The sequence below is a fragment of the Eublepharis macularius genome, chromosome 2, assembly GCF_028583425.1.
Source record: "Eublepharis macularius isolate TG4126 chromosome 2, MPM_Emac_v1.0, whole genome shotgun sequence".
In the NCBI taxonomy this organism is placed as follows: Eukaryota; Metazoa; Chordata; class Lepidosauria; order Squamata; family Eublepharidae; genus Eublepharis; species Eublepharis macularius.
In genome coordinates, this window is record NC_072791.1 from 92774769 (window position 1) to 92998183 (window position 223415).

General features: G+C 41.7%; 1 protein-coding gene across 2 annotated transcripts; it reads right to left on the reverse strand.

Moving 5' to 3' along the window:
- Positions 1–73261: 73261 nt before the first annotated feature.
- Positions 73262–222732, reverse strand: TRIM44 (tripartite motif containing 44). Of its 2 annotated transcripts, none has more exons than XM_054972722.1 (6): positions 221978–222732; positions 196321–196398; positions 165094–165333; positions 150929–150948; positions 80646–80778; positions 73262–75214 (listed from the first exon to the last, which is right to left on the reverse strand). In XM_054972722.1, the coding sequence occupies exons 1-5, from the start codon at positions 222380–222382 to the stop codon at positions 80685–80687; spliced, it is 837 nt and encodes a 278-aa protein (XP_054828697.1). In that variant the 5' UTR covers positions 222383–222732; the 3' UTR covers positions 73262–75214; positions 80646–80684. The 2 variants fall into 2 exon arrangements, with proteins under 2 accessions (XP_054828697.1, XP_054828698.1); XM_054972723.1 differs by lacking the exon at positions 73262–75214 and adding an exon at positions 78375–78408.
- Positions 222733–223415: the final 683 nt, after the last annotated feature.

A 223415-nucleotide genomic window follows, 5' to 3' on the forward strand; every position in this document is an offset into this window, starting at 1 on the left:
AAGAGCAAACAAGATAAATTGTCGAAGGCTTTCACGGCCGGAGAACGATGGTTGTTGTGGGTTTTCCGGGCTGTATTGCCGTGGTCTTGGCATTGTAGTTCCTGACGTTTCGCCAGCAGCTGTGGCTGGCATCTTATCTGGCTGACATCTGGTCTTTTGGTGCTACACCTCTGAAGATGCCAGCCACAGCTGCTGGCAAAACGTCAGGAACTACAATGCCAAGACCACAGCGATACAGCCCGGAAAACCCACAACAACCAACAAACAAGATAAACATAGAAGTACGTGGAGAAGCACAAAAACAACAGACTATTTAGGCTATTCACTAGAAGTCCCTGAACGTGTACCAGATGTCACCTTCAGAAAGTTTCATAGCTCAAATGGGGGCTTTAGCTCTTAAATCCAGCGGTCCCAAAGACCAATCACAAAAGTTGCTGCTAGTCCAGGAATCTACCAGTTGCATTGCATTCAGGAACAGGAGCAAAAGCAGATACAGGAATAGGAACAGAACCACCTCCACCCTCCACCCTCCCACTCCACCCTCCACCCTCCACCCTCCACCCTCCACCCTCCACCCTGCTCGCTCGCTCGCTCGCTCGCTCGCTCGCTCGCTCGCTCGCTCGCTCGCTCGCTTCTTCCCTGACCAGAGACTGAAGAAATAACTCTTTTCAATACCAGCAGCCTGCAGCTGGCCTAAACTTTTAACCAATCAGATGGGCCCAAACCTCTGACTACAGATTGACTCCACTGTGGCCTATCCTCACAGGTAAGGGAGGGAGGAAATAACTCATCACCTCACCCCCCCCCATAAAGCTACATCCTATCAAACCAGGAGGCAGGTGCCAGCCTCCGTCAAGCCTTCTCTTTGAAAGCTATTTTAGGTTTGTACCTGTGGCTCAAGGTCTCTTATCTGGCTGGAATAGAGAGTGCAGACCAGCCCCAATCTCCTCAAAGGGAAAAAAATCTGAAAAGCCTAAGTCAAGATATTTGAACTTTTTTTAAAAATTAATTGAATAAGTGAATTTCACTACACTGTTGCCTGCCCTTTCCCACCTCTTTGAGATACACCTGGACCCCAACAGGATAGGGCAAGAGATGTGTAAAAGAAACTGCAGATTCCTTGCCTCAGATGGTATCAAGAAATGTTAAGGCATGTAAATACACTCTGGGTTGCATCCTGGCAATGCTTGATGCAACTTTTCTCAGACAAGATATATCTGCGAATCTGGTGTGTTCTTAATAAAGGGACAGGAAGCCGTCCTTCTAAACTTCCTGACCACTCTAAAATCCTTCCCTTTTTACATTGTTTTTGTAATAAATTCTTTCCCCATCTGGGACAGGACACAATCAAGGGCCAATCTACTACTTCAAGGAAGATGAACTTGGCTTATTAGAGTTTTGTATGTGTGAAAGTTTCACCATAATTTCCTTCAACAAGCAGGTGCCACAGATAAGACTCTTAAATTGCTTTTTAAAAATGCAGAGAACAGGAAATGTTCAAGTACTATGGGAAACAGGTGTGCCTTGTTCTTATCATATGTGCAAGCTTCTAATAAACAGAATTAAAGCCAGAAGGAGATTACGCTTGTAGCTTTGTTGTCCAAGTGCAGGACATCTGTGTTAGGAACACGTAGTAGATCCTACTGTAAACATAAGTACTGAACAATCCCTCTTCTTTTGGAGACCTCAGCAAACAGGAAACAGGTTTTGTAAAAGAAAATTCTTCAGAGTTAATTTTTTTAATTGAATTTTGGCATAAATCTCATTGCTTGGTAATCTGATTCTTTTTCTTGGATCACAGCTTTGAAATGAACTTCAAATATTTGAACCAGCCCTGCTGGATCAGACCAGTGATCCATCTAATCCAGCATCCTATCTCACACAGTTGCCTTTTCTTGCCCACAGACAGCCCCCCAATCTTAAAAAACTTCTCACTCACAACAATGTATTTCTTAACATGGACATAGATTCTGGGGCCAGGGCCTGCAACAAACCAAGATGCCAAGTCTGTCCCCATATTCAGTCTGACAACATAATCACTGGACTCAACAACACCAGTTATACCATCTTAAGTTCATTCACTTGTTCATCTTCCAATGTTTTACATGCTATAAAGTGTCAGCAATGCCCTTCAGCTCTCTACATTAGACAAACAGGTCAGTCCCTCCCTACACAAAGGAATAAATGGACATAAATCTGACGTTAAAAATCACAACACACAAAAACCAGTGGGAGAACTTTTAATCTTCCATTACATTGCATCGCTGACCTAAAAGCGGACGTCCTCAAATAAAGGATCCTCATGGGCAGATTGCAACATGAGATTGCTGAAATGGAATTTATTCACAAATTCAGAACAATAGAAACCCTGGGGACTAAGAGATACAGGATTCTTATCTTACTACAGAGGCTAATTTCTGTTCTAATCAAGCTGCATTGTACCTTTACATCCAGACTTCCTTCTTTACTGGAATATAAAGACTCAGGGATCTCCACTCCTCCCTGTATCTGAAAAATGGCACTTTGATTCTTGAAAGCTTATATCCTGAAAATCTTGTTGATCTCCAAGGTGCCAAGTAACAATGGTTGCATTCAACCTGATGTCAAACTCTAATGAAATGTAGTTGTCAACAGAAGGTATGATCACAGCTTCCTTGCAGCCAAGCACTCTCCGCTCTTTCCTGGCTTGAACAAATGCCAGTTTTCCGTGACGTCTATATTCAGGTGCCATGGCAAACAGGTAGTATTCAATCAAGATGCATACATGGGAGGAACAATAAGAGCATGTAAGCATGTCAAAGAAACCAGGATTATAACCAATGCTGATAAATCTCTGTCTCATTAGCGTCTGTAGTAAGGGCAGAATGCAAGCCTTAGTGAGATCAGCTATAGCAGTAAAGTTGGACCTGGTTTCAACTCTGTGTTTCTCAATAAACTGCTGCAAGTCACTCTCTCTCAGGTTCAGTTTCCTATATGTAAAACCTGAAGAAACAGGTTTGTCAATAAATTCTCTATCAAGTCTACAAGGTACTCTGATCTCATGGATTTTCCAAAGAGCTTGTTAAATTAAGATGAATTTTATAACCAACTGTCCGACAAAAATTTGTTCATGGGTCTCCAGTATCCAAAACAAATTCTGTCCACTGTGTTACATTGGCCCACTGTTGTGAAGGTAGAGAATAAGAATTGTAAAGCAAGTGCTATGGAAAAGATCAGTAGTAAATGTTAAGGGTGTATCCAAGTGGAGGAATAATGCCTGAGAGTGTTTAGGAAAGCAACATCAATTCTGACATAGATCATGGGCAGCTCTTTTGATATTACTTTCTGAAACATCTTTCTAGACAGAATAAGTTTTAAGATTAATTCAAATAAACTGAAGTGAAGCTCACTCTTTATAGAGTAAACATGGTTTGAGGCAGTCTGTTGGCAATTCTGTGGTTATGACCTTTCCAAAGATCAGTAAAACTGGGTAACTGAATACAGACAGGGAAAGCCACACATTTTGTTTCTCCTCAAAGCATACACAATAAAAACCTAATCTATTAAACTTAGGCTTCTTTATCCTCCTCTGTAGTAAAAATAAAAGGCTAAAATAGGAAATTCTGAAGACCACATATTTAGCAAAACCACTATAGCCTAAATTATATTTTGAGTGATTAATCGAACAGCCTTTCATGCACTGACAAAGGCAAATGCTCTGCAAGGACTGTTCTGATGACAAGTAGTCCTCTTACATTTTCTAGATTCCTCCATCACAGAGTGTTTAGAACAGCCATTATGTCCCTTCCTTGAAGAGGGCTATGGAAAGATTTATAACTTCTACATAGTAACAGTGGTTTTAGAGTAAGGTCTGGTGATGGTGAAACTGTTTCAGAATATCCATTCAACATTATGGGCTCTTTAATATATACTTATATCAAGTAGCCAAGGGCTGTCCATCCATTGATTAAGAAATTCACAAAACAGGTCCAGCCCTGGATACTTTAATAATTCTGCAAACCAAAAGGGACTCCCGATTTTGCACAAAAATCTGAATTATTAAAAAATATTGGGGGGGGGGGTAAAAACCTGAAAATGTTTAAAGGACCAAAAATGGTGCCCAGAGGAAAAGAAGGATGAAGAAGTAAGGGAAGAGGGAAGTGGAATCATAGCAGGGTTGGGGGGAACCAGAAGTGGAGAAGGACGGGGAAAGGAAAAAAGGAAACAGAGCAAGAGCCAGGGCAGGAATCAGGATAGTGGGCTGGGGAAGAGAAACGATCACAGAGCCAGCATGGGAGAAGTAGAGTCAGACCCTGGGGGAAAGAAGAATTGGATCCAGTGGAAGGGGAAGCAGTAAACTGGATTTTCCCTCCTCCACAAGTCTTAAAATTGCTAAAGGTAGATGAGAAGCAAAAGCAAAAGGAGACAGAAATAGGGTAAAAGTTCTAAGTGTAGCTTTTCAGTGGCTTGCACACAGAGACAAAGAAATCTATTCTAATAACCAGTGTGAAGAAATAGAAGAGAATAACAGAGGAGAAAAAAAGGAGGAACAAGAGACTTGTTCCAAAAGATCCGAGAAATCAAAGGGAAATTCAAGCCACGGCTTGGGATGCTGAAAGAGCAACATAGAAATACAGTATCTGATCAGGACAAAACAAAAGAAAGAAGGAAACAATACACTGAAGAACTATACAAAAGAGATGGAAGGGTGACGGGCACTTTTGACGAAGAATCTTTTAATGAAGAACCAGAAATCCTAGAAAGTGAAGTAAAAGCTGCACTCAAAGCAATTGAGAGAAACAAAGCACCTTGAGCAGATGGAATACCAATAGAGCTGTTTCAAGCCACAGAAATGGAGTCCATCAGAATCTTAACAAGAATATGTCAACAAATATGGAAAACAAAACAATGGAAAACAAAACAATGGCCCACAGACTAGAAACGCTCAGTCTACATTCCAATTCTAAAAAGGGGGATGCCAAGGAACGCAGCAACTATCGGACAATTGCGTTAATTTCCCATGCAAGCAAAGTGATGCTCAAAATTATACAGCAAAGACTCTTACCATATATGGAATGAGAAATGCCAGATGTTCAAGCTGGATTCAGAAAAGGAAGAGGCACCAGAGATCACATTGCAAATTTATGATGGCTAATGGAACACATCAGGGAATTTCAGAAGAAAATCAGCCTGTGTTTTATAAATTACAACAAAGCTTTTGACTGTGTAAACCATGAAAAGCTGAGAAGTGTCTTAAAAGAAATGGGAGTGCCACAACATCTGATTGTTTTGATGCGCAACCTGTACTCTGGACAAGAGGCTACTGTCAGGCCAGAATATGGGGAAACAGAATGGTTTCCAGTTGGCAAGGTGTCAGACAAGGATGCATATTATCTCCCTACCTGTTCAACCTCTATGCAGAGTATATTATAAGGAAAGATGGATTAGATCTAGAAGAAGGTGGAGTGAAAACTGGTGGGAGGAACATTAACAATTTGAGATATGCAGATGACACCACATTACTAGTAGAAAATAGTGAAGACATGAAACAACTACTGATGAAAGTTGAAGGAGAAAGCACCAAAGCAGGATTACAACATCAAGAAGACAAAAGTAATGACTACCAAGGAATTACACAATTTTAAAGTTGACAATGAGGAAATTGAAGTTGTTCAAGATTTTCTATTCCTTGGCTCAATCATCAACCAAAAGGGAGACTGCAATGAAGAAATCAGAAGAAGATTGAGACTCGGAAGAGCAGCTGTGAGGGAGCTAGAGAAGATCCTTAAAGATAAAGATGTCTCTCTGGGAACCAAGATCAAGATAATCCAAACTATGGTATTCCCCATTGCCATGTATGGATGTGAAAGTTGGACTTTAAAGAAAGCTGGCAGGAAGAAAATTGATTCATTTGAAATGCAGTGCTGGAGGAGAGTTTTGCATATACCATGGACAGCCAAAAAGACAAATAAGTGGGTACTAGATCAAATCAAGCCTGAATTCTCCTTAGAAGCTAAAATGACAAGACTAAAGCTATCGTACTTTGGTCACATTATGAGAAGGGATTGTAGCAATGATAGTTGCTACAATCAGAGACACTTCCTTAAAATGGCACAAAGATAGTGTATAACACCACTGAAACATCATATTACAACAAATCCTTCTCATTGTTGGAAGAGTTCCCATTTGCAGTGAACATATAATCATATGTAGTGGTTATTGGGTGGTCAACTCTGGCTTGGGAAATTCTGGGAATTTTTTGCAGACAAGCATGGAAAGGGTGGGTTTTGGGGAGAGGAAGGATCTTAGCAGGGCATAATGCCATAGAGTCCACCCTCCAAAACTGCCATTTTCTCCAGGGAAACAGATCTCTGTCATATGGAGATAAGTTGTAATTCTGGGAGATCTCCAGGCCCAATCCAGAAGTTGGCAACTGGAAGTGGTTATGTAATTCTTTACACTTTTTTGGATTCACTTCTACTAGAGGATAATTAGACATCTTGCCTATTGTTATTAGGTATTTTTCAAGGGCAAAATAAAGATTATCCCTTATCTCTGCCACAAGATTAGAAATCCTTAGGAAATGGAAACCAGTGCACCTTTCTGCTAAATCCTAGTGGACTGAATCCTGTGGAATAAGGCACTGATTGAGAAGTTACTTTTCATTTACAGTGCCCAAAAGGTTACTGTCTAATAAATGCACAGAAGGGCCAGTTTTTTTTATTCTATATTGATGAAAATTCTGACATTTTTAGACCTACTTAGAAAGTGAATTTATTTGGGACAGATACTGTTACTAGTTCATTGAAATTAAGGAACTTATTTTCTTGTTTGAAATTTAAAATATGTGTATGTGCTTAGTGCTGTATTTTGTATAATTTACTTAGCAAGTCTTTAATTTTAATCTTATTTAATTTAATGAATTTAAGATAAATACTAATCTTATTCATCTTATTTATTGATTTATATGTATAACTTTCTTTGTGAGATGCTGCCTTAAATATTCAGTTTTGTCTAATATTTTTTCTCTGTTATCTAGAAATTTTCTAATTAAATATTTTAAAAAGAATTTCCATTCAAAAATTTAAAAATTACAGGAATATTACCATGATTGTGATTCACTTCTAAAATGAATGACTGAATGCTTTCAAATGAATTGGCTGATAATAATAATAATAATAATAATAATAATAATAATAATAATAATAATATAGGTACAATCAAGAAAGAAACTGAAGTTCTGATCTTCATAGCACAAGAACAAGCATTGCAAATGAATGTTATGAAAGTCAAAATTCAGAATATCAGTGAAAATCTAAAATGTCAACTTTGCCAGGAAAAAGATGAAACTGTGTCCCACCTTATCTCTGAATGCAGCAAAATTGCACGGACTACAAAGCTAGACATGACAGGGTTACAAAGCTGATTCATTGGTCATTGTGTAAAAAGTATATCTTGCCAGTATCAAAGAATTAATGGGAACATAGGGTGGAAAAGGTGCTAGAAAATGAACAAGTCAAGATCTTGTGGGATTTCAGAATTCAAACTGATCGGCACCTTGAACATAATACACCAGACATGACTTCCGGGATGAAGCAGTGAATTTACGGCAGCTGAGTTTTACGAGCTCTCTGCAGTGACCTTTCTGGTTCCTTGGGACTTGAGAATATGGGCCCCCAAGTTCCCCCCTCCAGAGAGGGGAGGCAGGCTGGAACAAGGTGAAAGAGCTCAAGGGGTCTGGCAACCTCCGGGAAGCCCTGACACCGGTTATGAAAGCAAGGACCAACAGATCCAATATGGCTACGAAGCTGCTAAAACTGAAAGTCCGACAAGCCAAAATGAACTATAGCGAATAAAGCAGATTCCTAACAAGACAGATAAAAACAACTCGAAGACAGCTCAAGAGATTCCACAACACTTTCCATCAAGTAAGGAGATTGTTTTATTGTTTTATGAGGGCTAACCAGCCTGATTGTGAGGTGGCTGCCGGGGCAAAGCTGGGAGGAGGGAGAGACGGAGAGAGATTGTAAAGAAACTCTCTCAGCAGACGGCTGGAAAGCAATAAATCTTTGAACATAATTAACAAAACAAAGCTTTTTACCACTTTGATGAGTTTGGATATAACACCTATAAGTAATTTGAAATGGCTTCCTGGGAAGAAGAAGTACTTTCTAAATTGCAAGAAATTTCTAAATTAATGACTGAACAGCAGACGGGACATTTGGAGTAGAAATGGATAAAAGTAAGACAAAAAATGACAATACAGAAGAAATCTCTAAACAGACAGATCTAACTGAAAGAAAAATAGAGCGAAATGACAAAAAAATATAATCTACAAAATGGACGATTGTACCAGAACGTCTTCTTGAAGATATAAGGCAGTAGCAAGAAAGGGGCAGAGCCACGAAGCAGACCTGCAAAGAGAGAACCTAGCATTCTACTACTGAAAGGGGGGGAAAGAGTGCAGTGGATTTTAAAGCAGAAAAATAAACAGAGAAGTAACATTTTTATCAACCCTCGTCAGAATTGGCTGGAAGATAAGGAAATCCACCTTCGGCGGCGCAGATGGAATAAGGACTGGATGTACCATTTTACAGGAAGAAAGAAGAAAAAACAACGATAAGACTCAGATTAGGATTTAATAATGCAGACCCAACCCCTTATCTCTATGGCTCCTTCCTTTTTTTTCTTTTATAACACTATATATTCTGTATGTGTTCTGAAGAGACAAGAGAGGGGGGGACTGATGGAGTTATAGAGTTTTTTGCTTTCACTACTGTCCTCTTTTTTTCCTTCTTATTTTGAAAGAAAGAAAGAACGAGAAACACAGGTTATGGCCTAGATTTCCTCTATATGTTTAATGATATGCAATACAGATTTAATGAAAGTTTTAGAGGCTCTATATTATAACAGATTTTGAATATCTACTGTCAAAGGGATAGTGATAATGTGATAACTGGGCCTTTGGAGCTTTTTAACTATTCTTAAATTATAGCCCTTCTCTCCAGAATATAAATGAGTGGTTAAGCTAAACAACTATCTGTTCTTCTCAACCTCACGATTATGAGAATCCAAGTAAACGAGTGCAGATGGTTAAGATAAAATAGATGAAGGAGCTACTCTTTCTAAAATGTAAAACTGTGCTTTACCCATTTAGTTATGTGGCCATTCCAGCCTCATTGTGAAAACACAAGCAAATAAGTTTGGCTGGAACAAAATAGAGGAAAGAGATATTTCCTATAGAATATAAAATTGTCTTTAAACCAAATATTGATTTGGCCTCCCCACCTTTATTATTATGAAAACCCAAGTACACAAGTTTGGAAGGCTTGGCCAGAACAGATGTAAGAAAGAGGGGAAATTAGCACAAAAATGCTCCCTTTATATATTGATGTATACCATTGTTTTGCTGATATCTTTTGTTCTACTATTTCCATCTCCTACTCCTGGAATGACTAAGGGATTAATATCTCTGGCTAAAATGCATAAGATTGGAAATGTGATCTATCTATAATATACACAAAAGAAAAGATTATTAGAAATGACATAAGGAATAGAGTAAGTGGATTAAAAAGCATAGAAATTAATGTTGACATAATGAGCCAAGAAGCATGTGTGCATCTTGCTGTTTAGGTCTGTCTGTCATAACTGATGTAAAAGATCTATTTGACAGGTCCTTGGATGATGCAAGAGCGAAGAAACAGCTTAGTCACCTCACCTGATGTGCTGGGATTGGACACTGGAGGGTGCTATGGATGTATATAAGCCAGCTGTGTCTGGTGTAAGTGTGGAGCTTGTTCCATTAAGTGCTTGGCAAAGCACTTTGACAGTGAGAGCAAAGTCCTGTATATATAAGTCACTGTAAAATAAATGTACATATACTTTTACTACTATAAGTGTGTGGAAGCCTTATTTATAGCTCAGCTACAGTTCTAACCACGCTGCGCCAACAATTAAATAATAACTACAGAAAATAAAAGGGAAACTTGAAGGTATATGGAGCATTAATTACTTATTTAGTGGCTTTTTGTACTTGGATTGATGGATGTGTGTCTTGTATGTGAATCTGCTAAATGTTGGTGTCTTGTTGTAACCCTCCCCTGTCTACTAAAAACCCAATAAAACTTGATATGTATAAAAAAGAACATAATACATCAGACATAACAGTTGTGGAAAATTGAAAAGTCTGGATAATTGACGTTGCAATTCCTAGGGATGTCAGAGTTGAAGAAAAAGAACAAGAAAAAATGATTAAATATAGAGATCTGGCAATAGAAACCACCAAACTATGGAAGAAGAATGCAACAGTAGTCCCCAATATCATCAAAAAACTGTGCAATTCATATGGGAAAACTGCAGCTTTCTGACATCTACAGAACTGCAAAAGATGGCACTATTTGGAACAGTGTATGTATTATGCCGATATCTGGTTGATACTTAGGTCTCCAATGGAAACTTGTATCAGCTTAGCAAGGCCAACCAGTAATAACATGTGAACTCTGCTTATCGTTGATTGTGTTTCAGATAATTCAAATAATAATAGCTGCACTTATATACCACTCTTCTAGACAGATTAATGCCTCACCCAGAGCGGTGAACGAAATCAGTGTTATTACTATCCCCACAGTACAGCTGGGGAGCTGGGGCTGGGAGGAGTGGCTTCCCCAAGGCCACCTACTGAGCTCATGGCAATAGTGGGGTTCAAGCCCCACTATTTGGGTGCTGATTCGCAGCCAAACCACTTAACCATTGTGCTACAGCAGCTTCTTGGGTTGTTAATTTTGTTCATTCTCTTGTAATGGTATTCTCAGAAATTTATTAGAGAGTACAGGAAATATTATTTATAAAGTATTCCACTTTGTTATAAAAAAATCAATTAGAATATGTATCTCAAGTGGATTCAGCTGTCCTCCTTTAGGTCACATGTGTATAGATTTTTTGTTGTTGAAGAGAGGAGATATGCATCTGGTAGAAATCTGATTCTACTGCCTACCATAGCATCTACCTACAAAGGACAAAGCCTCCCTCCTATGTACCATAACTGTAACATTTTTGCACTGGAAATGTTTGTTCCTGATTCCAATGCTGGCAGACTGAAAATAAGACAATTATGAGGATCCTTGCAAAAGAATTATTAACCCCTTGCCAAAACTGAAAACTTCTTCAAGAAAAGAAGCTAGTGAAGCACCAGGAAAGTGCATACTGTAAAAGAAGAAGCCACATAGCTTTCACGGCTTTGACAGAATCCGTCACCAAGAAACTGGAATATTAAGGTTGTTTTATTGCAATCACTCAGGGGAATTCCAAAGAAGTTGCAGTCTAGAAAAGTAATCATAATAAACAATCACTGACTGATTACGTCTTTCCTGTCTTTCAGAGACTGAACTGCTGCTTCAGGGTGAAGGTGTGGTTTCCTAAGCACACCTTAAGATATTCTGCCAAGAATTCAATCTATAAATTGCATCTTTAGGTCGTGTATAGGAATATGCACTAAAAAAAAAGTCAGTATTATTCAGACATGGGTACCATATGGGTAGCTTATATATTGGGTATTCCTGATAGTTGGGTCCAAAAATACCAGTATAGTAACAGGATCTGAGTTTTGTCTGGGAATCCAAATATATTTGGTTCCATTATTCCCTACAGAGGGACTTATCCAGGGGGCTGGGTTTTTTAAAAAGAAAATTAGACCAAAAGGTCCAATTCTATGGGCTCCAGAACAAGGTGCCCCTAGCCACTCTCCATTGTTTCCTATGGGAGAAAAATTCTAAGGCTTTCCAGGGCACGGAAACCTTAACCAAACACACAGGGGCAACTCCTAGCCAAAATCCAGTCCCAACACTAAACCAGAGAATCTCAGCAGAATCAAATTGAAACAAAGGACACTATTGCAAGCTTCTTGTTGTTTTAAAAAATCTCCAGGGACATCTGGGAAGTGGCCATCAGGGAACCCTGCCAAGAAGGGGAGGTGCAGGGGCCAGCAGAGCTGATCTCCCCTTCCTCAGTCTCTGCTGGGTGGGTGCCATTAGTGCTACCGCCACCAAACATCTCTGTCAGAGATGCTTGGCATCCCTTCCCTTCTCTTCAAGAGGCGGGGGGGGGGGGGGAGTGCTTGAAGTGGTTGTGGGGTGACCCCCCAGCATGCTGATGGCCATGTGACACCAGTCTCTCTCTTCCTCCAAAGATGCAATGCCTGATTGTGCTCCTTTATGATGAAACACAAAAGGGCAGAGGGCTAAGCTTTCTCCATCCCAGGGTTAAGTTTTTGTATCTTGCTACTGGATCACTTCCAATAAGGTGAGAGGAGTGGACCCAACAGCCCACTGTCCTCCTTTACTGACCACTGATTCATCGGCTCTGCACTGCGTTCTTTGTCAACCGGCTCCAAGGGGCTGTGACATAGAGATCTTTTCTTGCCTGCTACCTGTGGTCCCTGTAAACTATGAAGATATTTCTTAATTCTGCTGCCAGCACCAGCACACATGCACCTTGCTGCTGCTGTGATTAACTAAACAGAGGAATTGACAGTGTATGGAGCTGGGAAGATGAACAGCAAGGTTTGATGGGATGTGTCAGGCTCTGCGCCAGGGGTTTCGGAGTCTAGGGAGGGGGGTGGCTCGTCCCCCAGGTTGGCCTAAGTGTTGAGCCCAGCTCTGGGTAGACCTCAGACACGGGGTGGGGGTGGGGAGAGGAAGGGGGTTTACAGCACCCTCTCACCCTCTTCTGGGGTGGTTTTAGCTTGTCCTTTCTCTCTCTCCTTGCTCTCTCTCACTCTCCCCAGCTACTCCTCAACAGCCTTCCATTTGAGCTAGTCATTATAGGCCCTTCCTGGTGAAGCAATCCCCACCTTCCAATCTGACAATTATTGGGGTGTCTTGCTGCCTAACAAGAGAGCTGCTGTAGCACAGTGATTAAGTTGTTCAGCTGTGAATCAGCACTCTACTGGTTCAAATCCCAGTACTGTCATGAGCTCAGTAGGTGGCCTTGGGTAAGCCATTCCTCTCAGCCCCAGCTCCCCAGCTGTATTGTGGGCATAATAATAATGCTAACTTATTCACCGCTCTGGGTGAGGCACTAATCTGTCTAGAAGAGTGGTATATAAGCGTAGTAGTAGTGGTAGTTGTTATTATTATTATTGACATCCTGGGTAGTAAGAGTCAGGAGAGACAGCAAGAGGACACAGTGATTTAGCAGACATGACATCATTCAACCTCTATAGTTTATTGGTATCCCTCCAAACAGAAACATCCTGATTGGAGTTTTAGAGCGCAACTAGCACAACTTTAAACTTGCTGTAAACATTGCACTTTGGGACAGCATTCACATTCTATATAAACATGAGTCTTTTTACAGGAGCATTCACTGGAGCTGTGCCTGCCTGTTAAGAAGCCTGAAACACTATTTTTCTTCTATCTGCTGCCAGAGGGGAAAAACTACACAGCTGGGGAGAGAAAATGGAGGCAGAGGCTAGCCATGCTATATATCTCCCGTCCGCTATATAACCCTAACCAAGCGTCTGTGTTCTAAGGCAAGCTGGGCCATCAGTGCCTATTCTGATGCTGTCCTTGTTGTCACCATGGCATCTTGATTGTTGTCATACATTGATTGGAGTCTTTTAATAATGGGTAGTACTATGAAAGTGTGTCATTGAAAACTGAGCATAGTGATAGTAGAAGAGTTGTCCCTGAATGCTGTAGGATAGCTGTTGCTACATTAACTTTTGTTTCTAATGGACTTGAGTATAGTGGCACCTTAGAGATCATCAAGATTTTCAGGGTGGCAATGCTACAGAGGCGCTGGCATGAGCATATTAGCCAGCTGGCCTATTGGGTCCAGAGGTATGTCCTGCCTGAATCCCCCTCAGCCATAACTCCTTGTGCTGCCTTGGGCAAAGCTCCCCCTCCCACTTTCACCCTTGCCCCCATTTGCAGTAGAGATTATAATACTGACCTGATTTAATGGGATGTTGTAGGGATTGCTGACATAATGTACATGAAGTGCTTTGAACATTCAAAAGCACTCAGTGCAATCATATGCACGGTTACTCCAATGGATTTTAGTGGGCTTAGACTGGAGTAAAATTGAGCATTATTGTATGAAAGCTAAGCATTATTCTTACAGTTTAGTCCTATGCAGAGTTAGTCCAATTTGTTCATTGATTTCCATTGATTTAAACTGGAGTAAGTCTGCATTGAATTGCACTGTTAATCATGTTCCAGCCAATGTAAGGCATGTTTTGCACAGGAAAAATCCACTTCAGTCAAGAAGCGAGCATTTAGAACAGACAGCATCCTAGCAGAAAGCTCTCACTATCTCAAGAGTAAAGCTGATCCAGTTTCCCTGACACTCTGCACCTCTTGGCAATATTTATATGAAATGAGGGCAGATAACATTTATCAGCAGCACTTTGCCTAAGTGGGATGCTATTTCAACTCTATCAAGGTCACTCCCAGCTGCTTCATAGAGGCAAGGTTGGTGGTCGTCAACAGTCACCTCATGGAGTGCAGCACACTCCCCCAAGGAAAAAGCAAAGCTCTTGGCTAATGTGTTGACATGTGGGTTTTTTCTTATCTCTGGCTCTCAGGTTTCTGCCTGGTACGGATAGCAAGGTGAAGTCCTGAGTGTTTTATTTCTCTCCCTCTCTCTTCCTGTCAAATTTGAGATAGCAGCCATGATTGCTGCCCAGCATCTTGTGAGCACCGAGCAGGAACATCTTGGCATAATTTTCTTGATTGTGGCACTGTGCTTTTTCTCTTTCCACTGAACTAGTTTTCATTAAGGGATGATAATATAGATGGAGACAAGATCAAAAGATCATCACTACAAGGAGAAGTACTTCAAAACTTATTTGCTTTTGATAGTGTTTTTAAGCTGTGGAAACAACATACTTCCTGCTGTCTTTTTTATCTGCTGTGTATTGAATTATTTATCTTTAACAAAAAAGAAAAACCAAATATACAATTATAAAACAGAGAAATTTGGAAAAGGACACACATTATTTGAGAACTATAAAATTATCTGGAAGAGAAGCTCCTAAAATTAATTCTTGTTGTTGTATGAATTCTCAATCTGGTTTTCAGTCTTACGTCATGTAAGTAAGAAGGATAAAAAAGAGAGCTAGAGAGGAAAGGTGACAGGCAGAAACAGAAATAAAGGTAGAATTGTGTGTCAACTTGGCAAGCAGGAAATAGTTGTGGGTACTATAGTTGGCATTAAAGCACTTGAGAAAGGCATCCCACATGTCATTAAATATATATAAAAGATTCCTTTGCATAAATGTCACACACTTCTGAGATGTCAATTCCAAAGGTTCTGCTGCCCAATCATTGATATTAGGCATAGATTTGGATTTCCAAGCCCATAAAACTAAAGCTGCACATTGAATCTAAGACATGCATGTGCATTTTATTTAGGGACCACTGAACTGGAGAGTAACCAAGTACCAAATGAACAAGGGAAAATTCACTATTTATGCCTACAGTGTGCTGAAGTTTTTGCTTGACATCTTCCAAAAACCTATAAATTACCCTACAGTTCCAAAACATGTGTTTTAGGTTAGGTCCTAATTCCACACATCTCCAACAAGCAGGGTTATCTGAATATTTTGGTTTGACCAACTGGGAAGGGGACAAATGACTTTGTTATCTATATCGTTTGCTGTATTTGAGTCTTAATGTGGATGTAACAACTGAATTATGAGCTTGCTTTTATTGTTGCAGGCAAAGCAACAACAAAGCCTCTATGGCTTTGCAGTCAACAGAAAATAAATGTGTCATGCCTGGAACTAACACATTTGTTTCTAACTCCAAATTTTTATACTGGAAGTAGTGCAGCTGCTGCTCCCCTGTGGCTCCATCTCATATTATTACTTTGACATCATAAGACTGGAAAGCAAAGAGGTAGGTTGATGTCTAAAGAATTACATTCAAGACTACCCACTAATCTGGCTCTGACGCAGATCTAGTGCATGAGCCTGCTCCTTCTGCATGACTTCTACAGTCAGAGTGGTAAAGGACCAGTGTGGATGCGACAATTACACAACATCTGTAGATTAAGAACGAGCCCAAACCTAACTCCTTTAAATATCTTTTGTAATAAATTTAGCCAATTATATAAGAAAAAAATGGGAGCATCTTATGCTTAATTCCTCCAGAAATCTACAATGTCTGATAGCAGAATCTCTCCTACATAGCATTTTATTGCGTAGATCTGTCACAGGATTGTGAATGTGCCTTTTAAAAGTAAAATATGGAATTACTATTTGGAGACTCAAACATTTGTATAGTCATCTACCCTTATACTGGAAACTGCATATACTAGTCTTTTGGTATATCAGCCTACATTCTTGAAGAAGAGAAGAGGAATAGGCAAGGTGCATCGTGGAGGGAGAGACCATGGCTCAGTGGTCGAGCTTCTGCTTTGTTTGCAAAAAGTCCCAAGTACAATCCCTGGCATTTCCAGTTTTAAAGGTTCAGACAATGTGAAAGATCTTAGCCTAAGACCCTGTGGACTGCCAGTAAGAACAGGCCATACTGACCTTGATAGAACAACCACCTGACTTGGTATAACACAACTTCATGTTTGTGTGTTATGATGTAGGCTGTCGGTAAAGCAAGTAACTCCAAAGGAGTTAGACAAATAAACTATACCATTTACTGCAGATAAAGGGTTACACAAACATTTTCTGTTACACTGACAATTTTCTCCAGGTTGCCTTTCCACTGATTCTGAGAGCAGATTTCAAAAAATCCCAGAATGCAGGAAGGTCCTACTGAGCCAGACTTTGATGAGCGCTTTCCAACCAATACTCCAGTTCTTTACTCAGAAATGTATTTAGAGTTTGGTTGAACTACACCTACCAATTTAACACACACAGCACTTGGGGCTCAACTATAGGTCACACTCTAGAAGTGAAATTTTATTGTTTTTCTTCCAGTCCTGGAAGGCTGGAGGTGGGGTGGTGATTAAATCCCTCAGATCACATCCCTTTATTCCTGTTTAAATTGGCATCTTCTTCAAAAACAATCATTTTGAGCTGACACACTTGGCTGTAGGTGTTAAGGGAACCATCTCCCATTGTAAATAATGAAAGCCTCTCAGAATTCACTGCCAAGTAATCTTGGGCTTGCTCCTTAGCAAGAAATATCGACGAGCATATTGTTGATGTATTTCAGGGGAGCAAACTTGTGCATGCAGCGCTTCCTTCTTCAAAAGCCCCAAGGAATAGCTTGGCAGTCTTGACTTGCCTTTATTGAGTTCTCCCTACTGCTTTGCGCTGCACAGCACATTAGACAGGTTGATCATGCAAGAGAGAAACTAGCAATAAATATGTCTGACTGAGCAAATAGGACACAAAAATCAGAAAGAGTTGGGGAATTGCACTGCAACTGCTGATAGGCTGTTGCGAAGCTGTTTTTCAAGGTGACAGAAAAATGACTGTAGTTCATACAGGTGTTTCAAGGAGAATATATGGCATCCGAAAATGCTTAGAAACAGATTTTTCCTCCAGAATATTAAAGCAAGTAAGATGACATTGATACAAGTAGGGAAGGACAGATGAACAGAAGTTACAGCTCTGATCACTGGAAACAGTGAATGAGAGTGTGTGATCACAGCCATTTCCAAAGGAACAGACATCATGATGGTGAGGATGGGACCATGTGAATTGGGGAGGGGAAAACAACTCCATATTTGCTGATCTGTTGCACATTCTTAAGAAAAGTATTGGTTTGTGAGAGTTAAATATGCTACGAGGCTGTCTATTGAATACCAGCAGAGAAAAACAATGGAATAAGTACTTCATGAAGCATTCAACATCTTAACACCATTTTTTCTCATTAATCTCACCTGTCTTATATTCAGTACTCACCATGTATGTAATTCTACCCTCGACTTGGGGGGAAAAAATGAAAATGTAGCCAAGTACTGGTTACTGGCTTATGACAAAATTTGGTGCTTTTGAGTGTTTAAAACAATAAAGATGTATTATTTATTTATTACATTTCTACACTTGTTGTCCAAGGACCTCTGGGTAGCACTTTAGTGATTTTGAAAAGAGAGGAGGGACTAAGTTTGACTACAGGTTCATGGCACAGGTATGATTGGAACCAAGGTCACAAATTAGCATCTTAACTGCTAATATTCTTAGCTTTGTTCTGAAGATTAACTTGCTTTGTGGAGATTTCCTAAATTCCATTGCACACAGATCAGTGAAGAAGGAGTTCAGATTCCAAATGGTTATTTTAGGGTAAGATCTGTGACTAGGAGATTGGATGGTTGCTCACAGTTTTGTAGTTTTACAGTGCAGTCCATTCTGCTTTTTCTGAATGTGATGGTATTAGCCCGTAATAAAGGGCGTCCAGTATAACGATAAGCTTTATTAGACTGGTGTGTAGCAAATGATTGTTAAATTTTGTTTTTTTTCTGTCAGAAGCTATTAATAGTAAGTATGTACTGAATATACTAAGTGCTCCTTGTAGATATTTATTTATAGAATCAACATCTGCCCCTCTAGTAAAGGAAATGGATAAGACCAGCAGGCTTCCACACAGCTTTATCTCCATAACGTAGCAGGGTCCCATTTCAACCCTGAACTTTACAGAAGGAACACCTATTTATTTATTTATTTTATTCGGCTTATATCCCACCCTTCCCTCGAACAGGCTCAGGGCAGCTAGAGGAAGCTATAGAAACTGAACATATCACAGCCACATGTGGAAATCAAAGAAATGCAGCTTGTGGGATATATTAAAGCAAGCTATTTATGGATGGAATTTGACATTGCTTTGGATAGAGAAAAGTGGAAGCAACAAGGGCAAAAAGCTGCAATGGGCATTATGAACATGCAATCTCTTCTAGGCAATCTCTTTGCAGCCTTTCTATTACTGGGCTCCAAACCACAAACCCCTTGGAAACTGAGGCTCCTCCACCACTGAATTGTGGGGGTTAGCATTTTTCTTTTTCAAGGTGCAGGTGTTTCTGATGTCAGGGAAGATTACATTTGAATAATGACAATGGCATCAGCTAACCCTAGTGCCCTAGTACAAGGGAAAGGAACAGTACTGCAGCAGGAATAAGATATTACAGCAAGGGAAAGTAGCCAGCAGACATTGATGGAAGACATCTCTTTGGCATTATAATCAATTGGAATTAATATTTACACAGTGTAAAGCTTTGCTGCCAGACTGTTAGTCAGGCCAAGGAGTTACAGGCTAGGATTTTATGGAGGCAAGCAGAAAGCATGGCCAACAAGGCTAAGTAGCAAATGTCTGGCCTGATGAGGATAGCCAAGTTCATTATCTCAAAGAGGTACATCAGTTTCCACTTCCTCAGAATCAGGTGCAGATCTATAAATACATTCCTCATGTACAATGCTCATGGCCCAGAAAGGAAAATCCAAAGGTTGTATTCAAGTGCATAGGAAACAGAGTGCTGGAATAGCTGAAGAACAAGAAGGAACTATACAAGAGTATTCATCTGATGGCTCAAAGTCACATATTAAGCTACCACGTACATGTGTTAAGCTACCAAGTACCAAGTAAGCAACCCATATACTCTGAGAGTGTACAGGGGCGGTATCACTCAACAACATGAGTTAGCTGAGCACATGGTTTGAGTGAAGAGCTTGGCACATAGTGAACATGAATTGTGGCATGACAGTCACACAAGTGGAATGATAGTAGTGTAACTCTAGTAGATCAGAGTGGTAAACAGTCACATTGTCATGTATTTGCATAGAGGATCTGCTCAATGGCAGTTCAATGCTCTGTGTAAGCGGGGATGTTCCCCAGGTGGGGACTTGCAATTTTACCTGTTTTTGGAGAGGGTGTGAAAAATAAGATATTTGCATTTAGGCTTTACTGTTCATCTTTTCTCACATTAGGATTTCAAACAGAATTAATTGCTTGACTATGACTGAAAAAGGCTAAACAACAACAACATCCAATTTATATATTGCCCTTCAGGACAACTTAATGCCCACTCAGAGCAGTTTACAAAGTATGTCATTATTATCCCCACAACAAACACCCTGTGAGGTGGATGGGGCTGAGAGAGCTCCTAGAAGCTGTGACTGCCCCAAAGTCACCCAGCTGGCTTAAGTGGAATAGTGGAGAATCAAACCCGGTTCTCCAGATTACAGTCCTGCGCTCATAACCACTACACCAAACTGGCTCAGGTCAATACTATGATTGGTATACCCAGTGATCCTGAACAATCATTACTGGTATATCAAACTGTAAGGGAAAGAGCCCCCTAACAAGGGTAATGCTTTAATGTATTGGTTAGAAACATCAACTGGATCATTTGCTCAATGTCAGTAATCTATATGGAATCTTATTATACCTATCAAATGAATATAGCTGAAGTCTGGTTTTGGTAAACAGAATAAGAATGTGCATGTTAGTTGAGTAACCAAATGCAACAAAGGATATGATCCTGTACCTATAAGAGGATGGAATTTTGGCAAATACACGTTCTCTTACTTCAGTAGCACTATACTATGAGAACCTGTACTGACTGAAATTACATCTTGTACCCATAAAATCCCCTCCTCTGTTGCATCTGATTACCAATACCTACATCAGATGTGTGACACAGGAACATTTAAATTGACTGTTCAAATGTAAAAGCAGACAAAGATACTTAACATTTTGGTAAAACAGTTCAAGCTCACAAACTGAAAAGCATTCTCATTTGATTTTCCAACTCCCTATTCCTGTTTCCTGTGCTTATTCAGTAGTACTGAAGCGAAGCTAAAGCAATCACTCAGTAATCTTGGCAGAAATACTACTAGCCACCAATGGGGAACAGGGCAGGGGACAACAGAAGTAACATTGCCATGGAAGTCTTTTTTAAAAGACCAACCAAAATAACGCAAAACAAGAAGCAAGCTTTTGAGTTCTGCCAGAATTTTCCTTCAGGATAGGAGCTAAAAAGCAAATGAAAAGGGGTTGTTGGTGGTGTGAGTGGGGAGATTATGGGTCCTGGTCTTAAGGCCTTTTCTTTGCATCCTGGGAAGAACATCAGGAAACTTAAATAATAGGTAGTGCAGATATTGTTGTACTTTTAGCCTTTTGGAAAGAAGAAGGGGAAATGGCAGCTTCCAACTGAAAATATAAAACATCAGCAGTTGATCAAAGGGTCTCTCTAGCAATGCAGCTATTTGTAACTTGTGACTTTAACAAAGGAAACTATAGATTCTCCTCTTCAGCCCTAAAGTTAGCAGTGTAAAGCTTGCAGAACAAACTTGAAAAAAAGGGAATTAAATTGCTTAAAGGATCATTAATTACCTAAAGTGTTAAGGTACAATAAGTTTATAATCTGAATGGAATATGGCTTGAAATTTAAAAAGGCAGGTTACAGAAAACAGATCATGTTCTCAATTTAGGGTTCAAAAGTGAATGCAAATCAGCAAAGGTATGTTAAACACCTGTGAAAATTAGAATATAGCCCAGTCAAGAGAAATTTCTAATGTGATAACATCAGTGTGGATCATATCTTGGACTCATAGAGTGATGTTCATGGAATCAAACTTTTCTACTTCCCACGTCCTCCAACAGACTTCTGTGCCCTTCAAATTGTGTCCCTGGGTGTTGGTAGACCACCAAGAACAGTATGGGACAAAGTGGATGTCAGCATTGTGGAGTGGGGAGGAGGGGCTCCAAGTGTCTTCTGCCAATGGAAAACATGATTGGCATCCTCCAACTTATTCTTCCTGGACAATATCACTATGCTTGGCTGAAAGAATTACAAGAATGAATCTTCCCTTTTACCATCAGCTTCATGAATAAAAAACTAGTCTCCATGGTGAAAATACTAACTTGTCCTCCATCCTGGCATGATATTTTTCTAGATAAGAAAAATTCCTCTTTGGGGGAGGAAGCAAAGACAAGGGGGCAGCCAAAGGTGGGTGGGAAGGAGAGAAGGAAATAGGAAAAGAGGGAGAAGCTATGAAAACCAGGGAAGGAAAAGAGGTCATGGTGTGGGGTAAAAACTGAGTTGCCCCCACAAGCCCTTGAGAGTCACCCAATTGTAAAATTATAACATCATGCAATCACAAAAGGTCAAGCAGCAGGAAAAAAAAGATCTCACACAGTCCTTAAAACATTCCATCCTCAATAGCCTAGTGGAAAGATAATCTTTAGCTGTTTGTGATACATGGCAAATGAACAAAATAAACAACCCTCCCAGGGAAATGAGTTCCACAATGTTGAAGCAGCCACATAAAAAGTCCTGCTCTTGATGACAATCCTAAAATGATATCTTGAGCACGAATTCATAAGGAAATCTTTAAAAGAGAAGGGCCTGTATAGGAGTTGACACTAAGTAATTGTGGTCTCAATCCACTTATGGCTTTAAAGGTGACAACCAGCACCTTGAATTGTGCCACAAAACATATAGGTAACCAGTGCAGCTGCTGGAATACTAGTATAATAGATTCATTCTGCTTAAGCCCAAGAACAAAACAAGAAACAGCAGTATGAACCAGATTTAGATCTTTGGCAGTTTTCAAGGGCAACCCTATTATTTTGCATTGAGGATGAGGTTAAAAAAATACCAGCTGGGGAAGGGGGGGGGGCAATCTACTTTATAACTAGCAGCAAAATATCTCTGAAAATATAGTCAGTATAAATACACTAATGCTCGATAGCCAGGCACAGATTATTCAAAATTGCTGAGTATGCTGTGTGACCCCATGTAATCATGCTCTCCCCAATTACAGAAATCGCTAATTATTCAAATGTATTGTCTTCCATCATTTCACAGATGCTACTGGACTCTTTACTATTTTCCACTATAGACTAACATGGCTAACTCCTCTGGATCTATAGAATTGTAATTACTGATTTGTATTAATGTTCTTTGTTTTTATTTATCCCTAACATTAATTTGATGAAGATTTTATATGTTGAGGTAGTTTTTATTGATCTTCAAGTGATTCTCTAGAAAGGCAGGAAGTGATTTTAGAAATAGCAAATGCAGCTAAATGTAAGAACCAGATTCAGATTCAGCCACCGACCATCTACTTACCACTGACACCATCTCATTGCAAACTCTCAACAATACGCTCCAAGGATTGTGCTAATTATCTGCCACCTGAAAGCAAACAAGCCCTCAAGGTGTTTACAAAAAAAGTTACATGAAAACAATGCTAACATTTCTAACAAACGATTAAGAATTTGATGTGAACATAAAAGAAACAGCAATAAAGCTTCAAAGAGCCCTTTGCTTGTTGGTTTGTGTGAGTCACCAAGCAGAGTGAAAGTTGCTTTTCTTGTACAGCTAAAAATATGGCCTTTAATAACAATTAGTTGCCAACCAAGGCAGCAGTCAAAGATGCATGGTTTGGATCACAGCCCTAAAGCATACAACTGAAAACAAAATGTACCTGTCTTCCTCTGGATGCTGTCCAATCTGGGCAAAGAAAGCCTCTTCAAAACTGCCTTGATCCCTCTATTGGGATTTGCTTTCTATATTTTTTGCCTGAAAAGTAATAGCTAACACAGCTGCTGCAAGGCACTTGCCTGCAATGGCTTGTCTAAGGGATATATCTTCTTGGATAACAGGAAAGTGTTGCTTGCAGAGTAGACTTCTGGAGCGGGGGAGGGGGGGAATCAATTGCTTGATTTACTTTTTCTCCAGACAAGAGTCAGGATGGTTATTGTCGCATACCTGAGTTGTCAAAGAGGGTGCAAAATTTACACTGTAGAATCTGATCTACATCTACCATTGTATGTGAAAAGAGATGTCTCTATATTTTTCTTGTGTGGATTGAGGTGGGTGGTTTTTCCCCTCTGAAAGAATGATACTTTCAGCCCCCTGCTGGAATGCTTGAAAATTGTAATGGAAAATCAAAAGAACCTACAGGGAGACACTTTTTTGTGTATGTGGTCTGTTCAGACATTACAGCCATGCATATTGGGACCACACCAATGGGAGTGTGCGCGCTACGTGCAATGCTCCTGATGTGTGCCATCACCATTTTGTGTGAATAAGGCAACACATTCATTTTCTGTGTGTGTACAGGATGAAAGGTCTTATGTCAAATTAATTTCCGCATTATATCTTGAAAAGGGTGCCTCTGCTTTTAATACTTGCACGGCAGACAGAAGATTAATAGGTGAAACGGCATCGTCATACCAGAAAAAGCTGCCTGCTATGCAACTTTTAATGATATAGCTGCACGCAGTTAAAACAGAAAACAAACAAATATGAATGCCCAGAGATTTTAAAAACCCTTCAGGTCCAAGCTACATGTTACACAGAAGAACTATTATTTACTCTCCTGTCTTTAAAGAGTTGAAATATATCTGGAGAGGGGTTGGCAGTTTGACAATAGTAGCAGAAAAGGCAGTGAGTGTTTACTCCTGCCCTCCCCATATGGTTTTCGAAATCTTGCCCTTCCCATAAATCACTGTTTGCCTGCTTGGGAAAAATAACAGTTGTATTTTTTAACCATGGGTAAATAGTCAGCTGCAGTAGGGGTGACAGTCAACTGACAGAGTCAATCAGCTGTTGGGGACAACAGAAAAGCAACAGAAAACTGTGTGTGTACAATTCTCAGCCTTCAAGGAGATCCAAGCAGAAGTCTATTCTGCATATAGATTTCCCTTGCTCAATGTATTGTCGAAGGCTTTCACAGCCAGAGAACAATGGTTGTTGTGGGTTTTCCGGGCTGTATTGCCGTGGTCTTGGCATTGTAGTTCCTGACGTTTCGCCAGCAGCTGTGGCTGGCATCTTCAGAGGTGTAGCACCAAAAGTCTTTTGGTGCTACACCTCTGAAGATGCCAGCCACAGCTGCTGGCGAAACGTCAGGAACTACAATGCCAAGACCACGGCAATACAGCCCGGAAAACCCACAACAACCTTCCCTTGCTCAGTTGGGATGCTAATCTTTGGCCTACAGGATATCATTGTGTGTCTGTGCTAGTGTTGCCAATCTCCTGGAGAATCCCCTGAAATCTCTTGGAATTGCAACTGATCTCCAGGCTGGACTCTGAGGCACTATGCCCCACTGATGCCCCTCTCCTCCTCAAAACTGTCCCTTCCTAGGTTCTGCTCCCAAATCTCCAGGAATTTTCCAACAAGGAGTTGGCAACCCTAGTATGTAAATACACACACAACACACACTCCAGTATTCACACCACTGGTCCATCTAGCAGTTCAGTATTGTCTGCTCTCAGGTCATACTGAGAAAGGTATTTCTCAACAGCTGCTACTTGAGTCCCTTTAATTGGAGAGGGCAGAAACATGGGAACTTCTGCATGTCCAAAACTTGTGCTCTGCTGCTCTTCCTATGCAAGCCAAACCCTTCTAGTAGCAAAAATATTCTATAAAAATCCATTCATAAATGGAAGAAGCAGAGTTCAGTTTTCTCCCCATCAAGCATTACAATTTCAGCCACCAAATTATTATGCAAAGCTCAAAGAAATAATTATTTTGGGGTGTGAAGTTAAACAAGATTTCCTCACCCTGACAGTAGCCAATTTGCATTTTAGCCAGTAGGCCAGGAGCTTAGATGAAGAGTATGAAACAAGTTTCTTCTTGTCTTCCTTCCCAATTTTTGGTGTTTTCCGCATGGTCACTTTACAGTGTTTCAGAATCTATTCTGCTTCCTATTTTCTCCAGAGTTCCACACGTGCAAGGGAGTCATGTCCGTTTTTCCCCCTGCACACATTCCATGATTTTTTTAAGCCTCTGCCCAGTTGCTGCTGGCGCATGCTATGTCTGTGCAGAATCAAAAACTCCCATTCTACTTCTCATGCCTCCCTCTTCCTTTCCCTTAAGAGCTGATTGATCTGTCCACTGGCAACCACTCCCACCCTCCTTGGCTCTCTGAACTCCTTTTCCATCATTTTTATCAGTAAAGCGAGGTAAGGATCATAAGGCTGCTTCTCCGTTTGCTTCCTTCCTCCTGTGTATGCACGCACTTTCTTATTTTTTTTTCAAAGCCAGGAACAAGTCCTAATGTTGCTGCTTATTCCCTGCTGGCTTTAAAAGCCAAGAAAGGGTTAAGTGGATGCTTTTTCCTTTCTTCCTTGGTGGTATGAACACACTTTCATTTTTTTTCTTCAAAGCTAGGAATGAGTTGTAACATTACTGCTCATTCCTCCTGGCTTTAGAAGCCAGGAAAGGGTTAAATGGCTGCTTCCCCCCCCCTCTTCTCCTAATGCCAAAGTGAAAAAAAACTGGGGAGAGGGATGAAGCAGCAGCATTTTAACACTTTCCTGGCTTGGTTTTAAAGAAAAAATGAGAGTAAAACAAGTACAAAAAGTACGTTTTCCCCAAGAACTCCTCCACCAATTGCCTCTCCAGTGGGTACGGGACAGCTGTACAATCAGCAATCAGCAAATCCGGGGGCGGGGGGATGGGTTCCAACATTGCAACGTTATCATCACACATGCAATTTTAAAAAAAACGATCTCAGCTCCAGCCCCCACAAAATGTGGCTCCAAACAGACACATCTTGAACTCATCAGCATATACCAAATCGCCTTGAGGTCATGCAGTGCAGAATGATGGGACCCCAAGCTGTTTCAGCACTGATTGGCATGAATGCTCAGCATCACCAGCTTTAAAGTGTACTGAGTGGAATGGGCCTTTGTTAGATTGCTGACCTACAAGAGTTGAAATTCTATATACTCTATTGTCTGAATTCCCTAAGGAGTATTGACTATGTAAAATAGCTGGAGAAATGACACAGCATATAATGACATACTATACTTAAATTAGATTTAAACAAGAGAGGTTGGTCTTTAATACATACTTTGGAGGTGGCTGAAGATCTCTGAGAAAACAGAATTACAAAGTTTTTAAATCTCAGTCTTCTTTCTTTCTTTCTTTCTTTCAGCAAATAATAGTTATATAGGATTTTCAACTGTCCACCCATATAAACATTACTTCTTTCAAATGCTGGATGTTCAGCAGGTTTGTGAATTGGGTTTGCAACAATTAAAACAGTGCTTTTAAAAGGTTTTCATTTTTTTGTTCTGAACGAGTAAATGTTTTAGAAGAGTTTCTTTTTTCAGTTTTACAGACACTTTTTGTCAACCTTTATTTTTTTGTGAACCAGTCCTTAAAGCATCCCACAGATAAATATAAGTAAGGCATTTGTTATTTGTGAACTCAGAACATCCTCCCACTATTCTTGGCATAAAAATTCCTGTCCTCCGAGGACAATGATCTCATTTTTATTAAGCCACCATCCATGTTATAGCTAGAAGGAGTGCAGCCATTGTGTTTTAAAGTGTCGCTCTTACAGTTAATGAATGTCTTACTATTCACTCCCCTCCCCCGCTTTCCATTTGGATTCACACTTCATTAGCTGCTGAATGTTTATTCCCTAGGGGATCCATCTCTTCTTTGGTTGACCCCTCAGCCTTTCTTCCTTTCTTATTCCTTTCTCTGCCAGCCTTGGGAAAATTGAAGTAACTGTGCCCTGAAATGGTAGCAAAAGCTGTAAATCACCACCAGGCAATAGAACTTCTTATCTGTTTCCGGAAGTTTGGCAACTAATGACTACAAATCTGAAGTGAATAGGAGATTAGTTCTACCAAATTTGGCACTAGCAGTCAGAGAATACTGCGGTCTTTTGACCTAAGTTTTGCCTGTTTCACACCACAAGAACATAATTTTCTTCAGAGGGCTTGAAACGTCTTCTGAGGTAATCACTTTCACCAGGAGATCAGCCCTATCTCTTCCTTTCCTGCCTTACAATGCATGCAAGCAAAACCTCTGCCTCTATCCTTTATCCCCCACATACCCTGCCTTCTCCCAGTGGGTACAAGCAAAGCTTTTGCTTCTTGTAAGCAAACTAACACCAAATATCTCTAATAGCTCATTTACTTACCTCTTTATTTCATTTATATCCTGCATTTCTCCCAATGGGGACCAAAAGCAGCTTACATACTTTCCCTCTATTTTATCCTCAAAACAACCCTGTGGGGTAGGTTAGGCTGAAAGTGATTTAAGGTCACCCAACAAGTTTCCATGGCAGAGTGGGCATTCAAACCTGGGTTTCCCAGATCCTAGTCTGACATTCTTACCACTACACCATACCGGCTCATGCAAGGAATGCTACATCCTTGCCTTGGGAAGGGATCTCATTCTTCATATGAGATCCCTTCCCAAGGCAATAAGCCAGCAATGTGATTGGAGATATCTTGCATACAAAAAGTCAATCAGGATAATACTGTGTGGTACAAACATGAGTTAAGTGTTTTGGTTGGATGGTGTACATGCCAAGTACTTATCTATTGCCATTTCTGTTTCTTCTCCCTCACCACCCAGGGAAACATAATCCCTGTTCACATTTTACATACATCCTGCATGGACATATGTTTGTAAGAAAGAACTAATGCGTGCTTGCTATACAGATAAAGACAGGGACCAGAAACTGGATAAATGTGGGGCTTAAATCAAATATTCATCTGCACATGTGTTAGATGTAATATGAGAATTACTCAGTGCACTTATAAAGAAAAAACAAGGGAACACTATACATGGATTGTATATATGTTCATTATAACTTGTGAAAAGGGCTGCTATGTTAAAAGAAGCACATTGAAATGGAAGTTGAATGCAAAACGTGGCCACAGATGACACAGCACTCCCAGAAAAGCAGCAATAACAGGCCTGGTCAATTCAGATATGAAAGTCAGAGGAAATTTCACTGAGATTAGTTACCCTTTGACTTAGTTACCTGGGCTTGGTTTAGATTTTAATTTCTTTCTGAATGCAAATCCCCGCTGTGTCAACAGGGTTTCCCATTTGAAGAACACCAAAATAAGGAACACATTGTAAGACCATAAGAAAACGATATAAATCATGAGTCAAAACACTAACAGTTCTTTACTGGAATATACTGGGTTGGATCCAGTCTAAATTTTCCACTAATGGAAATTCTGCTGATTCTCCCTCCTGCTGCAGCCCCCCACCATGTTATTCCTCAGGGTCCACAGTCCCGTAGAAGCAGCGTTTTGTGGAAATCAGTGGGCTGCTGTAGGAAGTGGGAGACAGGGAAGTTCTGTTTCACTGATGGAAAAAAAATAGTCTGGATGAAACTCACATTCTTTGCAAAGTTTAAAATTTGCTTTTTCCAGTTATGGTCCATCTCTTTTTTTTCATTAGTATTTCTGAAATAAAGAAATAAGGAACAGGTAGCAAGCCTTTGTGTAACATATGTTTTATTTGCTAATGTGGCAGCAAATAAAGCAAGGCTTTTAAGTAGAGGAAGTACAAGCCAGAATAAAAAGTGAATTATAGTTTATGTAAAGTGAAGGGCATAAAGTGTAATTTTATAATGAATCAGGTAACTGTAGTCCAGTAACGTCTGTCCTCATTGGCAACAGGTCTTGAACTTGGCTCCTCTAAGGTTTCAGGCAGGGGTCTTTCTCAGACCTACTAATTGAGCCCCCTTAACTGGGGATGCCAGGGGTCACACACCTCCAGTTTCACATAAGCAAAAGAGGCAGTTATGGCAGATCTTTATATAGAGCTGCTTCGATACTTCAGCAAGTAATTTCCGATCCATGTTCCATGGGGGCCTCCTGCCCAGTTTGAACGCAACAAAGGCAGGGGAGGCAGGCCCAGTGCTGTGACACTAACAAGTAATGCTGAGCCCTATTATTAGGCATGTGTTCTATTCACTGAAGACAGAATGGCCAAGCTTTCCCACTGCAATGTTAAGAGACACCATGTGGCACAGATGGTGCCAGTAGGCTGGGCGATCTTTGGCCAGTGCAGCGCACAAGTGGAACTGCTGTTCCTGAATGCTAATGTCTACTCTTGCATCAAAAGGAAATTGATAGCTTTGTGCTTCATTGCTTTAAGGAGCAGCTGACTGTGGCAGAAATTTTTTCAGAACACGTGGCAGAGAACTTGAGCGAGGTCATGCCCTCAAAATGGATAAATGAAAGGGTTATAAAAAAGAAAGAAAGAAAAAAAGAAATTCATGAAACGGAGTGATAAAGTTCAGCAGGCCATTTAAACACTTCTGAATACAATATAACTTTGAAACCGCTGGGTGTTATGCCTGGTTCTGATCAATTTCAGCTTCAGAGATACATGTGAAAAAGGGAGGGCTGCAAGAATTCCTTGAACTCTTTTTCAATCCAAATGATAACAAAGGACTCCATTCAGCCCTCTCTTCCTCTGCCTTTAAACAAAAGGCTGATTTTCAGACTGGGGGATAAACTTAACAACTTTTAAACTGCCCCCCCCCCCCAACATATGTTACTACAGCTGGACATGCAGAAATTATGTAATTTTAGCTCTTCTAGTTACAAGGTCACTGTTAGAAAAATGTTCATCTGCTTTATTTCTGTAAGTCTGTCCACTATTAAAAATCCTCGATCAAGACTGGTTTTAAAAATAATACTGATAAAAATAATAATATTATCCCCAATGTTAATTGTGCTGCTCTTTACAATAAAAATTGCACTGCATTTTTTGTAATGCTGAATTTTCTTATGTCATTTGGGAGGTGCATAATATTCCTCCTACATTCCTTCAGTTTATCCTCAGATATTTGTTTCTCTCTCATAAGTGCTCTGTGGGTGGTTTTTCTGCAAAACGGGACAGGATTGAGAAGCTAAAATGGGAAGAGAGCCTGCCTGCCAGTTCCTTTCCTTATTGAGAATTCATCTACTGTTACTTGACAGAGTTTTAAGAAGCAAATATAATGACTTTCTCTCTTTGTCCTGGACTGAACATATGTGTATGACATTTAGTCCTCTTATAAACTTTTCCAATAAAATGATACAAAAGTAACTGTTTAATGGTATTTGGATGAGCTTTCCAAACAAACATTTCATAGTTGTATAAAATAGAAGTGGTGGGGAAAGGGGTGTTAACTTTCTTTCTGGTAGGGAGTTCTTTTCACAGCTGGTAGGCAGAAATTCATCAGGTGAGGTTGTCCTCACTGCTTCACCATCCTGGGAAAGGTTTCCCTGTTGAACTTACCTATTCTGGCTCTATATAACAATTAAAGGCATAGGCATAGGAGGAACATTAGACCTATGACTGATGGGTAGCACCCATTCCTCTAATAGCTCTGATACAATGAGAAATAATGAAGATGCTTTGCCCTCCTCACATTGCTGTGCCAGGCCCTTTGCTAAATACACTTTCCCACCTGCTGTGGGGCAAAGTCATTTGATCCAGGCGGTGAAAAAGGAGAGTAGCCCTGGCCTACAGGATTATCAGAGCAGCACTGTGAGAGACACACCTTGGTGAGTTTAAATGGGCTATTTCTTTGTGATGATCTGGGAAGACATGATAGGGTATACCCCTATATATATGACTTTATCCTCAACTAGTATATGTTTCAAAAGGGAGAGCTGGGCTGAAGTTCCATTTTAGTGTGGAAACAAAAAAAAAAGTGAATTCTTGCTCTTATTCTTACCTAATGTTACTGGTCACTAAAAAATGCATGATACCAGATAAAAAACAGAGTAGATTCCTTGCCTGTAAATCATTACCTCGTATAACAGCCCATTCTTTGATTCTGACATCGCTTTGGCTTCTCTCCAGTAATTTTCATTCCGCTGTGGTCAGCTGATGTACTTTCAAGCCTGCTGCATGCTTACTGGAGTGGGGATCTGCAATTCTAGTTGTCAGTGAAAGCATGCATGTAATGAATGAACTCCTTCCAAGAGGCATTAAGCACCTGGTAGGAGGAGATCCTTCTTTGCCTGAGATGGCCCCAGACTGCATCCCAAAGCCCTTTAGTCATTAAAGAAAAATAATCTTGACCTCTGACCCTTGGGACAATAATAAACTGCAGGGCACTGCCAAGGGCTGACAGTCTTCAAGTACGTGTTAAGAATTGTCCTCGTTCAGCTCAGAGCAGGAAGTTTGATAATCATGGATACCATTCTCTTTGGGGCTAAAATCTGAACAGAGGATAACACAGCTAAAGGGCTGCTTCACACAGCACTGCTGGTTTGCAACATAGAGAGGGTCTCTCTAGAAGATACGTTTCTGCAAGGAAATGCACTGGTTTTAATGTGCTTCCTGCAATCACACTCCAAAAAGGAGAGCTGAAACAAGCTCAGAACTGTGCAGTTTTCTCACATAAACTGCTTGTGAGGGGAGTTATTTCACTGATTTTGCAGCTCCACAAGGAGAATTTGTGCACAAATTCTCCATGTGGAGCAACAAAGTTAGCAAAATAAAACCCTCATGTGCTGTTTTTGCATAGGAAAATGGCTTGAGGGAAGGAGTGCTCTCTGCCCTGGGGGTGCCATTCTGAGCTTGTTTGAGCTCTTTTTTTAAAGAAGCAATTCCCTTCAGGTGACAGCTGACTGCAGGGAGCATGTTAAAACTAGTGCATGCCCATGCAGAAATGTATGAGCATAGTATGTTCATGCCTTTTTCACTGACTGTTCCTTGTTATGGGCCTTCCATTCATCCTTCATTCTCACAGGCAGCATTCTAGCCCACATTTGTCCTACTGAGGAAAGGGAGAAGGGCAGCTGAAAAATTCTGTGGACAAATGTACTGATTTCTCCACCAGTCTTTCTAGCTCCCCTTTATATGGACGAGGGGTTAAGCTGTGTTACTTTGACTTCCACTTTGGGAATTTAAAGGTGTGACTGCATTATACATACAATATAGAAAAGATATGTTTGCAACTATTTCATTTATGTGTCACTACATGGTGAACAGTAATGTGTGACGGCGATGCATGACATACTATGGTGTTCACTAGGTGGACACCTGTTGGACTTACACATAAACTTACCCAACCTCTCTGGTCATCTTAAAAGCCCCATTTCAGGTGCTTCCTCTGTCTGAAACTAGATGGGTAGCAGCCTGAGGTCATGGTGCCAAGACTTTGGAACTCCCTCGCCAGGAATATTTGTCTCCCTCTATCATTGTCTTCTGCCACTGGACAAAGCTTTTTTGCTTGGCTTGGCATCCCCACACTAATTCTTATTAGCTTCCCTTGCTGTTTGTGTGTTTTTATTTCTTTACATTATGTTTTGTTTGTTTTAAATATTATGTTTTTTATTGTCGGAAATGCTTGTTTTGTTTTAATGTTTCATTGCTTTCCAGCTTGTTGACCCTGAAATAGGGGGGAAAGGGAAGTATAGAAATGTTTTAAATAAAATAAATTAACTGTCACTGGCCAAAATGCACCATTCCACAACAGTAGAAGTCCTACTGTCAGGGCTTTTTTTCTGCCAGAACATGGTGGAAAGCTGTTCTGGTACCTCTCGGTGCTGGGAGCTGGAGGAGGAGGGGGTGGCAGTGGTGGGTGGGCGCCCGCACAGCCTCCCTGCTGGGCCCACCAAGCAGCCTCTCCATTCTGGCACCAGCAGGTGGAGGTGGCAGTGGAAGCAGAAGCAGCAGGCGAGCGCCCTCGCAGCCTCCCTGCTGGGCCCGCTGAGCAGCCTCTCTGTCCCAGTGCCAGGAGCCAGAGGAGGTGCCAGCGGTGACGGGTGTCTGCGTGGCCTCCCCACCAGGCCTGCTGAACAGCCTTTCTGTCTTGGCTCCAGGAGCTGGAGGAGGCAGCAGAGGTGGGTGGGTGCCTACACATCCTCTTGCTGCAGCTACAGGAGCCAGAGGAGGAGGCGGCGGTGGGCAGGTGCGGGCGGGCAGTCAGCCTCGGCTGGCTCACATGCTTTAGGATTGCCAGCTCCAGGTAGGGAAATTCCTGAAGATTTGGGGGCTGGCACCTGAAGTGAGTGGAGGTTGAGGCTGATGTCTGCTTCCGGCTCCTGAAGCTGTATTCCACCCCCCTCATCAAGTCTACCCCACATTATTACCCTGGTATAAATATTAAGGAAATTAGTTTCTTGTTTCTTAACACTTTCAACACTGTATCCAACTTCTGGTTGTTTTCAAATTTCTGCAACCAATTCCTTATTGTATTATTTATTGAATGTCCCATTCTGTTGATTGTATTGACTTACACTGTGAAATGTGCCTTGAGTCTCAGTGAGAAAAACTGACTATAAATAGTGCAAACAAAATAAAATAAATAGCAATCCAGCAAGAGATGTGCAGAGGTGGTTTGCCTGCCTCTGCGAAACAACCCTGAAGGGATCACCTGCTTAGCTTTCAAGATCTAAGATCAGGTTAGACTGGGTTGTCCTGGTCTAGGCTCAGGTGGTATATTGCCCCTATACATGGAGTATCCAGTTAACTCTTATGCTAAAATAACTGTGAATAGACCTTTCATCCACACATTTCTCTAATCATTTTTAATACCCTAATACCCTCTAGCAGTTGCCACATCCTGTGGCAGTGAATTCCATATATTACAGATGCACTCTTTAATATCCAGAGGAGTTAGCAGTGTTAGTCAGTAGTTGCAAAATAGTAAAAAGTCCAGTAGCACCTTTAAGACTAACCAACTTTATTGAGGCATGAGCTTTTAAGAACCACATGCATAAATGGGTGTCATCAACATATTGTTGGTACACAATACCAATGCCTCAGACAATCTAATTCAAAAGTCTTTTAATCAAATGGATTCTGGTTTTGGAAAAGGCGTGCTCAAAACTTGCAAGTTGCTGCTCACAAAGTAGATTTCTGGCTCACAACACTGCACTTCTTAGAAGGAACATTGCTGACAGGTAAGGGGCGGGGAGGCAAGCAGGCCCGAATTGCGGGAGTGTTCCCGGGGGCTGCCACGATGACATCATTTCCTGGAAGTGACATCATTATGTGCATGTGGTACCGGGGCGCCACCTCCTGCCAGGAGTTGCCCTGGGTGCTGCCAATCCATGCTACGCCACTGAGTTCCACCATCTCTTTTCCCAGAAAAAAAGCCCTGCCTGCTGTCATTTTCTTTTGGTCACCCTATTTACAAAGAATAACAGAAATCTGCCAGGCTCTCCTCCATCTCCAGAAAAGGCAGTCCTAGTAAACAAATCAGAATCCAAGTCCCTTATTAATAATAATAACAGTGTGTTTATATATCACTCTTCTAGACAGATTAGTGCCTCCCTCAGAGTGGTGAACAAAGTCAATGTTATTATTATCCCCACAATACAGCTGAGTCTGAGGACTGGCTCATCCAAGCCACCTGCTGAACTCATGGCAGCAGTGAGATTCGAACCAGTGAAGTGCCCATCACCTACAACTGCAGAAAGATCAAGCATCTGCCATTTCCTCATACCTACCTCAGTCCCTTATGCTTTGTGCAGCACTCTCCATAAGTGCCCAGGGAACCCTCTTCTGTGGAAAATCCCAGCTTCTCTGCATTTTTACTTTGCTCTCTCCCCAGCAATAGGCATTGAATTTGTTCCACATTTGGACTTGACTTTGCATTATGGACACTGATACTAAAGCACCTGGAATTTATGGACTTCCTCTTGGATGGAGTCTGACTATGTCTTTGGAAGCCAGATCCTAGGAAGTGAATGTGCCTAAGCCAGTTTTCATCTTCTCGTCTCCACAACTGTTTATGCTATTACAAGATCCTATTACGATGTAATCCCTTCTGCTGTTAGACAGGTTATGTTTAATAGAAACTTTGTGCACAAAAATAAATTGAAGGCTCTGAAAAGAAACACTCACCTTAAGCTTGTAAGTTGCCACAAGCGGAAGAAAACATTAATAAATGTCAAGCATGGGCTGGATAGTAAATCATATATTGTATAAGCAAGATAAATTGAAGAGCCACTTTGTCATCCCAAACTGAGTGAAGTGGTCCAGCTTCCTCTCTTTAGTTACTTTGCCAAATGGAAAGAGGGAGTTTAAGCTTTCAGGGATATTGTACAGTGGGCTTATGTGCCAAGTGGAGCAAGTGGAAGGTGGAACACATGACACAGGCTTAGCAAGGCTGTCAAGGCTTGGCCTCTGAAGGGTGTGACTATGCAATAGCCACATGGCAAGGCAAAGGGTTAGCAGAAGCGGTTACTCTAATTGCTGCTGCACCGGTCACACAGATACTGCAAGCATTTGGGACATCACTGTGAAAAAAACCCTGCTTCTTAGGTGTATGATGTGTTTCATGTTTAAACATCTCAGACAACACATCTAGGTAGAAAAGCTAGCACAGGCAGAGCCCCAAACATATGCATGGTCACCTCAACCTATGCATGGAGAGGAAGAGCAGGCATAAGTATGTTGGCTTCATTCCCTGCTTGTGTGTGACCATCATCTCATCAACACAGTGCCAACGTGTGTGTGTGGGGGGGGGGAGAGAGAGAGTTGTGTACACTACAGGAAAATATTCAGAAAGCAGTTTCCCTAATCATAGAGAGGGAGCATTTGCACACAAGGTAGACATGTAGAGACAGAGTTCTGACAAGCTGATGGTGGTATGAAGTTGGAGGGCAAGGCCAGTGAGCTCGTCCCCTCTGCCTTTTTTCTCAGCCTCCTGCTCATCTTGCACCATTGCCTTATTAGACAATATTTCTGGTGGGATGATATAATAGCACCAGTCAACTCAAATGAAAAGAATATATAGAGAAATATACTTGGCAGGTGTCAGTAAAAAGAAAGTGTTGTTATGTTACGGATTAGTGTGGTTTTGTAACACTGGTCCTGTAGAATAAATAGCTACTGGGTAGGTGAAAAGCAGCTTGATATGAAATTAAGCAACAACCATTGAGGAGATCCAATCAGGAGCTTACCTCATGGCTACTTGAGAGAGTTGAATAAAGTAAGTTCACCTGGTAATCTAATTAATGCTAAAATTCACAGCATGCCTAACCTACATGAATTATAGAGGTGCTGCAAATTTCACAGTGAACATGTTTGGCAGACAAACATTCCATGTTTGACTGTTGTGTTCACCATGACGTGACCTTCAGATCTGTTTGTCTGTCCTCTTGAACTGCTGCTGAACAGTTTTGCAAACCTGCGCAGTAGCTATGGTAGTTGAGTTTCATTTCCTTCTGCCTTGCAAGTTGCTTTGCATTGGTGCAGTAGGTAAAAATTATCCTCTAGGGTCAAGAATGGCCAGGATAGGTAACTAAATAACACACAGCTGTGTAAAAATGCACATATGTGAAATAACATGGTAGGGTTGCCAGGTCCCCTGACTCCCCTAGGTGGGAGGTTGGAGACCCGGCACCTACCTTTTGGCTTCCCCCTCATGCACACGCACAGGAGTGCTGCCACACTCTGCAGTGGCCCAATTCAACCCAAATCTGGGCTGATTTGAGCTGAATTGGGCCCGAATCTGGCTGCTGTGGAGCACAGGAGTGCTTCTGCGCTCCACAGTGGCCTGATTCAGTCCAAATCCAGCCCAAATTGGGCCACTGCACTGCACAGGAGCACGCTGCCCCACCCAGAAGCATGGCCTGGGAGGCACGTTCCCCTCGCTGGCCAGGTAAGTGGGGACGGGAGTGGAGGGTGGGAGCAGGGGATCCCCCACCCCAGAAGGGGACTGGCAACCCTATAACATGGGAAGCATAAAGACACCAAATGGTAAGGCTTTTTAAAAAGTGAAATGCTTAGTTATAATCAGTGGCTGTGATTATAATCAATGATGGTAGGGTACAACTATGGTGCTCATGTTTAGGTGGAGGCAGGGCCAATGTACTGGGTTACAAGTGGAAATAGGGACAGGACATTTGTTTCTCTTCCTTTCTGAGCACATTGGCATCTACATAGATATGTCATCTGAAGAGGGCTTCTGATGTCTGAACAGAACTAGTTCGTATGTTTCATGAGGAAGTGGCTGCCAAAATAGGGAATCCATAATGCACTGTTTTTTCCCTCCCTTAAATTAAAAACTATTAGAAATTGTGGGTTTTTAAATTAAAAAACATGAATATTTACTAACAAAATAATCAAATTCAACATGTCTACTATGTAGAGTTCAAAATAAATAATCACAGTGACTGACAAGTGAAGTGAGTGCTACAGAAAGATCCTAACATGCATCAGAAATGTTACTTGGTCAGTCAGTGTGTCAAAATGTTAATAGGGTGCTTTGCTCCATTAATTACCTGCTTGAAATAATCCTGATGAACTCGTGCTTTAAAAGGAAGGGCCCAGAGAAAGAGGTATTTATGATTTGGAAAGAATGTTCAAAAGAGGAACACTATTTGTATGCAACTCTCAGGAGCCAGGAACAAAGCTGGGCCTGATAGAGGAAACTTGCATATAAATTTGGCTATGACAGCTGAGCTGAGGCACTGTGAATTGCAACTGGTATCAGCTAGGAACCAGGCCTCAGAAGATAATGCCAATGTGGCTCATATTGAAGTATGTGTAAGGGCCTATTTTATCTTCCCTGGGTATAAATCTCTTTCCAGGTTTGCTGAAGAGCTGATTTCCTCCCCCGTCCAATTGGTTGCACACATAAATGGAGGAGCACAACCACTTTCAGTATATGACTCCACTTCCTCTGCCTTGTCATCCCTCTGAAATGGCTACTAGCCTGGAGCTAGAAGTGAATGGGGTGCCAGGATTCAATCTCCTGTCCATATACAAACATAGATAATCAGCATGGATTTTCTGTTCAGAAAATTCACACTGTACAGGAGCACTGTTTCTGCAGATGTGTTTCATGTGGCCTTGCTGGTACTGTACAGTACTCTTAATTTTGCAATGTATATAATGCCAATATGGCTCAATAGGGTCCTTAGGGCAGTTTACAATATATAAAGCAACAGCAGCCTAATCCTATGCTTATTTAGGCACCCTTAATTTAATTGTTTTAAGAGGATTTAGATACCTCTAGCCATACACAGGATCAGCCTGCAGGTCAATAAATAAATAATATCCATAAAATTCAGAATAACCACACAAAGTAATAAAAGTCTATAGCAATATTTTTTTAAAAAAATGCTGAGTTGGAAATCTGGACATGATCAATAGGTTTGGGCAGGCCATGGGACCATGACCTGGGTAGTTGGACTCTCACTGTAGTTGGACTCTCACTGTGGCCGTGCCCTGGCCACAGCGCTTGCAGCCTTGTGACACCCTCCCGTGTTAGCATTGCACAGTCTGCTGGACAAGGCTGGCATCCCCTACCTGACCGCACACACGAGTGCAAGGAGGTGGTCCACTCCATGCCCTCCCACTGCTGTTGGCTGGCTTCCTTGCATCGGGATGGAAAGGCCACTTGCCATGACCAAAAAGACCCTCCAGGGGTGGCAGGTGGGGAGGACGGGAGTGGGAGGCTCATCCAGCTAGGGCAGCCTGCAGGCTACCTGTGCCAGTTTGATTGCAACTGTTAACCCAGTGAGTACTGACAAAGAGCTGGTGAATGCTCACACCACTACCTGCATGCTCTCATCTCCCTGGACTGGTATTCCATGTGGCAGCACCATTCCCAGGAATGTACTGTGGAGATGCCCTACAGGGGAGTGAGGGGGGGAGGAGGCTACAGTTAGCCCCCGGTGAGCAAGTACATGTGGAGAGTTCTTGTTCTGCACAGACTTTATTGAGCTGCCAAAAGTGGGGTGGCTCTCTTGCAAGCTTGCATAGGATGGGGACTGTGGCTGCTTGCACAGCTGATGGAGCCAGGAGAACCTTGCCTCATGCATGTCTGGGTTCCATGGTGTAGCAGAGGGCTGGCTGAGGGTCCGCTCCTGTGCCAGGTTGGAGTGGCGATCATGATGGGATGCTGGGGGGGAGGGTGACTTGGCCATGCTTCTGGGCACTCAATGGAGGGAAAGGACATATGTGTGGAGGGCCACAGCCTTGGCCCTGCTCCAGGTGCGGTGAAGGCTGCCATGCCAACAGGGGGTGTCCATGTCCCAAGAGACAGGTGGCAATGGCTACATGTCCTGGGAGACAGGAAGGGTGAGGTGGCTAGCTCCATGGCCTCTTCTTACCCATTGAGGCCTCTTCAGCCTTCCTCAGACTGTGACTCAGGGCAGCATATCTGTACAAGAATGTCACAGCAGTTGATAGTCTGCCAACCATGACTTAGCTCTCCTGTGTGTGCGTGCGAGGAACAGTCAAGGCTTCACAAAGTTCTCCCCCACCCTCTTGTGTGGCTGCCCCACTGAGCTCTGGCCAAGGAGGCTAGTGTTTGGGGGGTGCCATCGAGGGGGGGGAGTTGGCGTTAGCCTTGGTTCTCTGTTACCAGTTGGGGCGCCCTCAGCCTTCTCTGGGCCTCGACTCTGGACAGGTGACCTGAAATGGAACTTGTTTGAGGGTTGGTAGTCTGCCAAGCAGGACTCAGCTCAACTCCCTTGTGTGAGTGCGAGGGACACCTCTAATTTCACAAAGTTTTCCTGTGCATTCTTGTCCCGCCACCATCAGCACCATCTCCCGCTTCGTGCTCCAAGGCCCCACAGCAAGGGGCTCTTGGGCAGAGCCTCTGATCATGTCTCTACTTACCTGGGGTCATGGGTGCCCTGGCTGGAGGTTATGTAGGGTCCCCAAGGGGCTTGGTGCAGGGAAGGGGGCTCAGCCATCATGGGGGCACAAGCGAACTGGTCCCCATGGTAGTCAGCATGTTACGCTCCACTGAGCCACTGTGGGGGGTGGGGGGAGGAACGGCAGAGGGGGATCTATTTTTCCTGCACAATGGGAGCTTATGGGCTATGCCACCTTTTTCAAGGCATAAGTTTGTGCTACTGTGGAGGTGCTCCTGTGTCCGAAACAGCTTGGGAAGTGGACTAAGTTACACCCTGCCCCCTCAGCCTATCCCCTGGCCTGTCTCTCGGCCTGCCAGCATAGGGACTTATGCCCTGGATATGCTTGTGCTCAGCCACTGTGGTCAGGAATAAAAACATACTTTAGAACAAAAATAAAATTTTAAAATTCACAAAACTGAAATAGTCCGATTGAACAAATATATACAGATTGTCTGTTCTTTTTAAAAAAATAAAATGGAATGTGCATTCTGTGTTAAGAAAAGCCAATTGCATCTGTGTAAGTTAAGGTAATGTGGAAATACTTGGTTTTTTTGCATAGTGTTGGCCTGGTTTACACATTAAGCTGAAGACAGTGGTAGAATCCGGACTAATGAGTGGATTGCATTACTTCAGGCAGCGGATGAGTTGGGCCATTTTTTAATTTTCTTCATGTTTAAAAAGTTCCTGCAGTTTGAAATATAGCATCTCAATAAAAAAGGTCCCAGATCACTATGTGCTGCACCAGTTTGCTGCTACTGCTGCTGCTACTACACAAGATAATTCAAAGACATTATCCCCCACATGCAACCTAAAGTAATAAATATAGCCAATTCTACTTACTCAAGGATCTACTTGTATTTTCCTCCTTCTAGTCATAGAGAGAGTTGTGGAGTAAAGGGGACCTCTGAAACTTCCACGTTATAGACACCTTGCTTTTTAAAATTGAATACCAGGATTCTCATAATATTGAATACTGTGTATTCTACCATAGTCTGTATTTTTCTGTATTTGTGTGGCATCACAGAATAAACTGCTGTTTATTGTGAACTCTGCATATTTCCTACTATGTACTTTTAAAAATATAACTTGGCTCTTGTGGCAGAATCAGCATAAAAATGTCAGGATTGCCAAATGCTGCATCCAGCAAGAGGCAGGTAAAGGCTTGAAACAGCAACAGGAAGGGAGGATGATTGACAGGTCCCTTCCTCCTTCTGAAGCTAGCCTGAAAAAGAATGGCAGTCGGTGATAGAATGATGAGCGATGGTTGGTGCTAACAGGAAGTAGGGGTGACAGTTAAAGAAAACTGAAGAGTGGAGAGTTGAAGCCTAGGATCTGACCAGAGAGGGTCAAATTGAAAGTCGTCTGTCTGAGGAAGAAAGGGAAAGGTGTACCTTTACTGTGAAAACACAAAGTTTATAAAGCACTTTTACTCCAAGTATTAGAGTGGGACAGACAGCCCTAAAATTTTACTGAGACTCAAGAGATCTGGGAACTTGTAGTTGGCCCAGTAAGTGGGTAGAAAGAAGTCTTCCCTACAGCCAAAGGAACAGGATTATAGTGCTGATATAATTCCTACCTAGTGCCTGGAGAGGGTTTTAACTCAGTGCAGTACCCTGAGGTCTGCTGTAAAAGGGAGGGAGTACTATGGGTGCTTAAATTGGAGCACCTGATCTGAAGAGGGGTGATAAAGGAGGAACTGCAGTTTAAAGAGATCAAGTCTGATAATAACACCAACCTCTCACATGTAAGTCAGCAATCATAAGAAACTCAACCTCCCCTAAATTCTGAGTAGTAAGCAGGGGCCCTCACAGTCCCTGAGTGATATTTTATGCAACTCTAGATATAGCACAAACATGTATCAGAAAGATGACTATATGAATGTAGATGTAATCATGTTTTATGATTTTTGTCTTTACACAGCCACATTAAGAGAAGCCCCTTACCCATCTTTCTCTTGTCCTTGCAAGCTAACAAAAGTGCTGACAGTAGAAAATGAAACTGCATTTCTAGAATCTGTGAGAACAAAACAATTAAGATCCAGGCCTGTAGAATCTCAGTTCCCTCATTGGCAACATTGCAAGAGATAGATGGCCATCATCCTGCCATAGATTGCGGCACTTGTATTAAAGCCTTTGTTTCGGGAATGTTGGGAAGTGTTCTTTGCCCAGCACCTATATCACGTAATGGAATAAATTAACAATGGGTAGTTGTTCTGCTAGTTACATCAAGGATGGGAACGGATCCGGGCTAGTCGTGAAAATGACACACATCTGCCCAATGGATACTTGAACTGATATCAGAGTTGCCAAAGAAAGAGTGTTTGTTCTTTGAAATGATAAACAACTTTTACAAGTGTTAATTGAGTAAGGGGACAACACCTAATTATGCTAAACCAATGGAATGATGCTAAGTCATATGTACATGCAACTAACTCAACCAATAACTTACTGAATACATAATGAACTCAAGGTGATAAAAGTTGATGTAATGTTTCTCAGACCTCTGAAGAACGATTGGTTTTACTGGGCTTTTATTGCCCTTGTATCCACGGTCTTCCCTCTATTCGAAAAAAGTAACTCAGTTTTCTCTCCTCATTGGACTCTGTCTGCTTCTTCTGAACTGGGCCTGAGGCAGAACAGGCCACACATTTGTGTGGTTCAATACGAAGAGTTTTGGCCTTACGCGAGTGAAGTAATCTGTACAAAAACCACCTACTTACTGAAGCTTTTAAGTACCTGCCTACACGTCTATCTATCCATCTTTCTTGTGAATAAACCTTCTGTTATCTTTTAAACTTCAATAAGCCTCATGTGCCAGTTTCATCTCTAAGGGAAACGGAAACCCCTGTTTTTCCCTCTACTTCAGCTTGGCTGGGTAACATCACAATCTATATGTTCCTTAAGGGTGGGACAAGAAAGTTAAGTTACTGTCACAAACACACTACTGAAGGCTTCTCAGCCCCAGCTTCATACACTTTGGGAGGAAGATTTTACCTCAAAGTAGGGGAAGGACAGCACCAGCTAGAGAAAGCAAAGGATTTGCAACAGCTCTATACACACAGAGTTAAGCATCTTAGAGTGAAATCCTAAGAAGAGTTACTCCAGTCTAAGCCTACTGATATCAATGGTCTTAGACTGGAGTAACTCTTCTTAGGATTTCACTGTTAAACTCATACATGTCTTGACTGTATGGATGTTATTGGATAGAAAAGCAATATTGTTTCTAAATGGGATTAAAAACAATCACTCACATGGCCGGAGATAAACTAACATGAGTAAAATGGCCCTAATTGATGTCCTTTGCAAAGTCTGCTCTTTTGACCCAGCCAGCCTGTTGTCATGTCCTGGGGTGTTTGATTTTGGGGGCCTCTGGAATTTATATGTATCAGATCACATGCAACAGGCTCAAGAAGTTTTTAACAAGGCCCCAACATTTCATATGAACCAGGATTGCATTTGCAGTTCCAGAGACTAGGATAAGATGACAGGGCCCATCAATCCACATGATTGAGGGAATAAACTGATCACCAGCTGGAGCTGAGAAAAAATATTCCTCCCTGGTAGAGTGATGCTACACTACTCAATTTGGTAGAAAGATTTATGCCTTCCCCTCAAGAAGCATCATTTAGCTTTTGGTGGAGACTGTTAAGTTTGGGTAGGTAGCTTTGGGTCGTCTTTCTATTTTGTTCACCAATATTAAGTGTTTATGAAAGGGGAAGGGATCTATAGGGCCCTAGCTGAAAGTAAGCATTATTAAACCCTATTGATTTCAATCAGAAAGAGTCAAGTAACTGTTTATATCTCCCACTGAAATTAACAAGCTTATCTTTGACAAGACTGTGACCATAGTGTATATTTTAACCTTTTTATGAAGTTTATTGATGCACACTGACTTAAAATAGATTAGTTACACGTGAAGACAAACGCCCCATCAGAAAGGGGAAGGAGTGGGTAGTTTTTGCCATTTGAATGGAGTAATCATTCTAATCCAAGCTGTCAAGTGTTGGTGTTTCCACACATTACATCAACACCTATTTCTAATGTCTTTTAAACCAAGAAGTAGTTAACGTGGCATGTAATGTGGGAGTAATTTTAATGAAAATAGTAGTTCCTGGAAATGTGGCAATTTATTTTAAAAGCTCTGGTGGATGCACATTTTCAGGCTGTTATAAATTGATATTTTCCACTCATATGTTTCCATAAATATTTTTTCCAGTCCAGAGTGTCTGGGCAAGGAGTTCCTTCTAGGGATGTAACCCTGTCTTGCTCTTGGAAATGATAGATGGAATACTATTTAATGTATTGTCGAAGGCTTTCACGGCCGGAGAACGATGGTTGTTGGGGGTTTTCCGGGCTGTATTGCCGTGGTCTTGGCATTGTAGTTCCTGACGTTTCGCCAGCAGCTGTGGCTGGCATCTTCAGAGGTGTAGCACCAAAAGACAGAGATCTCTCAGTGTCACAGTGTGGAAAAGATGTAGGTCATTTGTATCTACTCAGGAGGGGTGGGGTTGAGCTGAGTCATTCTGTAAGAGTTTCCCAGGGTGTGGAATGCTAATGGCGGGAGGCTTCACTGTATCCTGAGGAGGTTCTTTTGCATATGGATTGGTGCTTGATGTGCTAATCTTCTCTGCAGGGCTATTGTCGGGTGTGGAGTGTTTTGTTGGCCTGGTGTTTTTCAGAACTGGAGCCCATGCTCTGTTCATTCTTAAGGTTTCTTCTTTCCTGTTGAAGTTTTGCTTATGCTTGTGAATTTCAATGGCTTCCCTGTGCAGTCTGACAAAGTAGTTGGAAGTGTTGTCCAGGACACCAAAATACTGGACAACACTTCCAACTACTTTGTCAGACTGCACAGGGAAGCCATTGAAATTCACAAGCATAAGCAAAACTTCAACAGGAAAGAAGAAACCTTAAGAATGAACAGAGCATGGGCTCCAGTTCTGAAAAACACCAGGCCAACAAAACACTCCACACCCGACAATAGCCCTGCAGAGAAGATTAGCACATCAAGCACCAATCCATATGCAAAAGAACCTCCTCAGGATACAGTGAAGCCTCCCGCCATTAGCATTCCACACCCTGGGAAACTCTTACAGGATGACTCAGCTCAACCCCACCCCTCCTGAGTAGATATAAATGACCTGCCAACACCTTTTCCACACTGTGACACTGAGAGATCTCTGTCTTTTGGTGCTACACCTCTGAAGATGCCAGCCACAGCTGCTGGCGAAACGTCAGGAACTACAATGCCAAGACCACGGCAATACAGCCCGGAAAACCCCCAACAACCATCGGAATACTATTTCATAAACATGTTATTATTTTAACATATCAAAGGGCAGTGAAATGTCACTGACAAAAGCCCTGAAAATGCAAAAACATTGAAAATGAACTGTTTAGATTTGAAGACAGGGTCCCTGGCTTACTGTGTGAAATAAGAAGAGGAAAAAAGGTACTGGTACCCAATAATTATCTCAGGAAATGGCTGGTTGAAATCCATGTTTCATTTCAATTCAGTTATCACACTTTTCTCTATCTGAGACATTCTTGGCAGCTATTGCATTACAGCTTTGCAAGAGCCTTGTGAAGTGCTATCCTAAAATGGTGGTCACCATTAATTCTGAACTTATGTACACGTGAAGCTGCCTTCAGGCCATTGGTCCATCAAGGTTAGTATTGTCTGCTCAGACCAGAAGCAGCTCTCCAGAATCTCAGCCTGAGGTCTTTCACATTACCTACTACCTGATCTGTTTAACTAGAGGTGCCAGAGACTGAACTTCTGCATGTTGAGCAGATGCTCCGTCACTGAGTCACAGAACAATGACTCAGGTTCTGATGGACCACTGGGAAGATATCCTATATGGAAGTGGTAATACCCTGAATATGTTGGACAACCTGTTCCTTAACTACAGTTCCCCCAGCACAGATTTGTTGCAAAACCACAGTGCCTTGGTAGGTGTACTAAATGCAATAGCTTCAGAAGGAAGCAAAGTGTGAGCAAAGACAGCAGTCTGTTACCAGGGAAATATAGGAATAGAAATTATAACATTTTAGCTATCTCACTCACACTCGTCTAACCATAACCTTACTGCCTGGAGGTCCCTATTCACATAGCAAAATGCTGAGGCTTACCAGAGTAGACAACAAGTGGCTAGTCCCTGCAGGCAGATGTTTAAATCCCACTCACAGGCCAAAAGAAAAAAAAAAGGTACACAGATGAAAAGAATGTCTTCCACTAGCAGGCAGGGGTCAGCTCTTCATAGGGGTTATCTGCACCATTATACATGCATTTGCTGAGGTGCTGGCTGTAAGACATTTTGTCATTTGAGTCAATTAAGCACTCAAGATTACTTAGTTGAAAACTTCTGCTGTGTTGGAGCTGCATCGGTACGGTAGGAGGAGGTGGGAGGCAGTTCCTTTTGCAGATCCACTGATTTTAATGAGAGGGCAATTACATACCATGGATTGTAGCCATTGTAACTTTTTGATGCTTGAGGTTGGGTTTTGTCCTGAGGAAGGATCAGGTAGAACTAAGCTGCCTACTTTTCTGTTTCTCTTCTGGCACACCCAAACAGCTTCCATTTCTGCCTGCCTTACAAAGTCATAGCTAGTATGTACTTATTTTAAGTTATAGCATTGTAACTAGTTCAGACTTACAGTTTCAGTGCTGTAAACTTCCAGCAGTATATCTTGGTGTTCCAATGTCATAATGGTATTATGTCACAGTAACTCTGAGTGAGAGCATCAGCTACCTTAGTTCTGATGCTATCCTCTCCCAGGCATGAGAATAGAATGGCATTGAAACAAAGTGCTTGGCCCAAAGTCACTGATTAAGGTTCCTGGATGAACAAGGATTGGAACCCAGGTTCCCCTGCCCCACTCTATCAACTCACCATGCTAGCTCTTAGCTAATTGCAGCTCATGTAAGGGCTATGACACTTGCAAAGGAAACACAAAGCCATAAGTATCCATTCATTTCAAAGGAGTGAATGCTGCTGCATTTTGCAAGTTCCAGCAATCTAAATGATTTTGTCTTGTGTATGTGGTTTATTTATCTAAAAATCTGTCCCATTTTCTTCATCCTAACATGTTTAAGACAGCTTCCACAAACTCACACAATAAAGTAGCAATTAAAATTACGATAAGAATAAATAAAACACAGCAACAAAAGAAGATAAAAGATAATTCAGAGCAACAACAAAAAAGGTCATTTAAAGCAATGCAAAAGGACAAAACAAGCAGTCTTAAAAGCAGAAAGCTTCTTAAAACACAGCAGTCAAAAGATAGCAGTGGTACAGCTCTTTAAAAATTATCTAAAACTTTTAGCTTCCTTCCATCTAAAAGATGACAGATTTGACTCCAGGTGGTTCAGGAGGAGGGTGGAGGGGAAGTTTCAATCTTGGTCCCTCTCTAAGGTGTACATACATACTTTGTCATGAAGGCCTCCAAATATTATGGATCATACAGTGAACTGGGATCTGCAGTGGTAAGCAAGGCTATTTCCACCCGGCTTCCTGTGCAATCTCCTGGTATGGGTTTAAAGCCACTGCAGCACTCTGTCTGACAATGCTTTTCAGTTATTAATATAATCACTCCATCTGCAACTTCCTGGTCCTTGCCTGAAAAGTGGATTTGTATAATACTTTTCAAAAGATGTGCCTGGGAAATTTACAGGGTCAACCTATGCAGAGTTACACTGAAGTATATTTAAGTAAATGGACTTAGAAGGGTGTGACTCTGCTTAGGATGGCATTGAGAGGTACTAGATATCAAATACAATAAATGAATATGAAAAATGAATGGGTTCAATGGATTATTGAACCTCCACCAGTCCCGGACAAGTGGTCGGGGGGGAGGCGTGGCTTTGCTCATTCAAGAGTCTTTCTCCTTCAGACCACTCCCCACCCCCAAAATTACTGGCATTGATTGTGTGGGCCTAGCGTTGGACACCGAGGAGAGGTTGGCAATATGCGTGGTGTACCGACCGCCTACTGCACCTGCATCTTCCCTGTCTGGTCTCTTGGAGGCGGTGGCCAGCTGGGCCTTGGAATTCCTGAAACTTTTGGTTCTCAGGGATTTCAACGTCCATGCTGACGACGATGCCTCCATGCAGGCCATTGACCTGGTGTCTTCCATGGCGGCCCTAGGACTCTCCCAGTTTGTTTCAGCTCCCACGCATCAAGCAGGTCACACGCTGGATTTGATTTTTGGGGCAGGGATGATGGTGGTCCTGGATGCCTATGATGCAGTGCCATGGTCAGATCACTTTGTTCTGAAGGCTCATCTGAGCATGCCGCTCCTTTCCCGGGTGGGCGGTGAGCGGATTTACGCTCGCCCGCGGAGGCTTATGGATCCAATTGGTTTCCAGGCGGCTCTGCGGGATCCGATGCCCCCTGGCAGTACGTTAGATGAGCTGGTGGATGATTGGCATGGCCGTCTTTCCAAAGCCATCGACGTTATTGCCCCCTGCCGTCCTCTCCGAGCCCGCAAACGGGTAGCTCCTTGGTTTACCGAGGAGCTTCGCCAGATGAAGTGGTCTCTGAGATGACTAGAGCGAGTGTGGAGGCGGGGGCGCGACGAAGAGACAAGAACATCTTATAGGACATTTATGAAAGCCTATGAGGTGGCAGTGAAAGCAGCAAAGAGGGATTTCTTTGCTGCTTCCATTGCGTCCGCTAGCTCACGCCCGGCTCAATTATTTCGAACAGTTCGGTCCTTGGTCTCCCTCTCTCAGGGAGACCACCAAATTCTTAATTCAACTATTGGCTGTGAGGCTTTTGCGAGCTATTTTGCGGGCAAAATCTTGTCCCTTCGCCGTGGCCTGCCACCCACTGTTGATACAGTAAGGGAACTGGAGACCCCTTGGCCGTCTTCTGGTTCCGTATTAGACCATTTCAGGCTGCTCTCTCAGGACGATGTTGACAGGATCCTGCAGGGAATGAGGCCAACCACCTGTCCTCTGGACCCCTGCCCATCCTGGCTGGTGAAGGCCAGCTCGGAGGGGCTACGGGACCATTTGGAGGCCATTGTTAACATCTCCCTGAGCTCTGGGGTTTTTCCAGGAGTGTTAAAGGAGGCGGTAGTGCGGCCCCTCCTGAAAAAAACATCTTTGGACCCCACCAACCCATCCAGTTACCGCCCAGTGTCGAACCTCCCATTCCTGGGCAAGGTGATTGAGCGGGCGGTGGCAGTACAACTGCAGGAATTCCTGAATGATGCTCTAGTCCTGGACCCATTCCAGTCTGGCTTCCATCCTGGCCATGGGACGGAGACAGCCTTGGTTGCCCTCACAGACGACCTTCGCAGGCATCTGGATCGAGGCGGGTCAGCGCTGCTTGTGTTACTTGATCTCACAGCAGCGTTTGACACGGTTGACTATGATTTGTTGGCCAGCCGCCTTGCCGACGTGGGGATTAGGGGGACAGCCTTACAGTGGCTGGTCTCCTTTCTCCAGGGTCGGGGACAGAGGGTGGCGCTCGGGGGAGATCTATCGCCCCGTCACCCTTTGGTGTGCGGGGTTCCCCAAGGGGCGATACTCTCCCCGATGTTATTTAACATCTATATGCGCCCCCTCACCCAGTTGGTGCGGAGGTTTGGGCTGGGTTGTCATCAATACGCAGATGACACCCAACTTTTTCTGTTGATGGACGGCCAGCCAGACACGGCCCCAGACAATCTGGCCAGAACTTTGGAGGCTGTGACGGCATGGTTGAAACAGAGCAGGCTGAAATTGAACCCAGTGAAGACGGAGGTCCTGCAGCTGGGATGGGGGCTGCCAGATGTTGGGATCCAGCTCTCTGCCCTGGATGGGACACCACTGGCAATTTTGCCAGTGGTAAAGAGTCTGGGTGTGCTCCTGGATGCCTTCCTATCGATGGAGGCCCAGGTCACGGCGGTTGCCAAGTCTGCATTTTTCCATCTTCGTCAGATCAGGCAACTTGCCCCCTACCTGACGCCCCAGGACCTGGCTACAGTGATCCATGCAACGGTCACCTCCAGGCTAGATTACTGTAACTCACTCTACGCTGGGCTACCCCTGGGCCTGATCCGGAAACTACAACTGGTCCAGAATGCGGCGGCACGGGTCCTGACTGGTATACTTTACCAGTCTCAGATCACACCTGTCCTGTGCCAGCTGCACTGGCTTCCAGTTGAATTCCGAATCAGGTTCAAAGTGTTGGTTCTTACCTTTAAAGCCCTGAGTGGGTTGGGACCGGCATATCTTCGGGACCGCCTCTCCCTGTACATTCCCCGGAGATCGCTTCGATCAGCGAATAAATATTTACTTGTGGTCCCCGGCCCTAAGGAAGCCTGCCTCGCTTCAACCAGGGCCTGGGCCTTTTCAGTCCTGGCCCCAGCCTGGTGAAACGCTCTGTCAATGGAAACCCGGGCCAAGCGGGACATATTGTTCCGCCGGGCCTGTAAGACAGAGCTGTTCCGCCAGGCATTCGGTGACTGAAGGGGGCGGTGCCATATCAGCCTCCCACCTTTGCGGTGGGGGAGGGTTCTCCCCACCACTGCACTTTGTTAATTTGTTTTATTGTTGTATATTGATTTTAGTTCTTGTTTTTATCGATTTTAACTGTTCACTGCCCAAAGCCCCCGGGATGGGCGGTATATAAATTGAATAAACAAATAAATAAACAAACAAATAAACAAACAAATAAATAAATAATGGTTTCTTGGATGTAAACTGTTGCTGATCGGATTGCTATCAACATTTGTTTGATCTGAGAAAGATTTGGGACGGGGATACTAGATAAAGTATTATTAAACAAGCTTGAATAGAAATGAAATCATGTCTTGATTTTGTTAGTGCTTTAGTAAAGATAGCCACTTACTTACCCTGTTCTCAGAAAATAGCAGTCATTAAGAAACATCAAGACTCAACAGGGAACTGAGGATCCTTTAAATCTTGTGTCTACCATACATTTCTGAGAATACTTCCATCTATAATATGAATACAATATTGATCTACCTTACAGGATTGTTCAAAGGTTAACCAAGACAATGTACATATATATGTAAGAGGGTATAAAATGCTAAGTGTTATTTTTGTAAGCATTCAAGACTGGAAATGGCTGGAACTCAAAGTGATTAGGGAATATACCTGCTTAAGCGGCCAAGTATATACCTACTAAAGCTGCAGAATCTCTAACCAAAGCTGGAAAATGAAGATATAGGAAAGCCAGTAAGATAACCATATTTCCCCATCTAATCTTCCCATTCTACTCCTCCAGTCACCTCTTCTAGCTAGAGTGCATAGTGGTTAGAGTGACAGACTAGGATCTGTGAAGCTCAGGTTCAAATCCACATTATGCCATGTAAGCTCACTGAATGGTCTTGGGCCAGTCACTCTCTCTTATCCTATCCTATCTCACAGGACAGTTATCAGAATAAAATGAAGGAAGGGAGAATAATATTGTAAGCTGCATTGGGTCTCCATTGGGGAGAAAAGTGGGGCATAAATATCCAAATAAATAAATAAAATCCCCAAACCAAAGATACTGACCAATTTAAAATGTGTTCTCCATGGTGAGAACGGACTGAAAAATGGACCAAAATTTGACACAGACACGGCCCAGTTCAGTGTTTGCAAACAGGCGGGTTGTGGGACATGCATTTTTTCACGGATGTGATTACTTTTGGGGCGGACTGTCGGTCTGTTGGTCCGTGAAACCAGACATCCCAGTACCAAGCAATCAATTCCCAAGGCAACATAGGGGACTCGCCTGCAGACCATGTGCTGCCTTTGGAACACACCAATCTTAGCCCTGAAAACCTTGATAGGCAGCTCTGAGTCTTGACAGGGAGCTCAGATAGCTCCCATTATTCTCTATGACAGCAAGCAGTATATACAACACCCAGCACTGAGCCCTGGTTTCACTTTACAGCTGGTTACTGAGGGAGGAACTGCTTGTTGTGGGAGGGTTTTTTTATTATTATTGTGCCAGCGGGAGGCTTGGGGCTTGTGCTGCAACAAGGCTCTGGGTGGGAGCAAGCTTATTGGGTTTCCTTGGTTGAGGGCTCACTCTCCTTTTTAATATTTTTTCCTTTCAATTCTTATTTGCTTGTGGGGTGGTGGACTAGCCTAGGGCTCTGCCCCAACCCAGTCTCAAACCTGCAGTAAGGCTCTGGGTGAAAGCTTATTGAGCTCCTTGAGGACTCACTCTTCTGTTTCATTTTTTCTTTAAATTCTTATTTGCTTGGGGGGGGGCGTGTTGGGCTAGCCTAGGGCTCTGCCAATTGCTGCAAGCCAATGCAAGTCAATTGGTGTTTGCAGCTCCTATTCTATCTACCGGATGTTTCCTGGGGGTGGTCAGTTTGGGGGTCTGTAACTTGGACTGCCAAAATGCAATCTTGACCAAACTTGGAGGGTGGCAGGAGAACCTGCTGAAGACTTGCTGCGAGTTTGGCATCTCTGACTGTGAAAGGGGTGGTTCTAGCCCCCCCCCCCCGGAAATGACGGACCACTGACCAATGAACCAGTCCTCAAACAGAAGTGGGTCCATGAAAAGTTCACGGTCCGTGGTCTGTGAAACGCAACAGACTATGGACCAATGGTCCATGGTTTTTTTCCCCAGTCTGTGCCCATGTCTATCCAGAACTCTTCATCTGGCTAGATGTTTGAAAAATAAAGGGGGTGGAAGGATCTTTTAGGCAATGATTTTAAGGTCTCTGTCTGTCTGGATAGAATGCCTGTACTGACACTTATGGGCCCAGGGTGTGACTGGCATTAGGTTGCACTCGTGGCCTTCAGGAAAGAAGGAAAACATGGATACCATCCATTTGAATACTCAGCCCTGATTAATCTAAGGTATTTTGCCACGTCATGATAACGCCCTCTAGCATTTACCTGCACCTCTACTGTTAACAGGGCAATCCAAAGCAGAGTCCTACCTATCCAAGTTCCTTGAAATTAATAAACTTATAAGGGTAGAACTCTGCATAAGACTGTAGTCTAAAGCTCCAATGCAGAGAACAAATGGATCCTCACTCTATTTAGTGAGCAACATAATCTCATGATGTGCCTCTCATTGAAAAATCATTGCATGAAGGTCCTCATGAACCTTTCTGTGTTTCATCCAAGCCAGACATAAGTCTATACATGGGTAATGGAAAAACCTATGGGGTGCCATGGCGCCTTGGTTTCATGCAATTAAATCACCCTTCCAAAGGCTGGCTCCTATAGTGGACTCTAAGGCTGCAGGAAATACAGAAACTTGCCTTGCTTTGCATCCAAAAGATTCATTTTACCTTGGCCTTTGGCAGAGAACTGGGTGAATTACTTCAGATATATTTACCATTTCAGCAACAGAAGCCTTTAGAAAGATTTAGTATGACTCCAACGAGAATGCCAGATCCCTTCACTGATATTTGCCAGTGGATACAAAGCAAGTAATACTGAAACTCTGCTATAATGTCTTGATACTGCAGGATTTAAAAGGTTCAGGTACCTTTTATTTTCTGAGAGGTGCTTGCATTTTCTTTGGAGTGTTTTCTACCCATGTTTCCTAACAGGCTTTTGAAAAACTTCAGAACTTTGGCCCGTAGAGCGAATAGTTCAGTGACATTACCAACAAATCATGCTAGATGAGAAGGGTGTATTCTTCTTGCTTCAGTCCTGCACCACTCTTTCAGGGGATGCCAGGAGGAAGTGCCAAAGGGCCTCACCTAGTGATCCAGTCTCTTGGCTGCCATTGACTTCTGACCTTTGAAATTAACTCCATTATGCATCTCTACTATCACAAGTAAGTACTGAGAACTCACTTTGCTGCACTGTTTGGACACATTTTGATTTGCAGCTTTTATTGATTAGATGGCAATTCACTTCTTTGTCCTTCTGTAGAGAACAGAAGGGCAAGAAGGAGGGTAGGAGCCTGGAGCAGAAGAACCCAAATTCTGCTTTTGGGACAGTACCTTCTGCTGATGTTTCTGTATCAATACTGCAACAATGCTGGATCACAATTTGTTGGAGAATGACAGTGCAATTAGAGGCAGACTGACCTGGTAGATTGAGGCAACTGCCTAGGGCGCCAGAGGGCTGTGGGTGCCAGGGCACCAAAAGAGGCTTGTTGGCAAGCAGCAGCTCCAAGCATTGGCCCCAACCCACAAGCAGCATCCCTGTCCACCTTGCTTGTCTTCTTGTGCCCCTGTGTAGGAGGGAGTATGGGTGTGCATCGCCTCCAATTCAAGTTTTGGGGGAAGATTCTTTGATCCAATTAGAGGCAGATTAGAGATATTGGGGTTAATTTGGCCATTATTTCCTATGGAGGATATTGGGGGGGGGGCTATCTGGAGGAGGCTCGGAGGGTGTCATTTTTCAAGCAAACATCACAAAGTTTGCAGATGTACTCCAAGACATGAGACACACTCCCAAATGCAAGCTGAGCTCATTCCAGAGAAAGCCCAACAGAACCAAACAGAAGCAAGGAAATAGAATTCCACCAGAACCAAAGTGAATTAAGGGGACCAACATCAAACCAGAGAATCATGTCAAAATAGATAATTCCACCCAAAACAAAATGAAGGAAGGAACACTGTTGCAACTTAGCCCATGCTCACAGAAGCCAGACAGACAAGAAGAGCTCCTGCATGGATTGGCCAGTCACTTCCCCCACCTCACTCTACCTCTCTTCTGCCTCTGCCTCAACCCCACCTCCCTTCTCCTCCTCCCCTTTCCAAAACAGGTGGGAAACACTGTTTCTTTGCCACTTCTTTGCAAGGAAACAGCAAGGCTACATTTCCGGAATTAACCCAAATCTACCTGGATTTATTCAAGGACCTAAATTCGGTTACCCAGACTGGATTCAGGATTTTCTAATGTGATCCTGGAAAGCCAGATATTGCCAAACTGGCAAAAATCTGGTTCTCTCACCAAATCTCAGACCTGGATTGCCACCCCTAGGAGAGAGTGCAAAAGAGCAGATGGACTCCTGCTCTACAGTACTGGGTTCTGCTCCCTTTGATTGGCTTCATGGTGGGTGTGGTGGCTGGTCTGTCTGCCTTCTTCTGCCCTGTTCCTGCAAAGGAGGGAGGAAGAGCAGGAGGCAGCTAGCTTTGTTATCACTGGCCTTCACTCTCTCCCTCCTTTGAGGGGTTTAGAGTGCGCCTGGGTTGACCAGAAGCTCTGGGCTTACCCTTGCTGGCCAATGGGAGGCACCCCAGGAGTGGCTGGCAGCTAGAGTCACCAATGTCCAGGGGGGTCCTGGAGTTCTTTAAGAATTACAACTGATTTCCAGATAACAAAGATAAATTCTACTGGAGAAAATTGATGCTTTTTAATGTGGAATGGCATTAAACCCCACTTAGCTCCTTCTTCTACCCTCCCTTCCCCAAACTCTGCCCTCCCCAGAATCCCACCCCCTTGCAACCTCTAGGAATTTCCCAAACCAGAATTGGCAACCCTACTGGCTTCTTGGAGCATAACTGGGCTGGCTGGCCTAGGGCACAAAATGCCTTTGGCCTGGCCCTGAGTGCAATCCTAAAAATAATTACTCTTCCAAGCATGTTAACTTCAATGGCCTTGGAAGGATTAGATGGAGACTTCCAGGAATATTTTGCTCTCTGGACCCTTAAAATACATCATGAGGCTCTCCTCCGCCTTCCTTTTTCTTGTGATGTCTGCCCCACACCCAATAGAAGGCTAGTTGAGCTACTTGTATTTTTTCATCTTGATACATTCATTCAAGGTTTGAAACAATTCTTCCCCATGCCAAAGTTGAAGAAGGTCTGCCTCTTCCTTAACAAGCCTTCAGTGCTTTCCAGAAACTGCTATATATCTGGCTTCCACATTATTTAAAGTTTCCAGAAACTTCTACTTTCCTTTTCTCCTTTGATGAAAGTTAGATCAGCTGCGACCTACACTAGGTTTTCTCTGTGGCAGCCTTTCTTCTTTGGAATGGGCTGCCCAACAAAGGGGGCTGCTTTCTTTTAGAAGAATGTGTAAAGCATAGCCATTACAGAAGGATTTATGATGACTTTTTAATGTTTATTTAGCTGTCTAATTTCTTTTAAAGAGGTGGTTTTCAGACTCTGTGGCATATTGTATTGTATTGCTTTGAGTTCTAAAGGAAAAGCAGTATACGAGTGTGTAAATAAGTAAATAAGAACCTTTTGTTAAAAACTCCCATTCATTCTATTAATGGGCCCCATCATTGTTGCCATCTCTAACTTAGAGAGGAGATGTCTTAGTACTACATCATCCTCAAAATTCTCAGCCAGTAGTTCCCAAATCTGCTTCGTGGGTTGTAGCTTTTCAGCAGTGATTTATTTAAGATAATTTAAGAACAACTTTCTTTAAGCACAACTCAAGACAGATGAATCAGTGGATCAGCAGTATGCAAAATAGTATTGTTCATATTGATATGCTCTGAGCTAATTCTGGGATGGTGGTTTCTTGTGCGTTCCAGATTTGCCATTACAGCCCATGCCCACGTTCAAAATGTCCTCCAGGCTTAGATGCGGTAGCAGACTTCAATTGTCCTTGCACAGCTATACCTTCCAGTACAATCTAGTGTATGATCCAACAGTTAGAACATCTTTGTAAGATGCAACAAAAGATTTGCTAAATCATATCTAGAAACTCCAGAAATTCTCTTTTGCGCTGCTTGTGGTTTTTTCAACAAGAAACACTTCAGAAAGCCAGTTATGGATGTAGAAAGCCAGCAGGGGGCGGGGGCTATCCACTGTTTTGCAGAGAGTGCCACATATTTGGTTTCAAGCGCCAAAACAGCTGTGATGTGTATGTGTGCACTCTCCATGGCTGTCTTGCCAATTAAAAAGGTACCAGGTAGGAGAAAAACTCCGTAGTATGGGCCCAAATCTCTTAAAGTATTTTAAAATGACTTTAAAATGGCAACATGGTAGCCACAAGGATGCTGTCAGGTTTAGTTTGGCCCAGAAACAACCAGAGGAGCAGTGTTCTTGGACCTGTTTCTCAGAGTCTCTCCACATGAGACATCTTACATGAGAACTCTCAAGTGTAGAGAGATGCAGAGTTAGCCAGGAAGTATAGTTTAAAAAGACAGAACTGAAAGCTCTGTCAATTTCATCTCTCTACAGAGCCGGCAAAGATCGCTCTTCAGATGGTTTGTTAATTTTCTTTTCACCTTCCTGAAGGCTCTGTTAATTTCACCTCCCCTTTGGGGAGACAAAGAGGAAATTAACAAACCCTCTGAAGAGTGATCTTTATCAGCTCTGTAGAGAGATGTAATTGACAGAGCCTTCAGTTCTGTCTTTTTAAACTATGCTTCCTGGCTAACACTGCATCTCTCTACACTTGAGAGTTCTCATGTAAGATGTCTCGTGTAGAGAGACTCTGAGAAACAAGTCCAAGAACACTGCTCCTCTGGTTGTTTCTGGGCCAAACTAAACCTGACAGCATCCTTGTGGCTACCATGTTGCCATTTTAAAGTCATTTTAAAATACTTTAAGAGATTTGGGCCCATACTATGGAGTTTTTCTCCTACCTGGTACCTTTTTAATTGGCAAGACAGCCATGGAGAGTGCACACATACACATCACAGCTGTTTTGGCGCTTGAAACCAAATACGTGGCTTATAGTGAGGTTTGAGACCTGTCACAAGATGTAGATCTTAGAATGCTTCTACGTTCAGCATTCATGTCAATGGAAAATTGCTCCTAAAGTCCAAAACAGTAATGCTTGATTTCAAAAGCAGAAACTACAAAAATGATGGGACTAATTAAAAGGAAGCTGAAAAGGAAACTCAAGAGAGTCAAATCCCTAGAAAGTGCTTGGAAATATTTTAAATCGTATTAATTGAAGCCCAGGTAGACTGCATTCCCTAGGTTAGGAAAGCTCCTGTCAGCATGGTTAAAAACACAAGTCAAGGAAGCCATAAGGGCAAAAAGGCTTCTTTTTAAAAGTGGAATGTCTGCCCCAATTAAGTGATCTGAAGGGAGCAGAAGGTCTGGCAAAAGAAATGTAAATTCATAATTTAAAAAATTGGAGAAGCAGATTGCTAAAACCATCAAGACAAACAATAAACATTTCTTTAAATATAGCCAAAGTAGGAAACAGGCAAGAAAAGCATTTGGGCTTTTGGACAACCAAAGAATAAAAGGATCACTGAAGGAAGGTGAAGAGATAGCAAAGATGCTAAATAAATTCTTTGCATTTGTATTAACTGTGGGGCATGTACCCATGCCACAACCACTATTTTCAGGATTGGAGTCTGAAGAATGGTGTTAAATTGAGGTGATGTGGTATGAAATTCTAGACCTACTGGGGAAATTAAAAAGCAGTAAGTCTCCGTATCCTAATGGTATACACTCAAGAGTTCCTATCAGCCATTGTACCGAGGACTGGAGAGTAGCAAATGTTACACCAGTTTGTAAAATGGGGTCCAGAGGGGAATCAGGAATTTACAGGCCAGTTTGCCTATTGTCTGTCCAAGGCAAATTAGTAGAAATTATTAGGCATAGACAGGAACAAAACCTTTTGTGGGGAAATCACCATGGAGTTTGTAAAGGAAAGGCCTACCTCACCAACCATTAGGAATTCTTTGAAAGTGAACAAACATGTAGATAATGACGAGACAGAAGATATTATATACTTGGGAGTTTCAAAAGGCTTTTGACTAGGTTCCTTGTCAAAGACTCCTGAGTAAGTTTAGCGGTCATGAGATAACAGGACAGGTTCTTTTGTGAATTAAAACTGGCTGAATGAAACGAAGCAAAGAATAGGAATAAATGGAGGGAAATGAGCAGTATGGTCCCACAAGGATCAGTACTGGGGCTGGTGCTATATAACTGAGGGCGAGCAGTATACTGGCCGCAGATGACATGAAATTATTCAGGATGGTGAAAACCAAGGCCAACCGTGAAGAGCTCCAGGAGGATCTCCATGAATTGAGTGAGTGGGCAATGTGACAAATGAAATTCAATGTAGGTAACTAAGGTGAACACACTGGAACAAAAAATCCCAACTTCAAGTACATGCTAATAGGGTCTAAACTTGCTGAGACTAAGAGGGAAAGAGACCTTGGGGGTCATAGTGGACAGGTCAATGAAAACGTCAACCCAGTGTGCTGCAACAGTGAAAAAGGCAAACTGTGCTGGGAATTATTAGGAAAGGGACTGGACATAAAACAGCCAATATTATAATACCCCTGTACAGATCTATCATGTGGCCTCATTGGAATATTGTGTGCAGTTATGGCTATCACATTTCAAAAAAGATACTGCTGAGCTTGAAAAAGTACAGGAGGCAAGCAAGATGATTAAGGGGTTGTAGCACCTTTCCTATGAGGAAAGGCTGAAGAATCTGGGACTTTTCAGTTTAGAAAAGAAACGACTAAGGGGGACATGATAGAGGTTTATAAAATTAGACAGTGAACAGAGAGAACCATTTCCCTGTCCCCTAAAACACTAGAGCTCAGGGGCATCCAAGGAAGTTGATGGGCAGAACATTCAGGACAGACAAAAGGAAATACTTCTTTGCACAATTGATGATTAACACGTGGAGTTTGCTGTCAGAGGATGCAGTGATTGCCACAGTCATGGACAGCATTAAAAGGGGATTAGGCAGAGCTTCCAGCTTGGGGATCATGGAGGGCTGACGCAGCTCTGGGAGCTGAGCTGTCCGTGCTGCTGTTTGTGAGGGCTAGTGGGGTGCAGATCGCCCGCAGCCCCCTGTTCTCAGGCGGAGAACAGGCAAGTATGCTTAAGACCCCGAGAGTGAGTTGATCTCGGCTGTGGGGGGGGGATCTACGCAATGATAACCCACCCAGCCTTGAGGTCCCGCTCGTAGACGGGTGGCAAAGATCTCTGCAGCAGCTCTGGAGTCAAGTTTTTGGCTTAAGACCTCCGTACCCAAGCTTCAGCATCACATTGGGAAAACTGGACTATTTTAATTACTGAAACAGCGATTACAACCCGCAAAGAAGGACTAATAAGGTAAAGATTGCTATCTCTCTTTTTGAGAAGAAAATCGGTAAAAGAACTGAATTAAAGTAGAAGATAAAAATTGCAAAAGACTTAAAAATTTATTGTGAATGTTCTGGAAAAGTAATTGAGAAAAAAGAACTTCTTAGAGAACAGCTAACTCAGAAAATAGATTATTGTTTACATACCTGCGGCTTGAAAGAGATAGCGAAGTGTGGGAAAGCTGAAAAATCGTGAGAAATGCTGAGCCGAGAAGTGGAACCGGAAGGGCATCAGTGCAACAGAGAGACTGGCTGGAAGCGGCCTTTGAAGAACCGGAAAAGGAAGAACGCCATTTTGGAGAAGGGAAAGGGCTTGACCTCAAATTGGGCGAAAGTAGGACATTTTGGATAAGGGAAAGGGCAGAAACTTCAAGAAAAAACCATAGAGAAAAGACGCCCAACATTTTGGACACTAAGATCGCTAATTTTTTTAAGACTTTGTTAAAATTTGACGTTTATACCAAGAAAAATAAATTAGCCACGCCACGGAGCTAGGAAAAGAGCAGACTCGTGGGAGTGAGGCAAAGCAAGCCCCATGATGTCGAAGAAAGAATGGCAAACGGCGTTGGATAGTCTCGATAAAAAAGTCGCAGAGGGGAATAAGGAGATTAAAGATATGATGCAAGAGATTGTGAAGGACATTAAGGAGCTTAAAGAGACTTTCAAATCAGAGATGGTGGAGCTGGTTAAAAATATCGATGAGGTCGAGAAAGAATTACAATCGACACAGCAGAAAGTTAAAACAGTGGAAGATGAAACTGACAGTTGGCTGTATCACATAAGAGAGAAACCAAGGGTTTGAAAGGAAGAATGGCCGTGGTGGAATATAAACATATGGAAAAACAACTCAGATTTCACGGAGTCCCGGAAGTGGAAGGGAAATCAACCCAAGAGCAGATTTCAGAAATACTAACAGAATTTTTGAACAAAGAATTGGATGAGGTGGCAGCCTTTCTAGATGTGACATACAGAATCAACTCAAAATATGCAGCACAAAAAATTTACCAAGAGACATAATAGTCCAATTTACAACAAAAAGAACAAGAGAAGAGACTGTGAGTAAGCAATTTCAAAAGCCTCTGGAAATTGATGGAAAAAGAGTGAGAATAATGAAGGAACTGCCTAGGGGGGTTTTGTTGGAGAGGAAGAAATACAGAGAACTAGTACAAATGCTGAAAGAACTGAACATTAGATATAGTTGGGAAATACCAGAAGGACTGAGCTTTGAATTTCATGAGATCAAAAGAACACTCAGATCTGGACATGAGATGGAAATGTTTATAAAGGATTATGAAAAGACTTACCTAAAAGATCTAAAATTTGACTATGGAGTGTAAAATCATATCTTGGAATGTAAATGGACTAAACTCACCTTCTAAACGTAAAACCACTTTCCACTGGCTATCCAAACAACATTGTAATATAATTTGTTTGCAGGAGACACATATTAGGAAACAAGATGTGAAATATTTAAAATTTGCTAAACTGGGGAAAGAATTTGCAGCCACATCAAACCAGAAAAAAGAGGAGTTGTTTTATATATTAAAGATGAGCTGCAACCGAAAATGATTTTAAATAATGTGGAAGCCAGATATATAGCAGTGGAAATAATTTGGAATACAAAGAAAATACTTTTGATTGGGATTTATGCACCTAATGGTGCTAAAGAGAACTTTTTAAAGGATTTACAGAACCAACTGGATGGACTAACATATGCTCAAATAATTTTGGCAGGTGACTTCAATGGAGTAACAAATTTGGATGATGATAAAAAAACAAAAGGTGCTCACAAAAAAAGAGGGCTTTTGCCAAAATCCTTTTTTGAAATTAAAAATCAGGAAAATTTGGAAGATGTATGAAGAAGTAATCCTAAAACAAAACAATACACGTTCTATTCGGTGAGACATTCGACACTATCAAGAATTGATATGATCTGGGCCTCCAAAGATTTGGTGGTATGGACTAAAGATGTGGAAGTAATGCCTAAAGTAGGCTCAGATCATAAAACAGTAATGTGGAAATTTGGGAAAGGCACCAAAAGACGAGGATGGAGGATAAATGAAGATTTGCTGCAAGTAGAAGATAATATAGTGCTACTACAAAGAGAGACCAAATTCTTTATACAATACAATTTAAATAAAGATGTTTCAACTGACAAAGTTTGGGACACCTATAAAGCAGTGATTAGAGGAACTCTAATGGATTTAAATGCAAGAGACAAGAGGAGAAAAGAAGAGAAAAGGCAAGAAATTTTGGAAAAGATAAAGGCCAAGGAGTTACAATTAAAGAAAAGACCAGGGAAGAAGAAGCTGTATCAAGAAATAAAATTTTTGCAAGAACAGCTGAGAGTAATGAATAATAAAGAATTAGAGTGGGAACTGAAAAAACTGAATCAAAAGTCATTTGAAGGTGCGAATAAACCTGGGAAATATTTAGCGTGGCAATTGAAAAAGAAAAGGGAGAAAAAAGTAGTAACCAAGATTCAAGAAGATGGTACGATGCTAACAGATCAATTGGCTATTAGCAGAGCCTTTTTTAAGTACTATGCAAAACTGTATCAAAGAAAAGAAGTGAATTTGGATACTATTGATCAATATTTGGACAAGATCAATTTACCAATATTATCAGGAAAATGGAAGGAAAAGTTGAATGCAGAAATAACGGAGATGGAAATAAAAGAGGCTATTCGGACGACTAAATTAGGGAAGGCACCAGGCCCAGAAGGAATTACGGCTAGGTTCTACAAATTATTGGAAAATGAACTGGCACCTTTTTTGAAAGTGGTAATGAATGAAATCTTAAAAGGACGAAAGATACCAGAGTCTTCGAATGAGGCCAATATATCATTGATACCAAAAGAAAACCAAGATTTAAGTAGTGTTAAGAACTATCGGCCTATTTCATTGTTAAATAACGATTACAAAAATTTTGCAAAAATTTTGGCAGAGAGATTAAAGGACTGGTTAGTTGAGTTCACTGCAGAAGAGCAGGCAGGGTTCCTTCCAAACAGGCAAATTAGAGACAATTTGAGAACTGTAGTGAATTCTATAGAATATTACGATAAACATTTAAAAAAAGAAGTTGGTTTCTTTGTGGATGCAGAAAAAGCTTTCGATAATCTGAATTGGAATTTTATGTTTGCCACAATGGAAAGGCTGCAAATGGGAAAAGACTTTATTCAAGCAGTAAAAGCAATATAAAAAGACCAATGTGCGGCAATAGTAGTAAATGACGATTTAACAAAAAAATTGGAAATAAGAAAGGGTACAAGACAGGGGTGCCCATTATCTCCACTGTTGTTCATTTTGATTTTGGAACTGCTACTGATTCAAATACGAGAAGATGATACTATAAGAGGCATAAAGATTAAAGAATTTACCTACAAGGTTAGAGCTTTTGCGGATGATGTGATGGTTATAGTGGAAGATCCAATACAAAACATGCCGAAGTTGCTTGATAAGATAAAAGAGTTCGGAGATCTGGCTCGATTCTATGTTAATAAGAAGAAATCAAAGATATTATGCAAGAATATGACTAAACAAAAGCAACAAGAATTAATGGAACTTATTGACTGCGAGGTAACACATAAAGTTAAATACCTTGGAATTGAGCTAACTGCGAAAAATATTGATTTATTCAAGAATAACTATGAAAAGCTATGGCAACAGATTGATAGAGACTTGATTAAATGGAATAAATTAAATCTGTCATGGCTGGGAAGAATAGCAGCAGTTAAGATAAATGTGTTACCACGGATTATGTTCCTATTACAAAAAATTCCAATAATTAGAGACACTAAACAATTTGAAAAATGGCAGAGGAAGATCTCTGACTTTGTGTGGGCAGGCAAGAAACCTCGAGTAAAAATGAAAGTCCTGTGTGATGCTAAAGAAAGAGGTGGACTGCAGTTGCCGAATATTAGACTATATCATGAAGCAATATGTTTAGTTTGGCTAAAAGAATGGATGCCACTGAAAGACCGCAAACTCTTAACATTGGAAGGTTATAAGAAGTTGTTTGGATGGCATGCCTACTTATGTCAGGATAAAATAAAAGCTGATTCTATGTTTTTGCACCATTATATCAGAAGGAGCCTCTTCACGATCTGGAAAAAATATAAAAAATATCTGGGTGAAGGTATCCCCTCTTGGGTGGTACCATTTGAAGTGATTGACCCGAGAGCTATTTATAATGAAGAACAATGTCTACCATATAAAGAGATACTGATTATGGAACAAAAAACAATAAGAATCAAAACGGAGGAAGAGTTATCTCCCTGTTATGGATGGTTCCAATATAGACAGATTAGAGATCTTTACAACTCGGATTGTTCAAAAGGAGGAATCAAATGGAAAAACTCAGAATTGGAAGAGACTATACTACAAGAAAGTAAAAAGAAGATATCAAAAATTTATAAAATACTGACGGGAGACAGGAAGTGCGTAATAACAATAGAGTGGCTGGAGAGAAGCGGCCCTTGCTGGAGGGCAGGAAGTAGGGAATCGCCATTTTTGAAAGGGGAAGGGTCGCGGCTTCAGCGGAAGAGGAAGTAGGCCATCTTGGATTACAAAATCATAGAGAAACCATAGAGAAAAGACGCCCGACATTTTGGACTCTTTAAAACTTAATTTCTATAAGAAGACTGGGACATTTAAAATAGAAAAACGTTAAATTTTACGCCACGGAGTTAAGGAAGAGAGCGGATTCGTGGGAGCGAGCTAAAGCAAGCCCCACAATGTCAAAAAAAGAGTGGCAATCGGCAATAGAAAACCTGGATAAAAACCTGGACAAAAAACTTTTAGATATGATTAAAGAACTTAAGGACACGAAATTGGAGCTGATAAAAGAGGTTAAAGAGGTTACACAGACAGTAAAATCGGAGCTGTCAGAAGTGAAAAAAGGTATGGAAACAATACGAAGTGAATTACAAGGAACGCAGCAGAGAGTTAAAACAGTAGAAGACGCGATGGAGAATTTAGCAGACACGCAACAAACAGAGATGAGATTGGTGAAGGGGAGAATGTCAGTTGCAGAAACTAAACATATGGAGAAGCAGCTACGTTTTCGTGGCTTGCCAGAAGTGGAAGGAAAGTCAGCGCAAGAACAGATGACTGAGGTGTTGGCTGAGTACCTGGGGAAGGAGGAGGAGGAAGTTGTGGCTATCCTAGATGTGGCATACCGTGTGAATTCGAGAATAGCAACCCAGAGGAAACTACCAAGAGATGTGATTGTGCAGTTTACAACACGAAATATGAAAGAGAGGATTGTGACAAAACAGTTTCAAGATCCATTGGAGATTGATGGCAAGACGATTATTATAATGAAGGAACTGCCCAGATCAGTGTTACTGGACCGGAAAAAATATAAAGTGCTAATTCAGATTTTGAAGGACATGAAAATCAGGTACAGATGGGAGTTACCGGAAGGAGTGTCCTTTGAGTTTGGAGGGGCCAAAAAACGCATCAGATCTGAGCGAGAGATGGAGCGATTTATTAAGGACAATGAAAAAGACTTACCAACAAGATCATGAGTATGGAGTGTAAAGTATTATCTTGGAATGTAAATGGACTAAACTCACCGAATAAGAGGAAAAATACTTTTCACTGGCTACTAAAACAAAAATGTGACATTGTTTGTTTGCAAGAGACCCATATCAGAAAGCAGGATGTAAAATATTTAAAATCTGGAAAATTGGGCAAAGAATATGTAGCGGCCTCCAACAAGAAAAAAAGAGGAGTGGTGTTGTACATAAAAGAGGAGCTACAGCCAAAATTTGTTATGAGAGATGTGGAAGCTAGATTTGTAGCAGTGGAATGTATTTGGAATTTAAAGAGAGTGTTGGTAGTCGGACTTTATGCACCTAACGGTGCAAAAGAAAGCTTCTTTGAGGATTTAAGGAAGCATTTAGACGATCTTGCATACGACCAGATAATTCTTGCTGGAGACTTCAATGGAGTGACAGACTTGGAACTAGACAAAAAGACTACAACGGCACAAAAGAAAAGAGGACTATTACCAAAGCTTTTTTTTGAGTTGATTCAACAAGAGACTCTTGAAGATGTATGGAGGAGAGAATATCCTAAAAGCAGACAGTTTACTTTTTATTCTGCAAGGCATTCTACATTATCAAGAATTGATATGATCTGGGCCTCAAAAGACTTAGCATTATGGACTAAGGAGGTAGAAATAATGCCTATGGTAGGCTCAGATCACAACCCAATTATGTGGAAATTTGGAAAAAAGAGAAAAAGGAAAGCATGGAGAATAAATGAGGACTTGTTACAGGAAAGAGAGAATATGGAAATACTGAGAAGAGAGACAAAGTTTTTTATACAATACAACGTGAATAAAGAAGTACCAACCAATAAAGTTTGGGATGCTTACAAGGCGGTTGTAAGGGGCATACTAATGGACTTAAATGGTAGAGCAAGAAAGAAGAAAGAGGAGAAAAGACAAGAGATTGAGGAGAAAATAAAAGCCAAAGAAACACAGCTAAAAAAGAGACCAGGGAAAAAGAAGGTATACCAGGAAATTAAAATACTTCAAGAACAGCTAACAGCAATGAGCAATAAAGAATTGGAGTGGAATCTCAAAAGACTGAATCAAAAAGCGTTTGAGGGTGCTAATAAACCTGGGAAGTACCTGGCATGGCAATTGAAGAAGAAAAGGGAAAAGAAGATAATAAATAAAATTTGCGAAGATAACAAAACGTATTTGGAGCAGGCTACCATTAGTAGAGCCTTTTATAAATTTTACGCTAAGCTGTATAATAAAAAAGAAGTAAACAAAGAATCAATAGCGTCATATTTGGAGAAAACCAAACTTCCAGAAATCTCGGAAGCTTGGAGAAATAAGTTGAATAGTGAAGTAACTGACGAGGAAATAAGTAAGGCAATACAATCTGCAAATCTAGGAAAGGCGCCAGGGCCAGATGGACTTACGGCTAAATTCTATAAGACAATGGCTAATGAACTGGCACCATTCCTAAAAGAGGTGATGAATGGGGTTTTAAGGGATCAAAGGATTCCAGAAACTTGGAGTGAAGCGAATATATCATTGATCCCAAAAGAGGGCCAAGACCTGACTAATGTGAAAAATTATAGACCTATATCGCTACTCAACAATGACTACAAAATTTTTGCGAAGATATTGGCGGAGAGATTGAAGGGGTGGCTCTCGGAAGTCATAGAGGAGGAACAAGCAGGCTTTTTGCCAGACAGACAAATAAGAGACAACTTAAGGACAGTGATCAATGCTATTGAATATTATGACAAGCGTTGTGACAAAGAGGTTGGTTTCTTCTTTGTTGACGCTGAAAAAGCGTTTGACAATTTAAACTGGGACTTTATGTTTGCCACTATGGAAAAGCTACAATTGGGAGAAAGATTCATCAGAGCAATTAAGGAAATTTATAGAGACCAGACTGCAGCAATTGTGGTGAATGATGAATTGACCAAGAAATTGACGATAAGTAAAGGAACAAGACAAGGTTGCCCGTTATCTCCATTGTTGTTCATTTTAGTATTGGAGATTCTGATGATACAAATACGTCAAGATGATGAAATTCGTGGAATAAAAATAAAGGACTATTCATACAAGGTCAGAGCATTTGCGGATGACATAATGTTAATTGTAGAGGACCCATTGGAGAACATGCCAAGAGTGATAGATAAGATCAAGGAGTTTGGAGACTTGGCAGGTTTCTTCATTAACAAAAAGAAGTCAAAGATATTATGCAAAAATATGACTAAGCAGAAACAACAATTGTTAATGGAAACAACGGATTGTGAAGTAACAAGTAAAGTGAAATATTTGGGAGTCGAATTAACTGCAAAGAACATAGATCTATTCAAAAACAATTATGAAAAACTATGGACTCAGATAGAGAGAGACTTGATTAAATGGAATAGATTGAATTTGTCATGGTTGGGTAGGATTGCAGCAGTTAAGATGAATGTGTTACCAAGAGTAATGTTTTTGCTACAGACAATACCAATCATCAGAGACTCCAAACAATTTGAAAAATGGCAGAGGAAAATATCAGATTTTGTTTGGGCAGGCAAGAAGCCTCGAGTGAAAGTGAAAGTTTTACAAGATGCAAAGGAAAGAGGCGGAATGCAACTGCCCAATCTGAGACTTTATCATGATGCAATCTGCCTAGTTTGGTTGAAAGAATGGATGACATTAAAGAACAAGAAACTATTAGCCCTAGAGGGATATAAAAAAATATTTGGATGGCACGCATATTTATGGCATGACAAAGTAAAGGTCAACTCGATGTTCCTGCATCACTTTGTTCGGAGAAGTCTATACATAATCTGGAAGAAGTACAGAATTTATCTACAAGAAGGAACCCCTTTGTGGGTGGTTCCATATGAGGTGATAGACCCGAGAGCTGTTGATAATGAACAACAATGTTTAACGTATAAAGAAATAACTAAAACTGAAGCATCCAAACTTAGAATAAAGACACAAGAGGAACTATCACCTAACTACGATTGGTTCCAGTATAGACAGATCAGAGACTTATATAATTCGGACTCTGTAAAGGGAGGTATACGAATAGAGAATTCGGAACTAGAGCAGACCCTTCTTAAAGAAGATAAGAAAAGAATATCCAAGGTATACCAAGTACTGTTGAAGTGGTATACCGAGGATGAGATAGTTAAAACACAAATGGTGAAATGGGCTATAAACTTTAATAAAGAAATAACAATGGAGGCATGGGAATACTTGTGGAAAACTACAATGAAGACAACGACATGTATTAATATCAAAGAGAACATTCATAAAATGATCTATCGTTGGTACATGACACCAAAGAAGATTGCGCTAGGGAATTTGAATACTTCTAATAAATGCTGGAAATGTAAGAAGCATGAGGGCTCCCTCTATCATATGTGGTGGTCGTGTGAGGTAGCCAGGCAGTACTGGGGGGAAATAATAAGAGAAATGAGTGAAATTTTACAATTTCAAATTAATAAGAACCCAGAACTCCTGCTACTGAACTTGGGAATGGAGGGAATTCCAGCCCAACACAGGACGTTGATATTTTATATGACAGCAGCAGCTAGACTTTTGTATGCGCAAAAATGGAAAGTACAAGAAGTGCCAACTATTGAAGATTGGACTTACAAATTGCTGTATATGGCTGAAATGGACAAGATGACAAGAAAATTGAGAGATCTGGACTCAGGGCAGTTCAACACAGACTGGGAGAAGCTGAAACAATACCTGCAGAAGAAATGGGAGGTGGGAGGAAAACTGTGGCAGTTTGAGAACTACTGAAGTATTGAAGTAGAGGGGGGAGACTTTACCGGGGGGAGAAGAGATAAATGTGAATTAATAAGCAGTCAGATTAATAGATTGACATATATATAGATATATATAGGTTAACAAACAGAACATAGAGAAAATAATTAATTATAAGGACTAAATATAAGGAGCGATTAACTAACAATATTTTCTTTTTTTTCTGACAAGTTTTGTACCAAACTGAATGTCTGAAGATATAGATGGGTCAAATTGATTGACTACGTGAGGAGAGATATATAGAACTATTATAAAAAGATAGAATGAGTAATATATATAGAGAATAAGTCAAATTGTTTGATATAAACGAATGTATGATCTATATGGTTTATGATATATAGAAATACCTGAAATTGAAAAATTGAGATAAATTGTTTATCTAAGATAGAAACAAAGGCTTACAGTTTGGGCATATAATGTTAAAAATAGTTAAGGATGTACTGCTTAGAATAATGGAGAATATATATTTGTTTTAGATAGAGGAAGCTAATAAAATTAAGGGAAAGGGGACAAAGGGTTGGAAAGCTGTTGGAAGTCAACAAAAAGGGGGGGGAAAGGGAGGGGGTTAGAGATGAAAAAATTGGGGAAAATTGAATGTAAATGTGGAAATAATGGATTCTAACCCAATAAAAATTTTTCAAAAAAAAAAAAAAATTTATAAAATACTTTTGAAGTGATATACAGAGGATGAGATGGTCAAAGTACAGATGGTGAAGTGGGCAATTAATTGTCACAAAGAAATAACAATGGAGTCATGGGAATATTTATGGAAAACTACATTGAAGATTTCAACTTGTACCAGTATTAAAGAGAATGTCTATAAGATGATTTATAGATGGTATTTAACGCCTAAGAAAATTGCGCTTGGAAATGCAAATATGTCAGATAAATGCTGGAAATGTAAAAAGCATGAAGGATCATTGTATCATATGTGGTGGACGTGTGAAGTAGCTAGACAGTACTGGGGAGATATTTTAGAAGTAATAAATGAGATTTTGCAGACCCAAATAAAGAAGAACCCAGAACTATTGCTACTGAATTTAAGTATGGAAGATGTCCCTATGCAATACAGAACATTACTATTTTACATGACGATAGCAGCAAGACTTTTATATGCGCAGAAATGGAAGGTGCAAGAAATACCAACTATGGAAGACTGGATGTATAAATTGCTGTACATGGCGGAAATGGATAAAATGACAAGAAAGTTGAGAGATCAGAACTTAACAGAATTTTTTACTGATTGGGGAAGATTGAAAACATATCTAGAGAAGAGGTGGGACGTGAAAGGAGAACTATGGCAATTTGAAAATTATTAGAATGTTTTTTTTTTATTGGAAGAGACAGAATCTTTACCATATGAAGTGAAGTATTAGCTAATTGTGAGCCTAAATTCAAGTGGACTTGGAGTTAATAGATATTGGTAAAATTAATAAAGTAGATATTTTATTTGTTAGCTTAAATTTAAATATATTTGAAGTTAACAGACAGTAATAGATAATAGATTTTAAGTTAATAATAATAGGTCCGAAGCTAACAGATAGGGCTTAGTTTAACAAAGTAGAAGGTAAATATAATGAGTTACAGAAAAAGGGGATAGATTAGGAATGGATTAAGATATAGGGTTGGAAAGCAGCTGGAAGTCCTGAAAAAGGGGGGGAGGGAAAGGGTGGGGGAAAATGATATTAAGATAATATTTGAAAGTTGTATGTATTAATATTCTCACCTAATATATTTTTTTTAAAGGGGATTAGGCAGAGTCACAGAGGATAGCTCTAGGGTTGCGCTACTAGTGGCTAAAAGGAACCTCCATATTCAGAGTCAGCAAACCTCTACATACTGGTGCCAGGAGGCAACATCAGGGAAAGGCCTCTGTGTCTATGCTGGCCCTCCAGTGTGAAACAGGATGCTGTACCAGATGGACCATTGTTCAGAACCAGCAGGGCTCTTATGTTCTTAAGGTCTTCTCTCTTCCGTTTGGATTGCTACATGTTCGCCAGCACTATGAAAAAACGATTAGAGAGGGAAGAAGGGACAAACGCATTTTTCTGTCCCAAGCACCAATTCTGTGTGATCTGAGAGAAACATGCCAAAATGATTTATCCTGGTACAGGGAATCTTGCTGGACAAGATAACAGGCATATTGTTTTCAGCAGAGTACACAGCATGATCCAAGAAGCATGCCTCAGAAAGTGCCTGAGAATGCCTCCCAGTTTGCCCCCAAATCAATACATTTAACCGGCACAGGAACCAAAAAGTTGGCCATGTATCTTTGGAGAGTCTCCCCCACCCCCTTTATATTAAGCTTGTAAATCATCACAGTGAGTTTATTTCCTGGGCTCCAGATAAAAAGTCTCCTCAACATTTCTGTGGACAGTCCTTTTCAAATCAAAGCATAATTCAAACAAATCTGAATAATACATCAGCACTGGCACAGCATGGCCTTAGAACAAAATGAGAACTATCTAATTCTTACATTCAAGGACTAACTTTCCACTTCAGTTTATGATAAGGTGCTGTAGCGATCATGAGGAACAGTGCAGGATTTAAATGCATATACCAAAAACCTTGGACATTTCCACTGTTCTTCGTTTCATGCATGTTTTACTTCCAGTTTCACCAGGTGTTCTGAAAGTAGAAGATAGTAAGAAGAGTCTGGATCCAGAAACTCTTTCCAGCGTATTAAGATGACACACTGCCAGGATTTGCTCATTTACATCTCATTATATAGTTTCTGATTTGAAGAGCGGTCCTTGCTTCACCTGGGCTTCTTCTGAAGCCTTTTTTTTACAGCAGGAAAAACATTTTCAGTCATCTGAATCATTCAAAGATTTAAAATAGGTTTCTATGAATTCTGTGCAGCATGCATCTTGAGACTCTGGTTGCTTCCAGAAAAGAAACCCCTGCAGGGAACGGAGATCTGACATTTCATAAAAAGGTGAGCAGATGCACAGCAAAGGATAGTCCCTACACAACTGCAGATTATCCTGAAGCTATATTTGACTCACTCTAATGCAAGGAAAAAGGGGAAAAACACTTGCTTTTCTTTTCCACACACATGGGTCCACATGATGGCTTTTGGCAAATGTTTGCAGTCTTAAAGTCACACATGCCAACAAGCATTCCTTAGTGGGTAATATTTTTACTATGTTTATCACAATCTTATGAAGAAATTTGTAAGGCCTATCAAACTTCCTGCTCTGCTATCACTCACTGACTCCTTCCTCCCCCGATACCATTACCACAATATACTTTTTATTGTCACAAAAAGCAATTAATGAATGTGGTAGCTAGTATTCCTTGCCCAGTAGATCTGGGATAAGCCAGGAAAGAGGACTGTGCCAATTCTCTTGGCTTTAAGGCCTACCATAAAGATACTCACACCACTATGATAGCTCTGACAAGACACTAGTTAGAAAGGACTCCCATCTTCACATAATAGGTTTCAGACCTCATGCAGTTATTCCTGAGGAACATCTGTATCTTTGACAGCTCACTAGTCCTTTACCCTACACACCATGTTTGCAAAGCCTTGTTCCTAAATCCATGGTTATCACAGTGGCATTTATAGAGAAGATATGATAATGTGTGGGGGAAGAATGTGTGGAGGAGTTCTACAGAAGTAATGCTTTTCCTCGGAATTTCAGGAACCATTTTGGATTCCAATGAGGGTGAAAAGTGGGATAAATTTTTTAAAGAAGTTTATTTTGGAATGTATAGGTTCACCATAATCAATAACACAGGAATACCAGAAGTTATTTTATTGATTGCACACATACAGATCAGAAAATGTCAAAGAACACAGACAACTGTAGAAAACAATCAAAAGAAACAATATAGCTAACTTCTATATACAGATTTGCATGGGTATTAGTATAAACCAACTTCATAGTCTTAACCAGTTATTAAATGATCATACACACGTCTTCAGAAAAAAATCTTCAGGCATAGGTGGGAATATGGCAACCTGGATAGGTAGAAATTATTTTTTTCTGAAAAGGAGGAACTAATTTCTGAGACACTGGTCCAATCAGCTTCCAGACTAGCACAAAAGATGGTCAAGTGATAGGGGGAATCTTGGAATTAGCCTTCACTTAATTCATTAAAAAGATCCCTGAAATGTGAATCCTTGTAGGACTGAAGGGACAGGTAGGCCATTAAGATCAAAGATGAACAACCGTTTGGGGCAATGCATGGTTATTTTATAAAGTATCAGCAACTCACCAAACGATTTTCATACCAAAGAACACTGAGTAATTCCCTAAGGTTTACCCCACAATGTTTTTATCAGCCTGCCTTAATAGAAACAATTTAGTTCTTTAGTTAGTGACATGGTTTCAACAGCTACATAAGACTACCCAAAAGTTTTTCCCATTATAATGATTACCAGCTTAGAGTTGAAGAAGGGAAACCATCAGGATGATACAGACCCAACACAACCTGTTGCATGATTGACAGCATCCAATGTCAGTTGATGGAATCAGTATATGAAGGACCCTTCTGTTGCTTCAAGAATGGAGCCACTCCATCAGTCCTTTTTGCTATCTACCCAAAACACTTGAAGGTAAGCACGCTGGTCTCCCTGCTATTTTTCTGTTTCCACTTAGTGGTGGGCAACGTGAAATGTCACGACCATGTGATAAATCATACTCTTGTCTACTAAAAGTTACAGTCCTTGGCATGTCCAGTTAAATCATGTATGGTGATAGGCTCTGGAAAAGATCTTTATCTTAGAATCTGGAGAGTTGCTGCCAGTCATGGTAGACAGTATTGAGGTAGATAATCAATGTTCTAACTCAGTATAAGGCAGCTTCATACATTTATAGTTAAGCATTACACACAGATACAGAGAGCTACTGAAGGGATAGTCCAGTTTGGACAAGATCCTTCCATGGTCTCATGAAAGAGTTTGTACCTTCTCAAGAAGAATCTTTCTTTAGTATACTGCTCTCACATTCAGGTAATTTTAACCTAAAATTGCTTTTAGATAGAAAGACAATAATAATAATTTTTTTAAAGTCTTGTAAAATTCAACATACCTACAATTCTACACTGATTTTTAAGGCATAAGCCTTGCAGGAACCCACAATATGAATTGGGATTTTAAAATCTACAGGCTCTGATTGTTAAGAATTAGCATCATCTATGAAGTTACAATGTACCCAAAACAAAAAAAAGTTGAGAAATCTTAGTATTGCACAGTATTATTTATTTTGCTACCCAGGCAGCATCCTTTAAAAAACTCTAAATTAATTTTTTAATTCTTATATGTGACTTAAAGGACTAATTTTCCCCTTCTGTAATTTCTTCATTTCCATTGCACTGAATTATTCAAACCAAGTCCTCAGGAGTCCTGTCAGTTGAAAATCAGAGCAACATTTACTCCATATTTCTCCTTCTCTATTGTGATCTTGTCTTTATTTTAAATTAGCAATTCCACATTTCAAAAGACAAGTGACTTATTTTCGGAAAGATGTTTTGTCAACCCTAAGCAGTAAAGTGATTGATTGGCAAATAAGTCATTTGGTATGGCAAGCAGTATATTCACAAAGGATACATCTGGAAGAAGGAACAGACTGTCTTACGGACAAGTGAAAAGTACAGTAAAAGCAAAGGAGTCTGAAGTCTCTTCTACTACAGATTCAGGACAGTTTCACCATATGGAGATTGAATGTGGGGGGGGGGGGGCGTCCTTCTGCAGAAGAAACAAAAACTCTGGTGAGCAAAGGCAAAACAGAGGGCTCAGTGTCAAAACTGAAATCATTTGTCTTTCCAACAAAGCTTTTCAAAGTTATAAGCTACCTTAGGAGTTGAAAGGCGGAACCTAAAATATTCTAAATAAATAAATTCAAAACTCCACACTACTTTGTTCCTCACAGAATGCTAGCTCTTGCAATAATCAACCTATTAAATTCTCCTTCCCCTGATAATTCACACACAAGTATTTTTCTGTCCATCTTCCTATCCTGAGTCTACTTGGTAATTGTATTACTAACTTGAATGCCGGGACCATCTATGGCTTAAGGCAAACAGAAATCAGTAGAAAATGCAGTTGAAAGACATTAGGGACCAGCACGATATTATGTTTTTTCCCATTTCAAGTTAAATAACGTATTACATTATGGTTCTTCTTTCCCTCCTAACTCTTTTAAAGAAAAGAAACTGAAACCTTGGCACCAGAAAGTTCCTACAGAAGGTTCAATGAAAAAGACACTTCCAGGACCTCTATATGCTGAAAAAGTTCTGGGAATGATTGACATAAAGAGCTTGTTAAATTTTAAGGTAGCTGAGTGCTATCTGCAAGGGCAGGATTGACAACTCTAGATACAGTGTTAGTCTGTCTATTCATGTGGGTAAAGCACAAGTAACAACCATGTAAGGTTTCTACAGCAATGCCCTCCAATTAGACTCCTACCCATAGGCCCAAAGGAGCTTCAGAGGCTTTCCCTGCTGGGACTATGCATGTTTCCTAAAAGGACAAAGATTTCACTAGGTCTCTCTTTCTCCCCTTTGATTTAAATTCAAATGTGTCACAATAGCTTCTCTCAGCCTTCCAGCACGAGAGTGTTGGCTTGGCAGAGTTTCTAGCCATTAAGATTCTGTATTCTAGCATCCCTTTTGTGGAACTTCTCCTTTCCTTCATGAAGCACATTATATTTTCATTCAGCTCATCACTGGGAAGGTGAACCAGAGATGCAGCTATCCAGTTATCCAGAACTTCTGAGCCTTTGAGCTGACTGCCCCTCCCCACATGGAGTTTCGGTGTAATCCTGTGTACAGAACCCCATGTACAAAAATATTACAGGGAAATAAACCCTACCCTCCAAAATCTATATGATATCCAGTGGCTAGGATAGAAAACTGCACAAAGCAGGATCATTAAAAGGCAAAACATACTATTAAAATATACTTTAAAATATAAAATATCAATTAATTGCAATACTGCAATTGTTAGATGTCATTATAACAGTTTAAAGTTAGTATTGCAGAGCTCTACTCATGCAGAAGTAATGAAATACATGTTTGTTTTACAAATACATATTGATAAGATGGTCAACTACAACTCTCATCACAAATACGTATGTACAAAAAGCCTAATGTGCCATAAAATCGTAATTGGTATGCAATTAGAGATGTACAGTAGAGATGAGCACGAACCAGGAACATTTCAAACTCTGTGGTTCATGGTTCGTCATGTTTCACGAACCACGAACTTGCCCCAGTTCATGAACCGGTTCGTTTGGTTCATGAAAACATCATTTCCAGGTCAGCAAAAAGTCCACAGAGAGCCCATCCCCCCATTACCTAGGAAACTGATTGATTGGTGCCAGACTGTCTGCAGAGACAAACCAAAATATGTACAAAAAGAACTGGGCTAAAATTCATCATGAGTCATGAGAAATGAGTTCCCATGAACCGCTGGTTCATGAACCTGGTTCGTGACAAACTTTGGTTTGTATTTCAGTTCATGCCCACCTCTAATGTACCAAGAAGTCAAAACACTTTCTGCAATTTTACCTTTTAAAGGATCCCTGAATGATATGTTGTGATGCAAACTCCTGAGTATCTGAAAATCTGATCATCAAAACATTTTGGATTCACTCCTATTCAGCTAAATGAACTGGCACGCCTTACAAATCTGCATATCCAGCTTCTATAACATGCTATCTAGTGGCCTAATTTTAAGGGACTGATAAATCTTTACCCTTCTAGATTTTAGAATACAGTGAAATCATTAGTACAAAATAATTTATATGACAACCCCACAAATGTTTTGTCCTTTGCAAGGCCTTGAAGCATAGTAAGTTATTCAAAACATCCAGAATGTAACTAAGAATAAGCAAATTCCTCCAGTTCCATCCCAATTAGGATTTGTTCCATCTTTAATCCAGAGGCTGACATTTTATTTATTTATTTATTTATTTGATTTATACCCCACCCTCCCCACAGATGGGCTCAGGATGGCTAACAACATTAAAAAATACATTAAAATCATAAAAACATAAAATCAATAATATTTTTTAAAAAAATCATTAAAATAGTCCAGGAGCAGGCTATTTAGACAAATATTGGTAGTCCATATACGGGCATAGCAGATGGCCGAGGGCAGCCCCAGAAGAAGTGGTGGTCTTAGATGGAAGAAGGAGGACACCTGCTGGCACTCAGCCGAAGGCCTGGCGGAACATCTCCGTTTTACACACCCTGCGAAACTGTAACAGGTCCCGCAGGGCCCAGATCTCCAGCGGGAGAGCATTCCACCAAGCCGGGGCCAGGGCAGAAAAAGCCCTGGCCCTGGTTGAGCCCAGATGGATGTCCTTCGGGCCGGGGACCACCAGGAGTTGCTTGTCTGCAGAGCGCAACACCCTGCAAGGGACGTAATGGAAGAGGCGGTCCCGCAGGTATGCAGATCCCAGTCCGTGAAGGGCTTTAAACACCAAGGTTAACACCTTGAACCGGATCTAGAACTCCACTGGGAGCCAGTGCAGCTGGCACAGCACAGGATGAATTAACACTAGTTCACCAAAGCAAAAACCGCTAACAACTCAAATCATAGTAAATGTACTAAATTAAAAAGGTTTCATGAAATAGGTCTTGGCAATATCACACCTAACATACATCTATTATTTCTATAAGATTTGAAGCAAATCAAGTCTTCTTATGGCTTGTCTAAAATAACTTTCCCTTTGGTTCAACCCAACACCTTCTTTGATAAAGCCCCACTAATGATTTGTGTTCATTTGTTCTGCTCCTTTGCAACAGTGCAGTAAAAGTCAAGAGAATATGTCATTCTAGAAAGATTCCTGGCAATGACTCCATCTAGGAGGAAAGTTAAAAAGGCTATTTACCGTGATTGCTTGCTGGAGTAAGGAATGCATTCCCCTTGAGATACTGTTGCAGAAAAGAGGCAGGTTTCATTTTCATTAGCAGTAATTGGGGTCTATTACTAGCTTTGCTTTATGAAGATGTAATAGTTAATTTCATAATAGAGGTGGAGAGGTTACGCCATCTGTTCAAACAGGCAGGTTTTCATGACATTTCTAAATGCTGTGGATTTTCATTCTCCCTTCCCCCTTGAGATAACCATCCATAAGCCTAGCTTTACAGTCCATTTAGCTCCCAGGTGTCATGTCCTGATAGCTATGGGTCCTTCTCTTAAAACCCTCATAACATTCTTCCTAATGTAGAAGCTCAGCATGCTAGTGCACTGGTAAGCAGAGACTTATTTTTCTAACATTCATCTGGAGTTCTTTTGAACTGCTGGTCGTGGCCCTGAGAAAAAAGAAGCATAGCTGGAATGTCAAGGTAGATCTTGGCTGTTGGGAGAGATGGGAAGAAACAGCTAATAAAACATGTGCCATAAATTAAGGCCAAGCAAAGGTATCCTAGGAACAAGCTCAAGCTCACAGAGATGAGACGAGGCAAGCCAAGCCATGCCATGCATAAAAAGCAAATCCTCAGCAGGAGGCTCCACCCTTTTTTGCCATTCCAAGCATATATATGTGAGAGTGAGAAAGCTGGAAACAGCACAGTCCTGGAAAAATAATTAAGAAATGAATTCTACTATTTGGTGGCATCTGTCCCAAAAGGGAACAAAGTGCCTTTTGTGAAACCTTCTCCCCAGAAAGCCTCCTAGGGTTTGAACTGTATCCATGGCCTCCTTTGGAATTAAACCCAAAGCAAGAGTTTATTGTTCCCATTCACTCTGACCACTCTGTGTGTGTGTTGGGGGGGGGAGGGGGCGAAAATCCCAAGAGGTTTTAAAATATTACTGATCAGCCAGGCTTGGCTGCATTTTTCCCAGGACATGAATCAACTTTATTGCAACTAACAAAAAGCTATTAGTGTTATTGAGACATTGACAGCACCATGAGCAAGGCGAAAGGATGAACAAATACTTTCAGTAGAATGAGGTTATACTTTTACTGTTGCAAAGCGGTCTGAAAAAAGGATTTTATATTTGTGCAGCAAAACATCAGGCATTTCCCAGCCTCTCCTTGGAAATATACTAGGCAGGCAAATTAAACATCCTCAGCCTCAGATTTCAAGGGAGAAAAGGCATCGGAAATCTGTTTGGTTTCAGTTCTGCCACTCTCTCAGAATCCTTCGTACACCTTTATTTAGCAGATTAAAGTGCAGCAATCAGATCAGTGTAAGAATAAAAGCCAATGCAGAGGGCTTTTTCAGACAACCAGAGTAGACAATCCAGAAATAAAGAAGTTCAAGAAGTTGAGCTGTACTTCGAGTCACAACACAGGACATCTCCAGAATGGGTAGCAAAACAAAGAAAACTAAAATGGTTTAAAATTTTTGTTTGTTGTCACTGGTAATACTTCCAACACATTTCAGTCACAAAAAGATAGAAATCTGGAACTTCTATGGTCTGTTAGGGGACTGCCGTTCAAAAGCCTAGTTCTCATCGCTATCACTGGCCTGGTTTCAACTTGCTAGGCATTTGGAGAGAGGGGAGTGACCTAAAAACCAGGGACAGTTTAGTCTTATAAGTAGCCGCTGAGATGAGCTCATATCCTACCAAAACAGTGTACTAAATTCCTTTATTACAGCTTGATAAAGAAAATACAGAGCATTCAGATTGTATCCACTGATACCTCCTGACTGCAAATTATATTGGGAGCTTTTTCCTCAGTAATAGCACACAGAATTGCATCTCATGCAATTTTCAACTTTTGTTCATTGCTAAGCATTTCCTTTTATGAGAGAATTTGAATGCATTTATTTATATCAGTATTTTTATACTGCTTTTCTCCCCAGTGTGGATTGAGAGTGGCTTACAAAATATGAAATATGAAGATACAATTTATATAAGCATACTGGAAAAAAACCACAGAGAAACTTCACTGAGGGTATCAAATTATCATTTGATCTGGGGTGGGGGAGGCAGATTTCTTTCCTCACAAAGGTTCAGGATGGGGCATAATATGTGCTCATCTCATTTCAATTACTCTATGAGCTGGTTAGGCTGAACCATATTTACTTGTTCAAGTCCACCCAGTAAATTGTAGCTTCTGCATTCAATTTTAAAACTTTAATACATGCTGGTTCCACACTATACCATATGTTTTGTGCACATGTTGTAAGTTAGAATTGTGGTTGCTGAGGAATAATACCTGTGATTCTCCTGGGTAGTTAAAACTTTCCTTGCTGAGTCAACAGGGTCCATTGGCAGGTGGCAGATCGTCATCATTATATTGTCTGTCCTTTCGGGAAGGACTTGGTGTAGGCAGAGGAAAGCTGTTGGCCCTAGATGCAAAAGAGATGCAGGATAAAGAAGAAAATTACTGGATTCATCACAACAAGAAATGAAAATACCACAAGGCATGCTAGTGTCATATTGGACACATATTATTTGAAAAAGCAATATTACAAGAATTTAAATGCAGTTAACTGCTCACACAATCACCTGGGTCAATATGAAGCTAACGAAGTTAGAATGACGTAAGGCCCATTCAAAGTAATGTTTAGAACTTACCATATTAGCAGCACCTAATTCCCAAACCATTCTTAGCTGCTAGGACATGTACATAGAAACGATACCAACTGAACTAACATGGTATGTCAGATAAGTCCCATGCTCATGCAGAGAGGAGGAGCAAGTGTACATTTATGAAACATCCTCAGACTCAGTAGGAGAGGAACAAAAATTGTCTCTTACTACTGCTAAAAAAACCCTCCTGGCTTAAATATTAGCAGGTGCCCAGTTAGAGCCTGAGAGCCGGCAGCTGCTTTGCAGCGATTAATGGATTCACTCATCTCCCAGTGCTTTGGCTTGGCTGTGTGCATTGTGAAGTTTCAGAAACTATTTTCAAACAGCTTGTCTCCACTGGTAATGGCTAACAGAGTCTGCCTAGCTCTCTAGCTATTAACTCTCATTCTTAAAACTTCTTAATGCTTTTCTTTTAAAAAGTCTTCAATGTATTATATGTTATTTTCTTGCTCTCTAAAATTTCTAAATGACTCATTTAAAAAGGTGCAAGCAGTGTATATTTCTTCTCATCATGAAGTATATTTTGTGATTTTTCTGTGCTGTACACATGGATTTTCTTCTTCTAAGATAAATTCTAATTCCTTTGCAGTTTCTGGATGGGTTTCAACTTTTGTCACTCATGCCAAATTTGTACAGGGAGTTTCTGTCTTTTTAAAAAGTTGCTAACTTTGGTGAGGCAGGGTGAAGGGGCAGAGTGGGAATGCATTGAAAAAAGCATCTACAGGGAATGAATAAACAGAGAGGGGTGAACAATTTGTATTCTGGGGAAAAAAATGGAACTCTAAAAGAAATCAGACTAAAAATGGTAGGAAAAGGATGAGACAAAGGCAGCAATGGAAATGTTAACCAGATAACTGCTGCAAATGTTAAGGGATGTCCCAGCAAGACTGGCACCTTGATACTTTTTGGTTTTAGCATTAAAAAATTTATCCACACTATGACGCCTCCACCTTTTGACGTAAATGGCACTAGAAGTGTTTTTAAATTTAAAAAAATATTTAACATAGATGGGAAAGGTCAGGTGAAATCGAAAATTTCTGAGATAACTCAATATAGATAACTCTGAGGTAAAATCAGTACATGCATAGACTTAAGGTCTAATGTTTCAGACTAATGAGTGTTTCTTAAGCTCTTCACAGATACTTAAATATTTATGTAGAGAGGCTTTTGTTTCAGTGTTTTCCCAATCACTCTAGTACACTTTTGTTGAGTATTTTCTTACTCTTTTTGGTTTCCAGAAGGCTGGTACCTTCCTTCCAGTACCCAAACCCCTTGTCTTGAAACACCTGTACTTGTTTGAGTTTTTAAGTGACTTTTAAGGTCTCCAAAGGCAGTTTTTAACCACAGCAGGCCAGGGATCTCTTCACTCTTCAAAGCTAACTTCCTATTTGACTGGGTAGGGAAATTCTCCTCTCACTGGAAGATTTGTCCCCTTTCTTGGCCCGAATGGAACTCTGCGCCTACTTCCCAAACTTCCTTGCCAACTTTTCCCCATTTCTCCTGTATGTTAAACTGTTCTCAGTCAGGTCTGAAGCTTGAAACTGTCAGTACTTGACTCCTTTCAGCTAGGGCTGAAATGAGACTCTCTTCTCCCCAGCATCTAGTTCAGAAGTCTTTCTCAGTTCAGCTCATGCTACCCAATCAGATTCCTTGGAGTAGCCTGTCACTCCAGGCTCTCTATTTCTGTGGAGAATTAACCCTTCACAGTCCTTCAGCTGTTTGTACAGCACTTCTAAACTTTCAAAAAGTGCAGCCCGTCACGTCTCACGGGAGGTTTTCACAAACCTCTCCTGTGCAATTGATGAAGCATGTGTGTGTATATTATATTTCTGCTTACATTAATACCAATCATTAAATATCTTATACCAACATATCTACAACATTCAACAGATGTACCAATAGTTAAATACCCTATACCAACATTCAATAGGCATACTAATAGTTAAACATCTTATACCAACATACATACTACATTATTTATTTATTTAACTGAATTTATATTCCGCTTTCCCCATAAGCGGGCTCAGAGCGGATCACAACAATATAATAAATACAATAATAAAAACATGGCAGCATAAATATAAAACCATCAAGCAATAATACAGTACTTTAAAACAGCCCTGCACATATTGCACCACCCGTTTAGCATTGAACAAACCCCTGTGGGGCAGGGTGGTGACACACGCTCCCCCCCACCCAATAGCTGGAGGCTGGTTGGATGCCTTGCCTACCTCAACCACCATATGCCTGGTGGAACATCTCTGTCTTGCAGGCCTGGTAGAAAGACAGCAGATCCAAGTGAGCCTGGGTTTCCGCAGACAGAGAGTTCCACAGGGTTGGTGCTGGGGCTGAAAAGGCCCTGGCCCTGGTTCAGACAAGGCAAACCTCCTTGGGGCCAGGGATCACCAAGCAGATGTTTGTATGAGGAATGAAGCAGGTATGCTGGTCCCAGTCCGCTAAGGGCTATAATGGTTAAGCCCGCAACCTTGAAGCTGATCTGGAATTCCAATGGGAGCCAGTGCAGCTGGTGCAAAACCGGTGTTATATGTGATCAGAACAGGATCCTGCTGCGTTCTGGACCAGTTGCAACTTCTGGAGTAGGCCCGATGGCAGCTCAATGTAGAGGGAGTTGCAGTAGTCCAACCTGCAGGTGACCACTGCATGGATCACCACAGCTAGGTCGTTGGCTGAGAGGTAGGAAACAAGTTGCCTGATCTGGTGAAAATAAAACAATGCAGACCTGGCAACTGTCATGACCTGGGCCTCCATTGTCAAGGAGGCATCCAGGACCACGCCCAAACGCCTCACCACCAGCACAGATGCCAGTGGCGCCCCCTCAAGGGTTGGGACATGGATTCCAAGACCTGTCAGCCCATGACCTAGGTGCAGGACCTCCATCTTCATGGGATTCAGTTTCAGTCGGCTCTGTTTTAACCAACCATCACAGCCTCAAAAGCACTGGCTAGAGTATCCGGGGTGGAATCCATCTGTCCATCTATCAACAGATAAAGTGGAGTATCATCAGCATACTGATGGCAACCCAATCCAAAATTCCACACCAACTGGGCATGGGGATGCATATAGATGTTAAATAACATTGGGAAGCGTATCGCCTCCTGAGGAACACCACACACTAAATGGTGGCGAGGCAACAACCATTCCCCCAATGCAACTCTCTGTCCCCAACCATGGAGAAAGGAGACTAGCCACTGCAAGGCTGTCCCACGAGTCCCCACGTCAGCGAGGCAGTGAGTCAGCAGGTTGTAATCAACGGTATCATATGCTGCCCAGAAATTGAACAATATGAGTAGTGCCGATCTGCCTCAATCTAGGTGTTTGTGGAGATGGTCTGTGAGGGCAACTAGAGCCATCTCCATCACATGGCCAGGGCAGAAACCAGACAGAGGACAGAGGAGTCCTTCAGGAATGCCTGCACCTGTTCCGCCACCACTCGCTCAATCACCCTACCCAGAAACAAGATTTTCGAAACCAGGCAGTAATTGAACGTGTCAGTGGGATCCAAAGATGCTTTTTTCAGGAGAAAAATCAAAAAGAGTCCAGTAGCACCTTTAAGACTAACCAATTTTATTGTAGCATAAGCTTTCGAGAAATTGGTTAGTCTTAAAGGTGCTACTGGACTCTTTTTGATTTTGCTACTACAGACTAACACGGCTAACTCCTCTGGATTTTTCAGGAGAGGCTGCACCACTGCTTCCTTCAGTGCTCCAGGAAAGCCCCCAGATTTTACCAATCTACTTCTATAACCTCCACCCTTAGGTGGTTCTGGAGAGTACATCCGCAATGACATTCTCCTGCTATTTTATATGCACTATGTCAAAATTGTAATCCTGTAGCTGTGGTACACCCTATACAAGCATACCAGCAACAGAATAGATCTAGCAATTTTTAAAATTCAATCTCATCCCATACCCCTCCTTTCTATGGTCCTCATCCCACATTGCTTTTGTGCGTACCTATAGAAAATGCATACCTATAGTAAATGCCATGCAGCTAAATTGACCACTGTAGACACACCCCTAGTCCTTATTGATGTGTTAAAACAACAGTTTCATTTCTCTTCTAAGGAATTTGATGCACAGAAACCTCTCAGGTAACCACAGTGCCTTAGGACATGGGTCAACTTCAGCTGTGCCTGTTTCTGGCTCATCAGATATAGCCACAGCGATCTGTGCCTCTAGACTGGAGTACTTCAATGGACTTTCTTTGGTTCTACCCTTGAAGAGAGTTTGGAAACTAAACTTAGTGCATAATGTTGTGGTTAGACTGCTGGTTAGAGGCCAGCTATCATGTGCATATGACCCTGATATTAGAACAATTACATTGGCTACCAAACCTCTCCCTAGCACAATTCAAGATGATGGTTCTGGCCTTTACAGTCCTATGAGATTTGGGACTGGGGCATCTGAAGGACTGTTGTCTAGGGGTGGCAGCCTCACCCCCACACTTACCTACTCTAGAGGAGGCTCTGGCATGGAGCAGCCTCACCAGGCATATCATGGACAGGCAGCTCAACTAGGGGCTGTGGGGAAAGGAGGAAGGGCAAGTCTATTGCCCACAAATGTCACAGCAGAAGTCTCAGGGTCTTGCAGGCCCCACCCATGACTCAATAGGCAGGGCTCAGGCAGTAGACTGCACCTAGGAACAGGCCAGAGGAAGAAGCCAGCAGCACACGGGAGATAGGCAGGCAGGCAGGCAAAGCAGCTTCTTAAAACCTCTAAGGAGGGTGGGGCAGTAGAAAGGAGGGCTGATCCAGAGAGTCCATTGGTCCAGATTCTGTTCATTCATTTTGGGCCTGTCCCTGAGGAGAGGGCATTTGGAGAGGCCAGAGTCAGACCATTCCCCCATCAATCCTTTATCAGACCAGCCTAGGGAGAGGCCGGCAGGAAGGTTTAGATTGCTCAAGATGGGGGATGGGATGGTAGAACCTCCCCAAGGCTTCTCTGGGGCTGGGCCCCCAGACTCCAAACTTGCTGGGGAAGAGTCTAATGACCAACTTCTCCTATATGTTTCTACTTGAGAATTAAGATCACAGGGAAAGGCCTGCCTGACTGTCCCATCAGCTAAAGAAGCTCACCCAGTGAATAAACAATAGAGGGCCTTTTCAGTGGTGGTCCCCAGGGAGGTATAGCTGTTCTATTCATTACTGATCTTCAGGAAGCAGCTGAAGACGTATTTATTTAGGACCACTTTTAATTATCTTTATTTCTTTGTTTCTATGATTATTGGAAATCTTAAACCGTACTTTTAAACTTTGTTTTTATTTACATTGAAAGCCACCTTGAATTCCTGCAAGGTAGGAAGGTGGCTAATAAATACTTTATATAAATAAACAAACAAATGAACAAACAAATAAACAAATAAAGGTTAGGTCTAAAGGAAGTTAATATAGCTGAAGATGGAGGCAGGTAAAAGGTAGGTTGGCTAGTCAGTGGGAAGAGGCAAGGCAGCAGGGAAAGGATATGGGGACTGCCAGAAGGAGAAAAAGAGGAAATAGTGGGGAAGGGGATACAGGGGAAAATGAAATGCCTCCTGCAAACTCTTATGGGTACCTTACTAGTTATACTTATAAACCAATACTGAAAATCACTGGTGATAATGAGAAAATGAGATGGAAGCTAACATAAGCTGGCAAGAAAAGGAGAGAAGATACAGACAGGGAGGCAAAAAGGGTATGTTGCTAAGATAACAATAATATAGAAATGAGAAACACGTAAGATAAATGTAAAGTGCCTGCTAAAGCTATTCGTATTTGAGAATGTCTTATGATGTAAGACACCTGTTTGTTGCTATGACCTACTGTGTTCTAGATCCAGCTATGTGCTGCATTCAACACAAACATATGGATCTCTCCCAAAATGCAGGGGAAAATAGGCAATGACCAATCATGACACATTTAACAGTAGAGATGGGCATGAAACAGGAAAAAACGAAATCAGTTTCGTGTTTCGTCACATTCCATGAATCACGAAACACGAACTTCCATGAAATTGTCCTGTTTTGTGATTCATCAGAACCCGGGGCATTTCAACGGCCCCCTTCATACCCAGACAGACTGGGCTTGGGGGGAGGGCCCCAAAACTACCACACAGACATCTGCCTAGGTGGGAGAGGTGCACAAAATAAAACCAAAGGAAACAACAAGAGTGTGAGCCCTCAAAAGAGCAGAGAAAAATTATGAAGAAACAAAGACAAGCAAAGAAAAAATAAGGGAGGCCTCAGTTAAACGAGGCCCCAGAGCCAGGCAAAGATCTGAGACTAGGGTGGGGTGGAGGAAAAAAGGCACCCTCACTCAAAGACCTTCCCAGAAAGGCCAAGAGCTGAAAATAAGAGGCTTTTCAGTCTCTTTTAAAGCTGCAGCAGCCAAAAGCTCAATTCTGCTCTCTCTCGCACTCCAGTCCCAGCAACAGGCCCTCCCTCTCCCTCTGTCTACTGAGACAGAAAAGCACGAGGCAGAGAGCTCTGCTTTATATAACAAACGCTCACAGAGAGCAGAACAGGAGGTCTGTGGTTGGCAGATAGAACTGCCTAACAGGGTTTGGAAGGATGAGATTGGTGTTTTCATGGCTACAGAAGGCCCATCTCCTCAGTTGCCTAGGGGATTAACCCTCCTGCTCCTCGCTATATAGGGCAGAATGGAAGCTCTCCAGTTGGCAAGGAGAGCTGCCTATCAAGGTTATGTGGGCTAAGATTGGGGTTTCCAATGGCAACAAAAGGTCTGCAGACATCCTGGGCTCCTTCACTTCTTCTATCTGCCTACTGCTCATGTCAGGTGCTGGAACCCAAACCCCAGCCATTTATTCTGGTTCTGGTTTCAAAACCTCCCCAGCTACATTTGTGCATATACAGTACCATAATCAATGGCAGCAGAGAACTCATAGAGACAATAATGATGATGAAGGAAGAGACAGAGACTTGGAAAACCAGTTGAAGAGGCTCATGGGCCTGGTAGAGACTATTGGCTACCCACTAAACAACAGGCTTGTGTAAACCAAATTTTCCTTTCATTCACAGACATTGTAGCCTTTTCAATCACTGAAGCAGGTTTCTATACTACTTAGTAAATTTTGGTTAAAATGATTAATTCTTATCATCGGCATAATGTTCTTTCATTCTCTTCTGGGATCAGTGCTGGAATACGTTATAATTTTGTTGAACAATTACTGCCGAAATGATCCATCTGCCCACAATTTTCCCTCTGCTCCTCTCGTTCTAATACAGTTCTGTCACTTTGGCTTCGAATGGTGTGCCTACCTGCCTGCCAGTACAGTTGTTGACACATGGGTGGGTACCTGCATATAATAATAAGGTCCAACAAAATCAAAAGGCAACAGACAAGCAGCCGTTTGGTGCAAGCAGCACTTCTGATCTGTCACAATCAGTTCTGTAGAGCAGCAGAAGAATGCATGTTAATGCAGGGAGGATCTCAGGGAAGTGACACATGGTAAGAGCCTCCCCAGCGTATTCATCTTCCACACAGTCTATTTTATGGCCTATCCATCATCCAGAGAAGAGAAAAAAAAAACCCAAAGTGTCTTGAGAATAGGTTTTATGTAAGATATCACTGCACCTGCTCAGCCACAGCCACAGGAAACTGTGCTAAAAATAGAGATGGAATAGTGGGAAGTAGTTGGTAAACTAATAGTGCAATCCTAAATGAGGTTGTGGAAAGCGCACAGGGAGAAAACTAAGGCTTGCACAGGCATAATAGGCACTTATGTGGGTGTAACCCCCCCCCCTCTGCCGGCGCCTGCCTGAGATGCACTACTGTAGACGGGTTGCCACTGGCGGGCATGCTTGGCAGCCGGGTGGAGGCATAAGTGTAGCACAAGTCCCCACACCAGTGAGGGAGAGGGCAGGGCGGGCCACAAGTTAGTCAGCTTCCAAAGCTGCCCCAGGCTCAGGAATGCCCCCTGCAGCGGGTGGAAAGTTACGCCATGAAAAAGGTGGCATAGCCCATAGGTGCCCATTAACCGGGAAAACTCGGGACCCCCTCCTGGCGCCCCACCCCGCTCCACTCACACAGACCAAACAGGGCATAAGATGGCAACTACCACAGGGATCAATCCTCATGTGCTTCTGGGGAGGGCGAGCCCCCCTCCCCGTGCCCAATCAGCTGCCCAGGCATGCTACAAAACCTCAGGTAAGTGGGAAGGGGGCTGGAGGCTCTGCCTGGCAGGCCCTGCCGCTGGAACTTGATGCGCAAGGCAGGAGAGTGGGTACTCATGGTGGCAGGTCATGAGTGCACTGGGGTGATTTATCGGAAAATTAGGAGCACTTTGCACTCGTTCAAGGGAAGAAGCGCAAAGTCCAGAATGTCTGACTAACAACATCCTCCCAAATCCCCTTGTAGGTTATCTTACTCTGGAGTCCCAGCTCGGGAAGGGGTGAGGGAGCACTGACAGGTAGGAAGGAACTGGGGCGGTGGCTAACCTGGCTTGCTCATTTGTGCCAGCTGCCCCCCCACCTGAACCCTCCCAAACGCCAGCCTCTGCAGGTGAGGCTCACCAGTGGGGGGGGGGGGAGTGGCAGCAGTGCCTGCCTGCCACAAAGACAGTTGCCCGGAAAACTGCTCTTGATGCAGCCATGGGGTGTGTGTGTGTGCCAGCTACCCATTTGGAAGCTCTGTTCAGACTTCCTCAGGGCCTCTCCCCATAGGAGGAAGTGCAGCCTCAGGTTTGGTTGACTGGGTGTTCATAACTCCCTGTTGCTGGAGGGAGCTCAGCTCCTTGATTTTCTCCCTCACAGGATAATACCATCCCAATGCAGAGCGCATTCTCGCTAGAGGATCATGCATCATCTGATTGTGAGCTGCACCTGTGAAGCTGCCACTGCTCCTCCCAACCATGGACACTGTCCCAGAATGTTGCAGATTGGGCTTGGCCTTGGTTGTGGACTAGGGTGGGTCACTTGCAACACATGTGTCTGTTTCCCTTGCAGGCAGGTCACAACTCGTCCAGGAGACCAAGGAGCATGGCTTTCCAGCCCCCGGTGATCCTCCTTGAGTGCCTTTTAGGTCCAACCCAGAGAGCAGTTTCCCAAGGCAGTCCGCATCTCAACCTCACCCCTCTGAGGGCAGGATGAGGGATGGATTTTGCAGTTCTTTTTTTTTTTATAATATTTTTATTTTTTATTAACTACATTAACTAACAATACAAAGGGAAGAAAGGGAACAAGGGGAGGAAGGAAAAAAACCATAACAACTACAACATGCAACAGCTATGCTACACAAAATGTTTTCCCTTCATACTGCCATTATTCAAAAGTTAAAGCTTTATGTTATATTGATGGAGTGGTTGACCTTACTAAATGCAAATTACAATTTAAATTCAAATTAAATTTTTCTTCCCCTCCTGGGTCCCGGACGCAATTCTCTCTGAGCAGCTGCAGCCGCAGTGCTCATTTCCCCCCCCCCTCAGACTTCTCCTTTTCGTCTTGCTTGGTGCACTGAAATTCTGGATTTTTATCCTCAAAATCCCTTAATTGATCTTCTGATAATATCTTGAAAGATTGATCTTTGTGACTGAACCAGATTCCTTCCGGAAATAACCATTTGTACTTTATTCCACGTTCTCTCAGAAGAGCTACGAACTTTTTATACTTAAAACGTCTTTTCCGAACTAGAAATGGGATGTCTTTCAATATCTTAACTTTATTACCCAGAAAGTCCAAATCCGCATTGTATGAATTATATAGGATAGTGTCCCGGATCCTCTTAGATGAAAAATCAATGATGATCTCGCGAGGCAACTGACGCTTCATTGCATATTTTGAAGTAGCCCGATGGACTTCCAAAATGGCGCTTTTTACTTCTTCTTTAGTTGCCCTCGCGGGTGTCGCCAATAGTTCCGAGACCAGACCCCGTAAATCCTCATTTTCCTCCTCTTTCACATTCTGGAGGCGCAAAGTTGTCTGTGTTCGTTCCACTTGTAGCCCGATCAGCTGATTCTCCACCAGCTTAAGCTCTTTATTCGTAGCCTTCACGAGTGACGCACTTTCCCGAGCAGACTTCTCTGCCCCCCCGCTGCTTCCTTAATGGTTTTCACTTCGCTCTCAATTAAGCCCACCCTTTGATCTGTTTCATTCAGCTTGTCAACAAAGGGTTTTATAGCTTCACCAACCGCCCTCCGCACCACCTCCTCCAGCGACTCTCCCTTCAGGGCAGCCGAAACTGACTTACCCAGGGCAGAACTTTGTTTTTTTGTTGCCATTTTAGGGGGGGGAACCGCCAACCGGATTCTGAAACTCAGCAAAGGGGAAGAACGAGCCTTCTTAGCTTCAGATCCCACCACTCCTTCGCGTGCGCTTGTAGTAACAGAAGGGATTCGCTTACTTGCAGGCTTTCGCCTAATTCTGCTCTTTGCCGTTTTCCATGGCCCGGCAGCACTCGAGGCGCCGCGCACGTCCGCCGGCCTCCGTAGGGACAAACGGGCAATTAACCCCCCGCATTGATTCCGGGGGGGCTCGTCCCGCAGCGTCCCGGACCCAGCCTCCCTCACTGGGAGTTTTGGGGGCTAATCTTCGCAGATCAGCCGCCCGGACAGGGTGCTCGGGCGCTTCCTCTCGAGCCCGCGAAGAGGAGCGTCCGACATGGCTGAGAAAACGAAACCAAATCGGATTTTGCAGTTCTGACTGCTGCGCAAACTGCCTTTGCTCCCTTTCCAGCTGAGGGGCATTAGCAAGACACATGTCCAGAGAACCTCTTCACCTTTTCCAGTTTAATAAAATGTGTGGAAAAACAACAAAATGCCTGTCTGTTTACTTTCCTAACAATGACAGTAGCGCCCCCCCCAACTCCCTGTCGGGATGTCTTTTCACACATCCCCGCAAATGTTTCCTGGCTCAGGGCTGGGATGGATGGGGTGGGCTCTGCTGCCAGAAGGAGCAGGTGTAAAGTGGTGCCTTGGGGCCCTGTCTGAGGACTTTCATTCTCTGACAGAGGCAGAGCTCATTTGGAGGCGGAATGTACAGAAACGGCGTTCCGGAAGATCTGAAAAGAGGTCACGTGGGGTTTTGGCCCCGCCCACGTGATTCCTTTTCCTCCGAGTACAAGCCGAGTGGTGCTGGGCTCCAAAGGAATGAAAGCTGCTTGGATTCATTCTGCTCTGCTGCTCTACTTTCATTTGTGACTTGTGGGGGGGGGAGAGAGAGAGAGAAAATGAGTGAATGAGTGCAAGCTGAGTGGTGCTGGGCTCCAAAGGAACGTAAACTGCTTGAATTCATTCTGCTCTGCTGCTTTACTTTCATTTGTGACTCGTGAGAGTGGGGGGAACAGAGAGAGAGAATGAGTGAATGAGTGGAAGGCGAGTGGGGCTGGGCTTCAAAGGAACGTAAACTGCTTGGATTCATTCTGCTCTGCTGCTTTATTTTCATTTTTTATTTGTGTGGTGGGGGGGGGAGAAAATGAGTGAATGAGTGCAAGCTGAGTGGTGCTGGGCTTCAAAGGAACGTAAACTGCTTGAATTCATTCTGCTCTGCTGCTTTACTTTCATTTGTGACTTATGAGGGGGGGGGGAAGAGAGAGAGAGAGAGAGAGAAAATGAGTGAATGAGTGGAAGTCGAGTGGTGCTGGGCTCCAAAGGAACGTAAGCTGCTTGGATTCATTCTGCTCTGCTGCTTTAGTTGTGTGTGAGAGTGAGTGAGTGAGTGAGTGAGTGAGTGAGTGAGTGAGTGAGTGAGTGTGTGTGGGTGCAAGCAGGGCTGGCTCTCCAGAGGAGGGTAAGGTGCTTTGAGTTCATTCTCCTTTAAGAAAATACCTGGAGATTTTTGCGGAAAGGGGCCTGAGGGGTGGATGTTGCCTTCTGACACACTTCTGGTGAAGTTGGTGTGTGTGTGGGGGGGGCATATGCTAATGAGATATGCTAATGAGTTATGCTAATGAGTTCCTGCAGTTCTTTTTCTAGGAAATGACCCCTGGACAGAGGTGCTGGCATCTGATAAGCCAGGCAGTGACTGCTGCATGTGCGGGAAGGGAGAGATTGCTTCCAGGAGGTGGGGGATGTGAAGCGACATCTTGGGATCTCCAGGGCTCCTCCTCCAAGAGGATGGACCACCCTCCTTTTCACTGTTTGTGGAGGAAGGGATGGACTTGGGAAATCTGGTATGGGGAGAGGATGGACGAAGGCCCCTGGAGCAGTTTCTCTGGTCCCACAGGCCATCAGTCCACTCTGGGGGGCATCACCCCAGAACCAGAGCATGTTTAACCCAAGTTCTCCTTGCATCTTTGTGATGCAGTGATGTGTTCAAATGGCGCCGCCTGAAGTCTGTAGGTGCTTTTTACTCCCATCACGTCCAATGGGCCTTTTGGCCTCTTATGAGGTTTCCAATGGGCATTCCTGTCACTCATTGAAGACCCCCCCACCTGCCTCTCCACAACCTGGGGGTCGATCCCAAGTGCTGTAGGCTGTGAGTGCAACAGTTGCCAGGTCCTGCTGCCTTTCTGGTCCCAATTTTCAGGGAGGGAGAACCTGTTTCTCACAGCGGTGGTGGATTTGCAGGCATGCAGAGCTGCAGCCACTGGCCTGACCCTCATCAGAAAGGGGGTTGGATGGGCGAGAGGGTGGATGCCCTATCCGCATCTTCAGTGCCCCCCCCCAGCAGGTATGCCTGCTCCCTGATGGGGGGTGTTGGTGGGCAGCGGGGATCGCAACCTCCCCATTGGCTGCGCTGCTGCTCTCCCCTTGCCTGCCTGTCAGGGGAGCAGCGTGGCCATTGGCTGGTGTGAACACAGTTCTCAGGGGAACAGTGGGTGGGTGCTCTTGGCAGCACCCCGTGCCTCACCTTGCCAAGCTCCGGTGCTAGCGTGGCTCTCCTGCAAAAGTCCACAGGGAGTGATGGAGAAGCACCACTTTTACATTACACATCGATTCTTGAGCACCTGAAGTGTCTGGCGCTGTTTACTAAGCAGTGCCACATTTACCACAAGATTCATGTAATTAGTTTAATTTGGTTAATCACAAACAGGGCTCATTTCAAGGGGGAACGCACAGGAACGCAGTTCCGGCAGTTCCCCAAAAAGGTCACATGTCAGGTGGCCCCGTCCACCTGTCTCTCGGCCATTTTGGGCCCGTTTCGGCCTGGATTGGGGCCAAAATGGCCCAGATCGGGCCTCTGACGGGTGGTGGATCACTCTCCCGCTCATCAGTGGCCCGATCCTGACCATCTTGGGCCCCTTTTTCAGCCATTTTCAGCCCCTTTTTGCAATTTTGGCCCCAATTTCAGCCCTGAATGGCCAGGGTTGGGTCCAAAACAGCCAGAATAGGTGATGTCAGGGTGTGTGGCATATGCAAATCAGTTATACTAATGACACACTTCCAGTGATGGCAAGAGGTGTGGCATATGCTAATGAGTTATGCTAATGAGTTCCTCCAGCTTTTTTTCTACAAAATGACCCCTGATCACAAACATATCCAGTGGAGGTTTTGAAGGAGCAAGTCACATGCACTGTCTTCATGCTCTGATGCCTGCACTCTATCATGCATTTGTCCCCACTTCTTTCCACTGCAGATAATGGGGAAGGCAGAATCTGAACAGAACCTTGTGAGCTTTGGATAACTGTCAAGGAAATCTAGGAATGCTATCTAGCCTAGTCCTACATATAATTCAAGATATTTCCAAAACATTCATAGATCTGGATGTAACAGCCTCTAATTAATTATGGGTAGCATTTAGTTTTAATTGTCCAATGAGCTCGGTCTTCTGGAAAATATTTTAATAGTGTTAGGGAAAAAAGAGACTAAACAGATCACACACACTCCTTCGTGCCTGTCAGTGCTTTAAAACTGCTCAGATCCAAAATGAAGCCAATGAGATCATATACTGATTACCATTTATGGCCAGTTTACCACAGATACTGGAAATGGACAGATATACTTAATTTTTTCATCCTGTTCTTAGCTTACGGAACATGGAGGGTGGGGAGACATGAATCACTTCATCAATTATCTTTCTGTTCTCTTCATGGAAACAAAATCTTTCTTCCCAGTTTTTAGCAGGAAGGAGAAACAGCAAAAGATAAGGCTCAAAGGCTTCTCTTCTTATGACAGCACGTTCACATATGATTATAGAGCAGAACCACAAGTGACAAAAGGCACAGATTGGACACTTGTCTGCTTCCCTCAAGTTTTGATGGGAAATGTAGGCATCCTGGTCTCGCAGCTTCGCTCTCTGACTGCTGTCCAATGGACTTTTCAACTGTCACTTGTCCAACATTCTGCCAAGCTGCCTACATTTCCCATCAAAACTTGAGGGAAGCAGACAAGTGTCCAATCTGTGCCTTTTGTCACTTGTGGTTCTGCTCATATTTTCAATATACAAACTTCCATGTTGGAAACCATGCACATTGTGTGTAAACATGTATATGTAATGAGCAATGAGTTTACTTTGCTGCTTAAAGAAGTCAACAAGGCTGCCAATCAAAAATTCCCACTGTACCCATTTCAGGCAAAATAGATATAATGTGCACCAGTCTAGATTTTATTAAGCGAGAGGCACCATTTTAAATCTCTCCATTTCAGCAGACTTGCTTCTGTTCCTAGCCAACAACTAGAGAGCAGCATCTTATCCTCAGGCAACTGATGCTCCTACCAAGCCTGCCCTGCCCTTCAGAAGAATACCTTATTTGGGGAAAATTTTGGCTGCTGCTGTGGAAAAGAAAGGAGATGTGCATGCAGGAAATACCTGGTGTGGATTTTTTAAAAGCAAAACAACAGCCTTTCTGGGGTTTGTTGTGGCACTGAAAGTGGGTCAGTGTGTGTGGAGAGACGGAATGGGTTTTTTGTGGGGATGGTCTGTGTTTTCTAACTGCACGTTAAGCGGGCGAAGGAAGTGAAGTCAGAGCTGAATTTCTAAGAAGAGAGATGATGTGCTCAGGTCTGTGTGACAATCATGCCATAATCTATGTATACAGAGGAGGGGTGATGATACACTGCTGTTCTCTAGTACTCAGAAAAAGATACCCTGCTCATGGTCAGAGGCACTTTCCATAAGGACACACATTGAAAACACATCTCAGAATTTACCATGGCGAGCCACAGCAGAAATGAAAGTTTGGCATGGGCACAATTTTCTGAAGGTTGATTTTTTTTTGTACAGGGTAATATGTACGCCCACCCCATGAGCATCTCTTGCTCATGTGGTATGAAGGAGAGAGACATTAGCAATAAATTAATGGCCTTTGAGAAACTGCGACTGAAACAAAATATTCCACACACCCTAAGGAACTCAAGGTACTGGCTTGGATCCAGCAATGTGCAAGCAGAAACACTTGGACAAAATTCTTTGCAACAATAAGCACCATCATCTGTACATATTATAGTGCCCAGAAATTGGTTGCACAAGATCTTGCACAAGTGGAAGCGCAAGTGGGAATACAGTAAGTTTGACTTTGTGCAACTGGCTATAGCTGTCTTTTTCTTGGTTTTTGCTTGCACAAAAGCTCTAGCTTAAGTCAAAATTTTGTGATGATCCAACCCACTTTGTAGTATTTACATCAACGGTACATGGTGGACATTTGGCAGTTCTGGACAAAGAAGCCAAAGAGATAGGCAGTGAAGTGGCAGTAAGGTTTGCATTTAGGGGACTTGTGTAGGAAGTTTGTCTGCCCAAACTCTGAATGGAGGTCATAAGGCATGGTGTACACACCCTTTCCTATGGAGAAATGATCTTAGCCTAGGAAACTCAGCATATGCAAAGCATTTCTGATGTTTTCTGTCTATAAATAAATCTGAAAGACACTTTTGTTTCAGCCCTGTTGGAGGCAGCAAAAACACAGCTGTTTCAAAGGCACTTGTACAACCTGCTGTGTGTGGCACATTTGTATTGCAAGAGCTCTCAAAATCATTTTACCCATTATACACAACAGGAAGAGCATTTGGACTGATGGCATGTGTCAGTCATCAGCATGTCACCAAGAGGGACATCTGCAGAGATGTACCAATGAAAGAAGAGACTTTTTCAGAATGCAGAATTATTATTAGTTCTCTCCATCCCCCTTTTCTTCCCCCCACCCCCTTGCCTCTTCAACATCTTTACCAGAAAAACTGTCACACTTGTTCAGGAGATTGGGTTCTGGGATTAGGGAATATGACAGTATTAACAGAGAAGCTTCTAAAGCTTTCTGATGCTCTTTATTAATTTAGTGTCCTATGAATATCAATGAAAAATTGAAGAGACGCATAAGATGCTTTTCTCTTGTGAGCAGTGAATGATGTGATAGGCTTTAGTTATTATAAATATACAGTACAAGAAAAATGCACAATGCTGGCATGTACCAATAAATATATTCCAGGGAAATACCTAGATGAGGGTTTTCAGAAGGTCAAGACCCTCAGGCAGAACCAGTGAAGTCAGTACTTCCTCAGCTTTCCAAAATAAAGAAACACCCTGACTTTTCTTCTTTCCTCTCTCAAATTTTTATTTTATTTTTTATTTTATCGTATTTGTATCCCGCCCTCCCCACAAGCAGGCTCAGGGCGGATAACAGCATTAAAAACATTTAAAACATTCCATATAAAACACTTAAAAGCATCATACAAAAATATAAAATAGCAACACTCTTTTTCATGATGGCAGCAATACAGTTAATAACAAATAGTGTAGCAGTACAGTTGAACATAGCAGCAGCTTAAGAACAGTGGTGGGCAGCTCTCATAGGGAGGGGGGTAGATGTTGTATCCTCCAGCCAGCAGAGGCCCAGCCTCAGCCATACGCCTGGTGGAACAACTCTGTTTTATGGGCCTGGCAAAAAGATAGTAGATGCTGCCGGGCCCTGGTCTCGGTAGACAGAGCGTTCCACCAGGTAGGGGCCAGGACTGAGAAAGCTCTGGCTCTAGTCAAGGCCAGGCGGGCCTCCTTGGAGCCAGGGACTGATAACAATTTCTTCTCTCCCAATCGGAGGGTCCTCTGGGGAATATTTGGGGAGAGATGGTCCCTCAGGTACACTGGCCCCAGTCCGCACAGGGCCTTATAGGTCAATACCAAGACCTTGAAACTGATCCAATACTCCACTGGCAACCAATGCAGCTCGTGCAATATTGGTGTAATATGCACCCTATTTGGTGCTTTCATAATGATGTGCACTGCTGCATTTTGCACCAGCTGTAATCTTTGGGTTAGGCTCTAGGATAGGCCTGCGTAGAGCGAGTTATATGCAGGCCACTGCAGAAAGTGTCTCCTATTGCCACCGTCCCTGTGACCCTCCTCCCACATACAGAGAGATGTGTTCATGTGGATGCAGAGATCGATCATCCACTGACACATGCAGGACGTGAACTGTACCATGCTCTAAACCCATAATGGTTTCTAGCCCAACAGCATTTTCAGTAATTCAGTGTGCACATACCATTTTAATGTTTGCAGCCTAAAACAGAAAGCAAGAAAACAACAGGCTTATACCCGGTAAGCAGTAGCAAAAACAGTGTACACCCCACCCGGACATCTGTCAATAATTAATAAACAATTTTCCAAAGTATACTCTATATATTCATGAAAAAGTGTATTCAAACAATCATAGAAACAAGCATAATCTCTTCACAATACACATGCAATGGCTCTTTACAATCCAATAATTTTCATAGTACTCCCCCAACAAGGTATCAGAACCTTAGGGTACACAAGAATGACAATCCATGAATTCATTCCAAAGAGAGGCTCTCGTAGATTCTTGAAGAGTCTCACATGTAATCAATGTCCCGTAAGAAACACTGAGTTATTCCAAAGAGAGGCTCCTACGGAAACTTGAGGAGCCTCACCTGTAGCTAGAGTCTCAAAAGGTTTCTTCTTTGAAGATATGTCTCAACAACCAGGTAAGTACTCCAAGGGCTACATAAGTGGAAGGGGTATGCCAACCTGTAATTTCTTTCCTTATCTTTTCACAAGATGTTGCCAATAGTCTTCAGTTGGACCCCTTACTCCAAGGAAAACAGCCACTGACGGTCCTAACTGCAGCCAGCTAAACGGCAGCTTTCGTCAGGACAACTTCCTCAGGAACCTGTCGCCAGCCTGCTGTGAATTCATTCAGACCCATCCATGGAGTGATGCCGTGTAGATTACCACGTGGTAATCTACGAAAGCTGCTGTTTCTATGTACTATGAAAATTATTGGATTGTAAAGAGCCATTACATGTGTATTGTGAAGAGATTATGCTTGTTTCTATGATTGTTTGAATACACTTTTTCATGAATATATAGAGTATACTTTGGAAAATTGTTTATTAATTATTAACAGATATCTGGGGGGGGGGTGTACACTGTTTTTGCTAAAACAGAAAGCAGGAAAAGAACAAGCAAACAAAAACTCTTTCAAAACTTCCTTTCTGGTCATCTGAAAACAATTCTTACAGATACAGGTGATTAGGGGTGTGGCTATTTACAAATCAGGCTTATGTTTGATTATGGATGGACAGCACTTGATTTCTTATTACTTATCTTGTGAGGGAGGGACTATAGCTCAGAGGCAGATCTCATGCCATTTGTGTGTGACTTCCCTGGATCAAGTGCCATTAAAAGCCTAGGAAGATTGCTTACCAGTCCAAGTAAATAATACTGACTTTACATATGGAAGCATCATATGTTCATAAGATTACATTTGGCCATTCTCAGGTGAGTACGTGAGCTGACTCCAATAAATACTATCATGTTTTGTATTAATGCTAGGGGATGTAGGTACAGTGTCATTTGGGATTCTAATTCCCTGGGAAGCAGAAGGCCTGATCTACAGACGTGATTGATGTGATCTCAAGTGACTGAATTCTGAGGCTGGATCAATCAGATTTGTTGACCACATCTTCTAAGCGTCTTACTTGGAAACTCAAGTTATTAAAATGACAAAGGGTCCCAGTAAAGAGTGTACAAATGGAGCCCAAGTCCCTAAAAACTGCTGAGAACCAATTTATCTATGCTGACAGGAAAAATCAGAATGACAATATTTAAATGGAGAAAATGTACCTCCATGGTAATCTTGTGACTACTGCAATAATACTGATTGAATCAAATACAAAATTTCAAAGCCTCATCTTCACATTTCCAAATGCGGGGAGATGTGAATTTCAATACTACCTCTGCCACTCTACAATTCTTACACTGATTTGGTATGCAAATTTTTGTGGGAAAAAATCCATGTCCCCAAACCAGTTATCAGAAGAAAGTATCATCTTTTGAAAATACTTTGCTTGCCGCAGTTATTTTCCAGCCCCAATGTATGGTAGGAACTTGCTTTGCTAGGTGCTGCACCAACACAGTCTATCTCTGCCAGCATTTCTTCCTTGCTGTGTGACTACAAATGACATTGAATGCTAAGTGGAGACTATTGGTTAAGAACAGAAGAACTGACTATGCAAATTCAAACCAATAGTCAATCTAGTCCAGATGCCCCTGGGAAGCTCGCAAGTAGAATCAGATGTTACAGGCATTTGCGGTTTGAATTTCTATCTTGCTGAAGCCAAACAGTCATGCGTCAAATCTGGAATTAGATTCAGGGAGCAATCCTAAGCATGTCTAATCAGAAGCAAGTCCCATTTTTTTCAACCGGGCTTACTCCTAGGAAAGTACTCTTAGGATTCCAGCCTCAGTCACCAAAGTGGTCACCTGGGATCCTTTTCATTGAGGTCACTCCAATTCTCACGGTATTTGTACTTTTTATTGCATGATTCATTGCATTATCAAATTATCAGTCCTACTACAGAAAGTCTTCCTGCCTCAGAAAGCCAACCTCCCATCTTCATGGGAATATTCTCAGTTAACAGGCAGCGTGAATGCCTAGTGTGAATAAAATTAATCTACCCCTAAAAGCCAAAAACTTGGGTAGCAAAGATGACAAACAGCTGATCTAATTTACCTTCATATGACCCAAATCTGCATGTTATTGCATTCTCTCCGCTCCTTTTCAGTTTTTAATCTCAGATTGTATTTGCTCACAAACAATGTCACGGAGCAACATGATAAACCAGGAAAAAATGCACAGACACATGCCCTGTTGCTAGAACTTCAGGGCTTATTATTGAGGAGCTAAGGAAAAGGACACACAACTGCTATTCCCATCAGAGTGTCTGCTCTTGTAAGACCTTCCAACTGTCAGATGATAATAGGCTGTGCACTTGCCTTCCCTATTTTTTTTTCCTCCTTCCTATATTCAGTTAGTACTGGAAAAGGCAGGCCGAGCAGAATCTCCTTTGGCTGTCTTGCTTCATTCCTCAGAAGGCAGATTAACAGCCAGAAGCAAGGGAGACACTAGGATTAGCTAGAGGTTTCCCTTTGAAAATCAGAAGAACAGACAGAGAAGACCCTTGGAGACATATGAACAAGCAGCTGATGTCTAATGCTGTATATTGCAAGAACACGAAGAGGCATGTTGCAGTGAGTTTTACTTGTCCCTATATTCAGAGGTTTTCAATAGCAAGGCAGCAAATTGCAAATCAGAGTAAATCCAGTGACATGAAACACATGATGCCTCCATCTTATTTGAACATGCTGTAGTCTATATGCAAGAAGGAGCATAAAGAAATTTAGTTTGAAGCCCCAACTCATCTTTGACCTCTGTACTTCTTACATTCACTGAAGCATAGAGAAGTAGGCTAGGATAATACATTCCTTGTGAACTTCACACTATACAGACAGGATTACCAACTGATGGTTGGGAATTTCCAGGAGATTCCAGGACTGTGTCTGGGGAGGGTGAAGTTTGGGATGCAAGGATGTGATGTTTCTAGGGTTGCCAACCTCCAGGTGGGGCCTGGAGTTCTCCTGGAATTACAATTGATCTCCAGAATACAGAGTACAGAAATCAGTTCCTCTGAAGGAAATAGCAACTTGAGTGGGAGGACTGTGGTTTACCATAGAAGCTGGGAGAAAGAGAAGTCCTAGACCGACACTTGCCAGTGAGCTTCCTCCCCCTCAACTCTACCTTCCCCAGGCACAACCCCCAAATCTCCAAGAATTACCCAAGCCAGAGTTGGCAGTCCTAGATGCCACAGAGTCCACCCTCTGAAGCTGTCATTTCCTCCATGGGAATTGATCTCTGCTGTCTGAAGATCAGTTGTAAATTTGGAAGAACTCCAGGTTCCACCTGGAAGGTGGCAACCCTATATACAGGTAACCAGCATTACTGGAGCTTCCTATAACTAGGGAAATAACATCTGCTTATTGATATGCCTTACTTGTGAACTTCCAGAGGCATCTATCTAGCTTCTTTTGGAAGGAAAATTCTGGGTTAGAATATTTTCAATTGGATCCCAGAAAGCAAACATTTTTATATTTCCATGACATTTAGAAAAGATGGCCTAAAAATAGCAGGAAAAGGCCAGCTCATCAGCTTCTCTCCTCCCACCTCCCACTTGTTCACTCATGTCAACTACAGCTACTCAGTAGTACCCTTGCTTGACAGTGCAATGTTGAGCAGTTACACTGTTCTATATCCGTTAAAGTCAAAGGGATTAGAAGGGTGTAAGTTAACTCCATTTAGGATTGCACTGTAAATATCCTTAAGTGCATAGTTAAACTTCAATTATTTCAGTGGGATTAAGCATGCCTAAATTACCTGGATTGTATCAATAGGGTTTAAAGAGATGAGCTGATAGTCTTTTTATTACTGCAATGTGCCTGCCAGTTGGTTGAGATCTTCATCTGCGTACCTCTTCTATCTCCCTCCCTCTCTGCGGTGAGAGGCCTCTTCAGTCACAGAATGCCTTTCCACCATTTGTTCTGAATTTGTTCCAGCACTAAGTAAGTTTGGTTTCCATCCTCCCACATCTCACAATGTTGATTTTAAGACTGCTGTTTTTAAATGACTGTATTATTGGCTTTATGTTTTCTGCTGTGTACTATTTTACATTCTCATATTTTAATTTTTCAGAAAATGTGGTGTATTTTAGCTCTTGCTATTTTCATCTCCTGGGAGTTTATTACTATGATGTATTTTTTAAGTATGTTGTTTGCTGCCCTAGGAAGCAGAACCTTGGTTGACAGATGCAATATAAATGCTTAACTAAAAATAAATATTAACACTTGTTTCAATACTGTTTTTATCTGCTGATTAGCATGAAAAGTTGTTTGCCTAAAGAGCAGAGTAGGAATTAGTTTTGTAGTTGTTACCATATTTTAGGAAGCACAATTGGATTAACCTGCAGAACCTATGGTGATAGTAAACAAATTAATTTGGTACTAAATACAATTCACAGATGTATTGGGCATATGTAGAGCTGCTATAGCATACTGGTTAAATGGCTGGGATGCAAATCATCACTCTGTTGGTTCAAATCCCACTCTTGCCATATGCTTAATAGGTGCCTTTGGTAAGCCCCTTCTCTCAGCCCCAGCTCCTCAGCTGTATTATGGGGATAATAACAACACAGACTTTGCTCACCACTCTGACATTAATTTGTCTAGAAGAGGGTTATATAAACACACTGTAGTCTTAGTTCTGGCACTTGTTCTCTTTTTTTGTTAAAAGAGGCATAGCTACATTGACTGTTAGACTTTGAAATAAAATGAGAGGACAGCATGTCATTTTTGAGCACTTCTACATATATAATACTATTTACTGCTTGTTTAAAATGTCTGCTTGATCCAGCTTTCTACAATCCCAGTCCTATCACATTGTTTATTAGATGTTTGCATTGTTGCATTGACTTACACTTGGGGATGCCATATTCTCACTCATGGTGGGAAATCTCCTGTGCCTTGCTGCCTGCCACTCAACTGGACAGCAGAAAAATGTTTAGCAAAATTGGGGGGGGGGGGACAATCAGCATCTGTGACATGATGACAATTTCCTGAGTGACCCGGAAGTGATGTTATTGAGCCAGGGATGCAGACTGCCCTCCTTGCAAGTGTAAATGCTTGCTTCCCTCATCACCCACTGCTTGCTAGGTCATGCCTGGAAACCCAACTTATACTGTATAATCTGCCTTGAGTCTCAGTGAGAAAGGCAGACTATAAATAACAAATAAATAAATAAGTATATACATTTGTGAAATAGCAAATTATTTTACTATTATGAAATGATTTTTAAACAAGAAATTCTGTATACAATTATATATGAAGATACCTTGCAGGCTCAGAAGGGCTATGTTAAAATTAATTAAACAAGAACTCAAGTGGATTTCTGAGGATAGAATGGATGGGACTTTGATAGCATTCTATATGCTGCTCTTTCTCAATCTGATGCTATGACCAAACTCTATCTTAGTTCTTTTCATCACTGTGAGATGCAAAAAGACTAGAGCTCACCCACTGAGAAAAATAATCAGAGATCAATTGGCTACTAATAGAGGGGCCACCTCATTTTGCTTTGAGTAAAAAGGCTTGCTGGTTTGGAAAAGATCAGTCTGCTGGATTCTTCTTTTAAAAGCTACCCAGAGAGCTAAATCTATTTTTAGCTAGCCTGTGCCATTTTAAATACAACCAAATGATAAACTCAAGCATGCTGAATATGCAACTTGAGAGAGAAATTGTAAATTATTTTTTAAGAGATATAACTGTAATAATGAGTAAGGATTTTATGTTAAGGAAAAGCTGATCTATGTCTCTTACATTTACCAGGCATGGTGTGTTAGCATACTATGTCAACGGAGTCACCACAATCCAGCACAGACAATTTGTGTACAGTGAATGAATTCTGTTTTTGTCAAAGGTTTTTTCATATTTCGTAGACAACGTCTCTGAAGAAAACTGATCTATTTTAGCACACTGGTAGGTGCTCATGTATACAGGCTGGATGTTCATTTTTCCTGCTGTGACCATTGTATAGGCACGGACTTGGATCTAATGAACCAGGAACTGAGCAAAGCTTACACAAAAGGTTTTTACAGAGTTAGAAAAACTGCTCTTGCACAAATTCATAATTTTTAGGTATTGTGCTAGGAGAGCAAAAAAAGATAAATCAAGGTTGGAAATCTCATATGTTTATCTGTCATCTGTACGATCACCTTCTCTTCTTTAGTGCCAGAATCGCTGCACTCTGTTGGCCGTAAGACTTAAAAAATGGCAGGAAAAGTTTGTGGCAATCATAAACAACTTATAGCTGCTTGTCGGATAACCAGCCCAAGTGGGCCCATGCCCTAGGATGGATTTATACAGAGCCATTTCATACTGGAGATTGTCAGACTCCTCCGAGTTGTGAAGCACCTGATGGCAAATACTCCTCTGCTCGAACTGCAATTTGATCACATACAAGAGTCAAGAAAGTCTGCTATTTTATGGAGCATTTTAAACTGCTGTATGTTGTACTGAAAATATTTTGTGTGATGTGTATTCTTGTACTGTTTTTTCCACTGATGTTCCTGAAACCAACAGGGAAAAAATGTTTTTCTTGGTTGTTTTGATCCTGAGGTGGGACAGTGGGTTTGTTGGGCACAACATGTTTGATTTGTCTCTGACATTCCAGCCTGACTCTCAAAGCAGAAAGTATTGCTTCAGTATTCTAAACTGAACTGCAAATATTTTGCACATTCTCATATGGCCAGTAAGTTCTGACTGAACATGCAGCAACACAATAAAAGCCACTGACAATCAATGCATACAACTGCATAGGAACAATTGCATATATTTGACATGCAGTGGATTTAAAATTATGCGGGATCTGCTTCTGATTACTCTGGAGCATATGTAATCCAAATTAGCCAGGAAATGGAGTGCATGTGGTAACAGAAGTGACCTAGCCAGCCCTCAATGTCACAAATATATAACAGAACCTAAACAAAACCCCAAACCTTGAAAAAACCTCCACATTTTGAATTATGAAGAAATCATCAATGTGACCACAGGGTGTGCTTGACTTGAGAGCAACTAGGTTTGGTGAGCTAGATAAATTCAAGTTTTGAACATATTTTTTGAGAAAAATCAAAGCACCACTAAAGCACTTGAATAGATCCTTAGCAAGCAACTTTCAGATGTAACCTGTCTTGGGGATCTGGGGGGAAACGATAAACTAATAACAAGTTTTTAGCATTTCCCTAATAAGGCCAGCATTGATTTTTAGGGTCCAAAAGTATATACCCCAATCTAGGGTTGCCAGGCCCCCTTGATCTCCCAGCGGGAGACTGGGGCCTGGCTCTTACCTTGGTGGAGCTCGTGTGCGCGCGTGCTCCTGCAAGCGTGATGACGTCACTTCTGGGAGTGACGTCATCACACAGCCCCCGTTTGGGCGCTGATCGGGCCCGTTGTGGGCCCCTGCGGAGCGCAGGATTGCTCCCACGCCCCACAGGGGCCCACAACGGGCCCAATCCGCACCAAAACGGGCCCTATCCGCACCTGTTTTGGCACAGATCGGGTCCGTTTTGACGCGGATTGGGCCCATTTTGGACCCCTGTGGAGCGTGGGAGCGTTCTTGTGCTCCGCAGGGGCTCACATCCGCGCCAAAACGGACCTGATCCGTGCCAAAACGGGCACGGATTGGGCCCGTTGTGGGCCCCTGCGGAGTGCAGGAACGCTCCTGCGCTCCACAGGGGCCCCGATCCAGGCCAAAACAGGCCTGATCCTGGGGCTGCTGTGTGCAGGGGCGCGCAGCACCGCAGGAGGGCACGCATGGAAGGTGCCCGCCCCCCGCTGGCCAGGTAAGTGGGGGCGGGGGTGGGAGGGTGGGGGCAGGGGATCCACCGGGGGTCTGGCAGCCCTACCCCAATAACCCACCACATTCATGGGGAAAACACTGCCCAAATATCTGCCTATCTTGCTGTTATATAGAGAGAAGTCTAGGTAAACCTGCTTCTACAGGTATCCCCAGGAACTGCCATGCCTCTTATGACCCCTCTTATATTTTGAAATATATGATCCCAATGCAAAAAAATAAACAAATGAAGCTACCACATACTAAGTCAGGTCATAGATTCAGTGAGCTCAGAGCTATCTATTCTGACCAGCAACACCATTGCAAAGCATCTCAGATGTCTTTTCAAGCTTTGCTACCTAAGATTCTTCAACTGAAGACAGCACGGATTGAACTTGGAATGTTCTGCACATGCTCTACAACTAAGCCTCAGCTCGTCCTCCAAAGGATTTCATTTTGCCTTACCATTCAAATCATCACCGTCTTAATTTTCCTTTCTATCGCACTTTACAGAGGGTACAAAGAATTTCACAATTCCTATGTTATGTTGCTCTCAATCCAATCCTGTAATATTGGTTACACTGCCAAAGCTCCCCAGAATGCCTGATGAGGTGATTCAAGCTATAAGAATCAAAAGCAAAGCAAGGTCCCATACTATTCACCAGGCCCCTAGCTACATCCTCCCCATATGCTTCTTCAGCATCAATGGCTGCCTTTCAGAACAGTGTAACATTTTCCTGAGCCATAGATGTCAAGCTAGTTTGAATTTAGCCTTGCTGCCTGACAAAATTGACTGGCAAAAGGCGGACAGGCAACAATCGCTTCACTGCATGATGAAAGATGGCTCTATGCTGTGCTGCTCACATCAGATTTTTCACAAGCTCAAAAGTATGCAGCTTTAAATTATAAGTTCAATGCCTTGGGATGCCACATCAGGAAAGATAGAAGTTGAAGGGAAAAGAAAGAATTATTATTAAAACTGCTAGCATCTTTATGCCTGACGGTCAAAGTCAGACCAGGGCAGCTATACATACTGGCACTTGGTTAGTACCATAGTTTTTCTCAGAGACTTTAGAAATGCAATAAAATTACCCATCAGGAGGGAGGTCTGTTCTGCATTGTAAATGTAATAGAAACTACCACATGGAATGAGTTCAGCACATATTAAGTATAACCAGTTGTAAGTGGAAAAGAGCAAGAATCCAGTAGCTCCTATAAGACTAACCAAATTAGTGGTAGGGTATGAGCTTTCGTGAGTCACAGCTTCAGTGGTAAGTATTTTCTGTTTTCAGAAAAGTACTACTTGTTTCAAGAAATGGCACAATATTTTGAGAGAACATCCAAAGTGAACAGAGAGGGCACTGAATTTCTTTATTGACAAGGATTTTTCTTTGAGTCAAAAATCAGCTGAGACATTAGGCTGCCCCTAGCCAATGCAGTATATATTCAGAAAATAAGAGGCAAGGTGGAAATTGGAGTGGTAAAATTCATTCCATATAGTTATAGAGTGAACATTTCCATCTTGTTGCATGCTTTATCGTGTGTTTACAGGATCCTGATGACATGAAAGAGGAGCTGAGAATGGGCACTTATCTTTCACGCACAACAGTTTTTTATCTGTAAAATAAGGTTTGCATCCACTAGAGTTTTTCATAGGCAAATGGACTTCCATGGGGCACAACCTTCATGCCTCATGAAGAAGGAACTGTATTTCTGGGGGCATTTGAGGCTACTGCAGAGGGGAGAGACGAGAGTCACACTCCACAGGCAGAAATCCTTCCACATGAAGAAAAGCTCTGGTGGATCCAAGCCTAAGAGCCATACTAAACATGACTGCGAACACATGGCTGTCATATGATCATTATTTATATTTTAAAGTGTTTTTAAAATGCCATAAGAGCCTGATCCTGACTGGGCCCACAGCATGGAGCTTCCCCCCCCCCCAATACTTTTAAAGAAGCAAAACAGCTGCAGGGTGTTTGTGCACCGCCCACGTTGTGGCTGTTTAGGCACTTTAAAAGGTGCAAGGGGGGGGGAAGGAAAGAGGTCCATGCTGCAGGCCCAGTCAGGGTTGGGCCCTCACAGCACTTAAGGAATTCTTTAAAATGGCGATGTGATTGTGCAGCGGCCATGTGCTCACCATCACATTTAGTATTGCTCTGAGTCTACAGCAAGTTACCTCTTACGCAGCATCGTAAGGCAGCTCTTATATTATTAAGAAGAAGGTGTATGAAAGGCTAAAAGACATGATTTCTATCTTGAAAATCCAGCTATGAAGTGGAGTTAAAGTGTTTAGGAAATTAAAAGAACAGCATGTGAAAATCCCTTCTTAGGCTTACACACAAATCCTAGTGCATCCTTTCCACAAAGCAATGTGAAACCTGTGGAAAAAATGGGCCATTGTGAGACAAAGGAAGAATCTCCATAATTAAATAAAATTTAAAGACTAAGGTAGCTGTTCATATACATGTACACAAAATACCAGACTCTTGCTCCTTAGGAAAATTGATGAATCCTCCATTGTTTCTTTGATTCAGCAGAAAAATGAAATCACTATTTACTGTGAGTTCAGTGCACGATATGGAAACATACTAAGCAGTATTCTAACACAACATCACAAATCATGATTTTTCAGTGTTGCAGAGGTTTGACTTCAGAGCAGTTGCAGAAAGGTATAGGGATGCAATTATGGGATGCTAAAAAGAAAAGTAATCACTCTCATCAAATCCTTTCAAACTGACTGCTATTTCATAGGGAGAAAGTCCTGCAATTGTCATCAACAGCAGGTCTACATTAAACATCTGTGGGCTCTGAATATGCCTTATAAAACACACTACAAATTGTGTTCTCAGATACATCAATAAGATGAAGTTAATTTTAATCACAACTGGCACTAGTGGAAAGGCAATGGAAGAATAGAAGCTTCAATGACTAGTGATTATTTGGAGCTCTAGAAACATGTGTGGCTCTAGTCTGTTGCACCAGAAAACACAGAACATAATCTCTAATGAGGACTCCAATAACTTGAACAGAATTCTGAAAAATCCAGCAAAGGACAGCAGGGTGACTTAAAGCCTTTAGCTCCCCAGCAGAGATGCTGGTTGCTGACCTACTTTAAAATCAGAGTGCCACAATCCATATTTCAAGTGAGCTAAGACACTCCCGTTTGACTCTAATTGGACAATCAAATTGCGACTGGAGGGCCTCATATAAATTTTCCAACTCACCTCAAGCCTTATTCCCAAGTTACTTCAAGCTGTGACCCTAATAGTAATGCTCTATACATTGCCTCACTTTCTTTCAGGTCATGACTTGCCTGATTTTTACTTCTTCAACCTGTCCTGAATTCCTCTTAGATGGATCCTCCAGGTACGTGTTTTGTTCACCTTCTGCACCTGCTGCCAGATGGATGGACACCGAAGACTGACCTATGATCCAACTGCTAACTGATGCTTTCTTGCAATCCTGTTAATTAAATGCTGCAAGCTTCCTTTCTTAATAGAACTATTAGATGAGACTGCCTGCCTGTCAGTCTTGCCCCTCATCCTGCCCACATACTGTGTCTGCCTGGGGAAAGCCAGTAAAGCACCATGTCTCAAGTATCCATTGCAGGCATTCTGATTTGTGATACTCTATTAGCTTTCTGTGACCAGACGAAGAAATAGTATTAGAAAGTAGGAAGGGCCAAACAGATTTTAGCCAGCATTTCAATCATGAGCACACTCATATGAGTACAAAGAATTTACAGACTACTCATTGTAATGCGTTCACAGGATTACAGTTCTGTTGTAAACATGGATTCATGGTGCTGTGAACATGTTTTTACTTTACACCTGTCTTTAGCCTAAATTGCTGTAAAATGTGTGGGTGAATCTGAAAAATATGTTATGTATTGTTTCTGGGGAGATAATGCTTTTTCAAAAAAATGTTCTCATGCCTAAAAAGTAAATGACAATGCAAATACCTATGATTACAAATTGAGTTCACATTAAGGAGTTACTTTGGAGTTTCAAAAAGCACCTAAAATAGGGACAGACGCAGGCCTGAGACAGGACAAAAGATTTAGCTCTTATGCAGAAGGTAGACTGAAGGTCTTCACAGATGAAGATTAACAGTACATACTCTCATGGGGCAAAGGAATGTCTACTGAGACATCTGAAATGTAAACTTCATTTTTCAAGAGCTTTACACCTGGGTCCATAAATAAAGACTGTCATTGCATGGTTGTTCTATTTGTAGTGCTCATGAAAGTAAAATTGAAAGCACAGCTCACTGGTACAATGCATAATTAGAACAAGAAATCATATTAAACAGCTAACTATTTATCTTCAATTTTAGTAAGAATTGGTCAAGAGTGAGTTATAGAAAAAAACAAAATGTAGTAGTTACATGAAAAATTACAATCTGTGGCCAGCAAATTGGATGGTAAAACAATGATTATTTTTAATTATTAAGATCTGCAGAAGCAGATACAAAAATTACTGATTCATGGTAGGTTGTACCTATTGTGGGCCTCTTTTTCAACTCTGCTGATAAAGCGTAATTATCACAGGACATATTAATATACACCAGGACATCCCCAATTTGTTTTCATTAATATGTAAACATCTGTGAATGAATATCAGTGATTCTAAAATATTAGGTTAGATAAAGTAACAGTGTTTTGTATCAGGGTTCATTATTGCCACAAGTAAGTGGTGTTGGCTGTAATACAGTACAAACCAGGGATGCTATTAAACACTGCATACTTCCTTGTTCAGGATGAATATCCCCATTTTGCTAATACTTTGTAAAATTGAGCCTATGAGTATTTATTTTAATAAAATGTATCTATTTACAACCTTATTTATGCATTATCTTACATCTGTGTTCTATTCTAGATTATATGGTAATCATAGGGAGGTTTCTCTTTTTACGTGACATGACTTGTTTGTTTACCAGAGTTACCACATGCATGTGGTGTGATGAGTTGGTAGCCTGCCACCTCAGGACTCCACCTCAAGAAGCCTATGGTAATTTCAAGTAATTTTTCTTTGTCACCAAGTTGCGACTAACTTATGGTGACCTTGTAGTGGTTTCAAGGCAAGAGACTTCAGAGGTGGTTTGAAATTCCTTATCTCTGCATAGTAACCCTGGCCATCCTTAGTGGTCTCCCCTCCACTGACCAGGGCTGGCCATATTTAACTTCCAAAATATAACGAGATTGGGCTACCTGGACCAGGTCAGGATGTATATTTTTTAGCCTGTGGTAATTAGAACGTTTACAGCTGTGGTAATTAGAACGTAACATCTGAAGCCCCATGGGGCCATGATCGCGGGGGTGACTGTGCAGCCAGAGCAGTGCAGCTGGTGATCTAACTAATGCTAGCTACCCGATTGCCTGGACACCGAGAAGCCCAAGGGCCCTTAGGGAGAGCTGGAGGTTCGGAGCCAGTGTGCTGGAGATGTGGAGGTCATCAGCTGCACATCCTGTTGCTAATTACTTAATTGCTTGAGAGCTAGGGATGTTGGAACTCCTTAGAAGAACCGGAGGTCCGGGATTGAGAGGAGCATCCTTGGAGAGAAGTACCTGACCAGCAAATAGCTACCGGATGGGGCTGGAGTACCGAGTGGGCATATGCATGAAGTGGAAGAGAATATGCTGCGGAGACTACTGAAACTGATTTATGAATGTGCTGCTTTGCAAATAGGAACAATGTGTGAAGGTTTTGAGAGTCTGTCGACTCTTCCCCCTGAAACTGGAGCATCTACGGACCCAAGGTACATAGCCTTGGAGATGATTAGAGATGGTCAGAGGTTTGTAGGTCACTGGGGAGTTGACCTTGGAAGCTGGGCTGTTATGCTCTATTGGATGGATTAGAACTAAAATGTCAATCTCTTCTCAGAGCTGACTGTGGTAAGATTATTATCGACTGCAGTTGACAATTCCATGAGGTCATCTGGAATTCTGTTATCAGAGTACGAATGAATTTGGTTGATGTAATAATTTTTGTTCCTGGAATTAATGTGTTATTATGTTGAATCACTACTGGCTGTAATATTGGGTTATTGTTATCAACCTGTAGTGTTATTATTAATTGTAGATTGAAGTAGTTGTGTTATATATTGGTATTTTTGCCTGATAAATTGAGCTGTATTGGTATTTTTGCCGGATAAATTGAGGGGTGGGGAGGGATTGATAGTATTTTAATAACCATAGTTACGGTTGATTGTGAGCTTTTTAGATTGCTGATACTGCCATGTATTAAATTATGGGATGGAGAATGGGGAGGTCTACAGGTGTGACATTGGAGACCGGGGTAGAGCTGGTGGTGGGAGGGTATGGCGGTGGGTCATGGGGTTGGAAAGGAAGGCCACGGAGACGCGTTAGGACTTGGTGTCCTTCCAACCTTGAAAGAAGTGCCCCTCCCCCAGGGTTCTCGGTCCTTCTTCATTCCCAGATGGATAGTTGGGGGAGGTGATACTCATTTGAGAATTTGGCTATTTGCCTGGGGTACTGACCACGTAGTGCGCCAGCAGTTACCCTGTCGAGCCTGTTGGAGGTGGTAGTGGGGTGGGGCTTGGAGCATCCTAGGCTGTTAGTTCTGGGGGACTTCAATGCCCATGTTGACAGACTTCGGACCTGGTGTCATCCATGACAGCACTGGGACTCTCCAAATTTGTTTCAGTTCCCACACATCAAGCAGGTCCCATGCTAGACTTGATCTTTGGGATGGGGATTCAGGTGGGCCTTGATGCCATTGAAGCAGTGCCGTGGTCGGACCACTTTGTCCTGAAGCCTCATTTGGGAGTGCCAGCTCCCTCCTGCATAGCCAGTGATATGCTTGCCCGCGGAAATTAATGGATCCAATTGGTTTCCAGGATGCTCTGCGGGATCCGATACCCCTTGGCAGTTAGGGGTATTAGATGAGCTGGTGGGGGACTGGCATGACCATCTCTCTGAAGCCATCAATGAAATCACCCCCCCCCCCGCCCTCTCCGCTCCCTCAGGTATACAGAGGAGCTATGTCAGATGAAGGGGGAGCTGAGATGGCTTGAGTGAGTGTGGTGGCGGACCTGGGACGAAGAGCCAAGATCATTTATGAGTGTTTATGAAAGCCTATGAGATGGCTGTGAAGGAGGCAAAGAAGAGATTCTATGCTGCCTCCATAGAGTCTGCAAGCTCATGCCCAGCAAAATTGTTTCATGTAGTTCGGTCCTTGGTCTCCCTCTCAGGGAGACTGCCAAATTAGAAATTCAGCTATCAGCTGTGAGGCTTTTGGGTAGCTTTTTTGACCTGCCGGCCACGGTTGATACAGTAAGGGAACTGGAGACCCCTTGGCCATCTTTTGGCCCTACTTTAGATCGCTTCAGCTCGGTTTCCCAGGAGGAGATTGACAGGATCCTGTGGCTGGTAAGGCACATCATGTGCTCCCCAGACCCCTGCCCTTTGTAGCTAGTTAAAGCCAGCTCGGTTGGTTTGGGGGCCCAATTGGAGGCCATTATTAATCAATCTTTGAGCTCCGGGGTTTTTCCAGGAGCACTTAAGGAAGCCGTGGTAAGGCATCTTCTGAAAAAGCCATCTTTGGACCCCACTGATCCGTCCAATTACCACCCAGTTTCGAACCTCCTGTTTCTGTGCAAGGTGATTGAACGAGTGGTGGTGAAACAGCTACAGGTTTTCCTGAAGGACTCCTCTATACTGGACTCATTCCAATACGGCTTCTGTTCAGGCCACAGGACGGAGACAGTGCTGATCGCCCTCAAAGACGAACTTCGTAGGTACCTGGATCGGTGCAGGTTGGCGCTGCAGATCTTGGATCTTTCAGCAGCATTCGACACAGTTGACTATGCACTGTTGACCCACTGCTTCACCGATGTGGGGATTCGAGGGACAGCCTCACAGCAGCTAGTGTCCTTTTTCAACAGTTGAGGATAGAGGGTGGCGCTTGGGGAGAAGGTGTCTGCACGCCAACCGCTGGTGTGCTGCGTCCCACAAGGGGCAATACTCTCCCTGCTGTTATTCAATCTGTACATGTGCTCCCTCGCCCAGTTGGTATGAAGCTTTTGACTGGGTTGCCACCAATATGCAGATGACACTCAGTTGTATCTGTTGATGGATGGCCAGCCTGACTCTGCCCTGGATGTCCTAGTGAGAGCTCTGGAGTCCATGTCTGGATGGGTGAAGCAAAGCCAGCTGAAGCTGAATCCAGCAAAGATGGAGGTCCTGTACTTGGGCCATGGTCTGCTATATTTGGAGATCCGGCTCCCGACCTTTGATGGACTCCTTATCAATGGAGGGGCAGGTTGCAGCAGTTGCCCAGTCTGTGTTTTTTCACCTTTAGCAGGCCAGGCAGCTTGTGCCCTATCTGTCAGTTTATGACCTAACTACAATGATCCATGCAACAGTCACCTCCAGATTGCATTACTGTAATTCACTCTACACAGGACTTCCCTTGGGTCTGACCTGGAAGTTACAGCGGGTCCAGAATACTGCTGTACGGGTCCTGGTGTGCCATATAGGACACATATCACACAAATCTTGCAGCATCTGCACTGGCTCTCCATGGAGTTCTGTATCAGGTTCAAGGTTTTGCTTTTAACCTTTAAAGCCCTAAACGGACTGGGACCAGCATATCTGAGGGACTGCCTCTTCCCGTACGTACCCCAGAGAATGCTAAGATTTGTGAACAAAAATCTACTGATGGTCCTTGGCCCCAGGGAGGCTTGCCGGGCCTCGACCAGGGCCAGGGCCTTTTCAGTCCCAGCTCCAACCTGGTAGAACTCTCTGTCGGAGGACACTCAGGCCCACCAAGACCTTATATCCTTTTAGCAGGCCTGTAAGGTGAAGATGTTCCGCCAGGTATATGGTTGAGGCCAGTCTTAAATTGTTAGAAATGCCTCCCAATCGATCTCCTGTCAGGGGGTTATTAAACCATCTCCCCCCGATATGCGATATCACTGTATGATATCAATTGTGCCCCCCACTCTCCCCTTTTTTGTTTATAGTGTGGTATGGGAAGAATGGAGGGGGGGGGCGCCATCTGAGACTTCGTCTGTATATATACTACTGTTCAGATTTTAACATTTAAAATGTTTTTATTGTATTATTATACTATTGTAACCCACCCTGAGCCTGCTTGTGGGGAGGGAGGGCTAGAAATCAAATCAAATCAAATCAAATCAAATCAAATCAAATCAAATCAAATCAAATCAAATCAAATCAAATCAAATCAAATCAAATCAAATCAAATCAAATCAAATCAATCAATCAATTATGCTCCCTGGAATGATTTTTTAGTATTTGTTAGCCCTAGAGTTCTGATTCCAAACTATCTGAAAGACTGAACACTGTCTAGCCTGTCAGTGTGTTTATGGTTCTCTTTCAAAATAATGTTCTCTACAACCAATCAGCAATGACTCATGGGATAAAAAATTTGGACACCAAAATAAATAAATAAATAAAAATTAAAAGCTAGAATTAGAGCACCACAGGGTGCCCAAAACAATGGATAATACATACACACATACAAACATGCTGACATAACTGTGAGGAACTGGCAGTTAGGACTAGGGATGTGCACTTCAGATTTCCGATTCAGGTAAAATACCTGAATTGGACCCAATCTGTAAAGATCTGGGATATCAGCATGCTGGGCCCGATTCGGAAATCCCAAATCAAAGCTTTCCGAAGCATTCGTAATGCTTCGGAAAGCTATGGGCTGAGTTTAAAGGGCCCCGCTGCTGCTTGCAAGCAGCGGCAGGGCCCTTTAAACATCAACCCACTCTCAGCCCGGGGGTGGCAGCTCCAGCCCTCCCTGCCACCCTGCGGGGCCACAGAGCTGTGGCGGAGCCAGCTCCAGGTCGTCGCAGCCAACTTGCTGCTGCTATACCGCCCAGCTGATAACTATTCCTAACAGCCAGGTAAGTAGGTGGGGGGTTGCCCCGGGTTGTGCGGGAGGTGGGGGTGTGGGAGTTGCTCCCTCTCACTTAGGTATGCTCCGAATACTTACAAAGTATCCTGAAGCGAGTAAAAATACCAAGCTGCTTCGGAATTATGGTATTTCCGAATTTTTTCCTTGCTTCGTGTAAACCCGAAGTGGGAAACCTGAATCTTTTTGGGCTGCACACCCTTAGTTAGGAGGGGAGAAAATGGGAGCTGAGGAGAAGTAATTTGGGATTCTCCCTCCCCTGTGGCCCCCTACACATTATGTGCATACGTGTAAAGGCAGATATAACATACTAGCTTGATGCCTGTGCTTCGCTACGGTAGTTAACTACTTTAAATCTCATTATAATACTTATGGGTATGTAACATTTTTTGGTTTGTAGGGTTTTTTAAAGTTGGTTTTGTAGTATAATAGCATAGTATCCGCGCTTCACAAAGGTGTTTGAATAAAACGGAGCATGTTGATACCTAAAACTGATGAAGTGAATTTCAAAATGTAACATTTATTGAAGAGAATTTTAAAAGGAAAAGAGTGTAGAGCAATAAATAAAGTCAAAAATACATACAACCTTTTTTTTCTACTGAAGGACCTCTTTGTAGACCTCATTGGTGGTTTCCCCCCACTTCGGAGCCCCACTTTGAGGAGAAGCTTGTGGGCTGGGAAGCCAGGATGGTTGAACATGTTGAGGAACTCCACAGGGTAGTGGACCGCATCATCCATTTGCACCACTGAGTCCACAAATCTGTACTCCATTTCTGCCCCTTTGACGGAGTTAAGTTGTGTTTCATCAATGATGGCAGCCTTGTCATTCTTGGGGGTCAGAATGGCACACTTGCACAGCCCGTCTATGGACTTCTACATGATAGTGATGATATCAGGGTATATCATGGCTGTTAAGTATGCTAGAGTCATCACTACTGTGCCCAGGCCTGCAGGAATGGTCACCTTTCCCTTGGACGTGAGACTTGCTGGTACTTGGCCGCTGCTGCTCAGTGCACCGCAGGAGTACGATGTGCATATTTCTTTGCCGCATCTCTAAGTTGCTTCCTCCTTTTAGCATCGGTATATCTTGCACAATGTCTGCCAGGAAGCTTCTTGGGGGCAGTAAGAGGTGATGCTGCAAGAGGTGGGAGGTGGAGTAGGACTGAGGGAGGGATGGTGTGGTGGGCACTTCGGCAGGTTCATGTGAGAGGTTCACATTGAAATGGCCCCTAGAAAGGTCGTGCACCATCTCCTCATGAACATTTAAAAACTCAGTTGCCATACTGACTTCTATATAAAATCCCTTTTCAGGAGTCTTGTGCTTTCTTCAACTGTCTGCAATTTCCTTTACATAATTTTTACCTCAGAACACATAGTTCCACAGATGACCCATCAGCCTCCCAGCCACACAGGAAAGCCAGGCTCCACAGGGAGATTGTCAACCTTAGACTGGGAGGTGTATTTTTACCTCAGGACACATTTAGTGACTCCCAATAGCAAGTATATACTCTTTAGAACGTTGGAGAGATGACCAGTCAAGGCTGCACATGCAAATGACCTCAGGGGAGAGTGGCAGTTGGCAGGGGTGGGGGGAGACCCTGCCAGCCACACAGGGAAGCTGTATCCCTATTGGAAAACACATTTTACCCCTTTTTACCCCCTTAGGGGGCGAATTTTTTAAAATCCATTCTTAGTGAGACCCTACATCACAAAAGGAATGTCCTGCCCAAATTTCACGTTACTAGGTCCAGGGGTTTGGGCTGGGCATTGATGAGTCAGTCAGGACATCAATACTGCAATCCTAAACAAAGTTACTCCAGGATTGCACTAATAAAGCATGTAAACTGTCTAAAAGAAGCAAACAAATCATCAATACTAATCACAATAACAGTTATACTGAAACCATTCACAATGACAACATACCCAAATAAAAAGGAACAAAAAAAGGGAGTATTTGTCCATTTTAAACACCAAATTACCAAAGTTTACTAAAATGCTCCAAATAAAGGCTATTCCAGCTATTTTCTTATAGGTCAAGGAGCTCAAGTGCTCTAATATAGAATCTGTCATTCAAGTCAAACACATAACATTCCCTTAAACAAAACAGCTCTTGGCACTTCAAGGGAAGTCAGAGTAAGTCCCACATTAAGATGAAATTCCAGTTGTGAGTTTCCTCTTTCAAAAAAGGTTAGTACCTTCTGCTGTCAATTATCTGTATCTAAACCATGGTCAACAACTTCCTGAGATCTACTACAGAATGCAGGAACCAGGTGTCTATACAATAGAAAAGTTATCCTGAGAATGAAGTTTACCTTGTGAGAATAAATGCTGATTATTGACCAATTGTCTACCACCACTTGGTGTAATTCCAGTTACACCAATAAAGAACAGACACTCTTAACATAACAAGAAGCCAAGTAAAAGTCTGCTCTTTAACCTAAGAAGTCTCTAACACACAATCCCAACACATATATCCTAATGGGTTTAATCAGGCAAAAAAACAAAATAAGTCCTTCCTCTTGAGAACTCTGCCTGAATAGACACTGAATAAAGACTAGAATTTATGCTTCAGTTACTCTGCATTTATAGAGCTACAGTTTAATTATTCAAAGACCTTGAACTATTAATACTGGGATTTCCTACTCTCCCCCCCGCGCCTCAATTGATCCAAAGTACACATTTTCAAAACCACACAGAATTTTGAACACACTATGATCATGATTTGGTAAATAGGAACTGTGTGCACATAATCTCATAAACAACTAATAAAACATCTCTCCGAACTGCCTTTTTTGCATTTTCACAAACCTCTACCCCTCCCCCTTTCCTGGTAATCTCCTTAACTACTAGATACTTAAGAATCACTGATTTATCAGAAGTGTGGGGGAATCATCCTTCTGTTCCTGCCTGTTTTTCAAAGCAATGAAACCATCAGAGTCTGACCACAATGTCTACTCAAGATGATTTAACGGTTTGTTTCCAAGGATAAACTTTAACAAGAAACAAGCATACTGGAATTCGTGACTGTTCAAGCTATTGTAATTACTTCTAATTTAACAAGGAAAAGTGGACTAAGTGGGATGCCAATCCATTTACATCCACAGGACTGGAAAAATGTTAAGTGATAGCCTAAAATTGGTGCTGGATCCAAGGAACTGGATCCCCCCATTCCAGCTCTGTACAGAATTGGATGTCTAAAAATGGGACTTGAAAATTTGAACACTTTCTCATAACTCTCTAGTATATAGCAAAGACTATGTTTCACGGTTTGATCGGTTCAGGTTCTTGAAAAAAGTACTTCCTTTAATTAAAGTATGATTAACCTTTATCAGGTTATTCGCACCATTGTTTCTTCCTTGCCCCTAATACAGGCTTTTCAGCTTGACTGTGCAGCATGAAGCAATCCCAGATCATCTCTGAGATGCTTGTGCATCAATCAAGGCCTGGCCCTGAGTAAGGAGTTAAAAGTGTGGCACTACAAATGGCTCTTTTTGCTGCTTCAGTAACACAGGACGGAGTAGTGATATGAGCAGAGAAAATTACAGACATGGTAAAAACAGAGTTGTGCTTGCCTGTACCTTGCATCACCCCATTAAACCTAGCAAGTTTAATTATTGATCACAGCCTTTTCTACCTTAGGACTGACCTCAAGAGCAGCTTTACATGCTATATTATGTGCCAGCACAGAAACAGTTTCAAGGAGTTTCAGATCTTCTCAGTTTCAAGGAGTGCTTCAGATCTCTTACTTGTATCTGACGAAGGGAGCTTTGACTCATAAAAGCTCGTACCCTGGAAATCCTGTTGGTCTTTAAAGTGCTACTGGATTGAGATAGCACTATTGGATTGGAATAGCTTTCATGCAGTCTTAAATCTAAACTTGGGGGCATGATTCCAGAGGCAGTTGTGAAGGCTCAAAGAGAGGAATAACTTTTTGTGATGTGTGCCTAAGGGGACACATCAAGGTCATGCTTCCTTTTTGCAATTCTCAATTGTAGGTGGAAAACAGTAGAGACTATTAAGGGCTGTAGAGGGAAGCTGACTGTTGATAGAGGTCTGTTCTCTACTGCAATCCTCCTCAGCCAATGTGTCCCTGCTTCTTTCAAGTAGGATGCACCAGAGGAGATGTCACATCTATTTCAATGCACTCTCCTAGCAACAGCCTCTTTTTCTCAGTGAGGATATTCAGAGATTGGGAGAAAAAGACAACTTGTCACATGTGGGGAGGAACGATGTGACTGTGAGGAGGAGTGAATAGCTGGAAGGGGACAAAACAGTCTACTGTCTTTTAAGAACTCCTATTAATCCTCATCTTTCCTGGTCTCTTCTTCCCTTGTTCATCCCTCTCACTTTACAAATTCACATCAAGTTTGGAGGTCCTGCATTATCTGAGCTCCAAACATCTGCCATCAAATTATTTCTCTCTCTTGGTTCACTGAGCAAAGATTCTGCATCACTGAGCTAAAGACAGCTTATCTGCATACAACAGGCGTGACAGCGGGATGCCAGACTCTCCTGGCTAAATGCTGAGTAGTGTGTGCAGAAAAAGACCCACAGTGGGCTGAAAAATGCCAAGGATGCTCCTAGGATGACAAAGTATGGAGTCCTCCCTCTCATCATGACCTGAGAAGTCCAGGACAGGTATTTGGAAAAATAAGTGAACCACTAAATTGTGCCAGTCACTTAAGTAACAGCAGAATGTCTGTAATACCAGCACAGACAATTCAGTCAGATATGCTGCAATCTAATTATATTGTCAGGAGGAAGTGGTCTGCCAAGCTAGAATGATCGTTTGCGTGTTTTTCTAAAACAGAGCAATGCCTTTTGTCTGAGCAAAGAGGTGCCCAACCCTGATACTGCACATTACTCCTGCTCCCTTGTTGCATCAACCACGCTCCTGCATTTATGCAAGTGTTTGCTGATGAAAATGACAGTGAGACAATGCAAAGTGCCAGCAACATCTGCATGTATGCAAAATGAATTCATTATGATTGGTGCCATTACAACAAACAGCAAGTGCATCTATAACAGTAAGACATTTAAAAGTAATGGGCTTCCAAATTCCTTGTGCATAAAAGTAGTAACGAGGAAACTGGTGTTCCCATAAATGAGAAACTGGCAGATTGCCACTTCAAGGACTGGGGAGATGACTTCATGTATTGGTACTTCTTTACAAAGCACACGATTAAGTCTTGTCCAGGTGGCAGCCTCCTCAGCAACTGTAGTGTTAAAATGGAAGTTGAGGGAAAGGTACCTTTTGTGCAATTAGGGCAGGAATCTGCAGCTATGTTTTCCAATGCTGACTGTTCCACAAGTGGCAATCTTTCTAGTCCACTTACCAGCATGGGGACTGCGCCAGTATCTTGAGGCTTACTAAGTGTGAAGAACACTTGTAAAACTCTTTTACTGTTTCCCTTCAACTTTGAGCCTCTCTGGTTATCTAGGGACAGTGATTCTAAAATGAGTCTGGCACTATCCATACCCTGAAGAATCTCAAGCTGCTAGATTGCTGCTAATGGGAATTGTGAACAATGCATAGCAAAGGATCTCGAATGGTTTTTAAGAATCTTATGCAGGTCACCAAACGCATCAGTAGATGTTGGGAATAACAAGTAAGATTATGTGATTGCTAAACTAAGTGTTAATAACTGAACAAAGATAAATATGCTGATGGTTACTTACATTTCTAAATTTGAGAAGCAGTGGATTAAGAAGGTCAGAAGCAGGTTTTAAGGGAGGCCCCCCACAGCAATGCAATCCCACTAAGTGAGCTAATACAGAAAAAAACTTGGAAATGCTACACGAGAGTCATAATTCTCAATGTTTAAGGTAGGACTCAAGAATAGGCAAGTTACTGTAGTTCGGACGCTATGAACTCATGAGATGCCTTCTATTCCAGTGAGTGCACACTCATTCGGTCAGGAACTGTATGTCGCTTGGATACAAGTAGAAAAGAGATGGTAGAAAGGCAACTTAGGATCACTGAATCTCTTTTATTTTACAGCGCTTTCAAAGAATACACAAAATGCATGATTCAATGAGGGGAAGATTTCCTTTTTACTTGAGCAGATGGACACAACTTTTCCTTGATTTATGCACTTCTCTCACGGCCTATCTGTGCATTACAATAATTATGTGGAAGCTACTTGAAACATTGTGGAGGGAAGGCAGTATGGTATAGTCTGATTTCAACAGATCTCAGAAGCTAAGCTGGATCATTACTCGGATGGGAGACCACCAAGAAAGACTCTACAGAAGGCAGTGGCAAACCACCTCTTCTTCTCACTTGCCTTGAAAGCCCCATGCTGGGGTTGTCAAAGACATTTGTAAGTTCATGCCATGGGAAACTGGTTGGTATTCCAGGTGCTACATTATTCTTTATCTTTCAGTGGACTCTTACTCAAAAATCCTTCCCCCCTACATACTCAAGAGCCATGTGCCTTAAGAGAAATACCAAAAATAAGGACCTTTCATCTGCAATGCCTCCCGTAGCATCTCTTTCTTTACGGTTTACAAGGACACTAACTTTGAAAGTAACTGGAGTATTTTAGACTTGGAACTGAATCTTAATCAAATTGCAGGCAGTAACATGATACATTAGGAGTATCAATCTGTTCTGCCATCTGTCCTTCAAGACAGTGCCTGTGACCATTTGAGTTTAGGAAAAATTCAAGGCAGTCAATGCACACACAGACCCTTATAGATTTTGCTGACAAGCCTGGCCACATGAACTCTCCCAGTCATAAAAGTATTGACTGAAACCCTTTTAATTGGCAAAGAATCTTAGCACTCAGCAGACTAAAGTGCACAGCTTGATGAGTCTAGATTCCATATAGTTTCTTGCGTACTGATTTGCATTTACAGCCTATGCTAGAGCCCATGCAGCCTAATGCCTAGTAACAGAGTGACTTATCTTGTTCATTCTCATGACAAAGCTATGAGAGAGTAATTCCCATTTTATAAATGGTCAACTGAGGATTGGGAGAAAGCAACCCTTGCAAGGCCAGTTCTAAGACTAAATTTTAAGCAACAATTCCACAATTCAGTTTAAGTTGCCCATCTAATGGTCACTGAATGAATAGTTAAAATGCAGTGAGCAATTCATTTATTTGAGTTACTCATGCCTATGCATGCTCACTAAAGTTAGTACCTTTCCCAGGTGGCATAAATCAGTGGTTTGCAAACTTTTTGTTGTGTTGATCCACAATTCGAAATAAGTGATGTGCACCAAAAAAAGGGGGGGGGGGTAAATCTGAATTTTTTTAACCAAATCTGAGAAAAAATTGGAATTCCTTGAATTCCAAGCTGATTCTCTCATGCAGTTCAGCTATTTCTGAAAAATGTGGTCATTGTTTTCTATGGGACAATCATTCTGGGCACTATCTGGTGGGACTGGGGGGGGGAGGCAATTTTTCAATCAAAACCTCCACATTTGGAGGGAACCTACTCCTGATTGTCTTCTAATCCCCCCAAATTTCATGAAGATTGGACCCCGGGAGCCAATTTTATGCCCCCCCCCAAGAAAGTGCCCTCCCACTCTCTGTTATTCCTTATGGGGAAAAATATCTGGGGGCTCTTCGGGGGGCTGGGGGCTACATTTTTCAAGCAAACTCCACTATATTTGCACGGGACCTATTCCTGACTGTCCTCTGAAGACCCCCCTCACATTTCACAAGATTGGACCACGGGGGCCAATTCTATGGGCCCCTGAATAAAGTGCCCCCAGCCACTCAATTGTTTCCTATGGGAAAATGTCAAAGTTAACTACCACTGCAGAAACACACTGGGGCAAGGCTGCCATGGCCAAGACACACTTCCAAATGCAAGCTGAGCTCATCTCAGGGAAAGCCCAACAGAACTAAGTTGAAGCAAGGGAATGGAATCCCCCCAAGAACCAAAGTGAAGCAAGGGCATCAACATCACATCACAAGCAAAGTGAAGCAAGGGAATGCTTTGTGCTTGTGGCTGGGTACTGCTTGGTTCTGTTCCATGGTGTTTCTACACTGGATGAAGCCGGGGCCTTGCTGCTGTGAATGACATGGTTTCTGTTGGGCTAAGTTGCAACAGTGTCCCTTGCTTCAATTTGGTTTGGGTAGAATGGGCATGATTCTCTGATGTGACATTGATCCCCTTGGTTCACTTTGGTTCCGCAGGAAGTCCATTCCTGTGCTTCTGTTGGGCTTTCTCTTGGATAAGCTCAGCTTGCATTTGAAAGTGTGTCTTAGCCAAGGCAACCTTGTCACAGTTTGTTTCTGCAGTGGGGGGGGGGGGTCAGCTTTGACTTTTAACTCATAGGTAAAAATGGAGTGGCTGGGGGCACCTTGTTCAAGGGCTCACAGGATTGGCCCCCAGAGCCCAAACTTCCTGAAACTGGAGGGTCTTTAGGGGACAGTAAGGAGTAGGTTCCCTCCAAATTTGGTGGTATGGTTGAAAAATGACACCCCCTCAGCCCTCCGGATAGCCCTTAGAGTGATTTTCCTATAGAAAACAATGACCAAATTTTACAAAATTTTAATTGAAAATTCAGTAAAAAATTCAGAATACCAGTTTTTTGATTCAGAATACCTGGATTTTACTGAATCTGCCAAAATTCAATATTTTAATTCAAATTCTGAACCAAAATGTACACTCCTAAATTCCAAATTTACATGGTACAATGACACATTTTTTTAAAAAAGAGTGCACAAATCAATAAAACAGCAAAAGCCCAGGACCCACTTTCCCAGGTTCTGCAGCCCAAGTTGGGGTAAGAACCCAAAGGCTGGAAAACCCTAGCATGAATGAATTGCACAACTGCTTCCAAGCTCAAGCCCTCACTATTCCAGCAAGACGGAAACATGGTAAGGGCTCCAAGAAACCGATGTGGATGAACAGAGAGCTCCAGAATAAGTTAAGGGAGAAAAAGGAAATGTTCAGGGAATGGAGAGAAGGACAAACCTCTAAAGAGGAATATATGAGGGTTACTTGGTACTGCAGATCAGCCATCAGAGAAGCCAAAGTTCAGTATGAGCTGGGTCTGGCCAGGGGGGCTCGCTATAGTAAGAAAAACTTCTACAGATATGTGAGAAGCAAACACAAGGTAAAAGAGTCAATTGGACCACTGTTGGGAGTGGAAGGAGAAACTCTGATGGAGCACAGAGAAAAAGCAGACAGGCTTAATGACTTTTTTGCCTGTGTTTTCTTTCTGAAGAAGCTCAGCCTACCTAGCAATGGTAGTAGACACGACAAGACACCTGGGGGGCTAGTTGACATTGACAGAGAGGTTGTGGAGAGGCACCTGGCTGCACTGGATGAATTCAAATCCCCTGGGCTGGATGGTGTGCACCCAAGAGTGCTCAAAGAACTTTCTGGAGAAATTGCAGAGCCTCTGTCCAGGCCGCCTGGAGTACTGGGGATGTGCCATAAGATTGGAGAAGAGCTAATATTATCCCAATCTTTAAGAAAGGGAAGAAGGATGACCCGGGAAACTACAGGCCGGTCAGTCTGACTTCTGTTGCTGGAAAGATATTTGAGCAGATTTTAAAGGGATCAATCTGTAAGCATCTGAAGGCCCACTTAGTGATCTGGGTAAGTCAACATGGTTTTGTCCACAACAGATCTTGTCAGACCTACCTGGTTTTCTTCTTTGATCGAGTGACGAGCTTACTGGATTGTGGGAACTATGTCGACCTGATTTACCTGGATTTCAGTAAAGCTTTTGATAAGGTCCACCATGACATTCTAATGGGTAAACTGGCAAACTCTGGACTGGACTACTGGATAGTTTGGTGAATAGGGAACTGGTTAGAGGACTGCACCCAAAGAGTGGAGGTCAATGGGTGTTTCATCCAATTGGAGGGAGGTGTCCAGTGGGATGCCACAGGGCTCGGTTTTGGGCCTGGTACTTTTCAATATTTTTATCAATGATCTGGATGAAGGAGTGGAAGGGCTGCTCATTAAATTTGCTGATGATTTCTTTCCATCTCTCTAGTTCTTCCTCCTTCCATCCTTTCTCTCACTCTTCTCACCTCTTCCTTGCTCCTACACAACCCACTTCCTATTCCTAACTCACCACCCCACCTTATATCCCTTCACTCATTCCCTGGTCCACCTGCCAGCCACATCCCCAGCCCTCTAGCCATGGCCCTGGCTGCCCAAGGCAGCCACACCTGTGGTTGCTTTGCTGCCTGCTGGGCTTTCTCTGCTGATTGCCTCAGGCAGCCCCACCTGTGGTTGCTTTGCTCCCAGCTTCATCTGGTCCTTGCTAATCCCTTCTAGCCTGCCTGCAGGTTGCAGTACAGCCCTGTGCTGCCTTTGCTGCCTTTCCTCCACTGCTGGTAAGGTTGCCAGCTGGCTTGCTGCTAGCTGGCTGTCCCTGCTTCTTGTGCCTTCTTCCTCTGGTCGGGTCCCGTCCTGGTTGTCCTCCCTTTCCCTGCCTGGGCTCCTAGCCTCCCAGCAGAGAGTGGGGCAAGCTGGCTTCTGCCTGCCCTGTCTGACCCTCTGAGGCTTGGGTGCTTCTTTCCCTCTGTCTGTTGCTGGCAGGAACTGGTGCCCCTTGTGGAGGCTGGGTAGCTGTCTCCCATCCCCTCCTCCCGGTAAATCCGGGGTCTGAGGCTCAAATCCCAGACAAAAAGGCTGGATGAATATTTGTCAGGGATGCTTTAGGCTCATCCTGCATTGGGCAGGGGGTTGGACTAGAAGGTCTGTATGGCCCCTTCCAACTCTGTGATTCTGTGAATGTAAAAAGAACAAGACTGGGCACAGAAGCAAGGACTGCAATGTTTAAAGAATGAAGGATCCACTCTTCCCTGAATGGTGTCTGTCTGTGGGCAGTGACCAAGGTACTGTGTTTTTTATTCTAGTATTATGTGACATCTCACTTGCCCTGTGGGGAAGGTATACTGGCATGCTGGCGCTCCCTCTGTATGTCTGTTATTGTTTAAACACAGCCTTGCTAAGCATGATGCTGCTGTCTTTTCCAATGTCCAGGTTATTTTATTTATTTATTTATTTATTTGCAATTTTTATTCTGCCCTCCCCACATTTCCAGCAGGCTTAGGGCGGATTACAGATACATAGAGGTTAAAATATATAAAACAGTTATTATAAATTAGCAACCATAAAAGCATCCAAATTTACACAGTTTAAAATACATATATAAACATCAACATAGCAGCACAAAGTTCCACTGACCAAACTTAGATCATCCTCAGAGCATCTTCACAGTAAAATGATTTTTAAACGGGGGTATTGGTGGTGGGGAGGGCCCAATCCATCATCAACTGGCCAGGGGGGCTCCGCCTAGCATCGCCCATATGCTTGGCGGAACAGCTCTGTCTTGCAGGCCTGGGGAAAAGATAACAAATCTTGCCGGGCCTTGGTCTCATTAGACAGAACGTTCCACCAGGCTGGGGCCAGGACCGAGAAGGCTCTGGCCCTGGTTGATGCCAGGCAGGCCTCCCTGGGGCCAGGGACCTTTAGCAGATGTTTCTCACTGGAGTGGAGGGTCCTCTGGGGTTCATATGGGGAGAGGCATTTGTTGCAGGTTTCAAAGACTATGCAATGCAAAGGTTCACACATGTATTGAAGAGAACCAAGGGGGAAATAGATTATTCTCCTGCTCCCTCCAGAATTAAAGGTAGGAAAAGAGGGAACCAAAATTAAAATAGTCCTAGCATTAAATTCTAAACTTACACTACAGGGGTCTGCTCTTGAAGACATCTTGGAAACTCCAGCTGGCACAGAATGCCACAGCCTGATTACTATCAGGAGCTGGATGGTACTCAGATGGTTTCCCAATTCACTACCTTCGTAGCCTAGGACCCACAGGTCTGCAGGACTGCCCCTCCCAATATGCTCCATCATGGCAGCTGCATTCATCAGAGCAAAGCCTTCTGAAGGTGTCACCCTTCAAATGTCACCCGGCTACCCACACCCACGCAATTTCTGTTGTGGTTCCCAATTGTTGTAATGGTCTGTCTGAGGTGGAAAGGAAGGCTCCTACACTTTATTGCTTTGCAAAATATGTAAAGCAGAATAGTTCAGGGTGGCATTTTTATAAAGAGAATCGGGTTGTAATTTTTATTTTATTTATTATTAGTTTATTAGTACTTTTTATAACACTGTTCATTATATGTATTATATTTTATCTCATTTTTTCTATAATTGTGTAATCCACTTCAGTCTAAAAAAAAGGAGAAGTATAAATGAAGTAAATGAAATGAATACGGTGTTGTTCACGAAAGCCAGTTTTCTTGCCTCACCTTAGTAGGATCTGTAACAAAAGGTATCTCAGTGAAAAATGGCATGCAAGTACTCCCAGTTTAACCACGAAAACAAAATTCAACTCAGAAATACTGATAAAATACAGATCATCTCTGTCTGCCGTACACAGGAGAAGACAATTTTAAAAACCTACAGCGTCTAAAAGATGTTAAAGCGTAGAGAATTTGCTGCTTTCCTGGCATTGGCCCCATTACTCAGGGCAAATGAGGTACATGAACGGCAAACCAGGAGGGATTTTTTCACAAGGGACAGCCAGCCAGATGGTCCAGACTGTGCCACGTATTAACTGGACGGCTGCATGTAGCAGCAAGACACTAATTTGTTTTTTGGGTCAAACACTTCCAGAAGTGAATGCAAAAATCAAAGATTAATCAAATCTGTGGCAAGAAACAGCAGCAAGAGAACAAGGCAAATTTCAAAAATGCTTATCTGTGTCCTCAACTCTGATCTCTTAAATTCAATCATGTTCCTAGACAAGGTAGACAATTTCGTATTCTTGGGAATTACAAAAAAGCTTATGTTATAACGCTACTACAACAGAAAACGCAGATGATGCAAGAATCCTCTATTACTTCCATGTACTCTGGAAGTGTAAAGAGCAGGTAGGAAGACAGAAAGTTGGCCACTTGAATCTAACAACCATAACCAGGCCCGTGCTCCGCTCCCTCCATGTGCATTATTAGGCTCCCCTTCTTGCCCTCCAACCCACATGCCCCCACTTGCCTGTGAGTCCTTCCTCTGCTTACTCACAAGCTCTCCTACCACCTGCAGTCACAGCTGCCCAACAGCCTGCACACCCTTTCCCTGATGGTGCTGGGTGGTACAGCTAGGAGTGCCACTATCATGGCCACCAAAAATATTGATGCTTGTGTACAACCCACATGCCATTCTCCAGCAGCACTAGGCAGCATATGCAGTTGGGAGCAGACATGACAAAGTACTCATAAGCAGGTAGTGGAAGAGTATTCGTGCAAGCATAAGAGGAGATACATGCAGCAGTTGGCCCAACCAGAAGCCCCAGGCCCTGGGAGCTGCCCAACCTTGCCAAGTGCTGATGCCAGCTCTGTCCACAGAGGTCTATATTTTCCCCAAAAGTCCACCATCTTCAGGCAATAGGCTGAGTTGTGAAGAATGATGGCATGAATCTAAGCCTACCCTTGCATAAGTAGAAGTATACTTTGGTAAAATGCTCCCCACAAGCAGCTATGTTCTGTCCAGGGAAAGAGGCATTTATCCAGCTGTCTTAAAATTCCAAGGTACTAGAGAACAATGAGGTGTTCATATTTCCAGTCTTGCTCCACCACAGAAATCAGAACTTATCACTTGCCACCACCAGAAGGTTGTATAGTCACAACGTAGTCCTTTATGGAAGTTAAACCATATTCTACCTACTCTAATTTACCCAGAAGGTCTTTGGATTCCAGGTAAAGGTTTTATGTGGAACAGAATGACCGTAAAGGAGGAAATGAAAAAGATCGCTTGCTATCACCAAGCTCACAGTAGCTGAGTTCCATTTACATTGATTCCCCCCTCCTTTTCCTGCTTGGGCAGGAAACTTGGATGGGCTAGCCAAAAGGGAAAGATCCAAAGGGCTTTTGGCACATGGCTTGAAGCCTGGCACCTAGGTCATTGGCTTCAAGAACCCTGACCAGCCCAAATCTGTTGTGTTTTCTTTGTCTATCTGGTTATGATTTTGAAATTTAGTACTCCACCCCCCTTTATGTAAGCCACTTTGTTTTTTCTGTGGAGGAAATCTGCCTAAAAATGGCCATTTAAAAAAAAAAAAGTACTCCAATTTTGTAAAAATAAAATTTAAACTCCATCCAAATTAAAACATACTGAGCAGGTAAATGTCTAACTAGTAAGCAAAAGTAAAGAAACTAATCATCCTTCCAAACTTATGTCTGTGATGGAAATTTAAAAGTAATTAAAATAACCTTAGTTACCAATTTTTATCTTTTTGTACTTGTATGAGTTTGGTCCCTTCCTGAAGTCCTGTTTTCCTCATCCTTCAGTTCCAGCCAGTGTAGAGCAAAAAAGACAGCCCTTCTCCTCCACCCCCTCAGTACTGCCAAGGACACTTTTCTGGAATTATTTTAACAAAGGAACTCTTATACACATTAGACCCCCACCACTTCTATCGGCTACAAAATTCCAAGTAGTCTATTACTTACATGACTTCTGTCTGTATCTAAGAAGGGTCTTTTTGTCTTACTGGCTACTCATTAATACCATAAACACTGAAATTCTATCCCATTGAGACAGGCTAACAACTGAAAGCTAATTAGAAAACACATAGAAATCAGCTCCTCCTCCTCATTGGCAGAGGAAGGAGATGATTTCACTCAATTTCCCCTCGTCGCCGCAGTTCCATGTACTGTGGTGTGTTTGGTTCCAGAGGATTCCCCGAGTCTCAGAATTTACTCCCCCCCCTCCGCCTTGCTAGAAAAAAGGCGGCCGGGGGCGGGGAGGAGGCAGACAAGCCAAATCTGTGGATACTTAAATCCAGAGACTGGAATCATGAACAAGCAGGAGCAAAGTAGAGCATGCATATTATTCCCATTCTGCAGTCACTCTGTTGGTTACCCATCAGTTAATACGATCAGTTCAAGGATTTTCCTAACCCTGATAAAGCCCTTCATGGCCTTGGTTCCACATATCTTCAGGATCATCTCTCTCTTTATGCTCCACCACAGCAGCTTCGTTCATCTGAACAAAGCCTTCTGCAGAATCTACCCTGCAAAGGGACAAAATCAACAGCTACATCCATACATGCACATTCTCTGTTTTATGAAATGGCATGCCTGAAGAGGTCAGGAAAGCTCCCACTCTCTTCTTTTTCTGTAAACTATGCAAAAGTGACTTCTTCAGGACAGCTTTTTACTCAGGTAATAGGCCTGTGCTCTAAGAAATGGATTAGACAGGTGTCTTGGTAAAGGGGCAGGGCCCAGAGAATATACTATTGGGTACTTTCTTTTGGTGAAGATATGCTCCTACTACAAGTTTATGCATTGTTTAATATGTTCATGCAAATTACATGTTTTGTTTCAGCAATGTTTCATATCTGTATTTAGATTGACACTTGTTTCTAAATTTCAGCAATCCATAACCTACTGTATCGTTTATAAAATGTGTCAGCTGTGATCATATTGATTTACACTGTGTACTTCGCCTTCAGTCTCAGTAAGAAAGCCAGACTATAAATAACATTAATAAATAAAAAAGAACTTTCTATAAACCTGAAAATTGATCCAAGTTCACAGAAAAATCTGAAATCTTTTTTTAAAAAAACTTGGTGGAGACTAACCCTCTCCTCAAATAATAGGCACAGTGCCTGTATCTTTAAGAAATGAATGCCTCTTCAGTGGCAACTGTACTGCCAGCCTTCAAGTCTTGGTTTCTGTCAGGGAAGGTCACTTTCCAGAGCTGGTTTAGCCTTTAAGGGAGGACTCATCAAGGACAGGCTCAGCAGCAGACATCAGGTGACTGTGACTCTACTTTCCCCAGCAATCACAAATATGTTTTTCATAGTGTTCAAGACATTATGGTTGTTTGATTCATAAAGTAGTCAAGAGAAGAGTATATGAAGAAAATGTATTTCTTTGGAACAAAAAGGACAAATATGTCAACAGTCTCCTGTATTTTTGCCCCTGAGCTAATCTTATTAAGAAACAGGTTACTGGATCCTTTGTTGGCAAATGGTACATTAATGAGATTTCCTTGAAATAATCTCATCTCGAATACGCAAAGAAAATTACATTTTCCAGCATAATTATTATGTCAGTCAAACAACTCAACTCTGGTATTAATTGCTTCTCTTTAAATTCCACCAGTAATTTGTTAAGAAGGGGGGGGTGGGGATTCTAGAAAAAGAAAGGATTTGGGTTTTAGGAAGGGAAATTAAAGCAGAATGCCTTTCTCACTGAGAGTCAAGGCAGATTGTGATCTGGTTACTTCTCAACCTCTGTATAAAAGAAGATATTCCTTTGGTCAGTGTGGCAAGTAGACATGGGCAGGAATTGAAACATGAATCAAATTTCGTGATGAATTGGGCTGATTCATGTATCATGAAAACGTGTTTTGTGGGGCCGCGTTTTTCATGAAATCCACGATTTTGGGGGTGAATTTGTTCGATTTAGGGCTGGATCAATGGGGGGGCAGGGGGGTAGTCTGCCACCAGTGCCGCCAAAGAGGGGGTGGGGGGCGCAGGCCAGTGTGGACAGCTGAGCAGAGGGGGGAGGCCGCCCATGCCATTCACTTGCCCTGCAGGACAGGAAGCGCGTGGCAAGCCGGCTGCCCCCTCAGTTGGGCAGGTGAATGGCACGGGTGGCTGCTGCCAGCTCCATGGTGGCAGCCGGTTTGCCATGCTGGCGGCACACTCTGCCTCTGCATGATGACGTCACAGAAATGACATCATCATGCAGCACTGGGAGCGCGCACGCTCTGCGCCCTCGGGGAGCTGGACTTGGGTTGCCCTGGGCACCGGCAACCCTAGATCCGGCCCTGGTCCAATTTGTGAATGCTTTGTGATGCCAGACAGGCTGGCGCCAATCCATTGATTCCCTAGGCAACATAGGCTTGGAATGTCTGCAGACCTTTTGTTGCCATGGAAAGTCCAATCTTAGCCCACATAACCTTGATAGGCAGTTCTCCCTCTCAACCTGAGAAGTCCCCTTCTGTTCTATGAGAGCAACAAGCAGGGGGGAGATGCACTTTCTGTAGCCATGGGAACACCAACTTCATCCCTCCAAACCTTGTTAGGCAGGTCTGTCTGCCAACCAGAGAGCTCCTGTTCTGCTCTATGTGAGCATTTCTTATATAAGGCTCAGCTCCTTGCCTCCTGCTTTCAGTTCCATTAGACAGAGGGAGAGGGAGGAGCTGTTTCTGGGATTTGGAGTGAGAGAGAGTGGATTTGGGAGCTTTTGGCTGGATTTGCTGCTGCTTCAAAAGAGACTGAAAAGCGTCTTTCTTATTTTCTGCTCTTGTCCTTGCTGGGAAGGTTGTTGGGTGAGGGTGCCTTTTTTCTTCCACCTCACCCCAGTCTCAGGGCATTGCCTAGATCTGGGGCCTAGCTTAACAGAAGCCACCCCCTCAAGCCTGTGGCACCTGGGGGGACAGAAGGGAGGTGGTCTCCCAGTCAATGTATTGCAATCTTCACCAAACTTGGAGGGTGGATGGAGGAGAGCCTGTGTCATGGGTCACCCGGACCCTGACCCAGAGCTGTGTTCCAGTGAGGACTATGCAGGAGCAAGGGGGCCTATTATAGCCAATGAGGGGACTCCTCAGGAGAAGTAGAGCCGAGTGTAGCTGCGGACTACTCAGAAGGAGGGAAGTCCCAGGCAAGCAACCCCGAGCCAGTCAACACTGTCAATCAGGGAGAACAGCTGCTGGAAGAGCAGAGCTCACCGGCAACAGCGGAGGCACCAACACCGTCAGGCTCACGCGCCACTGGCTCCTAGCTCACCCCCACCCAGGGAACACTGCATGAAGCAGGAGATGAAACTGCAGGAAAGGTGACCAAGTGCTTGTTTCCTGAGCCAGTGCCAGCTGCTTCTAGAGAGTGATGATGAGTGAGCAAGGAGCTCTCATGCAGCTGGCTATGATCAGCACCTTAACTATAAAGGGCAGCACAGAAGAGCTGCAGGGCATGGAAGCAACAAGTCTATACTCTTGATGCTGTGACCACTGCCTGAAACTTTGCCTGAATCCTAGTGACCTTGGACTGCGTTGACCTAGCTCTTGCCTGATTGTTTGGACTTACCAGTATCAGACCATCTGGACTCCCTCCTGACCTTGCTTACAGACTTGCCCTGAAACAATGTTCCTATCAGCTGGATTCCTGTCCCTTCACTTTGAAATAATTCTTGACTACTCTCCCACAGCCAGTACCCCTGATCATCTCACCCCGCATCAGACAAGACCACCTGTACCAGGCTGCCCTGCCCGCGACAGCCTGCTGAAGTCTCCCTGCGAGTTTGGCATCTCTGGGTATGAAGGGGGCCCCGGGATCTGACGAATCACAAACCTAATGAATCGTTTTGTAAAACGGGACAATTTTATGAAAGTTCGTGGCTCATGGAATGCAACGAACCATGAAACTCAGGGTTCTTTTTTTCCTGTTTCGTGCCCATCTCTAGTGGCAAGTACTTCCTCTTATTAATAGGAAGTACTAGATCAATGATTCCCAACATGGTGCTTATGGGTACCATAGACAAAGCTTCCGTGTTTCCTGATGCCTACTTTTTTCTTCTCGAAGGCATCTTTTCCCCAAAACTGAGCCAGTTCTGGGTGTTCTTCTCATCTCTGGAGCAAGAGGTACTTCAGAAGAGCCCAGGAGGCTTTTTTGTGTCAGCAAGCAGCACCCATTTGAAATAGGGTTCCCTACTGCCCCCCTGCCACCACTCACCTGGCTAGCAGGAAGGAAAGGTGGGGGGAGGCAGGCAAAGTATTAATTTTTAATTTTTTAATTTATGTTATTTATATTCCGCCTTTCTCACTGAGACTCAAGGCAGATTACATAGTGTGAGATTAGTACAATTAGTGGCAAGGACAAGGGCAGGCATTTCCATACAGTGTCAAGAACATTTCCATAAACAATGTCATAGAGTAAATGAATACAGTTTCAAGAAAATTTCCATAAACAATGTCAAAGGGTAAATGAATATAAGCTTACAAAGATATAGTATTAGCAAGGATACAGTATGGGGTTGAGGAAATGCTGAAACAGAACGTAATCAATTCTAGGACTTACATTGGACAACATAAAGCACAGGTAGAATATAGGAGTACATATTTAAAGCAACAGATAATATGTAAGGCAACATAACAGGGAAATCTATGGTTTCTAACTCATTAGCAAAATATCTGGGATCCCTTTCCTACAATACTACCCTCTTAGCTGAGAAAAAAGACCTTTTTGAATAATTCAGTTTTGCATTGTTTGAGGAAAGCCAGGAGGGTAGGGTGCATGAGCATGCTCTGCAGGGCTTGAAATGATGTCTGTTCTGGTTCAAACCAGACCAGGCAACCCTGATTTGAAAACAGCTGCATCTGCAGGAGGATACTTGGAATCTCTGAACATTTTCTGACTGGCTCCAGCCCCCATAGCAGGCATTTTGTAGTAGTACCCATTACCCACTGTTTTCAAAACTCCAAAAACACCTGCAGCCTCAATAAGATTGGAGCATCTTGTACTATATTTTACAAGTAGTGAAATACTTGTTTTATCATGTTTTTATCTATATTTGTATCCCAGCTTTCCTTCTAATGAGACCTGGGTGACTTACATGCACGTTATCTGATTAATCTTCAAAAATAATGTTGTGAGGTTAATTAGGCTGAGAGATTACAACTACTCTGAAACATTCAGTGCATGGCGTGTGTGTGTGTGGGGGGGGGGTCTTGAGCTAGAGATTCTGGCAGAAGAGAACAGATACCACATCTCTGAGTATTGTGGTGGCCTGTAAGTAGCGGAAACTTGTAGCCTGATATCTGATGAACTGCAATGCAGTCTCCCCAGATGGTTAGAGGGTGGTACCGCATCTTTCATCTCAGTGGTGTCCAGGGGACATTAAGAGCCCAAAGGGCCCTATTAGACCCTATAAAGCTGCTGACTCTGTATTGGCTTCTTAATCTGAGCAACTCACAAAATGATTCAGAATTCCAGATCGAAGCCCTATGAGCTTTATAGCAGAGCAGGGATTTGGACCCAGGTCTGCCCACTTAAAGTCCTTCACCATCACACTAAATAAGATGCTAGTATGCCTCAGCACTGCCTCTTCTAAAAGAGGTGTTGGGGAGACTGCTGCAATTTATCTCATGAAAAATGTTAAGACATGAGCTCATCCTACAGCTTCTAGCAAAGTTTAACATTATAAAAAACGTTACAGGTACACTTTGTCCCTCTCTCCTGCCTCCCTCCATGCTTATATATCATGAGCTTCACTAGCTCCTATTTCAGTAGATCAGGTTAGTTAACCCTGCTGTGCAAAGTTTATATCCATGACATTGAACGAAGTGGGCACTTTGTTATCAAGCAGCTATCAGGAAGACAGTTAATGTCACATCTTCAACAGCTAACACAAAAGATCACACTGTTTATTTCCAGTCAACAAATTCAAAGTACTATTCCTCTGGCCTTTGTACATAATTGCTAAAGTGGCTTAGAAGGACCACTGATATGCACACAACATACCATGAAAGAGCAATCTACCCTTGTATCATCCTCATTGTGACTGGAGTGCATGAGAAGTTACCTGATCTGCATTACATGCGGTTGAATAGGTGCCTTTCAAAACTGTCAGGTAAATGGACCTTTATATACAGCACTCTAGTCTCTACCTTTTTTCTAATACACCCCTGCATTTTGTCCTTCCAGCGGTGAAACACCTCTTCAGGAGCTTGTCTGCCTGGATTGGAACAGCACTGTGTCTCATTTCACACTACTTTGCAAGCTGCAGACACTTAAATGGCTACAGCAGGGTATGGCACACCAACAGCATCTGTGCCCTGCCTTTTCATCTGTGCTGCTCTGCTATAATTACTGACGTCCCCCTTTCCGCTGCAATTATCTCACCCCCCTTAATGATCAGCTGTGGAATTAAGCTGATTTTTCTCACTCTTTTCTTGTTGCCATGGCAACAACTGGCCTGCACCTGCCACTGGATGAACAGTGGCACTTTGGGGGGGGGGGGTGCCACAATGGGAGCAGTTATGGTTCCTTCCTAAAAGCAAAACATTATGAGTAAATTGTACAGAACAGTTGCAGAAAGGGAAGGGGGAGGAAGGAGGGGAAGAGAAATGAGATGCTGAATATATGAATAAAGAAAGTTTATGTGGCGCTTAAAAGAACATAACTTCCATTTCCTTGTTATCTTATGGCTAGACCCAATATATCTCTACAGATCTGTTTAATAAAGATAAATTCTGAAAGAGAACAAATGAGGAATAAAGAAGATGGAGTAGGGTGAGAATACTGAGTCCAACATATAAGACTCAGGTTCAATTTCCTTGAAGCCATGATGACTCAATGGATAACTTTGGGTCATTCTCACTGTGTACAGACAAATGACCATTTCAGCACAAGAAAAGTAACTTTCTACTAACTACTATCATGGTACCAGCCTTGATCCAGAAAAAGTGGTTTGATAACTGCACAGACATTCTCAAGGAGAGTGAGGCATGTCGATTTTTCTAATTTCTAATGCAGTTGCTTCCCCTAGCACTGTGAAAGTCAACATGGCCGTTAGCAGACCATTTTGGATTCATCCATGCCGGAGGACATAGCCTAGTACAGCTATTATCCATGGACACCCAGCTACTCCCATCATTACAGATGAGCTTATGCAAGGTATACGCAGTGCAACAGTAGGTACCTGCATTTGTGGACAGAAAACAGGAGATTCTGTACTCACATCCACTATGTTAGATGGAATGTCTGCATTGAGAAAAGAAATTTTCATCCCTCTGCAACCCCTACCCTCTTTTATATTATCTTCAGAATGGAAGATTCTTTTTCATTTACCGTGAAGCTTCCTTTCTCTGTGGTCTGAGAGTGAGGCAGTCAGTCCTGATTCTTGGGTAGCTCCTCCTCCTTTCCAGCAGGGTCGGACAAACTTGCGATCCTAGGGGGAGGGGCTCCCCTCAGCTCTCCAGTTCGTTTTCAAGCCCGGAATACCCCTCCAGTCTCTTTGCCTGTCAGTAACTGAACTCACAACTAAAAGACACTCAAAGAACAAACATGAACAAGGAACAAACTAACTTGAACAGATTCCTAATCCCTTCTCTCACCCTTCGCTACATAGTTGGAACAGGTGAACTCTCCTGCCAGTCCCCCATATATCTATTATTAGTGTCAATATTCTTTATATTAGGGTGGGATTTGGACTGCCCCACTCTCGGACCACAGAGAAAGGAAGCTTCATGGTAAGTGAAAAAGAATCTTCCATTCTCCCGTGGTCCTGAGAGTGGGGCAGTCAGTCCTGACTCTTGGGATATATATCTAGCAGTGAATCCCTGGGTGGGAGTTTATCATGTAGATCTACAGAACCTGTTGCAGTACACGCAGCCTCTGCAGACGCCATCTGATCTATTCTGTAGTGTCTAGTAAAGATATGCACCGACTTCCAAGTTGCCGCTCTACAAATCCTTTCCAAGGATGGAAAAGATCTGTAAGCCGCGGAAGTGGCCGCCCCCCCGTAAGGAATGTCCTGTGATCCCTGTGGGCAATTCCACTTTCCTAGCCCTGTATGCCAAGACTATACATTCCTTAATCCATCGACTCAATGTGGAAGTTGATACTCTTTCATCCATAGAACAGTTTCTAAAGGATATAAACAGATTCTCAACCTTATGGATATGCCGAGTCCTGTCTATGTAAAAACTCAGTGCTCTCTTGACATCTAACTTGTGCCACTCCCTTTCCCTGTCATGTTTTGGATTAGTACAGAAGGAAGGCAGAATTATATCCTCTTCCCTATGAAAAAGGGAGTTCACCTTTGGGATGATAGAGGGGTCTAATCTATGCACTACTAAGCACAATGCTGCCACCTGTCTCTTCAATGTGCTCGTGCTGAGCCCCTTATCCAGTCCATCTTGTAAGAATAGTAAAATCTGTTTGACCGATGCTGTTTTTTCCTTCTGCCGCCGCCGCTGCGTTTGTTCTAGCCGCGGCTGCGCCGTCTGCAAGATTTCGGCGGCAAAAGCGGCCGCTTTCGTTTTCTGCGGCTGCCTGGACTCCCCTGAGGCTTCGCCGTGCCCCTGCAGAAGCCAGGTCCCCGCTCCTGGAGAAACGTTGGCTTTGCTGCTCACTGCTGTTGTTGCCTCCCCAACGTTATTTCAGGAGGGGGGGGGTGGAGGAACAAGTCCTTCCTTTTCCCCTGCAAGCAAGTGCCTGCCAAATTTCTTCAGTTCTTTCTTCTTTCCCTAGGACCCTTTGCTCCACAGAGCAAAGAAGTTTGCCTCCCTGCAGAAGCAGGGCCGGAAAAAACTGGAGAGCAGAGGGGAGCCCCTCCCCCTAGGATCGCAAGTTTGTCTGACCCTGCTGGAACGGAGGAGGAGCTACCCAAGAGTCAGGACTGACTGCCCCACTCTCAGGACCACGGAAGAATGCAGTAACACTCCTTATCTGTGGCGTGGATCCAATTGTGGAGACACAAACAAACACTGGTATCTCCAGGTCACTTTCATTCAAGTCATGTTTACACAGCTAATAATATATCTGAGGGGCAAGAATTGACCTTTCCTTACTCCCTGACCTTTCACAGTCTAGGAACACAATTTCGTTGTTTGTGTTTGCTTAAATATTGGCATCTGAGAGAGACCTTCAACAAGAAATACTGTTTAATTTACAGATATCTTTCTGTTACTTCCTCCCACAAACAAAATTTTAGAGAAAAAATACATACATAGATATGTAATCATAAGATTACCACAGCTATAATATTGTTTCTGCAAATAAATTCTTCCCACATTAAGAAGTTTATCACAAGAATTACTTGCAGGAGAATTACCATGAATAAATATGTCACACTGGTATGACTTAGTGCTCAAGAAAAACATGATATGCTGAGCCTCTTCATGCTGGTGAGGATATATTTTTGATCAACTGATACAAAAGCGTATATATACAATAAAATGATTTTATGTGTGTGTGTGTGCATGTGCCAAAATAATCTCTGATCTTTGGGGGTTTTGTTGTTGTTCTGTGGGACTAACACGGGCCTTATGATTCATCTGAGAAAACAAGCAAAAGTTCTGAAAAGCACTGTTATGTCCTCAAATTTGAGGAAAGGATTAAGAACCAGGGTCCTTTTGCACTTCATGACAAAAGTATACTATCTTTTGATTTGATTCCAAGCACACCCGGTCATGGAGTCCCCAGAGATAACAGATAAACTTGACAAAGGACAAGCTGTCTCCTCTGCTGCTATTCTAAGGTTGCCTACCAATGTCAACTCAGCCTCCTGAGACAATGAGGTACTCTCTACAGGATATAATACAAATCTCTGCCCAGAATTAGACTTCAGACACCAAAAGAAGACCAGGGCCAATTCCAGACGGCCCTCCCCATCCCGAAACGTCATGTGTTGTCGTGCGGAAAACGTGATATTTCACGTTTTCCGTGCGACAATGCGCGACGTTTCAGGATGGGGAGGGCCGTCTGGAATCGGCCCAGGTAAAAGAGAAAGAGAGCCTGGCAGGTGCCCATTCTAAAAAGAAAAGGGACTTTCCCCTGTTTCTGCCTTTATTTTCAGGCACTTCTGTGCCATCTAAACTATAACAAACCTATATTTTATCCATGTATAGTCTGGGGATGATAATAATACTAGTTTGTCTTAAAGGCATGTTGTAAGAATTATTAAGAAAATGCACATATAGTGATCTGAACACTTGAAATGTGCTCCAGAAATAATATAATACACCATCTGACAAAGCTTCCTGTGTATTTGGCGGGCTGCATAAAGGAACTTACAGTGTCCTCTTAGCATTGCACCTCTGTATCAAAACGCTCTAGAGCTTCCCAGGTGATCAGATCTGTAAGTGCAGGTAAATCATCAATCTGATGAATATTTTGCATTGGAACCAATGAAAGCAGAGAGACTAAAGGGGAAAGCCACCAGCAGGAACGGAATGGTCTGAATACCAAAATATCTAGGAACAATTGCCCCAATGTAATTGTACAGAACTGTGCCATGCAATGCCTTCCAAATTTAAAGAAATTCTGCAACTGTTCCCACTATATTGTATTGGTTTTGCTGTGGTACTGGGATTAGTTCCTTAAGTTAAAAAGTTCTGAGAATGCTAAAGGTGGCCATAGTTTAAATTGTGAACCAAGTCCTATATGATATAAATACACTAAATGTATATGACATATTGCAAAATGATGATATACTTTTGTCTTCTTAGATAATACACAGAATTGACACCCACAACATTATTTTAGCTTTTATCCATGGGCATTCTTCTGGCTGGAGGTATTATTGTATTGTATTCTGTCAGTGACAGTTTCTATCCTTCAGATTCATTAGGCTGAATTAGGGTATTATTTTATTTTCTTCAAAGGTTTGTATAATATCCTTGTGCAATCCGAATCAACTATACTTTATTTCAGAGATAGCTGGTTTTTTTAAAAAAAAGACAATGTAGCATATCTGAGCCACAATTTCTTCATACTATATGGTTTAGATGACCACAGTTATAAAAACAGGGAATTTTTGAGGGGCCTTGCCATAATAAGGGATTATAGGTAACACAAAAGTCCCTTAAGTTACTTTTTCTTCCCTCTTTGTAAGTGACCTAGCAAAACAAAAAAAAGTAAACCAATCATGATTATATTTCCAACTGGATGGCTTCCACATTTTGCTTCTTCTCAGTATGCCAAGATGCAATCTTATGCCAGCTAGCCAACCCATGTGCTTATTGAAGTTAGCTAAGTATCTTACACATAATACAGACACAGAGGGTATAACAACATGTGCTGAAGTTGTCATTCTCCCCTTCGCCTGATGAAGAATCCAGCCTGATGAAGAATTCTGGAGATGTCAAAAGCTTGCACAATGTTGGTCTTGGTATTGCATAGATTTTGGTTTTGGATTTGGCAAACCCCCCTAAATTCAATTCAGTCAGTCTAGTTACTTATCCCATCCAGCACACACCTGGTGTAATGGCAGAAGTTCATTTTTGCACAATGAGATCAACAGATGTTATTTACAGTTTGTAAAACACTAGGAACAGGGGGGGGGGAGTATTGTTCTTTTAAATTGGAACTGTTTAGCTTTTTGCCTTTTTTCCTCAAGCAAAAAAGTATGACACTTCTCTTCGGTAAGAAGTAAAGAGTACTTTATTTGAATGCTTCACCAGACAGTCATTCTTTGCTCATTTTCAGCTTTAATCTTCCCTTGTGTTAGAAATTTTATAAGATCCTAAACTGGAAATCAGAGCCAAGAGGATTCATAAGGAACAACATTCCTAAAACCAAATAATCAAGGATTATACTTTCAGAATTAACAAAGAGGTAGCATAAGTAAGCACCTGAAGGAGTGTTTACAAGTTAAGACAGAATTGGGGTGAAGGGCAGTGTGCTGAAGCTTACAAAACATTTTTGATCTCCAAGTTGTCAGATGCTCAATAATGAAGTACTGCTTGGCAATCATTTGGAATTATCAGGGCACATATGTAGAAATGTGACACACACACACACACACACCCCATGGAAGAGCAACAGATGAAGGAAAACACTTGCTCAGAGATGGTATCCAACTGTTTGGAGTTTTTGTTTTGTTATTGTGCCAAGTTATTTTGGACTGCTCTCAAGATGACAAATTGTGTGGCTGGTCTGGGTCATAGAATTCACTGGTTAATAAATTCCTTCCATTAGCTAGAAAGAAAAGGGGTACAGTGGGGAGTCATGCAAAAGCAATGCTATTCAAAGAGCAACAAACCAACTGGGTGTGAACAGAACATTTTATGACCCAGGCAGTCCAATTTGATGGTCCAGTTTATATATACATGTGTGCAACCCAGTCAAAATCCTATGCTTAGATGTGCAACTGCAAAGTAAAAGCACCAGTACTGTAACTCCAACATTGCTGACAGTACTTAATGTGTTCTGACCCATATCCTCTGTACAGACTGCCTATATCTCTTGCACAGTCATAACATCAGAGCTGCAAAACTGCTTTGTATCATTGTGGCTATTAAAGAAGTGATGGCATTCCCATCCAATTTGGCATTAAGTTCTACTGTGTTGAATAACACTATATAGAGAGTGTACATGATTGTACTTTTGATGCAATCCTATCTCATTCTTATATATACTTTCACAATAGAGGAGCCCAGCTCATTTCTAGTTACTGGCCCATGTGATGTTTGTGTTCATTGTATTCTAATCATCAACATGTAATGTTTCAAATGTTTGCATTTTAAAAATAAGCAGGAGTTAGCAGATACTCTCAATCTCATTGTGACACCAGGAGGACTCCCCAGGACCTCCATAGGGCTCCTATACCAGCAATGGCAGACCTTTCTTTGCTTACTTCGTTTATGAGTCTCAGAATAACAGTGTGCTCTACAAAATCTATCTGATATACTAGTTTAACATTTAGACTACAATTTCAGATGTGATACCTCCTCCCATCTGTGAATTCTGAGGCAATACATTAAGCTGATTATATGTCGCTCACTTCTGGAAACTCTCCTTGAACCAACAAGGAAAACAAAATCTACAATATTTGTTTATAAATATTTGATGTTGGTTAACAAATATAATATACAAAGTCTCGGGAATGAATGAAATAAGGAGCTAGATCCCCCTGTCCGGGGTCTGGATCCCAGCCCCCAGACTTGGTAGGAGGGAACAGCAGGTCAACCGGGCTGACGGGCAAACAGAGGGGGCAGCCAGCAGCCAGCAGGTCAACTGGTCAGCCAGCTGACAGCAGGTCAACTGGTCTGACTGGCAGGCAGAGGGGGCAGCCGGGGGACAGCAGGTCAACCCCTCCCACAGGCAAATGGAGCCAGAACCTGCTGGTGCCAGGGGCAAGGGGCAAAGGCCCAGGGCCTCAGGAGGCAGGTGGAGACAGAGAGAGGCCAGCGAGTCCCACTCCCCTAGGGAAGGAAAGGGGACTAAGCAAGGCGGAAGGGGGCAAGGGCAGAGGGATTGGGGGCCCAGCAGTCACCCACCCAAAGACCTTACCTGAGGAGGAGAAGCAGCAGCAGCCCCAACAACCCAAGCCACGCCCCAGCTAGAAAATAGTAGCCTGGCCCAGGAGTTGCCAAAAGCCAAGCCACTCCAGGTGGGGCTATTGGAGGCACTCTGCAGGAAGCCCTGGGCAACCAGCCAAGGAGCCGCAGCTGGACCCACCTTCAGCCATCAGCTCAGCCAGGGAGGCCGGGCTGCTAGCCAGGGGACTGCAGCTGGACAGGCCTTCAGCAATCAGCCAAGGCAGGGAGGCTGGGCAGCCAGGGAACAAGGCACAGCTGACGCTGGTCAGTGGGGCCAGATCAGCTACCCCAGCTGCAACTGCTTGGTGCAACCCAAGACCAGGCTGGAAGAGGGGTGGGACGGTAGAAGGAAGCCCTATAAAAGCTGGCTGGGAAGAGCCCTGAGGTGGTGGGTGTGAGTGAGGAGTGATGATGTGGAGTGAGAGCAGTAAGATGCAAGGGTGGAGGCTTGGAGGAGAGTTCTGGAAGGAGGAGATGAAGGAGGACGCAGAGGGTAAGCAGGCCAGGTTGAGCAGGCCAGCGAGTGGACTGAGAGGGAGTCTGGGTGAGGTATACCGCCCCTCCTTCCACAGAGCAGGGTCCTGCAGAATCCCTGGCCCCCCTATGATGTCAGGAGCAGACCGCCCAGTGCCACGCCCAGCGGCAGCGGCGGCAAGCCCTGACACCCCCAATTTGGCCTTAAACTCTATATATGTTGCTTCTATGGATTTTAAACTTCAACTTACTCAACAAAAAGCTGTGTATAGGGTATACTAGACACCACACTGCCTTTTTTAGCAAAGGATTAAGCACAGTGTCTGGTTGTAACTTGCAGGGAGCATTGCTCCTTGGCATCCTCCTCTATGCTCTGCAAGGTCCCTAGCTCCTTGGTTTATCAGGAAGCCTGATGATATGAAATGGACTGGAAGATGATTAGAGTGACGCTGGAAGAAGACCCAGGATGAATTAGACAGAGCCCATCATAGATCCCATTTGCAGGCCTATGAGGTGGTGGTGATGGCAGTCAATAAATCATTTTGTAAGCTGTCTTGAACTATGGGGAAAGTCAGCATATACATGTTTTAATAATTAAATAAAATAAATTCAGCGCATGCTTTGGGCTTTTGCAGAGGAAGTCATTACTCATATTAATTTGGTATTGAAACGTCATTGATTTTTGAGGATGTTTATGTTATATTTGCCTGTCTCCTGGAGCCTAAGCAGTGGTCAACAAAAACGGATCTTGGGGGGGGGGGAAGCGATGGAGTGGGAAGTTTGAAAGCAAGCAGCACTTTTCTGGCTGTTTGCAAATGCAAACAATGTAACCAACCAGAGAGTATCATGAAAGAACACAAGTACCACCGAGAAATCATGAAAACTAAGAAAAATGCCAATATACTAACTAATATATGGTGAATTCTATATAATATATTCAAAACATCTCGTTTAGTCAAACAGTTTTCACATAATAATAACTCCGCTATTGGACATGTATCAAAACCACCCGAGGTGGTATAAAGTGCTAGTGCAGAATTCATATAGCAATGTAAGGCTCCTATGGACAGTATATAATATCAGTAATCAATATTGTAAGAAACCACTAAAGTGCTATGTGCATAAGCAGCAATAAATACAATACATCCTTGTTTACACAAATGAGGTATCAATTAACATCATTCATGAAAATGTTTAGTCCATAGGAAATCCGTTGTCAAGACCAGCTCAAGGGTGCTCTGAAGGAGACAAAGATGTATCCAAGTTGATCTTTGTGAATATGAATTCTGCACTAGCACTTTATACCACCTTGGGTGGTTTTGATGCATGTCCAATAGCAGAGTTATTGTTATATGAAAACTGTATGACTAAACGAGATGTTTTGAATATATTATATAGAATTCACCATATATTAGTATATTGGCATTTTTCTTAGTTTTCACGATTCCCTGGTGGTACTTGTGCAAATGCAAACAGTCAGAAAAATGCTGCGGGCTGCTCCTGCTTGACCGGGCTTGATTAGGATGTTTATTTCGTATTGGAATCCTGAATCGTACACTCCTACTTACAACTTTATCAATATTTGAACGTATGGCATATAGATGACAATTGTATATACGGGCTTATTTTTCAGTATTTGGAAACCTTTTATAGATGCTTAGGTGCCACTATTGTTGCTATTTTTTATTTCTATTTTGTATGACATTTACTTTGATTTTTAGGAACAGCATTTAATAAAAAAAATATATTTCACATACTGATTGGCACATAGTTGCTGAATGAAGGACAACAGTAGTAGCTACATCAGATCCTTTTAGTATTGAATGATTTCATTTACATCTAGTTGTTTTAAATCCAATACTGTCTTAATTCAAGCAGCCTTTGGCACGGAGTCTTTGTTTCTCCCTCTTTATAATTTGGAGACAGGCCTACTATGAAGGCAGAAAGCTTTTGCCTGGAGATTGTGTGGCTTTCCATGTATTTTTAGATTTATTTGTCAAAAGGCTGTATGGCTATGTATGAACTCCTTGCCTTCTTAAGCATTATGGAAAGGGGGCATTTTATGCAAGCCAGTAAAGTTCTATGAACATTTTGCTCGTATCCACTTCAGAAATAGGTATTAAAGAAAATGGGAAAAAATGAAACTGTGAAAATGCTTGGCAATTCCTAGAATAATTAATGTTGTTTAAAATTTTTGCTCCCAAACAATATTATAAAGGCTCCCAAACAAATATTATAAAGAATTACTAAGCTCTAGTTAAACTTCCATTTCAGGCACATCAACTGGTTCCCACCCCAGCCAGGTCTAATCAAAACAGAGACAGAAGAAGGACAGATGGAGAGACAATGGACAATTACTCCCTAGTGAGAGAGGCAGGCTATTAACTCAGAGTCAGTCTATGTAAGGTGAGTAGATTGGTCCCATTTGTAATTTCAAGTTCTGCTGAGATTCTGTTAACAACGTATTACTGTCGCAGAGAGAAATTTAGTGAGCCTAGAACTCCCCCAAGGCTGCAATTTTTAAAAGATGCCTGAAACTCTTCCTCATGATGCATTATTAGTAATAATATTTTATATAATAATGAAGGTCAGGGACAAAAGTTCAAGCATTGTTGTTGCCCAACCATGTTAAAGCTACTGGCATGTGGCAAATAGCCTACATTATCATAATACAGAAAACAACAGACAAGACTGTTATAAAAGGTACAATATTGGTATGCAAAGTTTGTCCTTGTTTCACCTCACCACTTCATTGAACCCTTGTAGTGGACTTTGTTACTAGTTGAAAATGTACATAGTAAGAAAGCTGCAGTAAGGAAAATTTTATACTCCCCAAATTTTATTTGTAGTGCCTGTTTGTCTGTTTGAAAGTATAGCACTGACAACATATGAGATATTAACACAGCAGAGGCAATTTTAAAAACTTTTTAGTGAGGAAAGAGGTAACAAGCAGAGTCAGACGGAAAGATTAAGATCACTTATATGACACTCCACAAAGTATTCCAATAGGAAATAAAGCAACTGAGTAAAAATGTGATTCCTCTGGGATAGAATGTGATGTCACAAAGAATACAAAACCCTTAAGATTTTACTTTTGTGATACATATTCACATGTGAAAGTCTTCTTACATGGAATGAGTTCTCTTATATATAATGAGTTATATGGAGAGCTCTTGAGGAGAGGTTTTCTATCAATGGTGAAAATATGCCAACTATAGACATCGTCCATAGCATCAGCAAAGATGGGAACAATGACATTTTAAAACAGCAAGGACCTTCTGTGAGGTTAGATTGCTCTCACAATGGGCCAAAGTCCTCCTACGGCAATGATGTCATCACAACTTTGAATAGCTTGGCCAGGGATGGTATTATCCACCAAAATTCTGCAAACATTCCAAGGGCCAAGCTACACATGACGAATGACACTTGAATGGCAAGTGGATTGAGTGGAGGGCAAGTGAACAGGGAGAAATACACTTGCCGTTCAAGTGTCATTCGTCATGTGTAGCTTGGCCCCTAGACTACATAATATCATGTCAACTACATAGTCATTGTGGTCTTTTTTGTATATTACTTTTTAAAGGAGCTGCTTTCTAACATTATTATTGATATCTGTGCTGGTGCCATGTCAAAACACCATGAACTACTCAACATATTGAAAATTGCAGGAGTTCAAATGAAATGGAAGAGCAACACAAACAAACTATTGGATACCAACAAATACAGCTAAGCATCTCTTCCCTGAAGGTTCTGCACAATTCTCAGTCTCAAAACAGAACTGAAATATCAAGACCTGGAGCGAAGACACCACAACTCATCTATATTATTTGCATGCCACCATCCTGTTATCTTAATCTGTTTCCCTTCCACCACTACCAACCCACTGTGGATAGTTCCCAATGGAGCTTACTCACATAATTGAAAATGTGCCCCAAGAACAAAGTAGAAAAGCCCAACCTTATCAGAGATGAACATGTACAATACTCACTTGCATATTCATTTGACTGGCAATCTGGAAATCATAAGCATTAGGAATGCCAAGTTTGCCATATACTGTTAGAATGTGCCCTTTCTCCTACAGAGAAAGTATAAGCTTATGAAAGATAAGACCCATTGGGAGGCAAGGAAGAAGCAGAACGATCCATCCAGTCTGTCAGCCTGCACCAAACTCAATGTCAAAATAGTGGAAGTCACATTGATAAACTTAATAAGGACTGCATCAAGCATTGTCCAAATGAATTCCCTATTCCCCACTGCAGTACTGCAGGCAAATATAAAGAATTCTACCAGAAAATAAACACAACAAAGCTCAGCATATACTGGAATAACCTTCCCATGAAAGGGCTGGAGAGATCCACAGAGAAGAAAAATATGCTGTCAAATTCTGTATATTTATAATAGCTATTCCTTTGGCAATAGCTAAAAACAAAAACAAAAAAAAATTGCATGGGAAACAAAATCAAAGTCTCTTACTTCAGGGCATAATAATATGTGCAAGTTAGCCTTATCTATCCTCTGTTCCAGGCACAAGTTACTGTTGCACTTGCAAGTTAATATTCATATCAGGGAAGTCAGTATTCGGATAAAACATGACAACTTATATACATTACTAACTGATTTTGAACATTTATATGCCATCTTTCCATTAAAAAAGCACAAAACAGTTCATCATGAATGATACTAAAACAAATATAGTAATTTTTTAAAAAATGTAAACACCAGAGTAAGAGTTTAATTTTAAAAGGCCTTCTTAATTTTTGTTTTAAAAAGTCTCCAGCTGGTGTTAAAAGAGGAACAGGTGCAATTCCCAGTTCAGGGAACTCCAAAGACTAGGAGTTGCTACCAAGAAAGCTTCTGTGTAGGTCTCCACTAAACATACCTCTGTAACAGCAGTATCTCAGAGGGGAGACCACAAAGAAAGGCCAGTTATCACACAGAGGCAAACCACCTTTACCTTTGATTGTCTCTTGCCTTGAAAACCACATGAGACGTTGCCATATGTCCCCTATGACTTGACAGCACTTTACACCAACAAATCTCCCCAGGCAATCTGTTTGGCCAGGTGTATACTGGTGGAGACAGTCTTTCCCGTAATAAAACACTAAGAACTTTAACAGTCAAAACCAGCACTTTGGTTCCCAGTTTTTTTCTTCTGGGTTCAGTACAATACAGTCGATACACAATTGGTATTACATGTTCATTATGGCAACTAACATTCAGGTTACCGCGTTCGGAATCAGTGGAAGTTTCCAAACTGTCTTCAAAAACAGACCCATGCAGATTATAACAGGAATTGAGCCCAGTGGTACCTTAGAAACCAACAAGATTTTGGCTGTCAGTATGACTTTCTTGAACAAACTTGCTGGTGTTTTAAATACACATACTTTCTAACCAGTGGACAAAATCCTTTTAGCATTTGTTGTGAGAAAAGTGCTGCTGTAGGAAAAGTGTTAAACACAAGGCTCATTCTCCAAAGAAGACTACAAACAGTAATGTCCAATTGTTTGCCCATATCTTGTGATTACAAACTTCAAACATGTAGCAAACAAAAAAGCGCACATATTCTAGAAATTCACAGAGGAAGGACACTTTCTGCATCTTTCTCCTAAATTAAATTATGAGCCCAAGAATCTACAAAGCTAGGATCCAGCATTCCACACCATGCCTTACATGACTATGTGCATATCCCACCCCCACCCCCCACCCTGCCCAAAGGAAATGAGTGAAACTGGGGTTTGATATGTTGAACTGCCTGTGCTTACCACTGATGATGAAAATGCATGTAAGTAAAATAACCTACCAAACCCTTGATTGTGGGTCTTTGATTTTAATGTAAGTGATTTGACATTTAGGTTCTACAGCTTCCTTTCATAAAGCAGTGTCCCAGTAATTTATTCAAAACATTACAACTTCCCACCCTGAATGTAATTTTACACATAACATGGGGTAGAGTAGATGTGAGAAGAAAGGATATGATCTTACCTGGTTTCTTCATCTGTGCTCTATAGAAAGGGAAAAAAGAAAACATTGGGAACAGCACTGTGAACATTTATTTTCATGCTTAGACTAGTGTGAATAAGTAATATTTGACAGGCACATTCAGGGCTTGCTGTTTAATGATGAAATAGAGCTTCTACTCGGCTAATGGAGGTCATCATCATTATATTTCAAGCTGTAGGCTACACCTGACCAAGAGGGCAAAAGGAACTGCACATTTATTATTATTATTATTACTGCCTCAAGCCCAGTCTCTCTCCACAAGTGATCATCTCAGCCCTTACCGGTTAAGTACACTTCAGCCCTTCACACCAGATTCTCAGGTCATTCTGGCTAAACCAGAATGGCTTTAAGATGCTATCTGTTGAAGATAATACCTCCCCATCCCCTACCATAATGACAGGTTGATCATACCTATCTAGTGATAGAGTGGCAGATGGTTTGTAATTGCATCAGGCCCTAATGGTACCAAGCTTTTCTTATTATGGTAGTCTGTATGGTGTAGTGCTTAAATGACAAATACTCACAGTCCCAAACTCATTGGGCTGGATCTTCATTTCCTTCACAACGCATGGGAATTTATAAAGGATACACAGGTGTTAAAATACTGTGATAAAGAAAGACACTACCCAAGCACTCATTAAAGCTCCTCAATCTGTGTAGAGCATTAAGGACATTTTATATCACATTTGGAGAAAGGAAAGGGCATTGCAATAATCAGTTCTTTGTAAATACCACTGTGGAGCTATACAAGTAACATTTTCTCTTCCATAGGTAAAAGGGCAACATTAAGCAAGCTTTGACATCTGCTTGCTTTGAAGGTCTGATAAGGAGAAGATATAATACTAAAATTTAATAAGAGCCCTGAGCCTGCTGGAAATGTGGGGAGGGCGGAATAAAAATCAAAAATAAATAAATAATAAATAAATAAATCTAGGCAACTCAGCATATCTATGACATTATTAAACAAATATGTTTTTAACTTCAGCAATCTATGCTTTCTTACATTGTATGTGTTGTGTACCTGGCATTTCAAAAACAAGATTGAACATTACACAGGCAGGCCCTGGCAAACGAGCAACACAAAACCTATAGCTCAATGGCAGAATATACGCTTTGCATGCCAAAGCTCCCAACTCAGTTCCTGACATCTCCAGTTAAAAAGATGTTTCAGAGAAGCGCTACCAGTCACAGCAAACAATAATGGACTGACAGTGAAATCCTAAGCAGAGTTACTCCAGTCTAATCCCAGTGCAATCAATAGGTTTAAATTGGAGTAACTCTGCTTAGGATTTCACAGCAAGGGTGTGAATCTGCATAAAGCAGCTTCATACGTCTGAAAGACCCTGTGTGAGCAAATGAGCAGGTACTTCTTCCCATTTAGTAGAAACAGCCTTTAGAAAGCAGTATATAGCACTCTTTCTTTACCCTGAAAATCCAGGGTAACCATACAAAAATAGTAGATAACATGTATAAGCTTGTTATATAAGCATATTGAGAAGTCTTCAAACATGGTACACCTCCATATTAACTGAGAATTTAAAGTATTTAGAAATAAATTTAAAATTGGACTTCCTGTTTGGGATCCATGGAGGTCTAGCACAGCTCTGGGAGCAGAGCTGACCGGGCTGCCGTTTTTAGTGACCGGCGGGGGCAAACAAGCCCGCGGTCCCCTGTTCTCAGGCGGAGAACAGGCTTTGAACGCTCAAGTACCTCAGGGCGCGTTGATCTCGGGCGAGGGGGGGTTCTGCGCAACGGACTCTCCCCCGTCCCTTGAGGTCCCACCCTAAGACAGGTCAGCCTATATCTCTGCGGCAGTTCTGGGGCCAGTGACGGCTGGCATAAGATCTACATGCCCAAGCATCAACAGGAGGAAAGAAGGTGAAAGAGAACCTGAGTTTGAAGCAGTGATTACAATCCAGAAAGACGTTTGAAAAGGTAAAGATCACTATCTCTTGAAACGGGATGAATTACTTAAAGTAAAGAAGCATTAAAGGGGACTTTTAAACTGCAACAGTTTGATTAAAAGTAGAGGAAGACTCGGCAAGAAACAGATTAGTAAAAGGACTAAGCTAAAAGAAGTAATTAGAGAAATTGGAGGATTGTTGTTCATACCTGTGGTTGTGAGGAGATAATAGACTGTGAGAAAGCTTCTACCATCGCGAGAGCTGCTGTGAGGAGACGGGAAACAGGAAGTACGTAATTGTGATAGAGCTGCTGGAGAGAGACGGCCCTAAGGCAGACTGGAAGAGGGCAATCGCCATCTTTGAAGAGGGAAGGGCACGGGCTTCAGCAGAAGAGGAAGTATGCCATACTGGATTACAAAAATATAGAAAAACCATAGAGAAAAGACGCCCGGCATTTTGGATTTTGTAAGTGCTTTTTTTTTCCTTTTGAAACCGGGACATTTGAATTAAATTAAATTAAAGGGACACTTAGCCAAGCGCCACGGAGTTAAGGAAACGAGCAGATTCGTGGGAGCGAGGCAAGTCAAGCCCCACGATGTCGAAAAAAGAGTGGCAGACGGCTATGGAAAATTTAGACAAAAGATTTTCGGAAATGTTAAAGGTCCAGCAGGAGCTGGTGAAAGAGATCAAAGAAGTTAAAGAGACAGTTAAAAGTGAATTGGCAGAAATGAAAAAGGGAATGGAAGCAACACAGTAAAAAGTTAACGTGGTGGAGAAGGCGATGGAGAATCTCTCAGACACGCAACAGACAGATATGAGGACGATGAGGGGCAGAATGGCTATTGCGGAGAGCAAGTATATGGAAAAGCAGCTAAGGTTTCGTGGTTTGCCGGAGATGGAGGGAAAGACAGCTCAAGAGCAAGTTGCTGAAGTGTTAGCTGGATACCTGGGGAAGGAAGAAGAAGAAATCGTGGCTATCCTAGATGTGGTGTATCGTATAAACTCAAGACTTGCGACCCAGAGGAAGTTACCAAGAGACGTGATTGTGCAATTTACAACCAGAAATATGAAAGAAATGATTGTGAGCAAGCAATTCCAAGACCCATTGGAGGTTGATGGCAAGACGGTGATTATTATGAAGGAGTTACCTAGATCGGTGTTGCTTGATCGGAAAAAATCAAGCCTTAGTCCAAATTTTGAAGGACATGAAAATAAGGTATAGATGGGAATTACCGGAAGGACTGGCATTTGAGTTTGGAGGAGTGAAAAAGCGCATCAGATCTGAATCTGAAATGGAAAAGTTTATGAGGGACAATGAAAAGGACTTACCAGCAATATGAATATGGAATGAATATGGAATGTAAGGTTATATCTTGGAATGTAAATGAACTTAATTCACCCAATAAGAGAAAAAGTACTTTTCACTGGCTATTAAAACAGAAATGTGATATTGTTTGTTTACAAGAGACTCATATTAGAAAACAGGATGTAAAATATCTAAAACTGAGCAAATTGGGCACTCATTTTGCAGCGGCCACAAAAAAGAAAAAAAGGGGAGTGGTCTTGTATATTAGAGAGGAGCTGCAGCCAAAGTTAGTGTTTAAGGACCCAGAAGCCAGATTTTTAGCGGTGGAATGTACATGGAATTTAAAGAAAGTGCTGGTGATTGGAATCTATGCATCTAATGGAGCAAAAGAAAGCTTCTTTGAGGATTTGAGGAAGCAATTAGATGAACTTTCTTACGACCAGATAATTCTTGCAGGAGACTTCAATGGAGTTACAAATTTGGAGCAGGACAAGAAATCAGCAACTGCACAAAAGAAAAGAGGACTACTACCAAAAACTTTTTTTGCATTAATGCAGCAGGAAACTTTGGAAGATGTATGGAGAATACAGAATCCCAAGGGCAGACAATTCACATTTTTCTCCGCAAGACACTCTACTTTATCATGAATCGACATGATCTGGGCCTCAAAGGGCTTAGTGTTATGGACTAAAGAGGTGGAAATAATGCCTATGGTAGGCTCAGATCACAATCCAATTATGTGGAAGTTTGGGAAAACAACTAAGAGGAAAGGATGGAGAATAAATGAGGACTTGTTGCAAGAGGGAGAAAACTTGGAGATGTTGAGAAGGGAAACTAAGTTCTTCATACAATACAACATGAATCGAGAAGTACCAACCAACAAGGTATGGGATACCTATAAGGCAGTAATTAGAGGCATACTAATGGACTTAAACGGAAGAGCCAGGAAAAAACAAGAGGAGAAGAGACAGGAGATTACAGAGAAAATAAAAGCCAAAGAAATACTACTAAAGAAAAGACCAGGGAAGAAGAAAGTTTACCAAGACATTAAAATTTTACAAGAACAGTTGACAGCAATGAATAATAAAGAACTGGAATGGAATCTGAAGAGAATGAATCAAAAGTCGTTTGAAGGAGCAAATAAACCTGGGAAATATTTGGCATGGCAATTGAAGAAGAGAAAGGAGAAGAAGACAATAAATAAAATATGTGAGGATAATAAAGTATATCTGGAACAGACTGCCATTAGTAGAGCCTTCTACAAATTTTACGCTAAATTGTATAATAAAAAAGAGGTGAATAAAGATTCAATAGCGACATATCTGGGGAAAATGAGGCTCCCAGTGATCTCGGAAGATTGGAGAAATAAATTGAATAGTGAAGTGACAGAGGAAGAGATAAGGAAGGCAATACAGTCAACAAATCTGGGTAAGGCGCCAGGGCCTGATGGACTCACAGCTAAATTTTATAAGGTAATGGTCAATGAACTGGTGTCATTCCTAAAAGAAGTGATCAATGGTGTTATGAGAGACCAAAGAATTCCAGATACTTGGAGTGAAGCTAATATATCATTGATCCCTAAAGAAGGACAGGACTTGACTAACGTCAAAAATTACAGACCTATTTCCTTACTTAACAATGACTATAAGATCTTTGCGAAGATCTTAGCGGAAAGAGTAAAGGGATGGCTATCTGAAGTTATTGGGGAAGAACAAGCTGGTTTTTTACCGAATAGACAAATCAGAGACAATTTAAGGACAGTTATAAATGCTATTGAATATTATGATAGGCGTTGTGATAAGGAGGTTGGGTTCTTCTTTGTGGATGCTGAAAAAGCATTTGACAATTTGAACTGGGATTTTATGTTCGCCACTATGGAACAGCTACAGTTGGGAGAAAGATTTATCAGAGCAGTAAAAGAAATCTACAGAGACCAGAGTGCAGCAATTGTGGTGAATGACGAGGTGACTAAGAAATTGACTACAGGCAAAGGTACAAGACAAAGTTGCCCGTTGTCTCCACTGTTGTTTATAATGGTTTTGGAAATTTTGATGATACAGATCCGAGAAGATAATGCAATCCGTGGAATAAAGATAAAAGACTTTTCCTATAAGGTCAGAGCATTTGCAGAAGATATAATGTTAATTGGGGAAGATCCAATTGAAAACATGCCAAGGGTAATAGAAAAAATCACAGAATTTGGAGATTTGGCAGGTTTTTTTGTAAACAAAAATAAGTCAAAGATACTGTGTAAAAATATGACTAAACAAAAACAACAGCAACTTATGGAAATAACAGACTGTGAAGTAACAAATAAGGTGAAATATTTGGGAATTGAACTGACTGCAAAGAATATAGATCTATTCAAGAACAATTATGAGAAATTGTGGACTCAAATAGAGCGAGACTTGATTAAATGGAATAGATTGAATTTGTCATGGTTAGGAAGAATTGCAGCAGTCAAGATGAATGTGCTGCCAAGAGTGATGTTTTTGTTACAGACAATACCAGTTATTCGGGATTCCAAGCAGTTTGAGAAATGGCAGAGAAAGATATCGGACTTTGTTTGAGCAGGCAAAAAGCCTCGAGTGAAAATGAAAGTGTTACAGGACGCGAAAGAGAGAGGCGGAATGCAACTGCCCAACCTAAGACTTTACTATGAGGCAATCTGCTTGGTTTGGCTGAAGGACTGGATGATGCTTAAAAATCGCAAATTGCTGGCCTTAGAGGGATACAAAAAAAATTTGGATGGCATGCATACTTATGGTATGATAAAGTAAAAGCGGACTCTATGTTTTTACACCATTACATTCGGAGAAGCCTCTTCACAATATGGAAAAAGTACAGAGATTACCTACAAGAAGGAATTCCCTCCTGGGTGGTTCCTTATGAAGCGATAGATCCGAGAACTGTTGATAATGAACAACAGTGTTTAACGTATAAGGAGATAACACGAATAGAATTTTCTAAATTAAGAATAAAGACGCAAGAAGAGTTGTCTCCAAACTATGACTGGTTTCAATATAGACAGCTCAGAGACCTTTATAAATCGGATTGTGCCAAGGGAGGGATAAGAATGGAGAACTCGGACTTGGAGGAAGTAATTTTACAAGAAGACAAAAAGGAAATTTCAAAGGTCTATAAAGTGTTGTTAAAATGGTATACTGAAGAAGAGGTAGTTAAGGTGCAAATGGTGAAGTGGGCTATAAATTTTAATAAAGAAATAACAATGGAGGCGTGGGAATATTTGTGGAAAAATACTTTGAAGATTACGACATGCACTAACATTAAAGAGAATGTCTATAAAATGATCTATCGTTGGTACCTGACACCAAAGAAAATTGCGCTAGGGAATGTGAACACGTCTAATAAATGCTGGAAATGTAAAAAGCATGAAGGATCTTTGTACCATATGTGGTGGACTTGTGAGGTAGTCAGGCAGTACTGGGGGGAAATAATAAGAGTAATAAGTGAGATTTTACAGTTTCAAGTTAATAAGAACCCAGAACTCCTGCTACTGAACTTGGGAATGAAAGATATTCCAGCACAACATAGGACATTGCTTTTTTACATGACAGCAGCGGCTAGACTTTTGTATGCGCAAAAGTGGAAAGTACAAGAAGTGCCAACTATCGAGGACTGGATTCACAAATTGCTGTACATGGCGGAGATGGATAAACTGACAAGAAAACTAAGAGACCTTGATCCAGGACAGTTTAACACAGATTGGGAGAAGCTGAAACAATATTTGGTGAAAAAATGGGAGGTGGGAGGAGAACTGTGGCAGTTTGAAAATTATTGAAGAAAAACAAAAGAAGAGAGAAGTGACTATACCGGGGGGAGGAGAGTTAAAGAAGAATTACTAAGCAATTATTCTATTTGATTATTCTATACAGTATTAAGTAATAGTTATTATGTGATATATAAGAATAGAAATTAATTAATTAATTATGTTGCTGGCAGATAGGGGTGTAATTGAGAATTAACAGAATTAAAATTCATGAATACAAGAAGGGGGGGAATGAGAAGTAGCATATAGAATATAGGTTAAATTGATTGACTTATGCTGAAGGTATTTTTGGTTATAGCGATATTTAGAAATGTGCAGAACATGGGTCAAATTGATTGACTTATGTCGAACGTATATTGTGTTTATAGGTATATTTAGAAATGTGTAGAATATGAGTCAAATTGATTGACTTTATGTTATAAAGATAAGAGATATAAGAGATATAAGAGGAAGTAAAGAGTAACATATAGAGTATAAGTTAAATTGGTTGACTTATAAATGTATTCATCACTTATGAGTACTCAAGTTATGTATAGGGAGGGATAAATTGTTTGTCCCATATTGATGACATTAGAATGAATAAGTTAGAGTACAGGATATTGAGAATATTACCAGTATTATTACTATTGAATAACATGCCAGGAATGTATTAGTTAGTTGATAAGTGAAGGGAAATTGACTTAGTACTGTGTTATAATAGACTAGCTTAGAAGAGTGTGAAAGTATATGTTTAATTGACAAAATAAGTTGAAATGAGTAGGGGAAGAATAGACAAAGGGTTGGAAAACTGTTGGAAGTCAACAAACGGGGGGGGGAGGGAGGGGGTTAGAACTGGAATATTAAAGTAATTTGATTGTTATAAATGACAAAATATTTCTAATTCCAATAAAAATTAAAAAAAGAAAAAAGAAATAAATTTAAAATTGAATCTATTTGTTACGTCATTTCTCATGTTCTGTTCTTCTCTGGTTCCTTCCTGAGTTACAATTCTGCTTAAAATAATTCTTCTATACTTTTAAAAAAAACCCTAGCATTGTTCTATAGTAGAGCATCTGCCAGACTTTCTATTTCTTTGTGGGTTTTTAATGTTGTATATTAAAAGTTCAGACAAAAGGAAGCACTGCTTCACCAAACACATAATTAAATTATGGAATTCCCTATATTGTACGTGATCACCATTTGCTTAAATGGCTTTTAAAGGCGATTAGATAAATTAATGGAGGCCAGGTCCATCGATAGCTCTTAGCCAGCACAGCTAAATAGAACAGAGATATTATATGGCTAGGATCTACTGAGGGATTACCCAAAATGATGGGGGAGGCGATTTTTACTGATTCTCCCTTCCTGCTACAGGCCTCACTGCTAATCCTGGAGGTTCCCCCATCCCTCAGGAGCAGAATTTGTGGGGGCAGGGGGACTGGGGCTGCAGCAGAATAAGGGAGGTGAGGTAGTCATGCTCTGTAGATGTAAATTACAGGTCTGTCAGTGGAAATTACAGGTAGATCCAAACCTACATGTGAATTCCAGATGCTTGGGACAATTATCAGGGAAAAGACATCACTTCTATAGTCTATTGGTAAGTGCCAATAGGCACTGGATTAGACAGATGTTTGATATAGATATAGAAAAGCCCCAATTTCAAACTTTACACACTGAATACATAATAGATACATAGTATCCAATTAGCCAATTCCCCAATCTCATGTTGGCTTCCAGCTTTAAACATTCAAATGTCAGGACCACTTAAGGAGAGTGCTACGGGCCCAAAAAGGTAAACATTTTTCCTACTGCCCCACTACATATCTGCACTTGGTGTGTGGTACAAACCTCATCCCTTGGCAGGATGATGCAAACAGCCAGGCTACCGCAGGAAAAGAGAATGCTCACCCCTGGGATACTTTGGTTGTCTATATGGACTCAGAGGGCCAAGCTACAAGTGACGAACGACACTTGAACGGCAAGTGGATTGAGTGGAGGGCAAGTGAACAGGGAGAAATACATTTGCCGTTCAAGTGTCACTTGTAGCTTGGCCCTAAGTTACAACATACTGATGTTGGGAGAGGGTGGAGCCATGAAGAGCTGGCATCTGAGGTAGATCCTCACTGAGTTTTCAGAGTGCTCTGTGCTGAACCATGGGGGTCACAAAAACACAGTAGAGGTAAATTTTATCAGTTTTTACTGCTTTTCCTTTCAAGATAGCAGTAGAAAGGCTCAGGACTCCAGCAATAGATTTGGTACACTAGCACAAGAGAGCAAAGGTAATTTTTCAGGCAGGAACATGGACAATGACAACAATGACAACGACAACAACGACGACAACAATAATAATATTTGATTTATATACCGCCCTTCAGGACAACTTAACACCCACTCAGAGTGGTTTACAAAGTATGTCATTATTATCCCCACAACAATATCACCCTGTGAGGTAGGTGAGGCTGAGAGAGCTCCTAGAAGCTTTGAGTGACCCAAGGTCACCCAGATGGCTTCAAGTGGAGGAGTGGGGAATCAAACTCGGTTCTCCAGATCAGAGTCCCGCTGCTCTTAACCACTACACCAAACTAGCTCAGTTATTAATGGCACTGATGACCAGTTGATTGGCCACCTGCCTTTTTGAAACTACAGCACCTGCCTCTAAGGATCTTCTGCCACTAGAAGTCTGTCTCCAGCCTCCTCTGTTCGTCCACAGTGGTTGCATTCATGCAGATAGGAGAACGGACCACAGCCAGAGTATACAGAGCATTTGAGTGGGCTTCACTTCTTGACTCTACCAAGCCTCACTTTTTGACCTACCTGGCACCACTGATAGAAGTGGCTTTGTAGAGTCTGAGGACTTGGAGCAGTGTCACTTTTTGGAGATACAGGCTGTCATTTCTTAGCATCCTCCCATTACCTGCATACACTGAACTCTGCAAGCACCACTGAACCTCAGCTGCTTTCAGACCAGCCAGAAAAAAACATTCTTACCCCCCTGGAAAAGAATGATGTGAAATCATCACTGCACATTACTAATTGACAAAGGCAGTGAATAGTCCGATGTTTAATTTTTAAAAGTATTTGGGTCAGCAGACATTGATTAGAAAATGGCTGATTGATTAGAAAATCCCCTTACCCAATGACCTCCCCAGAAAATTCTGCAAGAATTTTCTTTCTCAACCTTGAAAGAAACTACAAAACAGAAAGTGAACAAAGGATCCCAAGATAACAACAGTGAAAAGATTCCTGTGATCTAAAGAGGAAACCACCACCTTTCCATCCATCTATCAAAGTCTCTACAGTTCTTTCTCCAAAGCAAGTGAATCAAACAGTGTTGAACAGACTCAATCTGTCCTCAGAGCCCCCCCCCCCAAAAGTTACAATTTCAAGGCATGTTCTTTCTCAGCCTAGTTTCTTTAAGGGATCACTGGTACAACTTCTAGGGAGCAACTGAAGTTTCACCAAGGTTAAATTTAGAACTTTGCTCAGGAAGTTAGAAGTCTTAGAGTAAAAGTGTCCCTGCTTCCCCAAGACCCATACAGTCAGCGGCTGTTTATGTAAGGAATAGCTAGGTTGAATATTATTCACTTTGAAGTGCCCATTTTCGTCCCATTCATTATTCCAGCTAGCTTCTAAAATGGTGAAACATATTCATTCAAGATAAATTGACTTACCAGTGACAGACTTAGCCTTCTGCTGGTCAGAAACAACAAGGAATTAACATAGCTGCTACGCCAAGAGTTGAAAACAGAATGCTAGATTAGACGATCCCTTGGCCTGCTCCAGCAAAACAATTTTGCTGTTACTATTTTCATATTGGTTATGCATGACAATAAAACTTTCTCTGACCAGGGTCCCTACAAGCATGAACGTTTCTTTCTCTGATTTACGGACCTCTCCGCATATAGAGTAGCAACGTGTCCCTTTTCCCTGGAGCTGAATCAATTGTGTCTGGGGCACATCAACTGTCTTGTCAGTTGTAGCCCAGTACAACTATCCCACTTTGCTATTCCTGAGTCTGAATCAAGAGGTGATACACCAGCAGCAGAGCATGGAAGCTTGTGTGTGTAAGGTCAGCCAGGTAGGGCGCATGACATCTCCAATTAGATAGAAGATCTCTCAGGTCCGATACTGTAAATAGCCACAGTTGGTCATGGTAGAGACAGCCCTTTGGTCTGACTGAGAAACATATGGGGCTCATCAACTTTTAGAGGAAAAAACAAACATCACTGAGGAAGGACCAAAAACTGGACCTCATGCCAGACAATGCTGATCCCAATAACAGGGAAAAGAAGCTTCTCAATAATATCATTGACTGAACCTCCCACAGCCATGAGTGGTTATTATTTATTTCTACTGGAGGACATACACACAGCCTGTAACATTGATGGGTACTATGCCATTTGCACAAAAACTGTTAATTAGGGCACTAAATGCATGTCAAGAATCCAAAGCAAAATTTAAAAACGTTTAGTTTTAGAACAGGGGAAAGCTGCTAAAAGTCAATGGCACTGGGAATGAATCGCTGAACAGGCAATTGCTCCAAGGGCAGGGTGACAAACTTTCCTACAGCTGGGCAGGGCAACAGCTTGCTTTAAGGACCTATATACCAGGTCCAGCAGAAGCCAAGAGGCAGGAGGAAAGACTGGAGTCCACTGTGACTCTCTGGGCCCTTGGGCTGGTGGTAGGCTGTCCAAGGACCTTGGCCATTTAAATCCTTGTCTGCCTTACAACTGAGCAGCAGGGCAGACACAAGAGGGAGCAAGCAAGTCATGACTGGCAGTTTACCTGGCCCTCCTGAGACTGGAAGGGGACAGGGCTTGGGACTGGCAGATAACCACAATTCCTTGGAACTTTAATTCCCATCCTGCTTTGCAGCTGATTGACAGATGGGGAGGAAGAGAAGGAGTGGGTCAAGAATGTCAGCTTGCTCTGCCTTCCCAAGACCAAGCCAGGAGGAAGGTCTGGGAGACAGCAACAGATGCATGAAAACTGGCCACAGCCCACCCGCAAGAGGATCTCATCCTGCATGAGCAGGAGGCTCCATGGGTCATGCACAGCCTGGGAAAGATAGGGCTAATGAAGATATGCCGTGTCTTTGTTCCCTAACACTGAAGGACAAATACCAGGGAGAGAGGATGACAACTCAGGTGCCTGTCTCAGGTGCCCTTCCCTCTCACTTCTGAGGCCAAGAGGTCTAACAGTCTATAGCCACAGGTCAGTGGGAAGGCATGGTTGGTGCCACTCCTCTCACAATAAGGTTTGGTTAATATTTAGGTTTGGTATAAATGTTTCTCAGGGTAATGATGTACATGTCTGATATCCTCACAGTGGTGACAGAGCAGAACCCTTAGTCTATAAACTGAGTAGGATATGAGACTTTTTGCTGCTGGTTTTGTTCATATGTAAACCCTGCACACTGATTTTACTGTATGTATGATAACAACTTTTCAACAAGCATACAAAATTAAATTAGTGCAGTTTTAGAAGATAAGTGAATCATAATGGGAAATGCATTCACTAAAATACAGACATTTGGAGAGAAATACAGTGTATGCAATTGCCAGAGCCTTGAATCCCAGATGGAGAAGTTTGTGGTATTTGTATTAAAAGAGAATACAAACATTGAAGGCAGATCAGAAGCTGTGTGGAACAGTAATATCAATAGGATATGGTTAGCCAGAAAAGGAAGAGCCTTTTGGTAATGGTATTGCTAAATGAGAGCTCATCAGCCAGTTAACAAGAAAGCTTAAAAGCAAAAATCCACAGAATCAACAGATAAAAAAAGCAGGTTCAGGTCCAAAGAATAACATAGTAGTAAGGACATACTATTGCTTTCCTGGCCCAAATTCCATTGATGATCTTCACATTTATACAAGACCATATGTACTTATGTAGGGTTTGGAGTTAGGCATTGTTAGTATGTGCATGTAGTCAGCTCTATTTCTTCCTAATAGCTGCGGGTCTGTGGCCCTAAATTACTTATGGCCAGGGCACTTGAAGGACTGTCTCTACCCATGCTGTCCACCCATCAGTTAAGACCCTCTTCACAAGCGCTGTTTCTTTGCCCTAACTGCAAAAGTGGTAGGACTCTTCCAGTGGTGGCACCTTACCAAAGGAATGCCCTTCCCCTCAATGTCCACCTGGTATCTACCCTATTTTCTTTTAGGCATCAGGCCAAAACATTTTTGCCCTTACTTTAAACTGAGGATTTGAACTTTTTACAGTCTGCTTCCAGCTTCAGATCTGTTTTATAAGATTCATTTTAAGTTTTAAATATTTTATGATTTTTTATGCTCTAGCTGGGTTCTAGTGCTGAGTTTTTAGCAGTTTTCTTAATTTTAATAGTTTCTATCGTCTTTTATCATGCATAATAAATTGCCCCGAGCAGATTCTCTGGAGGGGTACTTTAATCTTCAAAATAAAATAAATTAATAAATAAATGACTTGGGACAAGGGACTTCAATGACTACCTCCTCCCATCCCATCCAGCTTGCCTTAAATCAGTGCAAGCACAAATCCCAATGCCTCCATCCACAGGAGTGATACAAGCAAAGACCAGTGATAGAGCCTTTTTGATGATGGCACCCTGCCTGTGGAATGCCTTCTCCCTTTAAGCTTGACTACTGAACTGGCTTTTAGGCACCATGCCAAACACCTTTATTCACCGAGGCTGTCAACTAACCTACATCCTGTTGCCCTTTCTCTCTTCACTTTCTTACTCTTACTTTTATAACATGAAAAGGAGAAGAGGTTAAATGTAATTAAAGCAATGTTTTTTTAAAATTATTATCCTGTATCCCCTCCATCTTGATAATGAAATTACAGAAAAGTAATTTCAGAAATTACAGAGAAGTCTAAGCTCTGTCTGTATGTCCTGATGTGCAACATGATACCTTGCTTTTGTAAAAGAATTACAATTCCACTTTAAAATGGATGTAGGCTGTTAGCTGTCTGCCCTTTCAAACCACCTAAGTCAATTGGGTATCAGGGTAACCACACACAACTCATAATGGGCTATTACTTACATCTCCACATATCCCTTTGGAAGTTTAGTGGATTTGTGGCCATTTTTAAATGCTGACAAGCAATGAAGGAGACTAAAGTTTTGCATCCATCATAAAGCTTTACATCCCTCTGCCATTAACTGCTTAATACATTCTTTATTTACCTCAGGCTTGAGCAGGGCTAGCTCTTTAAAGGTGCCCAGCTGTCTTGTGAGCTCTGCCATCTCCGTCATCAGTTTTGCCATGCGGACGTCAATTTCTGCCAGAACCTCTGTTGTGTGAGCAGTGGCCAAAGCTTCCTGGAGATCCACCAGGTGGAGAGCTTTCTCTTCCTCTTCACAAACCAGGCGACGTACCTTGTCAAATTCTTGCTGAATGCACAACTTCATGTCACCTTGAGTCACCTGAGGTATGAATGAATAATGAGCTTTTAGAGCATTTCCAAGAAGTCCATGAGGCAGCTGCTGTCCGAAAGAGGGGAAATCTGAAATTCTACTGAGGGACATGGCATGAAATAGTACATGCTGAAAAACTTTGTATAAATATAATGCTTTAGAGCGTTCAAAGAGTTTCACATATATTACTTTATCGGTCACTATAATGGTCCCCTATAACATACAGGAAAGGGGAGAGAAAGTTGTCGCCCTAAGACCCCCCAGTGACCTCATAGCAGAAGTAAGATTTTAACTATAAATTACCTGGTTCACAACTCAAGCTCTCAGCCACAAGATTACACTAAGAACAAAAGTAGGCCAACTAGGAGATATAAAGAAATTATAGCAAGCAACATTGAAAGCTTGATAATAAAGCCAAAACAATAAGGCTTGGATCCTGCTTAAAATGTTTGAGTATGGAAGAACTTAAGTCCATGGAAGCACAACTTCCCTGCCTCTCCCCCTCCTGCTGCAGCCCAAAATATTGCTTCAACAAATGGTTGTTGGCAACAACAAGGAAAGCTGAGGTAAACAGAGGTAAACTAAAGCAAAAGAGGAAATAATTGACCACACTGGGCACATATCCAGAGCCCCAAACAAAAGCCCATCTTGCCCAATGTAGCAGCCAGGCTTAGACTTAGCCAAACTGACAAATCCGCTAAATAAATAGGATGAAGGTGTCTTGACGAGTATAATTCAAAATTGGATATAGTTCAAAGCATGCTCTTATACCAGAATCAATCTTATCTCAAATAAAAGGTTTAGAGTAAACCAGAATGTGATTCACTGTTACTGTTTAAAGGATCTTGTGCACCACTGAAATTATGTTAATAAAGAATTTACAGAGAGAGAGATTGCAAAGAAAGAATGAGTTGCAAACCAGAGAGCAGCAGCAAAACATTCATTATGCTGACAGCCAATCTTAGCACTTCTCTTGTAGTAGGTTCTGCTAATCCTAAAGAACATCCAGCTTGCTCTAAACAACAGCTGCTAACTCAGTGCATAAATTCACGCTGCTTAAATAGGGTGCCTTATTTAGAGCATGCAGAATAAGATTCAGCTTGTTCAATTTAGCTTTGCTAAATCCTCAAGCCTTTTGTCTTCTGGAACATAAATAAAAGTACAGGCCATATTACCAAACAGTAAACTAAACGGTTCAGACTATCACTACATTAGAACTTAGAATATCATGGGGATATGGAATGGTATGGTATAGCCCTATCTCGTCAGATCTCAGAAGCTAATTGTTTGGGGGACCACCAAGGAAGACTCTGCAGAAGAAGGCAATGAGAAATAACCTGTTTCTCATTTGCCTTGAAAGTCCCTTGCTGGGATTGCCACCAGTCAGATGCAGCTTGATGGCACGTACATATACACATATAGAGAGAGAATATCATGGTGACAGCAGAAAGAAGGAGCAGTAACAGTAAAAACAAACAGTGGTTGTGTGAACAGTCCACTCCGCTCAATAAGTATTTCTAAGGGTGATTGCAGCTGTGGTAGTCCCTGCCTTGGGACAAGGTTGGATAACTATTGGCACAGGCTCCTCTCTTACCACATCTATCTTCTTTTTTGAGAAATGAAGAGCTTCATAGCCCCTCTGCACATTTTTAGAGCCAGTACACATGTAATGAAATTCCTGGGAGAGAAAACTTTAACAAAACAAATAGCAAATGTCAGTTGCTGCAGGAAAGAAAATCCTACTTTTAAAAACCAAATCAACAACATTTCAGCTTTAAATCAGCTAAATATATAACAGTGAACATTTGCAAAATGGCAGGGTATTACTAGAGTGAACAAGGACAGCCTTGCCTGGAAATAGCTATTTTAATAAAACAAAGGTTACTTGACTATGAGTAGATGATACAGTGATAAGTGCTCAGTTGCTAAAGAAATAAATGGAGAAAAATAAAACTAATGTTTTTAAAAATCGGGGTGGAGGGGAATCACCTAGGCAATGGGACTTGGGTTACCTATCATAAGAAGTCACATAATAGATTGTCAGCATTTTGGACTCATAATCTCAATAATTATGTGAGCTTAAGGAAAGATGGAACTCATCGTACGGTTGGAAGCCTGGACAGACGCAACATTCCCCCATAATCAGGAAGGCAAATGAGGTTAGAGTTATTCATTCAGTAGAATGAAGTGGGAAAGCCCAGCCCTGCCCAGGGAGTTCATGCTACCATCTCCTGAAAACAACACAGGACCTGACAAAGTCGAACTAAGGCACCCCTCCCACCCCTTCCCAGATCTCTTGAAAGGACTGTGGAGAGGAGACAAAGCCAAGGATCTCCTGCCACCTGCTCCTACAAGCCTGAGAGGATTCCTTCTGTTTTACTATATTGTCCTAATACGTTAAGCTGCAAACCACTTTCAATTTCTTAGCCGCAAGTTGTATATAAACATTGAGATAAATTCCTAAGTGAAGCAATAGAATTGATCATGATACTTTAGAACACAATGAATGGGGGATAACATTTTTAATGCTGTGCTACAAACAAACAAACACTTTGCAAACAGAAACCTAGGCCAACTGAGCTAAACTAGTTTTCTTCTGATAGGGAGTTGTGTGTATTTTATTGGTAACATGAGAGAACATTTCAAATGATATCCCCATCAACACCTGCAATTTGAATTGTTATCTTTCATTCTTCTTCCTCAGGATTCCACCATCATATTCTGTTGCATATACAGACTGTTGTTGTTGTTGTTATGTGCCGTCAAGTCGTCTCCGACCTATGGCAACCCTATGAATGAAAGACCTCCAAAACGTCCTATCTTTAACAGACTTGCTCAGATCCTGCAAAGTGGAGGATGTGGTTTCTTTTATTAAGTCAAGCCATCTTATTTTAGGTCTTCCTCTTTTCCTGCTGCCTTCCACTCTTCCTAGGATTATTGACTTTTCCAGAGAATCTTGTTGTTTCATGATGTGACCAAAGTACGATAGCCTTAAGTCTTGTCATTTTAGCTTCTATGGAGAATGGCTGTCCATGGTATCCGTGCAGAGTGATAAGCGGCAGTACTGCAGCCCAAGCTCTGCTCATGACCTGAGTTCGATCCTGGCAGAAGCCGGGTTCAGGTAGCTGGCTCAAGGTTGACTCAGCCTTCCATCCTTCCGAGGTCGGTAAAATGAGTACCCAGTTTCCTGGGGGTAAAGTGTAGATGACTGGGGAAGGCAATGGCAAACCTCTTGTAAAAAGTCTGCCAAGAAAATGTGGTGATGCGACGTCTCCCCATGGGTCAGTAATGACTTGATGCTTGCACAGGGGATTACCTTTACCTATATACAGACTAGTCTGTACTAATTGAACAATTCTTGCACTGTACACCAATTGTCCAAAAAGGTCCTCTCCTTTCATACATTTATAGCAATTATTTCATATAGGGAATCCAGAAGAAAACTGAGCCTTTATTTGTCCAGGAAGAAGAGGACAACACACTGCAAGGGATGCTGCTTTCCAAGGGCTATGACAAGGAGATTAATATCTGTTTCCTGAGCACCACGCATGCCTGTCAAAGAACCACCAGGCTTCCTTTAATGGGTGTTGGAAATGAAAGTTTCCCACCACAACTGCTGAAAAGCCTCTCCAGTTCTGTCTCCATGGCAGTGTGATTTCTGCAGCATAGCATGTGATAACAAACTGGCAACAAGTGGTAAAAGTGATGCTGTATACTGCAGATGTGCATTATTTTGGATGGTTTAAAAAAACCTGCCACCATTTGCAAAGCAGGGCAATCTAGCAGATCCTTTACACACTTTCGTTTGAATTGTGAGAGGGGAAAAAACTTGAAATTGTAAGTTTCACCCAAAGTAGCATTAAAAAAAATGCCATAATGAACACCAGATTTTTCTGGCAAGGCTGCTGTCAACAAGGGAATGTAATAAGCCACATTTTCTCATCAACTAGCTCTGCTAGAGGATGACAAAAATTTCTATGAGAAATGGCTCATAAGGCATTCTCACAAAAATAAAAAAAAACCTTGCACAGGTCAAGAGTAATAAGCAGCACAAAGAGGATGCTGAAACAGCTCACTTGGTTCAGAAGCATCCATCCTATTAGCCAGATATCCTGCCAGGTATAAAACCAGTCAGTGTTTCACCTTGCAAAGTATTGAAAGGTACGGCAATTCCAAGGACAGATCTAACAATACAGAATCAAAGCAAAAGCACATAAGCACTTGTGAGAGTGTCTGTAACAGTTCTACAAAATAATGTGTTTGCCAGTACATATGTAAAACTACCACCTGTCCTTTTCACATGCCCTTCCATAGGGACTCATGTCTTTTTGCATCTCAAGGCCCTTTGGCCTTCAGAAGTCAGTGTCATGGATGAAATTAATCCATTTTGATATCAAAGGCAGGTATTCCTCCAGGTGCTTTCAAGAGGAAGTAGCTTGGCTGCCTGAATATTTCAGGGGACCATTAAGAGTCTTTTGAGTAGCCTATGCAAACCTCCTTAACATCCATGGCCATAAGCAATGACCGAAGTTGGCAAGACAATAATGCCTTCCTCTCAGAATCTCCTACACAATACAGACTTCCCCACTGACTCAATCAAGAGCCCAGGAAGGACCATCAGCCTCATCTCCAGACCACTGTCATCAGGTTCAGGCCACTCTTCACTTATCTGACTCAATCATCTGCAACCAGATCTATATCCTGTTACATCACTCTGGTACCCCCTTGCAACAGAGTTTTAACTGTCCTATGGCACCTCACATTCTGACTATTGTACAAATGGGGTCTTAGATCCTGAAGTGGATCTTAGATGGGTCTTCAATCCAATCCAAATGTCACCAATGGGCAGCTTAAATCCTATGCCTTTGGCCCAATGCCATTGCAGATCCTAATTCTGCACCAAATTTGTACTCAGGTAAATCTAGGTGCATAAGAAGAGCATCCCAACCTCTCTATTTTTGTAGGTGGCTGTTTTCCCAAGTCATCTTCCCATGCTAAAGGTAGGTGCATGGAGCTACGTGGCGCAGAGTGGTAAGCTGCAGTACTGCAGCCCAGTAAAAGTCAGTAAAATGAGTACCCAGTTTCCTGGAGGTAAAGCATAGATGACTAGGGAAGGCAATGACAAACCACCCCATAAAAAGTCTGCCAAGAAAGCGTCGTGATGCGACACCCCCCCCCATGGGTCAGTAATGACTTGGTGCTTGCACAGGGGACTGCCCTTACCTTACCTTCCCATACTGAAATCACAGGATTCCCCCTGTATTTCTCATAGACTATTCCCATTCAGAACGTTCTTCTAGCACCATAAGCACATCTTCTGGACCCTCTTCTGGACATGCAGAGTGTGTTTTTCTTTCCCTGGTCTTACTTTCCTTCCTGAATTTAATCCTCCACGTCCTCCTACCCACTCCTCTTTCCTTAGCTCCTTGGCTAGTCTACTCTACTGCTGAACAGTCCTGCATCATTGCCTCCCCAGCCTGGTTAGGGACTCTTCCCCTCCTACTTAAAATGTCTTCCCCATTTATCCCACTGCACCTTCTGATCTTTTTGGGACCACCTCTTCCCTAACTATTCTCTCCAGGTTGCTTTGCTCTAGACTAGCCAAGTGAGAGAAACATAATTTGAAGAAATGGGCATCTGGTTAGAAACAATGCAATTGTACACTAAAATTCTGCAAATGTGAATGGTTTTTATTGGATTGTTATATTAAGCTATTGTGCTTCTATTGCAATTGAACAGGTCAGTTTCCTTATCTTGTACTGTTGTCTTGATTCCCCCTCTTCCTGCTTTGAACTTTGGATAGAGTAATACATTTACTGGCTAGTGAAGTGCTTGTCTGCCTTCCATCTTTCCCTCAACAAGGTTTTATTGGGCCAAAATGGGATCCTTTTTGCTTGGGGACTCATATTGTAGTTAACAGGTAGGCTCATGACAGGCCTGACAAAAGGTCTGATTTGGGAAACAACCTTTACCTACAACTGTCTTCTTGTCCCCACAATGAACCTTGCAAGGGAAAAAGACCATCAAAACATCCAAGTTCTGCAAAGCCTGAAGTAGTAAGTTCTAAATGAAACATGCATGGTCTGTAAGCCTATATCATAAAGATACAACAATATGAAAGTAATCCGTTTCAGGCATGCAATTTGCCACATCTATATATGACATTGCATATGTGTTTTCTACCCAGGCTGTTTAAAGATGAAACTTGAAATGTAACCACTACCACCCCCTACCCCCATTTTCTAAACCGGGGAAACAACTTCCAGGTTTCCTTTTGTTTTAAAGGCCCATCGACTCTTTTAAACCAAAAAAGAACAGAGAAACATGGGCAAGATTCCCATAAAGCTGTGCCGCATTTCCAGCTTGTACACAGTTCCAGCTGGTGATTCATGTTTGAGGCTGGCAACTGATAAAACGTTTTTATTGTAGAACGCAACAGGTGCCTGATAGTGAGTAGGAGAGTGGATGGGAGATGTGCTTGGAGTGAGGGGAAAGTGACCACTCTGAATAAATTATTTGCAACAAGGTTAATTTTCATTACTTGTTTTGAGGACAGAACCTGCGTTTCCTTAGTATAGGACATAAAGCCATGAATACATGCCATTGTCACTCACTGGACAAACATTAGCTTAACTTTTTGTGCAAAATACAGAGACAAACAGCAAGGGAGAAATCCTAAAGCAAACTCTTAAAATACAGCCAGCCCTCCCGCTCCAATTAAAACTAGATTCTCTACTAATGAATCAAGCCAATTCAAAGAATTTCTGATTAGTCATACTCCTGCCTCCTGGCCCGTCTGTTTATAAAGCAATTTTGCTCCATTAAGGGTGATGCTTCTGACAACTGCTCAGCAGCTCATTAGTGCCATCAACTTTTGCCACTTGATGGTATTCATCAGTGGCATCAGGCCAAGTTGCCACGATATAGATGTGGTTACTGTACAACAACAAATTCATCAAAAGGATAAAAAGAAGAGGCACCATATCTGGCTAGTCAGTCAACATCTCTAGAATGTGTTCATTTGTTACAAAGGTTAGAATGGTCGTGCTTTGAATAACTCTCCCCTCAAAGTCTCAAAGAGATCATTTTCTTCAATGAATATGTTATGCATGAGAAGGGTCTCCAGGTAACACTTAAGCTATACTAGGACTAGCTGTTGCCAGTGCAACAGCACCCAACTACATGAACCATACTGCTTTACCAATAGCATATTTTGGCACATCACCTACTCACGTGTCCCATAAGTCAGTCGGAGAGCAGCAATTTCACTGTAGAAGAATCACAGAGGCAGTGGGTGTTTGAAAGTGACATAAAGAGTTGAAAGGGCCTTTTGTAGTAGATGTTATTTTTGTATGCTGATGTATGACAGGCTGCTAGTTTTGAAAGGAAATGTCTCTGTTTTTCCCAACCCCTCTAAAAGTACACCCACATATTTCAGCTTGGTTTCCATTCCCAAGTTCCTTTAAAAAGTAAATACATAAATAAATGTCTATAAGACAAGATCGGGGCTAAAAAAAAGAATCACACTACACAAAGAAACTGCTGCATTCACACTTCTTTTTCTTTTAATATTTTCCAGCTATGCATGTTCACTGTGACAGTACAACAGGTGAATGCTCAAAGTCAATAACCCGCATTTGAATCTCCAAATTATTTAGCCTATTTGGATTTCTCACAGCGAACAATCCCTCAGGGAGTTCAGCCTAAGTCCACTGAGGTGAAAGGAACTCTGCGATAGCACAGTGGTACTCCTAATGCTATTCACATTTACCGCTGCAAAGGTCTATGTGTAAGGAGTTTCCAGTGGATTGAGTCCAGCATCACTATCTATTACATTTTTACCCCACACTCATTGAAGGAGGTCAGGCCAGCACATACGTACATTTCTCCCCTCCTCTATTTTATTCCCACAACAATTTTGTGAGGTAGGTTAAACTGGGAGAGAGCAGCTGGCCTCAGGTCACCCCTGCTGAGTGGGGATTACATGGCCTTCTCGCATTTCAACTTGGGTCTCCCAACCCTAGCCTAACACTGTAGCCAGTACACCTCACCAGCTTTATAGTACCAATGGTATTATAGTACCAATACTAATACATGGAAGTTTTGTGTTTATTTAATTAAATGTTTAAGATAATCAAGTAAGACTGAAAAATTGTTAGTACAATCCTAAACAGAGTTACACCCTTCTAAGCCTATTGGTTTTAGGATTGCACTGCCAATAGATTCAGTGAATTTTTACACAGAATGCAAATATCTGAACAAAATAATGCTCTACTTAATCTCTGTCACTAAATAATTTCTTCTTTTACATAGAGTTCAAAGGAGTCTGGCAGTTCATTTACCCTTGGAAACTCACTGGTGACATAGCTCCAAAGGCACCTGTCTGAAGAATAGCCACTTCATGTACAGGAACAGTATCAAGAAATGAAAGTTCATTGGTCTTTGTGGAACCTTTGCCAATATGACTGTGGCTTTTCTAGCAATTAGAGAGAATTAAGGAAGCAGATAAATGAACGGTTTTCTGAAGTACTGACTTCTAGTTCTTAGTTTTTCATATATTTATTTTATTTTTATTTTATCGTATTTATATTCCACCCTCCCCGCAAGCAGGCTCAGGGCGGATAACAGCATTAAAACTTTTAAAACATTTCATATAAAACATTTAAAAGCATTGTACAAAAATATTTTAAAAAATAGCAGCACTCTTTTTCTTGATGGCGGCAATACCGTTAATTACAAATAGTGCAACAGTGCAGTTGAACATAGCAGCAGCTTAAGAACAGTGGTGGGCAGCTCTCATAGGGAGGGGAGTAGATGTTGTATCCTCCAGCCAGCAGAGGCCCAGCCTCAGCCATAAGCCTGGCAGAACAACTCTGTCTTACAGGCCCAGTGGAAAGATAGTAGATCCTGCCAAGCCCTGGTCTCAGTAGACAGAGCGTTCCACCAGGTAGGAGCCAGGACTGAGAAAGCTCTGGCTCTAGTCAAGGCCAGGCAGGCCTCCTTGGAGCCAGGGACTGATAACAATTTCTTTTCTTCTGATCGGAGGGTCCTCTGGGGAATATACGGGGAGAGACGGTCCCTCAGGTACGCTGGCCCCAGTCCGCACAGGGCCTTATAGGTCAATTATATTATTCATACAGCACTAAAGGCTACTTAATATATCAACAGTCAGTCCAATACACATGTAGGAAGAGAGAGGAAAAAGGTCCCAAAACAATGTCCAGAATAAATCTCCCAGGCTTTGCTCACGTCGTGCTGTATGAATAATATAGTTGTATTTGTACAAATTGGCATACTTCCTTTTTTCTGTGTGAAGTAGTATTCTAGAGGAAGTAATTTCTCCCCTTTTCTTCCTTCCTTATAGGTCAATACCAAGACCTTGAACCTGATCCGATACTCCACTGGCAACCAATGCAGCTCGCGCAATATTGGTGTAATATGCGCCTTATTTGGTGCTTTCATAATGATGTGTGCCGCTGCATTTTGCACCAGCTGTAATCTTCGGGTCAGGCTCAAGGGTAGGCCCGCGTAGAGCGAGTTACAGTAATCTAACCTAGAGATGACCGTTGCCTGGATCACTGTAGTTAAGTCACAGGTAGACAGGTAAGGGACAAGTTGCCTGGTCTGCCGCAGGTGGAAAAAAGAAGACCTGACAACCGCTGTGACCTGTGCCTCCATTTTTAGGGAATCTCCCGTGTGGTATTATGTCTTCACAATTGTTTTAATAAAGGATATATTAATTGAGTACTGTTTCACAAATTTGTTTATACAGAGTAAGGGATGTAATAAACAATTTGTATATTCTTTTGTTTCTCTTGACACAACCATATACTACACCATATATTGCAACCTCCCTAGACCTCAATTATACAGGCATCTTATGCGTTCTAAAAACAATTCATTAAAGTGTCCCGTGCTCAAAGTGCTATCATGGATGTTATTAAAGTGCAATTGCTTTTGGCATCCTATGACACTATTTCTCATATAGAACTCGATTTGCCTTGCATACAGGTACAATACAGGTACAGTATAAGGGTAATTCCAGACACTGTGAATGTCACAGATCAAAAAGACCTATAATCATAGGTACACGTAGTTGGTTCTGTGACTGCATTCTCTAACGGACGGTCCAGATCCTTGTAAGGTCCGTTTCCAAGCTTCTTTCTCAAAGAGCACAGATGCTGGAAAATACACATAACAATATAATACATTCCCAAATTTTAAAACATACAATAGTATATTCATATTACAATATACTCACTCAAAGATTCATCATAGTTAACCTTCCATATCCCTCTTTGATTTGTCAATTACTTCCATTTGTGTCCCATTGACTAACAGCTGTATTATCTACAGAAAGCCATCCACGCCCTGATCACACAATCTCCGTCCTTAAAGTAACATTGTTATTATCCCAGAAAGCAGGTGTAATCGTTGGCTATATTTAAGCCATTTGGCATAAGAGTGTTGAGTTTATATATCCAGAATGTCTCCTTTTGATGCAACTCCCTATTTGCTGCTATGTGTTCTTTCTTCCGAGTTTTAAATAAAACGGTGAACAACATTTCCCTTTCACTATGCTTTTTTTCTAGATAATGCTGGACCAAAGGAGCCTCTGCTACATTATTCTTAATCCTAGACTGATGTTCACTGAGTCTCGTTCTAATGGAACGTGCAGTACTTCCCACATACAATAATCCACATGGGCATCTCAGGGCATATACCACTCCTTCCGTGCCGAGTGTAGCTGCGGACTACTCAGAAGGAGGGAAGTCCCAGGCAAGCAACCCCGAGCCAGTCAACACTGTCAATCAGGGAGAACAGCTGCTGGAAGAGCAGAGCTCACCGGCAACAGCGGAGGCACCAACACCGTCAGGCTCACGCGCCACTGGCTCCTAGCTCACCCCCACCCAGGGAACACTGCATGAAGCAGGAGATGAAACTGCAGGAAAGGTGACCAAGTGCTTGTTTCCTGAGCCAGTGCCAGCTGCTTCTAGAGAGTGATGATGAGTGAGCAAGGAGCTCTCATGCAGCTGGCTATGATCAGCACCTTAACTATAAAGGGCAGCACAGAAGAGCTGCAGGGCATGGAAGCAACAAGTCTATACTCTTGATGCTGTGACCACTGCCTGAAACTTTGCCTGAATCCTAGTGACCTTGGACTGCGTTGACCTAGCTCTTGCCTGATTGTTTGGACTTACCAGTATCAGACCATCTGGACTCCCTCCTGACCTTGCTTACAGACTTGCCCTGAAACAATGTTCCTATCAGCTGGATTCCTGTCCCTTCACTTTGAAATAATTCTTGACTACTCTCCCACAGCCAGTACCCCTGATCATCTCACCCCGCATCAGACAAGACCACCTGTACCAGGCTGCCCTGCCCGCGACAGCCTGCTGAAGTCTCCCTGCGAGTTTGGCATCTCTGGGTATGAAGGGGGCCCCGGGATCTGACGAATCACAAACCTAATGAATCGTTTTGTAAAACGGGACAATTTTATGAAAGTTCGTGGCTCATGGAATGCAACGAACCATGAAACTCAGGGTTCTTTTTTTCCTGTTTCGTGCCCATCTCTAGTGGCAAGTACTTCCTCTTATTAATAGGAAGTACTAGATCAATGATTCCCAACATGGTGCTTATGGGTACCATAGACAGAGCTTCCGTGTTTCCTGATGCCTACTTTTTTCTTCTCGAAGGCATCTTTTCCCCAAAACTGAGCCAGTTCTGGGTGTTCTTCTCATCTCTGGAGCAAGAGGTACTTCAGAAGAGCCCAGGAGGCTTTTTTGTGTCAGCAAGCAGCACCCATTTGAAATAGGGTTCCCTACTGCCCCCCTGCCACCACTCACCTGGCTAGCAGGAAGGAAAGGTGGGGGGAGGCAGGCAGAGTATTAATTTTTAATTTTTTAATTTATGTTATTTATATTCCGCCTTTCTCACTGAGACTCAAGGCAGATTACATAGTGTGAGATTAGTACAATTAGTGGCAAGGACAAGGGCAGGCATTTCCATACAGTGTCAAGAACATTTCCATAAACAATGTCATAGAGTAAATGAATACAGTTTCAAGAAAATTTCCATAAACAATGTCAAAGGGTAAATTAATATAAGCTTACAAAGATATAGTATTAGCAAGGATACAGTACGGGGTTGAGGAAATGCTGAAACAGAACGTAATCAATTCTAGGACTTACATTGGACAACATAAAGCACAGGAGTACATATTTAAAGCAACAGATAATATGTAAGGCAACATAACAGGGAAATCTGGAATTACCCTTATACTGTACCTGTATTGTACCTGTATGCAAGGCAAATCGAGTTCTATATGAGAAATAGTGTCATAGGATGCCAAAAGCAATTGCACTTTAATAACATCCATGATAGCACTTTGAGCACGGGACACTTTAATGAATTGTTTTTAGAACGCATAAGATGCCTGTATAATTGAGGTCTAGGGAGGTTGCAATATATGGTGTAGTATATGGTTGTGTCAAGAGAAACAAAAGAATATACAAATTGTTTATTACATCCCTTACTCTGTATAAACAAATTTGTGAAACAGTACTCAATTAATATATCCTTTATTAAAACAATTGTGAAGACATAATACCACACGGGAGATTCTCTGTTGTGACAATTACATTACCGTGTTGCTCTATTTTGTTGTCCATTTTTAGGGAGGCATCTAGGATCACCCCCAGGCTCTTCACCCTTGGAACTGGCACAAGCTGTGCCCCATAGAGGGTCGGGAGCCGGAGTCCCGAATCCAGTCCCCCATGGCTCAAGTTATGTTGGGGCCTAGTTAACATTTTCACTTATCTCTAATATGCCATAACTGAAATGCCAGCTCCCAACAGGCTCAGCGGGGGGCAGAGGGCGGGGAGGAGGAGAGAAAAACAGAGCTCCAGTCACATTTATCTTCACATCAAGGGCCTTCCTTAGAAGTCTCAAGGCTTGTTGTAGAGAACATACTTCCCCATTCAAAGGACAGATCCCACTCCAATATTGGTATTGTCATTTTCTCTGTCAGCTCCATTATGGCTCAAGTCTGAGTGCACACAGAGAATAACAGTGTTGGAAAGATTATAATTAAACTGAAGAACTTGAGAGGCACTGTGCAATAGGGATCTACAACCGCTATTGCTTTTTCTGTTATTGAATATTTGTTTGCACACACTTGAGTGCTCAGTTGTACACAGTGGCAGGTGGATCAGTACATTATTTCAGAGTAAATATAATAGTTTTTGTATTAGATCATTCCAAGTATCTCCCCTCCCCACACCTCAATTTAGAGCATTTTCATGGTTAAGATACGTGCTCCAATGCAAATAGGGCACTTTAGCATGAAGAAGTGTGCATGGGGGAGGAGGGCAACTGGACGGAAAAGATTCTGCCATAAGTAGCTCACAGTTACTTTATCTTTATTATCATAAAGTCCTATGAGTAGGTACCAAGGGCTTTTAAATTAAATGTCAAATACAATCCAGCACTGGAAACACAAAGTGGTGTTGCCTAAGGGGAAAAGAGCCTGACAGCCTTACTCTGCTTGTCAAAAGTGGCATTTGCCTCCTAATTATCTGTTTGCACAAATGAATCACTGTTTGGCAGAATATGTTACCAAGGACTTGAAATAGCACACAGAGAATAAAAAAAAGAAAAAAAATCTGCAATTTCTTGATGGTTTTTAAAGTTCATTGCCTTTGGTAAGAATAAGGACAAAAAGAGTTCTTTCTTTAAAAATTATAATTCTGCAAGGTGACTCAGCTGTTACTTCACCACACTAGTTAAAATATGACAGGCATCCCATATGAAGGTGTCAGGAGCTGACCCACCTAGCTTTTAAGCTATCTTCCTGTGATCAGGTTGGATAGAGATGTGGAAGTACGCGTCTTTTAAATCAATAACTGCAAACCATACATCTGTCTCTAAAAGTTGAATCCAGAGGAATTAGCCGTTAAGACTGTCAGATGCATCTGTCGAAGAGAGCTGTGGTTCCAGAAAACTTATACTACAATGAAGCTGGTTAGTTTTAAAGGTGCTACTGGACTCTTTACTAGAAGTTGAATGACAGTGGATAAACGTAAGCATTTGAAATTTCTGGACTTTAATGAACTTATTAAGGTCACAGAGGTCAAGGATGGGACTGAAATCTCTGTCCTCCAGGACTTTTTCTGGGAACTCACTGGGTAACATATGCGTGCGTGCATGCGCTACCAGGACCATATGATGACGTCACCTCCAGGAAGTGAAATAATCACGCAGGCCGTGGCTGTCCCAGGAGCACTCCCGCGTTTCACAGGGGGCCCGATTCAGGCCCAAATAGGCCTGGAACGAACCGCTGCCGCATGGGAGAGCACTCCCCTTCCCATCAGCGGCCCAATCCTGGCCATTTCAGGCCCTTTGGCTGAATCAGGCCTGAAACAGCCCAGACTGGGTACGAATTGGCCTGGGACAGACTGCTGCCATGTGAGGAACTCTCCCCTCCTGGCAGTGGCCCGATCCTGGCCGTTTGGGACCCGAATTGGGCTGAAATGGGCCCAAAATGGCTGAATCAGCCTGGATCGGGTCCAAATTGACCTGGAACAGGCCGCTGCCACACAGGGGAACCCTCCCTCACCTGGCAGAAACCCAATCCTGGCCCTTTCGTGCATGAATTAGGCTGAAATGGGCCCCAAATGGGCCCCAAATGGATGAAATGGGCCCCAAATGGCCCAGATCAGGCCCAAATCGGCCTGGAACAGGCCGCTGCCACGCAGGGGAGCCCTCCTTCACCTGGCGGCAGCCCGATCCTGGCCATTTCCGGCCTGAATTGGGCTGAAATAGGCCCCAGATGTCCAAAACAACCCCAAAAGGGCCTGTATAGGGCCCAAATTGGCCTGGAACAGGCAGCTGCCATGCAGGGAACCTTCCCTCACCTGGCAGCTGCCCAATCCTGGCTGTTTTGGGCCTGAATTGGGCCAAAGCAGGGCCAAAATGGGCCCAAAACAGCCCAGATGTGGACTATACTCTTCTTGAAGATGTCCCATCACTGAGTTTTACTACAGATCTGACACACTGCCTTCATGTGGAGATCAAGTGAGAGGCAGTGAAAGACTCGGAGGTGGGTTAATGACTTCTTCCTCAACAATTACAGACGGATGGAAGTCAGGAAGCAACTGCGCTTACTGTGCGTAGCAGATGCTAATCACTTCTGAAACTTACTTTTCACTTTTTTGGCAGGTGGTTCAGAGGTGGCATGTTCTGGACTAGTCGGATCTGAGGAGTGATGCCTTTTGTGTTCCAGCGAACAAGCGGGCAGAGGATTATTCACTGATGAATAGAAATCTGATGGAAGGGCAGTTGGAACTGATGCTTGATAGGATTCGATGGTCTGGCCCAAGGAAGAAGGTTCGGATTGGGCCGATGGCTCTCTCATGGCAGATGACTTTGCTGCCAGTTTGTCTGAGCTGGACAGTACTTTCTCCTGTAACGCCACTTTGAGCCAAGAAGACCTGTCACTTTCGTGTTTGCACCACGACATGTTATGCCCCTGTCTAAGGAAAATCAGGCAGAGGTTGTGTTTGTCTGTGTGAGGCATCTTCATCTCACACTGCGAACATTTCTTAAATAAAGATTTTTGAGATATGACAAGAGAGGAAATATCCAGAAACAAGGAGAAAAATAATAAATAATAAAAATCAGTTTAAAGACGGCAGACTTCGACTTTCTTAAGCAGCAATAGATTTTTGATAGTAAACAACCAGCAGAAAGAATCCTGTAACCTTTGGCCAGGAACTTCAGTGGGACCCCACAGCACAGAAAATGTTAACACTGAGGTAGCATCAAGGAATAACAGCAGATGGACACAAAATCTGACTGTTCTTTATAGCCTGGTTGACCACTTTACATAAACAAGCCATCAAGCATGCTACAGTGCACATAATCAAATATCTATACTGTCTACATGCATAAAACAGAGCTTTGCATCATAGGAATAGATTTATCCAAGCTCTAATCCAGGTATACATTTTATACACTGAGCACATGTACAGAAAATCTTCCATTAGAAGGAGCTCACAGCAATGAACATAATATTTAACATACTAGGTTGGATCCAGACTAAATTTTCTGCTAATGAAAGGGGTGCAATAATTTCTACCAATTTGCTTTGCCTGGGGCAGACCCCCAATGTGCCTCTTACTATTCCTGAGTGCTCCCTTTCTGCCAACAGTAGCATTTTGAGGAGAAAGAAGCACCTTAAGTTAAAGAAAAAATTAGTTTCATTGTCATTGTATCACAAATTTCTACACTCCTGCTTTACTTCATTGGCTACCAGTTGCAAGAGCAGAGAAATTCATAACATTGACACATCACATATTTTTAATGACCTAAAGCGCAATCCTAAATCAAATTACATCCTTCTATGCTCATTTAAGTCAGAAGGGTGTAACTCAGCTTAGTATTACAGTATTAATATTACAAGGAGTAAGAAGACGGAAAAGTACAAGTTCCCTAGTGCAGTGTGAGCACACAGAAAGAAAAATGTTTAAATTCTATGAACAGTTAATGGATGGAACTCCTACATCTTTTAATGATGAATAAAGAAGTTTAGTTAGTTTTAAACAGAGGAATTATTGAATAAAACCTAATTTTAAATGTAGGCATGGGGGGGGGGGCGGGTTCAAAAGACCTATTTGTAATTTTTTATACAATACTAATAAATATAGTTACAACACATCATAATACATTGGTTAGGGTTCTGGGCTAGGATATGGGATCCTAAAGATATAAAACATCAAGATATGGGGGGGGGGCGCGGTATTTTTCAGGGGAAAAACAGAAATTTTGGCAAAATTGAAATATATGCAATACTTACAGTGAAATTCTAAGCAAAGTTACATCTTATAAACCCACTGAAGTCAATGAGCTTTGAAGGATATAACTCTGTTTAGAATTATGCGGATAGCCAACTTTTCTGACACTGAGAGATCTCTGTCTTTTGGTGCTACACCTCTGAAGATGCCAGCCACAGCTGCTGGCGAAACGTCAGGAACTACAATGCCAAGACCACGGCAATACAGCCCGGAAAACCCACAACAACCATCGTTCTCCGGCCGTGAAAGTCTTCGACAATACAACTTTTCTAATTGTACGATTTCTGGAAAATCTGAAGCCATGAAAAAGATTTGGGGGGGCTGGTGTGGAATTTAGGTAAAAACAGAATTTAGATAAAAACAGAAATTCTTTATCAGCCACAAGCTTATTTTATTGCTTTAACATGATCACACATTGTATAAAATTATACTGTTTCTGGGATTTAAAAATATGAATTCCTTAGTTTCCTACAAGCAAAACTACCAGTTCTCTAGCAATCAATACTAGAAACAGAGAGCTGCAAACTGCTGCACTCTGTGCTATGTTGGCACAGTTTCTTAGTTTTTTCCATATAAGAAGAAGGGGGGGGGGGAACACTGACAAAATTACACATACATTTTGTAGGAAACAAAAAAATATTGTTTTGACAGAAACAGTTTCAAACAGCCGCGATAGGACTAGGAACGTATTTAGGTATAATATTTAGAACATGAGAAACATTCAACTCTTAAATAGTGTACTATGATCATGTGCATTACAGCATACAGATTGTGAACAAAATTAGTCATATTTAAAAATAACTTTGAAAATGTTACATATTTATCCACTATACACATAAATTATTATTATCTATTTCTGAACCTGGTCCCCATACAAACAGATCTAGAGAATGGGACCAGGTACAAGCAAGAAATTTTTTTTCCAGACATGCAGAAACCCTTAGGTTTGCATAAACACCAAAAAAAAAATGGGAGGGAGATTTACAAGAAGTCAAAGACAGGGAAGCAGTATTTGTGCAAGTGCAGACAATGTCCTGAGTGAATGAAGATGCCAATGAAGGGCAGAAGAAGACAACTTTTTAAAAAAATGTGATATAAAAAGCTCACTGAATGGACTAAGCATATTCTTAACTTGTTTCACATAATGCTGCTTTTTCAAGGAGGGGAAGAGTGATTTGGGGTGAGCTACATTTGGTTCAGCACCAAGTTAGGTATTGCAGTGACCAAATAATCACATATGTAAACAGCATTTTTACTGTACTACTTTTCACTCAGGCATCCAAGAACTTTAATTTAAAGAACTTAAAGGCTATTTCAAAGATGCCAGCTATCAAGGAGGAGGCGTTTCAGATGCAGCAGCTGCTGGAAAGCATCCAAGTCCCATATTGAGAAAGGCAGCTAGATTTTTACTAGACAAAACCATAAATCTTCACCCACCCTTAGCGGAACTATAATGCTAAAAATAACTATAGTGCCTGTGGGATTTCAGCATTTGGATTAATCAAGTCTTGTGATGCTAACGGGAAAATTGCTACAGGAACAAAGCACTGGAGGATTTTCAGGGCCAGACCATTCAAGTCAGGGATACAGCAGCATCCAGAGAACGAAACAGCTTTGTTTCTGGCTTAGACAGCTGTTCCGGTATAATTCAAATCAGCACAAAGGGGCACAACTTCTTCAAATATTAATTACAGGAACCACTTAAATGTATACCAGAATAGAACAGAAGTTGACCATCGGGCAAGATCTAAACATTCTTGAGTTCCTGCTGTAAAAATCTCAGTCACATAAACGATGCTGGATGTAAACAACGTTTGTATATTCAGAATGAAAAACCACAGCTATTTATACTACACAGGGCTTCTTGAAACATGGCTGAATACAGGAATATAGAAAGTCTGGTGCAAGACTCAACTTGCTCCAGGGCTGTTTTAATATCCCAGTCCATTCCTCCTTGCTAGGACCACCAGGAAGGAGTTTTTGAACAGGACTGAGCTGTTATAAGTGAATCTGCTCAGTATCTTACATAAAAGTTGTACTCCTATTGAATTACTAACTTGGAGATGTGCCGGAACCTATGACTCAAGGTTATTTTCATTTATATCCCACTTTTCTCCTGTGATGAGAGTCAAAGGGATTTACCATATTATTCTCTCCTCTCCCATATTATCTTTACAACAATCAACTTGTGAAGTAAGTTAGGCTGAGATTGTGATGAACACAAGATCACCCAGAAAGTTTCCATGGCGACAAGTGCAGAGATTTGAATCTGGTTTTCCCAGATCCTAGTCCAACACTCTAACCATTAAGTTATGGTAGCTTTCAGCTCTGTTCTTCAGCTTTCCAACTGTAACCATGAATGCCATCCTACTTATTGCTGTTTTTTATTCACAGTTGCACCCTACACTTCCACTAACTCATGCACTCCTGAGAGGAATATAATATTCTATTCTGATACAAGATGCCTGGGAAAGATTTACTGGCTTTATTGTATTTTGATGGTGATCAACAATATAGTGCTACAAGGCAACATAGAAAGGCATTAAATAAACAGAAGCCAATTTTAGAAATCTATTCTATTAAGTCATCAAAATATGAATGACAGTAGCCAGATCATTTTCTTCCAGTAGCAGGCACAGGTGGTATATCCAACTAAGATGGTAAAAACCACTTCAGATCATATGTACTAACTGGGCATCCAAGTGCAAGCCAGATCCATGAATATGCCACCTGTTAGAAATGATGGGCTGGATCCCTATTAACTGAGACCAATCCATCTTTCTCCAGCAATCCCTTGTGACCTTCAAAATGCCAATGCTATTGTGGCTCTGCCAGCAATTTTGCCCAATTCCTGATCCTTAAGTGCATTTTTTCTTAAAAGTTCTCTTAGCTTCCCATATTGTCTTTTTACTTGTAATCAGGGAGCTGCTAGAAGAAGGAGAAGGATTGGTCTCCATAAAGTGTTCATAGGATGAAATCTTGTATCACCACCTGATATGGGATTTTCTTAGGAAAACTGAGAAAATAATTTAAGTGACACATTCTTGCACTGGATTTTGTTAATTTACTGTAATACCTAAACCAGGCTAATGCTGAACAATGAACGAGAGTGTACCATTGGGAAGAGATGTCCAAGTGCGCCAACTACTACCACAGGTAGCCATTTGTTAGCTGTCCCACAACTTAGGGTGGCCTGTCTAGTGTCAACCAGGGCCCAGGCCTCTTCCATCATTGCCTCTGCTCTGTAGAATGGTCTCCCCGAGGAGACCATTCCTTGAAGATATTCAGGAAGCGCTGCAAAGCTTGCTTATTTGCCAGGGTTTTGAGGGGGTGTAAAGGGCATGCATCTTTTAACAGGTGGTGGAGGGAGAGATTTTATCTTGGTTTTTAATTTGGAAATTTTAAAATCATTTTGTAAGCTGCCTTGAACTACATGGAAGGTACGGTATAAATACTTAAATGAATAAATAGGAACTAGACCACACTGTTTCCTGCACTATTTACATAGTCCACTGAAACTATAGAACAATGAATTATGGAAATATAAAAATATAAAGAAATAAATCTGAGGGAAGTTAATAAAATCATGAGCAAGATTTAAAAATTAGCAATGTACAAATAGAGACACACAAAGATTTATAGGGGATAGGGGAAATCCCACACAGCCTCACGACCTCCGTTCCCCTCTGCAGTTGTCTCCATTACCCCCACCTCCATTCCCCCGTGCCTCCCTTTTGGTATTATTTGTTAGCTGGCCCTACTGCTTCAAACCATTGGTGCCTTTTTTGGTTGCTACAGAAACTGAAAACGTCCACCCCTACTCCCCATGACTGCATTGGTATTACAAGCCAGAAATTTACATTTAATCCCTTAGTTGATTTGTTGGGTTACGTTAATAACAAAAGCTAGGAAAACATAGTCAATTTGATGTATTGTCGAAGGCTTTCACGGCCGGAGAACGATGGTTGTTGTGGGTTTTCCGGGCTGTATTGCCGTGGTCTTGGCATTGTAGTTCCTGACGTTTCGCCAGCAGCTGTGGCTGGCATCTTCCCAGATGCCAGCCACAGCTGCTGGCGAAACGTCAGGAACTACAATGCCAAGACCACGGCAATACAGCCCGGAAAACCCACAACAACCATCATAGTCAATTTGTTAATGATAGCACACACTGGAAGGGATTCTTCTAAGTAGGAAACAAACTACCTACTGAAGAGTGGTTAGGAAGACCTTGTAGCTCTGCTGATGGTAAAGTCTACTCACCTAATAAGATGTAAGGAAAAAAGATCTGTCTGTGTCTTTTTAGAACAGAAGATTAGTCAAGGGACATTCTTCTTTACTGAAGTATTTCTAGTTTGTGTTATTTAAAAGAATTAATAGTGTTTCTGCATTGATTTCTTTCTCCATTTTTTGCTGTGAAATAATCTGATGGTTATTTCTGTTTTATTCTCTTTAATGAAAAACTTAAGATGGATGTTATAAAAGGCATTATATTTCAGAAGAGTTTCCCCTTCTCCACAACAATGATTTTCCTAACTTGTCAATGTTCGTCAAATATTGTCCACCTTAACATAATGAATCCATTAATGGGTGTATTGCAGTCATGGATTAACTGCCTTGCTTTTTACTGATGAATCAAAGAATTTTTTCCTCAGTTGAATGGCCTAGTAACACCAACACCACTTGCCTTTATCCAGTCATGTACAAATGCCCAACACAGTTCAAGAGTAAGCCCCACAAATCTTTTCTTATCTTCCACCGTTTTGTGTTACACAATTAGCATTCTCTGATGACAGCATTTTTCAAGTTGCCTTTGTGTGCCAAGCAAAAAGCCTCACCTCATAGCACTAGAAGAAAGAAGGCTGCAGAAGTCACACACCAGCTCAGTTGCCATTTTGGCACTCACAACAAGACAGTTTTGAACATACAGCAAGTGTTTAAACACTCAATATCATAGGTAGCTTGAAAGCACACACCGGGACTCAGAACAACATGAAAAAACTGCTTAAATCATTCATAGTTGAAGCAGGAAGGAGACTGCGGAAAAGTGATGCACAGATTTAGAGCTACCAACAAAAGGTGAGCCAAGTCTTACATGCTACTAGGCTCATATTTTAATCTACCTTCCATAAAAGACTCCTGGATGAGAAAAAAAAGATTCCTAGAATCCATGAGAAAAGCAGAGATCATTCTTTTGTTTGAAACAAGATGGAGATCATTGAGGTTTAAAAAACCAAAATTTTGAATTGTAACAATAAAATCCAATTCAAATCAAACATTTGTGCTTTTAAAAGAGGAGTTCTCTCATTTTAAATGAAATCAAAATGAAATACATAGGGCTGAATCCTCTGATGGAAAGGCAAGGGATGTGTTCACCAATTTCCCATCCCACAGTAGACCCCTGACTCCACCCATACACTGTTCCTGGGGGGCCCTTGACTTCCAAGAGTAGCATTCCAGGGAACACTTTGGGCTTCAGTGAAAAATCCTTTCTATCAGCGGAGATTTTGTATGGGATCCAACTCCTAGGAATTAAATCCTATACTTCAAATGTCTTAAAACTTAATCCACAGCATTCCAGCAAAACCAATGAAAATCTATCAAATCAAAACAGTTAAAGGAAATAAGTTGCTTTTGGAGAAGTATTCTAAATAGGGATGTGCAAGAGTGGAAATGAAGTAGGAATAAATGTAGCCACTGGGGGCACCTTGTTCAGAGGCCCACAAAATTGGACCCTAGGGTCCAATCTCCCTGAAACTTGGGGGGCCTTTAGAAGACAGTCAGGGGTAGGTTCCTGGAAAAATTAGTGGATTTTGCTTGCAAAATGCCACCCCTAGCCCCCTGGATAGCCCCCATAGTTTTCCCCATAGGGAATAATGGAGATTTGAAGCGGCTGGGGGCACCTTTGGTGGGGGCATAAAATGCCCCCCAGGGTCCAATTTTATGAAACTTGGGGGTGGGGTGATTACAATTAGGAGTGGGTCTCATGCAAATTTTGTGAAATTCAGTCAAAAACTGACACACACACACACACACAGGCCACTGGAAAAAATACGAATTGAGTTCCCCATAGGAAACAATGGCTGAATGTTACCAATTTTGCTATGTAATACTGAATCGAATTAGAGAATCAATTTAGTATTCGAGACATTCTGAAATTCTTTTCCAGTTCAGTATTACCAAACTTAATTTACGCATTTTTTTCTATGTGCACCCCTAATTCTAAACATGGAACATGCCTTCTACTATATTTATTATTATGGACCTAATAAACAAGGCCAGGAAATTTATCACTGACATGACTGCAGGCGTATGAACATGCCTTTTCTCATCTGTTTTCATCTTTGAGCTTTTTCATGTTGCCTCATTTCACGACTCATATTCCTAATTAACTGTATTTTTGTGTGCGGCATTTACACACATTTTACAAAAAAGAACCCAAAAAAATAAGTCTTTATTCTCTGTTTACTGTTCCCTCTTACTGACTTTTTCCTGTAAAAGGTAACGGGAAAAAATCAGTGGGAGAGAACACTAAATGGAGATTACAGTTCAAATTGTGTAAGGGAGAAACATATTTGAAACAGGTTTCTAAGTCAAAATGGTGGAACTATGAAATTTGTGGCCTCCACAATTAGGATCCAGTCATGTAAATCTAGGAAGCATCATCCTGCAACTCACCGGGATTATCTTACCAAACCCACCTGGGTGACCCTTTGCTTTTGTCTCCTTGTACCTACCCAAATAGTGCAATTGTCTCAGTTCTCACATTTCAAATGCTCAGAGGCTCTACCTAGCAACCACAAGCTTTATTTTCCATCTCATGAAAAAATAATGATCTTGCCAGCAACTACGAGCCCTCACTTCTCAAAGCTCTGCACACTATCCTGCTGTCCTTGCATGTCCTTGGAGACTAGGGTATTTGGTTTTCTGTTTTATAGTTCCTACCTACCTTTTATCTCCACCAGATTAAATGCTTTAGTCCCAATTTCACATGGGTATATGGGCCGTTAGGAATTATTCTATGTAGTGTGGAGGCTCTCTTTATTTATATTCTGCATTCTCAGTCAAATTGGCCTATAAATATAAAAGTCCAGAATCAAGCCTTCTCATCTCTAATTATGTCTTATCTCCTGCTCCTGCCCACATGCGTACACATGCACACACACATAAATCAGTAAAAATACAATATTTTTTTAAAAATCACAGAAAATGTAAGTAATAAAACAAAAGTGTGAAATACCTTAAAATCAGAAGCTCTACAAACAAGTGGCAATATAATAAGTGATACTGATTTAAACTATGTTGGTCTGCATAGTTTGCTGGTTCAGATGAAAAACAGAAATCTGTAATTATGTGGTTGCATACAACAGCAGTTGAAGTTTTCTTTCCCAATATGCAACACGGCTGAGAAGCCACCTTTTGCTCCTTTTGACTTCAAACCCTCTGTGCTGTAGGCCTGATCTTATTAAACTCCCACATGGCTGAAAATTTAAGTTTAAATAATTGCTGGGACACCAAACACATTACCAGGCTTAAAGCAGCAACAAGGTACCATTTGCTGTTATCTCTGAACCAAGCTACCTCACCCAAGATGTTAATGACATTTCTTGTTCTTTAAAGAATTACTTTCATTTATATTTCCTTCAAATTGTTCTACAACTGATGACAACTATTTAAACTTGGTTCTGCTCTTTATACCATTTCAACTTTCGTAACATTTCAGCTTTCTATTTGGAGGGATTTCCTCCCACACTTTAAGAGAGGAACATTCAACCATATGAACCCCCTGCTGCAATCAGAAATAGTTCACCTCAGAGTCAAACATACGTTTACTACCTCAGTGAGGACCAAACCAGACATGAGCTGGGAATTCCAGGTTTGGCGCTCCCAGCAATTATTTGAACTGAAATTTCAGTTTTGTGTAGAGGTTAAGAGCAGCAGGACTCTGATTTGGAGAACCGGGTTTGATTCCTTACTCCACCACTTGAAGCCAGTTGAGTGACCTTGGGTCACTCACAGCTTCTTGGAGCTCTCTCAGCCCCACCAACCTCACAGGGTGATTGTTGTGGGGATAATAAAAACATACTTTGTGAACTGCTCTGAGTGGGCGTTGTCTTGAAGGTATATAAATCGAATGTTATTATGTTGTTATTATTATTACAAAGATAGCTCAGTCCACTATGCATCCACAGAGTGTAGGTAGATAGCACACACCTTCACCTGCTGGCACATAAACTCCAGGTTGATGAACCCCAAAAATGAAAGAGCATTCATGGTGGAATTCAGAAGCAAGAAAGCACCTTTCTGCTTACGGGCGCAAGAATTGAGTCTTTTTGCTATAGACAGACAGCATAGTCATTTTAAATCTTATAGATAGATTGATGGTTCCCCATGCCAGATCCTGAATAAACTGGTAAAGTCTATTATTACTCTGGAAGGCCACAGTACTTTGCGCTCATACACTGCATTGTTATATGAATCATCAAACTATCTGATCTATCAGGCAGGAAATAGTTTCTCAGAGACAGAAGCCACCCTGCCATTTACGTCTGATTCAAATAGCATAACCATAGTAATAATTATTAAGGCCACTTTTCAAGGAAATCTTGCACTTCAACATTAAAAATTCATATCTACACCTGGACACACAAAATTAAGCAATAGCTCTCCACTGGTTTCCAATCATAGAATTAAAGGGCATTAGCCAGTCTAAGAGTTTGCATGTACTAAACATCCACTTTAAACAGCCTAATTTGCATTTTGTATAGGTAACCCTAGTATACAGGATACTTCCCCAATGGATTTTATTCACCTTAACTTCTGGGTGAGCTTCGCCTCTCTCTGTGTTTCCTTAGTCCTTTTGGGTCCCCCCCTTTTGGGATCCCAGTCCTCTCCCCCGGAGCCCCCAATCCACTTCATCAGAGTTCCTGTAGAGGATACCTCATCCCACAACAAGATAGGTCATATGGTTTTCCTTACTGCACTCTCTCTTAAATATACGCTAACACATCCAGAGGGTTCATCCATCACTGCTCCCATTAGACTTCACAACCTCTGGTGTATGGCAGGCCAAGATCTATAACTGATTGATATGGACTGTGTGCAAGTTAAGATTCCATTGTTTGCCTAGGTGTTCTTCACTGTATTGCTCTACAGTGTTTGTAGTGTGCTTTCCAGCATGTGTTCTCATTGCTCTATCTTTGTTCATCTATTTAGCAATACCAAAGCCTCTTTATGAGCCTTGAGCACTGTATCTGGTTAATTTCTCATCAAACAAGTGTTTGTGTTTGGTTAATTCACCACTGTGCTAATCAGGTCACAAGGAGACAGCAAGTCCAGTTCTCCCCCCCCCCCCGCCCTCCGTTCCCACTGTCGTTTCCTAGTAGAGAGAATAGTGCCATCCACAGGACCCCAATATATATAGGAAAAGAGCCCCACTTGTATGTTAATGCTGTGGATGCCACTCTGCACTCTAAGACATACTCAGAGCACTGCCAGTAGGGAAGGGGGTGCAGAGACACCTGTAGCTATCTGGGTAACAGGGGAGATTTAAATCCAAAGGGTCAAAAGGTGGCTCCCTGGGACCATTTCATGTTGGGAAAAAAGAGAGAAGGTTTTAACCTTCTTACTTATGATCCCAGTAGGAATCCGGCCGCACTTGCCTGAAAATTAAAGTTTAAAGAATTGCTGAACACATAATTTGGCCTTGAGAACTAGACTTCAGTTAAAAGGCATCATCTCTCTCCAATCGGTCTCCTAATCAAAAAACAGAGCGCTTCCAGACAACGTCTACATTCCAGACTTCAGAAAATTGCTTTATTCTGGTAAGCAGAATAATTAGTATCTCTACCTTCTCAACCAGGGGTCCCCAATGTGACACCTCTGGGTGCCATGCCTGCTGATGCATTTCCATATTTCTACCAGAGTTTTTAGAAAGTGGGAGTGGCTAAGTGGAGCTTTTGTTCAGCAGAGCTTCTGACTGGCCACTAGATTTTTGGTTGACTGCAGATTTTTAAAAAGTTGCTTTGGCAGCAGCTGCCACCACAGTACAAAGTTCTTCACTATATGACTGAAGGTAAGCTATGTGTATGCAAGATAATAATTTTAAACAATATGTTATTTTTAAAAGCATCTTGTTAAACAGAGCTTATTCTAGAAATGTTGAAGAGTATAACTATGGAAGTTATACACAACTTCAATTGGTCCTTGACACTGTATGGTTTGTTCTGCCCCTCTGGCAGCTATTTTGTGGTTATCTCTGCCCCCTGCTATTCAGTTTTATGATCTATCTCTGGAAACTATGTAACTGCCATTTTAAAAAACCTACTCAACTACATTGTTAAACCAAAGATTACATTTGAAGTACTATTGTGTTGTTCACAAGGCAATGGTTACGGAAGGCAGACTGAAGATGGGCGGGGGGAACCACGTACAAGTGCCAGTGCTTCAGAACCTTTACATCTTTCAGCTAGAGCCACCAATTAGAATTTTAGACTCTAAAGAATTTTATTTATATTGATATAAAAGCCAGGTAAATGCTATTTTATTATAGCCTGCTTTTAATGGAAGCTAGTTTGTAGATCTTCTCAGGCGTCTTTATTTTACTGATCTTAGCTTTTCAATCACAGAGATTAAAATGCTTTAAGTCGTTAATAGTCTTTTTCTACTTGTTTGTTGTAGACCACTTTGGTGACCTTATGCCAAAAGTTATTTTCAAAATCAAAGTTAAGTAAATTTATATACTGCAGCCATGCAAATACTTGCCAAAAAAGGCCAGCTTGTAACATTTACCCAACTGCCTTCATCCATCTATCAATGGGTCACACAGCTCCTGAATACAAGGTGGTCACTTATTTATAGTCCGCCTGTCTCATTGTAATCAAGGTGAATTACAGTGTAAATTAGTAGAGTCACTGTTAAGATAATTTCAATAAACAATGTAATAGGGTATATAAACACAAATGTATAAGCTTTAAACCCAGCAGAAATCCAACATAGAGTTGAAGAAATGCTGAAACAGAGCATAAGCAATTCTAAGCCTGAAATATTAAACTACATAGAACTACCCAGTAGGATCACACTTAAAGCAACAGGAAGTACATAGTAGCATATAGTAGTTAAGTCTATGGTCCCTATCTCTTTACTGATGCATCTCTTTGAGACCAGTTCCTTACAGTACAGCTGTCCTATTTGAGTAAAAAGCCATTTTGAACAAAGTCAGGAGAGTGGGAGCTTTCTCTGACTTCCTCAGGTAAGCCATTCCATAAGGTGGGGGCCACCACAGAGAATGCACATGAACAAGCAACTGTTGATTTTGCCCATGTGTAAGATTGCAGCTGCAAAAGGTCCTGTTCAGATGAGCAGAACTGTCATGGTGGAACATAAGGAGAGAGGTGGTCCCATAGACATACTGGACCAAGGCCATGAAGAGCTTTATATGTGATAGCCAATACCTTGAATTGAGCCTGGTGACAGATAGGTAGACAGTGAAATGACTGCAGAATTGGAGTAACAGTCCTTCTTCTCCTACCTCTGGATAATAGGCAAGCTGCAGAATTCTGCACCAACTGGAGCCTCCGACTTAACTTAGAGGGGTAACCTATGTACAGCACATTAGTCAAGTCTCAATGTTACCATGGCATGGATCCAGGTGACCAGATCTGCAGTGTCATGGTAGTGGGCCATCTTCCAAGCTAGACTGAGATCGGAGAAAGCATTTTTTTGCAGCTGCCTTAACTTGCTTTTTTAGCAGTAGCACTGGATGCAGGATAGCCCCTAGGCCAGGGGTGGGCAAATCGCGGCCCGCTACAGAGTTTTTTGTGGCCCACCAAGACAGTCAGAAAAATCCGCCTTGAACCGAGCTATAGATGATATGAAATTAGCACAATAAATAAATTGAATAAAACTACCACTATTTTATTTAATTTATATTTATTGATTTTTATGATACAATTTATACCTTTTCTGAAATGCAAAGTTAACTAATGAATGTAATCATTTTAAAAGGTGCGGCCCTCCGCTAACCTCTGCTCCCACAAAGTGGCCCCCGAGCCAAAACAATTGCCCACCCCTGCCCTAGGCTCTTTACTGAGTCTGAAAGAGTCAGACGAACTCTACTGAAAGTGGAGAATATGATGTGCTTCAAGATCTCTGTCTTCCCAACCAACATCACTTCCGTCTTTTCTGGGTTCAATTTCTATTTGTTCAATTTCAGCCATTTGACCACAGGTGTCAGTCAGTGACCCAAAATTTCTACTGTATCCTGTGGTGATTTGGATAGTGAGATACAGATTTGGGTGTCATCTGCATATTGATGGAATCCAATTCCATAGCTACAAATGAGTTCTCCTAAAGGCTTTACATAGTCATTGAATAAAATGGGGGGCAGGATTGTGCCCTGCGGAACCCCACAAGATAATTCCCACTCTGGAAATAGCTGACTGTGACCCTTTGAATCCATTCCATAAGAAATTATTTAAACCAGTTCAAGGCACATCTTTTGATACCTATTCTGGCTCCAAGTGCCTTAACAAGATGCCATGATCTACTGTATCAAAGGCTGCAGACAGATTCAGGAGGAGCAATAATGAAGCATGGCCTTTGCCTATATTCAGATGGAAATCATCCACTAAAACTACTAGAGCCATCTCCATCCCATGGCCTGGCAATCCAGACCGAAAAGGGTCCTGAACACTAGAGTGATCCAAGAATACCTAGAGTTGGTCAGCTTCTGCTCTCTCAATCACTTTACCCAGAAAGGGCATATTAGAGACAAGGTAATAATTGGTCACATCCTTTTTGTCTAGGGTTTTTGAGTAGCAGGCTGATAACAACCTGTTTGAGTGGTTGGAGGAAGGTGCCCTGAGTTAGTGATTGGTTTACAATAGACGTCAATAGTTCATTTATGTGGTCCTTACTTGATTTTCACAGCCAAGATGGGCATGGAACCACCACACAAACAGTGGCTTTCACAGATGCCAGGATCTCATCAATATCCCTTTGTAACTGGTTCAAAGTGGCCCAGATATGGATCAGATGGTGTATCAAGCATTTCTTCCATCTTGTCTATAAGCCAAGTACCTAGCATGCAAAATGTTTATCTTAAAAATAAAAACAAAAAGGAAACACACAAACAAATACCTGCATTATATTTCTGATATAACACGACCACTATCAACCTAAAAGTCAGGACCATATGGATCTAGTTACCAAATGGAGTCACGATTAGAGGTCCGGCCCTCCCCCTATGTCCCAAACTAAATGGGCAAGCACCAGAGACCTTATCAGTGGTGATGCATAGGCACCACAGAGGCTCGAATGGTGCCAAAATCTGTATTCTTTAGGTATCAGGCAGAGACGTTTTATTCTCTCAAGCCTTTTTAGATGTCCTGAAGTTGATTTTAGTCGTGTTTTAGGCTGTGGTTTTAGAGACACTAATGTCATTTTAAGGATATTTAAAATCTTTTAAAAAATAAATTAGTTGTCTGTCATTGTTCTCTATTTCTTATTTAAAATTTTATTTGTTTCATTATACTGCTTATATTATACTGTTTGTTCTATGTGAACCACCTCAAATATATTTTGTGAGAGTAAGGTAAAATACAAAACCTCCGTAGAATGAATTGTTGCATGGAACTGATCTCAGCATATATGCAGATTCTTAAAAGAAACTAAAGCAGTATTGTATAATGGGTAGGATGTTGAACCCATGGCCTAGGGAAACTTGGGCTCAAATCTCCAGTCAGCTTTAAAGTCCAAGAGTTCACCTTGGACCAGTCCTGATTTCTAAGGCTAACCCACTGCACAGGAGCGCTGCAAGAATAAAACAGACAAACCCCCCACATATGCCAATTGGAGCTCCTTGGAGGATCCAGATGTGAGAAATAATCTAGAAAAGATAATACTAGTATGTTGTTCAGGGAAACAATTACTGACTATATATATTTTCTAAAATGTACCGAGAGAAACGGGAGGAGAGAAAGACTACTTATCTCTAACCATATATGAAGATAGTATTTAAATTTTGACTGACAGACTTAATTAGACCTTAATGTAACATGCAGATAATCATTAGCAATACAGTGTACGTCTCTCAAGGAGAATGATAGGCATACAGATGGCATGTATTTTTATTTTATTAACTTACTTTGGGATCTGCACACTTGAACTTCAATCTTTCCACCATCTCGAGCATTGCCAGCTTCAGGTCAACACGCTCTCTATTCTGAAAGACAAGGAGGTCAAAAGTCACAGGAGAGCACTCTTTTGAATGCAAGATGACTGGGGAGAAGCAGCAATCTTTAAGTGCTTCCTATTAGCCAAATTGTTACAAGTCCCTGAATATATTCAACTCATTCGTCTAGGACTGAGGGTAAGTAAGCAAAAGGGCTTAAGAAATAAGATAAGATATATCTGCCAAGAGCAGTGGGAAAAACTACTTGGATGAAAATTAAACAAGTTTGCACAGGCCACCTCATTCACTGCTCATCTGCGTTAGACTGAATCCTGCTAGATGGTGAGTGAGCATCCCACTGAAGCCAAAAACTCAGCTGTGTTTCCAAGGGGTGCTGAGCACCCTTCAGCATCAAGCCCTTGTCAAGGGGATACTGGGCAACAGTGACCTAGCTCCATGTTTCATTTATTTTCTGTAATTGGTATTGGCTGCCCGATAATTTAATCCTGCACTTTTGTGCTTCCATTTGTAAAGATGGAGCAGAAGGAAAGAACTAATTAAGGAAGTAATCAAGAGTTCACACTTCAAGAAAGACGCAAAGCGCTAGGCACTTGTGGAATCCCTGGAAAATTTGTTTCTTTTGCTTGAGCTATTTTCTCTCCCAAACTAAATTACAGGTTATACTGGGGAAGGGAGACTCAACAGCAAAACTGCTTGGAGCCGTTTCTTTATTCGGCCCTGGTTAGCTATGTTTTTTGACAAATTATGTCTGACTGAGAAGAAGTATTCTAGACTTCATCCACAGCAGTTGTCAAAGAGACTAATACTTAAAACAGCCAGAGAGACTTCAAAGACATTCTGGACGACACTGTAGGAACAGCTTAGAAGAGGGGTCCCCAATGAGATATCGGTAGGTGCAATGGCACCTGACAACATCTTTCCTGGTTCCCACCAAGTGTTTTTATAAAGTGGTTGGGCCAGGTAGGGCTTTTGCCTAGCAGGGCTTCCAACTGACTGTGAACATTTTTTAAAATTTACTTCTTCAGCAGTTGCCAGTGCCACCAGAGCACGAAGATCATCACTGTGTGACTGAAAGTAAGCTTGTATATATATGTAAATGTTTTAAAACAAGTTCATTATAAAAGGCATCCTGTTAGAGCTTCTGCCTGATATGCTGAAGAGTTACTATTAGAGTTCAGCATGACCTCACTCCCTGACATTCTGTGGTTGCCTTTGCCTCTTTGGGCAGCCATTTTGTAACTGCTCCTATCACCGAGTCAGAAATCCAAAAGTGCCCACAGCATCAAAAAGGTTGGGGATCCCTGGCATAGAACATGTTGGGTTTTTTTGTTGCTACAACTATAACTATGAATTTGGGTCACATCCCAATCCCAGTTTTATCATTTCGCAGTAACCAATCTGAGCTGAATGGTCATCAAGACCCAGTGACTAACCTCATACATATCCAAAGAGGACTTGGCTGTTTCCAATAACCTTTCACTTCAGATAACAGAACCCAATTCAGATATACTTCATTTTCCTGCAATAGTGATTCAAGCAATCCCTCCTATTTCCATGTTAACGTCAACAAGCTCTTTCTGTTGCCCTACGAGAAAACATTTAAAATCTTTTTTTATATATGGCTAAACTAGTAAAAATCGCCATAGCCAATAAAAATTCAATAAAGATTCCAAATGTTCAACATGTGGAAAGATGCATGTCTAAGCATAATTGGTGTACAAATTTAAAAATGAAAGTGTTACAAAAATAAGTCATATTACGTTATTCCTGCCTCAACTCAGCCAAGTTTGAGAGAAAGGCTATCTGTACACTGTAAACAGAAACCCATTTTAACAGGATTAAATGAACGCCAACCTAGTGGACTGTCAACAGTATGAGTTGGATAGCCACCTCTTCAAATCTCATCTCAGCCATCCATGAACCTACTAGGTGTTCTAAGGCAAGCCACCCATTTTCCCAATCTCACCCCTTCATTTACAATACAAAAACCTTATTACAGGTCAACTTTATAGGATTGTTATAGTGATTTCTGAATTAAGCTGTATGAATTCTGCTCTCTTCCACAGCAGTGGGTAACCGTAAACATGGAAGAAAAAATGACTGTGTTGAGCTGTTGTGCTAAGTACACATAGGCTCTTTTCTTACAATCAGAAATCCTGTTAAAGTATAAAATCTGTATATGTATATAGAACCTTGGCCTCAATGCCCTGTTGTTGGCTCTCCAGAATAACTGTTTGGCCACTATGTGAGACAGGATAGTCACCTAGATGGACCACAGTTCTGATCCAGCAAGGCTCTTCTTATGTTCTTAACAGATTGTATATGTATATTTTGCACACATGTGGGCTCTTTCATACATTATTTCAAATATACATAAAAGACAGAGAAGGGTCTAGAGGATATAGTTGCGCACACCTCTATGCACACTGATTATAGCCTTCTACAGACAACATTGTGTGTGTTGAAAGAAAGCAGAAAAGAGCATGCCCTTCATTGCCAAGTTCTGAATATGTGCACAAAATGTATTTGTATACGCTCCATTCCTGACCCTGTGACTGGAAATGCCACTTTCCCAAAAATTCCTCAATCACAGGGATGGAACCTATGGGCCTACATTTTATGCATACATATACACTGTGCTCATGACCCAGTGACCATACACAGACAGGCAATAGGGTTACCCTGTATGCATGTTAAAATCAACACCAACATCACTGAAAGAGAGCTTTATCATCATCATAACATGTATACGGTGCTTAATTTCCTTAATAAGAAAATAGCGAGAGAACTGTAGGATTCACAGCACATGAAAACAAAGAACAGCTTTTCTGCACAAGGCTTTTTCATTGGTTCTGGCTCCATACAGTTTTGATTCATCCCCCGACTTCCACATGTATGTTCAAAATGTCTCGGTTCATTCTTCAAATTGCTTTCCATTTTTTGCATGCTGAAAGGCTGCATCTGCTGCAGAATCTATTTTCTCCCAGGTTTTCTGCAATATTTCTCCCCGCACACATACCCCAATTCTTTTTTATGGCTTTAAAAGTTTTTTGAAGTGCAGAATGTTTTCTTCAATGTAAGACCCACCTTTCACTCTCCCCTTTATCCCCCTGCATCCTGATTGGTTGACCAGCAGTCTGTAACCAAACTCTTTCCCCCATTTCTTCCCCTACCACTTTCAGCCCTCATCTTAAAAAAAAAAGTCATTGTTTGTTATGTGTTGCATGTGCACCCTAGCTTTGGCAGTATGAAGTAAATGTATTTTCATTCACACAAGCTATGTAGGATGGTTTTTTGTGTAGGAGCCTCTGTGTTTCCTGTATTTTTAATTCCAGGTTTTTTTTTCCTGATTTTTTTAAAACAACATTGCAACACTGCTGTTTAAAACAAGTTTATCAGGCATACTGATAAAACCACTGGTGTCATCTTCCCCCAGAAAACCCACAAACGAAATGGGGCATTTTTCTAAGTGCAGAAATACAAAATAGACACCAAAGTAGCACCACTTCAGTTCAACTCCCTCAAGTGTAGAACTACAGAAGCTCAAAGTGGATCCAATCCTCATCGATCGAATGCCCAGAAAACCTTTTGTAAGTGAGCATGTGGAAAAGCCCTAATATAATTTAGCATTTATATATGGCTTTCAATATTCAAAGAACTTCACATACATTATATTGTTGTAACTCTTTAAAAAGACACTAACAATGCAATCCTAAACAGAGTTACTCTAGTCTAATCACATTGTCTTCAATGGGCTTAGACTGGAGTAACTCTTTTTAGGATTGCACTGTTAAGAGTATGCCAGCTTTATTATCATTCTTATATTGAAAGTATGGTGTAGATGGGATATCAATAGAGCAGTTTCAAATGACAGAAAATGAGCCTATCAAAGTTATAACAAGAATAAGTCAACAAATATGGAAAAGAAAACAATGGCCCACAAACTGGAAATGCTCAATCTATGTTCCAATTCTGAAAGGAGACATAAAAAATGGCAGCAACTGTCAGACCATCACATTAATTTCCCATGCAAGTAAAGTGATGCTCAAAATTTTCAACAAAAACTCTCACCATAGCTGGAACAAGAAATGCCAAATGTTCAAGCTGGATTCAAAGAAGGAAAAGGCATTAAAGATCATGTAGCAAATTTACAATGGATACTGGAGCATTACAGTGAATTTCAAAAGAAAGTCTGTGTTTTATAGATTAAAGTAAAGCTTTTGCCTAGGTCTCTTACCTCAGGGGGAGGGCGGGGGTGGTAGGGCCAGGGTATTGGGATACTCACCCTCATGCACATGAAGCACCTGTGCTTCCCTATGGCACAGAAAAATGATGTCATTTTTCAGCTCAATGGGGAAGCTATGGGACATGCCAGGGGGTAATTCACTAAAAATCACATTCAGGCACTAAAATAGATCAAAATGGGTAGCTGTGTTAGTCTGTCTGTAGCAGTAGAAAAGAGCAAGAGACCAGTAACACCTATAAGACTAACAAAATTTGTGGTAGGGTATGAGTTTTCGTGAGTCACAGCTCACTTCTTCAGATACAGCTAGAGTGTGAGTTCATCCGTGATCCTCAGGCACTAAATTTGGATTTTTAATGAATCGTCCATGGGGCAAGCTGCAGCTTTCCTGTTGTACTTGAAAACGTCATGTTTCAGTGCCACAGGGGGGCATGCAGGGACTCTGTACACATGCCTCTCCCCCAGGTGCCCCCTCCCGCTGGCAGGTGAGTGGAGGCAGGGGGCCAGGGGCTGGGAGCCAGGGATCTCCCACCTTCAATGGGGGGAGGTGGAATCATGGCACTATATCCATACAAGAAAATACAACTGTGAATGGTAACTAAACAAAAACCCTGTATATCAAAATATTCAACCTGTCTGTCAACCCTGCTATCAAAATGTGTGTGTGTTATGTGCTGTCAAGTCACCTCTGACCTATGGCGACCCTATGAATGAAAGACGTCCAAAACGTCCTATCATTAACAGACTTCCACAGATCCTGCAAGCTGGAGGAAGTGGCTTCTTTTATTGCATCAAGCCATCTCGTTTTAGGTCTTCCTCTTTTCCTACTGCCTTCTACTTTTCCTAGCATTATTGACTTTTCCAAAGAATCTTGTCTTCTCATAATTAGACCCAAGTACAATAGCCTTAATCTTGTCATTTTAGCTTCTAGAGAGAATTCAGGCTTGATTTGATCTTTGTAAACCACTCTAAGCGGACATTAAGCTGTCCTGAAGGGCGGTATATAAATCGAATGTTGTTGTTGTTGTCATCTAATATCAACTTATTTGTCTTTTTGGCTTTCCGTGGTATACACAAAACTCTCCTCCAGCACCACATTTCAAATGAATCAATTTTCTTCCTGCCAGCTTTCTTTACCATCCAACTTTCACATCTATACACGGCAATGGGGAATACCATAGTTTGGATTATCTTGATTTTGCTTCCCAGAGAGACATCTTTATCTTTAAGGATCTTCTCTAGCTCCCTCACAGCTGCTCTTCCAAGTCTCATTCTTCTTATTTCTTCATTGCAGTCTCCCTGTTGGTTGATGATTGAGCCAAGGAATAGAAAATCTTGAACAACTTCAATTTCCTCATTGTCAACTTTAAAATTGTGTAGTTCCTCAGTAGTCATTACTTTTGTCTTCTTGATGTTCAGTTGTAATCCTGCTTTGGCACTTTCCCCTTTAACTTTCATCAGTAGTCGTTTCAAGTCTTCACTATTTTCTGCTAGTAATGTGGTGTCATCTGCATATCTCAAACTGTTCATGTTCCTTCCACCAGTTTTCACTCCACCTTCTTCTAGATCTAATCCAGCTTTCCTTATGATATACTCTGCATAGAGGTTGAACAGGTAGGGAGATTATTTATTTATTTATTTATTTATTTATTTATTTATTCAATTTATATACCGCCCATCCCCAGGGGCTCTGGGCGGTGAACAGTTAAAATCGATAAAAACAAAAACTAAAATCAATATACAAATAATAAAACAAATTAACAAGGTGCAGTGGTGGGGAGAACCTTCCCCACCCCAAAGGTGGGAGGCCGACATGGCACCGCCCCCTTCAATCACCAAACGCCTGGCAGAACAGCTCTGTCTTACAGGCCCGGCGGAACGATAATATGTCCCGCTGGGCCCGGGTTTCCATTGACAGAGCGTTCCACCAGGCTGGGGCCAGGACTGAAAAGGCCCAGGCCCTGGTTGAAGCGAGGCGGGCTTCCTTAGGGCCGGGGACCACAAGTAAATATTTATTCGCTAATCGGAGCGATCTCCAGGGAACGTACAAGGGAGAGGCGGTCCCGAAGATATGCCGGTCCCAACCCACTCAGGGCTTTAAAGGTAAGAACCAACACTTTGAACCTGATTCGGAATTCAACCGGAAGCCAGTGCAGCTGGCGCAGGACAGGTGTGATGTGTGACTGGTAAGGTATACCAGTCAGGACCCGTGCCGCCGCATTCTGGACCAGTTGTAGTTTCCGGATCAGGCCCAGGGGTAGCCCAGCGTAGAGTGAGTTACAGTAATCTAGCCTGGAGGTGACCGTTGCATGGATCACTGTAGCCAGGTCCTGGAGCGTCAGGTAGGGGGCAAGTTGCCTGATCTAACGAAGATGGAAAAATGCAGACTTGGCAACCGCCGTGACCTGGGCCTCCATCGATAGGGAGGCATCCAGGAGCACACCCAGACTCTTTACCACTGGCAAAGTTGCCAGTGGTGTCCCATCCAGGGCAGGGAGCTGGATCCCAACATCTGGCAGCCCCCGTCCCAGCTGCAGGACCTCCGTCTTCACTGGGTTCAATTTCAGCCTGCTCTGTTTCAACCATGCCATCACAGCCTCCAAAGCTCTGGCCCGATTGTCTGGGGCCGTGTCTGGCCGGCCGGCCATCAACAGAAAAAGTTGGGTGTCATCCGCGTATTGATGACAACCCAGCCCAAACCTCCGCACCAACTGGGCGAGGGGGCGCATATAGATGTTAAATAACATCGGGGAGAGTATCGCCCCTTGGGGAACCCCGCACACCAAAGGGTGACGGGGCGATAGATCTCCCCCGAGCGCCACCCTCTGTCCCCGACCCTGGAGAAAGGAGACCAGCCACTGTAAGGCTGTCCCCCTAATCCCCACGTCGGCAAGGCGGCTGGCCAACAAATCATAGTCAACCGTGTCAAACGCTGCTGTGAGATCAAGTAACACAAGCAGCGCTGACCCGCCTCGATCCAGATGCCTGCGAAGGTCGTCTGTGAGGGCAACCAAGGCTGTCTCCGTCCCATGGCCAGGACGGAAGCCAGACTGGAATGGGTCCAGGACTAGAGCATCATTCAGGAATTCCTGCAGTTGTACCGCCACCGCCCGCTCAATCACCTTGCCCAGGAACGGGAGGTTCGACACTGGGCGGTAACTGGACGGGTTGGTGGGGTCCAAAGATGTTTTTTTCAGGAGGGGCCGCACTACCGCCTCCTTTAACACTCCTGGAAAAACCCCAGAGCTCAGGGAGATGTTAACAATGGCCTCCAAATGGTCCCGTAGCCCCTCTGAGCTGGCCTTCACCAGCCAGGATGGGCAGGGGTCCAGAGGACAGGTGGTTGGCCTCATCCCCTGCAGGATCCTGTCAACATTGTCCTGAGAGAGCAGCCTGAAATGGTCTAATACGGACCCAGAAGACGGCCAAGGGGTCTCCAGTTCCCTTACTGTATCAACAGTGGGTGGCAGGCCACGGCGAAGGGACAAGATTTTACCTGCAAAATAGCTCGCAAAAGCCTCGCAGCCAATAGTTGAATTAAGAATTTGGCGGTCTCCGTGAGAGAGGGAGACCAAGGACCGAACTGTTTGAAATAATTGAGCCGGGCGTGAGCTAGCGGACGCAATGGAAGCAGCAAAGAAATCCCTCTTTGCTGCTTTCACTGCCACCTCATAGGCTTTCATAAATGCATAATATGCATCCTTGTCTGACACCCTTGCCAACTGGAAACCATTCTGTTTCCCCACATTCTGTCCTGACTCTATTCTCTTGTCCAGAGTACAGGTTGTGCATCAAAACAATCAGATGTTGTGGCACCCCCATTTCATTTAAGACTCTCCATAGCTTTTCATAATACATACAGTCAAGAGCTTTGTTGTAATGTATAAAACACAGGCTGATTTTCTTCAGAAATTCCCTGGTACGTTCCATTACCCATTGTAAATTTGCAGTGTGATCTGAATCCAACTTGAAAATGCAGCATATGGTAAGAGTCTTTGCTGTAGAATTTTGAGCATCACTTTGCTTGAATGGGAAATTAACTAGATAGTCCGATAGCTGATGCACTCTTTGGCGTTCCCTTTTTTGGAATTGGAATGTAGTCTGAGCGTTTCCAGTCTGTGGGCCATTGTTTTGTTTTCCATATTTGTTGACAGATTCTTGCTAAGATTCTGACGGACTCCATTTCTGTAGCTTGAAATAGCTCTATTGGTATTCCATCTACTCCAGGTGCTTTATTTGTCCCCATTGCTTTTTTTTTAAGTAGTATTTTTATTAACATATTAAAATCAGTGAACAGAGTTAACAAAGAACAACAAAGTAATAGTTAACTATATACAATTATGTACAGGAATACTTAATCACAATTGGTTATAGCTTCGAACAAGAAACAAGGATAACAGATAATAGTCAATAAGTCAGCTTTGTTAAGGTACATATAACTAGATCTTCTTTGGGAGCTATTACTTCAGTCTTGAGTAACAAAAAGTAAATGTTTGGGAGGATGCTGATCTGTGATAGAAATAAATTCAATAAATGGTTGCCATTTTGCCATAAAATCAGTTTCCCTTGGGTAATGTTCAGTTTGATATAATTTATCATATATTTTTTCTTGTACATAGTGATCCCAAATTTTTTCTAACCATTTATCTTTTGTGGGGATTATTTTGGATTTCCAATATAAAGCCAGCAAGTTCTTTGCCACAACCAAGAGATTGCCAATGAGGTCTTTTCTGATTTGTGGGATTTCAATTGTATCCCATAAATTTAAAAAAATGATCTTCGGGTCTAAAGGAATTTTATAGCCTGTTATTTCTTTAATATAATCTAAAATTTCATTCCAAAAAGATTCTATTTTAGGGCATCCCCACCAGCAATGTTTGAACGTTCCTATTTCACCGCACCCCTTCCAACAAGGTGGGAAGTTTGTTTTGGTTATAAGTGAAAGTTTTCTTGGCGTTAAATGCCACCTGTGAATTATTTTGTAATTTTGAATTCGAGATGTAATCGTTTTGGTGTTTAATATATTTGAAGTCCAAATTTCCCCCCATTGTTCTTGTGTTAAATCTATGTCGCAATCTGAGTGCCAGTTTGTTTGACATTTTAAAGTGTCAATTGGGTTAAGGGATAATAGGATGTTGCAAATTTTAGAGATTAAACCTTTTTGTTTAAATGATTTGGTGTCTAGTAAAAGTTCAAATTTGGTCAGGTTTTGTTTGAATATTTCCTGTATTTTCAGTTGTTGTAGCATGCTGGAAAGTTGAAAGTAAGTGAACCAGTGGATCTTATGTTTTGTTTTCTGTTCAATTTCTGTTTTGTTTATGATTCCTTGTTTTGTTGTTATATCTATAATGCGGGTCACGTTTGACTGAAGCCATATGTTTTTGAAGGTTTTAGTTTGCCCTGGCAGGAACCATTGTTGTTCTATAAAGGAAGAAAATCTTGAAACCTGTGGCAGAAGTTTGAGTCTGGTGTGGTCCCAAACACTGATTATTGACTCTAAGAAGGGGTTATTTATTTTATGGGCCCGGTCCTTTTTTTTGTTCCGAAGCAGATTTTGAATGTTGCTGTATTCAGTTTCTGGTTCCAAGATAGTAATCCAATCAATTTTGTTTGCTGTTGTTAAAATTTGTATTGTATTGGACAGCCTGATGGCTGTCTGGTAAAGTTCTAGGTCAGGGTATTTAAAGCCTCCTTGCTGTTTAAGAACTTTAAAGGCAATTCTTGGGTGTTTCTTCTCCTATAGAAATTGGTTTAGTATATTTTGCCATGATTTAATTGTCTTTTGTGGAATTGCCACTGGTATTGCTCTTAAGAAAAAGAGTAATTTTGGTAGGGCGAATGATTTAACCAGATGGTAACGTTCAAACCATGAGTGGGCAATTTTCCTCCATTTATGTAAGTCTGCTTTGATTTGGTTGATTGATTTAATATGATTTTGATCTATTAGGTGTTTAAGATCATTTGGAATGGTTATTCCTATATATGACATTTGCTTATTATTCCAGTGGTATTGGCTGATTTGTTTGATGTTTGTTATAGTGTTTGGGTTGACAAATATTGGAAAGAGCTGTGATTTTAATTGATTAACTGTAAGACCTGAAGTTGAGCCGAATTCCGTTAATTTGTTTTGGAGTGAGTATAAAGAAGTTATAGGATCTGTAATATAAACAATCATATCGTCCACAAAAAGACTTAATTTATGTTTCTTGTTTCCTATGTTAATCCCTTGAATTTTTGGGTCTTCTCTAATAGCTATGGCTAGTGGCTCTATAGCCAACGCAAATAAAGTTGGCGAAAGGGGGCACCCTTGCCTTGTGCCTCTTTGGATCAGTATTTTATTGGATGTTTGGTTATTGATGATGATCTGGGCTGTTGCTTGTGAGTATATAGAATTTATGATTTTTACCAAATTTCACCAAATTCCATGTGATGTAAGAATTGTTTTAAATACGGTATTTCTATGGAATCAAATGCTTTCTCTATGTCCAGAGATAAAATAATTGATTCTAATTGTTTCTTTTGACTGTATGAAATTGAGTGTTTTATAAATGTTGTTGATTATGTCCCAGTGTGGAATGAAGCCTGATTGATCTTGGTGTATGTAGTGTGAAATGAATGAATTCAACCTTTTAGTTAAGATAGCTGTGAAGATTTTATAATCTTGATTTAATAACGAGATAGGTCTGTAAGAGGTGGTTTTTGATATATCTTTGCCTGGTTTGGGGATTACTATAATTGATGCTGTAAGCCAGGATGGGGGTATTTGACCAGTGTTTAGGACTGTATTACAAGCTTGCATCAATGGATTAATGAGTAGTGTAGCGAACTTTTTATAGAATTCTGATGGGTAGCCATCTGGACCTGGTGTTTTATTGTTTTTAAGAGATTTGATTACTGCTAGTATTTCTTGTTGTGTGATAGGGCTGTTTAATATTATGCGATGTTTATCTTCCAATCTATTTAAGCTTTTAAGCGATTTTAAAGAGTGTGATTCTCTCTTCGTTTGGTGTTTTAGATGAATAGAGTTGTTTATAATATTGTACAAAAGTATCAAGAATTTCTTTTGTTTTAAATTGTAATTTCCCTTTTGCGTCATATATCTGTTTAATGATTTTGGATGATTTTTTCTCTTTTATTTTATGGGATAACAACTTAAGTGATTTGGGGTTATTGAACCAATAGTTTTGCTTGACATATTGAAGGTTCTTCAAAATTCTGTTGGTTTCCAGAGATTCCAACAATTTACGTTGAATCAATAAGTTTTTATATGCCTTTTTACTACCAGTTTTTTTGTGCTTGAGTTCTAGCAATTTGATGTTATCAATTAATTCTTGTTTTATAGCATTTCTTTTCTTATTTAATTGTGATGATAAGGAAATTATATGACCTCTAGTAACAGTTTTAATTGTATCCCAAATGATGCATGGATTTACATCATTTGTTATGTTTTCTTTTATAGCCAATTCAATGTTGTTACTGATCTCTTTAATGGCGCTTTGGTTGTTTATGAGTGTCTTATTTAATAACCAGTGCCTTTGCCTCAATGATTCTTGGGAAGACATTAGATTGCAGCTAACCCAGGCATGGTCTGATATTGCTATGTTACCTATTTCAGATGAAAGTAACCTGTTTGTTGTTGTATTTGAGACTAGGATATAGTCTATTCTAGTATAAACATCATATTTAGGTGAGTAGTATGTGAAATCCTTTTCAGTTCCATGTAAATGTCTCCATGTGTCTGTTAGAAAGTTATTATCCAAAATTTCTGCTAATTTAGTATTTTTCCCCTTCTTATATTTTTTGGTTTTGGGTTTGGAACGATCTAAATTAGGATTTATTATGTAATTCAGGTCCCCCCCCCCCAAGATCAATTCTCCTTCCTGAAAGTTAGCTAATTTATTCAGACTGTCTTCTAGGAAGGGTATTTGGTATGAATTTGGGGCGTATATTGAAGCTAGAGTGTAGGTTTGTGTGCCTATTATGCCCTTTACGAAAATAAATCTTCCTTTAGGATCACTCAAAGTGTTTTGATGCTGGAAAGTAATGGATTTAGAGATTAATATAGCCACTCCTCTTGCCTTAGAGGTGCCTTTTGCATGATATTGGAGATGAATCCAATTTGATTTTAGGTTTTGACTGTTTGTGGGATGGAGGTGAGTTTCTTGCAGAAATATGATATCTGATCTTCTTTTAGCCAGATTTGTAAGGATGTGTTTTCTTTTGATGGGGTTACCCAAACCACGAACATTATTAGATGTAAATTTAATATTTGATGACATACTTGCTCTAATTAATTAAACCAATGGATTTCTTAATTATTTATGTAGTTAGTAGTGCTGTCTCAGAATAAATTAATACAATCAGGATTAAGAGCTTTTATTTTTTTCTTTTATTGGGGGGATGCTAATTTATGAATTGTTATTAATATAATCAGCTGTAACTAAATGGTAGTGTTGTGTTTCCCCAAATTAATTTCACTCTGATTTGATTATTAATTTGCAAATAATGCTCTTGAATTATTTAATGGATTTCTAATTTTATGACAGAACTTGCTAGCTTTATGAAATGGATTTTTATAATCAAGGATGGACTGTAAATATTAAATATTACAAGTTTGATAAAGTAGCAGTCCTCAGTTCGAATATAAGTTTTATATATAGTCTTTCTCTTCCAACCTTGGCTGGAGAGGTCACAGATTGTTGCAGTAATAGCTATTTGAATAGAATAGGTTTTGGGTTTTCCTTAAATACAAGTATCAAGTATGCTTAAACGAATCAAAACTATATAGGTTTCTTTGTTTTCAACTAGTGAAAATTTAATTAACTTGAATAATGAAGTTAGCTTTATATAACTTAACAATTTCCCTTGTTCTTTTCCAAAGTTCCCCTTATCTCTCTTCCTCTCTCTCTATTTTCTGCTTGTAGATTCAGCCAAAACAGAGTAAGAGAGAAGGTTCTGTTACTGAAGTGTTTTATTCACACTTCAAATATTAGTAGAAAATAAAATAATATATATGAAAATAGTAGGATAAGTATATTTTATATGCTTGTATGTATGTGTCTACTTATAGTGTTAAAGCTTCACACCAAGTAGCTTAAATAAATTATAAAAGGGTTTGTCCAATTTCTCTATCTGCATTCCCCTTTTCTCTTCCCTTGTTCCTTTACTGTTTCCTTTTGTCGTTAGCTTAATCAAATTAAATCTGTTTATTTTTCCCTTTTTCCCTCCCTATCTCTTTCCCTCCCTTCCCTTCTTTCCCCTCCTCCTCCCTAACCCACTACACTTTTCCCTCAAAATCTTAGGTAACTATATAAGTAAGTTTTAGAAATTACACCCTCCCTCTAATCGCGATCTTCCCCCTTCCCTTAATATAATCTGCTTTTCCTCTCACAGAGTTCTTGGCTACGAAGCTGCTATAAGCACTGAAATAAAAATTAATTCCAAAGTCTCCCCCTCCCACAATCCCTCCCAGCTAATTAATACAAACTGCACAAAGTTGAAGAATAAATTCCCCTAAGCCCCTTTAGCTAGTGTGTTTAATTCACACACTAGTTTGGTATGCACCAAAACTTACCGGGCTTAACTAATGGGAGTTACATTGAAAGGACCGAACTTTCCCCTTCTCTTTCTTACCCCGCTATTAGTTTTTAACAAGAAAATGTTATGATAGCGCTTCCATGAGCTTATTATTTCAGTTAATTTTCTGAGTCAATTGTCCCTTATTGGTATCTTACTTCCCTTCTGGGGAGATGAAGCTGATGACTGAGGAAATTTCAGTTTTTGAGAAGGCTTGCTTGTTTCCAACGGTTCTTCTAAGTTTAGTTCATTCAGCATTAAGGTTGCAGAGTCTAGATCTGAAGCGATGAGGTGACGACCTTTGTGGAAGACCAGTAGTTTCGTGTGGTTCCACCATTTGTATTGGATGTTGGCTCTTCTTAAGGCCTCTGCTGTTGGTTTTAGCTTTTTTCTTTTCTGAAGAACTTCAGTGGGTAGATCGTTGTATACGTGAACTGGAGTGTCATTAAATAGTAAAGAGCCTTTTGATCTTGCTTTTTTGATCTTTTTGATCTTGCTTCGCTGATTATTTTTTTTCTAATGTTGGGATCTGGCACCTCAATTATGATGTCTCTCAGCATGCTCCTTTTTTAATGCTGGATTGCGGATCCAATGCGATAAACTTTAGTTACAAATTGAGATGGTCCTTCTTTAATGCCCAGTAGTTTAGATAGCCAAGAATTTAGTGTTTTGGCTATATTCTCGTTTTCCATAGCAGACTCTGCAATTCCACGAAGCTTGAGATTTTTATAACGAGCTTACACCTCCAGGTAAATAATTCTTTCCTCCTGGCGTTCTAGTTTGCTGCAAATATCTCTCAAGTCTCTTTGAGACATGATGCTGAGTTCCATAGCATTTTCGGCTGTTTGATTTGTCTTTAGCAGTTCCAATTTGATTTCAGCTAGCTGTGTATTCAGTGGCTGAATGAGCAGCGTCATTTGTTTGAGCAGATTTTGTTCCAGTTTTGCAAACTGTGCTTCTAAAGAGTGATCAGTGGGTTTTGCTGCTGCATTTGCTTCCAAAAGTTTTCCGTCGGCCATTTTAAGTAGCTCGGCCTTGCTGTGTTTTTGGAGCTCAATCTGTGCTGTGCTGCGAAAAAACTGCTGGAGATTTTTTGTTGATTTAGGGTAGTTCTTCTTTTCCCCCTGCATCTGCTTTCTCATAATATATTAAAAGGTAAGCGTTATCAGCTGTTTTCGGGGTAAAAAGGGAGGGAGAAGAGGGAGATCTTTCAATATGCGTCCATACCCAAAGACTCCGATGCAACGCCCCCCGTCCCCATTGCTTTGACTGCACCTTTTATTTCACTTTCTAGGATTTCTGGTTCTTCATCAAAAGATTCTTCATCGAAAGTATCTGTCATCCTCCCCTCTCTTTTGTATAGTTCTTCAGTGTATTGTTTCCATCTTTCCTTTATTTTGTCCTGTATTTCCGTGTTGATCTTTCAGCATCCCAAGCTGTGGCTTGAATTTCCCTTTGATTTCTCAGATCTTTTGAAACAGATTTCTTGTTCTTCCTTTTTTTGTTGTTCTCTTCATTTTCTTTGCACTGATTATTATAATAGATTTCTTTGTCTCTGCATGCCAGTCGCTGAAAAGCTGCATTTAGAATTTTGACTCTATTTCTGTCACCTTTTGCTTTTGCTTCTTGTCTATCTTTAGCAATTTTAAGAGTTTCCTCAGTCATCCATTTAGGCTTCTCCTTTCTTTTGGCTACAGGAATAGTCTTTGCACATTCTTCCTTGATTACATCGCTGGTTTCAGCCCATAGTTCTTCTGGCTCACAATCAATTAAACTTAGTATTGCAAATCTGTTCCTTACCTGGTTTTTAAATTCTTCAGGAATATTATTTAGATTGTATTTTGGCACTATGATTCTTTTAGTGTTTCTCTTCAGCTTTATTCTAATTTTTGATATTAGTAACTCATGATCTGTACCAAAATCAGCTCCTGGTCTTGTTTTAGTAGACAGAATAGAGCTTCTCCATCTTCTGCTTCCAATGATGTAATCTATTTGGTTCCTGTATTGGTCACCCGGTGCTAGTACATGCCTGAAGCATGTATTAGCAATGAACAGGTTGTTGGCTTCACAAAATTCTATGAGCTGCTCTCCTGCTTCATTTCATGATCCTAGTCCAAATTTTCCAACTGTTTGATTCTGCTTTATCACCTGCTTTTGTATTCCAATCACCTATGATTATCAGCATATCTTATTTAGGTGAACAATCAATTTCTTCTTGGACGCTTGCATTTCAATTTCTTCTTCCTCAGCAACCATAGTTAGAGCATAAATTTGAATGATGGTTATGTTAACAGGCTTTCTCTGAAGTCTGATTGATATTACTCAGTCAGACTTTGTGTTGTAGCTCTTAACTGCTTGTGCTAGGTCTCATCTCACTATTAGAGCAATGCCGTTTATTTTGAGTTCATTTCCACAGTAAAACGCTGTGTGATTTTCTGACTGCAAATGTCCTGGGTCAGTCCACATTAGTTCTCACACCCAGGACTGCAATGTTTAAACGTTCCATTTCTTGTTTTACAATTTCTAGCCTACCTGGTTTCATACTTCTCATGTTCCATGTTCCTATTATGTGTGTCGCACAGCTTTGGACATTCCTTTTGCATCTATTCATGTCCGCTTTCAGCTTTAATACAATCCCATCATTAAGAGGAGCACTATTCATACTTGTCCTTGGCTTTTCCCCAGTATCCAATTGAGTGCCATCCGACCAGGGGGTCCTGTCTTCCAGCACTATATCTTTTTTCATTTTGGATTGTCTCAACATAGGGTAGAAGTGGTTTATCATTGCCTTCTCCTGCTTTGCAGTACTAACCTAGGTTAGTCAAAGTGACACTGCCATTGTCTGTGAAAGATCCTCCACCAGTGTCACCTTCCACTACTGCTGCTGCCCAGTATCTAACCTTCAGGAATTCCTCTGCTCCCATCACCATTGGACCATTCAGTTCTCTTCTGCTGATATGACTGCTGAATGATTCTTGAAGGGGGTGGATACATCTTAGTCTGGTGTCTCAGCTTTGACCATTCCACCTTGAGTGACTCTTCCAGAAGAATAGACTCTTGACCAAGCCTGTGCTCTTGGCAGTGTTGCTCTCAGCTTCACAGACACACTCAAACCCCCTCACCATGTGAAGGTGTGTATCCAAGGGGGGGGGGGTAGATCAAAATATTCTCTATTAATATTGTAAATAGTGATAGATAACAATCCTTTTACAAATGGTATATCTATACAAGGTGTAAGAAATATATATCCAAAATGCTCAGGCAAAATCTAAGAAATGCATATCAAAAAAACATATCCAAAATGGACAGTCAATGAACCATCATTTACGTACATACAAAAATCCAGCTACTTCTCAAAAGGTAATCTATTTCATTTAAGCTACAAATAACTCTGCTGATTAAAGACACACTCATTTCTTCTACTAACCGAGTAACTTCATTAACAATATTATATGTATAAGTCCTTCAACCATAAAAATTCTATTCAGTATAGCCAGAGGTTTATAAATTCATAAATGAGAAGCACCACAGAAAATCTGGGCAGCATACTGTCGAGGTTGCTGTCAAGGCTGATGGGGAGCCAGATGGACTGCACCGTTTCTGTGGCAGCTCAAACCTGATCTTTCTCTCAAAGCATATCTAAACAAAATCTTCTGTCAATCCTTATGCCCTTGTGTTCTCTACACAGCTTTGGTTTAGCGCAAGCCATAGCTTTCCTGTTTTGCTGGAAAACAATGTCATGTTCCAGTGCCACATGGGAGCACGCAGGGACTCTGCATACACGCCTCTCTCCCAGGTGCCCCCCCACTGGCAGGTGAGTGGAGGCATGGGCCAGGGGCTGGGAGCCGGGGATCTCCTGCCTCCCGTGGGGGGATGTCATCCCTCCTGTTCCTTGATCATGAAAAGCTATGGATGGTTTTAAAACAAAGTTGAACACCTGATCGTTTTGATGCATAACCTGCACACTGGACAAGAGGCTACGGTTAGGACAGAATGATTTCCAATTGGTGAAGGTGTCAGACATGGACGCATTTTATCTCCCCAACTGTTCAATCTATGTGCAGAACATATCATAAGGAAAATTGGATTCAATTTAGATTAAGTTGGAATGAAAATTGGTGGAAGGAACAATAACAATTTGAAATATATAGATATATGCTACCCTTATACAAAGAGAAACAAAATGTTACTATACTGCCCTTATACAAAGAGAAATCTAATGAAACTGTCATTGCTAATGAATTATTACTGCAACAAATTGTTAATTATCACATTAGAAGAGTAGTGTTAAACATCACACATGCCCAACTTAAAAGCCAGCCTCCTCTTTATAAACCCACCAAACTACTGAGAAGTGGTTCATATATTACTTTTCTACTACTCAGATCTCCAGCATACTCATTAAGAAAAGGAGATGAAACAATCAGAGATGAAGGCGTATGTTAAAATGATCAGATGGATGTGAATGTACCAAACTAACAAAACTTTTTAAATATTGTTCACCAATTTCATGTTGCATGCAAGCAACAGCTTTACACTCAAACATTTATATTCTTGGCTGTCAGCTAAAAACACAGGAACTGTTTCATGAACTCAAAGCTCACCAAGATCCATATCTCCAGATATCTACTTTTCCATACTTGAATCTCAAAGGCATGAGAATTGGAAAACATAATCTGAAACAGCTTGACAGCTCAGCAGAAATAGAAAGTAGTAAGTATAATAAGGTAAGTTACAAAATGGCACTATTTCTCTGGCCCATTAAAGAGGCTAGAAATTGATACAAGTCCCTTCCCAATGTCCTTATCTACCTAATTAAAGCGTGTGTGCACACACACACACACACACACACACAAACCAGAATAGTTTGCTCCTTACTGTGAGTTACTTGCCTTTGAAATCTGCCCTGCCCAGGCTTATTTTGGTAACTTGAAAAATCAATGCTATAGCTGGAACAACTCCTACAGTTTCTAATGTAGCTGTGCTTTTTGAGGATTGCTCCCTAAGAAGCCACCAGTAAAGGCCTAAAATTAGACTTATCAACTGTGCTTTTGCTATATTAAATAAAAATCTGAAACAAATAATGTATATAGAAATATACTTTAAAACAATACGTTATTGCAATAATAGACTTTATTTTCCTGTACTGAACACAAGAAAAGTCAAAGGGAATCCAGAGGGATTTGAAGGGGGAGCAGCCTGAGAAAGTTTGGTATCCCTGGGCTACTTCCACACAGACAAAATCCTATTTGATATGTTTTTATGCCACTTGGATTCAGTAAATACTGAGAAATCAGGTGTGCACTCTAGCCTAAAACATTCCCTGAGTGGTTCTCGAATTTGACTTTTAGGTCACAACCCTCTCACAAGCAAGTAATAGTAAAGGGGAGAAGAGGATCTGAGCATGCCTCATCTAAGCAGTGGGGATTTGGAGGAGAGGGTAGAGCTTAGCTCCTCTTACCCTCAAAAAAAGAAGGAGGTTCAGTTTGCCAGGCAAGTGACCTGCCAAAAACAGTAAAACCGTCACCAACTAACTAACACTTCAGTAAAGACACTTACAAAAATTATATATGCAAAAATACAAAATTTAATAGTGAAGAAAAATAAACTCTAAGTGGACAGTAAAGCATAAACTGCTTAACAAACAGTGGTAAAACGAAAGTCCCTCCACCCACACAAAAAGGGGGGGGGCGTTCCAACCACCAAAACTCAATGTCCATGGAGTAAATACAATTATGGCAAGGCTAAAAAGCTCATACAAATTTCATCAAAAGTACAATGTTTGAAGGCGTGAATACAATGTATGTCTCAAGAGTAGAAATTCACATTCAATAAGAACTGATACGCTTATCAAGAGACTGCACATACACATCGCCAGAATCACTGGTCACTACAGAAGATGCCCATACTTGTTAAAATGGCAATTAAATAATGTTCATTCAACCTGGCAAAATACATCTACAAGAGTTACTAGCTAAAAAACATTTTTGCTAGCTTGCCTACTCACATTGATGTATTAATCATTTACAGTAGGTTGCATGGTCACTTTTTTAAAAAAGGAGCAAATAGAAAAGAAAGGAAAAGCATAAAGAAGCAAGAAGAGAAAGAAGAAATTTAGAGAAAAGAAAAATGTATCCATAATAGTCTGCTTATAACAATTCTCAGTGAATCATTGAACATTTTTAATGAATAAATTATACTATTAATAGTGAGACATTTAAGACCTTTAACATTCTTGGCAAGTTCAAATCTTTATGATTATTTTTAATCCAATTGTAAAACAGTATCCAGGGTCCGGCAAACTCCTCTTCCATTTTCCCTTTTAATATCATTGTCAATTTATCCATTTCCGCTGTTTCCATAATCTTTTCCACTAGTTCTTCTTGAGTTGGTGTTATTTGCTGTTTCCAATGAAATGCTAATAAAATTCTAGCTGCTGTCACTGCATGTATTATAACATGTTTTTGATCTTTGTTGAATTTATCTGAGATGTAGTTCAACAGGAACAGTTCCGGTTTAAAAGGTATTGGTGTCTGTAAAATTGTGTGGAGTAGTGTATCTGTCATTATCTAAAATCGATGTATAGCTTTACAAGTCCACCACATATGATAAAAAGTTCCTGTAGATTTTCCACAGCAACTACTAAGGGTATTCTTGTACATTTTAGCCAATCTATCTGGAGTTAAACAACATCTATAGAACATTTTATACAAATTCTCTTTAAAATTAACCGATTTAGTTATTTTCATATTGACCTTCCATACTTTTTTCCATTGTTCTGAATCAATCTCATATCCTAAATGTTGTGACCATGTAATCTTACGACCTTTTGCCACTTCATTTTCTTTCTTCATTCACATTAAAAATACAAACATCTTTTAAATCAATTTTTCATTAGAAGCACATAACAATTTTTCAAATTCAGTTTGTTCCATATAAAACCCTCCCAATTTTTTATATCTAGACTCAGTCTGTACTCTTGACCACCAGTCTAAATTAATATATTGCTTTAACAATTCTCCTTTTGTTTTTAGGGAGCCTTTATCATCCAAGGTTGCATGGTCACTTTGAAGTATTGCTCCTCCTCAGAGGCCTAAAAGCATATTTTTATGAACCTTACCATGTTGGTGAACATCACAGGTTATTTTATTGATTGATTGATTGATTGATTTTCAAATTTGTATTCCGCCCTCCCCACGAGCGGGCTCAGGGCAGATAACAACATATTAAAAATACAATTTAAATTCATGTTCATTAAAAACAACACATTTATGCAGGGCTTTTTTTCTGAGAAAAAGAGGTGAGAAAAGAGGTGGTGGAACTCAGTGGGTTGCCCTCGGAGAAAATGGTCACATGGCTGGCCGCTGGCATGGAGGGCAATCTAAACTCCTCTCTGTCTGGAGATCAGGGGGCGGGGCCACCAGCCATGTGACCATTTTCAAGAGGTTCTGGAACTCTGTTCCACCGCGTTTCAGCTGAAAAAAAGCCCTGCATTTATGGATTCAGTGCTAATCTGGTATCTTAAGCACACATGTTTAAAATCAAGTTCTACTATCATGGGACAAACTTCAAAGTAAATGTAACTATTATGAGGATATTAAGCCACCTCCTATATTAGCTCTTTTTAGCTATATAAAACATTCTAATTCTATCAATCTTCTCTCATTACAATTATTCACCATTAACTGGTAAATTGGGAACTTTGTACATGTACTCAAATGCCACTCATTGCCAGAAGTGCTCCATTTTCATCTTCTTCCTGATTCCCCCCCCCCGCCCTGCCATTACAGTTCCCCTCTATTCTCAAATCTCCATTTCATTCATTCCATATTGAAACGAAGTAGAAGGGTGATATGAAACATTTATAGTGTCACTAAACATGGCCAGAGATTCTTCCCTTCCAGCACTGGAAGACTGACGATTTGCTGGGCATACATTCTGAGAATATACGTACGGACAATCTTGGGAAATCTAGCTCTGCATGAATAAATTAATATACATAAGTTTTTCCCAAGAACACTAGCTACAGCAGAGATTTTATTTATTTAAAACATTTGTTATCTGTCTTTCTATCATGCAAGAACTCAAAGTGGCTTATAATATAACCAATCTCAGATGAAAACAAAGTTTAAAAAACAATACAGTTTAAGACTGCCAGTAAAACAAAAACAAAGCTAATTAAAAGCAATCCTAAATAAATATGTCTTCAGTCGCCTCTTGAAGATCAAAGGGATCAGGCACACCTCTATGGGGATTCTGTTCCATAATCGTGGGATTGCCATGGAAAAAGCCCTCTCTCATGTACCCACAAGGTGAGCTTCTTCAGTTGATGGGACAGTCAGAAGGGCCTCTTCACTATGATCATAACTTCTGGGCAGGTACATATGGGAGAAGTTGCTCCTTCAGATAGCCCAGTACCAAGCCAAGGCCAAAACCAACACCTTAAACCAGGGGTGGGCAAATTGCGACCCGCGGGCCACATGCGGCCCGCTACAGAGTTTTTTGTGGCCCGCCAAGACAGTCAGAAAAATCCGCCTTGAACCGAGATTTCCTTCCCGTGCACGACTGAAGATTCGCTCACTCCTGATTTCAAAAAATCTCACTCCTGATTTCAAAAAAATTGTAGAAAAGTGTGATAGGGTACATTTGTCTCATTAAACTGATTCTAAAATTAAATGTGCTTGCAGCTATAGATAATATGAAATTAGCACAATAAATAAATTGAATAAAACTACCACTATTTTATTTAATTTATATTTATTGATTTTTATGATACAATTTATACCTTTTGTGAAATGCAAAGTTAACTAATGAATGCAATCATTTTAAAATGTGCGGCCCTCCGCTAACCTCCGCTCCCACAAAGTGGCCCCCGAGCCAAAACAATTGCCCACCCCTGCCTTAAACGTTACTTGGGTGTTGTGTATTGGTAGCCAGTGTAATCGCTGTCATATCGGGGTCATATGCTCCCAATAGCTGGCCCCATCCAGTAATCCAGCTGCAGAATTTTGCACTACCTGCAGCTTCTGGGTAACCTCGCACATTGCAATAGTTAAGTCTAGATGTAACTAAGGCATGCATCACTGTGGCTAGATCTGACTGACTGAGGAACAGGCACATCTGATGCACCAGCTGGAGCTTGGCAAAAGCACTCCGGACCACTGCAGCCACCAGTTTTCCAAGGTGACTGCTATGTCAAGCAGCACTCCCATGCTGCCAATCTGACTTAATGGAAATATAACCCTATCCAAGCCAGGAAATATCTTAAATTCCTGGTCAGGCTTTCTACTAACCCAGAGAACATGACTTGTCAGGATTCAGTTTCAGCTAGTTCACCCTCATCCAGGTGATTACAAGCACCAGTTCAGAACATTAACAGCATTCTTGGAAATAGAAAGGTAGACCTGGGTATCATCAGCCTATTGCTGACAATACAGTCCAAACCTCCTGATGACCTCTCCAAGTGACTTCATTTAGATCTTCAATAACATGAAGAATAAGAGTGAACCTTGTGGAACACCCCAGGCAGGACTCTCCCAGCACAATCTTCTGAAACTAACCTCCAAGATAGGACTTGAACTACTGTAATGTGGTGTCCCTTAGACCCAGACCTGAGAGACAAATCAGTAGGATACCATGGTTGATGGTATCAAAGGCTGCTGAGAGGTCCAGCAGGTCTAGCAGGGTCACTCCCCCTGTCTAGCAATCACAAAGGAGATCTAATTCAAATTAATCATGTTTTCCATATCCTATATCCTCATTTTTTCCCATGGACTTCCACAACACCTTAATATGCCACACATTAGCTTGCAACAGCCTGCACAACTAGCAAAGTCTGGTTCTGACAAAACATGCCTGCCTGCTTGTGACAGATCAAGAGCCACTATGAGCTAAAGAACAGAACAGAGTTGAATAGTCTGGCTTTATGGTGGTTCCCAAGGGCAGCTAAAACTAAAAAGCAGTTGGAAGCACTCCCTAACAAGCAGGGACTTTTTAGTTTAGAAAAAGATGACGAGAGGAGATAAGACAGTTTTATAAAATTATGTATGGTGTGGAGAAATAGAACCATGATAATTTATCTTTTCTTTTACTATAAAACTAGAATCTGGAGCCACAAAATGAAACTGGATGATCATAGACACAAGAGAGAGAAAATATAGCAGAAATCACTGTTACAAGATATAAAGATGGCTACTGGCTTAGATAGCTCTTGGGAATTGGACAAACTCATGGAGGACAGATCCACCCACACTGGTTACACAGGATAGCTCAATGGAAACTCCAAGTTCAGAGACAGCATGCACTGGAGACAACAGTGAGGGAAAACCAATGCCTTCTTGCCATACTTGTGGGAAAATCTCACTGGCCATGATGGGGCAAAGAATATAGGACTAGACAGACCTTTGGTCTGATTCAGAAGGGCTACTAATACATACACCTTTATATCTCTGTATATAGCAGAGGTAAACATCTGAGCAACGTCTGTGAAACACAAATAAGAATCAAAACCAGGGATTAAACAGAAAAAAAATCAGTCAGGTATCTAAAACCAAATGGATTAAATTAATGCATCTTTTTTGCCAGTTGGCATAGTATGGTTCTAAGAGCAGCATGACAGGCAGAAACGCAACATGTATTAGGGTTACTTTCCTGGAACAGAGATTCAGTAATGTAAAGGGATCCTCCAGATACATTTTTTCAGCCACAGAGCTGTGAAATGCAGTCTCTTAAGAAGGATACCAGATCAACTGAGATATATAAAGAGTTTACTTGGCTCTATTATAGGCCTCTTCTTTATAGAGAGTTTCTCAAACACCACATTAAGAGAAAGTTGCCCCACATCAAATCCATATTCCATTATCAACCCATGGGGATTGCAGCCATATAGTCCTGATGAAGTCCACAGAACTACATTGAGCAGTAAGTAGTTAAAAGATTGCAGCCCTGACCTCATTATTTTTGCTACTACTTTCATCCCTTTTTACGATGACCTTGCTGATCATAAAGTAAGCAAATCATAACACTTGCTTATTGGGGCAGACTAAATTCACAGATTTAATTTCCTCTTTTTTCAATGAAGTGTATCCTTCTGACTTTAATATCACAGCCAGTGCACATGGAAATATTTTATAGCTTCCAAGGCTTCAGGTAAAGATCGCTGGTCTGGTTACACAGAGCCTGAAAGCAGCTGTGACTTCATCGGCCTCAGCATGCTGCTCTAGAAAACACTGTTCTCCATTTCTTAATAATCAGAATATTTCCAGTCAGCCCACCAAACTTTTGTTTCTTCAATGCTCCTTTCCATAGCTCCTCTCCACCTTCTTCAGCTGCTGGGATGGTAGCTCCTCTGGAGTAGCAGGTGCACAGAACCAGTGGATGGCCCAGAAGAAATGACAAGAAATGAGGCAGGCCAATTCTAACATTCAGGGAGAGCATATGATATACTACATATGTTTGAAATGCTCTTCTTCTTCCCTGTACTTAAACATTCTATGATCAAATACTTTGGCACTAGGACACACTCAAACAGTCCATTCTCCACTAACACATGATGATTTACCAGAAGCTCTTTCTGAATGTTTCAACTGGCTTTTAAGAGCAACGCAGCTGCTGAAGGCCAGCCCTGGAAAATGAGGGGGGCAGTCTATATTTATCAAATGTGTTCAGGAACTATGAAATCAGCTTACTAGCAACAGCTAGTAAGACATTTATCTAGGTGCACAGGGCTGCGTGTCTGAAGTCACCAAAAGAACTGGGTCTAGCCCAGGTTCATTCCTCCAGAATACTCACCCTCATGGCTTCATAGGCATCGATCAGAGTGATGATATCATGCTTTTGGTGAGAGCCGGACACAGCACACAACACACAGATAATTCTCTCATGCTCTCTACAGTACAGGCTAAGTTCTTCTCCGTGTTCTTCACACTTCCTCCGTTCCAGCTTACGAGGCTCTTCTTTGGGGTCTCCCCCTGCCATACCTTGGCTGCCTGCCTGCCCCAGCCCCCCTGGAGTGACAAAGTCAGTCATCTGGTGGGTCCTGTACTTGTGGCTATGCTCCTCTGCGTGAAGTTGGCAAAAGGAAAAGGCACAGTTCTGACAGACCTGCACGGCGCCCTGAGCTTCATCAGGCTCGCAGGCATCACAGGTATTGTCTTGGGGTAACTCTTCCCCATCCTCCCTCTCTGCAGAAGCCATTTCCAGCCGGAGCCTGACAAGGCTTGCGTGTTTATTCCTCTTTTCTTCTATGCTACACACTATTTATTATTGCAGCCCCCACCCCTTTACAGGCTTCCTCTATTATTTGCTGAGAAGCTGTTTCCCCTTCAGATCGCTATTTTCCAAGCTCCCAAGTTCCTTCACGTACTCTCTTCCTGCACTAGCCCAACCAAATTCTGCTTCCCTTCTTTCCTCTGCCAAGCTTTCTTCTTGTCCTTATTCACTACTGTTCCGGGCTGACACCCAAACAGTTTTAAAAATCCTTTTTACTTCGCTCCTCCCTCCCTTTAAGATTTTTTCTAGTCACCCCTTTCAGTATGCAACATACTCCCAGCAGCAGCAGTTTCGGTTTTGAAGCACAGGCCAGGCTGGCTTGTTCACTTCCTGAGTCACTTAAAGTGGCAATGCCTTCCTTTCTTTCCCGCCGCCTTTCTCTACTGCAGATCGTGAAAGCTGCCGAACCGTGGTGGTTTGAAGAGGGATTTCCTCGTCTGGGATTCATTAAGGTCGCTTTAAAAAAAAAGGCCTGTTCTCTTACGGTGAGAAAAAATGTTTGTGTTTCTATTTTCCGTTTAAAAAGCAGGCTTGGTCAATTGTTCATTTATGAATGGAGCTCTGAGCCTCATAACTAACTAGCCCGGCTTGGCAATCATCAAAAAAAATCTTCTTTGAAGTCAAAGAAATATTTTGTTTTCTCCTTGTATTGTACAAAGGGGAGATAAAGGTACAAAGCCAATTCTGATTCCTAGCTTCAAAATTCGTTGAAAATAAGCTGTCATTCCAATAAGGAAACAGTTTTTAATGCAGCCTGCTTTAGCAGAACCACAAGTGACAAAAGGCACAGATTGGACACTTGTCTGATTCCCTCAAGTTTTGATGGGAAATGTAGGCATCCTGGTCTCGCAGCATCGCTCTCTGACTGCTGTCCAATGGACTTTTCGACTGTCACTTGTCCAACATTCCACCAAGCTGCCTACATTTCCCATCAAAACTTGAGGGAAGCAGACAAGTG

What these genes read in the sequence shown, in the direction of transcription:
- TRIM44 (XM_054972722.1), bottom strand. Translation starts at nt 222,382, where the DNA reads ATGGCTTCTGCAGAGAGGGAGGATGGGGAAGAGTTACCCCAAGACAAT. An exon ending in ATGCCTATGAAGCCATGAGG is followed by an intron (nt 196,399 to 221,977) that starts GTGAGTATTCTG and finishes CTTGTCTTTCAG; the next exon opens with AATAGAGAGCGTGTTGACCT. An exon ending in TCAAGTGTGCAGATCCCAAA is followed by an intron (nt 165,334 to 196,320) that starts GTAAGTTAATAA and finishes TTCATACCTCAG; the next exon opens with GTGACTCAAGGTGACATGAA.